The sequence below is a fragment of the Pholcus phalangioides genome, unplaced genomic scaffold, assembly GCF_987345545.1.
Source record: "Pholcus phalangioides strain wild (caught in Gottingen) unplaced genomic scaffold, Ppha-v1.0 ptg000032l_1, whole genome shotgun sequence".
Lineage (NCBI taxonomy): Eukaryota > Metazoa > Arthropoda > Arachnida > Araneae > Pholcidae > Pholcus > Pholcus phalangioides.
Genome location: NW_028301622.1, coordinates 8,432,630 through 8,720,987, shown reverse-complemented (window position 1 = coordinate 8,720,987; position 288,358 = coordinate 8,432,630). Strand labels below are relative to the sequence as shown.

Sequence of the window (288,358 nt, the reverse complement as noted above, 5' to 3'; positions counted from 1 at the left end):
AATACGGAAAAATTCTTGTTTCTATTGAGACTATTTCAATAATCGTTGATAAGTATAAAATTAGTAATAAAAACTGGCTAATAATGATAATTTTACTATATTTTGACATTATTAGAAGATTACTACTATCTTCAGTAACTTAGAAAGAAAATGTTTACTTTTTAGTTGTATGTTTGTTTTTGGTATGTGTGTGCATTGTAACATATTTGTGTATCTCCTATTGATCTAATCTGATGTTTCTGTACGTCACCAATTTTTATCGTCCTATTTTGCTGTTCGATTGTAAGGTAAGGGCTCCGGCCTATAATGATAATAACAAATTAAAGATAATGCTAGTATGAAATTAATTAATTATATTTATAATTATATTATTTATTGATGAGGTTTTTTTTTTTATTTTACCTGGTTAAATTTTAGAAATGTGAAAGCATTAATTGCAAGTTGTTGAAAAATATTTTCTTGCAAGTAATTGTGGAGAAGCATTTTGTAAATAGTAATTGAAGAGCATTTTCGTTGAAAACCATTTTATTGCAAGTAATTAAAAGAAAAAAAAACCAATTTTGTTGCAAGTTGTAATTGATGTTCGTAGCAATTCGCAAATAATTGTTACAAAGTATTTGGTCAAATAATTGTTACAAACCATTTGGTCAAATAATTGTTACAATTTAGTTAAATAATTGTTACAAAGTATTTAGTAAAATAATTGTTACAACGTATTTAGTCAAATAATTGTTACAAACCATTCGGTCAAATAATTGTTACAAATCATTTGGTCAAATAATTGTTACAAACCATTTGGTCAAATAATTGTTACAATTTAGTCAAATAATTGTTACAATTTAGTTAAATAATTGTTACAATTTAGTCAAATAATTGTTACAATTTAGTTAAATAATTGTTACAATTTAGTCAAATAATTGTTACAATTTAGTTAAATAATTTTTGCAAAGTATTTAGTCAAATAATTGTTACAAACCATTTGGTCAAATAATTGTTACAAACCATTTGGTCAAATAATTGTTACAATTTAGTTAAATAATTGTTACAAAGTATTTAGTCAAATAATTGTTACAAACCATTTGGTCAAATAATTGTTACAATTTAGTTAAATAATTGTTACAAAGTATTTAGTCAAATAATTGTTACAAAGTATTTAGTCAAATAATTGTTACAAAGTATTTAGTCAAATAATTGTTACAAAGTATTTAGTCAAATAATTGTTACAAAGTATTTAGTCAAATAATTGTTACAAACCATTCGGTCAAATAATTGTTACAAACCATTTGGTCAAATAATTGTTACAATTTAGTTAAATAATTTTTACAAAGTATTTAGTCAAATAATTGTTACAAACTATTTGGTCAAATAATTGTTACAATTTAGTTAAATAATTGTTACAAAGCAATTAGTCAAATAATTGTTACAATTTAGTTAAATAATTGTTACAATTTAGTTAAATAATTGTTACAATTTAGTTAAATAATTGTTACAAAGTATTTAATCAAATAATTGTTACAAACCATTTGGTCAAATAATTGTTACAAACCATTTGGTCAAATAATTGTTACAATTTAGTTAAATAATTGTTACAAAGCAATTAGTCAAATAATTGTTACAAAGCAATTAGTCAAATAATTGTTACAAAGCAATTAGTCAAATAATTGTTACAATTTAGTCAAATAATTGCTACAATTTAGTCAAATAATTGTTACAATTTAGTCAAATAATTGCTACAATTTAGTCAAATAATTGTTACAATTTAGTCAAATAATTGTTATAATTTAGTAAAATAATCGTTACAATTTAGTGAAATAATTGTTACAAAGCATTTTGTCAAATAATTGTCACAAGGCATTTTGTCAAATAATTGTCACAAGGCATTTAGTAGCAGGTGATTTTTACACAGCATTTTGGTGCAAGTAATTGATTGAAAGGGATTTTCCTGAGGGTTTTTGCACCCGCCCCAATTTTTCCTTAAAGGTTATGTATCTTAACGTTAACTGAATAGCCTTATTACAACACACGTCTATGACCTAGCCACATACGTTGTTTGACTAGGCTTCCGTCTATGGCTTAACCGCATACGTTGTTTGTCTAGGCTTCCGGCGTGACAGCAATTGAAAAGCTCTAGTTAAGATTAGCATAACTGCAACTTTTTTTTTGAAGATTTATCTTTAACAATAGAATGCAATAATTGTTATTTCTATTGATATTGTTGCAAAAAACAATTTCAGCAAGAATGGCATTGGTGATAGAACTTAGCTAACGTTTATGGTAATTTAACGGTATTTTGACGTAAACACAAAAATAATAATCGGATTAATTAATTGCATTTGTAATCACATCAAATTGATGGATTTTTTATTTGATTTCATCTGCTTAAATTTAAAAAAAAAAGGGGGTCAACGATCATTGTAATGACTTTGATTTTCCTGTCGGAAACAGACGTTTTATCGGATAGTCGCGAAGAAATCATATTGGATAGTCGTTACGTGAAAGCATTTCGGACTTATCGTATCAGTCGTCGTTGTATGAATGGCCTCTACCGTATGGCTGTTATTACGAGCGTTGACTGCATAACGTGAATTTGCTTCAATTAGATTTTGTAAACATTTCGCTAGTAATTTCGCATTTCGAAGCATTTTGTGAGTAATTACTATTTCTAGCGAATTACAATTACAGTCTGTCCCGCTTAATCGGGTAACAGATAAACGAATGCCTCGTTTAACACTTTCAACACTGCGGAGCGTAATTTATTTTTTTGAGTTTTTCTGCTGATTTTTTTTGTATAAATAGGTTCATTTTAGTGTATGAAACATAACATTAGTGATAAATTAGTATACTATTGAATATTTCAATCAAAAAATCGCATGACGCGAAGGCGGCATCTTTTGCTGGTGGAATCTTACAAACCATTTTCTAACCTTAGTGATAAAAACAAAGTAGCAGTGAACAAACAGGGTGAAACAAATATAAAAATGAACAAAGCCTAAGATTAATGGTGTATTTAGCGGGCTGGAGCCCAGGGCAGAAAGTTCAGAGTAGCGGCAAATTTGAAAAATGAGTGGGTAAAAAAAATCAGTAGAATGTGAGAATGGCGGCAAAATTTGTATAACCCTAAATAAATCCACCTCTGCCGACACAGTAAGGGACTAGGTCAGTGAGTGATCAAAAGAGTGACCTAGAAAGTTTGCAAGCACATGAGTAAGCAAAAGAGTGACTTCGAGCGTGAGCAAAATCATGTAAAACCAACTGAGAGTAAGTTTAAAAATTAATAAAAAAACAGTTAGTGCGCGTGCGTGCGTGCGTTAAGTTTGTTTCGCAAAACGGAGGGCTCGTAGAGTAGACAAAAAAAAACTTGAAATAGTTAACTGACAGTATGAAAAACTTTGAATGAATGTTCACAGCGGCTGCAATGCAAATTCAAGGCCCCCATGCCCACCAGCACCATTCTATGGTCCCCCAACAAAACGCACCATTGGCGTCAACCTCCGGCTGGAATAACATGGGGCTAATGAGAAAGAGAGTTTTTCTCATTAGCCCCGGGAATAACAGTGATTACGCCACCATGACGTCACCCTCAGTGAAAGTGTTAAACGAATGATCCTCGGGAACCAAAATTTCTCCCATAGGGGGGCAATGTTAACCTTCCCCCCTTAATATAATAATTCCAAAAAAAAAATTACTTTCTCGAATATTCCTTCTTTGAAATCCCTAATTCGAATACAGAAGGGCTCTTTAACCTTTCAGACATGGCGGGCCAAAATGAAACTACTCTGAAATACAAATACAACGCCACAACAGGCAAAATGCCCAATGAGGTGGCTGAGAAAAAGATACCCATAAAAATATGGAATTTTTATCTCGAAGCCCGCGGAGAAAATTCCTGTCTCTTGGAGTTCGTTTTATAACGGGATTCGACTGTAGTAAAGAAATCTAAAAAAAATCCACAAAAAAAACCCCCCATTACTTCAGGTCATGTCTTGAAATTTAGAAACATGATCGTTAAAAAAGAAAGGGTTTAAGTTTGTGCAACGAACTGAATGTTTTGGATACAATTAAAAAAAAATCAATCAATTGAAATTGACAAAGAGTATGGAATTTCTCAATTTCTGTGTATGTCAATCCATTAGAAAAATCTAGATCAAATTGAAGATTGGCGAAAGAGATGAAGCTCGATCGCTAAGACCCATTGTCTGGCATAACAGCCGGCCAGCCACTACGAAGGAAACAGCACGGGCTCAACCGAGCAATATGGCAATATAGGATCGCCTGGGAGCCCACCACCCAAAGACCCATTTGCTGGCCACAGGGTCGACCAGCAATCAGGGCCGTCTTAAGAGCATCACAGGCCCCCGGGCCAAATGATTTTTCTGAGGCCCTACCAGGCAAATTTTCGAAAATCTCAACCAGATCCCATTTTTGTGAGGCCCCCTTTTCTCTTGAGGCCCCCGGGCCGTGCCCGGATGGGCCCATGCCTTAAGACGGCACTGCCAGCAACAATGGCAAGGCAGCAAATGCCCAACCGAGCACTGGGGCTAACTTGGGAGCCCACCACATTTCAAAAGCGTTACTCGAGGGAGGGCAAAAGCTGCGCCGTATAGGCAACTGCCGTGATTCAGCGCACTCAAAACCGCGCCAATTAGGCAACTGCTCGAAGGTGGCTGAACTTCGAAGGCTACTTTACCAAACACAAACTCTGGCCACATCGCTATATTGCAATTTACGGCCATTAATGAGATGGGTTGGAAATGAAAGCACTGTCTGTTGGTGGTCACCTCTCGTTAGGGAAAATACCTTATCTATATCCTCCCGCGGGTGCGAAACGCGGGACCGTGACAGCAACCTTCACGATGGTAGACGAGCATCTTACCAACACGCCACTCGAGCGCTTAACTTTCAAGGCTGGGCCACGTCTGGCCAAATGTCGCGAGACAGGTGTGTACTATGTGTAATGTATACTTTGTGTACAATATCATTTTCACGGCCCCGCCCAGAAGTTCCGTGTACCAGGATATCCGGGGGACCCAGGGGATTCGGGGTAGGGCACACACTCACACTTCCGGAAAAACTCAGTCGGTAGTAAATTAACTATGGCGATAGACCTGAGTTGTGCTCAGTTTGAATGAATGAAACTTGATCAGAAAACGGAAAAAAACTTATTTCGACGAGATTTCAACCAATTTGTACATATTTTAATGGTTTCATGCGGAAAGAGCCAAAACTGCATTAATCAACGGCACCATGATTAGACAAAAAGTAGAGATAATCTCGCCAAAGATTTTGAAAACTGAAAATTTCCTACTTAAGATGGATGGGTACGCACATGGCAGCAAAAGAACACTATTTGGTATTTAAGACATTTTATATACAAACTATAGCAACGGTGTGAAACGGCAATTTAGTTGTTCCCCGTTTAATCAAATACCCCGCTTAATCGAATACATTTGTGTGCTGGAACCGTTGATATCTGTTTAATCGGGGCCGACTGTAAGTGTTTTTAACAGAAAAATGAAGGTAATTGTTAAAAGGCAATTATAGAACAATTTCTGTCATCAAAATTCCGAATTTCTATTAATTCTGAAATTAATTTTTCTAATTCTTTTTTATTAATTTTGAAATTTCTGTCAAGTTCTAGGATCTTTTTTTTGTCAATTTGAACTTTTTACCAAGTTTATTTCTTTCATTTGGTCCCAATTTGCATCATTTTTGTCATTTTCTCTCATTAACTCAAAACTTTTTTCAGTTATAAATTTCCATGAATTCAAAATTTTCATTAAATTTATATTCAATTTACTGCGCATTCAATTGTGCGTTTATATTATTTTTGCATGGTTGTTTTTCAGCATTGCTGTGTATTCTGTAATCACGCATGGATTTTTGAATCCACACAAGAGAAATAAAATTTGGGCTAAAGCAGTGTTTCCTCAACTACCGGGACGCGGGCCAGGACCGGGCCGAAAGTGATTCATCTCATTCATTTCCCATTATTCGAGTTTATGACCAGGCCTTCCACACACAAAAAAAAGTTATTCTACCGAACCACTGGCTTCCAAAGTTTGAGAAACACTGCTCTATGGATATGAGGCCTCGCTTCATGCCATGGGCCCAAACGTGCCAGGGTAATGTGTCGCTCCCCAGCGCGACCCAACCCGCAAGGGTAAAAGGCTTATATCCCGGGAGGGACAGAACCTGGGTCGTGTCTGGTCTGTCGGTAATGTGTCGGGAGCAGTGTTATCTGAAAATATAGTTTTGAAGAGTAATTTCACTCCTCTCCTAAATTTAAATTGGTATTTTGGTAAAAAGGGAATAATTTTTTTCTTTGTCGGTGTGTGAGAAATACCTCTACTAAAAAAATATATTTAAAATTCGAAGGGGTAGTCATACTCCTCGAAAAAATTTAGGGGAGTAAAACTGAATTTTGACACGTGAATCACGCATCCAGATACATATTGACGAACGCTGATCGGGAGGGCGATTTATTGTGTAGGTTCGTTGGAACGTCCTGTATTTTACGGGACAGACCAATTTTACTTGTTATTCGTGGCTGTTGGGAAGGTGTGTGGCCCCCCTCATCTCCCCCCGGATCCACGCTTGCATGGGACCCATGGATTTCGAGGGCAATGGTTCTATGGACTGCTCTGCTGGATTCTAAGAGCAGTCGCATTTTTTTACCTACCATATAAGTTTTCCCATATGGTTGTTTTGCGAATAGTATCGGACCAAGAGAAACAAAGATTCTATTCCACCCGCTATATTTCATTTGGAAACTTCATTTATTCACAGCTCTCTGTGGCCCTTCCCCTTTCACCACTTGCCGTGTTCTCAACCCCCCCCCCCCTCTAATCCGATTTTCACCAGTGGCACCCTTACAATATCCCAGCACCACCCCGATTGAGAACCACTCTACAAGACGGCTGAAGACGGAGGACTACAACTCCGACAATTTCGCTCAAACAAATTTCACGGAAAGTATTTATTGTACTCGGCAGTAGCAGAGACGAGATTATTCCGGTCACGATAAGACTAAATCTCTCAGAAACCATATTTCACGATATGCTCAAGAACTCGGAGAAAAGGGAGGGGGGGAGGCTATAATCTCACGAAGGAATCGGAATGAATTCAGAGACATGCAAATGACCATAAATCAGGAACACTTGGCTATGTATCATTTCTGTCTCCGCTTTTGTTTTTTGTTTTTTTTAAAGATCACCACTGCGGACATCTCAAGCAGTAGCCAATAGGCAAGGGAAGCATTTGTAACACCCGCCATGAAAATTTGTCAACGACATTCGAGAGGTTTAATCTCATTGTTTTTCTTTTCCGTCTTTCTCTCTCTCTACCGAATAGAATCGTAAGGAGAACAATGAAGTTTAGAATTAATGAAGCTTCTCTTAACCATAAAGTTTGTGATTTACGATGAATAGCCACTGCTGCGATATTTTTTTCTTTTCCTTTTTTCGATATACTCTCAAACAGAAACTACTCATAAAATACGATTTCGTTTCGAAACGATTTTTTCCCTTATTCTTACGAGAATTTACTTTCTTGTCATGTATGTATCTTTCTATTTATATATATATATATATTTTTTTTCCTATATATATATATATATATACATTTATTATCTTTTTTTTTCAAAAAAAATCGTACATTTAAAACGTGATAAGAAAATACTGAGAAAGAAAAGAGTAACTATACGGGACTCCAGAGGTATACCGTCTTACGTTTATTTGACGTTCGGATGATTAAAAATCGTAGGTAGGAAGGAAAAAAACCTTTTAAAGATAAGATCTTTTCTTTAAAGTTTAAGATTTTTTTATTTTTTTTTCTAGCGATAAATCGTAGTTGTTCGCGCTATTACCACTGGAAATCGTATATATATTTTTTTTAGAATTTAAAACTTAGATTTTTTTTCTGTCTCGCGATCGATTGTTCTGTGAATAAACTGACAGTCGCTTGTTGTTGGAGAAAACAACTTTCTGGGGTGGTTTATTTAGTGATGAGGCTCACCATTTAACTTTAGCTCAGTGCCGTGCTTTGGGGCCGGGGAAGTTTTAACAACTTCGGGGCCCTCTAGCCCAAATTGTATGCATTTTGAATTTTGTTGAGGTGAAGAATCGCCATACAAAAGTTCATACGTTATCCCAAGATATACAGGAATGCTGAGAAAAATCCTACAGAAAATTTTTTTATGAAAGAGATAATAATGACTGAAAGAATTAATTACATAATGAATGAAAGAATTAATTACATAATGAATGAAAGAATTAATTACATAATGAATGAAAGAATTAATTACATAATGAATGAAAGAATTAATTACATAATGAATGAAAGAATTAATTACATAATGAATGAAAAATTAATTTCATAATGAATGAAAGAATTGATTAAACAATGAATGAAAGAATTAATTTCATAATGGATTAAAGAATTAATTTCATAATGGATTAAAGAATTAATTTCATAATGGATTAAAGAATTAATTTCATAATGAATTAAAGAATTAATTCCATAATGAATTAATTAATTCCATAATGAATGAATTAATTTCATAATGAATGAATTAATTTCATAATGAATGAATTAATTCCATAATGAATGAAATAATTAATTTCCAGAATTGTGTGTAGAAATTTATAATTTATGAAAGAATTAATTCCATAATAAATGAAAGAATTAATTTCCAGAGAATTGTATGTAGAAATTTATAATTTATGGAAGATGTAATTCTGAAATGGATTGAAATTCAGAATCTACTGGAGAAAAAATTCCAGAATCGATGAAAACTGCTAATTAATGACAAGTCATTCCAGAAATGCTGAAATTCCGAATGAATGAAAGAAACTATTACAGAACTTATGAAAGTTCTGAATTAATATTTTTTAAAAATCCAGAATTGATGAGAATTCTGAATTAATGACAGAAATTATTCCAGAATCGATGAAAGTTCAGAACTGATGACAAAGAAATTATTTCAGAGTTTTTCTTTTCTTTCGCTATAGCTATAGTCTTAATCAGAAACTACTCCTATAATACGATTTCGTTGAAACGATTTTTTTCCCATTCTTACGAGAATTTACTTGTCTCATGTATGTATCTTTCTAATTATACGTATATATGCATTTACATTTTATGCATTTATTAACATTTGTGAAAAAATCTTACATTTGAAGAGTGATAAGAAAATATTGAGAAAAAAAGGAGTGACTACGGGATTTCATAGGTATACCGTCTTACGTTTATTTGACGTTCAGATGATAAAAATCGTAGGTAGGAAGGGAAAACCTTTTAAAGATAAGATCTTTTCTTTGAAAGTTCGAGATTTTTTTTAATAGCGATAAATCGTAGCTGTTCGCGCAATTTACTTCTACAACTGTGATTTTCAACACTGTAAGTATGTAAATATGTAAGCTTTTACCAGTTAAGTATGGGTGCCCCAGAACATCATTTGACCCGGGGACTCATGATATTTAGACGGCTATGCGTAAAACTCTCACAAAAAAGAAGCTCACTGAACTCTGATGTGATATGTCGGGGGTTCGATTTAATGTGTAGGTTCGTTGGATCGTGCCGTATTCCCCGTATTCTACGTAGACCTGTTGTCCCATATTTTTCGTATGTTCAGCTCTTAACAAAGTTTCTGGATCCGTGCCAGGTCCAAAGTTCCAAAACTCGATCTTATTTATAATTTTTGTTCATTATAAATTTGATTTTGGTAAAATTGAATTCGATAAATAGAAAGACTCTTATTCTTGGATGAGGTTGGGGGGGGGGGATGCTCCAAGATAGGATAGGGAGCAATGAAAAAAGGTGGAGAAGCACTCATCTAGTGTTATGTATTGTAATTTTTTGGGTTTTGTGGGGGTTCTTAGGATATGAGAATATTAGGTGACCTAATTTGTGGACGTGTTCAATAGATAGGATCAGCGAACCTGATCTACAAGTGAGAGTCATCTTTCAGTTTATGATGTGGATTCGCCTTTCCAAGATGCTCAGAGATTATCGGAGCGCTTCTCTTTTAATGATTGTTCGGCTTTCAAGACCAGTCTTTCCAAAGGATCACCGTTTTTTATGAAAAAATAAAGGATGACACACAGAAGTTGTGACTGCATTCTCCAGAAGTTTTAACATGATTAGGTTGCACTGATTATCAGTTTACAAAATGAGATAAACTTGAGATGTTCAGCTGTCGGGAAGACATAGTCTATTCCTGGAAATGTTCAACCACCAATAATATGTATGGATTTGGCAACCTTATTCGCTATATACCCACATACAGTAGAACCTCTCGGTAATGTACACCCATGAGACCAAAAATTTTTTCCGCTAATGGGGAGTTACGATATACAGTGGAACCTTGTATGTATGACTTCCCCATTTATTCTGTTGCAATTAGTTCCCTAAAAATACATATGCTGCTGTAAAAGTTGTACCCATTGCTAATAATCACCAATCGTCTCAATATATAAGAAAAAAGCTTGATTAAATTTCACTACATTTACCTGCGATTATGCATAATACCCAAATAAAGTTGGAAGGGCTGATAAATATGAAAAAATGCATAACCTTTTCTCCTCTTTATCAAACCAATTAATTATTTTTACCCGATACATGATACGTGCATTACGTATTTTTCTACAAAAATTTGAATTAAATTAATTGTAGAGAAGATAAAAATCATTATCAGTCTTGTAATGATGGCTTTCTTTACACGTATCAATTAAACCAACATTATCATTCGAATTCACCATCCTGGACTATAGTTATGCTCAGTTAATTAAGTAATTGATTGACGATTTATCATTACTACCAACACGAGCTTGGGATAATGATATAATCACTAAAATATAATTTCAGCTGAATATAATAATTCTTAGTTAATTTTTTTTTCAAATTAACAAATTAGAGTTTGTAAAAATATTAGAGTGCCTAATTTTACTGTCCGCTATCGAGAGCGTCCCTAACGAAGAGTAAAATACATTAAAGGGCTAATCCACTGGACCGGGGATCAGAAAAGGGCCCATGTCTGTTAACGGGGAGTGTCCATTAAGGGAAGTTCCAGTGTATTGCGCGTGAGTCTTTTCACATCTGCAGGTAGTCTGCCTCATACATGCGGAGCTGGTCCAGCCTGTCTTAGCACTATCATGTGTTTATACCCATTAATTTGGTTCAGTATGATAATTTGTAGGTTTATAATCGAAAATTTTAAAATTAGTTTATTGATTTTACTGTCCGCTATCGAGAGTGAAATGCATTAAGCCTTATTCTACGGGATTGTGAATCAGAAAAAATGTCCATTAACCGGGAGTGTTCGTTAGGGAAGGTTCCACTGTATAGTGTCCATATTCAATGTTGTCCACCTGCTATGCGGCAAGGAAATGCTTTGAATCGTGTTTCGAGTGTTGATACAATCATCGGTGCTGTGACTTTTCTTGGGTTTGCGTGAACATCTACGTAAAGTCTCTGCGTCAGCAGATGACACAAGTCGTGTTGTTCTTTGGGACAGGGGTTCTCAAATTTTTTCCCCCACGGTGTCCCACTCCCTAAACAAAGTTTGTCCGCGGCTCCCCAATGTCGAAGCCGGCGCTCCGCGGTGCCCCTAACAGAGGTTGAAAGCGCACAGTTTGAGAACCTCTGCTGTAAGACATTCAGATGTCAGAAAGAAGTGGTTTTTTTTTGCCATAAGGCAAAAAACAGGGTTTTTCCCAAAGAGAAGGGTGACCTTCTGTAATATGTTCTCATAGCTGTCAAAATGCTTGGTGTTTCTTAAGGAAATTTTTCTGAAAAAAAAGTAGTTTTTCTCATATGCGGGACACTGAAACGCAATATTATCTCGAGGGATATTCAGCTTTCAGAAAGAAGTTGTTTTTGGAAAACAGACGCGCTAAGCTGCCGAATAAAAGCTGCCTTTTAAACACAGATGCTCAGCTGTCAGGGAGAAGTGAGATTCTCCTATGTTCTCTCAGCTATCAGAAAAGAGTGATCTTTCTCAAAGAGATTTTCAGCTGCCAGAAAAATAATTGCATAAGTTTTCTAAAAGACGGGACACTAAAATGTAATCTTTTCTTAGGGGATATTCAGCTGTAAGAAAGAAGTTTTTTTCGATAATAGATGTTCAGCCACCAGAAAAAGTTGTTTCAAAAACAGATGTTTAGCTGTTGGAATTAAGTTTTCTCCCAAAAACAGACGTTCAGCTGGCTCAAAAACAAGCGGTCTTCCCAAAACCAAATGTTCAGCTGCCAGAAAGAAGTTGTCTTTCGAAAACAGATGCTCAGCCGCCAGATAGAAGTTATATATCTATCGAGATAGAAGTTAGAAGTTTCTTTCGAAAGCAGATGCTCAGCTGTTAGGGGAGAGGTGACCTTCTTATATATTCTCTCAGTTTTCAGAAGAAAGTAGCCTTTCTCAAAGAGATTTTAAGCTGTCAGAAAGAAGTTTTCTTTCATATCCAGATTTTCAGTTGCTGAAAAGTTATCTTTCAAAATCCGGTGTTCAGCTGTCAGAATTTTTTTATTCAAAAGCAAGTGCCCAGCTGTCAGAAAGAAGTTGCCTTTTAAAAAACAGATGCTCAGTTGTCAGAAACAAGCTGGCTTTGAAAAACAGGTGTTCAGCTATCAGAAGTCTTTGAAAAAAAATAGATGCGCTTGTATCAGAAAGAAGTAATATTTCTCGAAGAGATTCACTTTCCAAAGAGATTCACTTTCCAAAGAGATGTCACTAAAAGATCATCTTGCTTCTTAAGAGATTACTTGCTATATCAAGACTATATATTGATTTATAAAAGCAATATGTCAATAATAATCTATCTTAAAGGACGTTGACGTGTAGCTTCACTCATATCCACCTATCTGCACGTCGTGACTGGAACGTGAAAATTTGAAACTGTCATCTAGGTTTCTGATTCCGAAGACATTCTTTGATTTTACGATTAAATAAATGGTGTTTGTCTGCAAAGTTTTCAGAATAGGATTGCGCCATTTTTATGAGATCTTATATTCCTCTTGCGATGTGTCGTCTCGAAGGAGGCATATTCGTTTGCTGATCATATCAATACCCATACGCCATCTAGCTTCACTTTACGCTTTGTTAAGTCTTAAACATTATAATCATTATTCAGAAAATAGACGGTCCAGACAGAATTCATCAAATAAAAATTTAGTACGAACGTTCATCGACATGTACACCGCAGCTTCAGTGATACCGTATCTCGACAAATCATGCGAAGGATATTCAATGTGCCCTTCTTATTTAACAGCTATGTCTACTTATCGTAAAACCGTGTTTAGCACAGCCGCGAGCACGGAAAATCTGTATTATTCCCTAAAAGAGAGGTCTTCAACCTTTTTCTAGTTGCGAGCACTGTCTGTAATCATCATCAAAAGAAGAGCACCCTCACAGCAAAATTTGACATACAAATGCGTGAAATTATGATGATTTCAATCCTTAAATGCAATGCGTACAAGTTGTTTAACTGGAATTTTTAATCAAGTGCTCGCGAACACGACATAGGACATGAGCATCGAGCACTATGGGTGGTTCAAAGGAGCAACGGGTTGAAGATGCCTGCTCTAAAAAACACCGGGAAATGAAGAATTTTATACGCGATAGGAAGTTACTGGCAATTCTTTGCAAACCTGCGAACAGAAAACATTATAAGAAAACCAAAGAGCAACTGTTGAATGAGTTATCGATTGAAGAATTTTCACACTATTTTTTTTATAACTTAATAGACGGAGAGTGGATCATCTGAAAATTCCGGCGTCTGAATTTGGAGTCATTCGGAGCAGTAGAACGAACTGTTTAAACCTCCGCGTAAGAGAAATCAGTCTCAATAACCCTGCACATTGAGTAATAACTTGATCAAGAGATGTTTCCTACACCAAAGATCTCTCAGAAGCGTCGAGATTAAACTTGTTGTCCACAAAGATCCATCTCAATTCATCCATTCCAGTCAACGAGTAAAAGTTTGACCCTACAACACACATACACTGAAAAAAAAAAAAAGGAACTAATTTCAAGAGAGAAAAATCTCTTACAACCTTCAATTTCTTTCCTCTCCTCTCAACTCCCAGAACTCTCTGAATTTGGTTCACAGCCAGAACACGAACGAGAGATATAATCAAGTTGTCCATGAGAACCTCAAACAGCTTTAAATCGAACCTCCGATGCCGTAAATCGCGTGTCGCGGGAAGAAATATTTAAAATAAAAACATAATCGAAATGAGAGCATTTTTTTTAATTTAATTTTTTTTTCCCCCATCCTCTCTTTCTTTCTCAGATAATGATAATGATTAGTTTGAAGTGCACTTCATTAAGGCTCACCACACTCATTTAAATGAATCGGATAATGACGGCAGATATATCAGCGGGACGGCGATTCTAATGAATAAAAATAAGTTGATGTCATTCTGGCTACAACAAGTACCATCTCCCCCCCCCCCCCCACTCTTTGATTTTCTGTGAGCTCTAACTCATATAAGTTATTATTGTGAATAATAATAATATAAGGATTGTCTTCTCTTCCCTTAATGATTAGTGATCCAGTAATGTAGCTTGTAATATTCTTAATTGTTATTTTTCCTCCCCCCATCTCTTTCTCTACTCATTACTAATTAGTGCTCATAGTTGGGAAAGACAAAAGCCGACAATACGGTTCCCATTGTCTTTTTTTTTAATAGAGAGAAGATATTTCTAAGGAATCGTTGGAACGAGAAAAATATGTTTCAAGGGAATTTTGTTCGCTGTTTGTGTCGGGATTTTACGATTTTTGCCACTCGAGTGCCGGCTTTCTTGACGAGTGTGCTTCGAGCACCGTGACGTCAAGTCGAGAGACGTATTATGTGAGTTAGGTTATCCGTGGTATGTCGCATCAAAGGAAATCCCGTAATGATCGCGAATGTAAAGAAATTATCAAAGGGTTAGATGATTTTAAAATGCAGAGGTAAAAGATGGTTTATAAATGGTGGCTTTTTTTTTGGAAAATAAGAGACATTGTATCGTTTTCTTAAGCGGTTTCTGATAATCTGATTCTGTTTCGATACCATGAGATTTTTTTTTTTTTGTATTGACGTCTGTGTTCACGTTAATTAATGTTGAATGTGATGTCGCGTCTTTTGGACAGCTAAAGATCTTCGTTAAATGATGTCTCATGTTTTGGACAGCTGGAAATTTAAAATGCGATCACATCTCTTGGACAACTGAACAACTGGAAAGAAGGTTTCACCTCTCAGACTGTTGTTTTAATGCAGCGTTATTAAAGCTTTCTTTTTCACGGCAGCTCATCATCTTTTTTATAGGGGAGGGGGGGGGGTCATATCTCTGAGACAGCTGAACATCTTGAAATGAGTTCGTGTCTTTTGTACAGCTGAACATCTTAAAATGAGGTCATATCTCTGAGACAGCTGAACATCTTGAAATGAGTTCGTGTCTTTTGTATAGCTGGACATCTTAAAATGAGGTCATATCTCTTGGACAATGAATACCATACAATGACGCTACATCTTACGAGCAGCTTAACAGTGTTAAGAAATTATGTTAGAATGATGTCGCATCTTCTGGAAAGCTGAAAATTTTGAAACGAGATAACATTTCTAAAGAGGGCAAATATCTTATTAAAATAAGGTCCCCTCTCTTGTACAGATGGACAAATTGAAAGAAAGTTTCATTTCCTAGACCCTGGAATATCTTAAAATGACGCTACATCACACAAGTAGTTAAGCATATCTTTATCAGGTATCTCTTGGATAGCTGAACACATGAAGTCTTTAAAATCGCGTTTCTAAAGCAGATGACCATCTACTTAAAAAAAATTTCTCATCTATTGGACAGCTGAAAATATCAAGGCATTAATTAGGCATTTGAGAAGCTAAAGTTTTTTTTCGGTAGAATCACATCTCTCTCGGACAGATGATCATCTTAATACGAGGTTACATTTCTTGGGCAGCCGAACATCTTCTTTAAATGTACTCACATTTCTTCGCCAACTGAGAAACCTAATAATTTTCACTTTTCAAATATCTGTTACGATATTAAGAGTTAACATTATTCCGAAAAATAAGGTTATCTCCAAATAACAACTGAACATCTCTTGAAAATGAAATATCTGAGCGAAAAAAAATATTAAACTACTTTTTTTTGGCAATGTATGTGCAGAAATATCAGTGGAATATTTTATTTTATTATTGCAAAAACTTTCTTCAAAATATCTTCGAAATTAGTTGCAGGTATTGTCCTTGGAGCATCACTGGAATAAAAAAAAATGGATCTGATTCTCAGACGTTTCTATTCCCCTGTACAAAAATGGAAGCGAAATAAGTAATAGTAATGGGCGAGAGAGACGGGGAATATAGGACTTTATCGAATGATAAGAGACGAATAAGGAAAGAAAATATGAGAGGAAATGGCAAAAAACGCTCTTGAAATTGAATAAGTGGTACATATAGAAAGAAAGAGAGATAGATACATACACACACACAATGCCTTCTAGAACGAGATCAAAAAAGTGCTGTCACTGTCACCGCACGCACAACGCGCGCACCATATAACCGATGACACGCACCAGGAAGACGACAAGAACGGGGAAAAAAAGCACCATATATATATGAGGAAAGAAGAACGTTGCCACATCAGGCAGTTTTAGATGGTGATTCGTCTCACTTGATGCGCCAATCTTAACACTATTCTCGGAACGGGCGCAAGACAAAAAAATAAAAATTGATGGTATACTATAGAAACAATAAAGTAAGATAAGAAAAACGAGTCGAATAGAATAGTATTATACATCACGGGCTTAAGAAATGTGTCTCCATTTTGATGGGTGCCTTCTGTCCTTGTCGATTGTGATAAATTCGTGGAAGCTGGAAGCTTACTTTTTTTTTTCTAACTGATGTGATGGATCGACAGCTTGGAATGCTGCTATATAATGAAACACTTTGGAATGATATTCGTAAGAATAGTCGGGAGTTTTGGAATTTTTAAATACTGGAAGTACGTACGAATGATCATGATAATGGCTTACCATAAAATATAGAGCGCGCGCGGTAGCCCAGGTCGATAAGATACTCGCCTAATGTACCAAAGGATGTTTAGTGGTTTCGGAGTTCGATACAAGGTTCGTCCTTGTCAGAAAACTTTCCTGACACAGCGGCACAACAAAAACGGTGACATGACCACAGAAAAAATTGCTACCGCAGGGAGTCCCCCATTGAGGGGTTAGCGCACCAACCTCTCGATGAGTATAAAAAAACAAGCCTGCCGTTCGGAATCGCCAATAAATTGTAGGTGCGGGCTAATTAGCCCTCGTGTGCAATAACATTAACCCTCGTGTGATCAAATGATGATCATAAAATATAGGAGAGTTGTTATGAATATAAGGATTAGAGTTACTTTCTAGATTATGTGTCACTCTAACACAGACGTGAAGATTTGCATTTGAAACTGATCTGAAACCCGATCGAGTTGATCGACGTTCAAACCAATAAATCTGAGTTCAGCTATTCAGCTTTTATCGGCTTAACAGAAGAAAATTCCGATCGATGCAGCATAAAAATAGGTTCAAATCACTAAGAGAGTTTTGTTTTGTGCCCCCCTTAGAAATACGTTGGACAAATTTCTAGATTGCACCACAGGTGGAACTTCTCCGCTATTACTTAAAGTCGATACAAGTTGTGCTGCTGAACAAGAACGTGTCGGTTTAGGGCTGAGCTTTTCTTTGAGTTTGTTGCACAACTGGATTCTTTCAAAGCCGATGCAAATTGAGATGCTGAGCAAGAACGCGTAGGTCAGGACATCAAATCTTGTTTCTGTTCATTGCGCAACTTCCGATGCCGATGCGAATTGAGTTGCCGGAAAAGGACGTGTGGGTTTGGACTTCAACCTGTTTCGGTTCGTCTCACATCTATTCCATAAGATAGAGATCAGAACTGGGATCTAGCCATAATATATGTTTCATACCCAAGTCTTGGTACCGATGGGACACATCCTTACGGTGCATTATAATCTTGGTAAATCCAAGATGGTAAGAGTGAGTTATGTAATTCTGCCACAGTGTAGAAATGATGCGGTTGTCTAGAATGACAAGTTCCTATCCTCCATCATAGTAGTACGAGCAACAACTAATGGTTTAGTAAAGCCCGAAAACAAACTAAAAACCATTATTTTGTGTATTTCTTGGGTTTAACGTCGCAACTTACCAGGATAGAATTTAGGTTCCTTGAATTACTGTTGTCTTCTATTTATAAAACAAAATTCATTGGAAAATGCTCACCTCTGAACAAATTCTGAATAGTTCAAATGTAATTTCATCGGTTAATATTACATTTCATGTACTAATGTTTTCGCTAATTTTGATTGTGCTTTTTCTACAGAAATTAACGTAAGCATCGCAAACCTCCAAAATCAGTTTCTGAAAATGTAAGCGATGGATAGACTGAAAGATGCGGTATTCAAATTATTGGTAATCAAGTGTAATTGTCTTCAAATAATTCTTCCTGTATTTACCCGGGTCAAAGTCATGTAATTTATTGAATCCCAATAGCCCGTATCCATTCAAAAATGACACTGAACGCAGTGACTCTCAGAAGTTTTAAGATTTCGGTAAAATACGAGTTCTAAAAAGTTCCTCGCTTTACCTTCAATAACACAACGCCAAAGACCATGTATCTAACATCTTATCAAAAACTCGGTTCTATCCCGAACTCTGATACTACGCTTAATGGGTATATTAATGCTTCTAATCTCATACCTTTCAAATCCAGAAACCTTAACTGATTGAGTTATGCAAATCAAGTTATATCCGAGTGATACGAACAGCACACGCGTCATCGTTAAATTAAATGCATTCCGATTCTTGTTGAAAGCGTTAAAATTTTGGGTGCCCGGAAGTTCAAAATCAATGTGAAAACCGATATTTTTATACATCTATAGACATTGATGGGGGAAAAAAATCTAAAATGGATTAAAAGCTTTCAAATAATCCTTAAAATAAAACGGAAATTCATTGAACAGTAGGGGATAAATAAATACACGGGAAAACATTTCTGAAAGGAAAAATAAAACGGGAATCTCCTCTTGGGAGGATTTGAATTTCTGCCAAAATCAGGCGACAGGTCAATTTTCGTTTGCCTCTTCGTGCCATCAGAGGAACGTTTTTGGATGGCGCTGTTACTGCTGCCGCTTACGCTACTGTAGGGAGAGAATTAATTGAGAATCAGATCTTAATTAATCGAGATCAATTAACGGGAATTAAGCGATTGCGTCGAGCTTCTCCCGACTTCCATTTGTAACGAAAAAGACAGTTTTCGAATACTTTTCGGTATCTACCGAGGATGGGGGCGAAAGGACGTCCATCCATTTCCCAAAAGCCTTCTATCCAATCAAAGAAGCAAAACGCGTCAAACTGGCACTCGGGCTGCGTGTCCAATCAATTCCCAAAGAGATACACCATACTTCTCTTATTTCAAATCGGGGAAACGTCGAGGGAATTGTTAAATTGTTAATAAATATCCTGGGATAACAACAACAATAACGATTCCGGTAATTGGTGTCACTGAACATCGTTTGGAATGGATGAATAATCTATAGCTTCGATTACCATTCTCTTGGTAGTGGGTATCTTGGTTCATTGGTGCTTTAACTCTTTGATTTTTCTTTGATTTGGTGAGCCCTATTTTAAAAAAAAAGAAGGAAGGTGGGGGAGCTGTGTGTGCTGCGCTACTGACATTTGAACTGATATCTCACAATACTTCAGTTGTGACAGATCTAGGTTTGAACTCAAGCTTGAAAATAGACTTTAAAAGTCCAATGATGACGTTATACTGTAGGTGTATTCACCTATCTCACTGCATGTAATGAGTCTATAATAAAATGGACAAAGATGGATACTAATTTTGGTAACAGGGGAAAAAAATGATTCTGAAACATCTTAAAATGACATCATATCTTTTGTACAGCTGAACATCTTTTTAAAATGAGGTTGCATCTGTAGGGCAGCTGAACATCTCTACATGGCCTTATATTTACCGGACAACAGTTGAGCATCATAAATGAGGTCATACATGTTGAGCATTGAATATTGAAGAACCGGACACATCTCCGAGAAGTATCGATATCTGCTGAACAGCTAATCCTATTCTTAAAATAAGGTTACATCTCTTGAACAGCTGAACAGTGTTTAGGGAAACCGAACATATATCCACATGAGGTCTTATATCTATCGGAGAGTTGAGCAGCTTAAGTGAGGTTCCTGTGGTTCCCATCTTCGAGGCGCAAATGCGAGCCGATCCCTCCTTTGGAAAGTCTCGCCACAGAGAGCAACAGGCCTACACAACGATACAATTATTCAACCATTACACTTCACTCATAGTTAGAAAAAACCGGTGACAGATGACAGCGCTACACATAACAAGTATTACACAGAAACAAACTTCACGTCAGGTTTCACTACACGTACACGCACATTCCAACATGTACCAATTAGTTAGATTTTCCGCAGAGGAATATGGACGAGGTACATGTATTGTTTAGTAGTAGTAGTAGCTTAAGTGAGGTCATATCTCTCGAACAGCTAATGTATTCTTAAAATTAGATTTATCTCTTGAATAGCTGAACACATCTTCTTAAAATGGGGTCACATCTGTAGGTCAGCTGACCTCCTTCATAAATGATGTCATCTCTTGAACAGCTGCATCTCTTTTTAAAACGATGTCATATCTCTTGGACACCTGAACATCTTGTTAAAACAGATCATACCTCTTGGACAAAATACAGAATACAGAATGAACCGAGCATGTCCAGGCTCCATCGCTATTGCAATTTAAGCACAGTGGTCTTACGACCGCGGACGGGGAAAACCTACTGGTGTATCAGCCAAGCGAAGCCAACCCACCACCCCAGGGCACCCCTTGCCAACTCTCTCGCCACCCTTCCTCCATCCCATTCCCAACCCAACAATAGCCCAGCTTTGTCGCTCGGCACCACCAGGACGTTCGCTTCCCCAACTCCAACTAAACATCCTCAGCCAAGTCCCACAACAGCCGTCACCCTCTTGGACAACTGAACATCTTGTTAAAATTATCTTATACTGTATTTCTCTTGGACAGCTTAACCTCTTTTTAAAATGATGTCATATCTCTTGAACGGCTGAACATTTTCTTAAAATGGCACTACATTTTACGAGCTGAACATCTAAGAATGATGTTGCATCTTCTGGAAAACGGAACTTGTAAAATGAGATCGCATTTCTAAAGTGGGTGCACATTTTGAAATGGACAACTGAACGTTTTTGGAGAAAATCACAAGGAAATCTTATGTGATTCGAGAAGCTTAAAGTATGGTAATATCTAATTTGGACAGCTGAACATTTCCTTAAAATCATATCATACCGCTGAACCCCTAGTTAAAAAGATATCATATTTCTTAGACAGCTGCACATCTTCTTAAAATGAGATCATATCCTCTGGACAGCTGTAGACCTGTTTAGAGTGACGCTGCATCTTACGGACAGCGGAACATTTTTTTTTTAAATCAGGTCATATCTCTCGGACAGCCGAACGTCGCGGAATGAGGTCATATTTCTGTTGAACAGCTTAAAATAAGGTTGTAACTCTTGGATAGCTGGTATATAAATATACTAGCTGTTAGCGGCGGCTTCGCTCACGTGGATTTGGTAATCTGAAAGCTCTCGGCGATGATTCCTTCATATAAAATTTTAACCCCTTATGTCTCCCTTAGGGGTCGAATTTCGAAAGCCCCTTCCTACTGCCGGATTGTCCCGTATTCACCGGGACAATCCCGGTATTTTTGTTTTTCCATCCGTCCTGACTTTTTGGCAAAAGTGTCCCGGTTTTTCCCGTATTTTACACGAAGCCAACTTGAATTTTTATTCTTTACTGAAGTCAAAGATTGAAATTATTTTTCAACTCATAAATTGTATTATGATTGATAATTACAACTGTAAATAAGAATATTAATCTCCCACATTTGTCTTGGTGAACGGTTTTTTTTTTTCGTGAAATTCATTTTTATCTACTATAATTTACAGTAATGCTTCATTTATCCGCCATTGTGATTTTTCCGTAATTTCACCAATATTTGGCTCCTTTGTTTAGTTTTGACGTCATTTTTGACAATAATTGGCCCTATTTTCCCGTATTTGAAATCCCAATTTACCGTATTCGTCTCGAGGAAATATGACCAGCCTACTTCTTACTGAATTTAATTTTTAAATGCGACGTAAACATGTAAATACTTTACATGTAAAATGGAACTATTCACGAAATTTCATATTAATAGCTTCAGCAGTTTCGGCTCAGCGATAATTGCCTCGTATATACTTTTAACCCTCCCCCCCCCCTCCTTATGCCCCCCAAGGGATCACATTTTGGAAAACCCCTTCTTACTAAGTCAAATTTCTACTACGGGCAAAATTTATATAGTGTCAGCGGTTTCGGCTCGGCATGATTTCTCTTTATAACCTTTGAATCCCCTTATGACCCACCCCTCTAAGAGGTTAAGTTACGCAAAACCCCGTCTTTGTTGATCTTTACGTCATGAAAAAGAAACTTCTTAACAAATTTCATGAATAGCTGCAGTGGTTTTGGCTCGACGTGACTTCTCTATACTACCTTTGAACCCCCCCTACAACCGCCCCCCTTCCCCTTAAGGATCGAATTTTGAAAAAAAAAAACCCTTCTTAGTGAATCTTTATTATGAAAAAAAATTATTGATCAAATTTGAAATTTATAGCTGCAGCAGTTTCGGCTCGGCGATGATGAATCAGTCACACACAGTCAGGACATGTTATTTTATATATATAGATTATAAGTCTTGGTCATATATTTGTCGTACAGCTGAACATTTCTTCTTCAATTGAGATCGCATCTCTCGGACAGCTGAACATTTCTTCTTCAATTGAGATCACATCTCTCGGACAGCTGAACATTTCTTCTTCAATTGAGATCACATCTCTCGGACAGCTGAACATTTCTTCTTCAATCACATCTCTCGGACAGCTGAACATTTCTTCTTCAATCACATCTCTCGGACAGCTGAACATTTCTTCTTCAATCACATCTCTCGGACAGCTGAACATTTCTTCTTCAATCACATCTCTCGGACAGCTGAACATTTCTTCTTCAATTGAGATTACATCTCTCGGACAGCTGAACATTTCTTCTTCAATTGAGATCACATCTCTTGGACAGCTGAACATCTTAAAATGAGGTCGCATCTCAGCGATCACTAATTGCTATAACACGGAAACACCTAATAACCTCTTAATTTGAGGCCACAGACTGGTTGCCATCAATACAAATCTCTTATCGATTTGTACCCAACACATAAGCGGATACAGGCTCTTCGAACGAGGAGGACGGTTGTATAGTGAAAGGAGGGGGAGGGGCGGATTTTCCACCTCCATCCTCCCAACTATGCTAACAATACAAATTTTTCTCCCCCAAATTTTTTTTTCGGAGCTGCATATTATCTTTCATTTCATCTTCACAGGCCTGTTTCTCTGCACACAGAATTTCGGATATCACTGCGGAATGACAAAAAACACGCTACCTTATGCGATATAAGAAATTTTTTTCCTGCACAGCAAAAAAAACTATGTACATGGAAGCATTCTCAGACTCCAGACATCCATATTTTTTAAAGTTATTCATCATGCATTAGTTATTATATTAATTAGTTATTATGTAAATCATATGTTACTTATTTTATGAGTTATATATTAGCATCATGTATATTTTGTTATCAAACGAATATGTCATTTTGCCCATAATCAATAAACGGGTAAAAATAAAATTATACCTGCAAAAAATACGCCTTCTAGAAAATATTTAAAATAATAAAACACAGAGTACAGTATTATATTACATGTAAAAAACATCACTGAACTGAAATTTCTGCTGCCACCTATCAGATAAAAAACACAACTGTTGTAATTCTTTGATTGGAATTATTTGACCGGTTTTTGATTGATGTGCCATATGAAAAACGCAAATGTGGTATGATATTAATAAATATTTATTGAAAATTAAAATAAATTTAACTATTGAGAAACTTAGGGGTGGCCCTGGAAAATTAATGTGCAGAAAATGTCAGAGGTTTGGCCATTCGGCCCAGACCTGTTTTAATTCTGCAGTCTGTGGCATTTGCGCACAAAAACACAGGGTTCAAGATTGCCCCCAACACACGAACAAAGCGCATAAAAACAAGTGTTCTCGTTGTGGTCTGGAACACAGAAGCTCATTTCAAGGATGTCCGAAGTGGCCCTGGCCTAAACCTAAGACCCTCTCTTTCACTCCTTCGGGTGATAACGCACCTCAAGTAGAAAAAGAGGTTAATCTCATAGACTTCCAAGATAAAAACAAGGAAACAAACACTCAGCCCAGGGTAAGTTTTTCCGATGTGGCTCAGCCTAAAAAGGTGGTTAACAAAATCCACAAATTTGTGGGAGCGCTGAAGAAACGTCCTATCCCTCATACTTTGAGTGGGGAACATGCTTCAACAATGACCTCAACAACGGAGGCCCAGGACCCACTGGTCCCATCACTGATCGATGTAGAATCACAAGGGCCGTCGAAAAAGGTTGTTGAGAGGAACGAGCACACTATTGAGCATGACGCAAATGACATTGCTACTGCTCTAACAACCATCACAAATACCACCTTCCAAAAGCTTAAGGATACCACTGAAGAGAAAGATAAGCTCGCAGTTATCTGGCAGAGCTTTATAGAGGTTATCCTATTGGCCAAGAAAATCTAATTCACTTATCACTTTCTGCTTTTTGCGAATATCAAACACTAATACGATAACAATTAGTAACACCACTTTTACAACGGCTCCTAAGCCTTTTAGAATCATCAGCTGGAATGCTGACGGAATCCATAATAACCGCCATGAATTGCGTGAAACTATTGATGAATTTGACCCGGATGCGGTTCTCATACAAGAATCGTGGCTTTCACCGGCACGCAACTTCAAAGTCCATAAATATGAATGCCATAGGCTTGACCGCCCCAACCTACCTGGAGGGGGTGTCCTTATTCTTATCAAGAGGAATTTTCATATTGAGACAGTTGATCTTCCTACATCCACAACTTGTGAGGCCATCGCTATTAGGGTACATCACCCAAATCAACAACCGATGGTAATCTGTTCCTTCTACAAGCCACCACGATATCGACTCGATATCACCTTAGTAAAAGCGATATTTAGAAGTAACGGTAATAAGCCCATATTTGTAGCTGGTGATTTCAACTCTAAAAGCCAACTTTTCAATAGCAACACAACAAATCAGGATGGTAGGATGCTCGCAAATTTTTGTCATTCAAATATGATTGATGTTCATGCGCCGCAATCATCTACACATTACCCCTACAACCTTCAGCATAGGCCAGACGTACTTGACTTTGGTTTGACAAAAAACCTTCTACACGGAGTCACCATTGAGGTACTCAGTGCTCTCGGATCTGACCATAATCCGGTACTATTCGAGATTGACAGTGGTATCACTTATGAAATTCCATACATGCTTCGTACAGATTGGACCAACGTCCGTACAACACTGGAAAATGAACCGGTCATTGAGATCAATAGTTTGACAAAAGAGAGCATTGATATAGCAGCAGAAAAAATTACTGAGGTAATTCAAAATGCCGTAAATAATTCGACAAGGCGTATTAAGCCTTTTAAAAATTATGGCATCCCTGAGGAGTTGAAGTGTAAAATTAACTTCAAAAATCAACTCCGAAGACGAGTGCAGCGTACGAGAGATCCCAATCTCCGTAACATGCTGAACCGTATATCCAGAGAAATAAGAAACAGCCTCAAGGAATATCACTCTCAGAAGTGGAATGATTTTCTTGATGAGGCTGATGTATCGGATGGGTCTCTCTGGAAATTAATTAGAATTTGTAAGCCCAGAGCCATCAACATCAACAGAATACATGGTACAAATGGTCTTGTATACACTGATGAAGAGATAGCGGAGTCATTCGCTAATACATATGAAGACCAGTTTTCACCAAATAGTAACCAACCGCCTATTGTAGAAACACACTTTGAACAGGTGGTTAACAACTTTCTACAAAACAACCAGCCACATAACATCGTGACGGCTGCTCCCACTGATCGTGAGGAGATCCTCGAGGTAATTAAAGGACTTAAAGAAAAAAAAGGCCCCTGGGTTTGATAATATTACTAACACAGCTTTGAAGATACTTCCATATAATATTATCACCACATTAGTAAACATCTTTAATGGTATGTTAAAAATTTGTCATTTTCCGTATAGCTGGAAACATGCCATTATTAAAGTCATTCCAAAAACTAGGGAGATAAGTCTATTTGCGAATGATTTTCGCCCGATCAGCTTGCTTCCGGGATTGTCCAAGATTTTTGAACGAGTTTTTAAGGCGAGATTATCTTTGTATCTCGAGGATAACAGCTTTATCCGAGATGAACAACATGCCTTTCGTAGCGGACATTCTTGTGTAACACAACTGGTCCGTGTTGTGGAGTACATACAGGATGCTCTCATCCACAAGGATTATGTAGCATGTTTTGATTCAGACATACAGAAGGCCTTCGATAAGGTTAAGCACTCAACACTGATTGCCATTATGATACTTAGAAGGTTTCCTTCCCACTTTATACATATGGTTCACAGCTACCTCAGGGATAGGACATTTCAGGTCCGTATCAAAAACGCCCTCTCCACCAGACGTCCACTAAAGGCATCTATTTGTCAAGGGTCGGTAATTGGCCCAATACTCTTCAATATTTTTATTAACGATTTTCCTGCTCCACAAAGAGGAATCTTAGCTTCTTATGCTGACGACTCGAAAATCCTTATGGCATCTAGGGACCCTCAGCAAGCTCTGAGGAACTTGCAAGAAATGGTCCGAAGGGTCGAGATCTGGTGTCAGCTACATGCAGTGGTCTTAAACGAGGGTAAATGCAACTTTATATGGTTTGCAAGGAGACAACTCCCTCCGAACACCACTATCACAGTGGGGCAGACCATATTACAACCCAAGTCTCAGACAAAATATCTTGGTGTTATTTTGGATAAAAAGCTCAGTTTCAAAGCTCACATTCATGAGGCAAAAGTTCGAGCCGCTAAGGCTGCAGGACTTCTAAACAGAGTCTGTTACACACGCTCTGCACTTAGCCTCAAAAACAAAACCATTATGTACAAGTCAGTCATTAGACCAATTATGTGCTATGCAGCACCATGCTTTTCCACAGCGAAACCCTCGGTCATCAAACAATTACAAGTGCAGCAAAATAAAATACTTCGGCGATATACCGGGGCACAATGGTATATCAGAAATCTTGACATAATGAAGGATTTGAACATTGAAACCATACATGACTACTTAGTCAAACTATGTAGAGGATATTTCGATAGAGCTGAAACATCAGAATATCAGCACATAAGAGACATCTCGCCTTATCCTGCGGTAGAGGTGTTGAGGTTTCTTCGACCTAAGAACATACTGGCCTGATATGGCCCAATGAATTGGTTTAGTTTTGTAAAAAGTGTAAATAGTTCTAATTCTCTCTTCATTGATTGGAAGCATAGTGTTGCATATATACTGAACGCCTACCAATATTTATCGCATTTAATCTTGTATCCACATGTAATCATATATATTGTATTCACGCCATTTATTAGAATGAACATATATATATATATACTCTTTTGTAACCATTAGGTGCAGTATTCCACTTTTTTGTCAATTATTTGCTGAGATAATTGACTGATTTTGTAATTGTGTATAAAATGCGTTCTTGAATTTTGATACTTCACCTCCTTCGGACATAGCTCTACAAATTTCAAATTTCTGTGATAAGTAAGCCACAACTTACCGAATTCATTTTTTCTAATATGATCTGAATTAATTTGACGTATACTGACTCTCTGAGTACAGCATGGGCTGTAAATTTTATTATCTTTTATTGACACGCCTCTTATACACTTACACTCACACACTCAACTATCACATACAAACAGCTTCTTAACTTCTTCATCCAGCTCGTACGGAGCAGCATCAAACAGGGAAGCTTATGGGAGTCTTTAAGACTCGGTACGCCCTGAGAAAATGTATCTACCTCAGTCAGTCAGTCAGTCAGTCAGTTTTGAATAAACTCTATTAATTACATGTACAAAAAGCCAACGAGGGCTAATTCCTCTTTGCAAATTTTACTTGTGTTACTTTACAGCAGACAAACAACTGTTTAAATTTTGGGGCAAACTCAATAATTAAATTTATTTCATTGCTTAATATCATACTATATAGCCTTCTTCATGCGCCATACGAATCAGAAACCGGTCACCAATTTGAATTGAAGAATTGTAACAGTTGTGTTTTTTATTTGATAGGTGGGCGGTTCCAATTTAGTGGTGTATTTTACATGTAATGTAACACACTGTACTGTTTAGTTATTTTCAATATTCCTAGAAGATATGTCTTTTAGAGTTTTAATCTTACTCGTTTATTGGTTATGGACAAAAGAAAGGCATTTTTTTCATGATGAATAAAAGTTTGCAAAGTATAGATTTTAGAGTCTGAAAATCATTGAGAATGCTTCCGCGAGTTTTTTGCTATGCAGGAAAAAAAAAAATTCCTATGTTGTATAGGGGACGTTCAAATATTACGTCAGCAAATTATCTGATTTATTATTTATTTCAATATCGATTTAGGATTTTATATTCGAATCGAATTAAGATTTAATATAAATTGCCAGAGGTATCCAGTCCGTGAGGACAATGAGCCGATATTGCTATATGGCGATGTGGCCATGGTATCTTTCGGTTTGACGGATGAGTCAGGTCGTACAAATCCACTTGCAGTCAAGGATTCTTGAGCTATCGGTTAGGACCCAAACTTGATTAGCCGGGGGTCTTCTGAGATGGGTCGTACAAATCCACTTACAGCTTGGGATTCTTCAGGCATGGGTCACGATCCAAACTTGATTTACGATCAAGATCCCGAGATGGGTCGTTTTAATCCCCGAGCACCCAGGGGCTCCTGAGCGATGGTTCGAGAACAAAACTCGATTCGTAGGATTTTGGGGGGCTTTTAGTTTTGATTTTTTTGTACCTAAATTTTGAGCTGACTGCTATAAAAGTTACAAACCAAATAAAAGTATTTACAAAAAATTCAACAAATAACAAAAAATGAGTAATTAATCTTTTTAATTTAATTATAAAAAAAAATTTCTTAAACAGTTTCACTTTCACATTTCATCCATATTATCACAATATGTTTTTTTTTTTGATAATATTAATAGAGTTTTGGCATATACCATGTGTACCTAACTCAGATGGCCCCCAGTATCAAATTTTGCTATCAAAATTAAATTAAAATAAGCGTGAAAAGGATAAAATCTTTCATAACAACATTATCAGTCTCGTAATGTTGGCTTTCTTTACACGTAACAGCAAGCGAAACCAACATCACCGTTGGAATTTACCATCTTGGACCATAGTTATGTTCAGTTAACTAATTAAGTAATTGTTTGACGATTCATCATATTTACTAGCGCGAGCTTAGGAATAAGCAAAATCGTAGTTATTAATGATTAATTCTTGATTTATGACAAAAAATTAGTAAATCAAAGATTGGAAAAAAAATTGCCCGATTTTACTGTCCGCTAACGGGAAGTAAAATACATTAAAGTCCTATTCCACGGGACCGGGGATCAGAAAAGTGTCCGTTATGGAAGGTTCTACTGCATCAGTTATACAAACGAATGAATAAATGAATTCAATTCCAGATTCTTATTGGATTCACACATAGAAGTTCGTGGATACGTCAAGATAACGATTCTTCAGACTAATAACATTGTGACAAGGGTTATCTTCAAGAAGACGTATCATAGCCACGGGTATATGACTATAGCCATCTTTGTTCCGCACTAAAGTCATGAGGACCATCGTCATATTCTGAAAAAAAAGTGGGGTTGCCAAAGGCCAGAACCACATCAAGTGCCGGGAGCGTTCCACCCATAACTCTCTTGTTTTAACACATTATAGATACTAGTCTTAACGGGAAGTCGCAATTACTGTGTGTGTGACAGTTTTTTTTTCGATGATAATTTCCTCCATAGTGTTTTTTTCCCATAATTCTCGAGACTTTTATTTCTCCTACACACACACACGGATATGGCGAGCCATTTCTTTTATCCTGTCGTCAAAGAAGAGAAAACGAGCTGGAAGATGTCAAACCGTAAGCCACTTGTGGTCTTGGGACAAACATAAAAAAAAAAACCCTACTATAGTATCTCCCTTATATTCTCTTGATTAATAAAACACACTGCTGCTACTGCTATTGTACAGTGGTATTATGATAGAGATATGTCTTATATACCAGAAGCAATAGTCATCGTTGATGAGTATGATGGCGATGGCGACACGATCCTCCTCGCTGATTGGTCGATTCCCCGCTCTCCTCTCTTTCTTTGACTTTGCGAAGTGTAGGAAGACAAATTGAATGGGATGACGCTTCTTATATCACCGAGAAATAAAAAGATAAATAGAAGTCTTCTTAAAGGGAAGAAGAAAAATCCTGTTTCCTTAATAAAACTGATGGATTTCGATTTTGGTTTGGTGTCTGTGGCTGTTTGGCGCCGTTGGCACATTCCCCGCATCCGATGTGACTATCGTATTCTGCTGGTGTATGTTGGTCTTCTTACCTTTTTTTCTTAAGGTGGAGCGGCCCTTGAGGGTTTGACCTGTTTGCCCTCACTTAGGAGGGCCCCGCACAGTAGCATTAATAGAAACGGGAATTTATTGATTGAATGTTTTTCTTTTTGTCGCTATAACGAAAAGTGTCAAGGTGGATGCCCTCTTCAACGATGAAAAATTCTTATGAAAAAGCTAGATGATAGCTTAACTTTGTGAAATTTCCAAGGGTTCGGCAGACACTCGAGGGAAATGAAGTAAATCAGTGAATTTGTATTTTTAAGAATAGACCTACAGGGCTCCGCCATAGAAATTATACAATAGAAAGGCGAGTCGATACAGGTTGAGAACCGTTGCTGTTTTGGTTACTAATGGAAGTAGTATTGCTTGCCCAGATTCTTGATTACTCTTTTCGCCGCTTGCTGACCCAATCCTTCGCTCTTTAAGGCACTCCCATTCTCACATATTTTATAGATCACTCTTTGTTCAGTCACCTGTTTTCACACTTTCTTTGACATTCCTTGATTTTGCACTGATCTGTTGTTCTCTTGCTCTCTTGGTCACTCTTATGGCATCTCACCAACCAAGTTCTTTGCTCTTTAGGTCACTCCCATGCTTACACACTCTTTAGATCACTATTTTGGTTACTCCCCCTACTCACACACTCTTTAGGTCAATCTTTTGGCCAGTCACCGGACTGGCCCCTCGCTCTTTTGGTCAAGCTTTCGATCATCCATATGCTTGCACATTGTTTTAATCACTCTCATGCTTGTGCTTCTCCAAGGGACTACGCGGCAACTTCAGAACAATTTTCTTCTTTGTAATCTTCATCACAAATAACCAGTCTTTCAATGAATCTTGTATGTGCCTCTTTATTTTGATATACAGGGTGATTCGGAACGAATCATTCGATTTCAAAATGATTCTCTTCTTGAAATCGACCATTAATAATATTGTTCATGAAATGTAGACACATTTCTCCCTTTATATGACTTATCACACACATTCTGTCTTCTAATTTAAAAAAATGTATAATTCTGAAAACGGATGATTCCCACTAATATCTACTTGATATATTAAATTATTGAACAATTACAACTTGATAGCATTAAATTGTACCTTATGATATATGGTAAGTAGCTCAGCTAAGTAAAGATATTTTTTAGTTGTGACACATTTTTATTCACGTTGGAGGATCGAAATAAATTTCTTGCTTAGACATTTCTTATTTTGGAGAATCTTTCACGAACCCCTAGTTTAATAACGCGAATCTTCATGCGCCATGACCTCCCCCACCAAGAGGTCATGGCCCACACTTTGGGAACCACTGCTTTAGAGCATCAATTCTCAAACTTTTGTCATCCATGCCTCCCTTGCCTTAGTTAACGTCTGCCCGAGGCTCCCCAGAATAGTCTATCAAACTGTTTGCGAACAGAGAGCATACACACATCAATATCGGTAGCTCACTGCGGCGTCCCTAGCAGGGTTGGCTGGCGACACCCCTAGGAGCCGCGATGCACACTTTGAGAACCATTGCTTTAGAGAAAAATTCCATGCACCAACACCTGGAGTTTTCCCATTTCCAATCGTTCCAATTGCTTGTCGTAGACTTCACATATTGTATTTACCTGCCCGATACTTTGGGGTCATGCAAGTATTACGTCAGCATCGGTGGGGGGAGGGGGTTTCCGATTTGCTGCCTTTTGATGACAAGGGGGAGGGGGCGGGGGAGTTTGGATGATGCTTACGTTATCAACCAACCTTTATGAAGATATGAAATATTCTTATTGGCATCTTATTCGGTGCGCCGAAAACGGAAAAAAAACCTTTCGATAGTTATTGGGCACCTGAAATAACATTCTACGTATTGATAAGTCCCCCACAGAGCCACTTTAATGATCTCTAACTGTTTCCCGGATCCTTCAAGTGCTCTGGAAATGTTTCCGGGCCGCTTAAATGCTCTGTAACTGTGCCACGCATCACTCAAATGATTCTAAATGTGCCACGGATTGCTTAAATGCTCTGTAATTGTGCCACGGGTCATTTAAGCGATTTGTAAATGTGCCACTAAGTTCATTTTTACAAAATTAGGTTTGAGGGGGCAAGCCACATCAGATAACCGTCAGGACTACATTTGATCTGCGGGTTTACCATGTATGGCTTAAAGGGTGGGTCGCAATGAATTTTTTAAAGAGAAATTTTGAGTTCTTACCCTTCAAATAGCATTGAAATTAACAGAAACGATTATAATAACATATAAATGTATTTTCTTTAGAATTTCTTTAGAATATTTTTTTTGAATTTAAAAAAAAATTTTTCGTCCGAGGGTGGGGGGGAGGCGCACGAGCTCCCATGCCCCCTCCCCTCGTACGCTTCTGATTCCACCAATATGCGTTAGTAGGTAGGGGGGGCAGTGATGACGAAATTTTGCTGACAAGGGGAGGATGGGGATCAGAGTTTTGCTCACTTGCTAACAAGGGTGGGGGAGGGGAGTCAAAAATGACTAAAAATTTGCTAATGTAACTTGAACGGCCCTTTATAGTTGCTAACTACTTCGTCGACCAAAATTTCTTATTTAAAGAGGGATTTCATGGAATCAAAGACCTTTTTTGCAATAACTAAAAGCGATACAATGAGACGTTCACAATCGTCAACGGCCGATGGTTAGCTTCGTACCTTCTAAAGCAATACCAAAATTGAAATAGGATAGGAAGTACAGAGGCAGCCACGGGTAGATTGCTTAGCAAAGCTACCTGAAATGATTAAAAATGCGTAACGTATAAAAATATAGTCGTCATCTGAAAACTAGGCAACTTTTCCATTTTTTTTTCAATTACGAATATCATATTTTCATATATAGCGTTAAAATTTACGGTCTATTGTCGTTGAGACTATTGGCAGTCTCAATTGTGTCTCTTGTCGAATCGCAGGGATTAACGATGATAATTGATCGTATAGTTCATCCTCTTCATTTCATTAAACACTTGAAGTCTTGAACGCTCCTATGATATTTCTCATACGTCTTGCTCTCTTCCAATGAACACAAATTCAAGGAATCAAATCTCTCTCTATACATGAAGCCCTGTGCGCCGACAAGTACTTTAATAGCTCTTCTGTGCGAATAAATCTATAATTCTTCAGCTCATATGAACTCCAAAACCTTTTGCATTCTCTTGGACCAGTGGTTCGCAACCGGTGCTCCGGCGTGTACTGTTCCGAAGGGCTCCACGACTGCTGGGAAATGAAATAAATCCGTAAATTTAGTCATTTATAAAATAAGAAGAGGCTTTTTTTTACCCTAAAATGGTTGGAAACTATCCCAAACCAAAAAGAACTAAAAGTGACCGGCTTTAGCGACCAAATCGTAAAAACCGGAACGATGAATTTAGGAAAATGTGAAAAGAACTTTGCAAGTAATGAGACAGAGCATTCCATTTGTTTTGTTTTTTTTACCACAGTACAAGTTTAAAAAAAAAAAGAACATGTAAGCCAGTCATCAAATGGAATTCCCAAACCACGAAGTCTAGTCCCATTTGGAGTAACTGTACCATTTAGCTCGAGGATTGTTTGAACTAGAGTGAACAATCATGTTGAGTATCATGAAAAGTAGCGTTTCATTTATCTATTCATGCTGCGTAGAATAGCAATCCGCAAATTCAATTTGGTCGAGAGCAGAGGTGGATTTATGGCTTTACCACCTTCGAGATATTCAAATTTTGTCGCACTTCTCCCGTCCGTTCTATTTGATGTTCACGCTCACTAATTAATAAAATTTGCTACTCTAAACAATAGCTCATTTAGACCCCACCCTCCGTAAATACGCCGCTGGTCAAGAGAGGCTTTATTCAAAAATTTTACGTCATTGGGAAATCTCTGTCCATCCAGCCTACGACCTAGAACTTGATTGAATCTATCCGATATGCTCGAGAAAAGAATGAAACTGAAACTTCTTTGAAAGACTCCACTTCTGACTTTTCCATCTGAAAATTCCCTCTGCATCATAACCCTTAAGATCTATTCCGCAGCCATGAACCTATCGAGTTAACACACACAAGGTTCCCTCTTTTTTCAATTTCATGTATATACTGTAAGAGTCTTTATTATGATAGATACGGTCGAATGCTTTTTGAAAATCTAAGTAGACAACATCAGCAGGTCAAGCATGAAAGACGGACGTATAAATCCGGTATTCGGCGAAGTAGCTAGATCTAATAATCCGATCTTCCTTCCTTTGCAAACGAGCGCAACTCAAGTCTATCGCCATGGACAATTTACTACTTAGTGAGTTGTGTCGGAAGTGTACGTGTACCTAACAGTCTGAGTGCGTATCTAGTGTTGTGTCTGATTGTTCAGTGCCACCATCTATATTTCAGAGGTGGAGTGAGTGAAGTGTAATGATTGAATATTTATACCATTTGTAGGCCTGTTGCTCACTGTGGCGAGTTTTTCAACGGTGAGATCAGCTCGCAATCGCTACTACAAGTTGGAAACCACACAGAAAACCAACTTCGGCCGACCACCGGTGGGATCCGAGTCCACCACTATAACCATTCGGCCATCACAGCGGCTAAGTCCGATCTAAATTCCAAGGATCTTTGTCTGAATCGTAAAATATAACGTAATTTACTTTGAAGACGATCCCTTTGAAAAGTTCAATTGTGTCGGCGCGAAGTAAGATTTTTTTTTTCCTTAAAAGAGAATCTAGTTGAGCTCCTTTTGCTTTTGTCTTTGATTGAGTTAACCCTGTTTACTCTCTAAAAAGACTACCTTGGAAATCAGCAAGAGCGACGACGACGATTCGACCTCTTATTATTTCAACTTGTTCTTCTCGACCAATAAAAAAAGATCTTTCCGTTTCCTTTCTTTTTTTTTTTTTCTTATTTAATCCTCACACAAAATCCTCGATTTACCCTCAAAAAAATGTTTTCTTTTTCCTTACTTCCAGAACCAATTGGAGCATTGGAGAAGAACCTTCTCCGTGTCCATGTCTCCCTTCACTATGTTATTAGCCACTCTCTGGAGCTTTCTCTCTTTGCTCTTAACTGGAAATTGATTGTCTGCTGCGCCGCTTTCTCCTGGAGTTCTGACCCATGTCAGTCACGGATTAGAGCTGTTCTGATTAAACGTTTAGGGCTTTTTTTTTTCACTAATGCCACCACTGAATCATTTTATTTTAGTCTAAAACATGGGTTCTCAATCCTTTGAGTTCCATGGACTATTTATGCTACTAAAATGAATTCCGCGGACCTCCTTGTGCCAATAATATAAAGGCCGCAGACTCCGCTACAAAATTGTATTTGGTATATAGCGATGTAAAAACTGATTTGATAAGCGCATGGATCATGTGAAACCTCTCCAAGGACCCCTGGTCTAAAATGAAACTTCCTTCATTTACTTTTACATCGATTTCGGTTGGACACCATACACTATGGTCCCTACATCTTGAAGCTGGTCGCTTCTAAAGGAATTTATAGTATAAAAAACGAGAAATATCAATAAGACTCGTTCCATCCCTTCCCCTCCTGAGCTGGAGTCCTGTCAGCCCTCCTTATATGTAGAGGTAGTGGTGTATAGGTACAGATTTATATTTATATATATAAATAGATAGATGTTATGCATTGAAGTAAATTATATTATATACACGATCATTCATATCCGATCATAAATACCAAAACACAACTGAAATCAAGTTCTTCTGAGTCACTGTGCAGCTTTCTTCCTTATATGGACTCCGTCTTTTTGTTACTGTGCGTGCCTGATACCCATTTCAAGCATGCACCAGCCTTCTACGCATTTCAAGAGCGAGTATGAATTCTATGCACGACAAGGGAACAGCAAGACTCGTATGTTTTTGTAGAGTAAAACTTGTCTCTTATGTGTTTCTATTGATACACAAACCTCTATCGCATTTACTGGGACTCCACACGAGTCTTACACACATTTATGGGAACACATACGTTTACTACACATTGATACGGACACCTATATTATGTGGATACATTTATATGGACGGCACACACAGTTCCTGCCCTATGTAACCCTCCTACGCATTTCTAGCGACACACAAGCCTCCTACACATTTCTAATACAAGGCCACAACAGGCAAAATGCTCAACGAGGTGGATGAGAAAAAAAATTCCCATAACATAAGCCTCCTACATATTTCTAGGAACACATAAGCATAAGCCTCCTACACATTTCTACGGACACATATAAGCATAAGCCTCCTTCGCATTTCTAAATACACATAGCCCTCCTACGCAGTAAGAAATCCTAGTACACATTTAAAGGATGAGAACCCGCCTTCTACACATTTCAAGATTAACTACGACCTCCACGCATCACTAAGAACAAGGACGCCTTCTAAGCATGTCTAGAGAAAAGCATGTCCAGCATGCGCCAATTCGTTAGCAATTTCTCAAAGTTGTTTACACTTGTCGTTTACGATTAGCTTGTGTGGTTAATAGTAGCAGCAGCTCACACACACACTCATACTGTTCTTAATCCCTTAAATGCCTGGGGTCTCCATATCAATCAGAATTTAAAATGGAAAACACATGCTGATGGAATTTCAAAGAAACTCCGTTTCATAATATATATAAACTTTTTCTAGTTTTACAACCAAGTTCTTGAATGATTTATGTTATGCACTGCTTCATTCTGCTATAAACTATGGCATAATAATCTGGAGTGGGGATTATAAAACAAATTTGCGATCAATAGTGTCAATTCAAATTTGATTTTTCACAACAATCAATACTTTTAGTCCTCCTCATGCTCCAATACACAGAACCTTAAACTTATCACCTTTTAGATATGTTATATACCAAATTCTTCTCTGCCGGGATAAATCATTACCTAAAGTTGTAAATATACCATTGCGGTGACCAACTGAAATTTTTACTGTACCGTACTGTGGAAAAGAAATTTTTCGCGAAAACATTTTTACTACTTATCTTCTAAACTATGCACTACCTTCAGAAATACAAATTTTCCCCTACACGAAATTCAAAAACCCATTTTCAAATTTGTCTTATCAGTAGACGATATTTACATATATTTTCGTATCCAGTGGCGAGATTCTGATTACTTTTATGCCTGCGTGTGCCATAATTTTATCTAACTCAGCATCAGATATGAAATTTTTCTGAATGTATTATAAGAGAATTGTATTTGAATATAATTAATGTATATATTTAATTGTATATAATTACGAATATGTGTATATTTATAATTATGATTTATACTGTTTGATGTATGGATGTATTTTCTTTAATACATTTATATATATAGCATCTACTCTTTCCTTTTACTTAGTTTGATTATAAAAAATTGTCTACTGTCGACCGTACAGGCCCTGGCCTCTTGTCAACTAATAATATATTGCACATTGTAATTTATGACATATCTTGAACTGGAATAAAATTGAAATTCAGTGTCATAAATACCCGGTACTGCCTGAGTTTTTTTTCAAGAACACTTGGAGCATTTAACAACTGACAAATCATCGTAAAAAGATAAACTTTGTAAAAACGTATAAAACGTAATCAAAAAGTAAACATTCTAAAAACCACCGTTGAAAAGCCTAGGAACTATTAATATTATTAGACAATATTTCCACCACTTTAGACATTTGCATATAACTCCGACAAAAGTAGCCATTCATTTATTTGAGTTATTTTGTTATACACAGTATTACAAAACTTGGCGGGGATCGGTCCGAAACTGTAGATTTGCATTAAGAACATAAACAGGAAATTAATTTTTTTATATAGAATGAATTGATGTGGTTTGAAAACAAAGTACTGGCAATTCCAGCATTAAATTCATAAATAAATTTGTATATATTTTAGTTTAGTTTCATTTTATTTTTCTCTTATAGATAACTTTTTTAGAAAGTAAAATGTAAGAAATAAATGAAAGCTATGTTATTGATTCTGTGATACTCGTAGTGGTTAAAAACATTAAGCATTTTTGTTCATACAATAAGTAATAGTTTCAAATAGTGTCTAGACTGCATCGACACTTGTCATTGTCATATTATTTTGATAAAAGTGTGGCGACAGCGTTCACCACTGGATGGCGCTGTCCACATAAAGGGGAAAAGAACGCGCCTGCGCGATGTTGGAAGTGAACTTGGGTTTTGCCGCCCAAACGAGACAGTCACGCGGTACACTCGTTCTTGTAGGTTCTGTTTATTTGTGTTTAATTGATTAATAAATGTTTAATTATATCTTTGAATCGTAGAAGGGATTGTTTGTTTGATCTAAGATAGGAATGAAAAAATTTAGGAGGTATTTTTCGCTTTATAGTGCTAGTGCATATTCAAATTTTTTTAAGGGTTTAAATGAATTTTTTTGAAGTTTTTAGGGCATAAAAATCCTGGCCCTAGTAATCACCTATCATTGAAGAATCCCACCTGCCTCTTCCATAGAATGTCTTGGTGCAGACATCTTCAACCCATTGCTCGCGAGCACCACGGTGCTCCCCTGAAATACCCAAAGAGTTCGATGCTCGTTTGATTAACGTTCCAATTGAACACCTCGGAGGGACTGCATTCAAGGACTGAAATCATCGTCATTTAATGTATTCGTATGTTAAACTGCCTGTACTCATCATCAAAAGAAGCGCATTCTTACGGCAAAAAATTTCCAAAATTGAATGGGAGAAAACTAAATCATTTGTAAAGACTGAATAAGGACTTCGGAAAATTTTTCTGTGAGCTGCGAGAAACCTGGACCAGATTTGTCCATAGCCTTCATAATGCTTTCCATCAGACCCACAGGGACATGCGCAGGATCGACGTAGGAGGATTCACAAAATGTTTGGGGGGGGGGGGATTCCAACAGGAGGGATTGGGGGGGATTTTAAATTTTTGATCTTCTTGCGGGTCCAAGTCCCGTTGCTCCCCCCCCCCCCCCGCCATTCCTTGCTGACCTCTGACCAGCCGCAATTCAATGGGGAGTGGTGGCAGCAAAACATATAGCAAAACTCATTTGGAACTAACTACTCGTCACATCTTCTGTAATTATAAAGCAAAATATTCCTCAGGCACTGCAAATGCCTGCGAAATAGTTCACCGCGCGATGCATCACAATAGGCGAAGTACCATAATATGTACCACAATACACCGTAAGCACTGCATTACAATAAGCAATACAGAACAATATGCAATGCACCACAGTACGCAATGTATCGCATTGAACATAACACAATAATACGCAATACATCCTAATATGCAATAAGCACTCATTAAAATAAGCAATACAGCACGCGATCCACTACAATACGCAATGCATTACAATCAGTAATGCACCACCATTTGCAGTGCAACACAATACAGTATAATATGCAATCCACCACAATACGCAAACGCGATGTATCGCATCAAGCAAAGCAGAATAATGCGCAATGCACCTAAATACGCAATAAGAACTGCATTACAATAAGCAATGCAGCACGTTATGCACTACAGTACGTAATGCATAACAGTACAAATCAACAACCAGCAAAATCAGCAATGCACTGCAATCAGTGAAACATCGCAATAAGCAATTTACCACAATACGCAATGCATCGGATAAGCAATGCAGCATGCGATGCACTAAAATCAGCATTGTATTGGCAGTGCACCACAATAAGCAATACAGCGCAATACGCAATACAATGCACCACAATAAGCAAGCAATACAGCGCAATACGCAATACAGTGCACCACAATAAATGCAGACTGCATCGGATTGCATTATAATAAGCAATACAGCATGCAATGCACTAAAATCAATATTGTATTGGCAGTGCACCACAATAAGCAATATAGTGCACCACAATAAGCAATATAGTGCACCACAATAAGTAATACAGTGCACCACAATAAGCAATACAGCACAATAGCAATAACCACTGCATTAGATTAAGCAATCCGCTACAATACGCAATGCATTACAATAAGCAATACACCACAATACACAATGTACCACAATACGGAATAAGCACTGCATTATAATAAGCAATACAGCATGCAATGCACTAAAATACGTGATGCATAACAATACGCAATGCACCACAATCAGCATATTGCAGTGCACTACAATAAGACCTACAGCAATAAGCAGTAGACACGGCATTATAATAAGCAATACGGAACACGATGTACGTACAACACGCAATGTAGCACAAAACGCATTACACCACAATACGCAATACGTACTGCATTATAATGAGCAATACAGTACGCGATGCACTGCAACACGTAATGCATAACAATACGTAATGCACACTATAATAAGCAATACAGCTCAATATGCAATAAAGCACTATACATCGCAATAAGCACCACAATACGACATAACCACTGAAACATAATAACCAAGTGGTACACTATAATCAGCAATGCACTATAATCAGCGATGCACAACTATTTGCAGTACACCACAATAAGCAATACAGCCCAATACGCAACGCGCCACAATACGCAATAAGCAATACAGCTCAATACGCAATAAGCACTGCATTGCAATGAGAAATACAGTACGCGATATACTATAATGCATAACAATTAGCAACGCACCACAATCAGCAATGCACCACAAAAAGCAATATAGCACGCGATGCATTGCAATACGCCACTATTTACAGTGCCCCGCAATACAGCTTAAAACGTAATGCACCACAATACGCGATGTATCGCAATAAGTGAAGCAACATAATATACGCAAAAAGTACTGTATTACAGTAAGCAATATACATCACCATCGGCGATTCGGTGCAATAAGCAATGCACCATTTTAGGCAATGCAGCACAATAAGTAGTGCAACCTTATATTAATGGCACCACAAAAAAACAATGCACCACTATATCAGGGCACCACATTAAGCAATACAGCACAATACTTAATGCACCTCCATTGGCAATACAGCACGATACTTAATGCATCTCCATCGGCAATATAGGAGAGTGCTTATTGCACCACCATCGGCAATACAGCACAGTGCTTATTGCACCACCATCGGCAATACAGCACAGTGCTTATTGCACCACCATCGGCAATACAGCACAATAAGCAATGTGCCATCACAGGCAATACAGCACAATAATTAGTGCACCAACATATTCAAAGTACCGCAATAAGCAATGCACCACTATATTCAGTGCACCACATTAAGTACAATACGCAATACACCACAATAAGCAAAACAACACAATGCGTAATTTACCCACATCGGCAATACAGCACAATAACAAATACAACACCACGGTAGGCAATACAACACAATAAGAAATGCACCACAATACGCAGTGAACCACAATAAGAAATGCACCACAATACGCAGTGAACCACAATACACCATAAGCACTGCATTAGAATAAGCAATATGGCACGTGATTCACTAAAATACGTAATGCATAACAATGCGCAATTGGCCAATGTTTACAGTGCACTACAACACGTAAAGCATCACAATCAGTAATGTAGTAATGTGTGTAATCAGTAATATTGTACACCACAAATAAGCAATGCAGCATAGTATGCGATGCATCGCAACAAGCAAAGCACTATAAAAAGCATTATAGTACGCAATGCACCACAATACGCATTAAACGCTGCATTACAATGAGCAATACAGCATGCGATGCACTACAATATGCAATGCACCGCAATCAGTAATGCGCCATTATTTTCGTAGTGCCACAATAAGCAATGCAGCACAATGCGCAATGAGAAGCAAGTATTCATCCTCGACTCAAAATGGAACCTGTCAATTTCCCCATAAAGAGATCTGTCCAATGCCCCGCCCTGGGTACACGGACCCTGTGTGTTGGGAGCACTGGTGATGCATACTGGGTACATACACAAAACTTGATCCCTACAGATCAAGCGGTTCCCGTTGTCCTCAGGAGTTAAATGAAAAAATTTGACACAAAATCGTAACCGACTTCCGTAACAGATTTCCGTCACCCATTTCCGTAACATAAAATCGCCACTAATTTCGGTTGCTTAGAAACAGGCCCCTTTTCGAGTTCGTGATTTTATATTATAGAATAGATATGCATTAATGCCAAAAAAGACCAAAATATGCAAACGCATATGCATTTGATCCTACATATGCATTTGCATATAATCCTGGCTCTACTCGTCAATCAGTATGTAGTAAAATATAGTACGGTATTTTTTCATTGTAAATGTAATGTGAGTAGTGCAATATCAATATGTAAGTAATCGAATTTTTTGCCACGTTTTTGGCGTTTTTCCTTTCTTACCAGAAAAAAAAAACTCTATTAATCTCTCTATCTCGAAATTCTTTTCCGTCCCATCAGTTTCGATATAGAGAAGTTTCACTGTATTTTCAATTTCTAGTCTCTCGATTATCACTAGCACTACATTTTTGTAAATTACACGCCAAAAAAAACCCCCTTTTCTGTAAACGGGCCCCAAGATGCCACCGTCTAAATATTGCTTTAAAAATAAAATAAACCGTACTTGTGTTTGCTCAGTCATTTAATTCTCTACGAACCGGATAATGATAATGGCCTAGACGAGGTACGAAGAATATAAGAGTTGGCCAAATAGAAAAAGAGCCATTACTTAGGCAATTTAAGTACAGCGTTCAAGTAGGATAAAAGCCTCCATTTTGATTATGCGGGTCAAGTTTGACCCCCTAAAGTCCTCTCAACTCTGCGTTAATCCTCTTTTTCCCTTCTATTTTTGTTATGGTGTCGTCGGGACGGTCGGTTGTCTTTCATGAATCCCCCTTGGATTTTCGTCTGGAAGTACAAGGAACCTGTACAGAATACCTAAGAGAGTATCATAATCCTTCCTTCTCTCTCGCACGGATCCAATTTTTGTTTTTAATTATTGTTTTTTACCTTCCGGGCGTGAGAAATGTACCAATTCCTTAATTGGATTCGATTAATTAAGATCTTGTCATTCAATTACTTTATTTTCAGTATTTCAATGTTGTTTTTATATGAATTGTATAGGGTTGAGTGGTTGGAGTCTGTGGGAATCATCCTGAAATCGGAATGACACAATATATTTTGTTATAGTAGTGGTTGAGAACTGTTCATGTGCTTCAAGTACTCGACTAGAAAGGCGTAGAAAGCTTTCGCACTCGTCTAGAAATGCGTACAAGCTTGGCGCATTCTTCTAGAATTACTTGTTGAAGGCTTTTGTACTCCTATAGAAATACGTAGCAGACTAGTGTACTCCAGAAATGGATAGAACGCTCATGTATTCTTCGTGAATTACGTGTAAGGTTTGTGTACTCCTCTAGAAAGGCGTAGAATGCTTGTGACTCCTCCTAGAAACATATAGACGTAGAGGGATTGTACACTCCTGGAGAAAATATTCAAATACAAAGGGCTAGATTTGTGGGCACAACAAGTGCAGAGGCTAAACATAAGAAGTAGAAGGCTTGTGCACTCCTCTCGAAATATATTGGAACTTCAGTTAACGAGCGATTCGGTTAACGAGCAATTCGCATAATGAGCAAAATTGCGCTTCGTTTATTTATTTTCACGTTATCACAGCTGAGCTGAAGGTTTCAACTTTCGTCCACACACCTACTGTGGAATTGTTGGTAATATTCTCCCCTGCAGTCTCCGGCCAGCGTGCCTCACTCCAAAAATGAACACACGTGTGTCAACGTGACTGTTTACGATACGAAACTAGATGTAGCATTGTAACCACGCATATGTACGTTTGAAGCTGTTTTTTTTTAAACTCTGCTCGAGAAAAAACTGTGGGCCGATTGCATTTTTGAACGTGACTTTGAGGGGCTAGCTCATGAACAGGAGCCAACATTTGTCGAAGAGATTGTGTTTCTTTGGGGAAGACTATGGGACTGGAGACTCATGAGGGATGACATTCAAGAACTCTTTGTTGAATATAGCCAGGAACGTGTATCAACTGATAGATCTTTGCACGCAACAGCAAGAGTTTACGTAGGGCATCTCGTCTGAGGAAGAGGGGAGTGAGAAGTCCCTCACTCTTCAAATGAGATTAGAGAGATGTATAGAGTGAGGAAATCTGTGCAAAACTTTGTAGATAAGAACCAATCAAATAACGCCGTAGCAAATAACGCCGTCCATTGCCTTTTGGACAGTTGACCATTGGCAATACAATTTCTCATTTCATAGAAATCTTAAAAAGGAGGCAAAAGCAAATGTCATTGAATAGGTTCTTTTTTGAAAGTCACTGAAAAAAGAATAAGTTTGCAAGCAACAGAGAGTCCGTAAATCGTCCCAAACACGGTAGTCCTCCTTCTCTCTCACCCTAAGAGTACGTTAATTTGTAAACATTATCGTATTGTATGTTTTTATATGGTGTTGTTAGATAATATATATTCTATTGCAGTATTTATTATATTATTACTGTGCTTCGTATTACCAATTGAATGCCGTTTTTCTATTTGTTATTTTTACGTGAATGAATAATTGTGGAACGAATTATCCGAGTTTCCATTATTTCCTATACAAAAGTTCGATTCGATATACGAGCGATTCGGATAACGAGCACGTTGGAGAAACGAATCAAGCTCGTTAACCTAAGTTCCACTGTACCTAGAATGCGTTCCTCTGTCAGCGGGAAAACGCTTACGGAAAAACGGGAAATCTGTAGGAGAATTATTTAGAGTTGGAGACAACGAAAATGAGACGTACTAAGCGGGAAAACGTTATAAGTGAGAACGTTATAAGCAGGATCGACTGTATAATATGTATGAGTATTGAGACAACTGCAAAAAAGGGAATATATCGTCTTCAAACTTGGATTTACCACGGGAAGATATAAGAATAAACACAAAGGAAAAAATTCATTATTTGTTTTCCGGATGTTTTTCACTAAAGAATGGAAGTTATGTACACAAAATGTTAGCAAATAACGAAAAACACATAAAATCCCTAGTTTTTCTCTAGCCTAGAGGAGGTTTGTATTCGGGCAAAAACAACGAAATGCTGTTTTATTGCATTTCGTTTACCCATCGGCTTGTGGGCAAGAATCCGAACGAAATTCATGGAATCCGTTTCCTCCATCTTTATACTAGACTAAGCTCTTGGAAATGAGAACTTGCGATCGATTTTGATTGGTTTTCTTTTGCTTGAAATCCATACAATACAAATACAAGGCCACAACAGGCAAAATGCCCAACGAGGTGGCTGAGAAAAAGACGCCCATAACAAATATTGATGAACAAAAACAACGTTATACACTGCTGGCCACCGTAAATGCAACACCCTGAAGGAAGCATGCAAATAATATGAAATTTACAACATGCATTACCGGAGGTGAGATATGCAAATGATTAGAATTTCAGCGCAGACGCACATCACGCGCGCCTGTGGCGCCACTTCAAAGCGCTATTTAAGGCTTGGAGATTTCGACGATTTGAAGTACGGCAATTGTGTTTTTCTTGTGGTTTTTTCAAAAAAACGATCAATTATGCCTCGTAGAAAACAGCGATCATCTTTTGATCAAGTATCCGAGTTCGACAGAGGAAGGAAAGTGGCCTACCGAGATTGTGGAATATCTTTCAGGGAAATCGGTAGTCGTGTTGGACGAAACCGAACAACTGTAATGCGGATATGTGATCGTTGGATGCAGGAGGGTACGACGGACCGACGTGTTCGATCGCATCCACCTCAGTGCACCACTTCACGTGATGACAGGCGTATTGTGCGTATGGCAGTGACGGATCGCTCAGCCACATCACGAACCATAGCACAGCACATTCAGTCTGTACCGCATCATCCAGTGTCTGCGCGTACCATTCGACGCCGTTTACAGCAGAGTGGTCTGTCCGCAAGACGTCCATTGCTTCGTCTAACCTTGACGCAGAACCACAGACGTCTCCGTCGCCAATGGTGCGATGAAAGAAGGATGTGGACGGCACAATGGAATGAAATTGTCTTTACTGACGAGTCACGCTTCTGTCTGCAACACCACGATGGTCGGATTCGAGTCTGGAGACACCGTGGAGAGAGGATGCTGAACAGCTGCGTTATGCACCGCCACACTGGTCCTGCACCGGGTATTATGGTATGGGCCGGTATTGGATATCACTCTCGCACTCCTCTAGTACGCATTGCCGGTACTTTACAAAGCCAGCGCTACATCTCCGAGGTGTTGGAGCCAGTTGTCCTTCCTTACCTTCAGGGCTTGCCCACAGCCATATTTCAACAGGATAATGCGCGACCACACGTGGCACGCATTGTCCAAAGGTTCTTCGTCAATCGCCAGATTGAATTGCTTCCCTGGCCAGCTCGCTCTCCGGATCTTTCGCCGATAGAAAACATGTGGTCCATGGTTGCTCAACGATTGACCCAGATTACATCCCCAGCTGCCACACCAGATCAACTTTGGCAACGCGTGGAAGCTGCTTGGTCTGCTGTACCCCAAGAACACATCCAAAGTCTCTTTGGATCAATGCCGAGGCGTGTGGCAGTGGTGATCTCCAACAATGGCGGCTAATCTGGCTACTGATTTTGGCAGGAACCACACTTCACAGAAGTCTATAAATTTAATCATTTGATGCTTGGTCAACATGTTATCTACAAAATAAATATTGTTGCGATATCTCTTGTCTTTCTTGGTGTTGCAATTTGGGTGGCCAGCAGTGTATTTGTAAAATAACGGCAACCTAATTAAAAATGCAATTATAAGAACTATATATACATGTTAAAATATTATACAATGCCCATAAAGAATACTTATGGTTGTATTATTCTAAGTGTGGGTAACTTCTCGATTTACCCCAACATGTTTATCGTATTTCTTTTTTAAACGTGTCAATTGTGTGTGTGTGTTAGAATTCACTACCCCCCCCCCGGGGGGGGGGGTAAGCTATTCCATTTATTAACAACCCTATTAGAGAAGACTTCCCTGCTACACCATTATCTAGAATTGTCTCTTACCAATCGGTACTGGTGTTACCTTAGGAGTTGATTGACGGCGAATTAATAAATCATGAACAATGTTCAGGAAACCTAAGCCGCTCATCAATGAGAATTCCCAAATCGGGGACCCTGGTTGCATCCGGAATAATAACACCATCCAACTCGTAAGAAGAAATGTGGGTTGAAATGAGAGACCATGCACTTGTCGACGATAAACGTCATGCTCCTTTCATTTGCTCATGCTCCAATCCTGTTTAAGTTGGTCCGCAGCAACTCCCTATCACTTTGATTCCTGACTACCCACATTAGCTTCAGGTCATCTGCGAACTCGCTCACAATCCCATCGATACCTTGAGTTTATCGATAAGAACTGAAAAAAGTATGGGGGCCACGGATACTTCCTTGAGGAACTCCACTTTTGATGCCTGTCCCATTAGAGAAGTTCCCCCGTTCACCATAACACTTTATGAACTAACACTTGACCACGATTCTATCCAAATCAGCAAGTTACTCCCTCCCCCCTAATCGGAATCTCGTGTAAATATTTCAAATGTTTACCATGTTGGTGCCGATCGAATGCTTTCTGGAAATCAAGGAAAAAAGACGTCTACATTTTTGCCCTTACCGAAAGCCTTCGTCACGTGATCATAGAAGCAAAGGAGATAAGTTACACATCCTCTCCCTGAACCCATGCTGATTCACCGATGATACACTATTCTCGTCTACCCACTTCACCGATTGCCTTTTGATAATAATTGCCAAAATTTTCCATAAAGAGCTCCTCAAACTCACTGGACGATAATAATTGGACACAGCTTTTCTACTACCCCTTTTTTATGTATCGGAACTACATTAGCAAGTCTCCAATCCCTTGGGACAATACCCTCAGCAACGCTACTTCTGTAAATCTGTACGACACTGTGCCCCAACTATCCATTAACACATTCCCTGAGGACCCTAGGATTGACATCATCTGGTCCTAGTGCTTACGTCTGTGGTAGTATCACAATGCAAGACCCAGGGATGCCCAACCTCCGGCCCGCGGGCCAAATGCTTGCCAACAAAGGGGTTTCGGTAGAAACGTATCAATGCACACAACACAATAAATGCCTAGGTTGGGACCATAATTATATTCATAAGAAAACGGGAAATTGAGATCTATACAAAATATCACCATTTATTGCGAAAATAATTATCGAAGAAAAGTTGTTAACTACAGTCGAAATAATTGTCAAAATTAAACCAAGTAAAGTTGCCAAATAATTGTCTGAGGCAAGTAAAGTTGCCAATTGATGCCAAATAAGTAGTGAAAGGCAAGCTGCCCTCCGTATTTCGAACTGTGAGTGTTTATTTTGTCTTTAAAAATAATGAATTAATGCTAAATACAGACAAACCTAAATTCATGCTATTTGGTTCTGGTACTTCAACGTTTCTGAGCAACTGAAACAGAAAGTTGGCTGATTTGTTCATCGCTGAAGAAGAAACTGGGTATGAGATTTAGCCGGAGTGGTTAGCTATTGTAGTTGCTTTGACTACCGCTGAAACGAATATCCGATATTTTTTTTCCAGCTTGAATAACCTGAAAATGAACAGCTAATTAATTATTCAGCCCTTATGGAGTCAGAAACAAAGCTATCATTCAAATTCAGCTGAGGATTGAGATATGCAAATTTTTCATTCTCGGGATGGGGGAAGCGATGACAGGTTTGTCAGTTATTCATTTACTACTGAAAACAGTAACTTGATTATCCAGTCAAGGAACCGAAAAAATCAATCATGTCCACCAATTTTTGCCTTATTGACCTCACAAAAGAAACAGGGCAGCAACTTTCTAATCGGGTTTTTGAGGATAGGGTGTACGCATAAAAAGTTAGTCTTTTTCATTTTAATAATTACACAACCCCTTGCAACATGAATGACTTATCTGAGTTCTACACATTATTTGGATACTTTTCCTGAATAGAAGTGTGTCTCTAGGATCAACGGTTCGCCAGTAAAATGTGACCTAGGAACTTTCTTTACTACCCTGAATATACCAGGATTCGACTTGAACAATAGGCTACTTTGAAACTTCATCAGATTCGGGCAGATACCCGAAATGGGCAATAAAAACTGTGGGGCAACAATGATTCTTGGTCCTCAGTAATTGGAATATTTACTTTGGTCACCGTGGTTCCCAAACGTTGCGTTTCAGACATGTTGATTCCTTTACAACGATTAGTAATTTCTTCAATGCTCCCAGTATATACAGGGTAATTTGAAAAAGATGGGAAAAACTCTCTCTTTAAGGAGGGATAGTACACACCAAGACAAACAATTGTTATCAAAGAATGTTGTATGGTCTAACATGAAACGCAAACGCGTTAGCGCGTTTCGAAGCGGCCGCTCCGCAAACGTTAAAACGGCATTCCTGTTGAAATTTATCGGGAGGAAAAGAATACCATGCATGCAAATGTAACCCGAGGAAGAAGAAACCGCATGCAAATCCGCGTCACAGTGAATAAAATGCGCGGACGCCAGCCCTGGGAAGTTATTCCAGTTTGCAACCGTTCTAACAGTTGTAAAGTACGGGATAATGGCGCACTTTAGTAATACTGTAAAAGCAGACAAAAGGAGCTGTAAACGGAAGTTTTCATCATTCACCCATTATTTGCATGCACGGTGTGTTCTTTTCCTCCCGATAAATTTCAACAGGAATGCCGTTTTAACGTTCGCGGAGCGGCCGTTTCGAAACGCGCTAGCGCGTTTGCGTTTCATTTTAGACCATACATTCTTTGATCACAATTGTTTGTATCACCTCTTAAAGTGTTTTTCCCCCCATCTTTTCTGAATCACCCTGTATAAAAGTCTGAACCGACAGCTAGTTCTTTTTTGTATCCCAAGAGTTCTTTCTATTCCATCTCATGTCTCATTTCACGCCATTTTCATTAATTTCATTTATAAGAATCGTAGAAGAGTTTGTAAATTAGAAGGAACAAATCAAGATCAAAGCCTTAACATCCCCCCGAAAGAAAAACTAATAAATAATAATAATCACAAATCATATCTTTTTACTTTTTCTTAATCGCTTGACAACCTCCCCACGGATAAGCCATTCCCAAGTATTTATTTTTGACTTGACATCGCTTCAGAAAGAAAGGATATCGCCATTTTTTTTTTTGCTCCTGGTTTGCTGCGAAATTGGAGCTTGGCCAGATCCTCTGTTGTATGCGTTGTATGATGATGGTAGTGGTCTGGATTTTGCTTTCTTTTTGTGTGTGTGTGTGTGTCCCTCCATCCCTGATATGGAAGAAACAAGAAGAAGTCGGCAAAGCCATAGCAGCTCAGCAGCGTCCCCCCGCATTTAAAATTCGTGCAGTTTTTCCTCCCATTGAAGAGATGAGGCACTTTTATGGCCACTGATAAATTTCGGGACAAATGAAGAGAAAACATGGCACAAGGAGAAAAGAGAGAGAGAGAACAGTACTTCGACAAGCTTTTTCCTGATGGTGGATGTGGAAGAATGTGACCATCTTTCCTAGTGTGGGGTGTGTGTGTGTGTTGTACATATACACGGATATATGTATTGTTGTTGCGAATTCGCTAGATATCTTTTGGTTTTTAGATGAACGGACATTTGTTTCCTGGCCAGCCTCTTGGAAAATACTCCCGTTCCCTTTTCTTGGTGTTATTATCATTGCTGTTCCCCTTTTTTTCCCCTATTGCCAACTTTTTCAGGATTGCGTATCCGAGATTTTTCTTGGCTTTTTTTCACCAAGATATTTCATTTTTTAAGAAAAGCGCTTCTGATTGAGTGTTGTCCCTAATTGGAAGGCCCTGTATATATGTGATGCGCGTGTATAAATTTATTTTACCATCGGTATTTATCGTCGTGAACCCGATTAGCGCAGCTACCGATTTTAGGTTTTTCCCTGAAAGATTGATCAGGATTTTTCCAGATTTATTTTGAAAATTAGCGGTGTGATCGTCTTAATGGAGATTTTGAATGCGTTATTTTGAGTTTCTCAAATGAATTGTTGTTAGTATGTGTTACAAGTCATATTGCCGCAAATATGACTTGTGACACATGCTGAAAAGTGGTTTAGAGCAGTGGTTCTCAACCGGAGTCCTTAGGGCTCCTTGTGCAATCTCCAGGGGCTCCGCGGCCACTCGAGGAAAAAAAAACCCAGTAAAATTAAAAAACATAGTTATGAATATTTTTAAATATATAGTAAAAATAAATCAGTCTTTGATGAATAATTAAAAAATGGGCCTACGGGGCTCCGCCATAGAATTTTTTACTAGTGTTTCGCGAGTCAAAAAAGGTTGAGAACCGCTGGTTTAGAGGAAATGTCGAGTTATACCTAAAGCTAATCATAACTAACAACTTCGATTATCTAGTAAAGATGATTACAAGCACAGTGTCGTATTTTCAGGGGAGTATAAGCCCAGGGTGGCAAGTTCGGAGGGGCAGAAAATTCGAGGAAAGAGCAGCCAAAAAAATTAGTAGAATGGGAGAAGGGCGGCAAAATTTGTATAAACCTTAAATCCGCTTTTGCTCAGGCAGTAAGAGACTAATTAGGTGAGTGAGTGACTTAGAGAGTTTGCAAGCACGTGAGAGAACAAAAGAGCGACCTACAGAGTGAAGAACCAAGTCAGTAAGTGACCCTGAGCGTTGCAAGCGTGTGAATGACCGAAAGAGCAACCAAGAAAATGTGAAAGCAAGTGGATGACCAAAAGAGTAATCTGGAACGTGTGCCAAGCATGTGACTGACCAAAAGAATGACCTAGAGCATGTGTAAACGAGTACATAATCAAAAGAGTGACCTATAAAGCAACGAAGTAATAAATGTGCCTCTGTGCAAACATCCACGGTTATTTTGCATTGATTACCAACAGCATTCTTAATTGTCCAACTCTAACAGGAACTAATAGCTGTGTCACTAAACACTGATCATCACTAATACCAGTGGTTATGTAACACTGATCATTATTTACACACCAAAAATTCCTACTGGTCACTCCTAACACTCTCAATCATCCAACACCAACCATCCCCTCTTAACATCTTTCTTTTTCTTTCTTTCAAACCGAGTACAATCAGCGACGTCAGTAAGTAGTCCCTTTTCTCTCAGAATATTCAGGGGAAAAAAATTCCCTGCTCGTGCCAGTATCATCTTTGTGAGGAAAATAAATGATCGGGCTCAGAATTGGTGATTTCTATGCCCCACATTCAATCACTATGCGGCATTTGTGAGCCAATCAGGAATATTCTACGCCAAAATAAGACGAAACGAAATAGGATGCTGTGTTTCAAAATGCGGCAAACTTGCTAGGTAGTCTGAATGACGTTTATGGCAAACAGAGGCCTTCTATATCTAGGAGGTGCTGGTTATACCAGCATAGAAGGCCTCCACACGGGTTGCCATAAACGTCATTCAGACTACCTAGCAAGTTTGCCGCATTTTGAAACACACGACATCCCATTTCGTTTGTTCTTATTTTAGTGTAGAATTTTCCTGATTGGCTCACAAATATCGCGTAGTGATTGGATGTTTGGGGCATAAAATCGCCAATTCTGAGCCCGATCGTTACTTTTCCGCACAACGATGATACTGGCACGAGCAGGGAATTTTTTTTCCCTTGAATATTTTGAGGGAAAATGGTCTACTAACTGAAGTCACAAGCAATGTGCTGAGGGAGGCCTTTTCTATCTCTAGGAGGCGCTGGTTCTACTGGAACTGATTTCTTGGGATCCGACGTTGTTGAAAACAAGTTTGCGTTGAACGTGCTGTGGGTCACTCAAAGTGACCTGGGAATGTGCTTCGAACCACGTACGTGATCTGGAAATGTACCGGGGACCACTTAATTGAAGTTAGAATTTATCGCAGGCCGCTTGGAGCAGTGTTTCCTCAACCGTCGGGCCCTGACATCATTCATTACCGGGCCGCGAGTGATTAAGCCGTTTCATTTTTCCTCATTCATTTTCCGTTGGTCGTGTGTTTGACCGGGCCTTCGACTCACAAAAATGAATGAAACCGGGCCGCGGGCTTGAAAAGATCTCGGAACAGCACCTCATATCACTTAATTGATCAGTAAATGTACCCAGGTGTCACTAAGTGATATTTAAATGCATCGCGGGCTGCTTAAGTGATCTGTCTGGAAGTAGGCCGCGAATCACTTGATTAATCTGTAAGTAGGCAGCAGATCACTTGACTGATCTGGCAATTAGCAAATTAGTTCATTTTCACAAAATTATGTTTCAGGTCACGAGCCAAATCATATAACTCCGAGGGCCACATTTGAGAATATATGGTCTAGTTCATGGATGGGGGAGGGCTGAATAAGATAGCTTAGGCCAGGAGAAGAAAATATGGTACAAAAGAGACCATGGGAGAAAAAAATGATAGATATTGGTTTAATTTTCCACGTTCGGTCCAAGACATAACGACAGACCTGTGCTGATGATAAATCACTCTTTTCAAGGTTACTTAAGTGATGAAAACTGTACCCCGGATGAAAGGATGGATTTTCGCTAATATGAATGGTAGATAAGTCAAATCCCTGGTAATGCGTTAATTAATCCCACGTAGTCAGGGAATCGTTCCGGCTATAACATCGCAGTTAAGAAATGGGTAGATCACTGAAATTGCTACATTACGATACCTCAATTTCACTGATATATGAGAACATAAATTACCGCTAATATGAAATAGAGGGTAGGTCATCTAAAGCTGCTCACGCAAAGACCAGTATTTATCAATTGAGTACCGCAAGATCGATCGAGAAACTTCATCAAGCAGTCTTATTTGTCCTCAGATTCTTCTCCTTGGTCATCTGTAGCAGCCAATTTTCGATATTTTGCAGTTTTTACCTACGTCAGGTAAGAGAAAATCCCTGTTTTTGGGTGAATAGAGGTACTTTTAAGAGATAAAAGAGATAAAATTTTCTAATCAGGATAAATGTGTATGGGCTGATTACGATAAGCCTGAAAAATGTCTTATTGATTGGAATGTGCTAGAGAATTTTACAGTTAGCCGGGTGCATTGCAAAATGACCAGGCTACAATATACACTGCTGGCCACCGTAAATGCAACACCCTGAAGGAAGCATGCAAATAATATGAAATTTACAACATGCATTAGCGGAGGTGAGATATGCAAATGATTAGAATTTCAGCGCAGACACACATCACGCGCGCCTGTGGCGCCACTTCAAAGCGCTAATTAAGGCTTGGAGGTTTCGACGATTTGAAGTACGGCAATTGTGTTTTTCTTGTGGTTTTTTCAAAAAAGCGATCAATTATGCCTCGTAGAAAACAGCGATCATCTTTTGATCAAGTATCCGAGTTCGACAGAGGGAGGATGGTGGCCTACCGAGATTGTGGATTATCTTTCAGGGAAATCGGTAGTCGTGTTGGACGAAACCAAACAACTGTAATGCGGATATGTGATCGTTGGATGCAGGAGGGTACGACGGACCGACGTGTTCGATCGCATCCACCTCAGTGCACCACTTCACGTGATGACAGGCGTATTGTGCGTACGGCAGTGACGGATCGCTCAGCCACATCACGAACCATAGCACAGCACATTCAGTCTGTACCGCATCATCCAGTGTCTGCGCGTACCATTCGACGCCGTTTACAGCAGAGTGGTCTGTCCGCAAGACGTCCATTGCTTCGTCTACCCTTGACGCAGAACCACAGACGTCTCTGCCGCCAATGGTGCGATGAAAGAAGGATGTGGATGGCACAATGGAATGAAATTGTCTTTACTGACGAGTCACGCTTCTGTCTGCAACACCACGATGGTCGGATTCGAGTCTGGAGACACCGTGGAGAGAGGATGCTGAACAGCTGCGTTATGCACCGCCACACTGGTCCTGCACCGGGTATTATGGTATGGGGCGGTATTGGATATCACTCTCGCACTCCTCTAGTATGCATTGCCGGTACTTTAAAAAGCCAGCGCTACATCTCCGAGGTGTTGGAGCCAGTTGTCCTTCCTTACCTTCAGGGCTTGCCCACAGCCATATTTCAACAGGATAATGCGCGACCACACGTGGCACGCATTGTCCAAAGGTTCTTCGTCAATCGCCAGATTGAATTGCTTCCCTGGCCAGCTCGCTCTCCGGATCTTTCGCCGGTAGAAAACATGTGGTCCATGGTTGCTCAACGATTGACCCAGATTACATCCCCAGCTGCCACACCAGATCAACTTTGGCAACGCGTGGAAGCTGCTTGGTCTGCTGTACCCCAAGAACACATCCAAAGTCTCTTTGAATCAATGCCGAGGCGTGTGGCAGCGGTGATCTCCAACAATGGCGGCTACTCTGGCTACTGATTTTGGCAGGAACCACACTTCACAGAAGTCTATAAATTTAATCATTTGATGCTTGGTCAACATGTTATCTACAAAATAAATATTGTTGCGATATCTCTTGTCTTTCTTGGTGTTGCAATTTGGGTGGCCAGCAGTGTATATAACCAGGATTTCCCAATTCGCCTATGGCAGCGATTCTCAACCGCTGCTCCGTGTGCACTTCCCAGGGGCTCCGCGACGACTCAAGGAAAATAAAATAAATAAGTAAATTTAATAGATAAAGTGAAAAAAGAGGCCTACAGGGTTCCGCCATAAAAATTATATACAAAAAGGGCTCCTCGAGTCAAACAGGGCTCCGATATAAAAATTATATACTGAAAAGGGCTCCGTGAGTCAAAAAAAGGTTGAGAACCACTGGCCTATGGCATATGCAATGAAAGCTAATGTTTAAATAATGGTAGATCTCTAATGTCCATGTTCCCCGCATTTTACACATTTCCAAGTAGCCTCTTCGGTTGTTGTATGAAAATCTCCAGTCTTTTTCAACAAAGTCAACTTCGATTCACTACATTAGTTGAACTTATTTGTGATTTTCAGCCACAACTGGTGACCAATATAGCGATAATTTCCGATTTTTTCGTTATTTCCCGTTTAGATCATCCCAGTGCTTGCTTCGTTTTCGTCTTGACGAAATATCATCAAGAAAAATCCCTGTTTCATCCTTCCCCATAAATAAAATTGCTTTTTCCCCAGCATTCTGATTTAAAAAAAAAAGACCATAACTATTGGAACCACTAACGAAAAACTTTAAAAACAAAAACTTGAACCTGTCAGCAAAACAATTCTGTAAAAGTTTCAGTATAGATCAGCTCGAGAAGAAGTTATTCTTTCGAAAACTACAAATAAAATTGTTCTCATGATAATTCCATTTCACTTATCCTCAATTTCTCTTTTCATTTCAAAATAGAGTTATTTTCTTCATAGAGTATATGACTGAAATCATGGTCCAACTGAGATCAGTCTATTTGCTAGTAAAAAATAAGGAGAAAAACTCAAAAATGGTTTCTCTTTAGTTTCTTCTACGAGCATAACATCAGAGTCTGGACTGAGTCTTCTAAATGATGCTGGAATTCTAAAGGACGACCATTAGCAGTTTTCTTCTTGATATTTTTCAAACATTCTACTTATATAGTTGTTTTTTTTTCTTATTAAAGAAGACACATATTTCATTTTTAACATGGCTATTCTATTTATTTGTTTGCCTGGAATATGTTATCATTTATCATCGTAGAGAAATTATTTCATATTATGCGATTACAAGATATTAATATTTTTCCCTTTGGGATGTACAGAAATTCTATGTCCTACTTACTACCGAATAAAGCATATCAACTTATTTCAAAACGTCATTTTTTTTCCCCTTATGGGATATAAAAAAACCATAAGGAATATCCAAACTTCATGAATTTTAAAACAAACAATTGAAAGGAATTTTTCTTCAGAGCTTCAGGATGCTGAAGAATATCCAGAGATGAAACTGTTTATTTTTTTTTTTATGTTATGATTCATTTAGAAACATCAATGATTTCCCGAAATCATCATTATATGGGTGATGGATACTATTTTGAGTTAGAAGTGAAAAGATTCGCCTATTTATCTCTTACCAGTAGTTTTATCCACCCAAAAAACAACGATCCACTGAGACCCGACGTTGGTAAGAATAATTTTGTGCTGAAGCTTCAAGTTGTACCTGCTTCGTATTTCTAACCCAGGGGTCTTAAGCTATGGATCGCGACTCACAAACTTGGGTCGCTGGGGCTCCTAAGATTTTTTTTAAAATCTAAATCCACTAATAACCAGGGACTCGGAGCTATGAAAGTCCCAACTCAAATGTAATTCGCATGGGCTTCGAGATGTGTCGCACGAATCCACTAACAGAAGCTCTTGAGATTATGAATCGCGACCATAGGCGTGCGCAGAATTTTCTCGAGGGGAAGGGGGGTTCAGATTTTTTTTCCTGAAAAATAACACTATAATCTTGGCTCAAGGGAACCCCAACTCCCCCCCCCCCCCCTTGCGTACAATGCGAGTAGTACAGGACGAATGACTACTGATGTTCTTCTGCGGAGTAGGCCTACTGAAGATACTACTTAAAAATCATCTCCGTTGTCATAAAAATGAAATAAGAAACTGACATGGTATGAGTCAATTAACTAAAACCTGAAGATTAGTGTCAGAAGAACGTCAGTTGAATTTAGAAACGAGACCTTACACCTTCAAGATACGAAGTGAATGAACTGAAGTCCTAATGATATACATACTATAACTAGCTTCATAACCCACACGATTGTTTTTAAACAATAACGAATATCCTGTTGGTCAATCAGATCTGCAGATATTCACTGCGAAAATTCGAATTTAACCTTGCTAAAGTTTTAACCAGTTTCTTTGGATATTAGCCAAAAAACAGTGATTTCCTGATACCAGGCGTAAACACCATTTTGCGTTGGAGCTAAAGAGTTTCACCTGCTTCTTATCTCTTACTAGTACCTCTATCTGCTAGAACACAGTGATGTACTGCCGACGCTGGTAAACAACATTTTGCGTTGGAACTCAAGTATCACCTATTTCTTATCTCTTACTAGTAGCTTTACCTATCCAAAATCACTGATTTTTTTTTGGCACTCGACGTTGGTAAACACCATTCTACGTGAAGCTTAGGTTTTTCGTCTCTTTCTTATTTCTTACCAGTAGCCCCATATACCTAAAGTTCTACCCTTGAGTTCCAACGCAAAATGTTGTTTACCAGTGATTTCTAGCAGGAGAGAATTTTCGAATTAAACATTACTTTGCGTTAGCACTCCTAAAGAATCGGACAGACCACATGACAAGGCAGCCTTTCAGAATAAAAAATTTTCAATAGATATGTGAATTATTATGTACAGCAGAGAAAATCGCTCGACGTAACAGGCACAACAACACCTTTCGTCGTCTCGATCATGTAAAATAATACAAAATTCTTCGAAAGACTGGTTATATTTTTTGAGATGATGATTACAACAAAGAAAATTCAAGGTCTACCCCACACGAAGACAGATTGATTGAAAGATTTTTCTTTGTTGTAATCATCATATCCAAAAATATAACCAGTCTTTCGAGGAATCTTGTATAAACAAGTGGAAAAGACATTTCTACATACATGTCGCCATCTGGAGGCCTATGTCATTCCTGAGCAATTAGGTGATTGCTGTCGCCGTCTACGTACGGAGCCTTTCAACATATGCATACTCAAGGGGGAAAAATATTGTATCTGTTTCCATAGGTAAGTTAGTAGAGCACTCGTCCGGCAAACGAGATTGAGGCAACAATGGCTGCAGAACTGTTCAGACGCTTTTTTACGGAGCTCCTCTTCAACTTCCAAAAGGAGGCATTTTCCTGTTTGTTTTAGCAGCGCTCACTAGTTCCCGTTTTCGCCTACATCGTGAGGTCTCCGATGAGACTAGTCTCAAGATTCTAGCAGGAGCAGTTCCTAAAATATTGCCATCATCCCGCCGATGGAAGCTGGACTCCGACAGCGGCCATAGTGTGAATCGGCGAAACGACTTCGAGTGAACTTTGCGCGATCGCAAGTGATTTATATATTAATTTAAATATAATCATGTGTGTGTCGATTTCTGATTTCATATTCCGAATCATCTATACGCTAAATTGTGCTGATTCATGTCAAACTCTCAAGGGTTTTGCAATTTTTCTGACCGAATTAGGCTTAGTATAGAATCTGTCCCACTTTCTATGGCCGCTTCAACATTGCTACCAAGGCAATGCTTATTCTTTGTTTTCTAAAGGCCATCAGTGTGTTCCTTTGCGTCTCACTGTCGGACACGAGACATTGCTGCCTTTTATAAGACGTGTGACTTTTTCATTACTAACACTCTTGGCAATCGGAAAGAACGACGACGTACCTCTATAATGACTGGTATGCGGGATAAGACCATTTAAAATAGGTATCTGAGCACTGTTTTATACATAGGAATGAAGACTTTTAGAGCACTGAAGAGAAGTGTAGTAGCAGACGGTGCTAATCAGCTGCGCACCTTACAATCTTCAATGATGTCGTTAGTAGAGGACTATAGCGGTACTGCAGATCAAACGGAGCAAATGGATATAGGAGCTTTGACACTGTCCAAGACAGATTACGAAGGCGTCTTCTCTAATGAGTATGTGCGAAGAATATGGGAATGGCTAACTGCTCCCCGCAGAAACTCGGTAGGAAAGCACAAGCGATTTGTGCCTTTACACGCCCAGGAAGAATTGCGTATACAATTTCACCAATTGGAACAATCACTCAACTGCCAGGAACTGCATATGAACATCGTCTTACCGAGGGAAGAGCATACTGTGGTATCACCTGTGGCTTCTAAGAAGACCCCGGAAGGACTTGCAACGATGGATCTTGGAATAGTTGCTGAGGAGATAAACCAGGTTGATCACAAATTAAAAATGGAAGAGGCATCTGCAACATCGATTCAGGAAAATGGTGTGGCAATCACTGGTGCTGATTCTCTGAAGAATACACATGTGTTCCTTTCGTTGGAGAACCCAAAGCCGCCCTTGGGATCACAAAGTGGTACTTCTGGAATACAAATGTTAGAGGTGGTCGAAACAGCAGAGTTTTCTTCTGAGGATTCAGCGCTGGCTCAGAAAAACACCGATCAACCCTCCGCCACAACTGACGAAGTAAAGGCAGTGCATGACAGGAACAAGAAAAGATCATCGACGAAAATAACACCAAGAAATTGTCATTCGATTGAACATTATGGGCCTCCAGCTGATATCTTTTCTACAGGGAACTCTGGAAAGAATGCCCCACCATCCTGTGACGCATTTAACTGTGCCTCAAAAAGCGTCAAAAGTCAAGACAACAGTCCAAAATGTAATGATATCAGGAAAATTGCACGAAAAAAGCTAAGGTTCTCAGAAAAGATAAATCCGGTTGTCCTGATGGGAGCAAAGGTGTCTTTACAGCTTCCAGAAACTGGAGGGAAATTTGAGGAGGAGCTGAATGAGGAAATCCAGCCAGATCAGCAACGCCAAAGGAAGCTCGCATCTCCACGCCCATCCTTTCTAATAATTGACACTTGTACAAAGAAGAGCAACACGAACTCTATCAAAGACCAACATAGTGATCAGCTCTTGAATAGTCCATATGGTAAGTTCGACCATGTAACAGAAGTATCGAAGCACAGTACACCCATATCGGACTGGTATGAAAGATCTACCAAAGAGGAGGAGCTAGAGGTACGTACCTTGGACTCGTGGCCACCCCAGATAACACAACAGCAGATTAGAGCCCAGAAAAGTGGAAATAAAATTCCACGGCAATGTAATTCTGAATGGCCGGTTCATCTTCAGGACATTGGAAGGGACAACAACGGTGAGCTAATTGCAAACACCACATATAAGAGCTGCCTCCGAAATACGAAAAAAGTGCAGTGGAGAACGCCTTTGGAAGAACGCCAGTGGCAAGCTAATCCTGAACCGCTGAAGGGTATCGAAGAGATACCTAATGAAAACACTATCTCGAGATACACAGTCCTTGACACTTGGTCACCTTCGAATGATACGTGTGAGTCGAGGGGAAACTCGCACCAAAAGTTCATTGACTCTCCGAGGCCTCAACGATTGCGAAAGATAAAAAGTGAATCCCGATGCTCGAAATTTATGTCGGCCAACCCGCTTCACCCAACATTTCTATTGACAAATCACAAATCCGGTAGCACCGGCGGCTTATTTATGAAGCAGCAAGATTGTGGTAGATGGCGACATCACTTTGACTCAGATCGTCAGCGACGCACGGGAAATATGAAGCATCTTAATGGAAATAGCTATAGTAGTGGCAAAAACTATAGACGGCAGGCAAATTATGATAATGGCAGATCTTGCCAAGAAGCTGATCGTTTCCGATTCGGTGCTCAACTCTATCAATATAACTTCCCGTCGATCCTCGATTTCAGGAGAGAAGGAAAGGACCGATGTTTGGAGTGCTGTTTCCAAAACCTAGCACATGGCACTAATCTCGATGTCTATCACCGTGCCAATGATCGTATGTGCACCAGTTTTCTTCTTATCAAGGGTAGACGAAATATCATTAAATAGATTGTGTAATGGCCAATAATAGTTTACTGAGTAAAGAGCAGGGAATTAGATTACTTCAGATTAACTTAGATCACTCTAAAGCGGCTACTTATCAATTGGAAAAAACTGCCAACGAAATGAACGTGGACATAGTACTGGCCCAAGAGCCCTGGGTCTGGTCCACAGCACAAGGTCCGGAACTCAAGGGTCTCCCCTTGACTTGGTCACGCTGGACATCAAATAATGGGAAGGCTGCGATCATGATCCGCAACAGAGCACTTCATGGAGCTGTGCTGTCGGTTATGAATAACTCGGTGGCGGTGCAACTGCACGTAGACGGAAGGGAGCTGATCGTGGCTAGCTCATATTCCTCTCCATACAAGGACATAAAAGAAGCCATCCAGGAGATTGAGGAGATCGTGGTAAAGAATGGAAGGCACGGGATCATTATTGCCGTAGACTGGAATGGACACAACTCTCTATGGGGTTATTCCGATAATAATGAAAGAGGTGAAGACATCCTAGACTTCCTTATGTCCAAAGACCTCTTCCTTTTGAATGGCGACAACAGCACACCGACCTATGGACACACTGGATCCTTCGGCTGGCCGGATCTATCTATATGCAATCACGTGTCTCTAGCAAATGCCATACAATGGTCTGTGGGAGAGGAATATTCGGCAAGTAGTCACTCCTATATTCACATGGTGATATGTGACTCATCTCCATCAACTAGAACCCCTTGTTTCAAAACAACGCAGCGTAAGCTCTTCAATTTTATTCGTATCCTCAGAAGTACAACACCAGTCCTGATAAGGCAGATTCGTGAGTGCCGAACGTATGATCAACTTCAGCATATTACAAACACTGTGCATCAAGTAATAGAAGAGGCAGGTAATAGGTCGTTGCTTCCTGGGAGCAACGGATCGCAGATGCCAGTTAAATCCAAAAGCACATGGTGGACAACTGAACTGGAAGTGTCACGCAAGAAGCTCAGAGCTCTGAAAAGACGATATATACGAGCAAAAGATCAGGAGGACAAAATTCGCCTGCGCATGACATTTAATAAATATCAGGCTCAGTACCGTAAAGAGATTCGTAAAACAAAATTATCTGCCTGGCGTGCACTATGTGAAAAAACAGCCTCTGAATTTGGTACCGTATATCGTGCTTCTATGTCCCGCAAAACGAAGCCGCAGCTGACTATGAGCCAATTTGGTGACGAAACAATTTTGCAGGCGGGGGAAAGACACCTTAATGACATTTACCCCGATGTTGACTCCGATGACTATGGTCCTCCTTATATGAGCTCTAGTATGTACTCCGAGCCGGATTTGAATATGAGAGCAATATCTAAGCAAGAGATAAAAAGAATCGTTGACCAGCTTAATATGCGGAAAGCCCCGGGTCTAGACCGGGTGAACAACAGGATGGTCAAGGCGATAAATAAAGCATTTCCAGATCTTTTACATTCCCTATACAATAAGTGCCTGCAACTGGGATGTTTTCCAAATCATTTCAAAGAAGGTAAGCTACTCCTTTTATTGAAGAAAGGAAGACGTCCAGGAGACCCAAAAGCTTACCGCCCTATCTCTTTACTCTCTGGCTTCGGGAAGGTACTAGAGAAAATTTTGGTACAACGAGTCATGTTTTACACGGAGAGGCAAGGATTCTGGCATGCCAACCAGTACGGATTCCGACAAGGTCGTTCAGCAGAAATGGCGCTTGCAGACATGATGGAAGAGGTTAAGACGCAAAGAAATCGAGGTAATGACGTAGCCATCATATCCCTGGATATAGAAGGGGCGTTCGATAACCTCAGATACTCGTCTATACGCCGCCGTCTAGCAATAGCGCCCATACTACAACAGCTCAAGGTAATTTTATCGGATCTTTTGTACCACCGTCGAGCGGTGTTGGTCACGGATGCGGGAAAAGCTGTGAAAGAGCTTCAAAAGGGTGCACCTCAGGGCTCATGTTCCGGCCCCTTGTTATGGAATCTTGTTCTGGATGAGTTGTTGAAAATTAATTGGCCCTCAAACGTCAAAGTTCAGGCTTATGCTGATGACCTTTTGGTAATTGCATCTGCCCCTACTGTCAAGGGATCAGGTGATCTAGCAGAAGAAGCCCTTAGAACAGTGTCAAATTGGCTGCACATGCATAAGCTCACTCTCTCTATCGCTAAGACAAAATTCTTGTGGATATCAAAGAAAAGACCTCCCACCATCTGGTTCCAAGGGAAAACCATCAAGAAAACGGACGTGCTATGTTATTTAGGCGTTTTTATCGATAAGCAACTTAGCTGGGACGATCACATCAAAGAACAGAAGAGAAAGGCGTCACGTGTTCTTCAGAAGATGCGCCTGATGGCTGGACCACAGTGGGGACTGACACGGGCTCTGAGGAGATCCCTCTACTTGACAGTGGTTGAGCCTATGATAGCTTATGGAGCTTCAATATGGCATTCTCCCAAGGTCCAGATGTTCAGACGGCTCGATTCTATACAAAGACCCTTCCTTCTATATATCTCTGGTGCGTATAGAACTACACCTACGAATGCTCTTCAGGTGATCTTGGGGCTCCCGCCATTATCTCTCAAGATAGAATTCCTGGCACGAGTCACACGTCTTCTAAAGCTTCACAAGCCATGTCCATTGTTAGAGGAAACATTAGTCCCGGACGCCTTCGAGCAAAAAACTATAGGCTGGACCTCGCATCCTGCAGAATCTCTGCAGGCCAATCAAGTATTCCTAGAATCTTCGGAGGATGATACACCTGAGGAGAAATCCGTCGTATATTACACGGATGGCTCTAAACTGGAATCAGGTACAGGAGCTGCCTGTATAAAAACCGTGGGAACGGAGATCGTGCGTAAATGGGCTGCTAAACTAAAAGAAAATAATTCAGTATATCAAGCTGAGATGCTCGCTATATTTACAGCAGCTCTGGATGCAGCTACAAACAGGAGGCAGACTGTAATAAGATCGGATAGCCGTTCAAGTCTCCAGGCCATTCTAAACCCGCTCTCTGAAAACGCAATGGCGAGAAAGATAAGGAGTATACTTGTATCTCACCCATCAATACGCATCTCCTGGATAAAAGCCCACAACGGCCAGTGGGGAAACGAGCTTGCGGATGCGGCGGCCAAAGAAGCGACCAATACCGGAGTCTTTTACGACGAACTCTTATACCCAGCTTCTCACGCAAAATCACTCCTCTGGAGGGACATGATAGCAAATTGGCAATTGCATTGGGATATGCCGGAGGCGTCAGGAAGATCAACTCACGAAGTTATAAAGAAAGTAGATACTAGGAGCAGGGGCTGGTCACGAGAGCTCATCTTATTTGTCACCGGTCATGGGCCTTTCCCAGCAACCTTACATCGCTTTAAAGTGATTGCCAGTGATAAATGCTCTTGCCTTGAGCCTGGCACGCCCCTGCACTACGCCACATGCTGTCCAGAAACGATGCCCTTTCACTTCTGTTCGCCGGCTGCCCATTTACACAGACCATGGATGCCTGGCATACTACGTCGAGAAGAATCAAAGGAAAAGATAAGAAAAATGGTGAAATTCCTTGAGGAACATCCCGAGAAGATAAGGGATCCGTCTCCTCCAGCTCCTGCAACTCCGGTACCAGCGCCGGTAAGGAGATCGCCGCGTCTTCACCCTGACAGTGCGCTGGTGGCACTGTTTGCGAGCGAGGAGCAGGATGAATCCCAAACCTAATTAATGACGTCTCGGAGAAATTAGACTGACTGTATTGAACTGCCGGAGTTCAATGAGATGCTCTGCCCTTCTTGTCATTTGATGCAATCCTTGATCACTCAAATTTCTGATTGCGCCTTTTGCGATACGATTTTATACAACTTTCCATGACTATTTATTATCCGTGCCCGTTGCACTTTACTTTAACTTGATTAATTTGATTCTTCGATTTACATAATTTTTGATTTCCTGTCACTATATGTAATCTTTGACGAATCAATAAATTTTGGTTTTACCGGAGATGCCCTGTTCCCCCCCTCGGGGGGGGGGGCAAAGTGCTTGCGTTGCTTCTTGCGACAGAGCCTGGGTGTCTCGCGGTTTCTCCAGTTTCTCCAGTCCGGCAAACGAGAGACCGAGGTTCGTGTCCCCGTGGGGGCGGAAATACATTTTCTTCCTTGTAATCATCCTCATCTCCAAAAATTATGGTAATAGTGGCTCCAAAAATGCCAATTATGGATATTGATATACCTACTTTGAAAAAATTAATAAATTAATTAGATGATTTTAAAGCAATTGATTACGATGGCTTAACTCCAAAAATGCTAAAAATAATTTCATTTTATCACATTGAAGTACTGAAACACGTAATTGACTCGTCAATCAAAGAAAGTTACTTCTATGACGAAATTAAATATTCTCTTGTTCGCCCAATTTACAAAAAAAGGAGACCCTAACCCTAACAATCCGAACAATTACAGACCAATTTCAGTTCTCCCAATTTTTTCTAAAATAATAGAGGAACATATGAACAAAGGAGATGTAAATTTTCTAAATCATAATAATTTTTTTGCCCTAAACCAGTATGGGTTTCAACAGAGTAAAAATACAGAAATGGCAATAATGAAACTATGATAATCTACTTGGATTTAAAACAGGCGTTTGATAACGTCGATAACGTTACATAAAGCTGGCGTTCGAGGAGGTATTCTGGAACGGTTCAAAACTTATAATTGTAAAAGGCAACAGGCAGTCGTCATAAATAAGAAAATAAGTGAGTACCTACGGGTTAAAAAGGGTGTCCCTCAGGGAACAGTTTTGGGCCCTACATTATTCTTGGTTTATAGTAATGACTTCTGTTTGCTGAATCTAAATGGACAACTTATATCATTCACTGATGATACAGCTCCATACGTGGAAGATGACAACTTTGAGAACCTTATACAGAAAAAACAGAAGACGACCTTAATCCGTGGGTGACTGAAAACAAACTCGAATTAAACGTACAAAAAATCTAGTATCAATGCATTAAAACAAGAAACAAACTCTAATTCCGAGATCTTCATTAAAATACACTTGCTACCGACCTAAATACATGCTACCGACAAACACAACAGAACTGCAATTGTCATGAAATATAAAGAGTGCACGAATAGTGCATGAATATTTAGGAGTTATATAGAACGATTAAAAATGGAACTTGCAATGTGATAAATTAACTAATAAAATCCGATTTTTTTATATAGTTTTACTTTATAAATATAGATAATAAATATTATAATATACACTTATAAAATATTTAATAGATGGAGATTTTTTAAAAGGAAATTTTTTATGCATGGATTTATTCAATTATAACCTATGGATTATGTGCCTGGGGTGGGGCTTACCAAACCAATATTACGAAATTAAGTAACACACACAACAAAGCAAGAACACTGATAATACAAACATGTAATGCATCCGATGACAATATAAATTGCCATACATTGGACATTAGACAGCTATACATTTATAGACTTATAAATTTTGTGTTCGCAAGCAGTGATATTGGTTACAGCGGAAGTCCCAAAAACAAATAAACACCTTTTTTTTAAAAAAATATTTTCTCGTTTACTGCTCCAAAAATAGTGGATGCATTTCAGTCGGCAGCTCATAATCGTAACAATAAATACGACGCTTTCATGTATGCAAAAAACGTACAAAATTATGAAAATATACAGGGCGTCCGTCCTAATTAAAAGATCCTATTTTAAAGTATCCTATAGGCGAATCCAGTCATCAAGAAAAGTGTGAAGTTTTGTGGAGGACTTAACGAAGTGATGGAAATTTGTTTCGGGGGGGGGGGGATTAGTTGCACACACACACACACATATTTCGCCACCAGAAGACGTTTTACTTTGGACACCTGTAGTAAGCATGCAAATTTATGTGATCTAACGCAGCAGCTGTTATAAAACCTAGAAACATCCGCGGAGATCTTGTTTCTCAATGTCTTTGCCGCTCACAATTGACGATAAGTTTACGAGATCGCGCTTTCTTGGTCAAATTGTTTTACCAAAACAGCAATTCCGCAGTAAATGTTCTACGGAAATATCGGACTTGGAAGGGGATTTGAAAAGATCCAACGAATGTTAAAAAACTTTGGAGTATGATAACGAAATTTGAAACCACGGGATCGTTGGCTGTTTGTCCTGGAAGGGGAAGAAAACGCGTTTCTATAGACGCAGTACAGGAGGTTTGGCTTCAGGTGGAAGAGAACAAAGCATCTCGTGGTAGCACTAGTGTCAGACCCCGTAGTCGGGAATACGGGTTAGTTAATGATAATCATAACAGTACTGACGGGGAATTACCCACCACTGACTTGAATGGCTTCTCCATTGACAATAAATCACCGGGTAAATTAAAATGTGTGCTAATTAATGCCAGGACCTTGGGTAATAAGAAAGATTTTTTAGAAACTATGATGGCTGTGGAGCGTCTTCATCTTATAGCCATTACTGAATCTTGGGCAAAGTATGGGGATGAATCTTTCTTACACATCTCAGGATACGATACTTTTTTGAGAAATAGATCGGATAGGAAAGGGGGTGGAGTGTTGATATACGGGAAATCATGTTTGAAGGCTAGAGAGTTTAACGTGAAGAGATGTGATATTGAAACTGTATGGGTTGAGCTTGAGAACAAAAGACATTATAAACTTAATGTTGGGGTTTGTTACAATCCACCGAATGGGGATCAAAACTACATCGCCAAATTGCATGCTGAAATCTCCTACATGTGTAAGCGTAAGAGGGTTCTCATACTAGGGATTTCAATTACCCAGGTATTCAATGGGAGAACCTTTCATCTAGAGATCAGTATGAAAGAGAGTTTCTTAAGTTGGTGCTCGAAAATTATTTGTATCAGCATGTATAGTCCTCCTACCACGAGATGAGATTGGCTACGGCACGTCATGTCACGTCAAACGATCCTATTTTATCCTAGAAGGACATGCCAATCGTGAAAGCTCAGTCATTGATGAACTTTTTTCGATGTGCAATCGTTTTACCAAAAAAAAATTGAATAAAATCATCCGACGTGACGTGACATGGCGCAGCGGAAATTCATCTCGTGGTCGGAGGACTATATCCAGTTCAGCATGGATTTAGTTCTCACTAGTTCTGAGGATCTTGTAGAACATGTTTCGGTAGGAGAAGAGTTTTCTTCCAGTGATCATCGTATCGTCAGATTTCACTGTAACTTTTCCTCGGGTAAGGTTGATAACAAAAGACTGGTTCCTTGTTTTCGGAGAACTAACTTTGATGTTTTGAGAAGAAGGTTAGCGGAAGTTTTCAAAGACAGGGTTGGAATCAGTAGGGGTGGTAAGTCAATGGGAAGAATTTAGTACGAAGCTGTCCTCTGTTTTGCACGACGTCATACCCTTTGATCGAAAAAAGCGTGTTTGTACATCACACCCTCTATGGTTCACGGATAGCGTGCGGAACCTTTATCTTGAAAAGAAAAGAGCATTCAGAGAGTATAAAAGTGGACGAGGTGACCTATCATTGTTTACTGATAAAAGAAGAGTGTTGAAGAGAGTGATAAGGGATAGTAAAAAGGAAGTTGAATCTAGGTTGGCAGATAACATTATCTTTGACTTAAAATCATTTTTTCGATGCGTCAGTAATGGATGTAAGGGGACGGTGGGCCCCCTCTCGATAGGAGGCTTTAGGGTAGAGAGCAATGTAGGCATGTGTAGTGCTTTCAATGACTTTTTCGCGTCGGTTTTTAATGGAGATAATGATATTCGATATACGGGTGTTGCATGGGGTAATAAAACCCTCAACGATATTCAAGTAGAAGATGTGGAGGTCCTAAATCTTCTAAGAAATGTATGTGCAAGAAAAGCACCAGTATCAGATGATATCAATCCCAGGGTCCTCAGGGAATGTGCTAACGAATTGTTGGGGCCAGTCGCACAGATATATAGGAGTAGTGTTGCTGAGGGTATCGTCCCAAGGGATTGGAAACTTGCTAATGTTGTTCCGATATTTAAGAAGGGTAGTAGAGAAGTGGTGTCTAATTATCGTCCAGTGAGTTTGATGAGCTCCGTCTCAAAAATTTTGGAAATTATTATCAAAAGGCAGTTTGTGAAGTGGATAGACGAGAATAATGTATTGTCGGATAATCAGCGTGGGTTCAGGAAAGGGAAGTCATGTGTAACAAACCTCCTTTGCTTCTATGATCACTTGACGAAGGCTTTGGGTAAGGGCAAAAATGTAGATGTTGTTTACCTTGATTTCCAGAAGGCATTCGATCGGGTCCAACATGGTAAACTCTTGAACTGTTTACACGACATTGTAATTTGGGGAAACTTGCTGAATTGGATAGAATCGTGGTTAAGAGATAGGTCGCAACGAGTTATGGTGAACGGGGAATTCTCTGGTTGGACAGGCGTCACAAGTGGAGTTCCTCAAGAAAGTGTCCTTGGCCCCATACTTGTTTCACTTTTTATCGATAAACTCGATCAGGGTATCGATGGGATAACAAACAAATTCGCAGATGATGTGAAGCTAATGGGGGTAATCGGGAATCAAAGCGATAGGGAGTTGCTCCAGACTAACTTAAACAGGATTGCAGTATGGGCAAATGAATGGAGCATGACGTTTAGCGTTGATAAGTGCACGGTAGCTCATTTCGGTTTGAGCAACCCACGGTTCTCTTACGAGTTGAATGGTGTCACTGTCCCGGATACAACTAGGATCTCCGATTTTGGAATTCTCATTGACGAGCGGCTTAGGTTTTCTGAACATTGTTCAGCGGTGGTCATAAAAGCGAATGGAATGCTTGGTCTCATTTTCAAGAACGCCTCTTCGCGTTCTCCTAAAGTCATTCTTCCGCTTTTTCGAGGTTTAGTTCGTCCTGGACTGGAGTATGCTGTAAGGTTTTGGAGACCAAACCTACAGAGGGACATAGACTTGGTTGAATGGGTGCAGAGAAGAGCTACACGTGTTCTTATTGGAACACGGGGCTTGAGTTATGAAGAGAGACTTCATTTTTTGAATATGTTTACATTGGATGAACGCAGGTGTCGAGGAGATATGATCGAAGTGTTCAAAATTTTCAATGGGATGACCATGAACACCGCCAATCGACTGCTTTTACAAGGGGACACCAGTATCGATTGCTGAGGGACAATGCAAGGCTATGGTGTCGCAGGGAGTTTTTCTCTAATAGGGTTGTTAATAAATGGAATAGCTTACCCCCGGAGATAGTAAATTGTAACACAATTGACACGTTTAAAAAGAAGTATGATAAACATGTTGGGTAAATCGAGAAGCTATTCATACTTAGAATAAGACAATCATAAGTGTTCTTTATGGGCATTGTATAATATTTTCTCATGTGTTTATATTGTTTATAATGTTTCTAATTACATTTTTAATTGGGTTGTTTTATTTTTGAAATATTTATGACATCCATATTTGTTATGGGCATCTTTTTCTCAGCCACCTCGCTGGGCATTTTGCCTGTTGTGGTGTTGTATTTGTATATCTTGTCCTCTCTATGTGATTTATGCTGTCTTTTACATGTATTTTGCGTTTGTTTTTGCAAAAAAATTAAAATAACAAGTCTTTCGAGGAATCTTGCATTAACAAGTGGAAAGGACAGTTGGACATACGTGCAACCTAATGTTGCTCAAGTGAAATGATCCTTTACAATATATAGCATTTACATACCCCCAAAATGGAGGAAAGGAAACCCGTTTCCATTTTTTTTTTCTTCTATTTCACAGCGATTTATTTTGGCAATGACTTTGAGTAACAGCCTCATTTAGGAAATGGACGAGACGGATTCCTTTGCAGAATACAGGCTTCTCTTCCCTTGGTCCCCGCCATTTTGAACGATTTTTCTGACACCGTGTTTTTTTTTGGATTTTTTTTCATGCCCCCCCCCCCCCCCCACACTTCCGATTCTTATCACACAGATTTCATCACCTATTGCATTGAAGGAATAGTAGTATTCCCGTGACAGAATTTGCATCTGCAAAGGGAACGGGTGGAAGAAAAGAGTGACTGTTAAACTGTATCTGTCAATGTCTTGTCTCACGGATGAACAAGCTTGAGCCTTATCGTGATATATTAGTATCCATCGCTATCTGGATAAAAAATCATTTCTTGCTTTTTTTTTTGGCTATGGAGAAATGATCGAAATAGTCTCGATTGATTCTCCGAGCTCAGAGAGAGATTCGAGACATATGAATATGTATGGGTATGGTATATTTTTGCTTCCTTTATTCCTCTGAATATTGAATAAAATACATTTTCTCGGGTGAATAAAATACACTGTGCAATTGGCACTCTTTTTATCGTGTGTGCGTTATACGCAAAAATGGGAATATTCGTTTTTAAAGAATTTGTCTTTTTCGTGTAAATCTCTTGTAGTGTGTTTGAAAATGTTTCGAATACTCTCTAATACTCTTAAATTGTAATTTTAAAAAGGAATCCAAAGATTCAAGGAGCTCACCTCAGCATAATATCCGGAAAATAACTGTTTCCTTGATATCTCTGGCTGAGAAAAAAGCCATCTATATCTCTCTAATCCAAAGATTATTCAGTCACGGGGGGGGGGGCGCTTGCTACTGATGATAGCAAGTGTTAAAGATGATCGGTGTTGGATGATTGTACGCAGTTGTCAGGGATGAACCTTCGCAACTGCTAGGAATGATCGGTGTTGGATGATCGCACTCTGGTTTTTTTAAGGATGATTAGTGTAGAGATGGTTGAACGCAGGTGTTCAGTATGATCAGCATGATTGCATGCAGTTGTTGATGGTCGGTGTTGGATGATTGCACTCTGGTTTTTTTAAGGATGATTAGTGTAGAGATGGTTGAACGCAGGTGTTCAGTATGATCAGCATGATTGCATGCAGTTGTTGATGATCGGTGTTGGATGATTGCACTCTGGTTTTTTAAGGATGATTAGTGTAGAGATGGTTGTACCAGTTGTTAGGAATGAATCGCAACTGCTAGGAATGATCGGTGTTGGATGATTGCACACTGGTTTTTTTAAGGATGATTAGTGTAGAGATGGTTGAACGCAGGTGTTCAGTATGATCAGCATGATTGCATGCAGTTGTTGATGATCGGTGTTGGATGATTGCACTCTGGTTTTTTTAAGGATGATTAATGTAGAGATGGTTGAACGCAGGTGTTCAGTATGATCAGCATGATTGCATGCAATTGTTGATGATCGGTGTTTGATGATGCACGTAATTGTTAAGGATGATCACACGCAGGTGTTAATGATGATGATCGTTGTTGGATGATCGAACGCAGGTGTTAATGATGATCGTTGTTGGATGATCACACCAAAGAATTAATTATGATCGTTGTTGGATGATCACACCAAAGTGTTAATGATTATCCGTGTTGGGTGATCGCACGCTGGTAGTAATGATGATCGGTGTGGGATGATATGATCGTATGCAGCTGTCAAAGAAGATCGGTGTGGGATGATATGATCGTATGCAGCTGTCAAAGAAGATCGGTGTTGGGCGAATTGTAATGGAATGTTATTAATGATTGGTGGAAGATGGACACCGGTGTTAAGTGTGATCGGGGTCCGATGATTAGTGGAAAAAATTGTTATGAATAACGGTCGGTGTTCCATAACTGCGGAGGTTAGTGATGATTAGCGTTTGATGAACGCATGTAAAATTAACATGGATTTTAATGATGATAAACGTTTGATAACAATGAATATCAGTAATGACCTGTCCCAAATATTCACCGTTGTTGTTGTTGTTGTCGGTGATCAGCGTAATGTAACACTCAACGTTTCCTCTAAACCACTTTTTAGCATGTGTCACTAGTCATATTTGCGGCAATATGACTTGCATCACATACTAACAATAATTTATACTTGGCTGGCAGGAAGACATCAGCTATACGTCGAAGACTCAGACTCGTCAGACTAGGTCTGACTACAGACTTATCTTGCTTGAGACCAAGCTGGACCCAAGCAAGTCATGAATGTCCTCGGCGAACGTTCACTGTATATATACAGTTGGCTTCCCCCCCCCCCTCTTTCTTTTATTTTCTGTCATCATAATTTGTATATGTTGTAATTAATCTAGGATTTTCTTTTGTCTGCTCTTTTTTTTCTTTTGTATAAGCCTTTTTTTAAAACTTTCTTTATGTATGTATTCTATTTAAATGGAAAATAAAGTTCCTCGACACCACCCAGGCCCTTAACCGGGACAAGGGCTGGAATTGACGAATGTCGACAGAGTCCGGGTGGTGTACGGTTTCAAAGTAGAAAACAAAAAGTGGTTTTGATCGGTGTTGGGTGATCGCTGGTGTTAACGGTGATCGGCGCTGTATACTCGCAGATGTTATGAGTGACCGGTTTTGTGTGATCGCAAGTGTCAAGGATGATCGGTGTTGGATGATCGCAGACATTGTGGGTGATCGTTTTGTGTGATCGGAGGTGTTAAAGATGATCGGTGTTGTATTAACACAGGCGTTGAGTATGTGATTCTGTTGCTCCCTACTTCGAATCGTGAATGTGAGCCGATTTCCACTTTAAAAAGTCTCGCTATACAAAGAGCAACAGACCTACAACAAAATATTCAATCATCACACGTTTATTCATAGTTTTAGAAATAGATGGCAGCACTGAAGTTTCTCGTCGAACGCTAGATACCCACTCAAGACTATCATGTGAACATGCAAACTTATGGCACAAACTCATACGATATTTAATTGCTCGTTGCGATAGACCAGAGTTATACCAGCACCTCCTAGAGATAGAAGGCTTCTGCACTGTTTGCCATAAACGTCATTCAGACTACCTAGCAAGTTTGCCACATTTTGAACCACAGCCATCCTATTTCGTTTCTTCTTATTTCGGCGTAGAATCTTCCTGACTGGCTCACAAATACCGCATAGTGATTGGATGTGGGGCATAGAAATCGCCAATTTTGAGCCCGATCATTTTTTCCCCGCACAATGATGATACTGGCACGAGCAGGGAATTTTTTCCCCCTGAATATTCTGAGGGAAAATGGACTACTCACTGACGTCACAAGCAGACTGCGGCGGTCTTCTATATCAAGGAGGTCGTTGCATCATCTCTCCATACCGTATGTTTCTTCAAGAGCATAGCATGTTCAAATCCAACGTACCTGGTTCAATCTACAATCTACCAGTCGAAGGTAGAGATGTCATGAATGAAGCAATAGCAGATACAAGGCACATTCCAAACTGTGACGTCCCGAGAAAAGAAATTACCACTTTAAGAAATGAAAGCAACGTATAAATAATGTATGGAAATAGATTATCTCGTACATCTTCGGAAAATTATGAAAGAATCCCAGACATAGGAGACCCCCCGCTCTTTCGCCCCCCTTTCCTTGGTGATACATCAGTAATATTATCAATTGATCAAAACCGAGACGCCATTATACTAACACGTGTCTTAAAAGACGACCATTGCCAAAATCTAAAATAGAAATAAAACTACAGATATAGGAGTTTGAGGAGAAAGGGGGGAAAATATAAATGCCTTTATTTTTCAACTTTTCCCTTTTTTTCTTGTTCAGGGACGAGATTCCAGAGATAGATGGATAAAGGATTCCCGGGATAAGACGTGTGTGTGTGTGTTGGTGAAGGCGTCGGGGGTCGCACACCACAAAACTTCGAGACAAGAACTTCCCAGACTTTTTGTAGAGAGCCTTTTGTCTGTCTCTAGACGTTTCGGGGGCCCCCTCTAAGTTCACCAATACAGAATACTGTTAATGTCTGGACGTCTGCGAGTGATCAAAAATAACAACAACAACAACAACGAAAATATATTTATTTCGAATTGTCCGAGACTTGTTTTAAATGGCCGATGTCTAATGGTTGTTTGTCGGATATTGCACAGAGCTGGGGGGAAAAAAAATTAAATTATACACCACCCATTACTTATTAATGCTTTATTTTTGTGTGTTGGCAATGTTGAGTAAAAGTCTGCTGTTATGGTGTATGGTATGGGGGGGCTCCCATAGGCGAGACTATTTTTGCCTCCGTCACCAGACAACAACTTTGGTCTATGTCCGGAACTGTTGGATCCAGTCTGGATGGTCAATCACGATCATATTTTTCATTTAATCTCGCATTGTTGCTTGACTGGATTTTTTTTTTTTTGATGATGATGTTGTTGTTATTGTTGAGCGGATTGATAAGGAATATGGGTTTGACTGGAGGTCTATATACTGGGCTGAAAGACTCTTCGACTTGAATGAGACTTGTATATACGTGTTCAATTTTGTTTCGTCTTTGCTCGATGGTTAACTATATTCGTAATAGTTATCTCCATCTATATATGTCCGATGCTAGACTAGGGTAGGCGCCCGCATCCGTATTCCGTCTAAATGGCGGTCGTGTGCGTCAGAGCCACCCTTAAGACGCGGCTCGAAGGTAATAGCGTGGCGTCAGATGAGCCTCAACAATTCCGGGGCACCAGAAATGTCCAGGACCCACCTTTGCGTTGAAGAAAAAATTCCAAAATCGATTAAAATTGAGACTAAACGGAAGAAAAAATTCCGGAACTGATGACAATTCAGAAGAAACGGAAGAGAAAATTCCAGAATTAATGAAAATTCAAAATAAACGGAAGAAATTCCAGAATAGATGGAAATTCAGAATAAACGGAAGAAGAAATTCCAGAATAGATGGAAATTCAGAATAAACGGAAGAAGAAATTCCAGAATAGATGGAAATTCAGAATAAACGGAAGAAGAAATTCCAGAATAGATGGAAATTCAGAATAAACGGAAGAAGAAATTCCAGAATAGATGGAAATTCAGAATAAACGGAAGAAGAAATTCCAGAATAGATGGAAATTCAGAATAAACGGAAGAAGAAATTCCAGAATAGATGGAAATTCAGAATAAACGGAAGAAGAAATTCCAGAATAGATGGAAATTCAGAATAAACGGAAGAAGAAATTCCAGAACAGATGGAAATTCAGAATAAACGGAAGAAGAAATTCCAGAACAGATGGAAATTCAGAATAAACGGAAGAAGAAATTCCAGAACAGATGGAAATTCAGAATAAACGGAAGAAGAAATTCCAGAATAGATGGAAATTCAGAATAAACGGAAGAAGAAATTCCAGAATAGATGGAAATTCAGAATAAACGGAAGAAGAAATTCCAGAATAGATGGAAATTCAGAATAAACGGAAGAAGAAATTCCAGAATTGATGGAAATTCAGAATTTACGGAAGTACATTTTTCAGAATTGATGAAAATTTAGAATAATTGGAAGAAAAAATTTCAGAGTTAATGGAAATTCAGAACTAATGAAAGAAAAAATTAAAAATTGTTGAAAGCCTCCAATAGCTTATCGTGGGTACAGGGCCCCACAAAGCGCGGTGCCTGGAGCGACCGCACCTGTCGCATACTCTTAAGGGCGGCTGTGTGAGCGGCTGTCCTTAGGGTGTGTGTGAGTACATTAAAGCCAGAACTTTTTTCCAGTGTTTAATGAGGACTCTAACAAATAGGGGAACCCGGGGCAGAACGGGGTACCGGGACGGAATGAAGTTCGACGTTTTTCGATGGCAAGGAGGCGCTGCCAGTGAGCGGCAATAAGTAGAGCTAGACCAACCTGTTACTGCCCAACTACGGCAGCCATGTTAGTCTGGTTTTTTTTGGGAGTTGGTGCGTGACGTTTCCGTTGTGTGATTTTTTGTTCCTGTATTGTAACTTCTGGTGATTTTGTAACCAGGGCAAGGTATACGTACTTGCTTACATTATAACTATAGTTATTACATGCTAAAAATACGTTTAATTGTCTTTAGTTTCCTGTATTTAAACGTTTGTTTATTTATCTTTCTCGAGTGATCTTACCTCCCTCACCTGAATCGTGTACCTGGGGCGGAATGGGGTAAATAATGGCGGAAGTACCCATTCCGCCGAACTGTAACCTGTCTTATTTGACTTTTTTCAGACTTCAGCCAGTTGATGTTTCTTTTATGAAGCCTTTAAGTCTTCATTACAGCGATGAGCTTTAAAAATGATTACGAAGCAACACAGGGAAAGTCGTAACTCTCTTTCAATTTTGAACGCTCTTTGGATCAGCTTTTATCCAAAGCGCAACAATGAACAGCTGCAGGACTGAATGAACGCCAGGGTCTCTGCCACCGGACTTATCCCGTTGCCGAGATCTCTTCCAGCCCAGCTTCGTGGCAGAGTCTGGAACAAAGTGAGTGCACCTGACAGTCTGAGTGTGTGTCGTACTACCAACAATTGACCTACAATTGCCTTCAAAGTGTCTTCAGAAGTTTTCAAGAAGTGTTCGAAACTCCTATAAATAGATGAGAGGCTGTGCGTACTTTTAGAAATGTGTAGAACGTTTGCGCACTTTTAGAGATTCACAGGAAATTTACGTACTACCTACCCATTTAAAATTTTCGTAACAATTTTTTTTTTTGCAATTTTAATTACTTTAGTCGTTTTTCTTCAGCTAATTAATTTTCACGTATTAAACATTAGGAACCCTTGTATTAAGCTACCGTATCTCTCTTTTCTTTCTGTAATGAGCAAACGAACACGGTGTAGCTAGAATAACGAAAAGTGGTCTCAGGAAAACTCTGGGAAAAATCTGAAAAACCCGATTTATAGATCAGGTCTTTGGTTTTATTCGTCTCTCAGTAGGAATTGGCACTGATTCCCCCAAGAAACCAAGTGTGCCGGTGTCCAAGAAAAATCCGACCAAAACCAATCCAATCCAATTAAAGCAACTTAAACCACAGGAGACATTCCCCTTCTTCTTCTTTTCCAGAATCACACACCGGACCGGAAAAGTTTCCGAGGAAACCAGAATTTTCGAGTTTCCAAAGAGTGCTTTCACTCATTCCTAAGAAACATTTCTCCTTTTTTTTCCCGGAACAGTAAACTATTGGGTTTTACAGTGAATGATACATCAATATACGGGACAGTATTTTTGAATTGATACATTCGATTGATTAAAACGCTCTGATCAATGCTTTGGGTCTCATTGGTTGGCCTGTGTGTCTGTCTGTACGATGGTGTCTTGGGAAAATTTGAGATATTTCCCAACTATATGTTTGATATTTTTGTTGAATCTGAATCCGACAGAGTTGTTTGCTTTTAAATGCTTCTTTTTAATGTTTATCAGTTATTGATTAACTAATAACCAATGTTTACATGAATTAATCTTTTAGGGTTAATTGTAGAAACTAATTAATCCTGTCGCGGAAGTTGATGTTCTTTCACCGAATTTTTTAATTAATAACGTGATATTCACGCATTCCCAAGGGATCAGCATGATCCGTCCAGGGAATTTGTTAGCGTTAGCCCCGAACCGGGATTCGAACCCAGATCTGCACAGTGAATGCGAGCCGATCTCCCCGTTAAAAAGTCTCGCCACAGAGAGCAACAGGCCTACAACGTTACAAATATTCAATCATTACACTTCACTCACAATTTGAAGTATAGGTGGCAGCACTGAAATATCAGGCACAACACTAGCTACACACTCAGACTGTTAGGTGCACTCACTTTGTTCCAGACTCTGCCACGGAGCTGGGCTGGAAGAGATCTCGGCAACGGGATTAGTCCGGTGGCAGAGACCCTGGCGTTCATGCAGATCTGCACAGTGAGTGAGAGGCCAGCTCCTTTACCACTCTTACTGCCAGGCGGAATTTTACTGGAAGTGTCTAATGAACGTGCCAAAGATGTGGTGTAGAGGGAGAACGCCACAATACTTTTTCAAAACACCCTGTATACAGGGTTTTATATCGGTAGGTATACCTACTGCTACTTGCTGCCCGTGCACGCAACTCGTACACAATTCTCTGGGGATTTTCAAACGGATTGGTACATGCAGGAATGCGTGTTCCGAGTGTATGTTTATTATTACTATGCAGTGGAACCTCTCGTAACGGACACCCCGTTGACGGGCACTTTTTTTGATTCCCGGTCCCTTGGATTAGAGCCTTAATGTATTTAACTCTCCGTTAGCGGACACTCCCGATATCGGACAGTAAAATCAGGCAAACTTGTTTTTTTCGCACTCTAATTTAATCATTTTTGGTCATCAGAATTGGTCATCGCGAATTCACCACATTCATCAAAGATTTTTTTCCAAGCTCATGTTAGTAAATATGATAAATCATCGATTAATTACTTAATTAATTGAACATAACTATGGTCCAGGATGATAAGTTCAAATGATAATGTTAATGCTAAATTAAATGGTTTGTTTTTGGCTTCTGGTACGTGTGAAGAAAGCCAACATTACCAGACTGATAATGTTGTTATGAATGTTTTTATCCGTTTCGTTGTCATTTTAATTTAATTTTTATTGCAAAATACGTGTAGTGCATGTACGGGTAAAAACAATTATTATTTAGTTTAATAAAGGGAAGAAAGTTCATAAATTTCCCGTATTTATCAGACTCTTTCCAACTTTATTCGGGAATTATGCATACCAAACCAGACCAAAATTGAACGTTTCCGTCGATTCCTAGCCTTTGAAGGGTGTCTTCCGACCTACAAATTGCCTGGGATTGGCATATAAAGGAAAAGACAAGTGTGTGCTTGCGTGTCAGTAGTGTAGTGAGTATATGTAGAGACAAATAAATTTCAAAATCAATCAATCCAAGTGGGTAATTTACAGATCTTTGAATTCAGAGCACTCATCGCGAGAAATATTTACTATATTCTGAAAGAACATTTGGCATTAAGAGGGGAAAAGAGTAGCTGATGTTGTGTTAACCAAACCCCCCCCCCCCCGGATTATGTGACATAACTGAGAGATGCTAATCAGAGATTTATGTTTACGGAGTATGAATGTTTTTCATAATATCGTTCATCCATTAAATTGTACAATAATTATACACTTTTCATGGTTGCACTGTCTGTGAACACCCCTCACTATTCAACCCTATTATGGGTTCTTACTAAATTACAGACCATGCAATTACTTTACGTATACATTCATGACTATACAAGCAAGAATAATGCCGTTAACAAAATGAATATCAAAAACTAACACTGTAATTTCGAAAAATAACAAAATTACAATAACTGCAATTTACAACTTAGATCACAATCCACAAATGTCCACAAAACACTTATTTTTATTTTGTGGACATTTGTGGATTGTGATCTAAGTTGTAAATTGCAGTTATTATAATTTTGTTATTTTTAGAAATTATGGTGTTATCATTTTGTTAGTGGCATTAGGAACCAAGAACAACAAAGACCGACATCAGCTCAGGCCTATCAATACCTGACTTACTGCCTTTTTACCCAAAAAGATGGGTGAGCTGAAGCGGAGATTCATCACCAACCCTGCCCGAGCTCGCAGTCCGGTCACTCTCCAACCTCACTCCATCCCACAGCACCTCCAACTAGGCATTAGGAACCAATAATACGACCGAAAAGTAACGTCGTATGAATGTGAAAGTCGCGTAAACTAGGTATATCGTACCTCCCCATTTGCGGACACTCGCCTTTAGCAGACAAAATTTTTGGTCCTGTGGGTGTCCGCTATCGAGAGCTTCTACTGTAATATTAAAACTTTCTGAAGCGCGATTCCCCCACTAAACTTCAGTAAAAATTCAATCGATAGATGGCGTTGCAGCGATAGTGTTCATTATGTGCGTAATCAGCTTTACGTTTTTCGAATTTTTATGAAAACGTCTTATTCTGATCTCGATACACCAGTCGTCGCGCTTGTATGTGTGCGCATGCAACGGATACACTAATCCGTGTTTGACAACCAATGAAATTTGAATGATATTGTAGGGCTTCCTATCTCATCAAAATCTGAGAAACTACATGATTTCGTCAAAACTTAATAATTAAAATTTTACAGGGCTATCTGAAAGCATGAAAAAATAATGATTTTTCGCTTCATTTATTATTTTTAAGATTTCCAGTTTCAATGGGTTTCTATTTAAAGACATTCTGTAGTTTCTAATTTATTAATTGTGTGCTTTACTTTCGATTAGTGAGCGCACACATGGATAACAAGCAGCTTGGCTGAGAGTTGAGGCGTGTTTTAGGTTTGGCATCTATTTATTTACGTTGGTAAAGAATGAAATTAATTCATTTAAGATGTTTAGACTTTGGATAATTTCGTTCACCATAATCCTTTGTGACCTATCTCTTTACCACGATTCTATCCAATTCAGCACGTTACCTCCCAATCTCGTCCAAAAGCTTCAAGAGTTGTTCATGGTCCCGTCAAATGCCTTCTGGAAACCAAGGTAAAGCACAACTACATTTTTGCCTTTTCTCAAAGCCTTAGTCACATGATCATAGAATCAAATTAGGTTGGTTACACATGACTTCCTTTTCCTAAACCTCCGACAATACGTTATTCTCGTCCATTCACTTCACCGATTTTAAATACTACTGTACTAAACCTCACATACACCTCATAAGCATTTCTTAAGAGATTTTATCGAATCGGTGCATATAAGAACGTGCCATGTTCAGCACAATTGCACTGGATTATGTTGGATGAGTCAGCTCGGGGGAATTCGATGAGGCCCTACATCGAACAAACCTTAACATTACGACACACATCGACGTAACACGTGAGGATTTCGAACCACACCAGGTGGAACTTGGCGAAAAATGATCACGAAGTTTTCATGAGACTCTTTAAAGCAAGTTAATATTTGGAGCATGAACAGCCATTTTTTAGAGTTGTAATAGTTCATCCAAACTAAAACCTACTTAGAAGTAAACAACATGGACTTCTATTTACCGTCAGATGGAATTTATTTATTTATCCATTTTTATTTCTTGTTGTTTAATGGCAGTGTTTATTTTTCTTTCATACTTTTCCCCAAAAGTCTGGAGATTTCTTTATAAAATAATGTCAAGAAAACCCTTCGTTGTTGTTTAGATTCCCTTCCCCGATTATACGTCAATTCCCTTTTCTTTGATCTTCAAGTTTCTAAAATTTTTATGTGAGGTTTTCAAGGGAAAAGGAAAAGGGAAAAAATTTTCTGGAGCTCGAATCTTGAGGGAACAGAAAAATCTTTAATAGAAAAGTATTGGATGTATGTAGGAAACAAAAATGGAAGATTATTATCAAGATGATATAGGTTCCGTGGTTCCACCTGACATACGTAATCTGACAGTTATTCGGTCATGTTGGCTTGTCGTCATAAGATGGCGAACAGCCCCACCCCCGTTATGAATAAGATCTTACCTATTGTGTCGACCCATGGCCCCACAAGGGGTGGGCTGTCAAGGTTCCAGCCCTGGGGTCCGGGATGATTTCCATCGTTTTTTTTTTCACTCTATAAATTCATTATAAAAGAGCCCGTGAAAGTCTGATCTGGGGCGCATAAAAAATCTCATCCTAGGGGCCCTGGTTCAGGATGTGTGGGCCGTGCGTCGACCTAACGCGCCCTTGGAGGAATTTGTAGGAGTTTTAAGTCGATCTCTTAGATCAGGGGGTGTCCAACCTTTTTTAGAGCACGGGTCCTTCATTTGTTGAGAAACGTGTGGCAGGCCACTGGAAATGAGCCTCAGGCCACTTGAGTAATCTGGAAATGTGCTACGAGTCACTTCAAGTGATCTGAAAGTGTGCCGTGGGAAATGTGAGTGATTTGGAAATGCACTTCTGGTCACTTATATGATCTGTAAATGTGTCAATATCCACTTAAGTGTTAAGTGGCCGTTTGAGCGATCTGCAATGCGGTTCACTGTAATGATGCCGTGGGTGACATTTAGGTGATCTGGAACGGTACCGCAGTGTATTTAATTGAAATGAGAATAAGCCTAAGTGAGATCTGTAAATGTGTCGCTGTTCACTCTAGTAATGCACCGCTGAGTTCATTTTTACTGAATTAGGTTTGAGATCGCGGGCATCATCAGATGACACCGAGGACCACACGTCACCTCCGGGACATGATTTGGGCATGCGTGGTGTAGCCACAAATCGCTTCTACAATTGACGATAGATGGCAAAACTAGTGCTTTAGGACTTAAGACATGCAATACATGTCCTACTCGTCCTGGTTTGTCAAACCAGACGTCTCTTCTGCAGTGCAGGATAGAAATGATGATAAGTGGCAATGCCAGCACTTAGTATGTTCAATGACAGCGCCATCTAGCGGTTCACCGCTTGCGTTGCGACCATGCAATTGTGCAACGGAAACTGCTTGTTCAGATGTGTTCTACCACTCCTTAAAACGAAGCTCGTGAGCTCTGAATCTGTTGGACGTTGGTTCGCCGGTACCACTCTATGTTGTAGCTGTTCGCCGGACGCGGCCGGAGATTTAAACGAACTATAGTTTCGTAGCACGACATATTATATATTACTAGGAAATCATGAACAGGACATTGCGAAAATGATAATAATAACCTTTTCAATTAGCGAATTACAATTTAATTTTATTCATTCATTGAAAATACTTCGACACGGTGAATTACACTAAACTCGATACAATTTACATGAAACATGGGCACTCTCACTTCACCAAATTAAACACACAATAATTATATTTATAGCCTGAATCACTCACCGTCATCTCTGGGCAAGGTTTCTTGCGTCCCCTACATTGAGGGATCTCGACCCGGGGTTAGTAGGGGAGAGAGAGTAAAATTCACGACTCTTCAAGCGCGACATGTTGGTCGTCCAACCTTCAGCAATACCTCTGTCTCTCTCTGGCTAAAGCCTCGTGTATTCCCAACCCAAGTTGGTGAAGACCACTGCTATTGGTCAAAGGCAATCGCCTGATTTCTGTGATTGGGTTTCATTGGCCCAGAGGCACAATGTGTGTGTCTGCAGAGTTGTGATGGTGTTATGTAATACGTACTTATTCGGTGCTCAAGTGCGTCTTAGAAATACCTGGTGAGGGAAAGGAGAGCACACGTGTTGCATCCCATGTATGTATGTATGACTTGTGGTTTCTCGATGGGAAGGCGAGAGGGGGGGAGAGAGTGTGTGTAAGATGCAATCGTAACAAATCACCCTGTATAATAATGACTAAAAAGATGCTGATAGGTTTTTCAATTGCGCCTCGCGTATTTGTGTTGACGCTGAAAAAACGGAATTTGCAATTCCCGGTGACACAAAGCTTCATAGTTTGAAATTCTCCGGTCGCCGTCCGGGATTATAATAGTATTCATTCGCAGTGCCGTCTTAACGCATGGGCCATTATCCCGTACGTTACAACTGTTAGAACGGTTGCACGCTGGAAAACTTCCCAGGGCTGGCATTCACGCCTATTATTCCCAGTGACGCAGATTTGCATACGGTTTCTTCTTCTTCCCCAGGTAGCATTTACATGAATGGTGTTCTCCCGATAAATTTCGACAGGAACGCCGTTTTAACGTTTTCGGAGCGGCAGTTTCTGTTAGAATAATATCATTTTCCCCCTTTTACTGTATGTGTATTCATGTTCTTCCCATGAAAGAACATGAACGGACGACTTAAGCTATCAATAAATGTGCTGCGGGCCACTTAAGCTATCAATAAATGTGTCGCGGGCCACTTAAGCTATCAATAAATGTGTCGCGGGCCACTTGAGAAATCGATTGATGTGCCGTGGGTCACTTGAGTAATCTGAAACTTTACCGCGGCCACTTAATTGAAGTTAGAAAATGTGCCAAGGGTCTTAATAGATCTTGAAATGTGCTGCGAGCCACTTAATTGAAGGTCATTCAAAAGATCTGTAAATGTGTCACAGGTCACTTAAGAGACATGTAAATGGGTCACGGGTCGTTTAAGAGACCTGAAAATGTATTACGAGCCTTGAGAGATCTATAAATATGCCGTGGGTCACACTTAATTGAACTGAAACCGTACCGTGGCCACTTAATTGAAGTGAGAATGTGTAGCGGGTCACTTAAAAGACCTGTGAATCTGTCGCGTGCCACTTGAGAGACTTGTAAATGCGTCGCGGGACACTTAAGAGTTCTGTAAATATACCTCGAGTCACTTAAGAGATCTGGTATATTTATATATATATAATGCACCGCTTAGTTAATTTTCACAAAATTAAGTTTGAGATCACGGGCCATATTAGATGACTCCGAGGACCACATTTGTCCCACGGGTCATGGGTTGAGCACGCATGGTGCAGCCAGACATCTCTTCTAAAAAACGCTAATAGGTTTTTCGCATTGCATCTCATGTATTTGTGTTGACGCTGGAAAAACTGGATTTGCAATTCCCGGGGACACAAAAGCTTCATAGTTTGAAATCTCCAGGACCCGTCCGGGATTATAATAGCATTCATTCGAGCCCCCGGGACGAGAGATCCTTAACCTTTGTCATCACTCTTTCCAGTTTTCGCTAGTCCCTCCCCACCCTACACAACCACGCTATATATACATACAGACGCATATATATTTATAGTATATGTGTGTGCCAACACGTCCACCACTCCTGATCCCGGACTGGATAGGGGAAAAAAAATAAAGATATTGCATCAGAGCTAAAGAATATGACATGTGAGGGGAAAGAAAGAGGGGAAAAAAAGGAAAACAGACAAGAGATTCCAGAACAGGAGTAGGAGGAGATGGTGGAAAATGGCACGTTTTTGATAGTATCCGGGACTCTCTCTCTCTCTCTCGCATTCGGTGACGTCAGAGACCTCAGACGATTTTCCCGGGCAAATGGCGCCGTCACGTCGTCTTGACCATCGAGTGAAATGTCCCGGAGACAAGAGTAAAAAAAAAGAGGATAGGGTAAGTAAGAGTATGGGAATGTGATGGTGCGGCGGTTGAATAAGCCCCCATGTTTGGAAGGAGAAGCGGCAACAAAGTAAACGGCACAATCCTCACTCGGTCCGGGAATTTTTCCCATGACAAGTTCCCTTTTTTTTCCTTTTCCCGCCATGTCTGGATCTCGTACGATTTTTATCGGGAGAGAGAGTTCAGATTTTCTTCCCCTTCATCTTTTTTCCTCAAGGAATGAAGCGCCGAAGGTATTTAGGAATTGACGCCTTTCAATCGAAGATATTGTCCGTAGAAATGTATTGAGGATACGCAATCAAACTCGGTTATAACGACCTCGTTATTGCGGCACCTCGGCTATAACGTCAATAATTGGTGGTCCGGAATATAATTCCTACATAGAGCAGGGATGCTAGAATAGAAGGTCCTTGTCAGAAAACTTTCCTGACACAGGGGTACAGCAAAAAACGGCGACTTGACCGCAGCCAAAAATTGCTACCGCAGGGAGTCCCTCATCGAAGGGTTAGCGCACCAACCTCTCGATGAGTATAAAAAACAAGCCTGCCGTTCGGAATCGGCAATAAATTGTAGGTCCATGTCTAATTAGCCCTCGTGTGCAGAAAATGACCGCAATCAGTTATGATTTATACATACCGTACACTTTTCTTTGACTTGTGTATGTCAGTGCCACCTATCGGCTGATTTTTGAGTTATTTTCTTTCCTCGTCTTCCATGACCTAGCGATGCTAACCCTGCAAACCGTTTTTTATTTCGGTTATTTTTTCCGGTTTTTATGAATTTTTGAAGTTTCTACGGACTTTATGCCAACCCTGTATATCTATTCGAGGTTCTATTTTCATTTTTTACTAACCATTTTTCATTTATGGGGATGAATTCAAAAATTTGCACATGTAGTTCTGTCTTAGTAGGGTGACCATACATCCCGTATTTCCCGGGACAGTCCCAGTATTTTCTGTTTTTTTGGTTGTCCCGACTTATTGGCGAAAGTGTCCCGGTCTTTCCCGTATTTTACACGAGGCCTACTTGAATTTTTATTCTTTATTGAAATCAAACATTGACATTATTTTTCAACTCATAAATTTTATTATGATAATTACAACTATAAATGAGAATATTAAACACCCACATTTGTTTTTTTTTCGTGGAATTCACTTTAATCCACTGCAATTTTCAGTAATGATTCATTTCCCGCCATTTTGATTTTTCCGTAATTTCAACAATATTTGGCAACTTTGTTTGGTTTTGGCGTAATTTTTGGCGATAATTGGCGATGTCCCGTATTTTCCCGTATTTGGAATCCCAATTTCCCGTATTTCTCTCGAGGAAATATGGTCAGTCTATGTCGTAGTCTCAATATGTGGCACCGTATTTTTTATTTTGAGAATTAATTGTGTTTTGCTTTGTCGTCGATCATTAGCGGCAAGGTGACGTTAAAAAAATTGCAGCGTTGAAAATATTTCAAGCAGTTGCCTCATCCTGCTTAACACTAGGTTTACCATGAGTTGATATATACCTATTTCTACCCAAAGGGGTCAAATTGACCCTTTTTGGTATTTAATTAGAAGAAATATGAAATGAAGTTAAAGTAGAAAAAATGAACCTCAATAAAATTACATCAGATATAATACAGTCAAACCTCGTTAATGAGTCACTCTTGTAAGAGCAAAAATATGACTTAGTAGGCGGAGTGACTCATTAAACGGAGTAAGCCATAGCTGTGTCAATTCCTGCCTGAGGACAATTAGGACTTCCAAAAAGTGGTCCGCTAAGAGGAGTGACGTGTTAACCGGGTGACGCACTAACGAGGTTTGACTGTTATTAGTTGTTTTTATTTTTGATATTTTAAAATAAAGCATTTTTTACAAATTTAAAAAAATTAACGAAAAGTTTTCTCAGAGAGATCAAAGTCACTGTTGACGTTAAAATAATCGTCAGCAGGAAGAAGGCAACCCATCCTGCTTCAAAAAAATCTTTCAAGCAGAAAACATAAGGATAGTGAAGAGTGGCGTCATCCTCGGATAAGTCGCCATCTGGTGGCAGTGTCAGCAGTTGTGTGCTTTGGCCTGAGTTAGGTCCGACCGTCCATGTACGGTCCCGTTCATTGCACACGAGCTCCAAGGAAAGATTGAGATATTCGTTGCCTTTGTAGTCTAGTGGTCTACGGCGTGAGTTCGATTTCCCGCAGGGGCAGTTGAATTGTCTCGCTCTTTCCTAAATGCATCTTCGCATCAGCCAGCTGTTAAAAACCTTCGTATGGATAGCGGAGAGTGACATCATCCCCGGACAGAATAGATATGTTCTATGCTCAGATGGCAAAATGCCATACATAACTCACTTTTTGAAAATTTCGCAATTGCAATTTTGTAAATATTATTTTTCCAACATGCGATACTACAACTACTGCAGTCGGATCCCGTTTTAACCAATACCGTTATAGTGAAAATCTCGTTTTAACGAACACTTTTCTAATCCCCCCACCCCTTTTAAGTTTATATAGGAGCAATGCAAAACCCTGGAATTCCTTAATAACGAAATTTTTCGTTATAACGAAGTGATTTCTCCGGTCTGTTGGAGTTCGTTGCCACCTTTAATGAACGAGATTCCGGGAAGTGACATCACATTTTGCCATCTGGGCACAGAGTTCATTCTTCGAACTTTAAGAATACGAAATTTAGAGGCCATCACTGAATAAAATGATTTATCTCATTCTTATCCTGAAACCATCGTCTAACATCACGCTACTAACACTTACGCTCATACAACCTCGTAAACATTCCTTTTGAGGAATTTCGAACGAATCAGTGCATGCAGAAATGTGTAGTAGGTGTTGTTGTCATGATCGCACCCAACACTCCTTCTCTCTCTCTCCAACACGTGAGTTCTCTTTTCTCTCGCCAGGGTTGGGTGCGATCATAGCATTGTGTACCAAACGTGATGTTTATCCTCTGAGAAATGCGTGAAGGAACTGCTCTAATACTTCGACATCACGCACCAACACCGGTCATATCGCAGTACGCAATTTACTGCCGCTTACGTGTTGAGTTGGAAATGAAGATGCCATCTATCGGTGGTCGCCTTAAGCTCGTTATAAAAAATATCTATATTCTCCCCTGGGTTTGAACCTGGAACAGCGAAGGATGGTGGACGAGCATCTTACCCCACCACAGATCTCGGGTGGTATGAAGGAAGTGCTGTAACTAATTTTCCGGATTCGAAAGCAGCGGCAGGTTATTCTGCATGTACGTATTAGGCGTGAATTTTTAAACTTTGCTAGCCTGATCGCTGTCTGTAGGGAAAAAATTCTTCCGAATGGGAGACCGGCCATATAACATCACTAATACACCATTAGTGATCGCGAAATAATGGGCAATCCATCAATTGCATTGCTGCATCCGGATATCCAGAATCTGAAAATTAATCAGACAGCCTGAATCATAAAATTTAGATGTCGGCAAATGCAGTCAGGTTCATCAGGTTAGTTATATACTTCCAGATTTTCCAAACTCGCAATCATTACCGGGTTATCCAACGAAAACTGAAAGATATCAAATACTATACGAGTGTACCCATGCACTCAGTAATGAGCTATACAGGGTGTCCTATAAGTGCTACTGCTGCATTTATCTCATCAACCGCCCGTCGTACAGGTATATTTTCAATTATAAAATGGTCAAAAAAACGCTCAAAAATTACCCTGTACCAGTTTTGAGATTCAAAATACAATGTGTAACAATAGCCTAATAATGTTAGGGTCCAGGCTTATGCAGACGACATCATTGTAATAGCCTCGGGCACGGCGAGGGAAAGGACAGGAGCCCTTGCAACGTTTGTATTACATAAAATCAACGACTGGTTGGCTATTCATGGCCTAAACATAGCTTCTGAAAAAACTAACTTCATGTGGATTTCCCCGAAAAGATCCCCATCTATTAAGATTGGTGATAGATTCATCAAAAAGAAGTCTAGTATCAAAATACTTGGAGTACATTTCGACGATAAACTCAATTGGTATCAACACATCATGGATCTCTCCTTGAAAATAAATGCGCTACTGCCCAGATTCTGGTGCTCAACCGGGAAAAATTCGGGCATTTCTACAACCATGAGGAAGAACCCTTTATCAGACGGTCGCTCAGAGAATTTTGGTATATGGTGCTACTACATGGGGCCTTAGACTGAATAAGGAACAAGGAAGAAGGCTGGATTCCATTCAAAGGGGATGTCTTCTTTATATCTTGAAGGCCTATTCAACATTTCTAACTAATTCTCTTCAGGTGTTATCTGGCGTTCCACCTCTCCACCTATTTGTGGAATATGAAGCAAACAAAGGAGCTCTCTTCAGGAATAGAAGAGATATTTATCTTCAGGATGGGACTATAGTAGACCATCACGGGATGGTCAATAGAGTACAAGGAGAAGTTATAAATACAAATACAAATACAACGCCACAACAGGCAAATTGCCCAACGAGGTGGCTGACTTAAGAACATCATGGATCCCCGAGCCATTTTTTGGAGTCCCTACCTACTACTGCTACACCACACATACATGCCCCCCCCCCGCGGAACCCCCCAACGAATCGGTACATGCGGGAATGTGCGTGTACGTGTAATGCAACATGACGTAAAGTTTGTTTCTGTGTAATGCTGTCATCTGCCCCCAGTTTTTCAAACTATGAGTGAAGTGTTATGGTTGAATGATTTACCGTTGTAGGACTGTTGCTCTCTGTGGCGAGACTTTTTAACGGGGAGATCGGCTCGCATTTGCGCCTTGAAGTTGGGAACCACAGAAAACCAACTTCAGCCGACCACCACTGTGGGGTTCGAACCCGGATCCTCGCATCACGAGTCCGGCACTATAACCACTCGACCACCACAGCGGCAAAGTACAAGGGGAAGTTATAAAGTACAAGGGGACCGCATAAAATTTTAGATTTTTTTTATTTTGGTACACAGTGTATTTCCATCAAAACTTGTACCGGATAATTTTTGAACGCTTGTTGAGCATTTTTTAAATTGGAATTACATCTCTACGACGGACGGCTGATGAAATAAAGGTCATATTAGCACTTACAGGACACCCTGTATAGCTAGATATAGTTACGCCTCTGATAGCTATCAGAGACATTCTATCAAATACAGATTCTGGTTACCACTCGGAACCCTCAAGAGACTTTGGCCGTTTCCAAAAAGAAAAGATAAAACGTTTTACACACACATTCGTCGCAGAAATCAATTGGCGAATGCACAGCAATTGCAAAACAAGCATGCGAGACATAGTAGAAAAATTTTTTCTCTGGACTGTGTCAGAATATCTTCAGAGACTGAGACACACACACACACGCGAGAGAAATTGGGTCATATCCGATGGGCCAAACAGAAATAAAATAACAAGAGAAAAGAAGCCAAATGAAAAATGGCAAATGATCTTCCTTCCAGCGGATGGTTCTTCTCTCGGACGACCAAGTAGCTCGGCAGAGAAGGGTTCTTTCTGCTGCGAGGATAACAGCAGTTGTGTGCTCCAGAAAAATAACTGCTGTGGAGAAACAGGAGAAAGAAAGGAAAAAAAATGGAGAATCTTTCCGGCAAAGCGAGTAATAAAACCGTTTATCGAATCCTTTTAATGGACGCCGCACGAGAAAGAGTGCCAAAAAAAAATTGTTTTCTATTGGAAAAAATGTGGGAATAGAGGAATGAAGTATATTATCTTATATGGATGTAGTGTACGCGGCGTCCATTGAATAATTTCTATCGATTAATCAGTAAAAAAAAATATCGATGATTTTTTTTTTTTGTCCGAGATGAATACAGACATAAGAGCGAGCGATAGCCCTTGTGGTATCCCAGTCCATTCACTGCCTGCAGATGGCGTTAGCGATGCTTTTTTTATATTTGTTATGAAGAGATTATGGTCGTTCTCTTGCAGCCTGCAGTTTCCGTTCTAATATGGTTGCCTTTAATTGTTTATTATCGCGATCTAACTACTTTGCCATCGGATTTCTGTTGGGGTTACCGTTGGTAAGGGGGAGTCGGCAACCCTTCGTTAGCGGAATCTTTTTGTACTAAGCATTTTCCTTTAGTATAAAAATTTATGACAGCTGTCAATTGTGATTATATTTCAAATGACAAAGTTGGTTATGATTTCTTTTCGGGTTGTTCTTTCTTCCATACTGAGCACAACTCCGGTCTATCACCATGGGCAATTTACTACCGAGTGAGTTGTGCCGGAAGTTAGTGTGTACCCATAACAGTCTGAGTGCGTGCATAGTGTTGTGTCTGATTTTCAATGCTGCCATACATATTTCAGAAATGAAGTGTAATTTTTTTTTTTTTTTTGGTGGTGTTTCGGTGCTTAGTGTCCGGACGTCACATCGCTCTTCCTCCATGGCCCAAACCCTCTGGGTGAACAACTTATATCCCCTATGGTGACAGGGGGGGGGGGGGGTTATGGTCGATTTCGGGTCCGCGCGTGGGAGGGTGCCGTCTTCTACTACGCCATACCATGCAAGATCCAAGGACTTTGATTTTTCTCTACTACACCACAGAATTACACCGCCTGGAAGCTACAGTTACTGTCAACACTCCACAGAATGGGAGTGGGAAAAAATTAAGCGCCATATTATACAAATACAAATACAACGCCACAACAGGCAAATTGCCCAACGAGGTGGCTGAGTTAAGAACATCATGGATCCCGAGTCCCTACCTACTACTGCTGCCCACACATGCACCCCCCCCCCGCGGAACCCCCCAACGAATCGGTACATGCGGGAATGTGCGTGTACGTGTAGTGCTACCTGACGTAAAGTTTTTGTTTCTGTGTAATGCTTGTTATGTGTAGTGCTGTCATCTGCCCCCAGTTTTTACAAACTATGAGTGAAGTGTTATGGTTGAATGATTTACCGTTGTAGGACTGTTGCTTTCTGTGGCGAGACTTTTTAACGGGGAGATCGGCTCGCATTTGCGCCTTGAAGTTGGGAACCACAGAAAACCAACTTCAGCCGACCACCACTGTGGGGTTCGAACCCGGATCCTCGCATCACGAGTCCGGCACTATAACCACTCGACCACCACAGCGGCCATTAGATACGTCATAACAAACGAAGACAAAATCACAGTCACGAAACAGTGCCAAAGTATGAATGTTTCAGTTCCCTTATAAGCGATTAACAACCCCTTCATCGGACTCAGGCTACTATCCTCTGGCATAAGATGATAAATTTTAAAGTTACCTCACACACACACACAATGTCTTTGTATGCAGCTTCTGACAGACAATGAAGTTTCTTTATTCCCGTCGCTGTCTCAGTACAATGTCGTCTCTCTTGTATGTATTATATATAGTTATATACAGTTATATACATATGTGTTTATACGTGAGTCCTTGTGAAAAACTAATATGGAAAAGTATTTTCCGTTTTTCGATCGGACGAATATTAAGTTAGTTATGAGCTTTTAAAATTTTGTGAAGTGTCATTTTTGTAACGGTCAGTTATATGCCAAACACCGAACCAAAGTGCATTTCAAATAATAAATATCTTCACAACATCCAGTCTTCCATATATCTTGTATTAACAAGTGAAGAGCGACATTCATGTCATATATATAGCCATCTGGTGGCTCGTCGTCCATGAGCTATTGGCTGATCGGTTCACCGTCCATTGCACGGTTCCGTTCGGCACATATGTACGCTCTAGAGAAGGAAAATCTCTATCCCCTCTGTAGCTTAGTGGTCAGAGCACTCATCCGGCAATCGAAGGACCCGGGTTCGTCTCCCGGTAAAGGCAGAGATGAGTTTTTCCTTCCTTAAAAAAAATCAACGTCTCAAATAATAAATATCTTCACAACATATCCAGTCTTCCGTATATCTTGGGTTGTATCATTGTCAAAAGTTTGGTGTTCGTTCGGTGAATTTGGCAGGATTTTGAAGTGACGTCATCAATTTTTAAAGCGTTGTAACACATTAATTGTGGGTCAGATCAAACAACGGAAAAAAACCCTTTTCCGTATTAGTTTTTCACAAGGAATCACGTGTGTAATTATTGGGCGGTCGATAGTAACCTCCCTGTATAAATAAGTACCGGTATTACACTATGAGTTTTCTAAAATTTGAAAAATCCAACCAATAAGATTATGGGTTGCATTTGCTCAAAATGTAACCAATTGAGCTTTATTGGCTGGATTTTTCAAGTTTCATAAAAGAGATTTTATCAAACTTTTATAGTGTAATCCCGGCCTAAGAAAAATAATTTGCAGTAGAAAGAATTGGTGGACTGGCAAAAAAATACATACATAGGAGAAATTATTTGAGAACTGGCGAGATAACAAATAAATAGGAGAAATAATTTTAGAACCTGCAAAAATTAATGGGAGAAATAATTTGCGGACCGGCAAAAAATGAAGAAATAGTAGAAATAATTTGAATAATGGGTAAAAAATACATAAACAGGAGACATAATTTGCGGACCGCAATAAACGTAATTTGAGGACTGGTAGAAAAAATCTACTAGGAGAAAATTTCTCCTTGTAGAGTTTTTGTTAAATAAAAACTCCTTCAAAAAACATAAATAGGAGAAATAATTTTCGGATCTGCAAAAATGCAGAGAAAATTCACAGATCTTCTAATAAAAACCGTATAAAACAAAATAGAAACCAACATAAGAAGGATATTTTATTTCTTAAATTTTAAATTCCGTATCTCAGCTCCATGAATTGATCAAAATGTTTATAGGACCGACACCAGTCCACGAACCCAGTGTTTGAAGAACACTACTCTACATCCATCCTGATCCTATATAGAGTAAAACCCCTAAGATGAGGTCATCCCGTGTTTTTACGTCCAAATAAAAATATCCCGGCAAAAAGCCTATTTAAATAATGTATTTCCATCCCCTGCTTAACGGTCACCATTTTCATCATTCATTCTATTAGACTAAAACCCCTGTACGAACACCAATTTTGGTTCCAATAACGCTCACTAGATGGCAGCAAAAGTTTTAATATTGATCCACTTTTCAATGAAATTTTGGCATCAATTTCGTTAATAGAGAGATAGATGGCTTTTTCTCTGCCCAAGATATCAAAGAAACGCTTTATTTTCTGGATATTATGAGATGAACTCGGAAAGAAATCTTTTCTCCGGCGGGACTCGAACCCAGGCCTTCTTGCATACCGGGCAAGCATGCTACCATCTACACCACTGGAGACACGACCCTGCCTTCCTTATTTCACGCACTGTGGCGTGAGGCACTGAAGTAGAGACATTAGTAGCCTCTCAAGTTCAGGAATTGGCCCCCAGGGGGGACGGTTTAGAGAGATAGACGACTTTTCTTTCCGAGTTCACCTCAGCATAATCTCCAGAAAATAAAATGTTTCCTTGATATCTTGGGCTGAGAAAAAGCCATCTATCCCTCTAAACCGTCCCAGCTGGGGGCCAATTCCTGAAGTTGAGGCGTCTCTACTTCAGTGCCTCATGCCACAGTGCGTGAAATAAGGAAGGCAGGGTCGTGTCTCCAGTGGTGTAGATGGTAGCAAGAGGGCCTGGGTTCGAATCCCGGCGAAGACAAGATGACTTTTCTTTCCGAGTTCACCTCAGCATAATATCCACAGAATAAAATGTTTCCTTGAATTTCGTTAATGTTTGGCAACTCTAATGTCTCCGGTTGTGCTCGTATATCTTACACGATTCCACTCTGTTTAAAATGGCCAGCTCTAGTAATCGTCGAAGAGAAGAAAAAATGGTGTGATATCGCGAATACAGTGAAATTAGCAAAATCTTTTGATGCCAATGATTCGAAGAACGGAGTCAAAAAAATGCCAAAAACTTCGAGGGATATTCATCCAATGATATATATACCAGGAATGGCCTAACAGGTGGACCGCATGCGGCCAATTTTTCAAACATCAACCGAACATCGATTGATCAGTTTTTATAAAAAGATGTAAATTCAATTTATAAACTTCGCACAATATTTTCTTTGTGATTATAATTTCTTATCTGTGCAATAATTATGTACTTTGATGGCTTTAAACGCATCCTGTATTGTAAGAATTTCGTTCATTTGCAAACAAAACAACTATTTCAGTTGTTGTTCATATTTCACAGTTTCAACAGGAACTCTCCCCCACTCCCTCTGATGCGATCAAACCCTCTTTTTACGGACGAATTCTTTTGTTCCGCGAGCGTCCGAAAAAGAGGGGTCCCGCTGTACTCCCTCTTGAATTACGGAATATTCCGAAAAGTCTAACACATCAGACTTAAGGAGTCATTCAAGTATTACGTCAGCATCGGGGGGGGGGGGGGTTCGGATTTGATGGCAAGGGAGGGGAGGGAGGTTTGAAGGTTGCTTACGTCATCAACCACCCTTTTTGAAGATACGAAATATATTCTAAGCTGCTGACGAGGGGGGTCAGTGTTTTGCTGACTTTTGCTGACAGGGGGGGAGGAGAGGGGTCAAAAATGGCTAAAATACTGCTTACGTAATACTTGAATGGCCCCCTAACCCATATATATATCCATAATTTCCTTTCGCTTCAATTCTCAACTACCGAAATACAGTACGTACTGATATATATATATTTAAAGCTTCTCTCCCTATATTACTCTTACACTCCAAATGGTTGAAAACTTGGACCGTACAGTACATATAAATACAGTATATTTATATACATGTATATATACATATATATATATATTTTTAAAAGCTCCATCAAACACGCATTATTTCCGCTAAAATATCACCAAAGAGCAGCAGTAATATAATGATACTTTCTTCTCCAAAAATCATTCCCGAAAGAACAACATTGTATGATGGCTCGATCCAAATGACCGACTATACATTTATGTATAGCATATATATATATATATATATGTGTGTGTGTATGTATGTATGTGAGCGACCTGCTACTACGTCCAGTCGTCTATGACTGCGTACAACCCCTTTCAAAGAAAATTAGGCTCATTTTTCTAGTGAAAATATTTCGCTTTATATTTCTGTACTGAATAATATATATTTTTTTTATATATTTCTCTCATTCTTTATATATTTTTGTGTGTGTGTGTGTGGGGAGTGGGGGAGGGGGATACTATTATGAATCACTGCATCAATTCCATATTTTGTTCATTCTTTGGAATTCCGCCAAGAATTTCGCCAGACTGGTCTCCTTTTTTCCTTTCGGATAGAGCCAACATTTTCCGAAATTCCTCTTTTTCCTTGTGGAAAAAATAGATTATTATTATTTTTTTAATGTTTTTATATCTGGTTGTCGATAGGAAACGGCCTTGAAATTTGTTTTTATATAGGGGGGGGGGGTATATTAGTGTATTATTATCATGGTATTATGATGACGGGGGACTGGTCATTGTCCATTAGTCCGCATCGTACCGCGTTGTGAGTTGGAGATTCTTATAGGGGCGAGCTAGGTTATAGCGGCAACGAATATCCCGTGGGTTTTTACCGTTATAACCGAGGTTGACGTTTTTCAAGACCTTTTCTGACGTAAATGTAATCAGATGCGATCAAGTGTTGTGTTAGAAGTTATTTCAATATCGATAGGGTGGCCGTAATTGAACGAGAGGAAAACAGGAAATTTGTAGTGTGGGATGGAGATTCTTACACAGGCAAACTCTGTTATGATGGCATTGAATATTCCTTGAGTTTTTGTCTTTAGGGGTCGTTCAAGTATTACGTAAGCAAATTTTTAGCCATTTTTGCCCCCCCCCCCCTTGTCAGCAAAATTTCGTCATCAGCTCTGCACGTCTGAGTCCTAACGCATATTGGTGGGATCAGAGACGCGCACGGGGTGGGGTGGGGGGGCTCGTGCCCCCTTCCCACTATCAAAAATGTATTTTTTTAATGCAAAAATAATATATTTTTTTGTAAATTTGAAATTTCGGAAGAAAATACTTTTATATGTTATTATAATCAATTTCTGTTAATTTCAATGTTATTTGAAGACTATGAACTCAAAATTTATATCTTTAATAAATTCATTGCGACCCCACCCTCTAAGCCATATAATGATAAATCGCATAGAGGCCCTTGGCCCGCGGACCAAATATGGCCCTGGGGGTTGAACGACGAAAAAATATGTCGTTATATCCGAGTTCGCGGCATTTTCACCGACGTCATAAAGTTTGTTAGCATTATTCTCTGAAAGGGATCCAATCAGACCGTCAAATTATTGATGTTATAAACAAGATGCCGTTACATCCGTGGTCTTTATAACCGAGTTTGACTGTGTTTGAGACAATCATGGCCTATTCTTCTTTGTGAGAGCTGGGATTGTGTTCTTGTTGCTATTTAGGAAGATTCTAATGTCTGACCAGTGTTTATGAAAACACAGGCTCTAGGGACACTGGAAAGATCAGAGGTGCATATAAACAAGCCTTACATTGGTACGAGTAGGAGAGAAATTCGTTGCAATCAGTAGTGACGATGACGGAAGAAAAAACTACAGTACATCCCTTTCAGCGGAGTTCTTGGCGAAGTAAAAAGTACGGTTGTATCATGATGTACGATCCTCCTACCTTCGTTTCAAACTTCGCCAAGGGCACCGCCAATGATGACGTCTTGCTCCTTACATCAATCACTACGACCAATCACCGGAGTCCTAAATTTCCTAGTCACTCCTCGGAATGTGAATTTTGTTAGAATGCATGCACCCCACGGCGTGTGCAGGATTGTCTTTTGGACGGGCTCCTCCTTGCCGCCCAAAATTTTGAGAATAAACTCCCTCCCCACCGTGTACGTTTCTGATGTTCCCGACTTCTGAAGGTTCCCTAGACCACAGGTTTCCAACTAGTATTCCGGGGAACCCTGTGCATTCCATGACAGCTTTTTTGGTGTTCCTCATCATTAAACGCCAAAGAACCCTTAAAAATTCGGGAGCCCGGATAGCTTTCAAAAAAGAGAACTTTCTTATTACTGATACTCGCAAAACTGTCCTTTGTTTTGTTTTGAATTTTGATGAGGAAGTGTTTAAAAAAAATCTAGAACACTCTTTCTTTTGGTTGCCTAACCTACAGAGTCTGCAGGCATGTGAGTGACCAAAACAGTGTTCAAGTATCCGTGTTACCATAAGAATGACCTAGTGAGGGAGGGACGAAAACAGTGCCCTCTGGGGAAAGCATGCAATCGACCAAAAGAATGACTTTTAGACACAGAGGTATATTCACGGTATTGGGGGGGGGGGGGCGACAGTCCTAGGAGGCTAATTGGTAGGAATGATTAGTCAAGAAAACTAGACTAGAATGGGTGAAGGGCGGCAAAATTTGTACGGCCTACACGTGACTAAACTAAATCCACCTCTGGAGAGGGACCTGACAATGCCCTCATCGCAAGGTCCTAAAATTATTTGGCCTCCGTCAACTGCTCAAGATTCTGCGTGTAAAAACGAGGCATTCGCCCAAGGGGTACCCGATCCCATTATCGTGGAGTGCCCCCTATGCACTCGAGAAGGCCCTCTTGGCCGTGCTCGGCGGGTCTGTGCGTCCAGACACGGTCCTGGGGTAGTTTATTAAAAAATCAGGCAATATCTTCCTTCAGACAAACAAAATGGGTGAAACAACACTCAATACCCGATAATCAATAAATAACCCCCATTGAAAAGAAAAAAAAGCACCGTTATAAAAATGGGTATACATATTAAAAACGGTTTTATTTTGGTTGGGAAACAATTGTTGTTGATTGTTGGTGTTGTGATGCTATCTGTTGTAAACATATGGAATGAACATAGCCAAAGATACGTCGTCATGTCCAGGAATTTGTGGTAGTCCTACTTCAACGCTTTCTCTTCTATTTGGAGTACGTGAATGATAAATAGGTGATATCGTTACAATGGAACCCGAGCTGCCATCTACAGGGTGATTCAGAAAAACATTGCCAAACTCATTATCAATAATTTTACCGATTCGTTGGGGGGTGCCGCGGGGGGGGGGGGAGCAGTAGTAGGTAGGGGCTCGGGGATCCATGATGTTCTTAAGTCAGCCACCTCGTTGGGCAATTTGCCTGTTGTGGCGTTGTATTTGTATTTGTATTTGTATTTGAAATTTCATCAGCAAAAATATGCCTTCTAGAAAGCATTGAAAATAACTTCACAGTATTGTGTTATATTAAATGCAAGAAACGTCATTGAGATAGACTCTCTGCTGCCATCTATCAAATAAAAAACAATTACAATCAGTGACCGATTTTTGATTAATGTGCCGCATGAAAAAAAATATGGCATTACTAAATATTTTATAAGCAATAATATATTTATTAAATTATTATATTTAATTAAAAATACTGTAACGGTTGCTGTTTGGGTGTAAAATTTTTTCCGATCCCGCTAACACTCTATCAACCATACAGATATCACTCAAATTTTCTCTCTTCTCGTAACTCGTACAAAGCTGCATTCAACTGAGGTTATTAAGGAAGACATTTCGCCTCTCCCCCTAAGAAAATGCAGGGGCGCGGTAGGCCAGCTCGATAAGATACTCGCTAAAGTACCAAAGGATGTTTAGTGGTGTCGCGAGTTCGATATCTGGTTCGTCCTTGTCGGAAACTTTCCTGACGCGGGTGTACAACAGAAGCGGTGACGTGACCACGGATAAAGATTGCTACCGGAAGGAGTCCTACATTGAGGGGTTAGCGCGCCACCTCTCGGTGAGTATAAAAAACAGGCTGCCGTTCGGGATATTTAATAAATTGTAGGTCCCGGTCTAACTAGCCCTCGTGGGCAGGAAATGACAGTGGTGCGACAAAAATTATCAAAATTAAAAAAATACAATCTACTCAGTCAGTCAGTCTTTCTAATGCTAAACAGCTTAAGCTGCAAATTCTATTATCTCTTTTATTGACATACCCAACACAATCACAAACAATTTCTTATCTTCTTCATCCAGCTCGAACGGAGCAGCATCGAACAGGATCGGATATGGGAATCCATAGACTCGGTACACCCTGAGAAAATGCATCAGTCAATCAGTTACTACTGCTATTTTACGACACACAAACAGCAACTAATAAAATTTCGTTAGCCAACGTAATAACTCAACAAATATTATTGCTTATAAAATATTTAATAATGTCATGCATCATTATTGCGTATTTTTCATGCGGCATATCAATGAAAAACCGGTCACTCATTGCAATCGAAGAATAATAACAGTTGCGTTTTTATTTCATAGGTGGCAACAGAGATTAAGTATAGTTACTTTTAATATTTTCTTGAAGGCATATTTTTTGCTGATGAAATTTCCTTTTCACACCGATTATCGGTTTCGGACAAAAGTAATAAAGAAAGGCATAATTTTTTTTCATGGTGTATAAATTTATAAAATATAGACATCCAGAGTCTGAGTATGACTGAGAATGCTTCCATGTACAGAGAGACTTTAGCAGAAAAAAGTTCCCCATACTGTATGAAAAGGTACCATTGCATTTTGTCATTCAAATACAAATACGTCGCCACAACAGGCAAAATGCCCAACGAGGTGGCTGAGAAAAAGATGCCCATAAAAATATGGATGTCATATATTTCAAAAATTCAGCAACCCAATTAAAAATACAATTAATAAAAATTATAATCAATATATACACAAGATAAAATATTATACAATGCCCATAAAGAATACTTATGGTTGTCTTATTCTAAGAATGGATAGCTTCTCGATTTACCCCAACATGTTTATCGTATTTCTTTTTAAACGTGTCAATTGTGTTACAATTTACTACCTCCGGGGGTAAGCTATTCCATTTATTAACAACCCTATTGGAGAAAAATTCCCTGCGACACCATAACCTTGCATTGTCCCTCACCAATCGATACTTTTTTTTTTTCAAACCGAGCACAACTCAGGTCTATTGCATAGGCAATTTACTACCTAGTGAGTTGTGCCGGAAGTGTAAGTGCGTGTACCTGACATAATGAGTGCGTATCTAGTGTTGTGTATGATTTTTCAGTGCTGCCATCTATATGTCAGAAGTGAAGTGAGTGATGTATATTTGTACTGTTTGTAGGACTGTTGCTCTCTGTGGTGAGACTTTTTAACGGGGAGATCGGCTCGCATTTGCGCCTCGAAGTTGGGAACCACAGAAAACCAACTTCAGCCGACCACGACTGTGGTGACGGTGGGGCTCGAACCCGGGTCCCTGCGATGCGAGTCCGTCACTATGACCACTCGACCACCACAGCGGCGACCAATCGATACTGGTGTTCCCTTGTAAAAGCAGTCGATTCGCGGTGTACTAAAAGTTCATGATCCATCGTATCCATCCCATTGAAAATTTTGAACATTCGATCATATGTCCTCGACACCTGCGTTCATCCAATGTAAACATATTCAAAAAATGAAGTCTCTCTTCATAACTCAAGCCCTGTGTGCCAATAAGGTCACGCGTAGCTCTTCTCTGCACCCTTTCAACCAAGTCTATGTCCCTCTGTAGGTATGGTCTCCAAAACCTTACAGCATACTCCAGTCCAGGACGAACTAGGCCTCGAAAAAGCGGAAAAATGACTTTAGGAGAACGCGAAGACACCTTTTTGAAAATGCGACCAAACATTCTATTCGCTTTTTTGACCACCGCTAAACAATGTTCAGAAAACCTAAGCCGCTCGTCAATGAGAATTCCCAAATTGGTGACCCTAGTTGTATCAGGGATAGTGACACCATTCAACTCGTAAGAGAACCGTGGGTTGTTCGAACCAAAATGAGCGGCCATGCACTTATCAACGCTAAACGTCATGCTCCATTCATTTGCCCATGCTGCAATCCTGTTTAAGTTGGTGTGGAGCAACTCCCTATCGTTTTGATTCCCGATTCACATCATCTGCGAAGTTGCTAGTAATCCCATCGATACCCTGATCGAGAAAAAATAATCGTTGATATATAAGGAAGAGTATACCGCTTTTGTGAACGGAAGAACTCTTTGTGATTAGGTAATTAACATTGCTTACTGCGTTCCAACTTCAAGACGTTTCAGGATCGCGTAGCAGTATTCCAATTGAGCGAAAATTTTGCACATATCCTCTTTTTGTTGATTGGAACAAGATAGATGGAGGGAACTGAACCTTTGAAAAGTTGTTAAATAAGGACCACCCAAATGAATACCCATCCTATGCCACAAAAACTAGATCAGAATAGCTTCTAAACACGTGATATCCATAGGCGACGTTATGAAGAAACATTGAGGGAGGCATTGGTAGGAAGCCTACTTCTATACTCATCTAAAAATGCGCAGAAGGTTTGTAGTATCACTAGAAATGCGCAAAGGTTTGTAGTATCACTAGAAATGCGCAAAGGTTTTCAGTACCACTAGAAATATGAAGAAGGTTTCGAAACCCTAGAAATGAGAAGAGGACATTCATATCCTTAGAAATGCGTAGAAGACATCCACATCCTTAGAAATGCGTAAGGAACATAGCTAACAGCTAGACATGCTTGCTAAGCTTGCTCACACCTAGGTATGCGTAAGAAAATTGCAGTAGGTAGGATGCTTACTCCTATACTACTTAGAAATGCGCAGAAGTTTTGCAGTACCGCTACAAAGCCGTTGAGGATTTTCGAAGCCCTAGAAATGAGTAGATGTCCTTTTTCAGGTCTCCTCATGCTTATACGATACTCAGGCCCATATTCAGGAAGGGAAAGGGGTGAGTTGCATTTATATTCATTAGTAATTGGAGGGGGGCGGCTCTCACCGGGCTTCATATTCCCGATCGGCGCCAATGGTCACATCGTAACGAATTACTCAAAGGTTATCGAAAAATAGCTAATTATGCTATATTGTACCACCTACATAGCAAGCAAAATCTTTGGAATTAATCACAGACGGAATTCAGTCTCAATGTAGTTCCTGAAGTTCCAAGAACAAGATTCTTTTGTAAGCCTACACCATTGACGAGTACACACTAAAAAAAAAACAAAAAAAAAATTGGATGTTCTGCCATTATGCAGAATTTGCACGTACGGCTCGCTTGATCTTTGCATTCGTATCAATTTCTGTTGTATTAAGCCTCCCTACTCCCCAACAATCTCCTCCAATGTCCTTTGTTCTTGTCGTTAACTGTGACCGATCGAAGAGCATTAGCGCCATCCAGCCAGACAGACAGACCGAAGACAAGAACAAAAACAAGGGACACAGATTTCTCATCCAAACAGTATCGGCCTAAAGCATGATCAATTTCCCGTTTGTCTTTGGCCATTTAAATGTCCGTTTCGGCTCCCATTGCACCCGGAATCCTTCACGTGACACCTAAATACACCCTCCCTCCTTCCTCGACGCCCTTTACCCACCCACCCACCCCCTCCTTTTTTTTGTCACATTGAGGACATGAGCATTTTCATCCAAGATGCGATCGTTCATTTTTGCCCTTTTCCCCAAACGAGCAATAGGTTCTTCATTTAATTCCCTACAATGGTTTTCCCCTTATTTTCTTTGTTCTTTCGTCCTTTATCCCTTTTGCCCCCCTTAATCTTTCAAGCCGCCATTGTAGGGGAAAAATGTTTATATGTACTGTATTGTGTGTAGGGACTTTTATTTTTTTGGAAGAAAAGAAGTAAATCCTTTTTGAAGAAAAACGCTGATTGAGTTACGCTTCTGCCACGTGACCGATTTGGAACGTTTCCAGAGTTTATCTGTAGACCCGGAGGCGTCCTTCGCGTCCGTGGTTATACCCCCAAGTTACAGTATGGGGCTTATTTTTTTGTGTTACGCTCCCGACTATTATTTTGATTTCGATGAAAATGCATGATTTAATGAACCGCGATCTGCACCCGATGGGAGGAGGGACTTAGCTCTTCTGGATCATTGAATTTTTTGGGCTCGAGCAGTTTCGTGATGAATATTAGCGTGGATGTGTAGTCTAGACTGGTGGTTACCAACCTGTGGTATGGTTAAACCCCTCCTCCTGAAGTTATGTGTGACGGTGTCTTCCAGAGGCACGCGGAAAATAATCTGTAATTTCGGGAAAACGATGGAAGTAGTTAAAAGAAATTTCAATTCTGGTGCAATAAACGAGAATGGTACGCAAATTCTCCTAAACATTCATGAGGATATGCAAACCTCCCACGTGTTTGATGGGGGTACGAGAGCTTATTATAAGTACAAGTATTCAATGTCTAAGTATTAGAAGTCTCTTACTCACGTCTGAGTATTAGAAGTCTCTTACTCATGTCTGAGTATTAGAAGTCTCTTACTCATGTCTAAATATAAGAAGCCTCTTACTCATGTCTAAGTATCAGCAGTCTCTTACTCATGTCTAAGTATAAGAAGTCTCTTACTCATGGTACTCATGTCTAAGTATCAGCAGTCTCTTACTCATGTCTAAGTATAAGACGTCTCTTACTCATGGTACTCATGTCTAAGTATCAGCAGTCTCTTACTCATGTCTAAGTATAAGAAGTCTCTTACTCATGGTACTCATGTCTAAGTATCAGCAGTCTCTTACTCATGTCTAAGTATAAGAAGTCTCTTACTCATGGTACTCATGTCTAAGTATCAGCAGTCTCTTACTCATAGTACTCATGTCTAAGTGTTAAATGTCTCTCACGCATTCCTAGAGATACGCAATCCTCCCACACATTTCAAAGGGCACAGGCCCTTTTATTAAGGGTGCGGTAGGCAAGTCTCCTACGCATTTCTAGTAGTAGCACTGCAAATCTTTGAAATATTTTTATACTGCAAACCCTGTGCGCATTTCTAGTGGTACACAAGCAACTTTCGTATTTCTAAGTGACTAAAACAAAGCAAGTCATATATTTTAATCCTTTTATGCATATCTGGGCGTGAGCAAGCCTCGCACACACAGCAGTTGGCCATGTCCAAAGCATTTCTGGAAATAAGCAAGCTTCTTGCACATTTAAAGCGGTAGCAAGCATTCTACGTAGGTATGCTGCTATTTTACGCATTTCTAGGATACGTGAATATCTTTCGCATTTCTAGAATACGCGAATATCGTACGCATTTCAAGAGCTGCAACGTTTCCTACGCTTTTCAAGAGCTGCAACGTTTTCTACGCTTTTCAAGAGCTGCAACGTTTTCTACGCATTTCTAATGTAAAACATGTCCTCTACGCATTTCTAACGCTCACAAATCCCTTACGGATTTCAAGGCGGTGGGCATATGCGACTCCTATGCATTTATTAGAGTAAACAATCTTTCTACATATTTTTATTGATACGCAAACCACGTGAAAATTTCAAGAGGGCACCCACGACCTTCCAACGGGAGGGAGTTACAAGGTGGTCCGAAGCTGGATGTCTGTTCAGTGCCCTCGTGCCATGCAACCCAATGCAGCCCGGGCTCATGGGCAGCAGCGGTAGCAATCGACTTTTTTGAAAATGGTAATAAAAATTGCACTTGAGGAAGGATGGAAAGGGAAGAGGGTGGTACCAAAAAAAGATGTCTCGAACTTGGTAAGGTGACATCGGTTCTAAACCCGTCAAATAGGCCCTAGCAAACAAAGATGGCGTAGTGTGGCAGTCACAAACATAGTCATCACAAGAAAAAAACTGATGGCACGAAGGAAAAAACGCTAAAAGGGTTGGGGAAGGGGTACTGTGGCGACAGCATCCACCACTAGATGGCGCGGTCCACGTGATGCAATTGGTGTGTGTGAGTGTCCAAAAAGCCCGCAATGGAGGACTCATCTTATGTTTTGCCGCTGAAACCAGACGGTCATGCGGTCCGCTTGTATTGTACGTTCTTGTAGGTTCTGTAACTTTAATTGTATAATAAATGTTTGATTATATCTTTGAATTGTGAAGGGTGTTTGCCTTTAACCGCCTCACTATTTCGACAGGTCACTCTTTTAGACATTCACATGCTTACACATGCTCTAGGTCACTCTAGGCGGTTTGCCTTTAACTGCCTCACTTCTTCTACAGGTCACTCTTTTGGTCATTCACATGCTTGCACGCGCTTACAGCTCTAGGTCACTCACTGACCTGGTTCCTCACCCTACGGGTCACTCTTTTGGTCATTCATATGCTTGCACACGCTCACAGCTCTCTGTCACTCACTGAGTTGGTCCATCACTCTGTAGGTTACTCTTTTGATCATTCGCACGCTTGCGCATGCTGTAGGTCAGCCATCTTCAACCCGTTGTTCGTGAGCGCTTTTGACTTCCTGAAGCACCCAGAGTGCTTAATGCTCGTGTCCGATTTGGTGCTCGCGCGAGTACCTGATCAACGTTCCAATTAAACACTTTGTATAAATTGCATTCGAGGTTTGAAGTCATCCTGATTTCATGCATCCTTACGTCAAATTTTCCGTAAGGGTGCTCTTCTTTTGATGATGGGTAAAGGCAGTACTCGCGACTAGAAAAAGGTTGCAGACCTCTGCTCTAAGTCAATCTTTTGGTCATTCATATGCTAGCTAACGCTCTAAATCACTTTTTGCTCACTCACGCGCTTGCAAATTCTTTAGGTCACTCTTTTGCTCACTCACTGTCCTAGTCCTTAACTGTCTCGGCAGAAGCAGATTTATTGAGAGTTACGCAAATTTTGCCGCCGCTCTACTAGTTCTCTTGTCTCCTCATTCCTCAAATTTTCCACCTCTTCTGAAGTTGCCACTCACTATGCCCGCTGTAAACATTCCACTGGTGGACGGCCCACATTAGGATGGATGTGTGGGCCCTAAGCACAGAGTAAAGTGAAATTTCATTTCACTCTGTGCCCATTCATACAGTCAATCACCCACTTTTATATAAATTGAATTATAAAATTATAATTTAAAATTACAAAATTATTTAGATAACATTATGAATACAGACAAAATATATAAAAATGTACAACAATATTGAAAATTTGTATAAAAAAATTAAAATAAATTAATGCAATTAATAAAATTTCATTCATATAACTATGCGGCAATCAAAATAAAATCGGCATTTCTTGCGGAACTGTAAACGAAACCGATTGAAGAATCTTGTTTCGCGGCGCCATCTATGATTTCATGAATAAACCATACATTCTTTGAAAAGATCGATGTTGTTTTTATACGTACTTTTGCAGTTTACGCGATTTTTGCCCGCCGACATTTCGACACATGGATGTTCCGTCCCCGGAAATTTCACTCCTGAAATTTTACCCAGTCATTTCACCTGCCCTGACCAAGTGAGCGACCGAGTGACTTTATGAATGATCAAGTTAGTTTTGGACATTTACCCCCTTCTAACATTTCTCCTGCTTTCACCGCGTGAGTGACCAAGTAAGTGACTGTATGAGTGACCGAGTGAGAATTACCGTATGAGTGACCGAGTGAGAATTACCGTATGAGTGACCGAGTGAGAATTACCATATGAGTGACCGAGTGAGAATTACCATATGAGTGACCGAGTGAGAATTACCATATGAGTGACCGTGTGAGCAAGTAAGTGAGTTGGACATTCAGCCTCGGATATTTCACACCCGACATTTGCAAATATTATGCCGGTTATGTTACTCACTCGGTCATTCACTCAACCCTACGGTCACTCACACTTACATACTCATACGGCCACTCACTTGGTCATTCATACGGTAACTCGCTCACTTATACTGCCAATCAGTCATTGCTCAGTCACTCGCACAATCACTCCCTCACTCATACGGCCACTCACCTACTTATATAGTTACTACCCTAATCACTTGGTCACTCACACAGTCAGTAGAATATCGTGGTTCACACACAAGTTCACCCTTCCCCTCCTACCAGAAATGTGCACAATCGGTGCCAGCAATCCCCCCCCCACCCCGTCCTTTATACCGATCAAAAATGTAAAATGTTTTGTGCAAGAAAATACAGAGACCGCTCCATAGGCAAGAGGGAGGAGTCCGGACAATGCTATCTATCACTTGAAAAAGTCGCATTCTTATCATATTATCACGTGAAAATTTACTGTAGATGGCATGCTCGCCCTTCTCCCCCCCTAAATTGTAGGTCTGACAGCAGGGGCGTAGCCAGAAATTTCATTCGGGGGGGGGGGGTGGACCAAAGTGACAGAACAATGGATTTGGCCATCTTTTTCCCTTTTTTCGGTCATTTTCTCACATTTCGGGGGGGGGAGCTAGACCCCCAAGTCCCCCCCCCGCTACGCCCTTGTCTGACAGGCTCCAGTCCTGGGCCTGGGAGACAAATATCAGCATTTTTTTTTCCGGCCTATAAATTCACTGCAGGGCCCTTGATGCGTCGGGGGCCGCCCTAGTTAGGGCCCCGCTCCAAGATGTGAAGGCTATGATAGAGGGGTCCAGAGTAAAAAATAATACTTTCCAGCCTGACAATTATAGTTGACCGTACAGGGTTCCCCGGAGGGAACATATATTTTCTCCAAAAAATAAAAATAAAATTCACCCAGTTCGAACCTACGGGTCCATGGTTCATTCCCCTAGTAAGGTGGTCAGGGGTCCATGGTTCATTCCCCCACTTAGGCGGTCAGGTGTCCCGGTTAGTCAGGGGTCCATGGTTCATTTCCCCTAGTAAGGTGGTCAGGGGCCCATGGTTCATTCCCCCAGTAAGGTGATCAGGTGTCCCGGTTGGTCAGGGGTCCATGGTTCATTTTCTCTGTACTACAGAGAAAATATAATAGGTAATATACAGCCATAGGTGGATATAGACTTGAAAGTCTGGGGGGGGGGGGGGGCCATGATAATGACGATGTCAATTCATATACAGTCGAATCCCGTTATAGCGAAAATCTCCTTTTAACGAACGCTTTTCCAATCCCCCAAATAAGTTTACATAGGAACGATGCTAGGTAACCTGGAATTCCTTTATAACGAAATTTCGTTTTAACGAAGTCATTCCTCCGGTCTCTTGGCGGTAACGATATTCCACTGTACACGCATAATCAGTAAGCTTTGTGTGATGCTGGGGCAAAAAATCCATTTCACCTATAGTACCTGTTGTCATCTATCTAATATCAACGGAACTGTATGTTATTGAATAATTTATGTGGAAAAATTAATTACATTTAAAATATTATTTTCATTAAAATTACACCTTGCAATTAAAAAAAAAAACCCATTCGTGTTACTAGTTCTATCCATGACATAGAGATGGCAGCACTGCGTACTTCAGAATTTAATTTCCTATAGGTAGTTTTTATGTAGGCTGACCATACTTCCCCGAGGAAAATACAGGATATTGAATTCCTCAACACGGAAAATCACCAGTTGTTGTCGCCAAAAATGGCGCTAAAGGAAAGCGAAGTTGAATTACTGAAAAAATCGTCGCTCGTAGTAGCAAATGAAGCGCTACTGCAGAAAGCTCTGGATTAAAATGACTTCTACGAAGAGGACGTTCAACATGATAACAAAATGTGAGAATAATGGATGATAAGAAATAGTCTGGAAGTATGGTTATACCTTATCCATACTTAGTGATGTCTTTAACCATTCTCAGACCCACAATAAATTCACCCGGGGGAAAAAATTATTTCTATAACAGAAATGTATTTATATAAAGCCCTATGCAGAAAAACTGTGAAAATTAAATTTTTTAAAACGTTACAGTTTTGGGGGGGGGGGCGAGGCTTCTAGGTGCCTGAGGAGACTCTGATGGCTTTTTATAGCAATTAACATCAATTGTAAGGGGTCCATTGAATTGCTCAATCCGAGGTTCATGGTGTAAGTACGGCTCTGCTCATATTGGGGTGGAGGGCTGACATGCTTCTGGCGTAGAAGACCGTCACGAATCCATAGGCGGAGATAGACTTGGAAGTCTGGGGAAGGGGCACGATGATGATGATGATGTCAATTCATATATGCATATATACATTAGATCAGTCAAATTCACCTTTGACGGTGGAGGGCACGCCCCCCGTATCTCCGCCCATGCACGAATCTTACTGGTTTTTGTGTTTTCTCATTCTAACTTATAAGCTTATAACTGGAGGATGCCGTGGAAATTCTGAACTGGGGCCCGCCAAAGAGTCCAGTTTAGGGACTCTGAATTCGTGAGCCATGCGTTCATTAATTTGAAATTTCTGTTCGGTGTCATCACTTTCTAACATTCATCTGATTCGGCTATACAGGGTGGGCCAAAAGTCAGTGGCATATTTCATAATTTATATATTTATATAAAATCAACGATCTTATGAAAAGGCAGTGACAGAGTGGCAGTGTCGTCTTAACGCATGGGTCCACTCGTACAATAGAAGTGATGAAGAAAATTTTGTGCAATTTCTTTTATTAACCCAGAAGTAATGCTCGACCATGACATTGCAAACAGCACTGTAAGATGTCAGTCAGTGCCGTCTTAACGCATGGGCCCCACCAGGTCACGGCCCGAGGGCCTCAAGAGAAGAGCGGGCTTCACAATAATGAAATTTTCTAGAATTTACCAGGTAGGGCCTCAGAAAAACAACTTGCCCCGGGGGCCCCATGATTCTCTTAAGACGGCCCTGATGTCAGTGTGTTAATTTTATTATATTATTTTTTTTTAATAAGTCATGGACTTTTGGCACACCCTGCACATTACAATCAGTTTCTAATGGAGATGTAATTAAATTTTCAAGTATTCGAACGCGACAACAAAATGCTAGAAGGAAGAAGTATTGCTACCTTTATAAGACACAGTTTTCCATCTTAATGAACAACACATTAAATTCTTCCAAATGCTTAAATACGAGTGCAAATGAAAAAAGTCTCCTATACCAGTGGTTCTCAACCGGGGGCCATCATATGGCTCCAGGGGGGCCCTAGGATATTCCAGGGAGACCAGGGATGAAAATCTGGCAAAAGGGGAGCCACGGCTACTGATACGTGGGGCCACGAAGAAGTTTGTGGAATTAAATTTTTTTAGTCACTCTGACTAAAAAAGTTTAATTTCAAACAAAAAATGCATAGAATATATTTTTCGCAATTTTTCCCCATCCAAGTAACATTAACATGAGAAAGGAAATAAAAAAAGCGTTGCATGTAATTTCGGTGGGTTTACGACTTAGGGGTGACAGTAGGCCCTGACACAAATTATAGAAGAGGTTTAAAGCAAAATGGAGTAACTGTAAAGACAGAAAATTGTGTGTGTTTGAAGACTTTTCATTCAAAGGGGGCTGCCATAAGGAAAACAGACAAAGATTTCTTGGCCATTCATTGACATTCTTTTGAGTGCTGGTAGTAAATGCAATCCAAGAAGTAAATGGCTGAAAAGTGAAAGCTTTTAAAAAACCCCCCATCGTTTTCATGCAATTACAGACGGATAGCCATCTAGTTTATCACAAAGCTATCTTCAACCGGCACTGAGTGGTCTGATCATTGATCATTTTTGGCGCACGACGAGGACTAATTAGACCCCGGGACCTACAATTTATTGACGATTCCGAACGGCAGGCTTGTTTCTTATACTCATCGAGAGGATGGTGCGCTAACCCCTCCATGGGAGACTCAGCAATTTTGTGCTGCGCTCAAGTTGTCATTTTTTGTTATACCCCTATGTCAGGAAAGTTTTCTGACAAGGACGAACCGGGTATCGAACTCGCGACGCCTCTAAACCTGAGTGGTCTGATGGGGAATATATTTATAAAAATCGAATAAGGAATGATTGCTCTGGGGTATTTTTTATGAATTTTTGGGGAGGGGGGCTGTGCCAACCCATTGCCTCCACTGAAAAGAAATAAAGTCGAATTCAGTTATAACGAACTCCATCCAAGAGACCAAATCATACATGAGGAAAAATACCCACGAAATTACATTTTTTAACTACATTGCTGTATAACTTAAGAAACTGTAATTGCATAAATTTGCTTTTGTGTCTCAATCGCAAGTGTTCTTATGCCATTCCTTTCAATTTAACAGGAAAAACGTGATTTTAAACATATTTAAGACGGTCTTAACGTCATTTGGTTTATATGCAATCCAAGCAGATAATGTATTGGGACTTAGTAGGACTAAGATTCACACCACATCTTTAAAGTTTTTTTAATCTATACTGTAATGCTTCCTATTAACTGCCCTACTACGTAAGCCTGCTGCTGGCCTGCAACATCCCAAATAATTTCAATGCAATTTTCCTATCCTGCAAGAACAATGTTGTAGACATTAGAAAAAAAAATTCTAAAATGGCGTATGACCACATTTAAAGCAATTGAAATCCGTTTATTTGAGGGCATCGTTTAGTCAGGGCATCTGCTGATTTTTCAGAAACGTGATATAATTAACGTGATAAAATAAATTCTCACGTAAGTCTTCACTTTGAAATGTCCACAACCGACCGGCTCAATGCGTATCTTTGTATCACTCAACCTAAAATTTGTGGTTTTTAGTGTTCGTAATACGCATGCAAAACCAATTCAGCGACGCATTTTTCACAATCTGCAAAAACCTCGTGGATTTGATGGTTGGAAATGATGTCTAAATGCCAAAGATTTGGAGTTCGAGTCAAAATGAAAATGTCAAATAATTGAAACGGTGCTTCGTATAAATGAAATATTTTAATATTGAAAGCTATAGATATAGAGATTAATCGTGACCGTAGTCAAACGTCTCATAAATGTGAAATTTTGTGATAAAACTGAGAGTGAGGCCCGAATCCCCTTGCGCACAAGTGGAATTTCATGGCATTTACGCACAACCGAGCCCCTCTTGGCCATTTTTCTTTTTTTCTCCCCACCCTTTCTTCCTTTTGTTTCCTTCCGAAATTTATAAAAGTAAAAAGGACATAATCGCTATAAAAAGGACTGTTTTCAGATCAAATTGCAAAAGTTCAATTACTTTAGTGGAAAAATATCAGATTTTTTTTGGTGGGAATATAGTCAAACCCCATTATAATGAACTCCAAGAGACCGGAGTAATAAAGAAATTTCGTTACAAAAGAATTGCAGATTTTTATATTGTTCCTATGTAAACTTATCCGGGGCATTAGAAAAGTTTTCGTTAAAACGATATTTTTTTTCCGTTATAACGGTATTCGTTAAAACGAGAGTCGACTGTATTTCGTCTCAAACTATTTTTTTACGTGCGTATGCAGACTGCATGGGTAACAGGGCGTATGGCACTTTACTGGCGAGTCGTTAGTCTTAAAGACATACCCAACTAGAAAAAGTATCCAAATCACGTGTCCAACTCAGATATGCCATTCATGTTGTGAGGGGTTGTATAGTTATAAAATAAAATAAAAAACTTTTTATACCATCCCCGTGTGCCAAAGAACCCAATTAAGACGTTGTTGCTCTGTCTTTCCCGATGACAACTAAAATAATTTCGCGTTTCTAAGTGCAATATTCACCGAGATAACCGAATTCGAAAAATTGAGGAAATTCGGGAAAAAAAACAGCATTAAATGTGGGTAGAATGGTTTCCTCGCATTTAATGATGGTTTTTTTTTCATCTTTCTTCGAATATCTCAGTGAATATTGCACTTAGAAACGATCAATTTCTTTGATGGAGACCGGGAAACAACTTTCCAATTGGGTTTTGGGGCACAGGGTGTCCACATAAAAAGTTAATATTTTTATTTTAATAACTATGTAACCCCTGGCAACATGAATCAAATATCTGAGTACTACACGTTATTAGGGTACTTTTTCCAATTGGAAGTATGCCTCTAGGACCAATGGTTCGCCAGTAAAATGCCATATGCCCCGTTACCTATGCACCTTGTATATTAAATATAGTACAGACTATTATGTGAAATATTGTGTTGTGTTTAAGCCAACTCGCACGTTGCTTCGTTCGCCTGCGAGAGAGCGGCCATATTACGAACTAAAAAGCCACTTGAAGGTAACTTGTCATCCAACGAAATATCAGATTTTCACCGTATCGAAATTAAAGTCAACAAACTGATAAGAGGGGGTTTCGGATTTGCTGACTTTTGATGACAGGGGTGGGGGGGTTGAAGGTGGCTTACGTCATCAACCACCCCTTTTTGAAGATATGAAATATTCTAAGCTGCTGACGGAATTTTGCTGACGGGGGGGGGGGGGGGGGGGGGGGGGGAAGGGGGGTCAAAAATGGCTGAAAATCTGCTTACGTAATATTTGAATGGCCCCTTATTTATATTTTCCGATGGATTTGAAATCCTGATAATGAATCATTATTATGTTCACATGTTTTTTATTCCTAGTCGCATTTGCCGCGAATTCACAATGGCACTAACAATTTTAAAAGGGAATTAAAATTAATTTAATACTTAGAGTACTTTAAGAAATTCATTTAAAAATATTGTTGGTGCTGCTACCTACTTTCAAAATCAGAAATGCCTTATGTGGTGATGACGAGAAGCTCAGGCATAAAAAATTAAATTCTTCATTCAGCTACGCTCCTTATAAACAAAGCTTATAAACTGACCTGAAAGATCAAAATTCCAGTTCAATAATTTCTTCAAGACCCAAAGAGACATCCAAAATAAAGGTCCTCCACGTCGGACGACAGGCAAGATCGTAAAAAGTGAATTTTCCCACACTCCACTTTATAGTAATGTGCTGCCATCTAATGTCAAATTTAAAAGTGACTCATGTGGTGATGAAGTTCAAAGTGAAAAAACTATATTCTTTATTCCACTCAGTTCCTTATAAACAAAGCTCGTGAACTGAACTGGAAATTTAAACTATAAGTTCGGTTATTTTATTTGAGCATAAGGAGACGTCCAAAACAAAGAGCCTCTTAATGAGCAGACGACAGAGAGGAAGTCGGTTCCCTACGAGTTAAGCCCACAAACAGAACTAGAAGTTCGAACTGCCAGTTCGGTTATTTTTTCAGGACACAAGGAGACGCCCGAAACAAGTAACCTGGAGAGAAGCAGACGACATTACTGGTGGGACTTATTACTGGAGGGAGAATCCAGCCACCGCGACTGCAGCGACATCAAATGCAAGGAAATCGCGTGACTCGGTCAAAACAAACTTCTCGCCTGGCAATTTTTCCAAAGAAATGTACAGTTCGGTCTCTAAATATTGGGTTTTAAAGATTTAAAAAAAGGATAGAGAGAAGAACTCATCTAAAGAGAGAGGTTAAATTATTTTTATTTAATTCCGGAATCATTTCCTTCATTATTTCTTGAATTTCCCTTCATCAATTATGGAATTTTCCACCATTATTTTTTGAATATTCTTTCATTAATTCTGAATTTATTTCTTTTATTAATGCTGAATTTATTTCTTTTATTAATGCTGGAATTATTTCTGTCATTGATTCTGAAATTATCTCTCATTAATTCATTAATTCTGGAATTATCTCTTTCATTAATTTTGGAATTATCTCTTTTTCATTAATTTTGGAATTATCTCTTTCATTAATTCTGGAATTATCTCTCATTAATTTTGGAATTATCTCTTTTTCATTAATTTTGGAATTATCTCTTTTTCATTAATTTTGGAATTATCTCTTTCCTTCATTCTGGAATTATCTTTCATTAATTCTTTCACTAATTTTGGAATTATCTCTTTCCTTCATTCTGGAATTATCTTTCATTAATTCTTTCACTAATTTTGGAATTATCTCTTTCCTTCATTCTGGAATTATCTTTCATTAATTCTTTCACTAATTTTGGAATTATCTTTCATTAATTCTTTCACTAATTTTGGAATTATCTTTCATTAATTCTTTCACTAATTTTGGAATTATCTTTCATTAATTCTTTCACTAATTTTGGAATTATCTTTCATTAATTCTTTCACTAATTTTGGAATTATCTTTCATTAATTCTTTCACTAATTTTGGAATTATCTTTCATTAATTCTTTCACAAATTTTGGAATTATCTTTCATTAATTTTATTATTATCTCTTTCATTAATTCTTTCACTAATTTTGGAATTATCACTTTTATCAATGCTGTAATTATCTCTTACATTAATTCTAGAATATTTTCTTCCATTAATGCTGAAATTATCTTTCTTTAATGCCGAAATTATAACTTTCATTAATTTTGGAATTATCTCGTCCAAGCTGAAATTATTTTTTCATTTATTGTTTTAAACTCCTATTTATGCCATAAGAAAATACCCGGGGGGGGGGGGGGGAATCGTGTTTGTTTTCGCCGTGTCACGTGATGTTCCGACAAAAGATATTGGGGGACACAGTTCTTAGCACTGCCAAGGCGGAGACCGCTGACGTCCTACTCTCTCCGGAGGCTTGATTTATATACTGTTGGTGCTGTCATTTAATCTCGAAATTTCAGGCAACTCATGCGATGACGAAAGAAAGATAGAGAGTTCTTTGTCATTTTTTGGCATGAAATTTTTTATGAGACGAAAATTTCGGTAACAAAATTCGTACATATTTGCAAGAATCGATTTTATGTAGAAAAAATAACTATTTCTTTCCACAAAAACATTCGGACAATACGGATGATTGAACAAATAAGTGAAAACACGGATTATGTGGTCTTCAGATAAGGTTACCAGATTCAATTTACGAATTTTTCGAGAATTTTTCTGGTAGAGCCTCCAAAAAATCCCTTGGCTCGGGGGGGGGGGGGCTATGATGCTATTACGACGATCCTGCCTGTCAGCCCCACTTTTGTGGGGGTCATGGAATTCTAGTACCTGATTCCTTTACTTCTATTAATTTACATTAATTACACAAAAATAGCAATAAAAAATTCGAAAAATGATCAAAGTTATCGAATTGCAACGTATATTTGATAAAGAGATGATGAAGCGCTTTAAAAGCATGAAAAAAATTTATGTCTGTTCAATATGATTCGAGCCACGATGAAGTGTCAGCAGGTGGACCACGTGCTAATTATTATTAATAATTTATGAATTTTGTAAAATGAATTTAAATGTCATTCTCTCTCAATGGATCGTGTTTGATTACGATCCAGACTATCGACGCGTTAATGAAATAATGAAAAAAAATGAGTGTGATAGAATTCGTTCTTTTCGTGAAAACAAAATTTGAAGATTTATGTTCGTAACTCGGAAAGTTTGTAAGTCGGGAAGCAACTACATAAAAAAATTTTAGAGAGTGCCGCAATTTTTTTTGTTTTTTTGCATTGGGTCGTGAAATTCTCCTAAGCCTGGACTGGTCTCCGATTTTTGAATTTGAATATCTCAGGGAATAATGGAGTTAGAAACATGTAATTTGTTTGTTGGGCTCAGAAGAGAAAGAGCAACAACTGTCTAATTGGAAGTTAGAGGACGGGGGGAGGGGAAGAATCGTATAAAAATTTCATTTTTTATTTTGTGTACACTGTATTTTCATCCTCAAAACTCATACAGGGTAATTTCTGGTCACATTTTTAGAATTTTTAAAATTAGAGCCATACCACTACGACGAACGGTTGATGAGATAAAGACTGTAACAACACTCCAAGGAGAAACCTTTGAATCTTAGAATGGCCATAATATTACCAATAGGCAGGGCCGCAAGTAGTTGGGGGGAGCAGGCGAATCTGGTGCCCCCGGCGCATTAAAAGGGGGCGCAGATTTAACCATTTAACCTATCCTTCAGCATTACGGGGGGGGGGGGGGGTGCCTAAATGAGTGGTTGCCCCGGCTAACTAAGTATCCAGTTGTGGCCCTGCCAGTAGGTATCTTATTTCTGACGATTCACCGTTATATATTTTGGGTATTTTTTATTTTTAGATACATTCTCAAGTTCGTAATTTACACATGGTAGCATTTCTTTTACTTCTATAGATCAAACTACACAGTTGATCCACTAATGAACCACAAAAATCATGCCCTCATTCTGTAGAACTTGGTTTACCGCGTGGGCCCACCTGAGGAACTTCTGGCAACCAAGTGACAATTAGATCTGGTTCCGATTTTCAAGAGTAAATATGCAAATAGGTAGGTAGGAAGTTTTAGCTAGGTAGTAGTGCCTCTCTCAGAAAAATCGCTTTGTATGTGGGCGTGTGATAATGTTAAGAGACAGCCCTGGGCGTAGTTTATGAAAATTGTGAAAAGCTAATCAAAAAACTCAGCAAAATAATGTGGTCTAGTTTGCAATATTATTAGTTTCTCATCTTTTGTGCCATCCTTGTGATAATGATCTTCAACTATTACAATCAAGTGTTCTTAAAATTTCAAGCCACGTTTTCCTAGGAATAGGTTTGTTGCGCAGCGTGAACCGAATTAGACTATTTCGCGCCGACAGAAACGTGTTACATAATCACGCCACGCGTTTGTGTTTTCCTAGCGAGACGCATCAGATCAGGGCGGCTATATAAAGTATATGGCTTTGGCATCAGCTACTCTGTCGTCTGCACGCTCCGGTTTGAAGGGAAGGGAAAGAAAACGCAGAAGAGTGAAGAGAATATCGGCAAAACCGCGGCGCACGACGCATTTGACTCCTCCAGAAGCAGTCGGCCAATCACGCCGGACGTAAAGCGCTGTCGTCAGGCGTATTGCGCTCTGTAGGAAAATAGTCATGCTGCTTTTCTTACTGGTGAGTGGACGGCGTGTCGCACTGGGCGAATCACGTTGCGCGTGGCACAGGAAACCTGCTCCTAGGAAAACCCGGCTTTAGGATCTTCTATCGGATGATCGATGTCGAAAAAAAAATCGCGCATTAAAAAAAATACCATATATCTTTTTGGTGGTGCCCCTTTAGTACTGATGCCCTAAGCACGTGCTTATTTTGCTTAATGGTTAATCCGGCCCTGTGACTGCGTACATGATTTCTCTGGAATGAATGTTTCAAACAAATATTTAAATATTTTTCACACGTATTTTAGTTAATTTTTTTTAAGTTTATAGTAGGGCTGCAACATGAACCTATATCCCTGATACATGTATTATTGTTGAAAACGATGTGAAACGTTGAACTTTTCAATTGTGATTAATTTGGGTGGCTACTCCCTCATTACTACTTTTATCCGCATAAAGAGAATAAAATTAATAAAACTGCTTGATACCACTCTTGGCGATTTTTATCACTACAAGAGAATGCGTATTTTGGAAGCCACAGCTGACATTTTCTCAACGAAACCATAATCATTTACACAAAAATAAACTAATTTGAAATAATACAAATTTCATCCATGGTGAATTTTCCTACATGTGTAAGCGTAAGAGGGTTCTCATACTAGGGGATTTCAATTACCCAGGTATTCAATGGGAGAACCTTTCATCTAGAGATCAGTATGAAAGAGACTTTCTTAAGTTGGTGCTCGAAAATTTTTTGTATTAGCATGTATCAGAAGCCACTAGGGGTACTGCTATTTTGGATTTAGTTCTTACTAGTTCTGAGGATCTAGTTGAACATGTTTCGGTGGGGGAAGAGTTTTCTTCCAGTAATCATCGTATCGTCAGATTTCACTGTAACTTTTCCTCGGGTAAGGTCGATAACAAAAGACTGGTTCCTTGTTTTCGAAGAACTTACTTTGATGTTCTGAGAGGAAGGTTAGCGGAAGTTTTCAAAGACCGGTTGGAATCAGTAGGGGTGGTAAGTGAATGGGAAGAATTTAGTACGAAGCTGTCCTCTGTTGTGCACGACGTCATACCCTTTGTTCGAAAAAAGCGTATTTGTACATCGCACCCTCTATGGTTCACGGATAGCGAGCGTAACCTTTATCTTGAAAAGAAAAGAGCATTCAGAGAGTATAAAAGTGGACGAGGTGACCTATCATTGTTTACTAATAAAAGAAGACTGTTGAAGAGAGTGATAAGGGATAGTAAAAAGGAAGTTGAATCTAGGTTGGCAGATAACATCATCTTTGACTTAAAATCTTTTTTTCGATGCGTCAGTAATGGATGTAAGGGGACGGTGGGCCCCCTCTCGATAGCAGGCTCTAGGGTAGAGAGCAATGTAGGCATGTGTAGTGCTTTCAATGACTGTTTCGCGTCTGTTTTTAATGGAGATAATGATATTCGATATACGGGTGTTGCATGGGGTAATAAAACCCTCAACGATATTCAAGTAGAAGATGTGGAGGCCCTAAATCTTCTGAGAAATGTATGTGCAAGAAAAGCACCAGTATCAGATGATATCAATCCCAGGGTCCTCAGGGAATGTGCTAACGAATTGTTGGGACCAGTCGCACAGATATATAGGAGTAGTGTTGCTCAGGGTATCGTCCCAAGGGATTGGAAACTTGCTAATGTTGTTCCGATATTTAAGAAGGGTAGTAGAGAAGCGGTGTCCAATTATCGTCCAGTGAGTTTGACGAGCTCCATCTCGAAAATTTTGGAAATTATCATCAAAAGGCAGTTTGTGAAGTGGATAGGCGAGAATAATGTATTGGCGGATAATCAGCATGGGTTCAGGAAGGGGAAGTCATGTGTAACTAACCTCCTTTGCTTCTATGATCACGTGACTAAGGCTTTGGGTAAGAGCAAAAATGTAGATGTTGTTTACCTTGATTTGCAGAAGGAATTCTCATTGACGAGCGACTTAGGTTTTCTGAACATTGTTCGGCGGTGGTGAAAAAAGCGAATAGAATGCTCGGTTTCATTTTAGAAAAGGTCTCTTCGCGTTCTCCTAAAGTCATTCTTCCGCTTTTTCGAGGCTTAGTTCGTCATGGACTGGAGTATGCTGTAAGGTTTTGGGGACCATACCTACAGAGGGACATACACTTGGTTGAAGGGATACAGAGAAGAGCTACGCGTGTCCTTATTGGCACACAGGGCTTGAGTTATGAAGAGAGACTTCATTTTTTGAATATGTTTACATTGGATGAACGCAGGTGTCCAGGAGATATGATCTATGTATTCAAAATTTTCAATGGGATGGATAGGATGGACCATGAACTTTTAGTACACCGCCAATCGACTGCTTTTACAAGGGGACACTAGTATCGATTGGTGAGGGACAATGCAAGGTTGCGGTGTCGCAGGGAATTTTTCTCTAATAGGGTTGTTAATAAATGGAATAGCTTACCCCCGGAGGTAGTAAATTGTAACACAATTGACATGTTTAAAAAGAAATACGATAAACATGTTGGGGTAAATCGAGAAGCTATCCATTCCTAGATTAAGACAACCATAATATTCTTTATGGGCATTGTATAATATTCTATCATGCATATATATATTGTTTATAATTTTCGTTAATTGTATTTTTAATTGGGTTGCTGTATTTTTGAAATATATGACATCCATATTTTTATGGGCATCTTTTTCTCAGCCACCTCGTTGGACATTTTGCCTGTTGTGGCGTTGTATTTACAGTAACTTGATGACATTGTGTCGTCTTCAAGCGCAGAATTTACATTGATTGAAAATAATTTATTCTAATTTTTTTACTGTATTCTATTACCTTTATTTTGCTCTTTCGTTATTTTCATAAATTAAAAATTAATCAAATTAAATTCAAACATATTTATATATTTTAGACAATTTTTGAATAACTATCTTCTAATGGAAAAAGCGGGGGGGGGGGTAGAAAATTATTCATGTTCGCAAGAGGGGGGCCATAAGAATAAGAAATGGTTGAAAGGGGGCCATGGACAAAAAAAGGTTGACAACCACTGTTCTATACCACAGTATAAGAAATATAGGGTATAGAGACGCTGTAAAAAATTAGTGAAGAAAATTCCGCAGTAAAAGAAGTTTTTGAGAAAGAAATAAAAACGAACTTTATTGTATAAGCCAAGAAGCACCGATGACTGACATAAATAGTGGCAACGTTGCCACCATAGTGTTACCAACGAAGAAATATAAATCTGATTCAGTATAAAAGGGATTGTTGCCGATACCAGAAAGCCAGTAATACCTTATAGTACACCTTATGACATGAGAAACAAATTTGCTGTAGACATTCCAAGGTCATGACCATCGAGATGGTCACTGGGTCTGAAAGGATTTTTTTTTAAACAAAATTCAGGGCGCTAAAATGTTTTCGCACTCTGTAGCACTCTTCGGTGGGTCTGTGAGGCAGATAAATGCGTCAAAGAGGCAACTCGTGATGGAGAGATAATCAGTGGCGTAGGAGCTAGGGGTGCTCGAGCACCCACACACTTTTCTAGAACGGGGCAGAGCACGCATAGAATTGATTCAGAAAGAAAAATCTCCTATATAGATAAGTGCTGAAAGAAATAAATTTAGAGCACGGAACAGGCACAAATCAATGTTGCAAACTCAACAGTGAAAACGCCTAGGAACCGCAACGTGCACTTTTGGAACCACTGATGAAAGATGCACTTTGGAACCCATCAAAAGGCTATATTGGGCTGAGGCAGCACGCTAACAGGGTTTCGGTCCGGTACGATTATCTTTGTTTTGGTTTACACATTGCAAATTAACTATAGAAGGGCACATAAAAGTTTGGTCTGGGGACTCTGCTGCGGGAGGCCATAGGGAGGATACAGGGAACATCTTCCGAAAAGTCTTGCGATACTAACCTTAAAAATTAGCATTTTAAGATGAAATAATTTAATTAAAATATCATACGGATATTTTCTCTATATACCAATATGATATTTCAATTAAATTACCTTAAATATTTTGAATTTTTTTTCAATTATATATCTCTGGTCACCTGGAGCCCCTTCTTTGTCCCTTCCTGCGTACGCTTCTGTAGCCACGGTCCCATTATTTTTTTTTTAAGTTTAGAAATCAAACAGTGCCGAGCAAGATTCTTACCTAAAGGGGTGTTCCGTGAGATCGGCCAAGACAATGTGCCGCTGTATACAGTATCTCTAGGTAACATTGGTGACTGATATCACGTGGGCTCGAAAAATTCTTTATTTCGGTTCTTCCGAAGGATTTCTGAAGTTCAGTGAGCTTGGATGAGGAAACAATTCACTTTTTATTCTTTCATTATGTGCTGAATATTATTCTTTAAGGGGATACGCATCTGTGACTATCACAAGGACCCCCTTTCTCAAACAGATAGAAATCTCGTTGTTTTTACACTTTCCATTTTGTTGAAGCAGACCAGATCTATTCAGTTGCGAAAGGTGCGGTCGCACCTGGCTGCAAAATTTAGGGGGGTGGGGGAACAACTTTCGTAAAAGAAACCCTTTTTTTCTGAAATGGGAAATACTTGTCCAAAATTTGATTTTTTTTCCCCATGAAACTTATATTTCGTGGGAGGAGAAACAGCTTTCAGTTTCAAACCCTGACAACATCAAAGCGCTTTTGGCTACTACAATTAGTGGAGGAATTCCAAAGAGCATATGTGCAAAGACTGGAGTTTTCGGTTTGACCGACATCCCCTTGGGCCAAAAAGCGGAAGTAGCAGCGAACATATTTACGTGGAGTAAGGCAGTGGTTCTCAACCTTTGGAAGCCTGCGTTTCATTTACTTTTGAAAGTGGAAGTTCCGGTCAAACACGCGACTAACGGAAGATTAATGGGGAAATAGAAAAACGGCCAATATTACTCGCGGCCCGGTATGAATGATGTCAGGGCCCGGTACTGGACCGCGACCCGGTGGTTTGTATGGGATGTAACATCGGAGTAAGGGATATATAGGTATGGGAGAGGTAACTCCGCAGGAAGGAAAGAAGATTTTGAAACCACTGGTATATTCCTTTTCCGACGCTGAAAATTCTATTAAACGATCAGTGAAGTTTGATGACAACCAACTGCAGGAGCTTGTGAGAAGATTGTTTCGGTTGTCCGATTTTGCCAATGGCCAATTCTTCATTGTGATTGGATGTTATCAGCATGGTTGTGCCTACAGCTGCGGCGTATTGCATGTTCGCCTTTGCTTTTCTACTAATTGTTTTCTCAGTGGTATCTCGATAAATCATGCCAACGTGGAATACCGAGTACCACCTGCGCAGCAAATGCCCCGCATTTCAGTACAAACAAATAGTATTCCTTAGTTGAAGAAAAATTTCCAGGTTTCTTCTTTCTTTTACGTTTTAGATAGCGAGTAAAAGTACTACATGTATTTACTGCTGGCCATAATGATTGCCAATATAGCCTCCGTTCTCAGATGAACATGGCACGTTCAGCTCGGTTCTTACATGGTGAATCAATCCATGGGTGCGTGACATATTTTAGTATAATCCAGTGTCTCGCAAGCTTTTGTCACCTGTGGCTATTGCCCCTTTCGCAGCTCCCCACAATAGTCTAACAAAGAATCGCTTCAAAGCACCGAACCGGCACACATCAATATCAACGGCTCACCGCGGTGCCCCTAGTAACCGAGACGCATACTTTGAGAACTATTGGTGTAAACAGTGAGGATGAAGTACAAACATTAATTATGTAATATATTAATACACTTTGCAACGTATTTCTGTGCTGTAATGGAAAAAATAGTTTTTTTCAGCAGTATCTCGAGAAGTTTAAATAAAAATATGTATTTGAATTTTTTTTTTCCCCTACATATTACCCATATTCCTGTCGGCACTTCCAAATTCTTTCTCTTTCTACATGTGTGAAAATGAATAAATTTGATTTAAGACCATTTAAATTATTAATTTTAATTTGATAATTTATTTTTACCTTGTCGAAGGCCGGCTGAATGAATGAATGAACGCCAGGGTCTCTGCCACCGGACTTATCCCGTTGCCGAGACCTCTTCCAGCCCAGCTTCGTGGCAGATTCTGGAACAAAGTGAGTGCACCTAACAGTCTGAGTGTGTAGCTAGTGTTGTGTATGGTATTTCAGTGCTGCCATCTATACTTCAAATTGTGAGTGAAGTGTAACGATTGAATATTTGTAACGTTGTAGGCCTGTTGCTCTCTGTGGCGAGACTTTTTAACGGGGAGATCGGCTCACATTCGCACCTTGAAGTTGGGAACCACAGAAAACCAACTTCAGCCGACCACCACTGTAGGGTTCGAACCCGGTTCCTCGCATTGCGGGTCCGTCACTATAACCACTCGACCACCACAGCGGCGTCGGAGGCCGGCTGTTGGCCACACACATCCCCGCTACATCCATCTTAATTAAATTATTTCCCGATTCAAAAACAGATATATCGTGCGTTGAACTCTCAACAGGAAAAACTATACGAAGCATTTAGAGCCGATCACGAAGAAGAAAAAAATCGATTCATTTAATAAATTTCTTGAATCTAGACTCGTTCCCATCAGTCAGCTTCCGAGTAAGTCCGCCATGTTGGTTACCATGGATACAGTCTGTATGCTCTTCCCCCCCCCCTCCCTCCCAAACCTTTCCCTGAAGAAAGAAAATATAACGAGATCCCCAAAAAAGCCTCATTAATTGATAGACCAATAAAAGCCACACACAAATCATTTGCATTTTGTTTTAAATAGCATCCATAAAGTAATTAATCAATCAATTTTACACATGTGCGTGTGTGTATACATATATATTCATATATATATATATTATATTATATCATATATTATTCATGTATATATATATATTATATATATACACGCATAAACAGGATTTTTTCTTCCTTCAAAGTAAAACGAATAGTGAGAGAAAAAAAAAAACAACATTATCACATTCAATATTTTTAAACATTGAAAATAATATAAATTTTCTTTCATTATTTTTTCCGTCGTTTCGAAAAAGCATGTATTTTTTCTTCTCTTCCTAAAGACAAAACTATTATACAACAACAACAACAACAACAACAACGGCATCAACACAACATTTATCAATTGAAGACAAATCAAACATCCGCGAGATAAGCCGATTTGATAATAATAAGCGAACAGACATTTGAAAAATAATAAAATCATAAAATTTTTGTTTTTAAATTTAAGACCTATATATCGTGTTTTAATAACAATTTGTTTGGCAGTGCAATTATTTAGAAAAAAAAAAAAGAAAAAAGATTTCCATTGTTTCTCAAAATACTCTCTCGACGATGAAAAACGACTCAAATAACAATTAATTAATTAATTAATCAATATCAGTAATTAGTACTACTTTGAGGGGTTGTTTTTTTTTTTGCCCTTATTGAAACAATTGTTCAATGAACAATGAAAATTTTTTAAACATCCAATTGCAACACTATTATTGTGGAAAATTGTTTTTTTTTTTTTTCTAATTATAGCGTAGACTTGAGATAGGGTTTAACGGTAGGCCTTAGCAAGTTGATGCTCGCCATTACTGACCATTGACTAAGAACGATATTTTCCTGCAGAGGATTTCGGGAGAACTTTGTGTTTAAGTGGAAAGGCGATATAACACTCTTTACCAGTGTTTTTAAATTTGCGGCAATATGCCCTCACCAACCCCTTCCCCCCCCCCCCCGGGGTCCTGGGATAGTATGGGGGGGGGGGAACACGAGTGAAAATCAATCGGAAGGAAAGCCGTGACAGGTGGTTATGGGGGCCACAGAGTTATAAAAAAAGTTCAGATGCAAACAAATAAGGATTAAAAGCCTTATTTATTTGTTCAGTGAAACATAGCGCATTCGTTCTAGGACCCTATAACCGCGTATACATGAGTGCAGGGGTTCTTAACCTTTTTTTGACTTCATCCCAAAATCATCAATACGATCAGCGTTGCTACCCATGGAACTGTTTGCTCTTCAAAATTAGAGACACCAGTGACGCAATAACTGCGTTTATAAGTAATTTAAATGACTGAGGGTATTTTTTTTTTTACGACTCATCTAAGAAGCCGCTGCGAATCAAAAATTCGGGTTGTGACCCATAGTTCAAGAGCCCCTGTTTGTAACCCCTGCGAATCAGAGGATTGGGTCGTGACCCATAGCTCAAAAATCCCTGGCTGTCAGTGGGTTTGTAGGACCTATCTCTGACCTATCTCTGGATTTTCAGGACGATCTAATATTTCTTTGTGATGAAGTATTTAGCTACAAAAATGTCGAAAAACAACTCAGTTATTTCTTCAAGTTTCCTGTGGTACTTTGACCGCTTCCCTTACAGGGGGGACGAGATATCTCGTCCAAGACTAGCTGGAAATACTTGAGAGCTCACTTTTTTTCCTCTCCTCATCGGGACATGTCGTTGGTGATGTCATTGGCATGTCGTGACATGTCGTTGGTCCTATGAATGGAATTAGATTTCTTCTTCCTTTCCTCTGATTTTACGAGTAAAAACAAATACAAAGGGAAGGGTGGTGGATGTAGTTGATAAGGAAAAAAAACGTCTCTACTCATCTCTCCCCCTCCCCAATTTCCTAAATACTAATCAAGATACCAGTTTCTGAGACACATCACTGGTACTTAAAATATACGTCGTCCAAATTTTTAGCTAAAAATCCATAAGCGTTTGATAAAAAAAGAGTAAATTGATACAGATGAATGGAAACAGGTTGAAATTACGGTCTGAAATCAAATCGAAAATAGCTAACAAAATGAAAATTTCTGATCGAAATTTGCATCAACTTGCTCTGGCCTACCCTAATATTAACATTAATCATAATGTTCCTAATGGCAAAGCACCTTTTTTTAATCTTCAATGCATGTTCTTAGTTCGCTTTATTTCATCGACGTGTCCTTCTTGATGAAAATCGATAAACACATATCACTTTATGACCACTCTTAGAATAATAAACATATACTCTCATACTCACGCCTGACTTTATCACAGCAGGTTCGATAGGCAAATCAACTTCTAACTACATACAATAAAGAAATTGATCCTCTTTTTTTTGCTTCCATGTATTCACATGATTACTGGAGTAAAATCTAAAAACTTGAGAAATACCTATCCCGAAAAAAATATTTCTATCTTTCATGAGTATAACAATGTAAAATGAAATTTTTTTTAGCAACAATGTCACAACATATTACAGACTTTATGGGAGGATTAATGGAAATTTTTTTATTTCCATATATATGGATCCAATGCAGACAATGGGTGATGGAGTCAGGTATTCAATACAGGGCATGTGAAAAATTCTGGCCGGAGCGCCTTTCCAAGATTGTGGCATAGGATAGGGAGGGGAATGAAATATATTTTACATACTAGAAAAATAAAGTAAAAAATCACAATTTCACAACACCAAATGTGTCATTTATGACAATGCATTACTGTTATAAATAGATATAGCAATCACAGCAGAATATGAAAGTATTAGTTGTGCCTAATATTGAGAATTTTTTAGCCACCTGGTGAAAGAAAGCGACCTATCCTAGCACAGTGTGTGTGTGTGTCAGATGGGATGAGCCAGTCTGAACAAAAATGTCCTCAAGGGTTCCCAGCTAAATTTGCTTAATCATTTCTAACTTCCCATGGCCAAAACTCAAATATTTCCTTAACTTTCCCTGTCCAAAACTCAAATATTCCCCTAACTTCCCATGGCAGAAACCAAGGCCATCTCAAGACCATCATTGGCCCCTGGGCCAAGTGATTTTTGTAAGGCCCTACCTGGTAAATTCTCGAAAATTTCAACCAGATGTCATTTTGTGAGGCCCCCCTTCTTTGCTTGAGGCCCGGGTGGGTCCATGCATAAATGACGACACTGGGAGAAACTCAAATACTTCCCTAACACTAACTTTCCCTGACCAAAACCCACATAATTTCCTTTCCCTGGCCAAAACTCAAATATTTGCCTAACTTTTCCTGAACTGAAACGTCTGAAGAATGGAAATGCAATTCAAAAATCCTTAAAATTTCCAAATGTTTTTGGAGTTTGTTTTTTCCCTTCACCTATTTTTTGCCTAACTTTTGTCAAAAATATTTGCATATTTCATGTCAAATGTTAATTCAATGACTTGGAAACCCTGCCTAAACTACACTATTATTCACTCATACTTTACAATGCAAACCACATACAAAGAAAATCCACATACAAAATTTGACTTCAGCCTGAGATATATTATAGATTGCCAACATAGGTGTAAAGTTATTAAAAATATTGGAGGGTTAAAAATGATGGAGCGGAGTCCTTTCCACATGAACCCATTAAAAGTTTAACCTTATGATTGCAAATGTATCAGGTGTGAGCAAAATTACAGGATTCCCAGCAAAATTTGAGTATTTCCTTGACATTGCTTGAAGAGAACTCCTGAAAAAAGAAATATAATTTTAAAAAATCTTGATCTTCCAAATTTTTTTTTTTTTTTTGCATTTGTTTTTTTCCCTTCACAGAATTTTCCCCCTAACTTTCTTCAAATATTTGCATATTTCCCTGAATTTCACTAAGTATTTAACATTTCCCCCCCCCCCCCTGGCTATTTCTGACCCTTTTTCCTTTTCCTGACTCTCCACATCCCTGGAAACTCTAAATTAGAAGAACCTAATGGAAACGAAATATACCCTTATATAAAGAACTCAGGTTGAAAAACAATTAAAATTTAATTGACTCTGATTAGACAGACAGACGTGACATGACCGCTGACTGCCCAAAGAGACTATCTTGGGATGGTTTGCACTCTTCCCTAAAGGGTTCAAAGGTCTCGGACTCTGATTACACAGTGTTAAGCATTTTCGCTACAGCCAGCCATAGGCACAATGCAAAATATATCATCAAAGAAGTTGTGTAATTTGAAAAAAAAAAAGTAGATATGCAGGGTGTTTAAAAAATGAAGAAAAAATGCAATGACATTCGAGAGTTTCACTTCATAGTATGTCAGACATCAAATCAATGAATTTGTATATAACAATGATAAATCAAATTATTACAGTCTTTTCTATTCGAAGTGAGCTCAGAAATTTGAATTGGGAATGATTATGATTATAACAGTCTTACAGAAATTTTTTTTTTTTGCTTGGTGCCTGGAATTTTTTCACTGATTTTGACTACATTTGGTGCACTGGTTTCAAATATGAAAAACTGTTTTTCCTCTATCAGCTCTACTTTTTCCGTGAAAATCTTGGCAATATTGGTGAAGAACAAGGTGAACGATTCCACCAAGATAAAAAGGCAATAGAGGACCAGATTGCAACTACATGCTTGGTTAGCGAGGACAAGCATGCAGTTTTGTACCTCTTATTATGTTGAAGTGGGGTAAAGAGATGAAATTTGAGCCCCTTCTGGTCTTGGCGCCTGGAGAAACAGGACTGCCAGCTGTGTCGGAGGACCCATACCAAAGTAGATAGGATATTCATATGATGAATGATTACTGTTGGAATCTGCAAAGTGACTGCGTAAGCAAGTTCACTTAAGAATTTCAAACAAAAAGAAGCATTCAGAGTGGGATAGAATAACTTTTCCTTTTGTTTTTATTTGTTCCCCCTCGTTTCTAATTTTTATTTATGCTATTACAGATTTATAGGAGTGTTGCTGGTTTTTTTTTCAATTGATTAAATTGTCTTGCAAAATTCATTTTAATTTAATGCTTATATCTTAAGCCTAATTTAATGTGTAAATGCAAATAACGATACTGCCATATCTCGCAAACAAAAGCCAAAATGGGCAAAAATGAACATTTGTTTTTCAGCACATGAAATACACATAACATCAGTTTAAAAAAACCCAGGCACCAAAGTACATTTCGGGCTGTGTTATTATTTCTTTTATCATCTGAAATCAACAAAATATACAAAATTTTAAAAGGTTGGTCATTAAGTTCACATGTTCGGGATATCTTTCGAATGTTTTTGTGTTCAAAAACTGAATAATATACATGAACAAATGGAATGTCCGAATTCGTGATTTAATTATTTTAGATATTTAATATTCGATTTAGTTTCTTCCCACTAAAAATTAAAATACTAACAGATATGATAACTATCTCATGTTAGTATTATAATAACGAAATCAACATTTTATAACGAATGCAGAGAAAAAAAAAATCACTTTTGCTAAAACGAAAACAAGAAAGCACTTGAACTTTGAAAATTTGTTTTCCTATTAAAGAGATTCAACATCACAACATCTTTTCACGAAAAATTCCAAGTTGTCCATCAGTAAACATGGCTTAAAAATTGATTAATTGTTTTAATGATATAGTTGATTTTTTTCATTTCAAATCTTTCCTAATCAATCACAGCGATCAAAGGAGATAGATGAACACAGCCGTGAAGTAGTTAACGGTGCACTTTCTTTATTTTGTTTTTTATGAAGCAGATTGCTAGATAACAAAAACAGGAAAACATGCTAACTAATGGGTAGGTTGGACTTTGTCCTTCCGACATTCTCTGTACAGGCCAGCTGCCTCGGTTTCGGATAATGTGTCGATACACTGAGGAACAGAAGATGAAGAAAGCAAGGTTGGAATTTTGCTAGCATGGTGCGAGTCGGAACCTTCAACGTCTGCAAACATCATGTTGTCATCGTATAAAGAGCAACGGTCATTTTTCTGCTGCTGCCTTGGGTTTCTGTACAATTCTCGCTTGTTGTCATCACCGCAAGCAGCGTTATTGACGTTCTTCAGTACCTCCGGCTTGGCACAATTTTTATTAGAAATTATTTCACGGTCCCCAAAAACAGCAGGCACAAAATCTGTCACCTTGCGGCTGCTGAACTTCGTCACCGGAAGAGTGTTCGGTCTCTTGACTACTGGCACGTTATTAGCGCACACTGAGACAGATTCGGCATGGTTGAAACTCAAAGATGGGTGGGTCTGGCTCTGTACTACCATGTTGGAAACGGCGCTGTTGCTACTGCAACTGTTCTCACCAGGGATAACATTTTCCTGTTCATTTTCGCAGTTGACTGTCTGACTGTAGACTTGTCTATTGGCAACAGGACGCACTATAGTCTGTGTCATGCCGTAGTCGTCGTTCGTAGACGCGACATACACTTCAGTGTCTAGTGTCTCTTTAGGTTCAGTGTGGTAGTTGTCGAGGTAGCCGCTGCAATTCTGGAATTTCGGCACGTGGACTGTATGCGTAGCTGCCGAGGAAGAGTCTATGAGAGGTTCTGAAACTGGTTGGTTATCAGGTTCAGAAAAATCACCCTTGGAGTTGTGATTTCTCCTGAAGAAATTACGAAGCCCTGACATAAACTTTCGCTCGTTCTTCTTATTCTCCTGTTTCCTGTTGCCGGATGGTGGAGAAGCAGCAGCCTGGAGTACATGTCCATTGCCGGGTACGTTCGGCTGTTTGGGTACAGTACTCGTAACATGCACAGCGTTTTGAACATATGGAATGGGGTTGCAAGTCCTCACTGAATGACTCAACTCATCATTTGGAACCAGAGCATTGCTTTCTGAAACATCGGAAGGCTGCAGAGAGTTGAAGAGATCACCCAGTGGATTGAGGCTATTTGGTGTGGTGTCGCTGGCACTTCCAATTTCTTTCCTATCAACCAGAGAATTCCCGCTGACTGCCATTTCTTCTACCGGATCCATCACAAGATTGCGTTCCATCACCGGGTTTTTGCCTTGGTATGGCTGGAGTGGTACCGTGACTCGGATGCTGTTAGATGGTACAGTGTTATTGGCCGATAGGTTTTTCATGTTATTCTCCCGACCACTGTTACTGGAATAGCTGCCACAGGAGTTTGGAGTCAACTCGCTGGGAGAAATCGTTATACTCGTTTCTGCTGTGTATTCTGATCCATTGCAGTCTCCACAGTATCTCATACCACTGGTCTCATTGTTATTCGGGCTTTGGATGTCTCCACTGCTCCTGATGACGGGCAAGTCAAAAGAAGCTCCCTTTCCCCAGGGTCCAGTGGAAGCCTGTAATGCAGGAGTTGATGGCGGAACAACTCGCTGTTGTGTAGATGTTAGATTCACTGTAGGGCTGACTCCTTGAATTGTGCTACCAGCTGCAAAAGACAGCAATGAAAATTTTCTTTAGAATATATATAGAGTCTCGTGATTTTTACAACATTCACCATGCATGTGCTCAATACTTCTATGATATTTTATCATATCTTACACTTAATACCAGGGCTTAAAAATAAAAAAAGCCAAATTTTACTAAAGTCAAGCACATTTTTCCAAGAAAAATGGATTTAAATAATGCAGTGCTACCAGCAAAGTCGATCATTTGCTGACTCTTATTGACCAGCAAATAAGCAACATTAGCTTCAATCAAGCACTGATCCAAGGATTATTACCCTCTGAGGCTGCGCTCATAGTGGAACAAAGTGGTACGAGTTTCAATAATTTGCAACTAGGAAGAAAAAATGCATGGGGGTGGAGAAAGAGATGTCCACATATAGTCAAAGAGGAGAGGAGGGGGATAGAGAGAAATGACTGGAGGTGTTCTGAAATGTAAGGGTGTAATGATGATGATCCCCCTGTAGAAAAAGGGGGGGGGGAGAGAAACAGACCAATCAGAAAATTGCAAAAATCCGCAGATCTAGATAAAAATAAACAGGTTTGTTCAAGTCACCCACCTCGTTCAGTGGCCTCTTTCTCTCCTTTGCCTCGCTTCTCGAATATGTGCAGTGTAGAACAAAACAATACAATTGTTTTCGTTGCTAGTCTCTATTATACACTGCTGTATGTTTTAATTACTGCACTATGTGCAGAGGAAATTTGGGAAAAATCTGCTCTAGGTGTGGGTAAAACTGTTTATTTCGCATTTAATACTGTTCTTTCCCTAACTTTTCTCAGTTTTTTCAAATTCAAAAATATCACAGTGAATATTGCACTTAGAAATATAGAATTTTTTTGTTGGCATTGAGAGATACAGAGTAATAACTTCCTAATTTGGTTTTGTGGGACAAAGGGACTGTAAAAATTTTTTTTTTTTAATTTTAATAATTTACAACCCCTTGAAACATGTATGACATATCTGAGTACTACACATTATTTGAAAACTTTTTTTATTATTGAGTATAAAAGTTAGAATGATGGGCCAGCTGGTAACTCTAAAAAGCGGCTTACTTTGTCCCAAAAAAAGTGGGACAAATTAGCAGAAAATACTTGAGCCAAAAGCGGGAAAATGTCACACAAACACATTTTGCATGAAATAAGGAGATATTCAACAGCTTGTTCATAAGGAAACACAAATACTTGATGCTCACTTAAGGATTGAAGCAAGAAACATTTCTTGTCTATGGAACTTGCCAGTAAGATGAGGGGGGGGGGGGAAACAATCCACTTGCACAGTTGAACCCTGTTATAGTGCAAACCATGCTTAGTGCCACAAACTGCAAGGGCAGTTGGATTCTCTCTCTTCCCTAAATATATTTTCGCGTCAGCCAGCTGTTAAAAACCTTTGTATATATACAGTCAATGTGTCATCTCCCAACAATTTCTACATTTCTTCTTCCATGACTTTGTTCTCCTATCTCTGAAAGGAGTTGAGGAGTTTGTCCATTTTTTCCATTGCACTGTTATTATCAGTCAACATAACAACAGTTTAAAGCAAATGACTTAAAGAATGGTATGTTCAGTGTGTCTTAGAAAGCATATTGAATACCTGAATGTGTTTACTCCCACATGTTCCAACAACCAACATATTCAAAGACACAGATTTATTGATAAGGGAAAGTGTACAATTATCATACTGCTCCAGTTTGTTCAAGGTTGCCAATATAAGTTTTTTAACAACATATGCAAATGCAGGGAGAGGAAGAGGGGCGACCTCTCCCCTCTTCCCCCCCCCCCTGTTTTCAACAGTGCATGTCTTTTTTTATTACCAAACCAATAGGAACTTTGCTCAGATACAGTAGTTCAATAACAAACATGTGAATTTATGTATAGGAGCTCCTCTGAAATGCTATCTAACACAATGTCAAACTTGTTTTAGTGCCAAAATTCTTTTGGGCAGATGGTGGCATTACAACAGGGTTCAACCAGGGCCATCATTTGGGGGGTCAGGGGGGGCCATTGCCCCCCCCATGGCTTTTGAAAATACACTAAAAATGGTGTGTGTACAAATACATATATATATATACATACATTGAGTACATGTTTTTTGCCCCCCCCCCCCCGGAAAAAGTTGAAATGACGTTGGGTTTAACTGTATATAGATTTTATAGCTACTGTCGACGCTCATTTCTACTAACTTGAACAGAATTGAAAATTATTCCCTAAACTCAAACATTTGTAAATAGGAGAGGTAATTAAAGAAATTGAAATATTTTCTAGATTCTGAGCCCCTGTTCATAAAAACGAGTGGGTTAGTAAATTGGATGATGGTAAAATCGAGTACCAATTGTATTATGTTTCTTAAAGCCTATTTAAAAAAATTATCTTTCACACATACCTTTATACCTATCCCATAACACAGGAAGTTCAAGTAACCTCTCTTCGACACACAATGCTGTAAGTCTCGCTTCAGCATCTTGATCCCAACAATCTTCTATAGTTTCTTTCAGCAGTCGAATTGCCTGGAAATTGTAAGCAGTGCATAGTTATACATTCCAGAAGAATACCTTTGAATTTCATTCCCATGAACAAAAACATCCATATTGAACTGAAATGAAGTTTCAAGGGCATTGTAAGGACATTATTGTTCATTCTTTATTCGAACTGCTAGGAAACTTTGATAGTAATGTGATGCATTGCTTTATCAATGTATTTATAAGGCTTTTGCGACTCACAAGTTCCTAAATTTTGGATTAAGTTTATTGCCAAAAATGGCTACTTCATAACTATAATAATGATTGCCACCAGTGAAAATCAGGTGGTTCAGGAATGGAACTACCTAAAAATAATATTACTTTTGTCTTTATTGTCTTTCTTTCTCTGCTTTGGGTTCACTGCAATGTGTCATGACTACTACTACTTCACCACACACAAACTCTGGCCATATCACTATATTGGCCATATCACCACTGTAGCGACAGAGGGGAAGGGTTGAACCCGGGTCACTGTGATGCAAATCTGTCCCTATGACCACTCGACCACCACAGCGGCCGCCACGGCAACTTTTTCTTTTCTTTTCAAATGGAGCACAACTCAGGTCTGTCATTTTTTTATTTTTTTTAGTAGGTTTTTAGTTTTTATATGCAAAGTACCTGAATGTGTAACTCAATAAAAATTTGATGATTTACAATCAAATAAAGTATTACCGGATTTGTATCTTTCCATATGTCAGGAAACAGAGGCCTTGCTTTGTGCCTTGATACAAGAACCTGCATTTGCTCCATAGTTGGGTGTGTTCCAATTTCTGCTACAAAAGGTAACTTGAATTCTGGGACATCAACACCTAAAATTGATGATAGAAAATGAAGAAAGCGAACCACATAAGCATCAAACTCATCAGCATCAAAATATCAAATGCAGGGAAGGGGCAGGCTCAGATAAAGAATCATGTATCACAAATCAAGCAAATGTGTGGTAGGTCATAAGATGCATTTCTCATAATGATATGATCATTACAGTTTTCTGGAGTAAACAAACAAGACCACAACGGGCAAAATGCCCAACAAGGTGGCCGAAAAAGATGCACATAAAAAATATGGATGTTAATCATATCAGAATACAGCAACCCAAAATAATAGAATTATAACAAAAGAAACTAATTAACTAGGGGCCATTCAAGTATTACGTAAGCAGATTTTCAGCCATTTTTGACCCCCCCCCCCCCTTGTCAGCAAAAGTCAGCAAAACACTGACCCCACCCCCTCCCCTGTCAGCAAAATTTCGTCAGCAGCTTAGAATATTTCATATCTTCAAAAAGGGGTGATTGATGATGTAAGAAACCTTCCCCCCCCCCCTCCTTGTCATCAAAAGTCAGCAAATCCAAAACCCCCTCCCCTCCCGATGCTGATGTAATACTTGAATGACCCCCTATGATAAATTATAATACACTATGCTCATAAAAAATTGTGGTGGTCTTATCAAAGTATGGATAGCTTCTCGATTTATGCCAACATAAACATCACATTTCATGTGTCAATTGTGTTAGAATTCACTACCACCGGAGGTAAGCTATTCCATTTATTCATGACCCTGTTAGAAAAAACTTCTCCATAACTTAGATTTGCCCCCTTATCAATTGATACTGGCTTCTCCTTGTCGAAGCAGTTGACTGACGGCATATCCATTCTATCAAAAATTTTAAACACTTTTGTCAGGGTTGTAGTGATTTAAATCAGCTGATTTTTTTTAAATCACTTGATTTAAATCAATTCATTTCAGATATGAAAAAATATCTGTTTAAATAAAATAATTTATGCAGCTTTAAAAATGTGATTTCATTTTTTATTAAATTATTTTAATTATTATTATATATTTCTAAATATTATTTATAGTATTAATATATATATATTAAATGTCATAGATGCCAAAGCCGCACCAATTTAGCTGACAAATGGTTGCTCAAGATTTACAATGATGAAGTTACGGGATGTAAAGCTGACTTAGAAAATCAGACAGTTTACATGGCAATTGATGGATTGACAAATATCCATAATGAACCAAATGTGTGTAAGTGTTATCAAACAGTGTGGTAAAGTCATCCATGTTGATACTATTGACACATCTGGCTCATCACATACTGGAAATTGTATAGCAAATTTGGTTTTTAGTTCAGTGAAATCAACAGAAGAAAACTTCAAATGTAAAATATCAAGTTTTTTTACAGACAATAACTGCAAGTATGGTTTCTTTCAGAAAGATTGGATGAAGCGCTTGGCTTTTTGGGACTTACATATATGAGTGCAGTGCCCACATTTTTAACCTGCTAGCCAAAGATATGGTTAAAACTGATGTAACAAAGGATGTTACAAGTACAGTATATTTAAATATTTTCACAATCATCAGCTCTCAAAATCATAGTATCATACAGAAGGAGGAAGTGCATTGATACTTCCTGTAGAGGCACGATGGAATACTTATTGTGATTCTCTTGAATCTTATGTTAAAATTGGTCAGTTTTTACAAAAGTTTGTGAACACCACAGATCTCAAATGGATAGTAACATCTCCAGTTAAATCGTAAATATTGGTTTAAAAGAAATGTCGATGACTGAAGATAAAAGAAGCATCAAACAACAAAGTCTTGTCTTCAGTACATAAAAATTTATATGAACAATCATAATAACAGATGCACACTTTGCTGAATTTATTCTAAGCTAATCAATGTTAATTTCTAATATAGGAAATGATGTCACAAAAGAAGAGAGAAATAAGGGTCTTGAATTTATCAAACAAAACTGTGGCTCTAGGTTTCTGGCAATTACATTACAAATGTCTGGGAAAGTTGGAACCATTTCATGACGAAAATGTTTTTCTTTTACTCTAAGACTGTTGATACAATATCTGATTTCGAGTGGTCGAATAGTTTTAATGATGTTTTGGGTAAAGATGTAATTACGGAGAGTGATATGCAATTTTTTTAAACATGCTAACCACAGCCAAAGCATCGACTGCCTGTGCTGAAACGATTTTTTCAACATTTGGTGTAGTTCATTCAAAATAGCGAAACATAGGAGTATGCAAAGCTTCAAAACTAGTGTTTCTAATGAAGCAAATGAACACTTATCGAGGGTAAAATTATTCAATGCAATATATGTAAGATATCTATTCAAAAGAAATGTGGTTTTTCCTCTCTTTTTCTTAATAAAATGTTCTGATATATCTCCCAAATATAATAATGTGTGATCAGCATGTATTCTCAAGAGATCTTTACGATCTGTCCAGGGAATTTTTTAGTGTTAGCATACATCCATGCCCAAGACCTGCACAGTCAGAAGCTAGCTCCCTAACCACTGGACTGCCAGGCAGTATATGATTTTTTATCTTTAGTTTGCAAATATTTTTTAATTAGTCATTAATTTTATAAATTAAAATTTATTTAATTGTATATTCTTAGAAAATATAAATTAATGACTAGTGTGTTAGTAATACATATTTCAATATATATTTTATTTAAAAAATCATTAAAGTAAAAAAATTGTGATTTAAATCAAAAAATCTGATTTAAATCAAAAAATCTGATTTAAATCAAAAAAATCAACAACATTGCTTTTGTCATATCCTCCCCTCCACCTACGTTCTTCCAATGTAAAGATTTTAGAAAAAGTCTCTCTTTATAGCTTAAGCACTGTGTGCCAACAAGAGCATATGTGGCCCTTCTTAGCACCCCCTTTGACCAAGGCTATGTTCCTGTAGGTATAATCTCCAAAACCTTATGTCATACTCCAGTCCAAGACAATTTAAGCAGGACCACAACACAACTAGGGTGAGCAGGCGGATCTGGTACCCTGGACCAGAAAGAACGCCGAATTCTCCCCTTTAACTGCTTCTTATACATTATAAGGGGCGCCAAAATGCCAGCTTGCCACGAGTGACAAAGTATCTAGTAGGGGGCTTATATTTAAGCCCTGGAAAAGTGGAAGGATCACTTTAGGAAAATGTGAAGAGAGCTTTTTAAGAATGAAACCAAGCATTCTATTTGCTTTTCTGACCACTGCTGGAAGATGTTCAGAAAACCTGAGTCACTCATCAATGAGAATGGCCAAATTGATCATCTTAGTTGTGAATTGGGAATAACTATACCATTCAACTTGTAAGTGAAGCATGGGTTGTTCAAATCAAAATGAGTGACCATGTGCTTGTCAATGTTGATAGTGCCATGCTCTATTCATATAAATGTCTTCAGCTTGCTTAATATTTTTGTGGTAAAAACTAGATCATATAACATGGAGAATGAAATTTGATAGAAAAATGTCATTAAGCATAAAAAACTCATATTTATCGTAATAAAATGTTTCATAATGATAATCATGAAAATTATACTTCAGAAAGAGTAACTTAGGGCGGTATTCACAGACATGTGTGTGTGTGTGTGGTTTAAACTATAGTCACAATTTTTTGATAGGAGATTGACACGGATTGGTTAAATTCAGGTTTTTAGCCAATCTATGTTGATCTCTTATCGAAAATTGTGACTACAGTTTAAACCATGACATGTCTGTGATTACGGTCCTTATAAATACAACAGATGTCACTTATTAGAGTCACGGATAATGTTATCAGTATTACTGTTATAACTTATCAGAAAACAGACATAGTCAATTTCTAATTCCAAAATGAATTCATTTTCATTAAAGTTTGCTGATTTCTACCTTGAAAGAGATCATAACAACGAGTTGCCAATTCCCATAGGACCAACCCAAGAGCATAAACATCTATTTGTTTCAGTGATGATTCGCAATCTCGCAAATTCACTGCTCCTTCTAATACCTCTGGGGCCATATACCGTAAAGTGCCAACCTATAAGAGTGAAAAAAAAATAATCATTATAATGCATAATATATGAAGACAAACTAATCAGGCCTTGACACCATGCAGGTTGTCATGGGTAATTATGTCCAAATAATTAGAAGAGTCCCACAAGGTTCTATATTGGGTCCTTGGCTTTTTCTGATATTCATTAATGATCTACGTAATTTGGAATTTTATGGTTCCACTTATGCTGATGACTATGTACTAATGTATTCATGTGATGATCTTGACAGTCTTACAAATCATATTAACCACGATTTGATATTAATTCAAAAATTGTTCTATGCCAATGATTTAAAATTAAATTTATTAAAACAAAATACTTTAATATTAATCTCATTGCAAACTGATTTACATCTTAACTTTGAATTTCTTATCCTTGCTTGTGATTAGCAACATTGTTGTAATATTGCCATTCAATTCACACAGTAAATAGTAAAACACTTGGGTTTAAATATAGACAGCAATTTAAAATGAAAATCCCATGTTCATGAATTACTTTAAAAAAATTTATTTTGTTTTATATAATTTTTATTATGTTAGTAAGAAAGTTTCAGCTAATTTTTTAAAATACCTGTACAAAAAAAATCCATAGTTTTATTCACTTATAAATTACGGTACAATTATATGGGGGCAGTGATAATAAAACTAATTTCTTGCCTAATTTTCACAAAAAAAAAATAATTTTCTAACTAACTTTCTAAACTTATTTTCAATACAAAAAAAAGAGTTTTCAAAATTTCGAGTCGAGTCAGTCTCATTTTCCTATATTTTTTTAGAAATCTCAATCTACTTCCATTGTGCCATAATGATCTTTTCCATATTACTTTTTTTTCGAACAGAAATAAAGTCTAATGTTATTTAGAAGAGACCCCATATATGATTTACCGTATTCCTACTTTTAGTAAAGACATTTTTCGTAAAAAATTTTATTATTTAGCTCCGAGATTATGTGATTCAGTACCAATAGAAATACAGAATATACCCTTACAGGCGGCATTTAAAAAAGCATTTTTTTTAAGTTATTAATTTCAATAGACGGTGTAGACTCTTATTTTCACCTTTACGAGGAGTAATAATATTTATCCACTATAGCTTTGCCACCTCAATTATGTGTATTTTTTTAAATTAAAGTAGATTTTGTTCTTGTTTGCATTGTCTGTGTATGTGCAAAATTCACACACATTCCCCCATATATTTTTTTATTTAATGTTTTGTTTATTGTACATTTCTCATAATACATTAAGAATTTTGTCATTTTTATGTTGTTTTTTTATGTGTGTCCTTTTTATGTTGTTTTTTTTATCATTACGTTTTATTTGACATTCTTGTTTTGTTTATATTGTATATATGTTATTTCTTTCATGTTTTTGTTCATGTCTTATTTTATATTTCATCATGTAAGTTTTCAAGGGATCATAGCCTCTGGATGGCAAATATGTTTTAGAAAAATTAATTTCACTTCTTTCTGTATATGTGAAAATCAATAAATATGGCATGATTTGCACCAATCCACAGATTATATATGGGGGGGGGGGGGGGGTCATTCTCACTAAATTGGCCTAAATTGTGTCCTCCAGTGGTTTATGTTACCTATATTTGGCATAGAATTTTTTTTTTTGTCACAATGTTTTTGTGAATATATACTTTTTAACTCTGCTTGAACATATTTTCTTTTCTTACAGAAATGTCCTTCTCCTGGCTGTTCCCAACCCATTTTTCAAATTTTAAAATTAAAATTTTCTATCTTTTTAAAAACAAAAAGTACTCATAAAAATTTGAGCACAAAGATGTAATTGTTAGATTGTAATCAAACTAGGCATGAAGATACATGTCTGGCAGAAATGCAAATGATTAGATGCACAGCATTATTATGCAAAGTGTAATAACTTTATTCTCCTTGGCATATAAAAAACTTAAGCAGAGTAAATTTGCCTGCACTTAATCTGTTGCAGAAGGTTTGGCTTTTCATTGGGGATGCCGTTACACCAATATCGAAAACAACATGATCAGCTGTCAGAGTTCGAGAGGGGAAGAATCATCGGGATAGGGGAAGTTGGGGGATCAGCTCAGTGAGCAGCCAGCCACTTACGCCAATCTGACTTTATCGTGAGAAGGTTTTGGAACCAGTGGATGAGAGAGGTCGCCTGCACAGCGGATAGACTCAGGATGCCCTAGGCTGACCAATATCCAAGAAGACCGTTACATCATTCAACAAGCACGCACAGCGCCAACTGCATCATTGTATGCTATTCGGACACAGGCAGCAGCTTCACTACAGGGCCCAGTGTCTGTCCTTACTGCCGCGAGGTGCCTTGCTGAAGAACATTTAGTATCGCGGCACCCATTACGTGTGCTACTAATGGCACCCACTCACTGTTGCCTCCATTTGGAGTGGGGTCGAGCTCAATTGGATTGGACCGCTATTGAATGAAACCAGGTATAATATTCAGCGACGAAGTGAGATTCAATTTAGGCAGTGATCACAACCATGTACATGTGTGGAGGATCCATGGTGAATGCCTCAATCCTGCCTTCATTATACAGTGGCACACTGCTTGCACAGCTAGTGTGATAGTATGTGGTGTAGTCGCATATGACAACCGGTCACCTCTAATATTCATCCACAACACCCTGACAGCCCAGCGGTGCATTCATGACATCCTTCAGTCACATGTGTTGTCGCTCATGGCAGGGCTTCGAGGAGGCATTTGTCAACAGGACAATGTTTGACCACACACAGAAAGGGTGTCACAGGGATGCCTCCACCACATTAACACCCTTCTTTGGCCTGCCCAATTCCCAGATTCGTCACCAATCGAGCGCATCTGGGATCACTTGGGATGGCAAGTTGAGCAGCCTAGGAATTTGATTGAACTAGAGGTGCGCTTGCAGCAACTGTGGAATGAGATGATGCAGGACACTATACAGGACCTATATGTCTCAATTCCCACCCATATCACATTGTGTATTCAAGCTAGAGGTGGCCCAACAGGGTTTTAGAACCTCCATTTATTTGTAGTTTTTCCTGTAACAAATTATTCTTTTGCTTTAATTATGTAACCACTTACTTATATCGATGTTGTACTCACATACATAAAATTTTGTTTCATTTGGACAACTTTTCCTCTGTGCATAAATTTTTATGACAATGAGTGTATAATATTTTTTTTAATGATATATATTTTTAGGAACAGAGTGTATATGTATTTCCATATTTAATCTTTTATTATATTATCATTTTAAATATTTTTTATCAATAGTTTACAGCCAAATAAAAATTTTCCCCAGCTTTTTCTTCTATTTATGAAATCTTGAAAACATTGGTTGAAGACCTACAACACCAGTTGCCACCTATCAAATTTTGTGTCGAATAGGTTAAGAGAAGAATGTGACTGTCTTTTAAATCTCATTTTAAATCAATTAAAATTGGAAATTACTTCACAAATTTGATTTATTCAGCAAAATAGAAGTGAGTATTTTTATTGAATGTCTTTCTCAGGACAGATCATCAGAATCAGATATTTTTAATTTATGCAAAAAATTCCAATCAATAATTTTTTTAAATTAGTTTGTTGTGCTTAGATTTACACAGATATCCAGTTGAATACCTAAGCATTATTCAGCCGAACCGAATGTTCACCAAAAGGACCGAATACCATCTGATTATTCGTCCCATCTCTAGTTAGAAGGATTGAAAATAGGGGGGGGGGGGGAAGAATCCAGATTTCTTGGTTGAAACATCAAGCAGCAATAATGTTTCATCTCTCTGCAGACTTTCCTTTGAGAATGCAATTTATGCTCAAGCACAGTGTTTCTCAACCGCTGGACCTTGACATTGTTCATACCAGGCCACGAATGATCAGCCATTTCATTTTCCCTCATTCATTTTTTGTTGGTGTTGTGTTTGACTGAACCTTCCACTCACAAAAATGAATGAAATCAGGCCGCGGGGTTGCCAAGGTTGAGAACCACACCAGATAAAAAAAAAAGAACAATAAACACAAATAAAAAAAGAAATAAAAATGCAATTAACAAAAAACAAACAAAAATTGCTCAGAGTTTCAGTGTTTGTCTACATTGAAAATGAGCAACTGAAATTGGTGCAACATGTTGCGAGTGTCAAGCATAAATATCATGTGCTGAAACAATTTAAAGTAGCACGTCAGATTTACCTATCTCTTAACATGGTTGATACAAATGCAAGTCCACAACAGGCAAAATGCCCAACGAGATGGCTGAGAAAATAACAAATATGGATGTCATACAGTCCCGTCGCCAGAAATGTCGTTTGGGGGGGGGGGGTAGGGGTTCTATCACTACCAAAGTGATAGAACAATATACTCTGCCATCTTTTTCCCTTTTCCCCTTTTTTTTAGTAATTTTCTCACACTTCGGGGAGGGAGGAACCAGACCTCCCTAAATCCTCTCCCCCATCCACTATGACCTTGATTGTCATATATTTATAAAATACAACCCAATTATAAAAATTAAAAGTATATATACATGATATAATATTATATAACACACATAAAAAATATTAATGGTTGTCTTATCAAATCTCAGCCGGGTTTGAGGAAATCGAACGCACAACCTTTGCTATGTGTGTCCAACGCTCTAACCACACTGTACCAATTTCATAGACTTAAATTAATTTCTAAACTTAAATTAATTTTTTTCCTCCATTAACTGTGAACAAACTTCACAACTACTCCACTGCTAACTATATTTATTTCATCCGCAGATTTAGAAGCATCAATAAGAATTTTTTGATCGCCATTTATTTTCAATAAATTTTTTTCTTCATTTCTTTTATCTAATTTCATGAGAATGACCCACATACATCTCTAAAACACGTTCGATTGAAGACAATTTTTCTATTATTAACATGCAATGGAAAAAGAAAAAAAACAACTTACATCAGTCAGTGATGTTGCTTCAGCAATCTGCTCCTCACCACTTATGTAATATTTTGAACCACATATACATATGGCGAACCCGAAGTCACACAACATGCAAGTCCCATCAGCTTTCACGAGGATATTTCTTGATGTGAGGTCGCGATGAGCTACACACATTTTCACTTTTGCTAAAAAAAATTGGAATTATTAAACAGCAAAGTAAACACATATCTAACGAGAATTCATGAATTAATTTTCACTTCTTTTGTAAGAGCAATAACCGAGACAAAAAAAATCTACTGTTCGAGAAACAATAGAATACAAGCACCACATAATGCATAGATCCTTGAACTACATCTTTCATTAATTTCGAAATTATTTCTTTGTTATATTATCTCTTTTCGTTAATGTTTACAGAGTTCATTACTCCTTTATTAATTAACTCTCTCTTACTTAATATTTAATTCTAAAATTATTTCTTTCATAAATTCTGGAATTATTTCTTGTGCAGTAATTATGATTTTTTTATTAAATCTGAAATGATTTCATTTACAAATACAAATACAACACCACAACAGGCAAAATGTCCAACAAAGTGGCTGAGAAAAAGATGCCCATATTTCATCAGGATTTATTAATCCTGAAATTATTTCTTTTATTAATTCTGAAATTTTTATCTATTGCGTGTGAAATTGTGTCCTTCAGATTATTCTGAATTTTTACTAATTATTTTTCTCATTAATTCTGAATGTTTATTGATTTTAAAATAATTTCTTGCATTAGTTTTGAAAGTATTTCTTTTATTAATTCTGCAATTATTTCTTTCATAAAATCTCAAATTTTCATTAATTTCGAAATTGTTCCTTTCAAAAATTCTGAATATTTCTTGAATTATATTTCTTTCATGAATTTTGATATTACATTATTTATGAAATGATTCCTTTCATTAGTTTTGAATTCTCCTTCAATTTTTGCTCAGTTTGCTCATACTTTTGTGTTTGTATCTGTCAGCATTTCTGTGTATTCAGAAATTGTTTGTCTTTTTTGGATGGCAGCTCCCACGCCCAAATCTATTTTAATAAGCAATTTTCTATAGCAAGTTTCAATATTTTATTTATTCAATATTGTTTGGCCGAGACGTACATAAGAGAACGTATTGATGAAATTTGACAAAAGGGATGGTTGATGTTACAAATTGTTACAATTGATGGCTGTTCCAATTGGCCATTGTTCAAGAAAAAGAACTAAATTTTAAATGGCAAAAGCAGAATGCTTAGGATTGTTTTGCAATGAGTCCTAGGCTGACTGGACCTGTTTCAGGTAAAAATACCCGTAATGGTGTTTTCTACACTTTCTTGAAAATGAAAATTCTTCCAGATTGTTCTGCAACATATGACACAGATTTCGGCATATTCTGCTTCAGGGTTTGAAACGATCAGTGCATGGGTGGGGATACAGGGGGCATGGGGAGGCATTGCTACCCAGCGTCAAAGGTGAAGTTGACTGATCAAATGTATATATGCATATATAAATTATCATGCCCCCCCCCCCCCCAGACTTTCAAGTCTATCTCAGCCTATGGATCAGTGGATGCAAAGAAAGGTTTCAATTTTTGGGAACGGTTATGTCTATCAGTAAAGTGTGAAGATTTGATAAGAACAGAGGTCTTCCTTCTTTTTTCAGTAGCGACCACTGCCTGTATCCATCATCAACAGAAGAGCACCACTTACGACAAGTTTTACATCTGAATATATGAAATCAGAATGATTTCAATTTCCCTAGTAGCACACTATATCGTTAGTATATATCGTACTAGTACCAGTCCAATATACTGACACTGTAGTGTGCTACTGGGGCTCTTGAAGGCAATTTGTGCAAGGTGTTTAATTGGAACGTTGATCAAGTGCTAGCGAAAAAGAAATCAGACACAAACATCGAGCACTCTGGGTACTTCAGGCAGCACCGTGGTGCTCACAAGCAACAGGTTCAAGATGCCTGGATAAAAATATATTCTTATCCAGGCAACATTTGAGCTTGTCTGTATTCGAAAGTGTGTGGAGGAACCCATATCTCACAGACATAGGAGAGGACTACTATTTCACAAAACACCAACTCTGGCCATATCACTATTTTGCAATTTACTGCCACTAATGAGATGGGTTGGAAATGAAGATGCTGTCGTGGTCGCCTCAAGCTTGTTAGGGGAAAATATCTTATCTATATCCTCCCTTTGGTTTGAACCCAGGACGTTAACAGCAACCTTCATGGTGGTCGACAAGCATCTTACCACCACGCCACTCGGGTATCTCATAAGGGAGGACTGGAAGGATATAAGTTCAGAAGCAAAGATGTCAGATGTAATGAGCGGAATTTTTTAACGTTTTGATGAAGGAGAAAAAAAGTTTCTGGAGACATTTTTAAAAGGCATAATCGACAAGGAGATTCTAACAGAGGTCGGCAGAAATTATCATGCCCAAGTTTTTCTAATGAAAAACCTAGGTGTCTATAGAATTGTTGATTGATTAAGGGAGTTCAAAGGGAAATCTTTTGTATGTAATATCATACAGACAGTTTTTGGAGCGTTTAGGGGCAATTGCCAGGACGGACACCATTCTGATATAATGTTGGATGTATTTCTCGATAGAGGAAATCAATATTAACCTTTTAACGGCCAATGTTCCCAATTGGGAACATCGGTTTTATTAATTAGAAAAAAAATATTTTTCTATCATGATAGCACTTGATTTTTTTTTCTTGAATGCATAAGATTCCAAACTTAATTTACAAAACAAAAATTTCATCCATTTCAGCACTTATGCCATAAATTTAATTTTTTAAAATCACCTATTTATTTTTACGGAAGAATAAAATTTTAATTTTTTAGTTCTGATTTTAATGTTGTTTCTATAAACATGGGCAAGTCCAGAAAACATATAGGAAAAAATTTTTTCATGAATTTTATGGTTGATATTTCTAAACTAAAGGATCAGAAGAGGAAATAATATAGAAAAATTTAGAAAATCAATTCAAATCTTAATTCGGCCGGTAAAAGGTTAAAGAATAATCCAGAATAAAAGTAGGGTTGGGGGGGAGTATATTCTAATTGCCAAAAAGATCAGTTATTTGTGACTGAACAGTGAAATTTTACAAAATGAGGAAAACTTTCCTCTTCTCACTTCAAAAATTTTGATCTAACATTCTGGACCATCTCCAAAATTTTATGTCATCCACATCTATCTGTGGCTTTTCATAATCCACAATTTTTTAGATTCCAAAGAGCAGGAAGGACCAAAAGTAACTCTAGCATAGGGGCTGAAGCCCTTTGAGCCCCCCTCCCTACAATAAATTTTGTAAGGGGCTGAGCTCTCCCCCTTCCCCCCCCCCCAGTGATTTCTGGAAAAACAATGCAATGCACCTTCTCTCTCTCCTGTATACGTGGTTGAGTCCCTAATTCACGGGATGACCAGCAACTTTCAGCCTCTCCCCCCAATATTTCCTTCACGTCTGCGCCTCTGAACTCTACGCCAAGGTATAATGAGGAATCTTCAACAAACAAATGACATAAAAAAACCATGAAACATAGAATTGTTGCAATACACAAAAAGTTTTCAAACCAGCCATCACACAGGAAATTTTGAACAATTAGTTATGTTAAGAGAGCACAAGTCACAGTTGACTTAATTGGAGTTTAAGTTTTCACTCAAAATTGTCGTAATTTTTGATATAAATAAATAAATTTGTAATTTTTTATTTTGCAAAGATTCCAGAGGCTCACGTGAAAGAATAAGTTTTACAATTGGATGCTTTTAATGAACATGATACTGAAATCACCGAATCACAGATAAATAAGCAAATGATATCAAATGTAACGATACTATAGGGAAATCAAATCTCTGATCTGATACTTACCATCTTTCCTGACTTCGGTATGAAGATGAGCCAATCCCTGAGTAACAGTCTGTGCCATCTTGCAAAATGTGGACCAATCAAATGTGTTATTCATTAGAAAGTCCTGCAGGCATCCTTTAGGAGCGTAGGATAATACAAGTAGGTATTCTGGCCGATCATCTGCTCCGATTCTCTCTTCAGCTCCTGCTCAAAAAAAAACCATACCAATGATAAAAATTCTTCAAATTATTATAGTATCATGAACGATCGTTTCACACATTCTGATAGGCTCTTTTAGATGAGGATTTATAGTTTAGAATTGATTTTGAGTGGATAGACAAATAACTCAATGACCATCTGGTATCTTCAGGGGAAGGAAGATATATCTTATAGAAGATTTTGTTAATTTGGAAATTTTGTCAGAGCTACCTTGATACTTCTTGACAGATTGGTAGGTAGACAGAATGATGGAAACTATCATGTCTACTAAGGTCGAAATAAAGGTGAGCTGTGATATCATTTGCTGGGTCTTGAGTGAAAATAAACCTATGGCTAATACCCTAATACTATAGCACTACTACTACTGAACCACACATGCACCTCATCCATATTCCTCTATGGAATTTCTAACGAATGAGTACATATTGGAATGAGCATGTAAGTGTTGTGAACCTAATGTTACGTTTGTTTCTGTACAATGCTTGCTTGAGTGCCTCGTTTTGAGCACCAAAAACCCAAGTTCCGCCTCACCATCATGCAGGCACGTGCTTTCCCGTATTATTACGCAGACAGCACCCAACCAGTGGTGGACGCTATCGCCACAGTTGTCATGTATTTTTCAAACTGTGACTGAAGTGTAATGATTGAATATTTGTACCATTGCAGACCTATTGTTCTCAGTGACAAGACTTTACCTTACACCATCATGGCAATGATAAAAACGCTGCAAAAAGTTTGAGATCTTCCAACAAGCCAATGGTGTTATCGTTCTGGCTCTCATCTATTAATATCTTCAACAATTACATAACATGACCAGATTCATCGTACCTCACATCACAAGCGAGATATCGAAGCATTTTTCCCCAAGGCTGTGGCAAATCTGGATTTTTTATAAACTCAAACTGTAACAAAATTTCTCTAAAACGGACAACAAATGTGGTGTCGATCTTTAATATTTGTTTCTTTATATATTTCAGTGGTACACCACACAATTCTGAAGTCACAGCCATTGCAATACCACACAACATTGACATAAGAAAATAAAATATATCATAATCATTAATTGATGTTAGTTTGGCCCAATGTTTGAGCTGTACAACAAAATATGGGAACAGCTTCGGTATAGGGGACAGGTTGGCGATTTTCGGCGACTTTTTTTTTCGGCGCCAAATATGTCCGACGACTCCATCAGAAGTCGCCAAGGCCGTTAGACACATTACGAGCGCCGAAAAAAAACAATCGCCAGCATAGAAAACAATATGAAAATGTCATGAAACACAAGAGAAATGGAAACGTAAATAACAGCTGAATTGAGCGAGCATAAAAATGCTAAAACCAACAAGCATAATTATAATAAGAAAATAATTATAAATGAAAACCCGGACTCTCTTTTCGGGAATCCGGGTTCTTATAAATAAACAACGGTAAAATAAATAAAATAATAACGATGCAGGGGCATCCTACATGTAGAAAAGAATAAATACTGGAAAATATTAAAGGTACAACCTGAGGGAAAATATATCTAAAATAATTCCAATTAATCCGACACACACACTACATCGTATATACGGAAGGAAGAGAAAATATGAAGAACTATCCCAATATAATTTCATGTCAGTCTTTCCATGCGGAATAGAGAAATCACATCTACATACTGTTCATAAAGTATAAGCGTTTCCTTCCGTGGATGCTATCAGTGATTGATAATCTTGGGTATATGAATTTAAAAGCTTTATATTTAGCTGTATATAGCTATATAAGTTTTATATTTTCTTTCCGAAGATGTTTAATCAGAAGAAACGATTTAAAAAAATTCAAATTACAAAGCTGCGGACGAAAAAACGTGCTTACCGCACCGCTGTTAATGGAATACAATAAGGATTATACAGGAATTTCGGCAACCAAGGTCATGCCCCTGATAAATGATTGCCCATAAACACTACGAAAACGAAGTCTTTGCCAGTTGCTTAAATGCGGTCACAGAGACTTTTTTTTTACGGCTGCTCGATGGAAATGACTACGGCTGTCCTCTATGGGTGTTTTCCTTAACGACGACGGTAATCATTGACGCCACGAAAACGTGAAAGCTCGCGTGAAATATAATTTTCCGCCAAAATCCGGAGAAATTTTAACAAATCCGGCAGGGGCGTAGCCAGAAATTTCGTTCGGGGGGGGGGGGACCACTTTCATTTCGGGGGGGGGGGGGAGACCAAAGTGACAGAACAATGGATTTGGCCATCTTTTTCCCTTTTTTCGGTCATTTTCTCACATTTCGGGGGGGGGGGACCAGACCCCCCAAGTCCCCCCCCCCTGGCTACGCCCTTGAAATCCGGAGAGCGGGTGGGAGGATGAAAAATCGGGAGAGTTGGCAGGTCTGGAATTAAAACATGATAATGTGTCCCAACATGACAACCAATCAAGATAAAGATGTAGATGTACTTGCAGGAGGGAGGGAGGAGGTTAGGTGAGTTATAGCACAGGGTGGTGGATTCGAGGAAAGAGTCATTGAGGAAAAATAGACTAGAATGGGAGAAGAATCGCAAGATTTGTGTAGTCCACGGGTGGCAAAACCATGAATTCGCCTCTTGGTCATGCAGATTGTTATGTCTTTGGGGTCATTCAAGTATTATGTAAGCATTGATGGGGGTGGGGAGGGGGTTTCTGATTTGCTGACTTTTGATGACAAGGGAGGGGGGGGTGTTTGGATAATGCTTACGTCATCAACCATCCTTTATGAAAATATGAAATATTCTTAATGGCATCTTACTCGGTGCGCCAAAAATGAGAAAATCTTTCGATAGTTTGTGGGCACTTGAAGTAGCATTCCCCCATTGATAAGTGCCCTCAAGAGCCACTTTAGTGATCTCTAAATGTTTCGTGGATCCAAGTGATCTGAAATGTGTTCGGGAAGCTTAAGTGCTCCAGAACTGTGCCACACATCACTCAATTCATCCATAATTATATGCTGCGGATCACTTAAATAATGTGCAGCGGGTAACTTGAATGATGTAGAATCGCACTGGGGGGAGGGGGGCTTAAGTGCTCTAAAAGTGTCACACGTCACTCATGCGATCTCTAAGTGTGTGATGGATCGCTTAAGTGTTCTGGAACTGTGTCGCAGGTTACTTAAGTGATCTTTGAATGTGTCGTGGGTAACTTAAGTGATCTTTGAATATGCCACGGGCCTACTTCGATGTTCTGAAAATGTGCCACTTAAATGCTCCGGAATTGTGCCATGGGTCATTTAAGCGATTTGTAAATGTGAAAATTTGGTTTGAGGGGGGTTGACATCGCATAACCTTCAGGGATACATTTGGTCCGTGGGTCAAGGGTTTACCATATATGGCTTAAAGGACATTTTAGTCCTTCCACTGGTCATAATGTAATTGCTATTAACAAAAGTTTCGGCTCGACTATGTGCACGAGCAATTAGTCTCAATGTGTTATAGAGAGGAAAAGAAAATCTCATGAAACTGGAATGCATGCAAAATTGAAGAATAGTCGAGCGAATCATCAGCAGAAAAAAATAAAATAAATTTTCACAAAAAATAAGAGAAATACAGAAACTTACCAATAAGTTTTGGAAGGCACGAATGATCCATAAATGGAAGACAATAAATGTAGCGTTCGTTTAAATAATTCTGTCTATTCTGTGCAGGGAAAATTTTGACAGCAATAGTCTGGTTATACAGCGTCCCGCGATACACATGTCCATAGCGGCCCATGCCAATGCTTTCACAAACTTTCAAGCTATCTATGTTGAAAAGAGGGGAGGATGGTGCAGGTGGTTCCATAAGGTATGCGGCATCTGGACTAGGCTTGGTAGGTGATGAACACATGTGGTACGTGACGCACGCAGCAAGTAAAACAACGAGTGCAAGCGAACACATTGTCACAACAGCAATTATCACAGTCTGGATATCATACGAAGCATGTTCCACCAGGCGAGGAGCTGTCAAAAATCAAATAATTAAATTAACAATACAATAAAATAAATCTTAAAAAATATACATATTCAGTAAAACCTACCTAAGTTGGACACCATGTTGGTTAAATTAAAATCTGTCCAAGTTAGAGAGTAGTCCAAGATATAGAAATATCTTACCGCATCATTAAAAGGTCAGTAGAATAGGACAAGTCTATAAAATTGATTTTCTGTCTGTTTGTCTGCATGTGTGTGTGTTTTCTCTATACAAATCTACAATTTTAGATCGATAGTTGCCAAATCTTGCATATATACCAAACAGGGCCCAGATTGAATGATAGGCTACTTTAAAAAATTGTCAAGAGCAGGGCAAATGGGTGAAAAACGGTCGGGCAACAATGGTTTCTGGGCCTCAACAATCACTTTCGGAATGTTTAATTTGGCTACCTTGGTTTCGTGGCGATGCGTTTCAGACATATATATGCCTTTGTAATGGTTTGTCACTTCTTTATCCAGTCAATATATGTATGATAGTTTATATATGACTTTATCATGGTTTCTCACTTTTCCAATCCTCCCAGTAATTGAAGAAAATCCAGGCAAGGCCCGGGTATTAGTATTAGCTAGTAACTAACTATATACTTACAAGCATCAACCTTTTGAATAGGTGATAGAAAATAATTATGTACAATATACAGTCAAACCTCTCGAAAATGATGAGACGAAAAAAATTTAGAGATAGAAAGTTTTTTGAAATAGAGTTTTTTCAGTAAGAAAGGAAAAACACATCAGAAAATTGCAAAAAAATTTAATTTTATTAATCACAATTCAATTAGAAACTAAATTAATTTTATTAAAAGTAAAAGATACTGTACTACATGTTAGTACACGCTAATGAAATTCATTGGTTAAGTTACACAATCAATGTTTAATCACATTATATGCAACTACACTAAAATATGTTCAAATTTTTTATTTTTTTGTTCAATTCAATTTTTATTTACATACTTTATTTAAAATAATCTGCAAGCTTAGATTGACGCATATTTTTTGGTCTTTGGGCCTTCACAGCTTCATTTATACTAGCAAGAGCTGCAAATATTTCAAGTCCCATCCACTCAGAAAATATTGCATTTCTATAGCATGTATTTAGCATTTTCAACTGTTGCTTTTCTATAAATTCCCTGGAACATCTGCTGCATTTTCATCACCTGAGTCGGCCATACATTCAGCAATAATTTCGGTATCAGTCACGGTGCTGTAGTGAACTTGGTCCATTTCCACAAAATCGGAAAATGAAATTTCTAGCTTTTCAAGTTTTTTTTAGTAATGCCCTTAATGTTTTCAAATTCTATCTTCAACATTGATCTGAGAATCACTGACATTTGAATGAACCACCAGATCTGATCTTTCATCACTGAGATGACTTTGTTCCAAGCAAATCATTCTTGAAGCAATTTTTAATTGTCTGTTGGCTGACCATGCTGAACAAGCCATCCACGTTGCATCCACCCTCTGTCAATTACGGTACCTGCCTATGATACACAAGATCCATCAACACAATGAGCTATAATATACAAATAATCTTTTCTGATCAGTTTCTTTCATCCCCAGAGAAAAGCAAGAATTGTGCAAAAGAAAAAAAAACTGTTTCTTTTTTACCATTATTAAACTTGGCCTTCAAGATAGAGAGTTTTTCTAGAATTATTTTGAGACAGAGAGGTGAAAATACATTGATTTAATACAGTTAAATACAAGGTTTTTTTTTTTTTCCTTTTCACAATATAGAGTTCTCGAGAAAGAGAGGTTTGACTGTATCAATAACAATATCTCACAATTTAGAGATTCAAATGCAGTAATTAAATATGACAATTAAATTAATCCATAACTGTTTGTTTCTTTTCCATTGTCAACTCGACTAACTTTGGTTTAATCACATTGGGAAGTTAAATTTACTTTTACACTTGCAGGAAGCCTAAAATGATATTTCACAGGCAGAACACTATTGAGGACAGAATAAAAGATTCAAATGCAGAGAAATTTAAAAATAATAATAATAAATAAATGCACAAGTGCAAGAAAAAGTTTGCCACCTGGCAGTCAAGTGGTTAGGGAGCTAACCTCTCACTGTGCAGGTCTGGGTTCGAATCCCGGTTCGGGCATGGATATGTTTACTAACACTAACAAATTCCCTGGCCAGATCATGCTGATCCCTTGGGAATACGTAAGGATCACCTTGTTATAATTATAAAATTATTTATAAATTATAATTATGTAAAAACACCATAATCTGACTGCCACATAATTTTGTAGGTTAATAATGAAGTTGTTACAATAAATCTGTTTTCTTCCTGAGAGGTGGTTTCTAAAGAATCGGCAAATGCTCGAATGTGTGTTCTGAGTGTTTGGCCCTAGTGCAGCGCGCGCACACACACACACACACACACACACACACACATATATGTATATATATATATATATACATACTATAAACAACTGACCCTCATCATAGAAACTTTTTCACTGTGAACTAAAACCTTTGCGTACTGCTCATGTAATTTATCATTTTTGTGATCCCCAAATTAATTTTATACACACAAAAATGAATTGGATTGGGGACTAACTTATAGAAGAACTTGTCGAATTACAGGCGTAGAGCCATAATGACAAATTTCGATGCCATTACAAAATTTTATACAAAATTTTATTTTGTATTGGGATCAAAAAAATTTTGTATTTAAGTACTAACTACTATTACTACATTAAGCATGCACCTTGTAAACATTTATCTGGAGAATTTCTAATGAATTGGTGCATGTTGAAATGTGTTGTATGCATGTTGAAATATGTTGTATGCATGTGTATGGTCCTCACACAGAGATTCTTAACCCAAACTTGGGTTGCAGGAACTATCAGACTGAGCTACGAGACATGCATTGCAATTAGAGAGCGAAGGGTCCTAAAAAAGAGTGTAACCAAAAGAGTGTGCAAGCATGTCATTGACCAACAGAGAGAGATCTACAGAGTGTGCAAGCATGTGAGTGAGCAAAAGAGTATCCCAGAGGGTGAGACCAGATTGGCCTAAAAGTATGCAAAGAGATTAAAATTAGCCTAAAAGTGTGCAAAGAGATTAAAATTAGCCTAAAAGTGTGCAAAGAGATTAAAATTAGCCTAAAGAGTGTGCAAGCGTGTAAGCGACTCAGTGAGTGTGTAATTATGTGAGTGTTCAAAAGAGTGTCCCAGAAAGTGAGAGACCAAAGAGTAAGCAAGTATTGAATGACCAAAAGTGTGAGTGACGAAAGAGTGATCACAAAATGAGCAAATATGTGAGCAACCAAAAAGATCAACTTAGAGGACAAAGGACCCGGCAGGCCTTTAAAAGAGTGACCTAAAGAATATGCAAGCATGTGAGTGACTAGGCTGTGGTTATAGTGGAGCGAAGAGGTAAGCAGTACAATAATTGCAAAGGAAGAAAAAATGCATGGGGGAGGAGAAAGAGTGGTCGCTACATAATTAAAGGAAGAGGAGGATACAGAAAATGGCTGGAAGGGTTCTGAAATGTAAGAGTGTGATGATGATCTCTAGGCAGAGGAAGGGGGGAAAATAAAGAAAAAGGAGAAACGAACCAATCAGAGGATAAACGAGCAGATCGAGGTTAAAACAAAGCGGATTGTTCAAGTCTCACACTTTGTTGAGGTCTCTTTTTTTTTTTCTTGTTGCTCGAGTATGTGAGGTGTAGAACAAAACAATACAATTGTTTTCATCGCTAGTCTTTATTATGCACTCCTGTACCTCGTGGTCACCTGACTATGTGTTTGTCCTAAAATAGTGACCAGGGAAATGGGCAAGCATATGTGCACCCAAAAGAGTGATTCAGAGACTCATACATATTGGAAAGAAGGGTAGTAAATTGGCTACAACAAAGAGCAGCAAATTTGGAAGGGCGAAAAATTTGAGGAATAAGTTGTAAAGAAAATAAGACTAGAATGAGAGAAGGAGGACAAAGTTTGTGTTGCCCACAGTCAGCAAAACCATAAATCTACCTCTGTCCTCGTATTTATGATGTCAGAGTTTGTGATCAAGAAGTGCTGCCACCTGTCCTATGCCTGAGTGGCATGGTGGTGGTAAGATATGCTCATCTACCACCGTGGAGGTTGCTGTCACGGCCCCGGTTTTGAACCCAAGGGAGGATATAGGTAAAATATTTTCCCTAATGAACTTGATGCAACCACAATAGACAGCGCCATAGGTAGAGATAGACTTGGGTGGCTGGGGGGCACAGTCATTATTGCTGGGGGCACGATGATGATGATGTCAATTCATATATACATTAGATCAGTTGACTCCACTTTTGACGCTACCCCGTATCTCCACCCATGGACAGTGCCTTCATTTCCAACCCATCTCATTAATGGCAGTAATTGCAATATAGCGATATGGCCAGAGTTGGTGTTTGGTGAAAGCGCCACTTGTCTTCCATATTGGTAGTGAGAGTTACAGATGTTTTAATTTTTGTGTTTACATAAGCATTACATTGATAAGTGTGGCAACTGAATAGGAGTCTGAGAACGACATAAAAAATTGAATGAGATAGAGGGTGTAAAACTCATACCAGGCTCCATATCTTCATCAGTGGAGATGAAACCATCAGAAACATTGACGTTGCACATGTTTCCGATGCAGCAGCAAAACTTTGTGTTGTTTCTGGCCTTTGGAGGTTTCTTGTTGGAAATGCAGTCTTCGCTGCTGCAGTCGAATTCTCCTGCGCTCTCCCAGCATCCTGTAAAAAGTAAACAATAAGTATATCTACGAGGGGGAAAAACACAAAACATGGTGAAATATATATATTTTTAAAATCCAATTAATATAGTAAACAAGCATATCAATTTCATACTGAGTTTGAGAAGCTCTGACATACAGAACACACCAGGGCTATAGTGTGCCTTTTCGGGGCCTCAGGGCAGACCTCTTCTTGAAGCCCTTCTTGAAAAGGTTATTATTATGTAAAGTAAGTGTAAATTTTTTTCGGGGCCGGAACTACTCAAATGCTTGCTTGTAATGTTGAAGAAGTTGAAGGGTGAAATCTGCGCCCCCTCTGGGCCAGCACCCAGGGCACAAGACCCACCTACTTCTCACGAGTTGCAGCCCTGCTGATCTGACTTATTCCCCCCCCCTCCCATTGTAATTTGACAGCCAAAAATATCACAAGAAACGTTGACACTATATTAGTGGCAAGTTTGTTTCTGACAAGGAACACCTTAAATTTTTGCGTTTCTTATAACATGTCTTTTTTATGCGATTGGACCAGTGTTTCCTCAAAGTATGCGCCGCGGATCCTAGGAGCGTCGCGAACATTTGTTAAGGACGTCGTGACGAGCTGTTGACATTGATGATTGCCTACTTGGTGTTCAAGGCAGCCTTGAACATTACGAGGGGGCGTCAAAATGCGCACTTGCCCCGGGTGACCAAGCATCTAGTTGCGGCCCTGATCGCAATCCTCTGGGGGGGGGGGGGGAATCACACTCGTGATTTAGGGAGCTAGTTTTACTTTTGTTGACCTTTTGTTGTTTCAGAATGAAATTTGCGCCCCCTCGGGTTCAGCGTCCGGGGCACGAGACCCGACTGCTCCCCCCTAGTTGCGGCCCTGGTCACGATCCACACTTTGGAAAACACTGTATTAGATGGACGTGTGACAGACGTGAAGAAAGAAAACTCTTTTCAGACAAACGTATTCAAAGGGCGACAAAAAATTATTCACCTCAGGCGGCAAAACTGCTAGGACCGGCCTTGCAAAAGAGGGTTTCCAAAAACTTGGCCCAGACATTTCACCCCTGGCACGTTCCATCTCCAGTACATTTCGCCCGCGGCCAAGTGAGTGGGTGAGTAACAGCATGACAAACCAATTGTATGAATGACTGTATTGACTACTGACATTGTGTGCAGTGAGTATTGAGTGATCAAGTGAGTGGGGGTTACCAACTGGGTGATTGCACGTATGAAAGACTCACTCACTGACTCATCAGTTCACTCACTTATATGGTCACTCACTGACTCATCAGTTCACTCACTTATATGGTCACTCACCCCCTAATTTGGCTCTGTGCAGGAGCGAAACGTAGCCTAGAGCCGAAAGAGTAGCCTAGAGTAGTGTTCTCGAACCCTTATTTACTCTCGGACCAGTGAAATTAAGCGAACACTTTCACGGACTGGCACAAATGAGAGAAGTAATTTGTTGACGGGCGAAGAAGAAAAAAATGAAAGAAAATTTTATAATCTTCAGACCAGTAATATATAGCACATTCATCGTCCAGCATTATACTATGTATGCAAGAGCCTGCTTTGACATGGTGCCCCTGCTGCCACCTACCAAATAAAAGCATAACTATCTGCCATGAATTCCTCAAATAAAATTGGCTATTCGTTTATCTGGTGTGCAACATGAACGAAATGCGGTATGACTAGGGTGACCACACATCCCGTATTTCTCGGGACATGCTGGGCTTTTTCCGTTTTTCTGGCTGTCCCGACTGTTATGTAAAAATGTCCCAGTTCTTCACGTATTTTCAACGAAGCCAACTTAATTTTAATCGTTGATTTGAAGAATAAAAGTCATCTTCCCACCTCAGAGATTGTATTACAATAATTACGACTACAAATAAGAATATTCATTTCACACATATTTCTCATGTTTTCTTTTATTTCACTCATATTTCAGCATTTCCCTCGGTTGGCGACTTTTCTGTGATTTTAGCATGAGTTGGCAACTGTTGGCATCATTTTTGGCGATAATTAACGATGTCCTTTATTTTCCCGTATTTTGAGGTCCAATTTCACGTATTTTGCTTGAGCAAATATGGTCAGCTTAGATATGCAACTATATGTTCTTTATTTCTATACCACTGCTTTACCATATATGCGCTTCGTCGACATTCCTCTGCAGAACTTTAAACGAACTGGTACGTATAGGAATGTGCGTGCGTGTGTGTTGTGATCCTTTGTGAAATTTGTTTCCGTGTAACGCTTGTTATGTGTGGCACTGCCATCTGCCATCAATTTCTATAACCATGAGTGAAGTACATAATAATTGTATCCTTGTAGGTCTGTTGCTCTCTGTGGAGAGACTTTTAAACAGGGAGATTGGCTCACGGGCGAGCCCGAATTTATTTTTAAGCTGCACACCAATGTATCTTACATGTCATAATATCAGCTGCTGTTTTTATTGTTTTATGTTTGCTGCAGGGATTGATTTCGCGGCAAACTGAAAAATATAGTGACCAATTTTTTTGTGGTGCACAAAAAAATGACGGTATGCAGCATAAAAATAAAGAATATATTGTGTCATACTATATATTGTTCATTTTTACGTCGTACACCGGTTCAAAACCAACAGCCTATTTTATTTAAAAAATAAAAACCGATAGTTCCGGTTTTATTCAATAGGTGGCAGCAGGGGTGCCTGTGCACATTCTGTTTTAAGCAATATTTAAGCGCATTTCTCTCGTATACAAAAATATCGGAACAGAAAACAGAATAGAATTCGAATAAACTTCATCCCAATGTTCAAGGCATTTACATCACGGGTTTCCAATTGGTGTTCCGCATGATCAAACACCACGGAACCCTTAAAAATCCCAGAGAACTTTCAAAGAAGGAAACTTTCTTGTTACGGACATTCGCAAAGCTGTTTCGAATTTTAACGATATAGTGTCATTCAAAAAAAAAAAAAATCCAGATTCCCATGGAGGACTACGTAGAGAATGTGCAAGCAAGTGAGTGACCAAAAACAGAACGACCTGGTGAGCAAGAGACGAAAACAGTGACCTGCAGGGTGTGAATGAAAGCATGTGAACGACCGAAAAATAGCGACACACAGACATATTTACGGTGTGGGAGGGAGGGGGGTCTAAGCAGTCTATATTCCGGAGCGACTAATTTGGAGGAATGAGTAGTTCGAAAAACTAGACTAGAATAGGTGAATGGCGGCAAAATTTGTATAGCCCACAGGTCAAAAAACTATAAATCCACCTCCGGAGGTTGGGTTCGGGTGAATCCGTAATCGGAGGGCACTAAAATTATGTGGTCCTCGTCAACTGCTCGAATTTCCACGGGGAAAACAAACAGAACCTGTTATTTATCACAGCACTTGATCCCATCATCGTGGAGTGCCCCCTATGGACCAGAAAAGGACCACCGAGCCGTGCTTGGCGGGCCTATGCATTAAAACATCCCTAAAGTAGTTCACTAAACAATCAGGCAAAGTCTTCCTCCTTCAATTCAGAAGCTAAGAAAATGAGAGAAATAGCACTCGATGCTTGATAAATTAATAAATACCGTACACTCTGTCCGAAAGGAACGCAGGTGTAGTTCTGTTTTGGTTATAAAGTAATTGTTGTTCATCTCTTGTAAACATTTGTGTAAGGAACATAGCCAAAGATGCACGCACATGCGTCCTCATGTCCAAGTTTTGGGATTTCTGGTAACCCTACTTGAACGCTATCTCTCGCATATTGAGTACGTACATAATATCGTTACGCATTGGAACCCCTACCGGCTTAACAAATCCTGCTGCGCTGAATATTTTTTTTTTTTCGGTACCAAGGATCCTTTTTATTTTCCAGATAGTGGGCACATTGTCCTTAATTTCACCTGCACAGACCGGTTGTTTTTCTCTGCGCACAGAATTTCGATATCTGTTTTGCGCAATGAAAAAACATCCATGCTACCTCATACAACGTAGGGAATTTTTTTTCTGCGCAAAACGGAAGTACACACACACTTATTCTTAGTCATTCTCAGACTACAAACATTCATATTTTGTAAACTTATTAACCATGAACTCATAACCATAAGCCCTTGTTAACCTTTAAGACCCATGAGAAAATGGTGCCTCTCTTAGTCACTTTTGTCCATGACTACAGAAAGAGTAAAATATAAACTGAAGAGCCAAAAAAAACTGGTACAGGCATGCGTATGCAAATAAAGAGATATGGAACCAATCAGAGTACGGCGCTGCGGTCGGCAACGCCTATATAACACAACAAGTGTCTGGCATAGTTGTTAGATCGGTTGCTGCTGCTACAATGGCAGGTTATCGAGATTTAAGTGAGTTTGAACGTGGTGTTATAGTCGGCGCACGAGAGATGGGACATAGCATCTCCGAGGTAGCGATGAAATTTGGATTTTCACGTACGACCATTTCACGAGTGTACCGTGAATATCGGGAATCCGGTAAAAAAATTAAATCTACGATATCGCTGCGGCCGGAAAAGATCATGCAAGAACGGGACCAACGACGATTGACGAGAATCATTAAACGTGACAGACGTGCAACCCTTCCACAAATTGCTGCAGATTTCAATGCTGGGCCATCAACAAGTGTCAGCGTGCGAACCATTCAACGAAACATCATCGATATGGGCTTTCGGAGCCGAAGGCCCACTCGTGTACCCATGATGACTGCACGACACAAAGCTTTACGCCTCGCCTGGGCCCGACAACACCGACATTGGACTGTTGAGGACTGGAAACACGTTCCAATTGCTTCGAGCTGATGGACGTGTACGGGTATGGAGACAACCTTATGAATCCATGGACCCTTCATGTCAACAGGGGACTGTTCAAGCTGGTGGAGGTTCTGTGATGGTATGGGGCGTGTGCAGTTGGCGTGATATGAAACCCCTGATACGTCTAGATACGACTCTGACAGGTGACAGGTACGTAAGCATCCTGTCTGATCACCTGCACCCATTCATGTCCATTGTGCATTCCGACGGACTTGGACAATTTCAGCAGGACAATGCGACACCCCACACGTCCAGAATTGCTACAAAGTGGCTCCAGGAACACTCTTCTGACTTTAGACACTTCCGCTGGCCACCTAAATCCCCAGAAGTAAACTTTCCCCCCGACTTCTTATCGGTCGTAGGTCCTCGGCTGTACCTCCACTACGATTCCAGGACGAAATAACTGGATTCTAGACTCCCAAAAAGAAGAAAACAACACTTTATTTAATTTATTATCCAACACCTCCACGAAACCGTCCTGTCTCTTCGGTACAAACTTTCGCACTTCTCCCTCTCTTTTTCGAATGTCCCCAAAGGTTCTCGTTTCGTTCGCACTTTCCCAATCGCTCACTCTGTCAATCACTCAATCGCTCACTCTGTCAATCACTCAATCGCTCACTCTGTCAATCACTCAATCGCTCACTCTGTCAATCACTCAATCGCTCACTCTGTCAATCGCTCACTGGGTCAATCATACGGTCATTCACTTTATCAACCTTTCGGTCACTCATGCAGTCATTCACTTTATCAACCTTTCGGTCACTCATGCAGTCATTCACTTTATCAATCTTTCGGTCACTCATGCAGTCATTCACTTTATCAATCTTTCGGTCACTCATGCAGTCATTCACTTTATCAATCTTTCGGTCACTCATGCAGTCATTCACTTTATCAATCTTTCGGTCACTCATGCAGGCACTCACTAGGTCACACATTCACTTATGCGTTCCATCACTCAGTAACTCCCTTGGTCACTCACACGGTCAGTCCCTTGATCACTCACTTGAACACTCGTACCGTCACTCACCTGGTCACATATACAGTCACTCACTTGGTCACTCATGCAGTTAACCACTCGGTCACTCATGCGGTCAGTCACTTATTCACTCAAACGTTCCATCGCTCAATTCCTCCCTTTGTCACTGACACGGTCAATCCCACTATCACTCACTTGATCACTCATACAGTTAATCGCTTGGTCGTTCATGCGGTCATTCACTTCGTCACTCATACGTCCATTCGGTCACTCATACGGTTAATTACTCAGTCTCTCCTTTGGTCACTCATATGCTCAATCACTCAGTCTCTCCTTTGGTCACTCATATGCTCAATCACTCAGTCACTCACTTGGAAACTTACACAAGATTTAATCGGTCACTCACTCTTGGGCACTCATTCACTGAAACGTTTCATCACTCAGTAACTCCCTTTATCACTGACACGGTCAATCCCTCGATCACTCACTTGATCACTCATATAGTTAATCACTTAGTCACTCATGCAGTCATTCACTTGGTCGCTCATGCAGTCATTCACTTGGTCACTCATACGTCCATTCGGTCAGTCACTCGGTCAGTCCTACGGTAATTACTCAGTCTCTCCTTTGGTCACTCATATGCTCAATGACTCAGTCACTCACTTGGAAAATTACATAAGATTTAATCGGTCACTCACTCTTGGTCACTCACACGGTCAATCCCTCGATCACTCACTTGGTCGCTCATGAGGTCATTCATTTGGTCACTCATACGGCCATTCGGTCAGTCACGTGGTCACTCATACGGTCATTCACGTGGTGAGTCATTCTGCAACTCGATTAGCCATTTGTACGGTCACTAACGCACTCCTACAGTCCATTTCACATTCACTTGGTCACTCATACGTTCAGGGCAAGTGAAATGTCAGGTGTGAATTTTTCGGGGCCAAACGCGCCAGAGTTGAAATTTCCGGGGGTCAAATGTAACGGGGACGAAACGTTCCAGGGGCAAGATGTCGGGAACAAACTGTCGGGGGCGAAAGTTCCGGATCCCGTCCATGCCACGTCGCGTTGCGGCACTTCTGCTGGCTCGCGGGGGCCTCTGCTGGCTCGTGTGAAAAACAAAAATGATGAGAATAATCTCAGGCCCCGGGCTGAGTACAAACTGCAACACCTCGCCGCTCACAAAGAAAAAAGAAACTGATCAACTACAAAGAAGACTGACTGATGGGGCACAAGAACAGTATAATGCAGTGGAAATCGAACGATTTAAATTGAGGATGAAATCGATTATGAATTTTATCTGATTTTTATTATTGATTTCAATATGTGATTTAGGACTTTATATTCGAATTAGGATTTAATATGGAATATATAGGATTATATGCTTGATTTCCGATTGTATACGTAGATTCGTGATCTCGCAATTGATTTTATACTTAGATTATGATTTTACAGTTGTTATGATTGTAATGTATATTTTGTAATGTATGCTTTTTTTATGAATAAATTGCCAGAGGTATCCAGTCCGTGTGGACAATGAGCCGATATTGCCATATGGCGATGTGGCCTGGGTATCTTTCGGTTTGACGGTCATTAGATCTGGCACAATGATTTATAAAAATAAATATGTATATTAAGAGCATGTGGGGGAGGGGAATCGGAGGACCATGTGTGCCCTCCCACTCAAACCGACCAAAAATGAAAAAATCGATAAAAAAAAATTAAAATATCGAAAGAAAATACCTTTTATGTGGTATTTGAACCATTTTCTGTTAATTTTAATGCTTTTTGAAGGGTGGTAACTCAAAATTTTTTGGAAAGACAATTTCTGTATCCCTCTCCCCCCAAGTCTTCTTTACCTCCTTCAAAAGTGGACCCTGCGTACGCCCCTGATTAATAGGTGATGCCTATACCTCTGGTGTGTCGCCCTCTTCCATTTTGTCCTGGGGCTCTCGGGGCCGTCATTTCAACTTTTTCCAGTGGGGGGCAAACATTTTCCAGGCAAAGCACATGTACTCAATGTATGTATACATATATTTGTATATACATATATACCATTTTTAGTGTATTTTCAAAAGCCAGGGGAGTGGGGCCTAAATGACGGGCCTGCTGGGGCTATGATGCTGTCGAGACGGCAGTAGGGATACACTTTTTTTTGGATAAATATTCAAAAGTTTGTTGGAGTTCCGTATAGAACAGCTATTCACACACTATCACTAAGGCTTCCACTGATAGCCGTCAAGGGTTCCACGAGAAACTCAACGTTGGAAACCCTCTGATTTACATCATATTGACACACTACTACACCGCACACCAACTCCGGTGATATATCGCCATACGGTAATTTCCAACCACTGGAGTTGGGTGGGAAATGAAGGCTCCATCCATCGGTGGTCGCCCTAGGTTCGCTAGGTAAAGAACTTGCTTCGAATGTTCTATGCGCGGATTCGAACCCATCGACCTTCATAGTGGAAGACGAGCATCTTTACCACTGCGCCACTCGGGCACTATATTGACACACTGGAACCTTTCTGCGTAATCTTTAACAAAGGCCTTTCATTCGCATATCACTGCTCTAATTGCAACCTATTGTGTCTAATTAACATTGTATAGCATCATTCTAATTATTTCCATCGTATTGCATCATTAGCAGAGGCTCTGATACGAATAAAAAATTTCGAGCAGGGCCACCCTTAACAGACGTTAGGTGAGTGTCATCACAATGATAGGAAAATAGCTGATAGAGATAATTCCCCCCGACAAACCAGTCACGGCCCAGGCTCTGTCCCTCCAGGGACATAAGCCTTTTACCCTTGCGGGTTGGGTCGCGCTGGGGAGAATTCCCCCCAGCACCCATGAAAATTCAGAATAAATGGAAGGAAAAAAACTTCCAGAATTGATGAAAATTCAGAATTGGTGGAAATTCAGAATTTATGAAAAAGAAATAATTTCAGAATTATTTCTTTCTAGATGGAAATGGCAGAAAATTCCTGAACTACTTTTTTCCTAGATGAAAATGCAGATTTCCAGAATTATTTTTTTAGATGAAAATCAGAAATTACAGAATCATTTCTTTTTAGATAAAAAATGAAGGTTTCCAAAGTAGATGAAAATTCATATTTTGTGAAAGAAATAATTCCAGAAATTATTTTATTTCTACATGAAAATGCAGATATTTATAGAAATTCAGAATTGATGAAAGAAATTATTATTACCGGAGTGGGGAGCCCGATGCGAACGTACCTGTCACACACCCCATAAGGGCGGCTCTGATTGAGGGTAATGCAAGCTACCAGTCATCCCGTATACGGGACTCAAGCTAACACAGGAAGGAGCGTTGAATTCCATATTTGCTACTGCCAAAGCCCGAAATCAGCTAATTCGCGACAGGGCCGGCCACTTTGCGAATTGACCAATTTCATTAAATATTGACAAGGCCAATGTCCGAATTTCGGACATCGGCGCCCAGTTCGAGAAGTGGCAGGTGATCCCCGGCAAAAGTCCGGAAACAAAATACATGATTCGGGTTTCATTGTCAAGTTGGCGTATTTTTGCGTGAGAATTATGTCCACGTGTCATAAAATAAAAAATGAAATTTTCACACACATACACAGACCCCCTGTCCTCTAACTTCCAATTAGAAAATCGTTGCCCTGTCTCTCCGGAGGACAATCAAATTCCCCGTTTTCAAGTGCAACATTCGCTGAGAATTCAGAAATCGCAGAAAAGTTAAGAAAGAACAGACAACGCTTCTTTCTTCATTTATGCTGTTCTTTCCCAATTTTTTCTCCCATATTTGAATTAAAATACCTCAGTGAATATCACACTTGGAAATGTGGATTTACTTTGGCCTCAGGAGGCCTACGGCAACTTTCTAATTGGAAGTTATAGGATGGGGGAGAGGCGTATAAACATTTAGATACTTCATTTCATGACGCACTGCATTTTCACTCTCGAAACTGCTGCAGGGTGATTCCTGAACACATTTTGAGCATTATTTTTAAAATTAAAACCATACCTCTACGACGAACGGTTGATGAGGTAAAGGGCGCGTTAGGACTTACAGGACACCCTGTATAAGCAAGTTTCATTCACATTATTTTCAATGATAATCGGCCTGGACCGGCAATTATGGACGTTATATATAACCAAGTTTGACTGTACTCCGGGTCAAAATTCCGGGAATAAGAACATATAAGGTGCGGAAGGATATACCTTGAGCAAGAATCACAGTCAAATTTTTGTTAACAAAGTCTTCCTGCCAAAGAGCGTAACAAAATTTTGATTTGGCTGGGCACAGTTCAGTCTGATTGCCGTCCAGCAGTTTCCCGGTGACGAACGAATCACTTTCTCCGTCTTCGTCGGTTTCGCTGTTGACGGAGGATGACTTCACCAGAGAATGTTTCGAGTAAACGCAGTATGTTGGCGAGGAATGCGTCCATCCTGAAATCGAAAGGGAAAAATTATATATTCAGTTTTCGAAAGAAGGGGGAAAAACAACAACAGAAAAAAACATTTTCCCTATTATAATTACGTAGTGATAGTATACCAGGCAGGGGCGATTTTAGAAATCTCTAGCAAATTAGTCTAAGCATAAGATGGCCATATACCCGCTCCTAAGGTGACAGACAATATACCCGCACTTTGTCCAGTATTTACCATGACATTCCGGTTTCTACGGGGTTTTTTTATGAAACCTCCTCCCGGGGCTATTTTTCAACCACATTCAATCACGGTTTAACCCGTTTTTTAGTTTGTTTTCTTGAATTTGGGGCCGTTCAAGTATTACGTAAGCAAATTTTTAGCCATTTTTGACCCCCCCCCTTGTCAGCAAAACGCTGACCCCCTCCCCCCTGGGTCAGCAAAATTTCGTCATCAGCTCTGCCCCTCTGAATCCTAACTCCTATTTTCATAAAGGGTGGTTGATGACGTAAGCATTATCCAAACACCCCCTCCCCCCCCTTGTCATCACAAGTCAGCAAATCGGAACCCCCCCCCCCCCCCCATCAATGATGACGCAATACTTGAACGGCCCCTTTGTTGTTCAATTTGTTATTACAATATTACCGTATAGAAGTACCGAAAATTTCATGAATTATCGCATTTGCTTGGTGGGGGAGGGGGGAGATTTGATCACCCCTCCCTGACACCAGGGCTATATAATAAGGGCTGTTTCACCCCTTTGAAGTCACACTTTCCGCCTTGGTTCAGTGGGCGTGGTCTCGGAGCTACTGCGTGACGTCACTGCTTAGCCACTTTTTTAGCAGCCGTCAGCAGCACACGAAACGTGCTCTTTTTTTTACATTTCAGTTGCTTATTTACAGTTTAAAGTGAAGGATCTTTTGTTCACGGCGTTGTCACAGTGACGTATTTACAGGAGAATGGGCAGGAGAATTGGCGGGCTATAGCAGCAACTCCTAAAGATAGAAGTCCTCCGCACGCTGCTTGTGACGTAAGTATTCCATTTTCCCTCAGAATATTCAGGGGGGAAAAAATTCCCTGCTCTTGCCAGTATCATCACTGCGGGAAAAAAATGATTGGGCTCAGAATTGGTGATTTCTATGCCCCACATTCAATCACTATGCGGCATTTGTGAGCCAATCAGGAAGATCCTACGCCAAAATAAAAAGAAACGAAATAGGATGCTGTGTTTCAAAATGTGGCAAACTTGCTAGGTAGGCTGAATGACGTTTATGGCAACCCGTGCGGAGGCCTTCTATCTCTAGGAGATGCTGGCTGTGACCCCACGGAGGCAAGTTCGGAATCAGTGGAAATTCTGTGACGTGTTGGAATTCCCGCGTCACGTAATTTTCACGGATCAGAATTCTCAACGTCTCTGACGTGACGTGGGACCACGTAACGTCTTTTCTACTACTACTAAACCGCACATGCACCTCGTCTAGTTTTCTCTTCAGTTGCGGTCTCGCCCAGCAATAAAGTCGCTTCGTTTCACTTGTTGGAAGAAGTGGGAACCCGCAACACAAAGTCCCCTTGGCCGGCTCCTGGGCCGGTCGGAACTCCGAAATATGGCGGCCAAGTCCCTATGACGGTAGCCTGGGCGATGTACTGTATGAAATCAGGGGTCTGTCCAGACTTTTTTGTAGGGTCCTGTTTTTGTGAAAATGTTCCTTATTTTTCTGAATAGGGTCATTAATTCTGTGGAAAATAAATGTTTTTCAGAAAGCGAAATAATCTACTTATCACAAACGAAATGAAATGCTAAATTTATAATTTCGTTAATTTCTATTTTGTGAAGGGGGTTCGTTTTTCAGATTAAGAATTTTGTGAAGAGGGTCCGTTTTCAGATCCAGATTTTTGTGAAGGGTCCGTTTCTCTGATCCAGAATTTGTGAAGGGTCCGTTTCTCAGATCCAGAATATGTGAAGAGTGTTTCTCAGATCCAGAATTTTGTGAAGGGTTCGTTTTCAGATCCAGAAGTTTGTGAAGGGTTCGTTTTCAGATCCAGAATTTTGTGAAGGGTCCGTTTTCCATATAAAGAATTTTGTGAAGGGGGGTTCGTTTTTCAGATTAAGAATTTTGTGAAGGGTCAGTTTTCCATATCCAGAATTTTGCGAAGAGGGTCCGTTTTCAGATCCAGAATTTGTGAAGGGTCCGTTTTCAGATACAGAATTTGTGAAGGATCCGTTTCTCAGATCCAGAATTTGTGAAGGATCCGTTTCTCAGATCCAGAATTTTGTGAATGGTTCGTTTTCAGATCCAGAATTTTGTGAAGGGTTCGTTTTCAGATCCAGAATTTTATGAAGGGTCCGTTTTCCATATAAAGAATTTTATGAAGGGTCCGTTTTCCATATAAAGAATTTTATGAAGGGTCCGTTTTCCATATAAAGAATTTTATGAAGGGTCCGTTTTCCATATAAAGAATTTTGTGAAGGGCCAATTTCTCTCTCAGAATAAGAATTTCGTAAAGGGTCCGTTCTTCAGATCCAGAATTTTGTGAAGGGTCCGTTTTTCAGATCCAGAATTTTGTGAAGGGTCCGTTCTTCAGATCCAGAATTTTGTGAAGGGACCTTTTCAAGATCCAGAATTTGTGAAGGGTCCGTTTCTCAGATCCAGAATTTGTGAAGGGTCCGTTTCTCAGATCCAGAATTTGTGAAGAGTCTGTTTCTCAGATCCAGAATTTTGTGAAGGGTCCGTTTTCCAGATCCAGAATTTGTGAAGAGTCTGTTTCTCAGATCCAGAATTTTGTGAAGGGTCCGTTTTCCAGATAAAGAATTTTGTGAAGGGTCAATTTCTCTCAGAATAAGTATTTTGTGAAGGGTCAATTTCTCTCAGAATAAGTATTTCGTGAAAGGCCCGTTCTTCAGATCCAGAATTTTGTGAAGGATCCGTTTCTCAGATCTGAAATTTTGTGAAGGATCCGTTTCTCAGATCTGAAATTTTGTGAAGGATCCGTTTCTCAGATCTCGAATTTTGTGAAGGGTCCAGAAAACGGACCCAAATTTTTGTGGGACAGACCAATGGCTGGAAATCCAAATTCGTTAACGCGGTACATGGTTGGAATCGAACCTTAACCCGTTCAGCATGACGATAACCCCACGGTTTTCACACCAAACCCAAACACGTCACGCCTACCGGTTAACTAATTCTTCACACGCTATCCGAGTTTAAACGCGCCAAACGTACACGACATTGATGGATTTCCGATCGATATTCTCAGGAGACGATCGACATCCGTACACGGCTAGAACCATAAAGAGAGCTTTCTCTCTCACGCATATATTCTATTTCTTCGAGTCCTGTCAGACGCGTATAGACGTGCTATTCCGAATCGGGTCTGCTTTGCATGCAGCGGACGTTCACGACACAATGTAATTTCACGGTAAGTGCGGGCGAAGACATCGTCGGGCGGAAAAATGTCACCACAGCGTGTAGGTTGGCTGCATACAAACTCTCTCTGTCACTGTCATTAAAAACACACTTGCACACACAATACACGACGGCAATTACTGGAAGGAGAGAAAAAATGGCAACCCCTCTTCTCCTCACTGTTCCCACTAGTAAAGGCAGCCATTGTGATGACGCCGGTTGCTGCGTGGCAACCACAATGAAACACGTTTATTCTTTTGTTTGTTCCGTAGAGACTTCGATATGTGTGTGTTGAAAGCATATTTTTAAACAATACATTCGGTATGGATGCATTTCGTATAGATCCTGAATGGGAAGCGGAAACGCATCTATTGATTATCCCGGAGGTGGTCCATGCTGATTGCGGATGTATAACATGGTTATTTTTTTTCGTGATTTTTTTGGCAACAGTGCTTTGTTCAACAGTATTTTAATTGCATTGTTTTGACATCCCTACTATTCACAATAAGTGATCAGCAGACTTTATCACAGTCATTCCCGCGTTGTTTTTTGTCACAACGATGCTCTAGTCAAAAGTCTTATTCATAACAATGATCCGATGAACAGTCTCTTTTACAACAATCTCTGATCTACAGTCCTTTCCACAATAATCTCTGATCTACAGTCCTTTCCACAACAATCTCTGATCTACAGTCCTTTCCACAACAATGCTTCCGTGAACAGTCTTTTTCGCAACAATGCTCCGGTAAACTATCTTTTATTTTCAGAACAATGCTTCGGTGAACAGTCCTTTTCACAACAATGCTAAGGTGAAATCTTTTTCCACAACAATGCTAAGGTGAAATCTTTTTCCACAACAATGCTAAGGTGAAGTCTTTTCCCACAACAATAACCTGGAAGAAGTTTTATTCACAAAAAATTGCTTTGGTCAAGTCTTTTTCACAACAATGTTCTGGTGGACCCTTTTTTCAACAGTGCTCTGGTGGACCCTTTTTTCAACAATGCTCTGGTGGACCCTTTTTTCAACAATGCTCTGGTGGACCCTTTTTTTCAACAATGCTCTGGCCAAACGTTTTTTGCACATTAATGCTTCAGCCAAACAGCCTCTTCGTAACAATATTTTAGCCAAAAAAGCCACTTCGTAACAATTTTCCAGCCAAAAAAGCCACTTCGTAACAATTTTTCAGCCAAAAAAGTCACTTCGTAACAATTTTTCAGCCAAAATGATTCTTCATAGCATTTCTTCGGTCAACAGCCTTTGCCACAACAATGCGAAGATGAATAAGACTGTTGAATCATTGAGTATTTCTACGAGGGAAAAAGCACCAAAACAAAAGTGTCACATCTACTTTCCAGACAGTTATTCAAGTAGAGAAGGAAGGTCCACCACCACCACACACGCTGGTGGTTATTATTGAGGACCTATCGCTCTTTTCCCATTGCAGTGTAATTTCCCTGACCACTCACTCCTCAAATTTGCCAACCTGGGCTATAGCCAAAGCCTCCTAGATACTACTAGGAGTCTCTCTAGGAGGCTTTGCTATAGCCCACTTGCCCCCCTCCCCGAAAATACACCTCTGCCTCAAAGTCAGTCATTTGGACACTCTGACCTAGTCCCACACTCTCTAGGTCACTGACTGCGCTGGTCCCCGCCCCCACTCCCTCTTTTAGTCATTCACTGACAAGTTTCCTCACTCTTCCCCAACTTTCCCCTCTAGACTACAAAGGCAACGAATATCTCAATCTTTCTTTGTTTGGAGTTCGTGTGCACTGAACGGGACCGTACATGGACGGTCGGACCTAACTCAGTCCAAAGCTCACAATTGCTGACACTGCCACCAGATGGCGACTTATCCGAGGATGATATCACTCTCCACACGAAGGTTTTTAACTGCTGGCTGATGCGAAGATATATTTAGGGTTCGATTCCCCGCAAGGGCACACTTGAATTTTCTCTCTTTCCTAAATATATCTTCGCATCAGCCAGCTGTTGAAAACCTTCGTATGGATAGCGGAGAGTCACGTCATCCTTTGCAAACGTGTCGTGTCACTTTTCAGACAGTTTTTGAAGTGGTGTGGTGGAAGGGGTCCACCACCACACACATACGCGCTGGTGGTTATCATCTCGGGCCTGTCTGGATTCATAATCAACTCCGACCGCCGACACCACCACACAACGCAAAATCCTTATTTCAGACAACCATAGGGTCCCTTGTTCTCTAGTTCCCTCACTGACCTAGTCCCTTCAGCTTTATGTCACTTTTTGCGAGCATTCACATGCGCGCACACACAAACTCTCTGACCCATATTCTCTAGAAAATTGAACACATTTTGTCAAGGAATTCATTTCTCTTCTATATATGCATCTTCATCTCCATTCCCATCCGCGTCTTAGGCCGGCATTACACTATAAAAGTTCTTTTATAAAACTTGAAAAATCCAACCAATAAGATAATCTGTTGCATTTGCTCGAATGTAACCAATATGCTTATTGGTTGGGTTTCTGAAGTTTTATAAAAGAGCTATTATCAAACTTTTATAATGTAATCCCGGTCTTAGGAGCGCACACAACACACACACACAGGCGCGCACGTAACTAGTCTCTATTAAAGTAAGCTTTTATAACCGGGAACAAAAAACGTCTGAAGTGACCACAGATCTTAAGTAACCCGTCATACCAGTAAAGCAGGAACGGGGTCTATCCCGACTTTTTTTTGTAAGGTCTGGTTTTTCAAAATTTCCCTTATTTTGGCGAAAAGGGTCATTAATTTTGTGAAAAACAAGAACTTTTTGTATGAAACGAAATATAATCTAGTATTTATCTATCTACTCTAACAATTAACTAATTTATATCACAAAAGAAATTAATCAAAAATTTTCTAAAAGGGTCCGTTTTCCAGATCCCGAATTTTTTTGAAAACTCCGTTTTCAGATCTGGAACTTCGTTAAGGTTCCTTTTCAGATCTAGATTTTTGTGAATCGTCCTATTTTTCAGATCAAGAATATTGTGACGGGCCTGTTTTCCAGATCCGGAATTTTGTTAAGGGTCTATTTCCCAGATCCAGAATTTCGTGAAGGGTCCGTTTTCCAGATTAGGAATTTTGTGAAGGATCCTATATTTTTCACAGCTCCAGATTTTTGTGAGAGGTCAACCGACCCAATCAAAGGGACCCAAATATTGGCTGGACAGACCCCGTGCAGTAAAAAGAAACCTTTAATTCCACTTCCATATATAAATTTTTTTTTTATTCAGGAAAAAATGAAAAAAAATAACAAATTTATATAATTTCATTAATTTTTATTTTGTGAAGGGTCCGTTTTCCAGATCCAGAACTTCTTGGAGGGCCCGTTTTCCAGATCCAGAATTTTTTTTCAAGGCTTCGTTTTCAGATATCGAACTTTGTTAAGGTTCCTTTTCAGATCTAGATTTTTGTGAAGGATCATATTTTTCAGATCCAGAATATTGTGACGGGTCTGTTTTCCAGATCCGGAATTTTGTTAAGGGTCTATTTCCCAGATGCACAATTTTGTGAAGGGTCCGTTTTCCAGATCCGGAATTTTGTGACGGGTCTGTTTTCCAGATCCGGAATTTTGTTAAGGGTCTATTTCTCTCTCCCAGATCCAAAATTTCGTGAAGGGTCCGTTTCCCAGATCCGGAATTTCGTGAAGGTTCGTTTTCAGATCCAAATTTTTGTGCAGGGTCCTATTTTTCAGCTCCAGATTTTTGTGAAAGTTCAACCGACCCAATCAAACGGACCCAAATATTGGCTGGACAGGCCCCGTGCAGTAAAGAAACCTTTCCACTTCCATTTCCTTATATAAAAAAAAAATTTTAACGCTTAAATTGGGGCCGAAGGCGTGTGTAAATATACTTTTAAACGACTCGTCGTCGACCAGACGCACACTTTCCACGTGGGGGCAAAAAAAAAAAAACACGAAAACAAAAGTGTCATGTCACTTTCCAGACAGTTTTTGAAGTGGTGGAGGGAAGTCCACCACCGCCACACACCCCGGTGGTTATCATCGCGTCTGTCTGGATTCATAATCAACTCCGACCGCCGACATCACCACACATTGCAAAATCCTTATTTCAGACAAACAGCGTCACTCTGGCACGTCTCTACACACGCACACACATCCTTTCCTAATACGGCAAATGTCTCCCCATAATAATAATAATATTTTCCTGTGTATATTTTATTTTTTCCGCTCCTCAGCGTCAAGCTGAGGGAGAGAGAAGAGCCATTGCGCAAATACCACTGTCGTCCCTGGAAGCCGTTTCTTGTGAAATTGTTTTCCTCTCTATGCGAGATGTGTCTCTCTTTCTCCTATATCCTCCTCCGCAAACTCGCTTATAACGGTGTCAGAATTGTTATTTAGAGAGAGAGAGAGAGACCTCTTTTCCGTCTAATATCATTTATTCCAGTCTGGATGCCATGCAATGCCGCTCTGTACACCAAATATAGCGATTCATTTCATAAAAGAGTTTCCTCTTTTTTCCAGACAGCTCAGTAATTGCTGTGTCAGAAAGTTATATTATAAGTCTGGCATTACTGTGGCTTCTCGTTTTTAATCTGGTGCCGTTGCCATTCGAGATGGGGGGAAAAATAAATATATTGCAAAAGCCCTACATGTGCTTTTGATTCTTTTACCAAACTTTTGGATAAAATATATGACTTAAGATAATATGATAAGAGAGAGTGTCTATAGCCGCGTCACACCTTTTAATCAAAAAGTCTCAAAAACTACGCTGTAGTAGAGAAATATCATTAAAATACTAATTTGACCCATTGGTTTAATTCACATTTCATACACATATAGCTGATTGTAATTGCTGTTCTATGCCAATAAAATGTTTTACATATTTCTATTTTATAGCTGCAACTTTGGAGAATGAGAATTCGGGAGGTTTTCGCGCGGATCACAATTCCCTACAAAAATAAATGTAAAAGGGATCTTTAAAAACATTTTAGGGATTTTTCATTAGTAAAAGGAAAATTTTAGGGATATTTTCCCGTTGCAAAAACCGTGACACCGTGCGAGCAAAAGCTGTATTAAGAGTAACTTTCAAACGGCTCTGGTGCAAGCCATCGCCAATCAAGGCCAACCAGTAGGTTAAAGTCCTTGGGTTAAATTACCTCTCAAAAATCAAATCTCGCAAAACAAAAAATCTCTGTCAGGTCCGAAACGGGACATATCGACAGGGCCGTCTTAGGAGTAGCATGGGCCCCCGGGCCAAGTGGTTTTTCGGAGGCCCTACTTGGTAAATCCTGGAAAATTTCAACCGGATCTCATTTTTGTGAGGCCCCCTCTTCTCTTGAGCCCCCGGGCCGTGCCCGGGTGGGCCCATGCGTTAAGACGGCACTGCATATGGTTAAAGCAGATAATACACGCGATCGTGCCAATTTTGGATTTCGAAAGGCCTGATTGACGCTTGCTGATTGGCTAATTTTGCGTTTTCTCCCCAAAAATGAAATATTTCTTTTTGTGATTTGACGAAATGGCGACAATTTACACAACGCTTATGAAGCAGCAGTTTTTTTATTTCGGGTAAATTCTTGGGGAATAATTCCCCCCCCCCCTAAATGTAGGGACTTTTTACAATCACAGGCGAAATTGGGGAGAAAAAGGAATTTTTCGGGAGTCCGGGAGATAGAGTAGAAATTCGGGTTATTGTCAAAGGGTAAGTTGCCAATACAGTTGTTTTCAAAGGGAAGGCTGCCGATAAAATTCCTGTGAAAAAGTGGGATAGTGTCTCAAAAAAATTCCTGTCCAAGCTGGAGGTTGCCGACAAAGTTCTCAACAAAGAAAAGAAGGGGGATGGGAATCATCGATAAAATTCTTGTGAAAGAAGAGGGAAATTACCGATAAAATTTTTGTCTGGAAAGGGTCACCAACAAAATTGTTGTTAAAAGGAGGTGAGGTCAATGATAAAATTCTGGATAAAGGGGGGAGAAATCACTGACAAAGTTTCTGTCAAAGAAAGAGGGGCAACTGATGAAATTTTGGTAAAAGAAAGGGTGGTCATCGATTAAATTCTTCACTGAAAAAAATTCTTGTTTAAAAGAGGAAGGGTAAATAATAAAATAAATTTTTCGTAAATAAAGAGGGGAATCTCCGATAAAGATCTTGTAAAAGAAAGTGGGACACGGATAAAATTCTTATTAAAAACAGGGTGGGTCAATGAAGTTCTTATGACAGAAGGTGGATCGCTAAGACAATTCTTATTGAAAAAGGACGTCATCGATAAATTTCTTGTCAAAAAATGGGTCATCGATAAATTTCTTGTCAAAAAATGGGTCATTGAAAAATTTCTTGTTAAAAAAATGGGTCACCGATAAAATTCTCGTTAAAAAGGAGGGAATCACGGACACAGTACGTGTTAAAAAGAGATAATCATTAATAAAATTCTTGTCAAAGAAAGGGTGGTCATACCGATAAAATTATTATCACAGAATGGGGCTATCGATAAAATTTTTGCAAAGTAAAGGAGTGACCGGATAAAACGCTTATCAAGGGGGAGTCACCGGTAAAGTTCTTGTAAAAAACGAGGATCACCTATAAAATTCTAGTCAAAAATTAGGATCATCGGTACAATTATTGTCTAAAATAAGGACCATCGTGTAATTCTTGTCAAATATTAGAATCACCGATAAAATTCTTGTCAAAGGGAGGGTTGTTTCGAAAAAGGTTTGAGAAACACTGATATCAATATGTGCGTCAAATATCCGAAAAGGATGCTTAAAACGTTCAATGTTTTTTTTCTTCGAGCCGAGCACAACTCAGGTCTATCGCCATAGGCAATTTACTACCTAGTGAGTTGTGCCGGAATTGTAAGTGTGTGTACCTAACAGTCTGAGTGCGTATCTAGTGTTGTGTATGATTTTTCAGTGCTGCCATCTATATCTCAGAAGTGAAGTGAGTGAAGTGTAGTGACTGAATATTTGTACAGTTTGTAGTCCTGTTGCTCTCTGTGGCGAGACTTTTTAACGGGGAGATCGGCTCGCATTTGTGCCTCGAAGTTGGGAACCACAGAAAACCAACTTCAGCCGACCATCACTGTGGCGACGGTGGGGCTCGAACAACGTTCAATGTGGGTTTTTTTTCCCAAACCGAGCACAACTCAGGTCTATTGCCATAGGCAATTTACTACCTAGTGAGTTGTGCCGGAATTATGTGTGTACCTAACAGTCTGAGTGCGTATGTAGTGTTGTGTATGATTTTTCAGTGCTGCCATCTATATCTCAGAAGTAAAGTGAGTGATGTGTAGTGACTGAATATTTGTACTGTTTGTAGGCCTGTTGCTCTCTGTGGCGAGAAACGTTCAATGTTATTAAACCCTCTTTTACTCGTCGCAAATCTCGATTAACTCGTCACAATGGAAACGCTTAAGAGAGAGGAACAGATTATTTCTATGGCTCTCTGTAAAAAAACAGTTTGATAACAGCGTTGTCAGACGACCCTCAACGAATCGGTACATGCGGGAATGTGCGTGTACGTGTTAGTGAAACCTGACGTGAAGTTTTTTGTTTCTCTGTAATGCTTGTCATCTGTAGTGCTGCCATCTGCCACCAGTTTTTCTAACTATGAGTGAAGTGTTATGATTGAATGATTTATTGTTGTAGGACTGTTGCTGTCTATGGTAAGACTATTTAACGGGGAGATCGGCTCGCATTTGCGCCTTGAAGTTGGGAACCACAGAAAACCAACTTCAGCCGACCACCACTGTGGGGTTCGAACCCGGATCCTCGCATCACGAGTCCGTCACTATAACCACTCGACCACCACAGCGGCAATTATTTGGCGGTGGGTGGGTTTGAACCCATGTAACCTGAACTGTTCCCATCTCTAACACCGTATCTCACCAACCCACCACTATAGCACTGAAACGCTATTTTCTCAGATTGCAGTTTTTGAGCTCATCTAATCCGTAAGATTTAAAAAAAAAAACACAACCAAAAATTCTGAAATTTTGCAGAAAAGTTTATTCGGCAAGTGTTAGTTAAATGAACCTCGGATTTAGCAATTGACTAATGGGAAGTCTATTTTTTTTTTAATGTGAATATTTAGATTTTTGAAATTTGTATATTTTTTCAAACTTTCAAAAATCCATAAAATTCTAACGAATGGTCAGATATCAAAGTATATTAACACATGCCGAGGAAACATTTCTGCAAAATTTCAGACATTTTGGGGCAGTAGTTACTTTTTTTTTTCCATGGATGAGCTCAAAAAAGTGCAATTTGAGGATATCGCGTTGAAAGTGTACCATTTCCTTATATACGTTTACATGGTGATTCATTATTTCTTTCTTTCATTATGAAAAAACAAATTAACAACTGATTGGCACGAAACTTTTAGTACTTTATTTGCAATTGAATGAGACATTTTTTGAAATGTCTTCAAAAGACTTTGAGGGTCGTGAGACATCCCCCCCCCCCCCAAGTCATCACTCCGCTTAAGCCGTCATGATTTCCTCGATAACGTGAGTGACGACTTAATGAGGTCTAACTGCATTTTTATTATTAGTACCGTCCGCCGATCATTTTCCATAATTTACTTCAATTTCAGAATCAACTACAGTCAAATCTCGGTAAGTCGAATGTGCAGCGGACGGCAGAAAACTTCGATTTACCGTTAGTTCGACTTATCGGAAATTCCGATTTTTGAGTGGGGGAAAAAGAAGAGATTCATTAAAATGACGGCGCTATTTATACGAATGTCGTACCAGTGAAACATGTCAACCTACTGAAGATGAAGAAATTCGAAAAAGGTAAGTTACTTTAATTTTAATCGTATATTTAATTATTGAATGAGAAATATTTAAAAATATATATATTTGTAGTATATATATATGTATATATTTGTAGACGTATATATTGTAGTCGAATCCCGTTATAGCGAACTCCAAGAGACCGGAGGAATCACTTCGTTAAAATGAAATTTCGTTATAAAGGAATTCCATGTTTTTGGTGCATTGTTCTTGTGCAAACTTATCTGAAGGATTAGAAAAGTGTTCGTTAAAACGAGAATTTCGCTATAACGGTATTCGATTGTATTCTGGAAACGGGCGCGTACATGATACTCGTATAAATAAAACGAACCACAAATAAACTGTATTTGCACGATTAATTCTGTCAAAGTGTGCAGTGATTTTTGACTGCCTATTTTTGTTCTTGTTTCGTGCGAAAGTGTGCTATGAATGCTAAAGGCTGAGAATGCTAAGTGCTATTGCTAAAGGCTGAGAATGCTAAGTGCTATTGCTAAAGGCTGAGAATGCTAAGTGCTATTGCTAAAGGCTGAGAATGCTGAGTGGTATTGCTAAAGGCTGAGAATGCTAAGTGCTATTGCTAAATGCCCCCAAAGCAGAATGTGCCAAAATCTAATTGTTCTGCGACTAGATCTAGCGCTACTGGAGAACAATTTGGAAGAATTTTAAGAAAAAGTGCAAAAAAAAAAAAAAAACTATTACATGTATGGGGATTTTTACCGCAGAACATTTCCAGTCAGCTGAGAGCTCATCACAGAACAGTGCTAAGCATCCTGCTTTGGGGCTAAATGCTGAGAATGCTAAGTGCTATTGCTAAATGCAAAGTGCTATTGCTAAATGCAAAATGCTATTGCTAAATGCAAAGTGCTATTGCTGGATGCTATTGCTGGATGCTATTGCTAAGTGCTATTGCTGGATGCTATTGCTAAATGCTAAGTGCTATTGCTGAATGCTATTACTAAGTGCTATTGCTGAATGCTATTACTAAGTGCTATTGCTGAATGCTATTACTAAGTGCTATTGCTGAATGCTATTACTAAGTGCTATTGCTGAATGCTATTACTAAGTGCTATTGCTGAATGCTATTACTAAGTGCTATTGCTGAATGCTATTACTAAGTGCTATTGCTGAATGCTATTACTAAGTGCTATTGCTGAATGCTATTACTAAGTGCTATTGCTGAATGCTATTACTAAGTGCTATTGCTGAATGCTATTACTAAGTGCTATTGCTGAATGCTATTACTAAATGCTAAGTGCTATTGCTGAATGCTATTGCTGAATGCTATTACTAAGTGCTATTGCTGAATGCTATTACTAAATGCTAAGTGCTATTGCTGAATGCTATTACTAAATGCTAAGTGCTATTGCTGAATGCTATTACTAAATGCTAAGTGCTATTGCTGAATGCTATTACTAAATGCTAAGTGCTAATGCTAAATGCTATTACTAAATGCTAAGTGCTATTGCTGAATGCTAAGTACTATTCTGAATGCAAAATGCTATTGCTAAAGTACTATTGCTGAATGCTAAGTACTATTGCTGAATGCTAAGTACTATTGCTGAATGCTAAGTACTATTGCTGAATGCTAAGTACTATTGCTGAATGCTAAGTACTATTGCTGAATGCTAAGTACTATTGCTGAATGCTAAGTACTATTGCTAAGCTCCATTATTAAATGTCAAGTTCTATTGCTAAATACTGAAATATATTGCTAAATACTGAAATATATTGCTAAATACTGAAATATATTGCTAAATACTAAAATATATTGCTAAATACTGAAATATATTGCTAAATATATTGCTAAATACTGAAATATATTGCTAAATATATTGCTAAATACTGAAATATATTGCTAAATACTGAAATATATTGCTAAATATATTGCTAAATACTGAAATATATTGCTAGATATATTGCTAAATACTGAAATATATTGCTATAGATACTAAATTATGTTGCTAAACTAAGTTCTATGCTAAATGCCAAATCCTATGCTAAACGCGAAATTCTATTGCTAAATGCTATTTTTAAAATTTCTATCATTCCCGAAAACTTCGACTTGAAAGAAACTTGGAGTTAAGGGGAAAAATTTAAAACTAAAATACGAAGAAAGTTCTGGAGTGGCATTGGGGGGGGGGGGGGGGGGAAGGGAGCTGGATGAAATCTTGGACTTGAACAAATATTCGAGTTATCGGAGTTCGACTTATCGCGAATTGACATTATTTTTATTCTTTTCTTCGTGGAAAGCGGTTTCTCCGCAAGAGAGCCTGGTTTTTCATTGGCTTCTCATTCTTTTTTTCAATGTAACACAAGCGAAAAAATTATACTGCGAAGCCGTACATGTGTGCTGTCAATACCCAGCGCGTTTCCTCAGACATAAAATAATACAGTATATAAGTGCTATTGTATATAAGACGAACTAACGAACGTGCTATATATATATAAGATGAAACATTATTATTTTTTTTATAACGTTTGACGCAATTGCGTTCCGCGTTCCTCTTTTCTTTTCATATTATTATTCCCCGTCCTGCGAGTTATTGATTCCAATTTTTGTTTTCGACACACGAGTCTGGAGGACGTTTGGGAGACAAGAGAAGATGGCGTAACTAAGAGAAACGTCTCTTCTTGCCTTCCTATTGTCTTAAGAGAATGGCCAGCTCCTCCTCGGTCAGGCTCGCCCTTCTTCAAAAAAAAAAAAGGTTAGGTAGGCCTTCTCCCGTCTAGACATGTCTAGAGAAGCCCTTTATTTTTTTCTCAAATATTATTATTCTATTTTTATCATGTTGGTCTGTTGTAGAAGGCGTCACTAATCGATGGCTATCGCCTCCGTCTAGTCATCGTGTGAACCCCGTAGTCCCTCTTTCTTTATCTCTTTCTGGTCGATTTCAAGTTCATTATTAAGATTGAAATGCAGATAGTTGCCATCTCTGCCATCTGCCAGACATCTTTAAAAACACTCCCTACCAGTTATAGTGTTCTGGTGAAGTCTTGAAACTTGATGTTAACATGCGTTCACTCGAGAAAAAACACGTGTCCGAATCATTAGGGTCAGGACTTTAATGGCGGTGGTATTAATTTATTATCATTATTATTTGAGTATCTTATAATAGATCCTGTGTAGTAGTATTATTATTACTCCTCTACTTAAAATTCACAAATCATTAACGTCCCTTCCCTAATCATGGTATGAGTTTGAGGAAAATGGGGCGGAAAAGCCTGTCGATTACTGAAAATAATAGAGATTGGTTGTTGGGACTTTTCACCCGCGAGGGACCCCTTCGGGACCCTTGGATAATTCGAATAGTGAACTTCCGTGTTTGCATCGATATCAATGTTATTTGATTTATTGAGTTTTAATTTTGGCATTCAAAAATTTCATAGCAAATGAGCAAACTCCGACGCTGTGGTACGCGCCAGAATCTAAGAGCTTAAGTCACCTGAAACACAAAAAAAAAATTCACGAGTTTGTAGAGCCCCTCTCCTCAATTCATTAATATACAATTCACACAATCCCCTCCATCAAATTGAAGCCCCTTTAATTGGCTAGGCATTGATCATTTATCCCGTATATACGGGACGTCTAGTCATTCCAGGTACTCCCGCCCTCCACCCCAATGTTTCTTTCAATCTGCTCCTTTGATTAAAATCACATGCCTGTACGTCAGAAAAATTCAAGAAATTTCACGTGCTCAAGAGTCTTGACCAATGCTTCATCTAAGCTGAGGGTCTTAGGAGAGATTCCAGGGGTTCCTTGGGCTTGAATGAAAAAAACCGATTTATAGTTTCGACATTATTATATACTGAATATGGGAGAGATTAAGGGGTCCGTGGCTTTCATCTTTTTGGCAGAAAGGGTCCATGGAACACAAATGGTCAAGAACCCCTGCTTCAAGCATATGCGGTAGTACTCACAGTGGAAATGCTCCAGCACACACAAAATCCTCATATCATCTAACCAAGAGGGGTTTTAAACCTTTTTGCTGCAATGGAAGCTTTCTGTTTTCACTGATCAAAACTCAAAAACTTTCCTCATCAGCACTCAAAAACTTTCCTCATCAGAACTCAAAATCTTCCCCGATTTCAGAGGCAGCATTTGGTTGGCTTGGGGGCGTGTGTCTCTCCAAACCAACGATATATTTTACTAAAAAAATATACTGACGAGGGAATAGGCACCAATGCTTCCGATTTACCCGCAAGCCTTCCAATTTTTCAGCCTTATTAAAGTCTCGGAAATCAGATTCTCCCGATTTTCGGTATCTTCAAAGAAAAATCCCTGAAAGTCCACAAATTGTGCTTCGTTTGAATAGAAAATCCCCGGAAGAAAATATTCCTTAAGTCCTTGCAATTCCAGGCTGCGCACGTTTTCTCAGGAAAAATATAGCAAATCAGTATTTCAAGTATGAAAATTCGGTAATTGTCACCAAATATGATGCCACGAGCAAGCAAAAGTTGCCGATTATTGCTAAGAAATCGGGGGCGGCGAAAAATGAGCCCCGCGAAAATGGGATTCATATATGGTCACCCGTTGCAACCAAAAAACAAACAAAAAAATCCCGGGCTTTCCGTTTCATTTGTGTGACATGTTAGATGCGAAATATGTCATCACGTGATAAACTACAGATTTTTCAAGCCTGTGACTTGGCACCTATGTGAATCCCTTCGATCGACATAATCAACCAATGTTATTGTTCGATATATATACGGTGGCGTATTCATTTTTTTTTTTTTTTGCCTCGGTCCAGGGAACACCAAGAAAAAAAGAGAAGACACCAACTCACTTGGGAGGTTGGTGACACCAAAGAAGACATATTATTGAAAAAAAAATGGGGGCGACGTCGCGTCGTCGACGACCAATTCCTTAAGTTGATGGAAGGCCACCACTGACAGAAGGAAAGAAGTATTTAAAGAGAGAGCGGGCAGTGGTGTGGTCAAATCAGCGGCGCGTGAACTACGACAATAAGAAAAAAAACGTCCGAAAGGGTCCGAATGACGGCCACTTTCGGCGTAACTTAAGCATACAACTCTTTCTCTAATCGCTTGTTGTTGTTGGACGCGTATTGTGAACGACGCTGTTATTCAAGATAAGTCCCCCCAGGGCCCACCCGGCCATGGCCTGGAAGCCCTGAATACATAGTGGGGCCTCGTAATAATGAGATTTGGTAGAATCGTTTTCGGGAGCAAATATGTGAATTGGGGTTGACGGAAATTTCGCTCCCCCCCCCCCCGACACGTTTCGTCCCCGGCATTTTCCGCCCCGGGAAATTTCGCCTTCCCTGAAAATGTGAGTGACCGTATGAGTGACCAAGCATACGACGATATGAATGGCGTGAGTGGATGAGTGATCGTAGGTGTGACTAAGGGAGTAACCATATGAATGACCAAGTGAATGCGGCGATGGCCATACGAGTGAACGAGTGGGTGAGTAACGATGAGTTACCAAGTGAGTGACCGTATTAGCGATCGATAACAGAGCAAGTGAGTGACCTTGTGCGTGACCATATGGAGACTCGTTCACTCATATGGCCATTCACTTGACCAGTCATGCAGTCACTCCCTTGACCATTCATACGGAAATTATTACTGTCTTATGGCAACTTATTTCCATAAGTCGTCAAAATCACAAACGATTGCTAAAATTACCGAAAACTGCCAATGAGTGGGAAATGAAGGGCTTTCTGAAATCACACCGAATAGAAATATAGTTAACGAACGGCAAAGTAGTTGAATATTGACAAATATATGAAAAAAATGATGAAACTAATGAATTATAGCCACAATTATCACAATCTAATTTATAGGTTATGAAAACTATCATCATGAAAGGTTTTGTCAATGTTTATAAATTCAAATAAAGCTTCATTGGGAAAACGAGTCGTTCGTTTAAAGCAGCGGTTCTCAACCGGTGCTCCGTGTGCACCTCCCAGGGGCTCCGCGGCGACCCAAGGAAAATAAAATGAATCAGTAAATCTGATAGCGAGATAAGTAAATAAGAAAAGCCTACACAAGGTTCTGCCATAAAAATTATGTACAGAAAAGGGCTTCTCGAGTCAAACAAGGCTCCGCAATGGAAATTATATACTGAAAATGAGTCAAAAAGCGTTGAGAACAGCTGGTTTAAAGAAAGTCGGAACAACCAAAATTACGTGAAAATACACGAACATCCCGTAAAACACGGGACACCTGGCCAACACCACCACCACTATCGTACGCAAAGTGGGGGTATCCCCCAAGCCGAGATTATAGTTTTATTTTGCAGGGGGGGGGGAAACGTAACCCCCCCCCCCCCCCAGAATAAAAAAATATTCACCACACCATCGAGAAAATTCTGCGCACGCCCATGCGCTACAACATATCCTGTACAGTAGCGGTCCGATGAATTGTTTCAGACATTATTTTTTACCGGTCCTTGGGTACAGAAAGGTTGAGAAACGATGGATTAAATCGTTAAAAAAATATTCGCTGATACAGCAAATTAGTAGCCCCCCATTAAAAAACAAATTAAACGCTTACAAGCGCCACAAGCAACAGAAAAGTTTCCCCTGTGTCCAACTTCATTCTTCCATCAGCTCATTATTTGCTTAGCGTATTCTGATTACATGCAAAAAAAAAAAAAAAAAAAATAACGTAAAAAAATCTGCTTCGCCAAGCGATTATTTATCAGTGTTTGCCGAAGCATCTGTGAACCGATAAAAAGAAGAAGGAAAAACACACAGAAAAAATATTACCAAGAGATAGGATTTTTCTTTCTGTGACTTCCTCTCTGGTACGCATTACAAATTCGCCTGATGATTCCCAAAAGAATGAATAACAAAAATGCAGGGACTCTGTGGCCGGCACATACTCACTCACATTAGTTACCATACTCTTATTATTTTATTATTTGTTTCTTCACATTTTTAATGGCGACAACGTTACGCCTCTGGGAGGAAAGAGATGCGAGTCCTTGAACCCTCTCTCTCTCTCCTTTGAATACGAGCTTTTTCTTCTTTTTTTTCATGATAGTCAACATTCATCAACAACATGCACGACGCGTGCATGTAAGTAATGCATCGCCATCGAGAGAGAGAGTGTGGCACTCTTCCACAATTTCTTTAAAAAAAAATTTCTCAGCGCCAATGAGACAATTAGCCATCACATATTGAATGTTTTTTCCATACGGTCAAAAAACGCCGGCTTTGACTTCCAGAAGGTTGTCCGCAGGCCAACAGGAGGTTTTCGGAAGGTTGTCAGCGAACCCACGGGAGGTTTCCGGAAGGTCGTCAAAGCGGACACACACAGGAGGTTTCCGGAAGGTTGCCAGAGCGGAGACACAGGAGGTTTTCGGAAGTTTGTCAGCGAGCCCACGGGAGGTTTCCGGAAGGTCGTCAAAGCTGACACACACAGGAGGTTTCCGGAGCGGAGACACAGGAGGTTTTCGGAAGGTTGCTGGAGCGGAGACACAGGAGGTTTTCGGAAGGTTGTCAGCGAACCCCCGGGAGGTTTCCGGAAGGTCGTCAAAGCTGACACACACAGGAGGTTTCCGGAGCGGAGACACAGGAGGTTTCCAGAAGGTTGCCAAAGCGGAGACACAGGAGGTTTTCGGAAGGTTGTCAACGAACCCACAGGAGGGGTTATAGCGAAAATCTCGTTTTAACGAACACTTTTCTAATCCACCAGATAAGTTCACGTAGAAACAATACAAAAACCTGGAATTCCTTTATAACGAAATTTCGTTATAACGAAGTGATTTCTCCAGTCTCTTGGAGTTCGTTACAACGGGATTCGACTGTACTCTTATTATTTCATTATTTCTTTTTTCACATTTTTAATGGAGACAACGTTACGCCTTTGGGAGGAAAGAGATGAGAGTCCCCTTGAACTTCTTCTCCTTTGAATGCAAGCGTATTTTTTTTTTCACGATAGTCAACATTCATTAGTTGCATGCACGATGCGTATATGCAACTTATGCATCATCATCGAGTGGCTCGCTTCTACGATTTTTTTTTTCTTGAATTCTTTCTTAGCGCCAATGACAATTAGCCATAAAATATGGAGACTTTTTTTATTTTATGTAACTAACCATTGGTTTTCCGGAAGGTTGTCCGAAGACCATTGGAGGGGGGGGGGGTTCGTGGAATGTTTCAGTTTCAAAAACATATGGTTTTGACAAATAATTTGCGGACCTTCAAAAAAAGCATGAATAAGAGAAAATAATTTGAGGAACAGCAAAAGAGAGAGATGCATAAAAAGGAGAAATAATTCGGGGAACAGCAAAAGAGAGAGATGCATAAAAAGGAGAAATAATTCGGGGACCAGCGAAAAAAATACATGAATGCAAGAAATAATTTGAGGATAAATATGTAGGAGAAATAACATGCGGACCGGTAAATAATGCATAAATAAGAGAAATAATTTGAGGACCCACAAAAAAATTCTATAAATAGAAAAATAATTTGCAGACCAGCGAAAAATATAAGAAATAAAAGAAATACATAAATAAGAAGTAATCTGTGTGTGGAAGAGCATAAAACAAAAAAATACCAGAAATAATTTGCGGAGTCGTTAAAAACTAAATAAGTGGGAGAAAAATAATTTGCGGACCAACAAAAGATACATAAATTGGAGGAATAATTAAAGGACCGGCAAAAAAAACAACATAAATATGAGATAAAATTTGCAGACTGCAAAAAAATATAAAAATAGGTGAATTAATCTGCGGACCGGAGAAAAATATATATAACTAGGAGAAATAATTTTTTAGGACCAGCAAAAAAATTAATAGAAATAATTTGCGGACCGACAAAAAATACAAAAAAAGGAGAAATAATTTGAGGGGCCCAGAGAGCAAAAACTAAATAAGTGAAATAATTCTTCCTCTGGTACGCATTATAAATTCGTCTGATGATTCCCAAAAATGAATAACAAAAAAAACAGGGACTGTAGCCAGCACATACTCACATTAGTTACCATACCCATGGGCGGAGATACGGGGGGGGGGCGTGGGAGCCCCAGCGTCAAAGGGGGAGTCGACTGATCTAATGTATAAATGTATATATGAATTGACATCATCATCATCGCCCCCTCCCCCAGACTTTCAAGTCTATCTCCGCCTATGACCATACCCCCTATTATTTATTTATAATTTCTTTTTTGCATTTTTTAATGCCAATGTTTAATGTTAAGCCTCTGGGAGGAAAGACACGAGAGTCCTTGAACTCCCCCTCCTTTGAATGCAAGCTCATTTTTTTTCATCATGATAGTCAACATGCATCAGCAACATGCATGATGCAAGTAATGCATCCATCATCAAGTGGCTCTTTTCTACATTTTTCTTTTTTTTAAATTTTTCTTAGCGCCAATGACAATTGGCCATCAGATGTTGAGTGTTTTTTCCATCCGGCGGAAAACATAGCGGTCGTCCGGAACGCTGTCCGCGGACCCACAGGAGGTTTACAGAACGGAGCAGAAATTAGAATAATATATAGAAATGGACCAGCGGAAATGTGAGAGATAATTTGAGGACCGGCGAGAAAACTGAATATATCGGAGAAATAATTTGAGGACCAGCAAAAAAGTGCATAAATACAAACAATAATTTGAGGACCACCAAAAAAAATGCATTAATACGAAAAATAGTTTGAGGACGCGCCAAGAAAGTACATATACACCGTACAAAGTATTCACAGACCATAGGTTTGGAAACACTGTCCTAGCCTCTCTGACCAGCTTTGGAAATGACGGCAAGTGTCAGTATTTTGTGCGTGTGGTAGTTTACGACCATGTAAATGTACGACGAAAATTGCTTGTTCAGATGTGTTCTATCACACCTTAAAGTTTTGCACATGATTTCTGAATCACCCTGTACAACACTTCCCTTTATTGCACCAAATACGTTTGGAATTTCCTCGGAGAAATTTTAGTCAAATGGCTGATGTTAAAAATAAAGGAAAGTAAAACAGAATGCGTGATCCATTACAGAATGGAAGAGTGTAAACGCATTTCAGGAATTGTTTCGTGCCTATTGCATAATGATTGTTTTACGCAAAAAACAGCCAGGTTCGCCGTTACTTTTAACTGAACCGTCGCTTAGGAATTCTCCCGTTCACAAGCCACAGCCTTTCACGTGCAGCTGGGAAATTAATGAAATGTCCGACAGTTTTGCTCAAACACATCACAATGTTGAACAATTGTTCAATTGTGTTTTTTTTTGGAAACAATGGGAGTCCAGAGGAAAAAAAATCCATTGTTATACTTGGTTGAATTCATTGAGAAGTCATGGATTGTATGTATAAGGTTTGTCCCTCCATTAAGACTAAGGTTCCTAGAATACCGGGCGGACTTATCATCCTCCATCAAAGAACGGTGAAACCACCAGTTCACTGTTCAGTGACGTCTGATCATTAAAAAAAAGAAAAGCGGCATAGGGAACAGATATTGGCTGTAACGATAATGACGTCTTCGGGCAACTGAGACTATATTGGTGACGAAAAATATTGGTTTTTCTTTCACCTTAAAGGCCAAATTGAGTTCGTCTATCTTTTTTTATATTGATATATATAATTCACGAAATTAAACAGGAAAAAAAAGACTTCAATTTTTATGTATATTTCTGAAACATATTACGCACCAACAGACCAACCGTGACCCCCGCTCTGTCCCATTACGGCAGTGGAAGGCAAACCGCGGCTCGCGAGCCATAAGTGCCTCTTTGGCCCCCCTTGAGTGTGGCTCTTCCACAAATGACAACGTGCGGGCACAAAAAATTTCAGATTTTTGCAAAATCATGTTTAGACACACGTTTTCGCCATTTTTTTCTTCCATCTTCCTCTCCCGATTGAGTCATCTTTTTCACGTGTGTTTGCCGAAAAAAAAAAGAGTGAAAGCCTGACGCTGCTGTCACGTGACACTTCCGCGACAAATCAAAACTGGATGTTGGGTCGAAACTGGGAAGTTCGGGGAAAAGTTGTCGAAAACAAGGTTTTCTCCTAAGGTACTCGGGGTAGATAGACAAAAAAGACGAGTCTCCTCTCAGAACATTGGGGGGGACATGCTAGATTTTCCATAATGAGGAATCAACCTCTACCCTGCCAGATCATAGAAGACGATGCTCCTGGGCCACCACCTCTCATGACGACTCTCCCGAGGCCTCCTCTCTCCATCCAACATCGGTCAACACTGCTAGAAGCGATCCACCAGGGGCCACATCTGAAGACGACGCTCCTGGACCACCACCTTACCACCTCTCATGACGACTCTTCCATGGCCACCTCTCTCCATCCAACATCGGTCAACACTGTTTCGACCATCAGAAGAAGATGCTCCTGGGGCCTCTGACCCACAAAAAGGCTCACCTTGGGCTTTCATCGACAACGTCCTCCTGCTAACATCTCGTCGGGCGAGCTTACATTGAACCCGTCTTCCACACATTTCCTAGAGAAGGGAGTCAGATATCCGTAAGACAAGTAAAATAATAACTTAATAAACTTTAAGTAAAGTTTATTAAGTTAATTTTAGGGAGCGTTGTGGAGTTAAAAAAAGATGTAGCGTCGATGATTGAAAAAGGTATGTTGAGATGTGGTTTGGATATATAGATGAGGAGGATGTATAGAGGGGATGAACGAAGAAGATAGACGAAACAAGTACACAAGACGAGTGTGGATGGGAGAGTTGGAAGGGGTCGACCTCAGCAAACGTACCTCAATCAGATCGAGGACGCTTTCAGCAAAGGCCAGCTGAGGAATACCTAAATTGAGTTAATAAAAATGTACCTACCTATATAGTTTAAGTTTGAAAAATTTGGCTCTCAAAACAAATTTCAATCGTTGTACTGTTGATATTTGGCTCTGTTGACTAATGAGTTTGCCGACCACTTTACTAGGGGATACAAGCTGGTCCGTCTCGGGAGACGTGGGCCACGGTGGAAAAATCCAATGACATCCAAGACCAGCAAACCACCCACAAGCCAACCAGCAGCAGTATCCCTCATACAACTTCACCCCCCTCCCCACACACACTTCCCCACTTGTTGTACATGAAATGATATATCAATAGAAAAAAACATATTCCACAGTTAGGGGGGGAGGGGGTTACGACGTAACATTGAGGTTGCATCACGTAGTCGGCCTCCCTTAATCGGATAAAATCCCTTGAATGCTTTCGCATTCGCACCCCTCGAAGTTGCGAACCACAGAAAACCAACTTCAGCCGACCACCACTGTAGCACCGGTGATGTTCAAACCTTGTCCTCGCGATGCAAGATCATCACTACGGCCACTCGACCACCACAGCGGCTATTAGTTTTAGCTGCAGATCCCTCCGAACGGGGAAACTTATTTCATGGCTACCCTGTATAAAACCAGATCAAAAGGGGTCCCAAACATTTTTTGTGCCCCGAAATTGTTGAGACGGGGCCCCCCTCCTCTCGCGTGTGGTAAGGGCATCCCTGCTGAGTAATGTACGCTGTAAACAGAATAAGAATAAAGGGAATGTTGTTGCTGTTTTTTTTTTTCGTGCGGAAATTTCTAGAATAAAGCGGCGTCGTGTATATGCTAAGACGTAGAGGAGGAGAAAGCACAGCGGCGTCTCTCACAACCGAGTGACTTCCAATGCTAGATTAATGACCAAAATGTAAGGAGAGAGAAAGCGTACGTACGTACATTGGAGACTAGACGAGACAAACTTTCAAACGAAGCGAGTAAAAAGGAACTGCTTTTTTGGAAAAGATCCAATATTTCCTTCCCATTTGAGTCACCACTTGGCTTTTTTGCATATCATCATCGTGCGTCTCTCCCCCTGTGGCATTTGGCATTATTCCCCTTCCCCCTCCCTCCCTGCACTTTTTAAACAAAGAACAAACAGCCCAAGTCAAAAGCAATTTACACAGAGTAACTATTTTAACAACCGTCGTCCAAAAATAAATCATCCTCATGTCACTGAGAACAACAAGACCGTCTTTTTTTTTTCTTATCATCATGTAATGTACATAATCTTCTTATATACCCGGCCAAGTCAAGCCAGACAGGCAGACAGACACAACATTATGGTTGTTTTTTTTTCCACCGTTTTCCTATTTTCTTGACACAGATGGTGAACCATGCCGACAGACTAAAGTTATAATAGCCTTATCCCCCCCACTGTAACACAAGTAGCTACAAGTTGCATGGCATATGAATGAATGACTGACTGAGGCAGACGCAAACATGTTCAGGGATGCGGAGGAGGAGGAAGAGGTCAATTGCCGATATGTGGGGGGATATGATGACTATAGCAGAAAAACCAACCATAAACATCCGGGGCTGCGGATCCACACGCTTACAACGAAATCAATGTGCATGGTACAACAGTATTTATCGCCAATCCGGAAATAGAAGGGGTTTTGCTTCAAGTTTTGCCTCTCGAGGATACGGAATTTCCAGTCAAAAACGTTTGAAGAAGGAACGTCCGAGCACGTCGTTGCAAAAAAAATCATACTATTTTGTTGCATACTACAGTCGAAGCCCGTTTTAGCGAATACCGTTATAGTGAAAATCTCGTTTTAACGAACACTTTCTAATCCCTCAGATGAGTTGTTTGCGTAGGAACAATGCAAAAATCTGGAATTCATTTATAACGAAATTTTTCGTTAATAACGAAGTGATTTCTCCGGTTTCTTAGAGTTCGTTCTAATGGGATTCGACTGTATTTTGTTACATGCTATTACTACGCATACTATTTTGTTGCATATTATTACCATACTATTTCTGTTGCATACTATTACCATACTATTTCTGTTGCATACTATTACCGGACTATTTCTGTGGCATACTATTACCATACTATTTCTGTGTGTGTGTTGCATACTATTACCGGACTATTTCTGTGGCATACTATTACCATACTATTTCTGTGGCATACTATTACCATACTATTTCTGTGTGTGTGTTGCATACTATTACCATACTATTTCTGTGTGTGTGTGTTGCATACTATTACCATACTATTTCTGTGTGTGTGTGTGTGTTGCATACTATTACCATACTATTTCTGTGTGTGTTGCATGCTATTACCATACTAAAATTTTGTTGCATACTATTACCATACTAAAATTTTGTTGCATACTATTACCATACTAAAATTTTGTTGCATACTATTACCATACTAAAATTTTGTTGCATACTATTACCATACTAAAATTTTGTTGCATACTATTACCATACTAAAATTTTGTTGCATACTATTACCATACTAAAATTTTGTTGCATACTATTACCATACTAAAATTTTGTTGCATACTATTACTACGCATACTGTTTTGCATAATATTTTGTTACCTACAATAACGACGCATACTATTTTGCGTAATATTTTGTTACCTACAATAACTACGCATACTATTTTGCATAATATTGTGTTACCTACAATAACTACGCATAGGGGCCATTAAAGTATTACGTAAGCAGATTTTCAGCCATTTTTGACCCCCCCCCCCTGCCAGCAAAAGTCAGCAAAACACTGACCCCCCCACCCCCTCCATTGTCAGCAAAATTTCGTCAGCAGCTTAGAATATTTCATATCTCCAAAAACGGGTGGTTGACGACGTAAGCAACCTTCAAACCCCTTTGTTGTCATCAAAAGTCAGCAAATCCGAAACCCCTCCCCCCCCCCTCGATGCTGACGTAATACTTGAATGACCCCATAGTATTTACGTTGCAAAAGCATACTATTTTGACCGTATGCCGGGTAGACAAGGGCGCAACCTTTAGGAGAGTGTGAGCCACCTCATTGATTTGTTAACGTGTAGAGCGCCACTTAAGTGATCTGTAAACTTGACAACAAGACGCGTTTACGCAGAGCTCCAGTCGGACGCAGAAGGATAGGACCTGAAACTTATGCCCAGCCACTAACGACATCAGTTAGGTCTCCTCTTTTTGGTACCACGATAGGGCCTCCGATTTTTCTTTTCGTAATTTTCCATTGTGAATTATATTTTTCGAATCTCGAATGAATGTACATTGTCACAAGGGTCTCTAGGTATAGGTACCCTACTACGAAAGTCCCCCCCCCCCCAATCTCCCTTGCAAAGCCTGCCTTTTCTCGTATTTTTCTAACCTAGCACATGCTTTTTTAAAATTGTATGTGAATGAACTTGACCCGGAGTTCTTTGGGTCCCATGCGCCAGAGCCTTCAGATTTTTTTCCTTGCTCAGTTTCGTACTTCTGTGTATGCATAGGTCATGTGTCTATATTTATACGCTATATGTTGCACACATTTCTACGTTTTTGTATTATATTTGTGTATATAACTGTCAATTCGAATCAGAGCATTTGAGCGGCCCGCGCCACATTTCCAGATCACTTCTGTGATCCGTGGCTCATCTACGTATAATTTAAGTGGACGGGATACAGTTCTGCATCACTCAAGTGGCCCGCGTGATATTGATTGATTACTTAAGTTACACGCGATATATATACATTTGTAAATCCCTTAAGTGGCTCGCGGCGCAGTTCTCACATTGCTCAAGTGGCACACGGCATATTTCCTGATCCACTGAAGTGGCTCCCCGGCACGTTTCCACATAACTCAAGTCAGGGATGAACAAATTCAAGGCGCCAGATCGCCATGGAGACTAAGTTGGTATTAGCGCCTAAAATTTTTTTTGTGCAGTTACTAAATTACAGGTTGAGAGCAGCACAAAATGTTTGGAATTTATGGTAGCTCATATACCAACAGGAGAAAGGGTTACTATGCCCTCAAAAAGTCAAAAGAAGCATTATTTTGGAACTTCTTTGGGTAAAAAAATTTTTGGCATCTAAAATGTTTTTTCTGGCGCCTAGATTTTTTCGCGACTTGTCCAGCCATGACTTGGTGATCCTCAATACATTCCCATATCACTTCGGTGAGCCGCGGCACATTTACAGATCTCCTTAAAAAGCCCGCACTGTCGTAAAAGTTCAGCACCCTTGTTCTGGAGGGGGCAATGCAGCACCTCTTAGAGAGAGAAGTCCTCCGCACGGGTCGTCAAGTTCATCTGTAACGTCATTAAGACCACCTAGCAAGTTTGCCACATTTTGAACCACAGCCATTCTATTTCGTTTCTTCTTATTTTGGCGTAGAATCTTCCTGGTTGGCTCACAAATACCGCATAGTGATTGGATGTGGGAGCATAGAAATAGCCAATTCTGAGCCCGACCTTTTCTTTTCCGCACAACGACGATACTGGCATGAGCAGCGAAATCTTTTCCCCTGAATACTCAGAGGGGAAATGGACTACTTGGTGACGTCACGAGCAGCGTGCGGAGGCCTTCTATCTCTAGGAAGGAATTGATGGGCAATGCCACCTACAGCTTTCGACAAATTTCAGTATCCTTCTGTTGCATGGCAAACCCTGCTTGAAATCATAAAACGAGTCATGATTCCGTAAGTGGGCCATACCGAGAGATCCACCATTTTGTTTTGGATCTAATTGGCTTGACTACTTGCTTGAATGCCCAAGATGCAATTTCTTCCTCCCTCAATTACGCGTCTTGAAGACACGAAAGTTTTCAAGCCTTCACGAAACACACCCTTGCATGGATATCGACCTTGATAGACAGCAGTTCTTTATGCGTTATGTTTAGTGCCATCTAGTGGAGGGTTGCTTAAAAGTTGAGTGGCCTTCGTACAAAAAAAAAACAATTATTTCAATTATAGTTCGTTTCAGGTTAACTTTGCAGTGAAAGGGAAGCTACGAGGGAACCGCATCACACGTTGCTATGACAACGAAAGCCTTTCAACCAATGTATCGATGCGCAGTCGCGGTAAGGTATAGCTGATTCTCGCCAATCTCACTGAGAAAAATCTTTTTTTTACGCATAATAGTGATCATTTTTTTTTCTATTTTAAAATTCTTAAACGAATAAAGATCGATTCAGAACACTATTTTTTCAGTATTCATTTTCAATCATTCAAAAAATTGAAATATTCTGCATAAATGATCATCGTAAGCCTCCGATATATGGGAACTATATTTTGCGGCGAAGGAATACACTCTCTACCTTTCTCTGCACTGCAAAGTTAACCTGAAACGGACTATAAATACATAATTTTTTCGAGTTTCCCGAGATTTAATGACCACTTTCTATAACAGTAACTACTGGTCATAATGGTAATTACTGACGTAATTTCTAAAAGAAAAAAATTGGTGTTCTCAGACAGTAATCACACATGAAACATTTTAAACGCCAATGCCAATATTTTAGTCCTCATAGCAATGTAAAGAGAGAGAGAGAGAGGGAGATCCTTTAACCTTTTTTTACGGTTTACGGAAAATCGACCGTAAACCATTCACCGACATGCAATTCACTGCTAGGAAAATTCACCGACCAACAATGCATCGATGGAAAATTTCCCGTTAACAGTTCGACACGAGTCAGTGAGAGCTGTGTAGTGTTGGTGAGTGAGCAAACTAGTGCGTGAGCGAGTGACAGTATGAGTGACCTAAGGATAGAGTAAGTGGAACGTCATGGTGAGTTGGGGAGATAGAATGAGCGACCTAGTAAGGAAGTAACAGAGTGAGCGACCAGGGGATTGAATGTGTAACACAGTGAGACACCAGGTGATTGAGTGTGTAACGGAGTGAGCGACCAGGTGATTGAGCGTGTAACAGAGTGAGAAACCAGGTGATTCAGTGTGTAACAGAGCGAGCAAATTATTGAGTTGATGGTAGAATGAGTGACCTAGTTAGTGAATGACGAAGTGAGCGACCAAGAGACCAAGGGAATAAACGAGAGAGGGAGAAACCTAGAGGCTCAATCGCTCAAATCGCTCATTCGTTCACTCCCTTGTGTTCATTGGCTCTCTCTCGATAATTCATTCACTCACGTCTAACTGCTGTTGGTGAATTGTTGGTCGGCGAAATTTCCTAACGGTGAATGGCATGGCGGTGAATTTTCCAGTCAAGCCTTTTTACACCTAAAGGCCGATGAAAATAGCTGAGAATTTCACGTGCCAGCGGAAGTAGGAGAAATAATTCTCGGACAGGCAAAAAAAGAATAAATACTTGAAATAATTCGCGGGTGGGAAGCAAAATAAACAGAAAAAATAATTTGCGGTTCAGCAAAACACACACGTAAACAAGGTAAATAATTTGTGTACCGGCAAAAAAGTACATGAACAAGAAAAATAATTCAAGGACCGGCAAAAAATGCACAAATAAGAGAAATAACTTGCGGGCCGGTAAAAAATGAATTAATAAATAGGAGAAAAAAATTGCGGTAAAACCGGGAAGAAATAGGAGAAATAATTTGTGGATTGGCAAAAAAAATACACAGACAGGCGGAATAATTTGCGGACTGGCACAAAAAATACACAAACAGGAGGAATAATTTGCGGACTGGCAAAGCAAATACACAAACAGGAGGAATAATTTGTGGACTGGCAAAAAAATACACAGATAGGAGGAATAATTTGCGGACTGGCAAAAAAATACACAGACAGGAGGAATAATTTGCGGACTGGCACAAAAAATACACAAACAGGAGGAGTAATTTGCGGACTGGCAAAACAAATACACAAACAGGAGGAATAATTTGCGGACTGGCAAAAAATACACAAATGGGGGGATAGTTTGCGGCTTGACAAAAAAAATGCACATACAGGAGGAATAATTGGCGGACTGGCAAAAAAAATACACAAAAAGGGGGAATAATTTGCGGACTAGCAAAAAACATAAATACTTGGAATTCGCGGCTGGTAAAAAAAAATATAAATAGTTGAAATAATTCGCTGGCTGGAAGCAAAATAAACAGAAAAAATAATTTTGGAAAAAATTATTATTATTTTTATTATTTTTGGCTGGTGAGAAAAAAAATACATGAACGGGAGAAAGAAAAAAAATTTGCAGAACGGAAAAAAGACAAACAGGAAAAATAAGTGAGGGCCGGCAAAAAATGCATGAACAGGAAAAATAATTTTGAGAATTGCCAATAATACGCGAATAAGAGGAATGTCTTGAGCGGCAAAAAACGCATAAATGCGAGAAATAATTTGCGAAACGGCACAAAATAAAGAAATAAGTGGGAAGAAAAATTTCTGCCCTGCAAAAAAAAAGGGGCATAAACAGGAGAAAAACATTTGCAGACCGGAAAAAAGATTAATAAAAGAATTATTTTCAACAGGCAGAAAAATACATAAACAATGAAAATAATTTGAGAAATATTAAAAATACATAAATAGGAGGACAGCAGAAAAATTCATCAATAAGAGAAATAATTTGCGGACCGGTATAAAGTATATAAATAAATAGAAGGAAATTTTTTCCGAACCAGCAAAAAAATACATAAATATAATACAGAGCTCTGCAAGACTAATTACAGTCTCAGCGTGAATATAATTGCGCAATGCCATAACAAGAGCAATAGTTTGCGGACCGGTGTAAAGTAAATAAATAAACAGAAGGAAAATTTATTTTGGACTGCCAAAAAATACATGAATAGGAAAAAATAATTTGGGGACCGCAAACAATTAGTAGCAGAAAAATAATTTGCGGACTGGAAAAGGAAATACGTAAACAGTTATCTCTGAACGGTATTTTATTTATCAAGTCTAGAATAATGTAAGTGGCTACACCACTACTAAACCGCACATGCACCTCGCCCATATTCCTCTGCGAATTGGTACATGTTGGAATGCGCGCGTGTACGTGTCGTGAACCTAACGTGAAGTTTGTTTTCGTGTAATGTTTGTTATATCGTGTTGCCATCTATTTTTCGAACTATGACTAAAGTGTAATGATTGAGCATTTGTATCGTTGTAGGCAGGGCCGCAACTAGATGCTCGGTCAGCCGGAGAAGGTGAGGTTAAAGGGTTAAATGTGCGCCCTCCTCTCAATGGTCCGGCACCCGATCCGCCTACTCCCACCACCCAAGTTGCAGCCAGAGCCCGGAATTTTCAAGCCGTGCGTGGCTTTCTAGGAACAGTAAACCTTTTTGCGCAGTCGAATACAGTTATAACGAAAAAAGATATCGTTTTAACGAACACTTTCCTAATCTCCCAGATAATTTTATAAAGGAACAATGCAAAAAAAATGGTATTCCTTTATAACGAAATTATTTCCCCGGTCTCTTAGAGTTCGTTATAACGGGATTCGACTGTATTATTTATACTGAGCGTCTATTTCTTTCCATATTTTTCTTGTTCCTTCTTCTATAATATAACCTTGAACAAGAGCTGAACCACCGCCCACTGGCAGTTGATTGGGTGGACGGGGGAAAATGGAAAATAGCGTTTTCAGAAGACGAAATATGTCGGGGTGACAGAAATAAAGCAGATCGAGTTCGACGAGATATCTCGGACTTGCCGTTCGAAGGGTTAAACAGATACAAATTATTCAACAAATTTCTTCTAAATTTCCAGCGCAAAAAAAAATAATAAGTTGGTCTCAGCAAGGCCTCAACTAGGCCGTATGGACCCTTCAACTCATAGTTCCCCACAAACGTTTCGTTCCATCTCGCTTCCTTTTCAAACCTTTTTTCTTCTCATTGCCCCCAACTGAAGTCAACCTATAGCAGTGTTTCCCAAAGTGGGCGATGTAATGGTCCAGGAAGGCGATAGAAGCTATGGATTTAAAACAGGATCCTATCGGTTCACTTGAATTGGGGGGCGATGAGAGAGGAAAAATTTCTGATGAAGGGAGCGATGAAACAAAAAGTTTGGGAAACTATGACCTATAGGATCCCATACTAAACCCTGAGCTTCTACTGCCCCCCCCGGACCTTCTTATCGCCCCCGATATTGCCCACTTTGGGGGGAAAAAAACACTGCTTTAAAACTGCTCCTTCTACATCAGGGCTTGACAAATCGGCAAAATTTAGGTGCCAGTAAAATTTCATGGGTGCCAAGCATTTTTTTTTAAGTGACAAAATTGATCCAAAACAGCGTATTCTTTGATTTCTACGGGAACCCCCCTTTCCGTGCTAGCAGACAGGCTGACACAATTTCAGAAAAAATTTCGTGGTCCTAAGAACTTCGAGCCATTCAAGTATTACGTAAGCAGATTTTTTAGCCATTTTTGACCCCCTCCCCCCCCCCACCGTGTCAGCAAAAGCCAGCAAAACATTAACCCCCCCCCCCTTCTCAGCAAAATTTCGTCAGCAGCTTAGAATATTGCATATCTTCAAAAAGGGGTGGTTGATGACGTAAGCAACCTTCAAACCCCCTCCCCCCTTGTCATCAAAAGTCAGCAAATCCGAAACCCACCCCCCCCCCCGATGCCGACGTAATACTTGAATGACCCCGTACCAAACATGGGAACAAAATTAGGCGCAAATCTCAATTTCAGTAGGGCACCAGGGATTTATTCGTCTCGCCTCGTTCTACTTTACACGGGTTCGTCAAAAACGCTCTCTTACCCTGGCAGGCGGACTTGGATCTCACGGTACTCCAGGCTAGAGCCCTGCCAACGGAGCATGATTTTTAACCCCAAAAATTCAAATCTCATGCCCACGCGCTTCCAAAACTCGTACAAGCGCGAACGCGTATTCAATTTTATAAAAGGGTAATTTTCTTTCTTCAAAACCAATTCATTCAAAAATTTGTCAAAATTATCTATTTCCTCATAAAATGTGGACTTTGGTCAACGGATAATGAAACGACCAACAAAAAAAGCCTCAAATCACGCAACTCTCGAGTGTTTTCAATTCTCAAATTACTTCGTCGTTCGTAATCTGAAATTTCCCCCACCGCGATTAATCGTAGTATATGCAAAATTTTCTTATCACTGGAACTTACTAAACAAACACCAAGTAATAAAAGAGGTGTGGGGGGTGGGCGGATTCATGGGTGGCGATTTATCCACGTGTCTGAAAAAAATGATAACGAAAAGTGTTTCTCTCAGCAATACGACTTCGGTGTGTTCTTTGACTCTCTTTCAATCAATGGCACAGATCAGCGTTTCTTGACCAGTGGTCTGCGGATCGCAGAGCGTATCCGAAAAGTTCACCGAGGCAACAATCAGTGCCATCTACAGCAGAAGGCATCATGGCCCCCCCACATCCTAGAGTAGGGCCCCCTAGGCTGAGATCTTTCGCGGGCCTCCCGGTCAGACTTCTCACGGGCCCTTCTATAGTTCACGTATAGCGTGAAAAATTATGAGAATTTTCCCGGACCCCGGGGTAGAGCCCTGTCAGCCTCGGCCATGGAAGGCATCCTCCTCAGCGCGAAGCTCGTGGCGTCACCTCAAGATAGGTCATCTCACCTATGGCTACGAAAAAACGGGGGGTAAAGACTGGCGAGTGCGTCGGCCTGCTGTATCCAATGGCTATAGGTGAGATGGCCTTCTTCGGTGACGTCACGAGCTTCGCGCGGAGTCTCTCTGCTATAGATGGTGTTGCAGCAATTCAACGGCATCAGTTCGACATGGATGAATGAATGATCGAGTGAGAAAGTGAACGAGTGTTGTGTAGTGAATAAATGATCGCGTGAGCAAGTGAGTACGCGAGTGAATGAGCGATCGAGTGAAACCGACCTGTCACTATAGAGCCAGCTCGCTCTCGCTCACTCACTCACAAGGTCACTCAATCAATCACTAGGTAGCTCATTCTATCACTCACGGGTTTGCTCCCTCTGTCGCTATATATCACTCACTCGGTTGCTCATTCTATACTAACTTACCAGGTCGCTCATTCTGTCACTCGCTTACGACTTTTTACTCACTAAGTCACTCACTAAATTGGTCGCCGACTCTCACTCGCTTGCTTACTAATTAGGTCACTCACTCTGCTACTCCCTGATTAGGTCGCTCACTGTTACTCCCTGACCGTCACCCGCCCTCAACCACAAAGTCAAGCAATTACGCACTAGGTCACTCATTCTGCCACTCGCTCACTCACTAGATCCCTCAGTCTACCACTGCGTCGCTCATCGTGACACTCATTCACTAGGTCACTTACTCCATCTCCACGTCGCTCATCGTGACACTCATTCACTAGGTCACTTACTCCATCTCCACGTCGCTCATCGTGACACTCATTCACTAGGTCACTTACTCCATCTCCACGTCGCTCATTCACTAGTTTGCTCACTCGCCAACACTATATATAACCACTCAGTCACTCACTTACTAACTACTGTATCATTTACTGATTCATTCACTCAGTCATTTCTCGCTCACTGACTCGTGTCGAACTGTTGTCGGCGAATTGTTGGTGGGCGAATTTTCAAAGCGGTGAATTTTCCTAGCAGTGATTTGTTAGAAAGGTTTTTAGCAAACAGGCTGTTGCGAAGATGAATTTCTGGAAAGAGAGAAAATTCAACTGCCTTTGCGGGAATCGAACCCACGTCCTTTCACTGTCCGGGTGAACGCCCTAGAGACCACCCACTAGACTACAAAGGCAACGAATATCTCAATCTTTCCTTAGGGCTCGGCCATGTACACTGAAAGGGACCGTACATGGACGGCCGGACCTGACTCTCTTTCCAGAAATTCATCTTCGCAACAGCCAGTTGTTAAAAGCCTTCGAAGGGGGTAGCGGAGAGTAACGTCATATCACTTCAACAGTGAATTTTTGTCGGTGAATTGTTGGTGTGTGAATTTTCCTAGCAGTGAATTGTTGGCGGCGAATTTTCAGCAAACCACACCAGAGTTGGTCCGCACAAGCAGACTCGAGAATTCTAACGAATTCTTGGATTCTCTCTAACTGAATGAAAAATTATTCAATTTTCGCAGTAATATCTATATGGGTTTACATAAATATTATTCCTTCACGCTTAGGTTCACCCATACCTCATAAAGGAAAATGAGAGAAATTGCTATCCTAAATGGTGGGATATCACTAATTGTATCCGAAAAGTATCCAAGAGTAGTGATAAATAAAAGACTGCTACATATTGCAATAAACAAATATGTATTTGATGAAATAAACATTCCAATGACTTGATGACCATACTGTATTTAATTGCCAAAAAAAAAGTGAACTGGGAATCTTAAATACTTGAATACGGGACGTCGCCATCAAAAAACGCTTCCATACGTCGACAAAATCCCCAATTTTAGTAGGAAAATTGAGGAGGAAACGTTGAAGCTGAAAAATACAGCAGAAGTCCATTATAACGACAGCTCACAATCACTGGAAAAGTTGTCATTGTAACGGAGTTCTCGTTATAAGCGAATATTTTTTGTAGCTCCTTCGACAATCACCTGCTAATCACTCGTTATACCTGGATTGTCGTTATAAGCCATACTCGTTTCAACGGACTTTTACTTTATCAAAGCTGAATATGTGTTTGTATTTATAACTACACAAATACATCAATGTATCGAAGATGAACGTGAATGCTGAGTAAAATTGTTGAATTTTTGTATTCGTAGCTATGGTTACCGTAATAAGTTATGAAAACGCCGTTTATATATTCACAAGAAAAATACGTTAAAAAAAACGGGACAAATGTATGAAACAATTCGAGCAACTAAAAGTACAGGAATGTCCCGTAATAGAGGACACAAGAGTCAAGACATTTTACTTGTCCTTGGGTTCAGAAAAGTTGAGAAACGCTAGCATAGAGAAGATATTGCAGATGAGAAAAATCCATCATTTGATCATTTTTGTCGCACCACGGTCATTTTCTGCACACGAGGGCTAATTTTAGACCGGGGCCTACAATTTATTGCCGATTCTGAACGGCAGGCTTGTTTTTTTGTACTCATCGAGAGGTTGGTGCGCTAACCACTCGATGGGAGACCTTTGTACCCGTGTCAGGAAAGTTTTTTTTTTTCGACAAGGATCGATCGAACCGGGTATGGAACTCCCGACACTTCTAAACACCCTTTGGTACTTAAAGGTGGGTTTTCCTAGGAGTAGAATTTCTGCGCCGGGTGCAGCGTGAAAACGCTGATTGATTAAAAACTTGAAATTCAGATTTTTTTGACCAATCAGAGTTTTCACGCTGTACGCACTGTAGAAACCTGCTTCTAGGAAAACCTCGCTTTAGGCGAGCATCTTATCGGCCTGGGCTACCGCGCTCGAGAAAAATCCATTATTTCAGCGATCGAAAATTAAAATGATGACATTATGACCCTTATGTCAACGCTTTAAGCGGGTTTTTTTTAAACTTCACTGATCCACATTGCAACTGCCACAGTGGAAATCACTGAACCCTCTGTAAATTCAGGGGTCTGTCCAGCCAAAATTTGGGCCCGTTTTACATACCCTTCACAAAATTTCGAACCTGAGAGAAGAGGACTCTTCACAAAACTCTGAACCTAAGAAACGGACGCTTCATAAAATTCTGGATTTGAAAACGGAGCAAAACACTCACAAAGTTCCGGATCTGAAAAACGGACTCTCCACAAAACTCAGGATCTGCGAAAATCTGTATTTGAGAAATGGACCAGTCACAAAATTCCGGATCTGAAAAATGGACCCTTCACAAAATTCTGGACCTGAAAAACTGACCCTTCACAAAATTCCGCATCTGAGAAACGGACCCTTCACAAAATTCCGTACCTGAAAAACGGACCCTTCAAAAAATTCCGGATCTGAAAAACGGACCCTTCACAAAATTCCAGACCTGAAAAACGGACCCTTCACAAAATTCCGGATCTGAGAAACAGACCATTCACAAAATTCCATATCTGAAAAACGGACCCTTCCCAAAATTCCGGATCTGAGAAACGGACCCTTCACAAAATTCCGTACCTGAAAAACGGACCTTTCACAAAATTCCGGACCTAAAAAAACTGACCCTTCACAAAATTTCGGATCTAAGAAACGGACCCTTCACAAATTTCCGGACCTGAAAAACTGACCCTTCACAAAATTCCGGATCTGAGAAACGGACCATTCACAAAATTCCGGATCTGAGAAACGGACCCTTCACAAAATTCCGTATCTGAGAAACGGACCCTTCACAAAATTCCGTATCTGAGAAACGGACCCTTCACAAAATTCCGGACCTAAAAAACGGACTCTTCACAAAATTCCGGCCCTGAAAAACGGACCCTTCACAAAATTCCAGCCCTGAAAAATGGACCCTTCACAAAATTCCGGACCTAAAAAACGGACTCTTCACAAAATTCCGGCCCTGAAAAACGGACCCTTCACAAAATTCCAGCCCTGAAAAATGGACCCTTCACAAAATTCCAACCCTGAAAAACGGACCCTTCACAAAATTCCAGCCCTGAAAAACGGACCCTTCACAAAATTACGGACCTGAAAACAACGGACTCTTCACAAAATAAAAATTAATTGAATTATATAAATTTGGCATTTTATTTCTTTTGTGATAAATTAACTAGATTATTTCGCTTCCTTCATAAATACTTAATTTTACACAAAACCAGGACCCTATAAAAAAAAGTCTGGACAGACTCCAACATTTTTCAAGAGCATTTTTTTCTCCGATTTTATGCAGATATTAGTGCTCCCCCCCCCCCCAACACAGAGAATAATGAAAAAACAACCGAGGAAGAGAAACACTCTAGCTTCTTCAACTATATATACCGTACGCATACTCCTATACTACTCCTAAGGAAAAGGGGGGAAAAACCAGTCTCCTCTCTCTTCTGTTTTAAAACTTTAAGCCAAAGCTGAATTCACGCACTGGCAGTTGATCTGACGGGTTGGAGGTGGCGGAAAACGTGTTAATGGCCTTCGAAAATGAACTGAACGGCATTCACTCAAGTGACCCGCAATGCAGTTCCATGTTACTCGCGGCACATTCCCAGGTAACTTAAGTGACGCGCAGCACGTTTACAGATCACATAGGTGATTTGCGACACCGTTCTAGATCACTTGAGTGGCCCGCGGTACGTAGAGGTATTCAGTCGGTGAGGACGATGAGCCGATATTACCATATGGCGATGTGGCCTGGGTATCTTTCGATTTGACGGCCTGCGGTACATTTTCACTTCAATGATCAAGTGGTCTGCGGCACACTTCCAGATCACTCAAGTTGCCCTCGGAACATTCACAGATCACCCGACTGACCCTGGGGCACATCCACAGAATACTTAAGTGACCCGCGATGCAGTTCCACGTCGCTTAAATGGTCCGCGGCACATTCCGAGCTCCCTTCAGTGACGACCGGCACATTTACAGATCAGTCAAGTAACCTGGGGCATATTTACAAATCACTTAATGACCAGGGGGCGCTGTTCAAGATCCCTTAAATGGCCCGCGGTGCATTCTCGCTTCAATTATGTGACCCCATGGCAAATTTACAGATCAATTAAACGCCTGCGACACGCTTTCAAACCAATGAAATGGCCCGCACTCTCCAAAAGATTGAGCACCCGTAATAAAATAAGTCCCCCCCCCCCTAGTTATTGTTGCCCGGAAAATTCCCCGACAACAATTCACCGCTAGAAAAATTCACCGACAACAATTCACTGCCAGGAAAATTCCCCGACAGCCATTCACCGACAGCCATTCACCGCCAGGAAAATTCCCCGACAGCAATTCACCGCCAGGAAAATTCACCGACAACAATTCACCGCCAGGAAAATTCCCCGACAACAATTCACCGCCAGGAAAATTCGCCGACCAACAATTCCACGAATGGAAAATTCATCGCTGAGAAAATTTACCGACAGTTCGACATGAGTGAATGAATGAGGTCACTCACTCAAAATGTTGCTCACTGTGTCACTCGATCATTCTCTCAGTAGGTTGGATACTCACTTGATTTCTAGATCACTCATTTACTCTCACTTGGTCACTCACTCCCTTTGTCATTGAAATTCACTTGCTAGATCACTCATTCTATCATCAACTCACTAGGTTGCTCGCTCTGTTACACACTCAATCACCTGGTCACTCAATCTGTTACTCGCTCATTCACCAAGTCACTTACTCTGTTACTCCCTGACTGGGTCACTCATTCTAACACTAACACTCACCAGGTCCCTCACTCTATCACACACACTCAATCACCAGGTCAAGCACTTACACACTAGGTCACTCATTCTGTCACTTGCTCACTTACGAGACAACTGAGTCTACCACTGGGTCACCACTCACTATGACACTCACTTATTAGGCCACTCACTTTATCTTTAGCTCGCTCATTCTGTCACTCACTCACTCACTAGTTTGCTCACTCACCAACACTAGCCACTCTGCTACTCGCTCACACTAACTAGGTTACTGACTCGTGTCGAACTGTCGTCGGTGAATTTCCCGTCGATGAATTTGTTGGTCGGTGAATTTTCCTAGTGGCGAACTGCATGGCAGTGAATTGTGGGTGAATTCGAATTTCGTACACAAATACAGTAAAACCCCTCTTAACAGTCACTCCTCAGATGTGGTCACCCCTGTTTTACGGCAAATTAAAAACATTCCAGCAAGAAGCTTATTTAAATAATGTATTTTTAACCTCTGTTTAACGGTCACCCTCAGATACGGTTCACGGACACCATTTTCGCCATTTGTTCCATTGGACTAAAAAACCCTGTACACGGACACCGATAGTTTTAATTTTGGTTCAAATTATGCTCACTAGATGGCAATACAAGTACTAATATTGTATTCACTTTTATTGTATTATCCTTTTTTCAATGAAATACATTTTTTCTTGAAATTTCTGTTAAAACGTTTGGCAATTCTGATGTCAGTTTGCTGGTTGCGCTCATGGAGGGAAGAATAACAGGAGGTGGCATCAGGAACGAAAATTGAAGCCACTGTGGCAACCCTATGGGCTGACAAGTAAGCCCAAACAACCCGCTCTTTTCCCTATACGTAGCATGTGTTTTGATGGATCGAATTCTTTTAAAATATTAATAACTAAATAAATTTAAGCACCATGACCATTTAATGCGTCTTCAGGTAATCTACATCTGGTTCTCGACCTTTTCAAGCCCGCGGCCCGGTTTCATTCATTTTTGTGAGTCGGAGGCCCGGTCAAACACACGACCAACGGAAAATGAATGAGGAAAAATGAAACGGCTAATCACTCGCGGCCCGGTATAAATGATATCAGGACCCGGTACCGGGCCGCGGCCCGGCGGTTGAGAAACACTGATCTACATGATCCAATAAAGGGGAAAAATAAAATCTTATCCTTATATAAGGAGTTGTTATGTTTTTAATTTATTTTTGAAAGGGGAAGATCATTTTTCACTCTCGACTCGTCATAAGTTTTTAGTTCAGTGCCTTCAATTTATTTTAAAAATTTGATGCGTCACATTAATGTCTATGGGAATATGATTAATTAAAATAATATGAAGCTCCAATAAAATGCAATTTTCAAAATTTTTTCTTTTAACTGTTTATTTTGTCTTTTTGTTTCGTTCATCATTATCATAGATCCGGGACATTTCGAAAGTGTTTGAGGCCCGTGGGCGCTCGTCTTAAGCTTTACATGAGGAATTTTGATTTCTGAATCAGTTCTGAGCTACTCTAGCACCTTCTGACAGGGCCGTAGCTAGGATTTTTGCCACCCGGGCAAACATGATTCAGCCGTCCGGGGCAAACAGCATTTTGCGGCCCTCGTGCCTCAAAGTACTGGAAGTGCTCGAGCGTCCTCCGCCACTGTGTATTTATGGTTTTGCTGCCTGTAGGCTGTACAAATTTCGCCACCCTTCTTCCGTTCCACTCTCATATTCTTGAATACGTATTACTGGAAATATATGCCGCCCATCCGAACTTTCCGCTATGTAGATGTATTGAGAAAAAAATATTAAAAAATAAAGAACTATTTTTACGAGCCGCGATAAGTCATCTCTCTCTGGCCTATAGTATTTAGAAAAATAATCTGGGCTGTTTTTTTTCCTCTTCATTTTGTACCTATTACTTTGCTTTTAAAGTGGTATGTGTACGAAAATTTGACAAAAAAAGTTTCGAATTGAATTTGAAATCTAAAATTGCGTCTGTGTTCGAGTTTTTGCCTGGAGTGCAGAAATATTTCTACAATATTTTAATATAAACAGCGGAAAGGCATTATACACTGAAGAGCCAAAAAAACTGGTTCACCTGCCTAATATCGTGTAGGGCCCCCGCGAGCACGCAGAAGTGCCGCAACACGACGTGGCATGGACTCGACTAGTGCTGGAGGTAATTGACACAATGAATCCTGCAGGGCTGTCCATAAATCCGTAGGAGTAAGAGGGGGTGGAGATCTCTTCTGAACAGCACGTTGCACGGCATCCCAGATATGTTCAATAATGAACATATCTGGTCCATGGATTCATGTCTGGGAATTTTGGTGGCCAGCGGAAGTGTCCAAAGTCAGAAGAGTGTACCTGGAGCCACTTTGTAGCAATTCTGGACGTGTGGGGTGTCGCATTGTCCTGCTGAAGTTGTCCAAGTCCGTCGGAATGCACAATGGACATGAATGGGTGCAGGTGATCAGACAGGATGCTCACGTACCTGTCACCTGTCAGAGTCGTATCTAGACGTATCAGGGGTTTCATATCACGCCAACTGCACACACCCCATACCATCACAGAGCCTCCACCAGCTTGAACAGTCCCCTGTTGACATGAAGGGTCCATGGATTCATGAGGTTGTCTCCATACCCGTACACGTCCATCAGCTCGAAGCAATTGGAACGTGTTTCCAGTCCTCAACAGTCCAATGTCGGTGTTGTCGGGCCCAGGCGAGGCGTAAAGCTTTGTGTCGTGCAGCCATCTAGGGTACACGAGTGGGCCTTCGGCTCCGAAAGCCCATATCGATGATGTTTCGTTGAATGGTTCGCACGCTGACACTTGTTGATGGCCCAGTATTGAAATCTGCAGCAATTTGCGGAAGGGTTGCACGTCTGTCACGTTTAATGATTCTCCTCAGTCCTGTTCTTGCATGATCTTTTTCCGGCCGCAGCGATGTCGTAGATTTAATTTTTCACCGGATTCCCGATATTCACGGTACACTCGTGAAATGGTCGTACGTGAAAATTCAAATTTCATCGCTACCTCGGAGATGCTATGTCCCATCTCTCGTGCGCCGACTATAACACCACGTTCAAACTCACTTAAATCTCGATAACCTGCCATTGTGGCAGCAGTAACCGATCTAATAACTATGCCAGACACTTGTTGTGTTATATAGGCGTTGCCGACCGCAGCGCCGTACTCTGATTGGTTCCATATCTCTTTATTCGCATACGCATGCCTGTACCAGTTTTTTTGGCTCTTCAGTTTATATGCTAATGTTTTGCATATATAATGTTTTTCGCAAAACATTAGCATATAAACTGAAGAGTCAAAAAAACTGGTACAAACATTGTCTTTCTCTCAGCACTGAGATGTTACATACTTTGGCATAATTTTTTTTTAATTAAAATGCCGAGAAACAATTTTAGGGCATAAGATATGGGTAAATTTTGGTTATTTTTGCAAAAGGTTCCATGTTGTAGAAGTTGATATTCGAAAACAAATAACAACTAAAATTGTAAAAGCTCTCGTTCAATTGTATAAATATATCCAAAGAATTTGAGGGAAAAAAATCGAGTTCCTAAAGTGAATAGTAAATTTTTAAATGATTTTTAAAAACGGGGATATTTCTCATAGGAAAGCATGGGAAGCCACGGTTTGTTTGGGCTTACTTGGTCCCTTTAATAGAGCGATCACTGGCTTCATCTGGCAACCTAGATTCCCCCATGCTTTCTCAACGGAGGCGCTGGTCGCGTCACCTCCTGTTATTCTTTCCCTCCATGGGTTGCGCTCGTATATTTTACATGATCTCACGCTTTTTAATATGGCCAGCATAGGCACCGGAATGAAGGGGACTGAGGCTATTTGAGCCCCCTCCCCCCAATAAATTCTGTAAGGGGGCTCAGCCCTTCCAATAATTTCTGAAAAAAACAATGCAATGCTATTACTAAGAGAAGAGATTCCGAAGATAAAAAATTGATGCCATCCAATACAGGGGGAAAACGTAAAAGAAGAATTTGTGCTCTCTTGCAAATGAATGCAATGTCGGGAGGAAATAAGATATTATCCGTTTTGAAACAACACGAACATAATCAAGAAGAATGGCTGGAAAAACGGAAATCAAATTAGGAAAACAATAAATAAATTTCCGAAGACAGAAGAGGAGAACTTGCCATAGACGAAGTGGTATACCAGGCATCTTCAACCCATTGCTCGCGTGCACCATGGTGCTCCCCTGAAACACCTAGAGTGCTCGATGTTCAATTTCATGCTCGCGAGCATTTGATCAGCGGTCCAATTAATTATTCAAGGACTAAACTCATCCTGATTGCTCGCATTTGTATGACAAACTTGCCGTAAGGGTGCTCTTTTTTATGATGGGTACAAGCAGTGCTCGTGACTAGAAAAGGTTGAAGACCTCTCTTGTATACAATTAGTTCATTAAATTTTTCAAATTTAAATTTTTTTGAGAAATCCTTTTTTTATATACCCTACGGATAGTCATGAAGTATAGAGTATAATAAATTCTTTACACTCCAAAAAATCGTCAGGATTTGACAAAATTAATTCCATAGCATTGAAGTGCATTGCACCATATGTAAGTGATGTCTTATAAATACAAATACAAATACAACGCCACAACAGGCAAATTGCCCAACGAGGTGGCTGACTTAAGAACATCATGGATCCCCGAGCCCCTACCTACTACTGCTACACCAGACATGCACCCCCCCCCCCCGCGGAACCCCCCAACGAATCGGTACATGCGGGAATGTGCGTGTACGGGTAGTGCAACCTGACGTAAAGTTTGTTTCTGTGTAATGCTTTATCGTTTATTTTTAATTTAAGTTTTATCACTGGTGAATTTACAGAATGCCTGAAACTTGCAATCGTTTCTCCAATACACAAGAAAGGGGACAAAAAGAATGTTAATAATTACAGACCGATTTCTTTACTATCTGTCTTCTCAAAGGTCATAGAAAAAATAATTAAATCCAGAATAATTAAATTTCTTGACAGCATTAATTTTTTTAGTGAGAACCAATTTGGATTCAGAAGGGCAAAAAAGTACAAAGGACGCTCTTGTTAATTTTCTTTCAAATGTGTATATAGCAGATAACAATAATTGTAAAGTTGCGTCATTATTTTTAGATATCAGCAAAGCTTTTGATACCGTGAATCATAGTATTCTTCTAACGAAACTAGAATATGCAGGAATTCGGGGTTTGCCACTTAAATTTTTCAAAACATATCTTACTAACAGAGTTCAAAGTGTGAAAGTAAATTCCGTTTTGAGTTCTAAAAGACAAATTACATCTGCTGTACCTCAAGGATCAGTACTTGGACCTATTTTATTCCTAATATATATAAATGACCTGTGTAACTTTAATTTGAGAGGAAAAATCACTGCTTTTGCTGATGATTTAGCTCTTTGTTACTCTGGAAGCTCTTCAATGAACTTGAGGAATAACATGCAAAATGATCTTAACTCAATAAATATCTGGTTTAGAAATAATAATTTAAAATTAAATATAGATAAAACTAAATATTATTATGTTATTTGGTTCTGGTACTTTCGATGATTTTGGTGTCCTAAAATATCATAGTATGACAGATGGCTGTATCTCGGATTGTATGTGCACAGTTGTAAATAGAGCCACTCAGGATAGTTTTGAATCTAAAAAAATCCCTAGATACTTAAAGGTGTCTACCTTTAAGTATCTAGGGATTTTTTTAGATTCAAAACTATACTGGAAAACACATATTAATTATTTGAGTGTAGAATTAAATCGGAACATTAGGAAATTTTATTTTATCGGGAATAAATGTTCCCAATCCATTTTAAAACTTCTTTATTTTGCGTTAGTAGAATCTAGATTGAGTTACGGCATTACATGTTGGGGTGGGACATACGTCAGCAATCTTTCTTCACTTTTTGTCACACAGAAGTCCTTCATCCGTATCATTCTGAGTAAAAATAGACTCACGCATACATTTCCACTTTTCAATCAATTAAAGCTACTCCCTCTGCAACATTTGTACGTTTATAAAAGTTTAAAAATGTTTTATAAAAGAAGTGGCCATCTCAATCTGAAATTACATACGTCTGGAATGCAATTTAGACGTCATACTATACAGGTACCAAGGCCAAATAAAACTCGTTTCCAAAAATTTTTCCTTTATTTAGCTCCAAAAATATTTAATTTACTTCCTCAGTTAATAAAAGAACAATCTTCATGTACATCTTTTTTTATCAATTTAAAATCTTGGTTGTTAACTCAAGAAGATTTAAATTATCTGTTTGGTATTGTAATGTAATCTTCTTTTATCTTGCATACGCTGCTAAATGCCGAATTTTTTTGTTCATCAATTCCATTCCTGTTGCCACTTATTTCTTGGTGTTATATATATATGTGTGTTTTTTTCTTTCTTTTTTTTCCTCTCGTTATTATTTATGCCGACAGATATGTATCGGATATTGTTTTGTGGGCTCACAAGCTTGCTTAGCCCCTAAATGTTTTGTAACTGTGTTTAAAAATCTTAAATAAAGGAATTTGAATTTGAAAAAAACTTGCCGTAAGGGTGCTCTTTTTTTATGATGGGTACAAGCAGTGCTCGCGACTAGAAAAAGGTTGAAGGCCTCTGTTGTATACAATTAGTTAGCTTAAGCAAGAAACAAGAATTCACCTGTTTCCGACCCGTTTCGTGCAAGAAAAAGCTCGAGAAGCTGCAGAAGAACTCGGACTCATCAACTTGAAAGCTGCAAAATGGTTGGTTCGTAAATTGCATTTAAGAAATTGTGCGGTGAATATGCTGTGAATGTCAATGATGAAGTGCGCGAAGAATGAAGTAAAAAATTGCCAAAAATTTATCGAGGGAAATTCAGCCGATGATACATACCAGGGGTGGCCAACAGCCGGTCCGCGGGCCGCATGTGGCCAATGTTAGATAGAAGGAGTCGCTTGCCCGGTATGCAAGGGGACCCGGGTTCGAGTCTCGAAGGAGACAAAATTACTTTTCTTCCCAAATATCAGTTTCGGTATAACATCCATAAAATTCAATTTCTCTGTATATAGACTTTCTGCAATATTTCTTTAGTACAAGATATACAGAAAAACTGGCTAATCTTGTAGATACTGATTTCTGAACAAACTTCATCTCTGCCCCTACCCGGGCTCGAACCCGGGTCCCTAGAATGCCGGTTGAGTGGAGCATTCGAGGGAACCGGGTTCGAGCAGCACCTCCTAGAGATAGAAGGCCTCTGCAGGATTTGCCATAAACGTCATTCAGACTACCTAGCAAGTTTGTCACATTTTGAAAAACACAGCATCCTATTTCGTTTCTTCTTATTTTGGCGTAGATTCTTCCTGATTGGCTCACAAATATCGCATAGTGATTGGATGTGAGGCATAGAAATCGCAAATTCTGAGCCCGAGATCATTTCTTTTCCTCACAACGATGATACTGGCACGAGTAGTGAATTTTTTCCCCCGAATATTCCGAGGGGAAAATGGTCAACTTACTGACGTCACAAGCAGATTGCAGAGGCCTTCTATCTCTAGGAGGTGCTCGTTCGAATCCCGTTAGAGATGAAATTTTTTCCAAAAAAATCAGTATCTCTACACAAAATTAGCCAGTTTTTCCGTATATCTTGTATTAACAAGTGGAGAATACCCATCTTTCTCGAAATATATATCTCTTGCATTTTTTACAATATATTCGCAATAATTATGTACTTTCATGTTTAAATGCATTTTATATTATCATAATTTCGTTCATTTGCAAACGAAGAACCATTTCAGTTATTGCCAATAGTGTATTTTACGGTTTAAAAACAGGGAACCCCCACCCCCCCAATCCGATGCGGTCCCTCTTCTTTTACGGCCGAATTTTTTTTTTGTCCCTCGAGTGCCCGCAAAGGAGGGAGTTTTACTGTATATCAGTCCTTTTTTGTAAAAATATTTCAATCTCGGATCGTATGGGGGGTTAACACGCCCCTCCCCTCCTATATCCTCCCTGCTCCCAGGGGTACTAGGATGGCACATGATGGTGGGTTCATATCATTTCACGAACACGGCCGTATCAAATAGATCCAGCCCTCATCTTCAAACAATACCCAGATTTTTTTTATATACATAACAAGAATTTGTGCCACAAAAATGGTCTGACTATATCCGAGGAGAGTATATTTAGGTTGGAATGTTAAAATACAAAAAAAAATAGTGCATAAAACTGGAACTAGAGAGAATAGAAAGAGGTAGGCGACAACTACAGTGGCGTCGCTATACAACTATATATAAAAAAATAGAGAGAGGGGGAAGTCTCTCTCTCTCTCTCTGTTTCCACAACCTTGGAATCATTATTATTTCATTCAGCAGACACAAGAAATCCAAGAAGCCACTTCTATCTCTCTATCCATTCATTCATTTGCAGTTGTGGTGGCGCCTGGTGGGATACGCACGAGTTGCGTCACAAGAAATTTTGCAAATGCTTGTAAAAATAAATTAAAGAGCACACACACACACACACGTAGCGACAAACAGATGTTTATTTTGGAATTCCTCTCTATTTTTGTGAGAATTCCCTCCATACACAGAATTCTTTGAATAAGTGGAAAAATTTGTTCTCTTAAAAAATTTTCGAAATCACGAAAATACGAGATATGTATAATCACATGATCATCCCCCAATAAGGCAGGGCTTAACGAATGTTTAAAACAAAATTAGGCTCCAAGCCGAATTTCTTAGGATAACATCCAGGTCATTCTCCTCAAGGGAAAAAAATCCTAAATTTCCACCTTTCCTGAACTTGCTGACCCCCTTCCCATGTTGGAAGATACACTGCGATTCAAGCGTGGATCCAGAGGAGGGGGAGGGGGCGACCGCCCTCCCAAGAGCCAAAGCACAGGGAAAATTTGTGCGTTCCGTAAAATACAGGATGATTCGATACACCTACATAATAAGGCACTTCTTCGACGCATCGTCCTGGATCTGCCTGCCTCCGCTCCATTCGAAGCTTAAGATCTCTACCTCGACTCCATTCATAGCTGAATATATTTGTCTCGGCTCATTCGCAGCTGAAGTTGTCTGGTTCTGCTCCATACACACAGCTGAAAATGTCTACCTTCGCTCCATTCACAGCTGAGTATGTCTACCATGGCTCCTATACGAATCTGAAGAAGCCTGCCTTTACTCCATTTGCACCTTCACTCCATTGAAATCTGACCCTCAGTTCTATTAGCAGCTGAAGATATCTGCCTTCGCTCAGGCGCAGATCCAGAGGGAGGCGGTAGGAAAATACGGGGCGATGAAACGAACACACAATTCACCCCTCCTGTCGCATCGTAATGTATCCGCACCTGCTCATGAAGTCAGAAAAATTTGTGGCATCCTTGGACTCAGGAATCACACACAGAAAATTTTAGGCGCCAATACCGATTTTCTATTCACCATGGGAACCTGGCGCCTGAGATTTGTCAGCCCCTGCCATAAAGGAGAATTGAGAGAGCTTGAGCATGGAGGTCCGAATAGTATCGAAGTATTTTACACTATAAATTCAGTGTAAAATCAGTATGGGGGCGTGGGACGGCGAGATGCCTAAACTTGGAGGTACGTCAGAAATCCTGACCTAGCGATCCCCTCTAGGACATGGGGCATTGAGTACAGTATGTATGGAGCAGTGGTTCTTAAAAGGGGGAACACGAACCCCTTGAGGTTCCTTGGAGGTGTTTCAAGGGGTCCGCGAGAGATTCAATGAGAAAACAATTGACTGATTGCTTTCACTTTATTGTGCGCTGAATATCATTCGATAAAGTGACTTTCATCTTATTGGCAAAGGGAAACCCCGGTCTTCATCTTATTGACAAGGGGGGAACGCTGGCCTACAGCTTAGATTATGAGACTGAGCGGTACCTACAAAAGTTTTCCTACGAGGCGACACTGGCCTACAGCTTCTGTTCCGGACTCTGCCACGAAGCTGGACTGGAAGAGATCTGGGCAACGGGATAAGTCCAGTGGCAAAGTTCTGGCGTTCACAATGGCCTACAGGTTATTGGCAAAGGGGAACTTTGACCTTTGTTTCATAGGTAAAAAAAGAGGTCCGTTTAACACAAAAACTTAAGATCCTCCTGATTTAGAGAGATCATCACACCCTGCACCTTCTATATACTTTGTACAGTGAATATCAGTGATTCTTAGCCCGTTTTCTGTTCATCACAAGAAAGGAAAATTTTAGGCACCGATAACAATTTTCTAGTCGCCACAGCCTGGCGCCTAAGATTTGCCCTCTCTGCAATATTCCATCACCTAATTCCGCTTCGTCCATTCAACCTCACTTCCTATGAGGGGTACCTTAAGAAGAAAAGAAATTCATTGCATCACTTGATCGAATAAAATTTTAAAACATGTGTTTCACAAATTTGACTGAAGTCTAAATAAATATAATAAAACCCCTCCTTTTCGGACACCAGCGGGACAAACAAATTCATCCGTAAAACGGGGTGACCGTAAAAAATAGAGTTCACTAATTTATATAACTAATTTAAATAACTTTCTGTTATTTCGGCCGTAATGTAGGGCTCACCATTCAAATAGCGTTGCCGATGGGGGCTGCTTGGTGACCGTTAAGAAGGATTCCGGTGTACAATGCCCTAGTTATCACAGCGTCGAAGATAAATGCGTTACCGAATTCTACTTCATATACCCGTCACAAAATCCCACTTCACGTGGGGGATTTCTTAAAAAATTAACTGCACCGCAAGTTGGATAAAATTTTCGAACATGTCAAAGCAGTGCTAATCAAAATTGACTCGGCCTAAATAAATTCTTGGGCCTTGAAGCTTGAACCCATCACGGGCAAGGCATCAAAATCAATTATGTATCATGGAATTATAACCTTGACAAATTCAACCTCACTTGCTATGGTGTATTTTAAAACAGGGCACGACAAATCAGTACGAAATTAAGGCGCCAGGCAGGATTTTTGCTCGAGAAAAATATTCTTAAATAATGTTACTTCGACTTCCATAGGGCTTCATGACCCCTTTTCATGTGTTGGAAGACACATCGTCATGAAGTCGGAAAATTTTGTGTCCTCCTTAGACACCAATTTATCAATCAAGTATAGAAAATTTTAGGCACCAATTCAGATTTTCTAGTCACCATAGCGACATGACACCTGGGATTTGTCAAGCCCTGACCTAAAGCATTAATTGCATTGGGGGATGGATAAAATATGCAGATGGATCAAAGCTGTGTTTCTATCAAATGATTCGTCATGAATACATACTTGGGCTCTGGTTATTACAGCCTCATAATCGATAATGCATTACGTAATTCTACTTCGTCACATTCACTTCCTATGGTGTATCTTGAAATACTAATTGTATTGCGGGCCGGATGAAATTTTTAAAAGGGGAAAACTTAACTCGGCCTGAATAAATACTTAGGCCCTGGTTACTACAGCCTCAAAATCAATAATGCACTACCTAATTCTACTTCGTATAGCTATCAGGGTTGACAAATCGTGGGCGCCAGGTCGCCACGGCGACTGAAAAATTTTTACCCACGCCTAAAATGTGTGATTACTAGTTCATGTGAAAAGAAATCCTAAAATATCTGATTGGCGCTAAGTTTTTTGCTCGATTTGCCAAGACCAGATACCTACATAGCACATTCAACCTAATCTAATTCTATACTTACCGAATTCGACCTCACTCCCTATGACGTATCTTGGAACACTAACTGTATTTCGGGTTGGATAAAGTATTCACAGATGGTTCCAGTGTTTGCTGATATGCATCTAGATGCGTGATTAACGAATCAAAATTCAATTTTACTCCTCCAAATTTCGTTAAGGAGTGAAAATACTCCCTCAAGGTTTAGGTAATTTTTTTTAATCGAGTTATTTCTCACTGATACAACCCCCCCCCCCCTCCCTTTCAACAAAACTACCCTTTAAAATTTCGGAGAGGAGTGAATTTACTCTAAGAATTGTTTTTTCGGGTAACACTGAGAATGGGTAAAAACAGGTTGCTCTGATATTACTCGGCCTGAATAAATGCTTTGGTCATGATTATCACTGCATCAAAATCCAGACAACACACATCCTCTCTTATTCTACTTTATCACATTTATCCGTACTTGGTATGGCGTATCATAAAATACTAAATGCATTACCGGTCGGATAAAATTTTGGAACGGGCCAAAAAGCAGTGTCTCTCTAATCAGACTCAGCCTTATATATATAGGCTATTTGGCCACTACATCAAAATCTACGGTGCATGTTTGACTTCGTATACCTAAGGTACGCAATATCGCTTTAGGTTACCCATATACAGGGTGATTCAGAAAAGATGGGAAAAACTTTAAGAGGTGATAGTAAATACCAATACAAACAATTTTCATCAAAGAATGCATGGTCTAACATGAAATGCAAACGCGGTAGAGCGTTCCGAAACGCAGGGCCGTCTTAAGAACATCATGGGCCCCCGGACCAAGTGATTTTTCTTAGGTCCTACCTGGAAAATTCCCGAAAAATTCAACTGCTTCTCTTTTTTTCCCTGATGCCCTCTTCTCTTGAAGCCCATGGGCCGTGCCCGTGTGGGCCCGCGCGTTAAGACGGCGCTGCCGAAACGGCCGCTCCGCAGACGTTAAAACGACATTCCTGTTGAAATTTATCGTGAGAACACCATGCATGCAAATGTAACCTGGGGAAGAAGAAACCGCATGCAAATCTGCGTCGCAGTGCATCAGACCGGGAAACAAGAAAGGATCCCGTTTCGCACAGCTGCTGATACAAGCGCGCAAATGTTTTCGGATTGGGCAACCACCTGTTGGGAAAACGCTCAACGTACATTCGTGCTGCCTCTGTGGTACTTCCGTTTGCAGCTCCGTAAATGAAATACATGTCTGCTTTTTTAGTATTACTAAAGTTCGCCATTGTCCCGTACGTTACAACTGTTAGAAATGAATTATGACAGTTATACAGTTCACAACTATATGAATTTATACAGTTGAACATTAAAAGACAATATGAACACATTAATTTTCATGCTTGAGAAGATATGAATAAAAAGTTGAAATCAATGTTATTGCATGAATATCCAACTCAAAAGTAGGCCCACCTAATTACTTCATATCTAATTTTCTGGGCTTCGTATATCTATCTCTAAGCGACCTCAATATTTCAAAAATCGAGGATAAAATACAACTTTTAAAATTATTGATGTGGCGGTAAACCCCACCAAATTTCCGCATTTCTACAGTAAAATCGCAATTTTAACACTGATTTCTATGGGGATCATCCTTTGCCTTACCCTCAAAATGATACTGATGATGAGTCTGGCGTCTATTCAAAAAGCCTCATTACTGGGAAGATTGAAAAAAATGACGAACCATTATAGAGGCATAAACTCTCCCCGTTAAAGTCTCGCCACAAGCCAAAAAAATCAATACAACGATATAATTAATCAATCATTACACTTTACTCATAGTTGGAAAAATTAATGGCATCACTACACATGACAAGCATTATACAGAAACAAACTTCATGTTAGGTTCACAACACGTATACGCACAGCCCAACGTGTACCAATGCTTTTGAAAATTCAACAAAGGACGAGGAGCATGTGTGGTTTAGTAGTAGCAGCATCAAAATCCCTAATTTCTACTTCGTCCCATTCAACCTCTTTCCATATACGGCCTATCTTAAAATATTTAATTATAATAATATACAGTGAACTGCAATATTAACTCCGAGAGAAATTTTCAAATGGGTTAAAAGTGTTTATGCTAATGTGACTGGGCCTAAACAATTAGTCGGCGGCTGCTGGTTATCACAGCCACAAAATCCATAATACATTACCTAATCCCTACTTCGTCACATTCAATCTTACTTACTGTGGCGTATCGTACACTGGTGAAATAAATTAAGAGAATGTGCATATTTTATCGAATTTCATGAAAAGAACTGAACTGAATGTAAAGCCACTGCTTCTGCAGGGGTGGGAAGTGACTAAGTCCATTTCGGAGCAGCTTTGGAGCAGCAAAATTCAGGATTCGGAGCAGTTTTGGAGCAGCAAATTCTGGATTTGGAGCAGCAAAATGTGGGATTCGGAGCAGATATTTATAAATTGGAGAAGTGAAATTAACAAGAATATTTTCGTTAACCCTCAACCCTTTTCAAAATAAAACTGCACTGTCTTTTGCTATGAAACATCTCTTCATCAGCTTGATTTTTGTTTTCGGTGTTTTAGGCTTTTGACACCTTGTTTGAAAGAGCGGCTGTCATAAAATTTTTTGCACCCGTCTATTCAAGATGATTTTATGCTTACTGAGGACACTATTTGCTGCCTTGAACAGCAGCACTTCAAATGAGCTAAAAAAATTTTTTTATAAGTTTTTAATTTTTTTATACTTGGAAAGAAATTGTTGCAAAATGGGAGAAAATTTCGGAAGTATCAACTCGATGTTTGGCGATTCAGCACTCATTATCTGCCGAGATTGGCGATCTGACACTCGTTATTTGGTGAGATTGGCGATTTAACGCTCGTTATTCGGCACCATTGGCGATTTAACCCTCGTTATTCGGCAACATTGTCGATTTAGCGCTCGTTATTCGGCAACATTGGCGATTTAACACTCGTTATTCGGCAAAGTTTCTAAACTAACATTCGTAATTCGACGGACATGCGCTTTTTACTCCCGGAATGACAATTTTTTTCACGAAACATCGGGATTTAACACAATGACAATCGACTACAGTAATTTCTGCTGCTTCCAGTGATGACTTTTTTTTTAAACGGAAACACTCGAATTTGCAATTTAAAGCTGAAAGGCATTGCAAACCATCTTCAGTTCCACGATCACGGACAATATCGGGGTTTCGCAATGGAGGGGCCGATAGTTTAAGTATAGTGGAATAAAACAAGCTCTTTTCGTAAAGAAACGTTTCGTGGCTAGCAGGAACAAAAAAACTTTTGGCGTCCTTTCCGAAATTCCGGGCATACTGAAGCGAAATTCGCTATTTGGCGCAGAAAAATGCGAAAATACGCTATTGGAGCAGGATGGCGCAAGATATTAGTTTTGGTGCAGTGCGGCGCAATTGGCGCAGAGTTCCCACCCCTGCTTCTAGACAAAAATGCAAATCTTGTACGTCAAATACGTAAGCGTACACGTGTGTGTAGGCGGAGCCAGTAGAGAAACAGGCTTTATAAGCGCGCGTAAGTTAAGACGCATTTCGTTCGCTAGCACACCTCGGCGAATTTCTTGGTGTTATTTTGCAGCAATCGGTTAATTTCAAATTGTAACAATAAAAACGAGTAACTACCAACGTTTACATGATGGAATGAGGTGGTGAATTGTGGGGGAGGCTAGAAGCAGGCCAATCTCAAGTCCAGATTTGTAGAGAGTTCAATTTAACGCCCAGCGTCGTGTGTAACTTATGGAAACAATTCCAGGATACCGGATCCATCGAGAGAAAGCCTGGGCAAGGTCGTCCAAGAGCCACGACGTCCAGAGAAGATCGCCATTTGTCGATTATAGCGAGGCGTAACAGGAGTGCTACAGCTTCTCAGCTCTCTCGTGACTTGCATGCAGCCACAGGAACCCGTGTATCATGAGTGACTGTTTCCAAAAGACTTCATGAGAGAGGGTTGTTTGCAAGAAGACCTGCTGTTTGCGTCTCGCTCACTTCTACGGACAGGAGAATCCGTTTATCATGGTGCAGAGAGCATAGAGATTGGAGTATGGATCAATGGGCGACCGTTCTCTTCACTGATGAGCCCCGGTTCAGCCTAAGCACCGATTCTCGCCGTACGTTCATATGGAGAGAATCAGGGGCCCGCTACCTACCCTCCAATGTTCGCGAAATCGACCATTATGGCGGAGAAGGTTTAATGGTCTGGGCAGGTATCATGTTGGATGGCTGCACACCTCTCCATGTCTTTGAAAGAGGCACTGTGACTGATGTGAGGTATAGGGATGAGGTCTTGGAGCCCTATGTTCACCTTTCCAGGGGTGCAGTTGGCCCTGAGTTCATTTTAATGGACGATAACGCGAGGCCACATAGAGGTCTTCTGCTCGACGATTTTCTAGAGAGTGAGGATATTCGCCGGATGGATTGGCCAGACAGATCTCCAGACCTTAACCCTATAGAGCATGTCTGGGACGCTCTGGGGAGGGCAATTGCAACTCGCAACCCCCCTCCGGGAACCATCCAGGGAATGAAAACAGCGTTGCTGAACGAGTTTGACCAATTGCCACAGGAAATGATAAACTGCCTTATTTCAAGTATGAAATAAGGCAGTCGCCTGGCAGTCGAGTGGTTAGGGAACTAGCTTCTCACTGTACAGGTCTGGGTTCGAATCCCGGTTCGGGCATGGATGTTTACTAACACTAACAAATTTCCCTGGACAGATCATGCTGATCCCTTGGGAATACGTGAGGATCACGTTATTATTAAAAAAAAAAATCACGCTGCGAGACCTGTATATCTGTAAGAGGGGACCATACCCTCTATTAACCCATTTTTTTTGGTTATTCTGCAACCGCTGTTTCATACCTTCCGACTCCAACGAGTGTTACGCACGATCATGCGTGTGTATTACAATTATTGAATGGTTATTTGTATTGTATTGTATCAATGTATGTTCATATCAAATTTCATTAAAATCGGTACAGTAGTTCTAGAGACAATCGACAAAGTCTGCAAATTCTCTTAATTTCTTACACCAGTGTATAACATTGACTGCATTATGGAACGGATAAAATTTTCAAATGAGACGAGACATTGTTTCTAAAACTGGAATCGGCCCTAAATAAGTAATTAAACCGTAGTTACTATATATACAGTCGAATCCCGTTGTAACGAACTCCAAGAGACCGGAGAAATCACTTCGTTATAACGAAATTTCGTTATAAAGGAATTCAAGCTATTTTGCATTGTTCCTACGTAAACGTATTTGGGGGATTAGAAACGTGTTCGTTAAAACGAGATTTTCGTTATATCGGTGTTCGTTAAAACGAGATTTTCGTTATATCGGTATTCGTTAAAACGAGATTTTCGTTATATCGGTGTTCGTTAAAACGAGATTTTCGTTATATCGGTGTTCGTTAAAACGAGATTTTCGTTATATCGGTATTCGTTAAAACGAGATTTTCGTTATATCGGTATTCGTTAAAACGGGATTCGACTGTATATACTATAATGCATCAAAGCACCACCCCCCTATATACTGGTAGAAAATAGGAGGTAGTGATCAAGGCCGATAATTTATGACGAGATAAGTCGATTCTGACGCAGGGATACAACAGAAATGGCGGCATGACCACAGAAAAACATTGCTACCGCAGGAAGTCCCACATCGAGCAACAACCTCTTGGTGAGTATGAAAAAAAAAGTCTGCCGTTCGGAATCGGCAATAAATTGTAGGTACCGGACTGATTAGCCCTAGTGACCGAAAATGATCAAATTGATGTTACATTCGCTCGAATGTAACCAAAAGGTTTACTGGTTTTTTTTTTAAATTTTTAAAAGATCTTTTATCAAACTTTTATAGTGTAGTTCTGGCCTAATTCTACTTCATATACATGTCATATTCAATCTCACTTCTTATTGGGGTCAGAGGCACCGACATGAAAAAATCATTGGGGGGGGGGGGGCTGAAAGTTGCCAGTCGGGACTCCAGCCCGTATGTAGGAGGGAGATGGGTGCGTTGCATTACATATTCATTAATTATTATGGTGGGGATGGGGTACTCAGCCCCCCCCCCCATAAAATTCACTGAGAGGACTGAAATAGCCTCAGCCCCCCAGGTTACGGCGCTTATGATGGGGATAGCTTAAGCCCTTAACTACACTGCGGGCAGGATAAAATACTCAGATGACTCAAAGTAGTTTTTCTCCAATACCTCGGTCTGAATCAATACTTAGATCCTGGTTATTACAGCATCGAACCATGCATTATTCGTTCTACTTTGTCATACTCAAGCTCACTTGCTATGACGTACCTTAAAATAATAATTATATTTCGGGCCGAATAAAATTTTTAAACGGGTCAAATCAGTGTTTCGCCAATGTGACTCGCCCTAAAATAAATACTTGGATTCCTGTCATCACTGCATCATAGCCGATAATGCACACACATATAACCCAATTCTACTTTATATTTCCATGTTGAATATGAAAGTTGTAAAAGGGCTGAACACATCACTTTAACGTCGTATTTTGAAACATTTATTGCATTGCGGACCGGAGATTTATTTCAAATGAGTCAAAACTGTTTCTCACTCGGCCTAACTGTATACTCCGTCCAGTGCCGTCTTAACGCATGGGCCCACCCGGGCACGGCCCGGGGGCCTCACAAAAATGTGAACTAATTGAAATTTTCGAGAATTTTTCAGGTAGAGCTTCAGAAAAACCTATTGGCCCGGGGGCTCATGATGCTGTTAAGACGGCCCTGACTCAGTCCATCGTTAATCACTGCGTAAAAATCAGTAATGCATTATAATATTTCTTGTCACATTCAACCTCACTTCCTATGGCGTATCTTAAAATATAGTTGCATTAAGAACCATATAAAAATTTCCAAATGGGCCAGAGCTGTGTCTCTTAAACTTGACTCGACCCAAATAAATATTTTGACCATGCTGTTATCACAGCATCAAAATCCATATCACATTGGTTAAGTCATATCACATTTAACTTCACTTCCTAAGTAGGTATCTTAAAATTGTATTGCGGGCCAGAAAAAATTTTAAATCGGGCCAAAGCACAGTGTTTCTCTAATTTGACTCAGCCTAAACAAATGCTTGAGCCATGGTTATCATAGCATCAAAATCAATAATGCATTACATTACTTTGTCACATCCAACCGCACTGGCGTATCTTAAAATATTAAGATATAACTATATGGATGAAACTGCCATATTAGCTCTACGGAATTTTTCAAATGGATTAAACGTGTCTAGGAAACAGTTATTTTTCCGGATATTATGCTGAGGTGAGCTCGGAAAGAAAAGTCATCACGTCTCCGCCGGGACTCGAACCCAGGCCCTCTTGCATACCGGGCAAGCATGCTACCATCTACACCACTGGAGACACATGAATATGCCTTCCAAATTTCACGCACTGTGTCGTGAGGCGCTGAAGTAGAGGCATTAGTAGCCTCTCTTAACTTCAGGAAATGGCCCCCGGGTGGGACGGTTTTTAGAGAGATATAGATGGCTTTTTTCTCAACCAGAGATATCAAGGAAACAGTTATTTTTCCGGATATTATGCTGAGGTGAGCTCGGAAAGAAAAGTCATCACGTCTCCGCCGGGACTCGAACCCAGGCCCTCTTGCATACCGGGCAAGCATGCTACCATCTACACCACTGGAGACACATGAATATGCCTTCCAAATTTCACGCACTGTGTCGTGAGGCGCTGAAGTAGAGGCATTAGTAGCCTCTCTTAACTTCAGGAAATGGCCCCCGGGTGGGACGGTTTTTAGAGAGATATAGATGGCTTATGGTGGCCATTTCCTGAAGTTAAGAGAGGCTACTAATGCCTCTACTTCAGCGCCTCACGACACAGTGCGTGAAATTTGGAAGGCATATTCATGTGTCTCCAGTGGTGTAGATGGTAGCATGCTTGCCCGGTATGCAAGAGGGCCTGGGTTCGAGTCCCGGCGGAGACGTGATGACTTTTCTTTCCGAGCTCACCTCAGCATAATATCCGGAAAAATAACTGTTTCCTTGATATCTCTGGTTGAGAAAAAAGCCATCTATATCTCTCTAAAAAACCGTCCCACCCGGGGGCCATTTCCTGAAGTTAAGAGAGGCTACTAATGCCTCTACTTCAGCGCCTCACGACACAGTGCGTGAAATTTGGAAGGCATATTCATGTGTCTTCAGTGGTGTAGATGGTAGCATGCTTGCCCGGTATGCAAGAGGGCCTGGGTTCGAGTCCCGGCGGAGACGTGATGACTTTTCTTTCCGAGCTCACCTCAGCATAATATCCGGAAAAATAACTGTTTCCTTGATATCTCTGGTTGAGAAAAAAGCCATCTATATCTCTCTAAAAACCGTCCCACCCGGGGGCCATTTCCTGAAGTTAAGAGAGGCTACTAATGCCTCTACTTCAGCGCCTCACGACACAGTGCGTGAAATTTGGAAGGCATATTCATGTGTCTCCAGTGGTGTAGATGGTAGCATGCTTGCCCGGTATGCAAGAGGGCCTGGGTTCGAGTCCCGGCGGAGACGTGATGACTTTTCTTTCCGAGCTCACCTCAGCATAATATCCGGAAAAATAACTGTTTCCTTGATATCTCTGGTTGAGAAAAAAGCCATCTATATCTCTCTAAAAACCGTCCCACCCGGGGGCCATTTCCTGAAGTTAAGAGAGGCTACTAATGCCTCTACTTCAGCGCCTCACGACACAGTGCGTGAAATTTGGAAGGCATATTCATGTGTCTCCAGTGGTGTAGATGGTAGCATGCTTGCCCGGTATGCAAGAGGGCCTGGGTTCGAGTCCCGGCGGAGACGTGATGACTTTTCTTTCCGAGCTCACCTCAGCATAATATCCGGAAAAATAACTGTTTCCTTGATATCTCTGGTTGAGAAAAAAGCCATCTATATCTCTCTAAAAACCGTCCCACCCGGGGGCCATTTCCTGAAGTTAAGAGAGGCTACTAATGCCTCTACTTCAGCGCCTCACGACACAGTGCGTGAAATTTGGAAGGCATATTCATGTGTCTCCAGTGGTGTAGATGGTAGCATGCTTGCCCGGTATGCAAGAGGGCCTGGGTTCGAGTCCCGGCGGAGACGTGATGACTTTTCTTTCCGAGCTCACCTCAGCATAATATCCGGAAAAATAACTGTTTCCTTGATATCTCTGGTTGAGAAAAAAGCCATCTATATCTCTCTAAAAACCGTCCCACCCGGGGGCCATTTCCTGAAGTTAAGAGAGGCTACTAATGCCTCTACTTCAGCGCCTCACGACACAGTGCGTGAAATTTGGAAGGCATATTCATGTGTCTCCAGTGGTGTAGATGGTAGCATGCTTGCCCGGTATGCAAGAGGGCCTGGGTTCGAGTCCCGGCGGAGACGTGATGACTTTTCTTTCCGAGCTCACCTCAGCATAATATCCGGAAAAATAACCGTTTCCTTGATATCTCTGGTTGAGAAAAAAGCCATCTATATCTCTCTAAAAACCGTCCCACCCGGGGGCCATTTCCTGAAGTTAAGAGAGGCTACTAATGCCTCTACTTCAGCGCCTCACGACACAGTGCGTGAAATTTGGAAGGCATATTCATGTGTCTCCAGTGGTGTAGATGGTAGCATGCTTGCCCGGTATGCAAGAGGGCCTGGGTTCGAGTCCCGGCGGAGACGTGATGACTTTTCTTTCCGAGCTCACCTCAGCATAATATCCGGAAAAATAACTGTTTCCTTGATATCTCTGGTTGAGAAAAAAGCCATCTATATCTCTCTATAAACGTGTCTAATTTGTCTGGGCCTAAATCAATAATCGGCCGCTAGTTATCATCGCCTCAAAATCAATAATGCATTCACTAATTCTCTTTTGTCACATTCAACCTCATTATCTTAAAGTAATTAATTGCATTGCGGGCCGGATAAAATTCTGTTATTTGCCAACTAAACGCTTGTATGTTCCAGGAACTTTTTCAGCCACTTCTTTTCGAATAAACACGTCACGGAGAGCATTTGTTCACATTAAATAATCATTGTATAATATTGGGCAGTCATAACACGTCAATATATTATCGATTCCAATAAATTCGATTTCCAACAAAATGGAACCCCCCCCCCCAACACAGGGTTCAAAAAATGGTAAAATAAGAACTAAAATCATGTAAAATAAAACTAATTATTAATTCAACTTTTCCTATAAACGAAATAAGTAAAAATAAACAATCAAAATTGGTCACGTTATCTTTGTTTGAAGTTTCTGCTCATTACGTACTTCGTCATATAGCATTCATCATCTCTTTACATTTTGGGGGTATCTAAAAATATAATTGCATTACGGGCCGTACAAAATTTTGAATAGACCAAAGCTTTGTTTTTTTTCTATTTGATTCGACTCAATAAATGCTCTGAGAATGGTTATCCACAGCATCAAAAACAATAAGCAATATCTACATTCTTCGTATACTTTTTGCACTTAATGCCCCTTCCTATAGCGTTATCTTCAAATAATAATTGCATTGCAGGCCGGGAAAAAATTTCAAATGGGACAAATAATGTGTTTTTCTAATTGTAACTCTGCCTGAATAAATAATTGGTGCATAAAATTGAAAATATATTCCCAATTCTACCAACTACCTTCGTATGCATATCATATTCAATCTGACTTCCTATGGGGGTATCTAAAAATGTAATTGCATTACGGGCTGTATAAAATTTTCAAATGGTTGAACCATAGTTATCTCAATGCACCAAAAAATCAATAACACGTTACCTAATTCTACTTCGTTGCATTCAACCTCTCTTCTTATGACATACGTATCTTAAAACATCAACAGCATGGAAGAAATTGCATTATTAACTCCGAGTGAAATTTTCAGATGCGTTATACGTGTGTTTGTTAAATATGACTATGCCTAAATTTATATCCGGCCATTATTATCACAGCATCAAAATTGATTATGCATCGCCTAATTCTACTTCGTCACATTCATCCTTACTGGCAATGAGGGTATCTTAAAATATTAATATCTATCATAGCGGGCCCGAATAAAATTTCCAATTGCTCTAAAGCAGTGTTTCTTTAATTTGACTCGGACTAAATAAATACTTTGGCCATTGTTATCACAGCATCAAAATCAAAGTTGCATCACCTAATTCTAATTTGTCGCATTCAATCTCACTTGCTGTGGCGTATCTTAAAACAAAAGCATTATCTGCATTGCGGGCCGGATAAAATATCCAAGTGGATCAAAGCATTTTCTCAAACTTCTATTCGACTGAATTAAATACTTTCTCACTTGGTCCCTGGTTACCACAGCATCAAAATCAATAATGTATTACCCAATTCTACTTTGTCACATTCAACATCACTTTTTACTGTGTATTTTCAAATATTAATTGCATTGCGGCCAGGCGCGAAATTTTCATATGGGCCGAACAGTTTGTCTAATTTGACTGAGCCAAAATCGGGTCTATTCGAGCCATGGTAATAAAATAAAATTTTATACATGGGGATTACCTAATTCTACCTGATGTACATATTGCATTCAATATCCCTTCTAAAATGTACATAAAAATACGGGCCTGATAAATATTCCAAATGTGCCAAAAAGCTGAGTTTTTTCAAACTTGGACTCAGCCTAAATAAATACACTTGCGCTTCGGTTAGTTATCACAGCATCGAAGTAGAGAATTATGTGATACATTATTCATTAATTCTACTTCGCCACATTCGGCCTCACTTCCTATATGGGTATCTTAAATCAAAATATCAATTGTATTGCGGGCCGTATAAAATGCTGTCATTTTCCAACACACAACGTTTCACAAACTATTTTATACTTTTATAAACTATAACCGGAGACGTCCTTTGAATATAAACATACATCACGGACCACTTCTTAATAGTCACATCAAATAATCATTACATAACATTAGATCAGTTTCTACCAAATTCAATTCGCTTTCCAACAAATTGGACCAACCCCCAACACAGCTGTAGTCATCACACACACACACACAAAATAGGTCGCATATTCGAAAAACACCTATCACGGTAAAATACCAACTAAAATCGCGTACCATACAATCAATTATAAATTCAACAGCCTAAAAAAATATATAAATAATAACAATAATAATAATAATAAGCAAAAATCAAAATAGGTCGCGTCATCTTTGTTTGCAAGAGAGAAGATAAAAAAAAACAACAAAGATTTCGCACGTACTTGCAGTGATGTAGACGACGAGCAGCACCAACCGCGCACACATAGACAGTCCCCGCGTCTGCATGGCGGACTAGACGTCTGGCATGAGTCTGGCCGTGCACACGGACACTTCAATCAGTCGTTCCGACGATCGGGGACCAATCACAAATCTAGCCATCGGATAACAGACGATTCCGCAGCCAATCCATCCGGACCCGAAACAAATCGTTCCAGAATCCTTCCGACACGAATCAGTTCGAACAAATCCGGCGAATATAAATTCATCATCGATCGGAATTTTATTAAATCGGCAATATAAAATAATTAAATTATTACACCTCAATCGATCGATCGATTCAATTTTTTTTTTGAGAATTTTTATTCTAATTTTCAAGGGGGTCTCGGTCGGAAGTGGAATGAATTTTAATTAATTATTTTTAAGGGGATCTGGGTTATTATAATCTGTGTAGATAATCTTTCACAAGGGGGATTTTTTCAACAGCCCATAGAAGACACGGAAGTGCGACCAGTAACGATCGGCATGGAGAGCATATATAACATACATGCGTCAAATAACATTGCGCTCTCGCCCATCAGCAGCAGCAGCAGCTAGACCGCTCGAGACTGTCTACCCTGCGGGAGAGACCATTCCAAAAGAGGAGGGGTGGCCAACATCTCTCTACCCGAAAACAGCGTTAGTCAATGGGAAAAGGCGCTCCCAGTGACGTCATAGGCTTTCTTTTTTCCCCCCGCGCCTCCTCCCTTTCTCTCTCTCTCTCTCGCTTTTTATTATTATTATTTTATTCTATAATGGCGCTCTTTCCATATTTCTGATTTTATTTTTTCCATTTTTCCTTTCGTGTTTGTAAATTTTATTGTGTATATGTAATTTTTGTTATTATTCGTTTTTTTTTTTTGGGGGGGGGGGGGAACAGGGCCGTCTTAAGAGCATCATGGGTCCCCGGGCCAAGTGATATTTCTGAGGCCCCTACCAGGCAAATTCTTGAAAATTTAAACCTAATCTTATTTTTGTGAGGCCCCTTTTCTATTGAAGCCCCCGGGTGGGCCCATGCCTTAATTAAGACGGCACTGGGGGGGGGGGGGATGTATTAGTTTGATTTGTGTCCGGGAGGAGGGGGTGTGATTTTGGCTTCCGTCGTCGGGGGGGGGGGATTTTGAGTTGAAAATAGCAAAATATATCGATGTGTAAATTTATGCTCGTTATGATGTTATAAAGCAGCGGTTCTCAACATTTTCTGACTCGCGGAGCCCTTTTCAGTGTATAATTTCTATGGCGGGGCCCTGTTTAACTCGAGGAGCCCTTTTCAGTATATTATTTATATGGCAATACACCCTTTAGGCCTCTTTTTTTTGTTTGTTTTTCAAATTTATTGATTTATTTTATTATCCTCGAGTGGCTGCGGAGCCCCTGGGAAGTGCACACGGAGTCCCAAGGGCTCCGCGGAGCACCTGTTGAGAACCACTGTTATAAAGGAGTTTTTTGGATCGATAATCACAGTCTTTTGTGTGTGTGGAGGGAAATATAAGGGGGCTTTGGTTTGATGGCCCCCAGGATCGAAATTTTTTTTCGGTTTTTTTTTTTTAAAGCTGTAAATGCAGTGGAGAAATTAATAAGGGTCTGGCTGGGTTCTGGGCATGGGTGGGCGGAGATACGGGGAGGAGGGGGGCTGCCAAGACCCATGCCCCCCCCCCTTCTCCGAGTCGAAGATGCAGCCGACTGATGTAATGTATATGCATATATATCAGTTTTTCCCAACTTTTTTTTTAGGTCATGCCCCGCCAAAGCATCTCTGAAATCCCGATGTCTCCCTCCGTGCTTTTGCCAGGGGTTACCACCATGAAACTTCATAGTTCCCCATAATAACTTTTTTGTTCTTCTTCTTCTCCAAATGTAAGAGCTATTATTTTTTGTTTTGCCCCCTTAAATGTTAAAAACAGGGGTCTTTGCCCCCCCCCCCTCCCCACCATCTGTCTACTTTTACTTGTCAACAACAGTTCCTAGTCAGGGGTCCTCAGAGAGACTTCGGGGGAGGGTCAATGAGCTTGGAAGAGAAAACATTTAACTGATAGTTTTTACATTGCCAATAGCAATATTTGCTACGCACACAATATTATTTTTCAAAGGAGTTTGTGGCTTTCATTGTTCTTCATTGTATTGGCACAGGGGATTCGTGGACTTCGTCTTACTGGCGCAAATTTTCCGTGGAACACAAAGCATTAAGAACCCTTTAAGTCAAGCCCCTTCCACTGACAATAAAACGAAGAAGTCACACACATCAAGGAATTGTTTGAAAAGCAAAAATTTGAACTGATACAAAAAATTGAATGGAGTTCGGAAGGTTCCAAGCCTTCATAGGAAATCTCGTATTGCTCCTCTCCCCCCCCCCCCACGTTGGGAATCACCGGTATATATGATTTTACATCATCATCATCATCATTATGCCCCCCAGACTTCTAAGTCTATCTCCGCCTATGCCAGGAGCTCTCAAACTGCGCGCCGCCAACCTTTGTGAAGGGCTTCCCGAAGCGGCAGCCCGACAAAGTTTTTTCGAAGAAATCCTTTGTGAAACTGCTCCGGGTAGCCGTGGATAAACGTTTATTAGGGCTATGTGCACCGCGAGTGGAAAAAGTTTCAGAACCCCTGGCCTATATTATTCCGGGTTCGGCCGATGCACTAGGTCCCCCAAAGGCTGAACAAATCCCCCACCCCTCCCCCCCCCCCCAGCATCAACTATCCGGTAGATCCTAAAATTTAGTAAAAGCATGGAGCACTTGATTAATCTTAGGTGAAGATCTTTACCGAAAGATTGAATAGGGTTGCAACTAATTGAGGGCGGGGACGTCTGGTGCCCACGCTTTGGATCAAAGAGGGTGCCAAGTTTACTATTTTTTTCGTTAAAAATTGTGGGGAGGGGGCGCCAAAATGGATATAGATTTTCCATGTGACAGGGTAAATTTCAGTTTCGAGTTGCGGCCCCGAGGGCGACACAAAAGCAGAGAAACTAAGTTAATTGCAAACAAGAACTTGTGTCAAAATTTGGATTTAAACTTTGCTCGTTTCCATAAAGTACCGTAAGCTCAGAGCTGCCTCAACAGCATCATAGGCATCCTGGTAAAAATCCTGGTAAATATTTCTGAGCCCACCCCCACCCCCACTTAGCCTGCCTACCAATTTGCAACTTACTCTGCCCAAAACTTTAACCAGTTCAAATTATCATGAGGCCTCCCGGCAATCGATGCTCCCGAACCGTAGGATCATAGGCCTTGAGTGAAACAATTTTTCTGAATGCTCCCCCCCCCCCATTTAAAAGTAATTGCTTGCTATTTTCCACACTTATTCTTGAAAATTGTAATCTAATTGTCAATTAATGTCCCAGATCTAATTGTCATGAGTTAAGTTTAAAAGTAAGATGGGGAAAGGCACCAAAATCACTTGTGTGCTTAAGGCCTTCATATGGTTAATCCGGCCCAGGGAAAAAGGGGCGCATCAGTTGGCCCATTTATTTCGAGATTATTTATGTAAACTGGTAGGTGATTTTCCAAATAGGGTCAGAGGTTATTAACCTTTTGTGACCTACGGGCCCTTCGTGTCAATAAGATGAGGCGCACGGACCCCCTGTGCCAGAAACTCAATGAAAATTACCCAAATTAGAACCCTAGAAATACTATATGCAGTATATTTAGAAGTCTTTATATATACAGTCAAACCTCGTTAATGAGTCACTCTTGGGAGAGCAAAAGTATGACTTGATAAGCGGAGTGACTCGTTAAACGGAGTAAGCTATAGCTGTTCCAATTCCTGCATGAGGATAATTGGGACTTCCAAAAAGTGATCCAGTAGGCGGAGTGACGTGTTAACCGGGTGACGCACTAACGAGGCTTGACTGTATAATCCAAACCGCGTAGTTAGAGCCCTCATAAAAAAAAACTTGTATATGGAAAAGGCGCTCCCAGTGGCTTTCCATAGGTTCCATACCAGCTCCATAGGCTTTCTTTTCCTAGGACCCCAAGGATCCTAGAAACCCCCTCCCAAATTGGCTGCCTTTTTTAGTATAGGCACTGACCCCCCCTCATACCTCCTTCCTGAAAGAATCCAAAGCGTATACAGGGGAAGACGGTGAGGGCGATTGTCTCTCGTCCTTCTCCTCGTGTTCGAAAAGCTTGTCCGCTAATGCCAAGAACACTGTGTGAGAAAGGGGGCCCCAAAAAATCATGGCTTATAAGAAACCAACCCTGGTCGCGTCGGGCTCTGGGCTGAGACATGCAGTGGGGACTGCCTCCACCTATACGTTTAACAAAATCCGGGCCTTTTTAACGGTGGGGGCTCCACCTATCCTGGATGACCCCAAGTATTTCTTGGGAGACCTCAGATACACCCCCCCCCCTCGCATTATGATGAGATTCCCCCTCCTTCGCCGGTAAAAAGAAGTCCCTGAACAGAGCCGCAACTAGTGGGGGATGGGGGGTGGGAGCAAGCGGGTCAGATGCCCCGGGCGCCAAAGCAAAGGGGACGCAAATATTTCACCCTTTAACTTCTTTTTCATTTTTCAACATAACTTTTACTTCACCTGCACAGACCTGAGCTGTTTCTCTCCGCAAAGAATTTCGATGTCTGTGCGGAATGACAAAATAACATGCTACCTTATACAATATTGGGGAAACTTTTTTCTGGGCAGCAAAAAAAAAAAACTCTGGGTACACAGTGCTAATACAGCATTCCGTTCAGACTCAGGGCGGACTTAAAAGCATCGGGGGTCCCCAGGGCCAAGTGATTGTTTTGAGCCTCTAAAAGGCAAGTTCTCGAAAATTTCAACCGGTTCTCCTTATTTTAAACCCTCCTTCCCTTTTTGAGGCATTAGTGTTAATACGGGGGGGGGGGGGGATATCGCCGGGATTGTATCTCCGCCTATGTCTTGAGGCCCCCTGGACCGTGTCGGGGGGCATGCATTAAGACGACACTGCTCAGACTCTAAACGTCCGTATTTGGTAAACCATGAAAAAAAGGTGATTTTCTTAAGTTGTCTTTGCCCCAACCAATAAACGAGTAAAAATAAAATTTTATCAGTAAAAATATGCCTTCTAGAAAATATTGAAAAATAACTATACTCTTATCCTGGATCTATATAGCCCCCTTGCGGTCTTGGGATACTCTAAGGGAGCCATGGGCGAAAATCAGATGAAAGGGATCAGCTAAGATAAATGGTGAAGGGAATAGAAATAACGTACTCGAGTGAAATATGTTGGAAAAAAATGTGACCTGTTTCAGAATCCAGCAGAGCTGTCTTTGGAACCAACTGGGCCATCTCAATCCATGTCCCCCATGAGGCCATGGCCTGCGTTTTCATGTCCATTTGGGGTGGGGGGTCTATATGATAAGATTTGACACTATAATTTTTTGAGTGTAAGTATGCAAATATGTTTATTGGGTATATACAAACTTCCAGCCAAGTGTGGGGCCCCAGAACATCACTTTGCCCAAGGCCTCCCCCCCCCCCGGTCATGCGTGGAACTCCCACAAGAAGGTAAGCTCACAGACCTCTATTCCAATAACGGCGGGGTGGGGGGGGGGGGGCATTGGATAAAAAAAAGATTTAGAACCACTGCGCTACATAATACAGTAGAATAAATCGTAGAATAAATCAGTACCAATTCTACATAATACAGTAGAATAAATCAGTACCAATTCTACATAATACAGTAGAATAAATCAGTACCAATTCTACATAATACAGTAGAATAAATCAGTACCAATTCTACATAATACAGTAGAATAAATCAGTACCAATTCTACATAATACAGTAGAATAAATCAGTACCAATTCCACATAATACAGTAGAATAAATCAGTACCAATTCTACATAATACAGTAGAATAAATCAGTACCAATTCTACATAATACAGTAGAATAAATCAGTACCAATTCTACATAATACAGTAGAATCTCGAATATAGGCCTTTGTACTATCTGGCCTAGTTTCTTGGCGCGACGACATCGCCGCACGTTGGAGCTGTTGCCAAACTTCGCTAAGTTTTTTGCAAATTTGGCGATATTTACAGAGGAATGCAATAATTTTCATTTTTACATAAGATAATGGCAATTTACAGGTGAAAAATTGCATAATAGATGATAACTATTTACATAACTTTCGCAACAATATTTATATTCTTAGACTTCCTTTTTCTGTAATAAATTTTTGAAAAGTACAGTACACAGTACATAACAAACATTTACGTTATATATATGTATTACCACCAAAGCCCGAAGTTGGCCGCTTCGCGAACTTACCATGCCAGTTGATCAAGCCAATGCCCAAATGTCGTGCTTTCGTTGGGCTGAAGCCATTCCCTATAGGTCGATCCCTATATATATATCTATAAATATGGATTACTAAGATATCGATATTCAGATTCTTTTGATCGTTAGGGTTCTTTATAGCTAACCACAATAATTATGATGATAATTATGATGGCCTACTTACCATTTATAATTATCACCAAAAAAAAAAAAAAAAAATGCGTACTTAGCGATGACTCCGAATCATTGGATAGATTTTGAGGGGATATATCAATACCCCCTATAGAGGAAGGCCTCCGCACGAAGCTTGTGACGTCAATGAAGAAGGACATTTCTCCTATACTGCAAAAAAAAGGTAAAGATATCACATGCGTCGGGTCTGCTATATTCAATGGCAAAAGGTGAAATGGCCTTCTTCAGTGACGTGACGAGCTTCGTACGGAAGCCTTGTTCTATAGGAGGTGTTAGATATATAGGGGCCGGCAAAAGCCTGACTTTCGAACATTGGCCGACAACAGGACCGGCCAGTTCCGCCACATTAGGTCGGACAGTCCGGATTCTACTGTATATTAACATTATTCAATTAACATTATTGCTTATAAAATATTAACTAATATGATATCACATTGGTTTTTTTTATTCTGCACATCAAGGCCGTACCGGGTGGGGTCTGCCCCCTCCGAAAAGTGGGGAAATGATCGGAAAAATGGGAAAAAGATGGACAAATCTATTGTTCTATCACTTTGCCTCCCCCCCCCCCCCCCGTGAAATGAAAGTGGTCCTCCTCGACCGAAATTTCTGGCTACGGGTCTGCTGCCCATCATTTGAAAACCGGTCACTAATTTCAGTCGAAGAATTATAACTGTTTTATTTGATAGGTCGCAGAATGGGTTCCAGTTCCTTGATGTTTCTCACATCGTAATACTGTACTGTGTACATTTATTTTCAATATTTTCGGCATAATTTTGGTGATAAAAGTTTACTTTTGCCCGTTTTATTGGTTACGGACAGAAGAAATGCACAATTCTTTCCATGGTGAATAAGTTTATGCTCCCATATGAGTAGTTTGAGTCTGCGTATGCTTCCCGCGTATACACAAAGTTTTTTTTGACTGCGCAGGAATAAAATTCCCCATATTTAAATAAGCATGTTATTTTGTCATTCCACATATATATCGAAGTTCTGTGCACACAGAAACAACAGGTCTGTGGCGGTGAAATAAAAGACAATGTGGTCCTATCCAGCGCTGCAAGTAGCGGGGGGGGGGGGGCAGGTGGATCTGGTGCCCGGGGCGCTGGACAAGGAGCGCAAATTTTATTCTGTAACCTCTTTTCAACAAGGCACCAAAATACGTGCATGCTCTGGCTGGCCAAGCATCTATTTGCGACCCTGCCCCTATCTGGAAGGAAAGAAAAGGATCCTCGGTACCACCGAAATGAAAATTTTCATTCAGCTCAGCGGGTTTTTTTGAGCAAGCGGATGTTTAGAGTATTTTTTATATTTCATAGATGAGACAGTGGAGGGCGGCAGAGCCGTCTCAAGACCATCATGGGCCCCCGGGCCAAGTGATTTTTGCGAGGCCCTATCTAGTAAATTCTCGAAAATTTCAACCAAATCTTATTTTGTGAGGCCCCTTCTTCGCTTGAGGCCCCACCCCCCGGGCCGTGCCCGGTGGGCCCATGCGTTAAGACGGCACTGGAGGGCGGGGGGTGGGGTGTTCCAATGTAACGATATTATTGATTGTGAGAGAGAGAACGTTTAAGTAGAGTTGCCATAAATTCTTAAACTTTGACATGAGAAGGCATGCGTAGGCATCTTTTTGCATATGTTTATAACATGATGACGCCATACGTTTACAATGAACAATAATTGTTTTCTAGCAAAAACGGAATCGCTTTCAATATGCATACATTTGAAAACGGTGCTTTTCAACGGAAAGGGGAGGGGTATTTATTCGTTAGCAGGCATTGTTGAGTCATCAGAGTTGTTTCGCCCATTCTTTTGTTTCTCAACTGAAGTAATATATTGCCTGATTTTTTAATGAACCACCGGAGCCATCTGAACGTACAGGCTCACCATGAACGACTCTCAGGCCTTTCTCGGGTGCATAGGGGTAGAGCCGCAACTAGGGGGTGGGGGAGCAGGTGAGTCTCGTGCCCCGGGTGCTAGGCCAGAGGGGCGCAAATTTCATTCTCAAACCTCTAATGCAACATTACAAGGGGGCGCCAAAATGCGCACTTGCCCCTGGTTACCAAGCATCTAGTTGCGGTCCTTCATAGGGCACTCCACGGCAATGGGATCAAGTGCTGTTTATCGCAGTCATATTACAGGAAGTCGGCTCGGACTCCGACTTTCGATGAGGACGAGGCGAAGAAGGAAGGCAGGAAGTCAAGAATCGGACTCAGATAAAATAACGGCAGAAGCTGTTCCGAATAGGCAACAGTCGCGAGGCAGCTCCCTTAAAACGATGCCAGTTGGACATGTCAGTTGCTCGAGAGGCGGTTCGACTTTGAGGGCTGGGCGGAAACTGGTTAAATGTCTGGCAGTTGAGTGTATTTTGTGTGGTCCTTCGCTTTCGTGGTCCGGGGGATTTGAGGGGACGCACACTCATACTTTTCGCACAACTCAATTGGTAAACTGTAAATTGAGAAACCGAAATTCACAATTCGGTGAATTGCCTACGGCGAATACCCTTATGTAAAGGGGTTGATTCACTGCAATTCGAAGTGTGCTTCATTTCCTACGATTGGCGACTGTTCTGTGATTTGAGCCAACACCCCCTAAAGAAGAGGTGTCTTCTTTAGGGGATGTTGTTAAAGCACGAGTACTATCATGGAGGAAAGAACAAATAGAAGAAAGAAGTTATTGTTTCCTCCATGGAGTACTATGCTCACTTTGGCATCGTTTTTGGCGATAATCGGGAATGTCCCGTACTTTTCTTGAGCCAGATTCATTCGTCCCGTCAGAATGAATAAAATTTCAGGAGAAAACAGGTCCTATGGTCATATAACTATAATAATTCGCATCTGGCAACAGGCATTTGTTGTCATCAAGCAGGAGGCGTGTCCTTCGTTTTCAAGTGGCAATTACCCACGTGGTTTCCTCAAGTGTTTGCTCAGGAGGCGTCCAAGAGAGCTTTTTTTCCTCAAGTGCCACTAATTGGCGTTATATTTATTTTGACGACGCGGAAGATGTCTAAAGATAATTTGTCAGCGGTCTTGAAGTCCGCTGGGGATTTGCGTTTGGTGAGTTTTCAGCAAATAGACACGCATCCACAAATATTCACTTTCAAACAATCAACAGTGTTATGTAACCAGAGGTTAAACCTCATGTGAACAGGCGTAGTACTAATGATACCGGCAATTTACTAGTGTAAACAAATTACTAATGAAGGTGATATGGTTAATTGCAGGAGCTTGTTTAAGGCTGCTGGGGGGGGGGAATGCGTTGTAGAGTGAATATCGGTAGATTAGGGGAAGGGTAGCTAAAACCATAAATCCGTCTCGGGCTAGAGAGAGAGAGTGCCAGGTCAGTGAGTGATCATGAGTGACCTAGAGAACAAGGCCGTCTTAAGAGCATCGTGGGCCCCCTGGGCCAGGTGATTTTTCTGAGCCCTGCCTTGCAAATTCTCGAGAAGTTCAACTAATTTTTCTGAGGCCCCTCCCTTCTCTTGGGGTGCCTGGGTAGGCCCCGTGCGTTAAGGTGGCTCTGGTGCTGTGGACTAGAGAGGGAGCGCCAAATTCACCTTTTAACTGTAGAATAAATGGTTTATATCAAAAGCTGATTAAAAACTGCATGTTAATTGCCTATAATTCTGCAATGTAGAGTTAGTATTCTAGGGTTGATCTCCTTCATTTCTTTGGGGCACAAAAATGTGTGCTTGCCCCGACTGATAAAGTACCCGGTGGCGGTCCTGCTAGAAAGTCTGTGTGAGGATGTGAATGATCAAGACTGATCTCAAGAGCAAGGCGGCAAGCAGGAGGGTGTGTAAATTCCACTCTCAAACCTTCCCTTTAACATTACAAGGACGCGGCAAAATGCATGCTTGACCTGAGTCAACGAGCATCTCGTTGCAGCTATGCTTGAGAGTGGGCTAGTTTGTGAACAACCTCTAAAGAATGACTGAGAGTGTATGTGCGCACAGGGATATGATTGGTGCTTATCAATTGGAACTAGCTATCTCAGAGATGGTTCGTTGTTTGACTAAGATTAGTTAGCTCCTCTATAATCATGTGGGATGCCGGGGCGCCGTCGGCTCTCCTGTTGAAGCAGTGTTGGTTCCCAGGTTTACTGTTTTTTTTGGCATTCTGCTTGGCTTGGGTAAAATAGTGATATATGCAGATTTAAATCTGGTTATGACAGGTTACGTTGCCACATGGTGGAGGATTACAAATCCACCAACAAATTAGCACAGGGTTCTTAGGAGCTGGTGCAAGAAATAATCTAGTGTGCAGGCATGTGAACGATCAAAAACTGACCTACAAGCATTAAAGCGACCACAGAAGCACCTAGAGTGTGTGTAAGCATGTGAGCAGCCACAAGAGTGACCTAGATTGTGAAGTGCCTGGTCAGCGAGTGATTGAAAGAGTGGTCTTTATAGTGTGAGCATGTGGGAGTGGCCTAGAGAGCAAGAATACATGTCAGTGACCAACCGAAAGAGCCAAGCTTTTTTGTGAAATTAATTGTGGCTTTGGACTATGAATATCTGATCTCTGTGTGTATTGAATAAGATCCTGTGGGAAATATTAAATTATAGCTATGGTCTCCATTTGGTAAGTAATTTTGATCCTCTCATTGAAGAAGTTGGACAAATGGTAACAAAAGGTGTATTAGGTCCACCATCCTAGCCTAGGGCAACACAAACCCACCCCAGTTAAGACCATGCTGAGCCACCTATTCAGCACCTACCATTAAAATGTTAATGTGCATGCTAGTTGCAGCTCTACATCAACCATGTTACATGTTTTTAAGCGCTCTACATCGTAGCATGCATGAAGTAGAGTGCCCTTAAAGGTATGGATTATGTCGAAAATGATAGATTTTGGGGTCAATTAGACACCAAGGTCTGATTGTATAACAGTATTTTTATTCTACTGATGTGTAATTATTAATTTCTCTTCCATTTCAGGAAAATACGCCAATCCCAGAGATCGGATCCAATGGTAAAAACAGTTTTGTATGAATTCATGTCCTGTGACGTGCAAGCGGTTTCCAGGCTATTAGGCCATGTAAAGGTTTTTAAACAGCTGGCTGATGCGAAGATATATTTAGGAAAGAGAGAAAAAATTCAATTGCCTTTACAGGGAATCGAATCCACGTCCTTTTGCTTTCCGGGTGAGCACCCTTGACCACTAGACTACAAAGACTAGTATCTTAGAATGATGTCGTAGATGTCGGATGCCTTGACTTGTCCTCGGATATGTTGCCATCTGGTGGCAGTTTCAGCAATTGTAAGCTTTGGCCTGAGTTAGGTTCGACCATCCATGTACGGTCCCATTTAGTGCACATGAGCCCCAAGGAAAGATTGAGATATTCATTGCCTTTGTAGTCTAATGGTCTAGGACGTTCACCCAGAAAATGAAATGACATGAGTTCAATCCCCGCAAAAGCAGTTGAATTTTCTTTCCTAATTATTGGCTTCACATGAGCCAGCTGTTCAAAAACCTTAGCATGGGTAGCAGAGAGTGACATCATCCTCGGATATTAGGCCATGGTGTAAGGCATTTTCTTCTTGACATTTCCCCCACATCTCTGGCAGCCATCTTCTGAGGTTGAGAGTGCGTAGGTTTCTGAGACAAGAGAAAGGCTCCATGCATGCAGTGCTGTTGAGTTCTTTCTCGAAACTTCCAAGTCTTAATCCACTGCAGAAGTACCACATTTGCATTTGCTGGCTTGAGTGGATGTGTTGTGCTCCAATTTTCTGCATATGGGGGGGGGGGGGGTGTAGTGGCGATTGGCTGTTGAAATCATTTCCTCTCTGGCTCTCTTCAGGGGTCTCTGCACAGCTATGGAGCAAAGCAATTGGACCTCTTGGGAAGCAGTGTGGAGAGCTGAGATGTGCCCTTAACAAGAGCCTGAGAGAAAATGGCACAAGATCCCCACACGCAACCAATAAGAGCATGACACATCCACTCAGGCCAGCCAATGCTGCTCTTCTGCAGGCAATCAAGCCTCAGAAGAACAACTCGACATCACTAGATGTACTAAGCTTTTCTTGCTTGTTGCAGATACCTATGTAATCTTAGCACCAGAAGATGGCTGCCACAGATGTGGTCAAAACGTCGAAGGAAAATGCCTTAGACCAGCGGTTCTCAACTGGGGTTCCGCGGAGCCCCAAGGCCTCCGTGGGCACCTCCCAGGGGCTCCTCGGTGACTCGCAGAAAATAAAATGAATTAGTAAATTTGATAGGTAAGTAAATAAGAGAGGCCTACATGGTTCTACCATAAAAATTATGTACAAGAAAGGGCTCCTCGAGTCAAACAGGGCTCCACCATAGAAATTATTTTCTGAAAACGGCTCGAGTCAAAAAAGTTGAGAACCGCTGCCTTAGACCATGGCCTAATAGCCCATAAACCGCTTGTAAGTCATTAAACTGCTGCCATGAAAACTTCAGGCAATACTTCAATTCATGTCCTGTTATATTGATTAGGTTGATTTTACACATGCAGTTATTTATTTCAATATTTTATAGTGATTAATAAATGGTGATGTTAGCGTGTAATAGCCAGGGCCGCAACTAGTGGGGTAGCAAGTGGGTCTCGTGCGCTGGACCCGACGGGATGCAAATTTCATTCTGAAACCTCTCCTTCAACATTACAAGGGGGGCACATGGGTGGAGATACGGCATCAAAGGTGAAGTCGACAGATCTAATGCATATATGTATAGAGGAATCTACATCATCATCTTGCCCCCCCAGACTTCCAAGTGTATCTCTGCCTATGGGGGGGGGGGCGGGGGGCATCAAAATGCACACTTGCCCTGGGTGACCAAGCATCTAGTTGCGGCACTGGTAATAGCCCTCACAGGCAGGGCTGTCTTAAGAGTATCATGGGCCCCCAGGCCAATTGATTTTTCTGAGGCCCTACCTAACGAATTCTTGAAAATTTCAACCAGATCTCATTTTTGTGAGGCCCCTCTTCGCTTGAGGCCCCCGAGCCGTGCCTGGGTGGGCCCATGCCTTAAAACGCCACTGCTCACAGGGTAGCTTAAAAGAAACACTGGTCAGTAGTAGTGATGAATAAATTAATTGTATGATAAATGAAATCATTCTAGAAAAAATGAAAGAAATAATTTTTAAGAATGAAAAAGAAAGAATTGTAAAATAAATGAAATTATTCTAGAATAAAAGAAATAATTTCCTATAATGAAAAAGAATTGTGGAATAAATGAAATTATATATTGTAGAGAAAATGAAAAATAATTTTCTAGAATGAAAAAGAAATGAAAAATTGTGAAATAAATGGCAAATTATTCTAGAAAAAAATGAAAGAAATAATTTTTCCAAAATGAAAAAAAAAAGAATTACAAAATAAATGAAATTTTTCTAGAAAAAAATGAAAAATAATTTTCTGGAATGGAAAGAAATAATTTTCTAAAATGAAAAAGAAGGAATTATAGAACAAATGACATTATTCTAGAAAAAATGAAAAATAATTTTCTAGAATGAAAGAATTGTAGAATATATAATGAAATTATTCTAGAAAAACAAATGAAAGAAATAATTTCGTAAGTTCTGATAAATATTTCACAGTTAATAAATGAGTAATTTGAGTAATTGCATAATTATTGAAAGAGAAATGATTTCAGAATTACCAAAATAAATAATTGCAAAATCATTTCAAGTGATTTCAGATTAAAATTTATCTCAGAACTAATTAATTTAATCAGCAACTGAAACTTTTCAGAATTGTGTCTGAAACTTTACAAAAATTTGTTTCAGAACTAATCAAAATTAATAATTACTAATAAAAGAAATAATTTCAGAATAAATAAAAGTTATCAGTTATTTGTGTGTCCGTTCAACTTGGGGGCCCCCCATCAGCCAATTCTATTATCATGCTCGCTGTGTTAAGAATAAGGAATGTGGAAAATATCTACCATCGCCGCTCATTGTTGGCAAGAGGGCCATAAATTTAAATTTCAGGAAGCTGGAGTTTTTCACAAAGTAAAGTCCACAGCTGATTTAGATTTCTATGAAGGCACGTATATTCGGGCCTTCAAAAAAATACCTCACGATCACCACAGTGGTGGTCGGCTGAAGTTGGTTTTCTCAGCTTCAAAGCATGAATGAAAGCCGATCTCCCTTATAAAAAGTCTCGCCACAGACAGTAACTGACCTACAAATGTAATTCAATCATTACACTCCACTCACTGCACTTCTGAAATATAGATGGCAGCACTGAAAAATCAAACACAACACTAGATACACACTCAGACTGTTAGGTACATACACATCCGGCACATCTAACTGGGTAATGAATTGCCCATAGATGGCAATAAACCTGAGTAGTGCTCAGCTTGAAAAAAGGGCCTTCCGATTGCGACACCAAGACTTGTTATTACGAGTGGGAATTCTATAAAAATTTGATTAGACCAATTGGGTAGCCCCATTTTGCAAGCGTCCAATCAGGGAGCCTCATTAGTCTTATGCACAGCTTTCTTTCTTACCACAACATTTAAAGTTTACAGACATACTTTTTTCCGCTGAGCAACTGAGAGTGAAGATTTGGTATCTAACACAAATGGGGTCATTGCGATTAGTAAAATATTTTTTTCCTCTAAAGACGACACCCACTGTGTGTCAAAATGCACCAGGAGTTACAGTATTTTTCGTACATTTGCCTTATTCATCTGTGACTACTTAATATTCTTGGGCAAAGTCCATGAAGATTTACACATGAATTTTTTTTCTGTTGCAGATGTCCTTATATCGATACATTCAGTTGGTATATGCGGTTCAGATGTCCATTACTGGACTAAAGGAGCCATTGGGAATTTCATTGTCAAGAGTCCGATGATTTTGGGTCATGAATCCAGCGGGATTGTTGAGAAAATTGGATCCAATGTGAAAAACTTGAAGATTGGTGAGTATGCAAAGTAGATATCCATACTCAGGGTGACAAGATTTTGATTCATTCATTGAAACTGGTATATACAGTCGGCCCCACGTATTAGCGGGTAGATACATATTTAGCATGTATTCACTAACAAGGTACCTCCTGACTTCCGAAATGAAAAACCGTTTAAAATAATACAGGAAAAGTGTTTTCATAGTCCAAGCCTTTTTATTGTTCGTCCAAAATACTGGGAGCTTTGGCTTATCCTTCCCTTCAATACTTGCGAGTTCGCAGATTTGAAAATGATGGTGGGCTTTATCATGTAGTCATACGCATTTGCGCAAAACAACATAGTAAGTCTATCTCTACTTGCCTTAAAACCAGGAGCTCGCTTTCTTCCTGTTGCTTAACTTCTTTGCAGCATTTTCTTCCAAAATAGTGTAGTTTTGTCAGCGTTAAACACCTGGTGAGGTGCATAACCCTTCTCTTTAATAGTTTTCTACAAATTTTTCGAAATTTTCTAGCTGCCCCCTGGTCGGCAGAGGCTTGATCGCCAGTGCTTTTTACATTGCGCAATCTGAATCGTTTCTTAAACCTATGAAACAACCTTTACTTGCATAAGATTCTGATGAAATAGACGTTTCACCAGCCCTTTCCTTATGGAATAGTAAAATTTTTCGCATTTTCTGTTATAATATTACAATCAATTGAAATACTTTTTTGTGTCAGTTTTGTACCCACAAAACACAGCATTTTCTGTACGTGAAACACATGGATCCCATAAGTGCTGCAAAGTTTTGACTGCCACAGGTGCAGCTACAGCTATGGTTGAACAAATTTCAGATTCCATTTTCTTGATATAACTCACCGAACATTCGTTGATTCCGTAATGGCGGACCACAGAAGGTATTGACTTCGCCAAGCAGTCAATAAATCAAATTTTTCTTGTCAAGTTTTCATTTTGATTTACCTTTTCAAATCATTATCACTAGCACTAGAAAAATGAGCCATCCTAAACAAGCACAACTCAAATTTTGTAAATAAAACACGTGAAGGACGATTGCTGAGTATTTTAGAGAAAAATTCCAATAAAGGAAATAACCGCGAATACGGAAACCTTGAATACGGGGAGCCGACTGTATACCAATTTCATTGAAACTGGTATATATACCAATATCAATGAAATGGGTGTAATTTCAAAGGGTATAAGTGAGGTATATATACAACTGCTCCAACCTCGCTTACGCCCTCTGGATAACCAGCTTATATATTCAATTTGGGGACAGAGCGGAGGGTCATCGTAGGTTTTTGGTATATATAACCAGTTATTCTAAGATATGGGCAAAGATACAGGAAGTTACAGTAACAGCACTTTCGTTGAACACACGAAAACCTAGTTTTTTCCTCTTGATATTTCTGCTGTTCATCGTGAAAGGGATGGCTGGTTTCATGGATCAGGGGAAAAGGCGGACATGCATTTCATGTAAGTATGGTGAACAGGAATGCTCAAAGAACATACCTTTGAAACTTAAGAAATCATACCAAAAGTGTTTCCCTATAAGATTTGTGAAAAGTTTGATCAATTGCACTGCTGTTTGTGTGAAATGAGCTTCTTGTGGTGTCTTCACAATCCTGGCATGTCTTGTATTCTGCATGCAGCTGATTAGGGAGCCTGTTTCGCTCAGGCATCTGCATAATCCCTTAAAGGTTCTGATCTGCATGGCCCCCACAAGGGAGGGGTTGACAGGGCTCCAGCCCTGGAGCCTGGGACAATTTTCATTATTTTTTTGTTTTTTCATGCTATAAATTAATTCATCATAAAGGGGCTCGTGAAAGTCTGGATTTGGGGACCCGCAAAACACTCCAGCCTAGGGACCCTGCTCCAGGATGTGGGGGGCCATGCTGATCTGGCGCATGTGCTGCCACAGAAAACACTCCTTGTAGAGTCTTTGGGCTTCCAGAGGATTCCTGTTCACAGTACCATACATGGAATGCATGTCTGCTTTCTCATTACTTCTGAAATCCAGGATAGAAATGACAAGTGGCAAAACCAGTGCTTTGTGTGTTAAATAACAGTGATTTATGCATTCAATAACAGTGCTGTCTGGAAGTATGGACCTACAATGTTTCGAAAGTTTTACGATTTTGCACTTGGTGCATGGGCAGAGATACGGGAGGGGGGGGGGCCCAGCGTCAAAGGTGGAGTCGACTGATCTAATGTATATATGTATATGTGTATAATGAAAATCGCTCTTTACAGAGCGCAATCAGGCCTACAATCTTTAAAAATTCATGATAAGTGGCAAAACCAGGGCTTTTTGTGTTGAATGACAGCTTTGTGTATTCAATAATAGTACTGTCTAGCAGTATGACAAAAATCTGTCTCTCCACAATAATCAGACCAACCTTAAAAAAAAATTCACCCATAACAGAACAAGCAAAATAACCGGCCGAATTGTTTGCTTCTGAATAGAGATGTGAGGTGAGAATATTCTCCTGGATGTAAAAATTGAAGAATAATCGAGAATATTCATTTTTCTTTTAAATAATTTAAATTTTTTTTTCTAATTTTGTTTATATTGTGAAATATAAATCAGTTTTCATTGCCTGAAACATTTACAACAAAACAATTTTTGATATAATCACTCCCCAATGACAACTTTTAGTTCAAGAATATTCTTCATGTCATGATGAGAGGTTGTAAAAGTTTGGTGATAAAGATTTTACAAACCATTAAATTAAAACCTTAAAAAATTATTTTAAAATTAGATAATTTTCATGAATAAGTTCAAAACACAAAAGAAATTAAATCAAAGTGTTGATAAAGGAAGCTCTTCTTATATAATCACCTTCATTCTATGAAGGTACAGAACTGTTGTTTTTTTCAATGCACATACACTTAAATCTATATCACATTTCTTTAAAAGTTGTGTAATTCAGCCCTGTTGAGAGATATAGATGGCTTTTTTCTCAGCCAGAGATATCAAGGAAACAGTTATTTTCCGGATATTATGCTGAGGTGTAGATGGTAGCATGCTTGCCCGGTATGCAAGAGGACCTGGGTTCGAGTCCCGGCAGAGACGTGATGACTTTTCTTTCCGAGCTCACCTCAGCATAATATCCGGAAAATAACTGTTTCCTTGTCAGCCCTGTTGGTTTAATTTTCTTGCTTTCAAACTTTAATATTGTGGTCTACAAACTTCAATATTCCCATCTTTTTGACGGGAAGAGAAGACAAAGAATATTCTTTCAAATGATTATAAATTACTAGAGAATATTCTTATCAAAAATAATAATTATTATTCTCAAGTTATTTATCGAGATTATTTATTATAATACATATTATTGCATGTATTCTTGATAATACTCTCTGTAAAGATTTTGGTAACTGAAGAATATTCTCATCGAGGAGAATATTCTCTGGAAGGACTATTATTAATAACTTCAGAATAATTCTTACTTTTTATAAGAATATTCCCCAGTAATTTATGAAAGTAGTCCTTCCAGAGAATATTCTCAAGGCTATTATATGTAACTATATTATAAATAAGAGGAGAATATTCTCATCTAAGAACTTCTCAGAATATTCTGAAGTTAATTATAATAGTAGTCCTAGCAGAGAATATTCTTGAATATTCTCCTCGCTGAGAATATTCTCGAGAATTTTACATCTCTACTTCTGAATTCAAAAGACAGATGCCACTTCTTTTGATATTCTAATTATTTATTTTTTGATATTTTCAGTTTTTCATCATTTTGGGGGGAGGGAGAAGGGCACACAAGTCCTCTATGCTCCCCCATTCCATAAACATCTGACTAATATGATTTTGTTCTTATGTAAGGTGACAGAGTGGCAATCGAGCCAGGAGTGCCTTGTCGATACTGTGATTTTTGCAAGACTGGATTTTACAATCTTTGTGCGGATATAAAGTTCTGTGCAACACCACCTTATGATGGAACATTATGTCGTTATTATGCCCATCCAGCCGATTTCTGTTACAAGTATGTTTTTTAAAGCATTATGTGCCATGTATTTCATTGCTTTTGATGCCAAGTCATTTCTGCCATTTTGCTTCGGCTCGAGTAAATCTTATAGGATACTTAAATAGTGCCATGAATTTTTATAATTTTTTAAAAATGAATTTTTTTTAGGGATTTGTTTTTATCATTCTATGATTATGTTGTGTAGGGAGAGTACACCCCCTCCCCTACTTTTTCTAATTTTTTGAGTGGGAACCCCATAGGCGGAGATAGACTTGGAAGTCTGGGGGGGGGGGGAAGGCACGATGATGATGTCAATTCATATATGCATATATACATTAGATCAGTCAACTTCACTTTTAACATTGGGGAGCCCCATGCCCCCTTATCTCTGCCCATGGGGAACCCTGACTGTAGGAAAGTCATTGCAAGAGCAGCGCTATATATACAAGCAGACCTGCGAACTCTCTCGATTTAGGCGGGAGACTCCGGATTTCTCATCCTTCCTCCCGCTCTCCGGATTTGTTAATTTCTCCGGATTTTGGCAGAAAATTAGATTTTACGCGAGCTTTCACGTTGTTGTGACGTCTATGATTATCATCGTCGTTAGGGAAAACAGCCATAGTCATTTCCATCGAGCGGCAATCATTTATCAGGGGCATGACCTTGGTTGCCGAAATTCCTGTATAATCGTTATTGTATTTCATTAACAGCCGTGCAGTAAGCACGTTTTTTCATCGGCAGCTTTGTAATTTGAATTTTTTTTAATTTTTTCTTCCGATTAAACATCTTCAGAAAGAAAATATAAAACTTTAAGCTATAATAAAGCTTTTAAGAGTTCATATACCCAAGATAGAATCACTGATAGCATCCACGAAAGGAAACACTTATATATTATGAACAGTATGTAGATGCGATTTCTCTATTCTGCATGGAAAGACTGACATGGAATTATATTCTACTTAAGGGCAATGCTGAACCTGCCTTGGGGGGGGGGGAAGGAATGTAACTTTTATCTTAATTGATTAAAAATTTTTTTTTTTTTAATTTGTTTTGATAAGAGTCTACGAGTGTTGGGGGGGGGGGGGTCCCCCCTCGGGAGATTTTAAAAGTTGGCACGTCTGTGTGAGGAATCCTTCTGATCTCCTACATAGCCTCACAGATTGATAACTATAACCTTTAGAGAACAAATATGTCTGATTCAATCTTAGCTTTAAAATTTGTGGGAAAAAAACTTTTGACAAAATTGATAACATTAAGCAAACTACTGATAACTATAAACAACTTATTCCCATGTTATGATGTTGGCCTGTTCTGTACTTAGCAAAAATCATAGCAATATCTAAATGATATAATAACATGATATAATAACATTATCAATGATTCTAATAAGCAGCATCCACTGTGTTTGTGAAACTTTTTTTTTTCCTGAAAATGATGTTTTTGCAATTTTTAAGATCAAGTTTATTTGATAACATGATTTTAATACTATTGTATGAAAATAATTATGAAGGGTTACCCTTCCAGGTTACCAGATCACGTGAGTCTTGAAGAAGGAGCTTTGCTCGAGCCACTGTCAGTTGCTGTCCATGCTTGTCGCCGTGCAGAAGTCAAAGTGGGCAATTACGTTCTAGTATGCGGAGCAGGTAAGTGTCATGCATTTATACATAATTAAAACATACAGTCGGTGCTCGTTTTACGAACCCGTATCGACTTGATAATTAGTTCGTGAAGTTGAAAGTTTGTAAATGGGAAAGAGATGATGAAAAAAATGTGGGAAATAAAAATGAGCTAGTCATCCACCTTTATCGACGATTTCTAAAAAAAAAACACTTGTTTTTGCTTGTTTGGTAACAAAATTTTAGTGAGTAAACGTTTCCATGGAATTGATGTAGGAGAATATTTCACATGAATCTGGCTTCTCTGAAATATTTTTAGGATGGTGAAACGTTGCTGGAACCACTTGCTGCAGAAACTATTTTTTGATGCTCTTTGATTAGGGAACTCCATATAATTTTTATAATGTTGTACTTTTCTGGCGATTTCGGTCTTTGTAAGAGTCCACGCACATTAATTTCATTAAAAAAAATTGTTTTTATCTCTTTATCAAACACATTATTTTCCACTTCATTGGCATTATGGAGAGAAAAGTGGACGAACATTGGTTTGGAAAAATAAAGTTACATCGACTCTCCACTCAGAATTGGTCTTATCAATAAGTTAATGAATCATATATACTATTTCCTCACACCACCCGTTTATCCAATCATGATGCACAAAATGTGTTTATATATATATATATATTGTAAACGTTTTATATTTTAAATTGAAATACTGCAAACAAATAAAGTGAACTGGAAAGATATAGCAAAAATATGAAAATTCAAAAAGAAATAAATTCAAATAGGAATTCAAAAATGCCAATGTCTAGGGCTCTCATCGGGGGGAAAACCCCAAAATTGACTTAACCCATTAACAATGAGTTTAATTTTTTTTTAAAACAAAAAATAATGAGTGGAGCCACTTCCACCATTTATTGGCAAAGAAAAACTTGAAATTTAGAATGGCAAATTTTCTTATCAACCGGCATTGATGGATTAACACAGAACGTTTCCGAGAGAATTTGACCTCCATAGCCTAAATATATGCTCAATCGCCCCCCCCCCCGACATTCTGCTGAAGTACCACTGAATTCAAAAATCAAAATAGAAGCAAAACAAATGTTTTTTGTCAATTTGAAAGAAAGCAAAGTAGCAGTCAATATAAAAATATATAAAATAGATGCAGAAGGTGCAAGTACACACATACCATGTGTTCTACCTACTTCTGAAACATTACCAGTAAAAAAACCTGATGAGAGCCCTAGACATTGGCTATAACCTTTTTCTTTTTTGAATTCCTATTTGAATTTTTCATTTCTTTTTGAATTTTAATATTTTTGCTATATCTTTCCAGTTCACTTTATTTGTTTACAGTATCTCATTTAAAATATAAAACTTTTACAATGTTTTTCCTGTACACTAAATATTACAGCTGCCTATGGCGCTGATATTGGTGATTTCCGACAATTTTTTTTTTCTAATGTACATTTTTCTATATATATGTACGCTGTCAATGCATCTTCATTTCATGGTCACCCCCTCCAACAATCAGACCCCCTTTCTGACTCAAGTTTGCAAAACACATGCATGTTGGTGACGGCAAACTCTCTACTTCCCTTCTCTTCCTCTGTTTCGTCTTAAGACACATAGAATATATGAATTGATATTCACTTTTGATTGTGACAAAGTCTGAAGTGACTGGAAGAATGACATAACTGGGGGAAAAAATTGTCGAAGGAAAACAAAGTTTGTGAAATCAATAGAAATGGGAGTTTTTAAAATAGAACAGATTTTGACATTAGATCTATGGTATGTTGTTTGGAACAGAGAACCAGTTCGTAAAAAACGAAGTGTGTTCATAAATTAAAGGTTCGTGAAATTGAGGTTCTACTGTATTTTTGCCTTTCTAAATCCATATACTACAGTTAATTATGAAGTGTGGGTAGTGAGTACAATCTATGTAATTTGTACATTCATAGTTTATATGATGAATCTGTTTAGTACATTGTCATTTGGACCCATACAATGAAAACATGTAATGTGGCTACACACTGTAATTATTCTGGCTTTTCAGGAGGTTACCTGGCTTTTGCTTTCCTTGTCTCTTTTTCACCCCACCTACGAATGTGACAGTGAAATGAGACACACACACAGGCTCTATCACTCAAGGTGATTTCAGTACATTGTCCAATGGGAACTCGGGTAAAAAATTTGCCGGCCCTGGACACATGCCCTATTCACCCACTTGAGTAAAATTCACTGGTTGTATCACAGTAGAGCAATTTACTACAGATAGAATTTGGTCAGAAATCTTCCTGTCTAGAGAAAATCGTGTTGTACTTTCATTCTCTTCAGCACGGAGGGACTTTTTCACAAATGCAGAAGGTAGCATTTATATTGGTGGCTGCCTCAAACCTGCAGACTCAGGCTCAGACCTGATACTGGTCTTCATGGTGGTAGATGGGAATGTTAAAATCTCGCCACTTGCTCCTCTCCCTCTTTGATGTACTGACTGCATTTTGATTCTCAGAAGTTGTTGTTCCATTGCTTGTCTCTTGACTCAATGTAACATGCCTTCCTGTTCACGTTATGTGGGAGCTCGGAAAACCAGTCTGGGACAATGCATGATGCACACATACATTGTATTCTTACACTGAAAATGTTTTAATTGTGTGTGTGTGTGGGGGGATTTAACAGGATCTGCTGTATTACTCTGATGATGAATATCAGCCATGTTTCTTATTTCATGAAATTTTTGTACTTCTGCTCACCTGTTGATAAGGTTAGAGGAGTTGTCTCTGGTGTATTGAATAGCTTGCTTGCCTGGACTGCAAGAGGATCCAGGTTTGATTATTTGGTGGAAACAAATAACTTTTCTCTCTGAAGTTCATCTTAGCACTGATATCCAGAAAGTCATTTGCTTTGAGTCATCATTTAAAATTAAAATATATATTTACAACTGAAAAGGAAGTTTAGAAATTAAAAGCTCAGTCTTGCTGCAAGCTACGAGTCCGATACAAAACTCTTTCGGTCCATGGACTGAGTGCTCGTCAGTTTGCAATTTCCCCCTGATCCATTTAGATGAAAATTTATATCTTGTGTAACAAAATTTTTTTTTGTTCTAGGTCCTATTGGTTTGGTCAATATAATGACAGCAAGGACCATGGGTGCATCTAAAATATGTGTTACTGGTAAGTTAAAAATATGCTTGTATTGAATTTTTTGAAAAGGGGCACTGTATGCACACTGTACTTGTGATGACATTGGGGGAAGAATGTTGAGAGCACACACTACAACCAAAAATTGCACCCACTATGCTCAATATAGATTTACCTGTACTTTTTCAATGTATTCTCTCTAATATTTTCTATACTCACATCTTTTAAATAGAATAGTCTAATATTAAAGGTTGTTGTAGTTCCAATTCTATTTCTTCTATTCAAAATAAAACCTTTATTGAAACCTCAAAACACAATAATTTTTAAAATTGTACCAGAGAATAAATAGTCCACAGCAGGGCCGTAACTAGGGTTTTTGCCACCCCCACAACTTTAAAATTTCATAACAGTGCTCTTTTTCCCCCACCTAACACTGCTGCCCCCTAAATTTTGCTGCCAAGGCAGTTGCCCATTTCTAGTTACAGGCCGGGTCCACAGGTCTGCAATGAAAAAGCTTTCTTAAAAACTAAACCTAATCACTGTTTTTTACATTTTTTTGAACGATAATTACTGGAAAATAATTAAATTCCATCACCTAGTTTTTGAAATAAGGCAAAAATTAAACATTCAATAGTAATGCATAGGCAGCATACAAACGACATTGAAACTGTGCGTTATAAACAAAATATAATAAATTATTTCTAAAGATAATTCAGTGAATTTATGGTGATATTGCAGCACTAATTTTGAATCTGGCATTAGTTTTTTTTTATGTTGGCTCTAGTGTTTGAGATGATAAAGTAAATTAAATTTCAATAACGATACATAAGCGTCATAAAAATCACATTGAAACTGTGCTATAATAAATAAATACAGTAAATCATTGGCAAAGATATTTCAGTGATTTTAGGATGATTTTAAGGGGTGCTGATTCCAAATCTGGCATTAGTTTTGTGATATTGGCTCTATTTTTTGAGAAAAAGTGAAAATATTAAATTTCAATAGTACACTAATAGCATGAGAAGCACATGAATCGCATCAAAACTGCGCTGTGAATGTATATAGTAAATCATTGCCAAAAATATTTAATTGATTTCAGGGCTTATCATTACAATAACACAGGATATAAATACAGCACATTTATTTCATAAAATTTATTTTTTTTTATATTCACTTCCTTCAAATATTTACAACAACTAAAATTTAAAAACTCAAAAGCCTTAAGAAATTATGAGGAACTATCACATTGGTTTGTTTTTTCGATATTTGTTGATGATATAGAATTGTTTTTTTTTTTTTTCCAAATCTGATAAGCCCTAAATATTTTACAAAAGAATGAATGAAATTCATTGAACAAATGAAGGAAATTTTTCGTTACTGAAACGTAGCATAAAAACAATGTCACCAGGTTCTGCAAAAAAATGTGTAGAACCCGTTCCCCCCCCCCCCTATAATACTGTGTATATTTTCTCCAAGTTTGACAAGTTTTATGCATAGCGTACGCCATCTATAGATATCTTTAGTCTATGATTGCTTTCCCTGTCACTCTCTCTAGGTTGTTCATATCATTTATTCACTACGTCACTTACTTGCTCTCTCCCCAAGTCTCAACGCCACTCACTCTCTCAGTAGGCTGGTCACTCACTTGATGTCTAGGTTGCTCACTTGCTTCCTAGGTTGTTGATTTGGTTGCTTGCCTTGTCATTCACCCACTGGGTCACTCATTCTATCAACTCACTAGATTTACTCACTCTGTTATATACTCAATCACCTAGTTGCTCACTCTGTAATACACACTCAATCACCGCACACTTACTCATTCTGTCACTCAGTCTACCATTGGCTCACTCACTAGGTCACCCATTCACTCACTATATCACTCACATTATCTCTAGGCTGTTCACTTATCAATACAGACTATTTCACTCACTAACTACTGTATAATTTACTGGCTCACTCATTCCTCGCTCACTGACTCATGTCAAATTGTTGTCTGTGAATTTTCCTGGTGGTGAATTTTCCATAAATCTTCCTTTACTAAATCCAAAAGGAAGGAGAAAGGTTAGATTTTTTCAAAGCTGTTTTGCCTTCTGTCATCAAAACGTGAACGAAAGCTTGCTCTGCCCACCATAAGCAGACCAGACTCCTCAAACGGAGAGAGGAGGGAGAGGATCACCGAGTGTGTGTGTGTGTGTGTATTTAATAGGGGATGCCCTCCTCCACCCTCCTGTCTATGGCAATAATATAATTTTTTCAGAGAAAGGAGAGGGGTCTGTGTCCGTCTATGCTGTTAATCTGATAGATTAGGGATGATCATTGCAAAAATATTGGGAAGGGCCAATTATCCCTGAGCATCAATGATGGAGCCAACTGATCTAATGTACATGAATTAACTTTATCATTGTGTCCCCAAGCCTTTCGAGTCTATCTCCCCCATCCAAGAAAGATAAGGCTTTTAAAAAGTCAAACTATCTCGGCATCTCAGAAATATAAAGTACTTAGTTAGATGAAACATCTTGTAACTGCAACAAAAAGGTTAGAGTTAGAACTTGAATAAGGTAGAGTTATATAGTTGACTAATGAGTGATTTGGTTAATGAACAGAAATTTTGAATGAATTTTAATTTGATTAACAAGCGATGATTCACATTACGATCAAAAATTTTGCTCTTTGTTTATTTAGTTTCACTTTATTGTAATTGAGCCAATAGCTTTTCGTTTTTGCCCACACATATACCGTAGAATTGTTGGTAATATCTTCCCCCTACAATCTCTCTCTCCAGTTCACGTGCTTCACAAGCATACATGTGCAAGTGCTACTGTTTACAGTGTGAACGTATACATAGCATTGTAACCACGTGCATGTACATGGCAATTTTATTTTATTTTGCGTCCAAATGTACTGATTCTGTTGCCTTAGTACCTGTGCTGCAACAATGATCTCCATGATGAAGAAAGTGCAGAAAAGCCGTACAAAGATTGTTACTCTTTAACTCACGAAGAAAATCATAAAAAAGAATGAGCATGCTACAGGAGTCGCTGAATATTTGAAAATTTAAAGAAGAAAGATGAACTGAAAGGGCTAAATACAGAAAAGAGAGTTACGAGAGTACAAATACACGTCCACAACAGGCAATATGCCCAATGAGGTGGCTGGCAGCGACATCATGCACTGCCTCAAAATCAATATAGCCTGAGATGGTTTCACCAAGAGAAGGCTTAATTCTGCTTCCAGAAAACTGATCTGGTTGCATTATAGAACATGACTTTAAGGGGAGGGGCTAGCCCGTGCACAGGAGCCACCAGTTGTCGAAGAGATTGTGTTCTTGGGAAACATGATACTGGAGGTGAATGAGAAGGACATTCAAGAAATAATGAAGGAACAATGCTAAGATTTGACCACAAATAAACTAATGATCTCCATTGCATGGAACAGAAAGAGCTTATGGGCAGGATCTTGTTTGAGGAGGAGTCCCTCACTTCAAAATTAGACAGAAAGATGTGTAAAATGTGGGAAGCTGTGCAGAATTTTGTAGGAAAGGACCACCAAAGCAAAGGTGTAGCAGTGGGCAAGCAATACAAATACAAATACAAATACAACGCCACAACAGGCAAATTGCCCAACGAGGTGGCTGACTTAAGACATCATGGATCCCCGAGCCCCTACCTACTACTGCTACACCACACATGCACCCCCCCCCCCCCCGCGGAACCCCCCAACGAATCGGTACATGCGGGAATGTGCGTGTACGTGTAGTGCAATCTGACGTAAAGTTTGTTCCTGTGTAATGCTTGTTATGTGTAGTGCTGTCATCTGCCCCCAGTTTTACTAACTATGAGTGAAGTGTTATGGTTGAATGATCTACCGTTGTAGGACTGTTGCTCTCTGTGGCGAGACTTTTTAACGGGGAGATCGGCTCGCATTTGTGCCTTGAAGTTGGGAACCACAGAAAACCAACTTCAGCCGACCACCACTGTGGGGTTCGAACCCGGATCCTCGCATCACGAGTCCGGCACTATAACCACTCGACCACCACAGCGGCAATGAATCTGGGAAACAACAATGCAATTTTTCCATTCCCTTAAAAGGAGGCATTAAGTATCATTGGCTATATTCTTTTATAAAGTCACACAAAATGAATAAGTTTACAGATAGCAGTGAGTCCATAAATTATCCTAAATGATTGTCCTCCTCCATCTCGTTGTTTATAGTAAGTTAATTTATAAACGTTATTGTATTTTACATTTACTTATGCCGTTATTGTATTATTTTATGAGATTATCATATTGCATTATTAAATTATTGAGTTGTATTATCGATTGAATACCATTATTAGTCATTTTCATGTGGCACAAATAATCTGAGATTCCATTATTTCCTATGAGGAAAGTTTGATTTGATATACGAGTGATTCCTATAACGAGTGCATTCATGGAAAGAATTATATTCATTAGCTGAAGTTCCATTGTATATTGATTTTTCTTAGTCTCCTGACATGCATGGTACAATGCTGGGTTACTGTATTGGAAATTCTTTGGGTATTCGGGGGGCATTATTGATATTTTTTCCCTTGAGTTTCACCCTCTCAAGTGCCAAGCAACTTTGTTCACTTCTGAAATTTTGCATCACATTTGAATGCGGAACAGAAACGGCGGAGCACGACCTGGTTCTGTCGCTTATGTGATAAAAGTTCATACATATTGCATAAGCTCCACATTTGAATGCAGGTAACCTCAAAGAAAAAAACCATAATGTTGCCCACACTATTCAAATTACCTTTTTTGACGCTAGTAATCTGTCTTGTGTTTTTTTCAAATCTGTTTTTGGAAATTTTCCAATCAAATTTTGTTTTGAGATGTAATTTCTATGGATGGGAATGAATATATTATTACTATTAGGTATTTAGCTCTTTTGCTGAATATTCCTTTCTGCCGAATGTTGGGTATCATTCAGTATTCTGTTGAAAATCTGTAAATCCAAGTATGTTATTCTACTTAAAAAAATTGTATTAATCAGAGTTTTTAACTGTAAATTAAAAAATTTACTGATTATATTCTATCATGTGGTGTATATGTTATGATAAATGTGAGCGTTGTTATGCATAAATATCAATCGTCTTGGTAAGTTTGATAAATTCATCACTTTTACCAGAGATTACCTTATATACTCATGTATAAGCCAAGTTTTTTGTGGAAAAATTTGTTCCTCAAGTGGGTGCGTCTGCTTATACTTGGGTCAGTTTTTAATAAAAAAATATCGGCCTCTCACAATCAGTAGTCATTTTTGTAGCAGTGTTCGATAAACCAGCATTATAGATATGGGATATGTTCAAACCCCACAGAACCGATAATGTCAGAGGCGAGGCAAAGAAATCGGAAACACCATTTGCTTTGATACCTTGGTGAGCAAACATAGATTGTACAGCCTTAGATGTGAGCATTGATAAGCCTTTCAAAGACTATTTGAGAAATTTGTGGATCGAATGGAAGAGATCCTATGATAAAGAAACTACAAAAAGTGGTGCCTTGAAGAACCTGACAATGACTTAGTGTGCCAATGGTACATGAGGCGTGGAATTCTGCTTCCACCGAAATTATCATCCGATCCTTCAAAAAATGTTGCACCAGCAATGCAATGGACGGAACCGAAGATGATATCATCTCTGAAAGTGGCAATGGCAATCCAGATGAAGATAAAAATAAAGATGCTGCACTCTATGATCATCTGATGGGTTACGATGAGCTTGGACACTCAGAAGAAACGGATTAAAAAGTTTTTAAAAATCATTTTCTATTGTAAATTTCCGTAAGCTGTTCATTTTGCATGAAAATATAAGATTTTTTTTTTCTCTGAAATGCGCAGATTTTTTGGGGTTAACTTATACATGAGTTTCCAATTTATTGCAGTTTTAGTGGTCCTGAAGTGGGGGGAGGGGGGGGGGTCGGCTTATATACGACTCTGCGTATATACGGTATGTGTATTACTCAATGTATAATTGCTGGTGAAAAAGTGATTTAATTAAGGAAATTTATCAAGTTTACCAATCATGCTGAAGTAGCATGCATAATCGCCAGTAAAAGTGTTAAATTTAGGTTAATTTATTGAATTTACCGATCACAGTTGGGTACTATGTTTAATCACCGGTAAAAGAGAAATTTAGAAAATTTATCCAGTTTATCAAAAATGCTTGCAGATTATGCATAATACCTGTTTATTATGTAGAATAACTGGATTCATCACATTTGCAGCATAACATATATCCCCTCTCTATAAATGAAGTTGTCATATCAATCATTTAAAATTGATTTTATTTTCAATATCAAAAACACATTTTGATAATTATACTAATAAAAGATGATATTCGGTCAAAGCATCAACCAAATACTTGATGTTTGGTTATTTGACCAAATCACCACTCGTTTTCATGTCTAGTAGTTTCACAGATGTTAATAATTTATCTTCTCCATATGCCATGCTAGTATAATTGTTTTTACTTCTTTCTCAATTCAAAGATATAAGTGATGACAGACTGAAGATAGCAAAAAAAATTGGTGCTGATTTTACTGTTAATGTGAAAGGAAAGGATGTTGCTTCCCTCACATCCGAAGTGGCAAATGTCATGGGTAGATGTCCCGATATCACAATCGAATGCAGTGGGGCAGAGTCAAGTGCACAATTGGCTGTATCTGTAAGTTGTTTTGTATTAGGAATGTTCAGTAATGGAAGAATAGATAAACTTTGCCTCAGAAAATCACCACTGAATAATGCAAAAACTCCTAATGCATTTCCACACGCTATGAGTGTCATCTTCAGAGGATAAAAAATGTCACACTGATCGAGTATCCCACTTGGATTGATTACCAAATCTTAAATATTGGTTGCTCAGCAGAAAGAAGTAGTTAAGATTTGTAATTAATTCAAGTGAGATTCTCAGTCAATTAGTCAGCAGGATATTTATCCTCTGAAGATGACACCCATAGTGTGTCGAAATGCATAAGGAGTTTTGTATTTTCCTTGTGTTTGCCTTATTTGTTTGCGATTTCTGAGGAACATATAGTAATATTCAGGAACTTCTTTTATTAAAAAAGAACAAGTACACACAGATAACTTCTGTTTGTGTGGTGTTTCCAACAAGAAACTACCCTGTGCAGGGCCGTAACACACTAGGATTTTTGTGGGGTAACACCACTGTAAAATTTGATGACTTTATAACAGTATTTTTGTTTTCTTGTAAAATTTTCAGCTCTCCTTAAGTAGCGCCTGAGTGATGCAGACGTAATATGCTCGTCTTCCACCATGAAAGTTACCATCAAGGTCCACGGATTCGAATCTGGGGAACAACGTAAACAAGTTCTTTACCCACTGAGCCTGGGGCAACCACCGATTGATGGCACCTTCATTTCCCACCCAACTTCACTGGTTAGAAATTGTCATATGGCAATATATGACCGGAGTTGGTGTGCGGTAAAGTAGCCCCTCCTTAACTTTGCCCCCCCCCCCAGTTCTGGCCCTTCCCTGTGCAGCTATAAATTTCAGTGATGGAAGTACTACTAGTACTTAGCTCTACATGCACCCTTTAAACATACCTCTAGGATTTCTAATGGACTAGTGCATGCTGAAATATGTGTTCTGAGTGTATGTTTGGCCTTAATGTATTTATGTTGTCAGAATTATGCGTTCAGAGTCTGCCTTCCATATTTTGAAGTGAAAATTACCTGAATTTGCCTGAGTTTTTGTGTTATGTAAGTATCATGTTAGAGTGTGGTTGAAATTAGGATTTTTATGAGGGGGAGGTCAAATGTGATTTTTTTCACTCTTCTGCACTTTAAAAGTTTGTAATTATGTTTACTATGTTTTTTCGGTTTCCCTTAAAATTTGCTGGAAGTTTTTCCATCCGGGGCAGTTGCCTCCTTTGCCCTTCTCTGGTTCCAGCTGTGTGTTGGAAGTATGCCTGCTCTCTGCAAAGAGACATTTTTGAATGGGAGATAGGCTTGTGTGTGTACGTGTGTGTGTGCATGCGTGCATTCGTACATTGAATTTGGGAGAAACCGGAGATTCAACTTAAACCAGCCACCACTGTGCCGCCAGCATGGTTTGAACCTGTATTGTCACAATGCAAGTCCAGCATCACGCTTGCATGGCTGCTCTGTACTCATCTTCTGAAATGGAAGTAGCTGATATATAAATAACTACCTGCTTTACTCACTAGATTTTGTAATCTAAAAATTCCCTCTTACTCTGTCCCTTTCGAAGTTGAATTATAAAAACCCCTTTTTAGCAAGACTACATTATAATGCAAAACTAGACCAAATTACATATTTATATCTTCAGCAGTTCCAACTCAGCGATGAAACAATCAGGATACAGATTAGTAAGGAAAGTCCCTAGCCCACATATTTTACTGGGAAACCATTGAGCCTAGAGGCATACTTCCAATCAAGAAAAGTATCCAGATAATGTGTAGACCTCGTATATGTCATTCATATTGCAAGGGATGCATAGTAATTAAAATACAAAACTAACATTTTATACGGACATCCTATCTTCAAGAACCCAATTAGAAAGCTTTTGCTCTGTCTCTTCTGAGGCCAACATCAACAAAAAAAATTCCACATTTCGAAGTACAATATTTGCTGAGGTATTTGAATTTGAGAAACATAGAAAAGTTGTGAAAGAAGCGCTGTCTGTTAGTTTATGCCAGTGTTTCTCAGAGTGTGTCGCCAGCTATTATCAGGGATGTCACTACAAGCTGGAGATATTGATTTGCGTGCCTATTTATGTTTTGAAGTGGTTCTTTTATAAGTAAAAGTATCTACTAAACTATTCTAGGAAGCCACGGGTGACAAAAGTTTGAGAACCACTGTACCATTTAAGTACATTCCTGGTTTGATTTTATTTTGATTACCCAACAATTGATTCATCAGCGGATGAGTGTCAATCTACATTGTCGATGTCACAATCAGAGAAATACATCTCAAGGGTGTCTTCAGATATGCTAATTGTTATCCACTGGCCTTGGAGTTGGTATCTAAAACAAAATGGTTCGTCTCACTGGTTCAGTCCATCGAGACATCTTTTACACCACCATCACATCCTATAGGTTTGCATGATTAGTCCGAGGACGTTAATCCAGCATATATGCAGCACTGGCGAGTCCAGGGGGGTGTCGCTGTTATGTCTGATGTTGCCAGCAAGCTCACTTCATCGACGAGAACGCGTCGCCTTGAACTCTCACGTGATGAAAACTTTGGACAAGCAGCGAGATGGTGAACAGGAGGATAGGCCAAATAGCTGGAATGGTGCCACAGCACTGGATCAGTGGTACATAGTGACAGAATAGATGCGCCTCAGCTTGCTGCTTTCAAGACAGAACAACTAACTACGTTAAAATGATTTCATTGAGGCGAATGAATGTGATCGTTCTCCCAGCACACTGCTGATATTTGAAAATAATTCTTATTATCCGTTGTGGCAAATCATAATCGGCGGAACTGTAACATTAGAATAATTTTTTCACAGACAACTTCTCATTTTTTTTTTTTCAAACCGAGCATAACTCAGGTCTATTGCCATAGGCAATTTACTACCTAGTGAGTTGTGCCGGAAGTGTAAGTGCGTGTACCTAACAGTCTGAGTGCGTATCTAGTGTTGTGTATGATTTTTCAGTGCTGCCATCTAAATCTCGGAAGTGAAGTGAATAATGTGTAGTGACTGGATATTTGTACTGTTTGTAGGACTGTTGCTCTCTGTGGCGAGACTTTTTAACGGGGAGATCGGCTAACTTCTCATTTGCATATTTAAACTGAATAAAATACTATTGCACAACTATGACATGTGGAATCTGGCAACGCTAAGAAAATGAACATAAAAGACCTGGCCGGGCGGGGTCTACAACATTAGGCCTATTATAAATTGAAGAATCTCATGATTATATTGACCGTAAAAGTGGTCCATTGGTGTGGAGGTAAATATTGCACATTCTAAGTATGATTGTATTTGCAAACATTTCTAAATTGAAATTGTTGATTTTCGGACCCCCTTATGCTACACCAGTGGTTGAGCTGAAATTGCTGTTACTTCGCAGAAAAATCTCCAAAGCTCTTTCTCTTTAGAGGAAAAAAAAAAGCTTTGAGCCATTCCCCCCCCCCCCCAAAGAAAATCCTGCACATTAACAAAAGGTTTGCAATGAACATTTATAATATTTGTATGAATGCTGGCAAAAATTAATAGTTGCGCTCACACTGGGTAGCTACTTCGATGAAAACATGGCATGAACAAGTATTACAATAGAACCCACACACACCACTGTATTTTTGAAATGAGCCAGACTCTTTTAATTAATTGAACAAATTTCAATAGAATATTTTTATATTTACTGAGACAGCTTATTCATGTATTTCAGGCAACAAAATCTGGTGGCACTGTAGCCTTAGTGGGCATGGGTCCTCCATCTGTGTCTGTACCACTTGTCGATGTCACAATCAGAGAAATACATCTCAAGGGTGTCTTCAGATATGCTAATTGTTATCCGCTGGCCTTGGAGTTGGTATCTAACGGGGCAATCAACCTGAAATCACTGATAACGCACAGATTCAAGTTGGAGGAGGCATTGAAAGCATTCGAAACATCCAAGACTGGTGAAGGGGGAGCCATCAAAGTCATCATTAATTGCAAGAAAAGCGCATAGAATTAATGTATCGAGCTTTCCCCTTTGAGTAGGATTTTATTACCCCCTTTTATTAATCATATCAATAATACAAAAATAGTAGTTCATAAGTGCCATATTTAGTAATGCTTGTATGTAGTATTGAGGAATAAGGTTTTTTTTGTGTGTGTTTTTGATGAAATTGTGATTAGTTTGTTCGGTAATTGTCAGTATTACGATAATGAACTATTTTTCCCGCTAACTATATAGCGAGTAGTAGTAATATGAGCTTAATTTTTACTCGTTTTCAAGGTTCATAATTTTAAGGAACTTGTTATTGAAGCCGGACTCAAAGTTATCAAATTTTGTATTTGCTGGTGAGAAAAGAGAGAAAATTCAAGTACTTTAGACTCTTGCTAATTTGGCAGGATTAGACCAGGGTGTACCAGATTATAGAAATTTTTGGATTACTGGAGGTTAGTTGGAAAATCCTATTAAAGTAGTGTAAACTTCTGCGTGCGGACATACAGGGACATGGCTTTCTCTTTTATGTTCGAAGGAAACCTGCCTAAAACTGCTGGATTATTGAACACGTTAGACTAGTGCATGGCCAAATTATCAAGAGTCCATTGTATATACATCGTAATTTCCTGGGTATACAGTAAAAGCTCTAATATAACGAGTACAAGTTACAGTAAGAATGTTGCTACAACGACAGATTTGCAACTGGAAAAAAAAATTTACTCTGCCCCCAGTGGCAAGTTTATATTTTACCACCCCTCCCAGTTATTTTGAACAGAGGGTAAACTTGTGCCTTTCTTGGTCCTGTACTTGGTCCTGCATCTCTACACAGATTGGTTAAAAAAACATGAAATTCAAGTTTCTAACTAATCTGTGTCGAGTTGCAGGTTGTGTAATTTATAGCTGTCCAGTGTGGAATGTGCCTTAAGTCCTATTTACACTAGAGAAAATATCGCGATTTTACTGGCAACTGAGATTCTTGCTACAACTCGTTTACATGGCATTTAGTTTATGAGATAAAGCAGGAATTTTCAACAATTTGTTACCTAACAGCAAAAAATTAAAATTCGCTTGTTACAAGAAATCAGTTATTATGTCAATTTTTCCGGTGATTGTACGCTCTCGTTTTTAGACTTTTACTGTATTACTTATATGTGAATTTCCAGATATGCCCATCATTTGGGAATGCTTCAATATTACTCAGAGAAGTGAAGCTGGATCTGTCAACACCACCTGTAGAAGGCCTCTGCACGAAGCCTGTGGTGCCACTGAAGAATGACATTTCACCTATTCTCATTGGATGCAGCAGGCAGACAAGTGCGGTATCTTCACCTTTTTTTACAGTATATCCAATGGCAATAGAAGAAATTACCTTTTTTCCAGTAACGTCACAAGTTTCGTGTGGAGGCCTCCTTCTGTAGGTGGTGTTGGGTCTGTTCGGTCCTCTGATGTTCAATATTGCCTATATATATTGGCGTGGTAATTTTTACATTAGTTTTTACAGTAATTTTTTTCATAGCAAAATATTTTTGTGGACTGTGATTTAGTGTGTTACAATGATAGGCTGTATCATAATTTTACCCTTGTTATAATTTTCGTCCCATTTTGACGTAGGCCTGAAGATTGCATATCATATTTTTGTTGTTAATGAAATTTTAAATGAGAGGAATTGTGATTTTTTTTTCTATTATAGTTAAAATTTGCTGTTTATTAATGTTTTTATATACACCCACCTTGAATATGTACAAATATTTAATGTTATAATCACTTGTTATGGAATGCACAAAATCTATATTTTTTTGCTCTATAGGATATGTAGGTTTTATGGGTTGTGAAACATCAATTCTTGATAGGTCAAATATCTGATAGTTATGCGACATGGGAACCTCCAGTATTATAGGTAGTTTGCTTAACCAATTGATACTAATTGCTAGAGACTAGAGGTTTATAGACACTAAAAATTGCGGAAGTGGGCAGCCAAAAGGCAATAAAAAGCCCAAAATAGACAAAGAAAAAAAGCATTCATAAATAATTGGGGGGGGGGGGAAAGGATAAATCACACACACAGGAAAAGTTGTATTTTTTGCTTGATGAAACTGCAAATTTTATAGAATTGATGTTTTTTTATAGTCTGATTTTTAGTACTGAGTGATTGTGTGATTAAATAGTTGCATTAAAGTTGTCATTATTCTTTTCAAATCTAATTTCATGAGAATTGAAAATGCATAAGTATATCGTCAGCTTTCTATGATACATTGGTATGCAGTCAAATTACCCTTTGCATTTATCAATACACAGTCAAATTTCAGTTTGATCCGCTTGCATTCCTCAATATGCAGTCAAACTCTAATTTCACCAATTTTTGCATTCATCAGTACACAATCAAACTCAAGTTTAACTCACTTGCATTTTAACAGTGTATAGGGCCAGTATTGAAGACCCAAAAACAGGCAAAGTAATTGACTGCACTTTCTTCATCTTCGGGTCAAATAATCATCTATAATTACATTATTATTGACCTTGCTAAGTTGATATCACTGAAAGTGTTAGTGGTCCCCTGACAGTTAGGTTGGAAGTAATTTAATTGAATACTAAATATATGCAATTATGCAACATTCAAAATAATGCTAGCTAAAATTAAATAATTGTATCAAGACTAACACTTTTTATCGATTTATTTCAAAAACATATTTTCATAATAACGGAATATTTCTCAATTTTCGTATGTTAAACTCTATATTTGGCACGTTTCTATTTTTTTTTTATAGAAGATCTCCCCCAATTTGACTGAGATAATTTTTGCATAATTAAAAGCAATAACTAATTGAAGCCTTGAGAAATGTTTCCATATCGAAAAGGATTGAAATTATTTTTCGACTTTTATGCCTTTTTATACTGTTTCTTATATGAATATATTTCTAAGTGAAAGATTTTTTTAAAGGAAATCTTTTTATTAATCTCAAACTATATTTATATGCCAGTAAATCTTCTAATTGAATGACATTGCATGATTTTTTATTTAGCTTCTCAGGTGATGGTTGTATTTTTTGCTTGGTGAAACTTTGAATTTTATAGACATGGTATTTGTTTTTTTTTATAGTGTGATTTTTAGTACTGAGTGATTTTGTGATTAAATAGTTGCATTATAAGATTTTGTCCTCATTCTTTTAATATGGAATTGAAAATGCATATGAGTATATCGTCAACTTTCTAAGAAACACTGGAATATAGTCAAATTGTAGTTTAATCCCTTTGCATTTGTCAGTCTCCATCCTAATCAAACTCCATTTTGTCCATTTGCATTCATTTCTAGTTACACTAGGTAACTCATTTGCATTCATTGGTATACAGTCGAACTACAGTTAGGCCATCTGTTTATTCATTAGTACTCAAACTCCAGATTAAGCCACTTGCATTTTTCAGTACATAAAGTTCAGTTAAGCCTATTTACATTCACCACTAACTCCAGTTAAGCCCATTTGTATTCATCAATATAGAGTTTCTGATTTCACCAATTTTCATTTATCAGCATGCTGTCAAATTCCGCTTTAACTTAGAAGCACTGTTATAGGGTCATTTTAACCCTTTTTCCAATTTCCCTGCATTATCTCAACACACACAATGGAATGTGGAAGCTGATATTTTCTGACTTTTCTCAATGCTTCAAGAAATAGAGATATAAAAATCTGTCGTACTATGTTAATTGTTAAAATAATCGTGGAAATACCTAGAAAGCTAACTGGGATCATTTTGACCTCTCATAAGAAAAATGATCAATTTTTAAAGCTAATATCTGTATATTTGTGAAACAAGTATTTACCACCTGTGTTCAAAGAAACAATCTCACACAGTTGGTACTGTGAAATCATGCAGTATCTTAGACTTGATGTCTGAAGCATCAGAGCTGAGTGCTGGGCTATTAACAGATTTTCTCTCGCTTCAGACATTTGGTACAAGCTGATGGGAAACTTGTTATTAGTGTATAGTCCTGGACCAAAAATGGCAGTTGATGAGTAATTATTGTCGTATCAATGATGCCAATTTATCCGGACAAGTTTGTCATCAAGTTCTGCTTAGCAGCTGTTGTGATATCCACAAATGTGTCTTGAATGGTTATCCGTATTTGGATAAAGATAAAGAACGACCAGTCAATGCACAACTTTGGAAGAGCTGCTGTAACTGCATCCACATGTAAAGTCTGGACACACCATCACAACTGACAACTATTTTACTTCTGAGAAACTTGAACCTTCTGTGAAGAAAAAAACAATTGCATGTGATACTTCAACGCTACAATATTGCCCTGTTGCACTGAAAAATTTAAACACATGATATATAGGTGCAAGAGAAAAAGAATGTAATTCTTGGCAACTTGCATACAAATGCGTTTGCAGATGATAGTGCAAAAGAAAGCTGAACACTGCCACTTATTACAATAGCACTAAATGTGGCATAGATGTAGCAACCGAGATACTGAGAAAATACACTACAAGATGTGGAACTTGCAGGTGGTCTGTCCTTGACATTCACACTCAGTGCTTGCATACTTTCAAGAAATTCTCAGGCTCCATAATTTCACGGCAAGGATTTATTCTTGTGCTGGTGCTTTGTGCAACAAATGTCCTTTAATTTTCCTACACACCAAAGAACGAAAAAAATGTGCCTTTAAACTATGCAAGAGGCAGAATATATAAGGCTTCTGACAGAGCTGCGAAGGATGCTAGAAACAATTTTTGGGAAAATGGATTGGTGTCACTGTCAAGTGTGCATGTTTTTCAACTTGTGCTGATGTCTAACAAACTTCAGAACATATTATAATTTCATTCATAGTTCATGAATATAATTTTACTTTGAGAGATTTGCTAGCTTATGTGTTGAGAGAGTCATGTCACCCTTTTTTGCTCTATTATAATTTGTACTCGTGCACAAGCACATCACGAGACAGGTTAAATCTTTTAGTCAGACCTCTGTATAACCACCTCTAGACAGCAAATAAAAATGACTTCATAAGTGGAGCGATTTAATAGTGAATACAACTTTTTGCCAACTATGCTAGCAGAACTTTCGAAATACTGATGTTATAGGTGGGGTGATATTATAATGAGTTACTGTATATTGTAATTTCAACATCAATCAAAAAAGTTTAAATGGGGCTTGAATTTCTTATAAGGATTAGGTTTTTCCTCCTCCCAAACAGCAGTTTTAGGTTAGTTTAAAATCCAACTGTTCTAGTGTTAATCCACTCCACCTGTCTTTATATAGTCAAACTCCCATTTTTGCATTCAGATAATTTTTTGCACTTATACACAGTCAAATTTCAGTTTAATCCGCTTGCATTCATGACTCAATTTGCTGCTAACTTTATAAATCTGATGCGCTCAACACACTTCTGACTGTATTAAAATTTCAAAGATAACAAAATTGATATTTTTTATGTATCGGTACAATATTCACATTAGAGGGATTCTATTTTATTTATTTTTTGTTGAGAATTTCTCTTTAACTCCTTTTTAACTCGCATTTAATGCCAAGCAAATATTTACATTAGCAGGTTATTTTCTGATTTTTTGGTGATAAAGAACAATGCTTGGTGATGAAGAGAATAAGAATTTGCAGAATGGTCTACACGTGGATGCAATTCTTTAACGGATTTTTCTGAAATCCATTGGGGGGGGGGGGGGTATATTTTTGGTCATCTGATCCTGATTTTAATTTTTTTTTTCTATTCAGTAAATAAAAATGTTTTGGCCCTTTTCAAATTTATCAAAATATTTAGTGTTTAAATATTTGTAGTTTAACTGCACTTGTACTGAGAGAGTAAAAAAAATCAGTTAAGACATTTAGCAACTAAGATCCATCAGAATGGCCAAGTGTGACATTTCTGTAGAATTTTAATTTTTTCATTGATTTCTCTCTGATATGATGCAACATTTTTTATCGTCCATACTAGTAACATAGCAAAGAAAGGGAATATATAACCCCTTAACAGAAAGATAAACTTGTTCTTTAGCTTGTAATTTTTTAGTATGAACATACTCCGTAGAGAAAGAGAATATATGAGATTTTTTTAAATATTATATATAATTTTCAGACGCATGAATTTTTTCTGCATACAGAGTCGAACCAAAACAATAAAACCACCTACATAATATTATGTTAGGTTAGTCCTAAGTTGACAGCCCTGTATTCCTGAATTCAACAGGGTAAAACAAACTGATATCCCTCACAATATCCGGGCTTTATGAACATAATAGAAAATCCTGCACCAATGCATAGCATTTAATGAAGGAAGAAGTTTAAATCGGGCTTGTATAACTTATTTTTGAACTTCTTGTTGAAGTGAACCTCCATGAAGTGCGCCATTGTTGATACACAGTGACTGCTGTATAGTGTGAACAATCAACTGGTGATGTTTCAGAGATGCCATATGTTGGAATAATATCATTTTCCCCCTTTTACTGTGTGTATGTATTCATGTTCTTTCCCCATATAGCAACGTTTCCCTCTTTTGGGGACTTTCTTTTTTTTCCCTCCACTTGACCGCTGCTGTAGTATAGTTATTCTCTTTGCTTGTATTAAATGTCGTTATCTGTTATCTGACTAGACGTGTGTTTCGTTTCTCTCTCTCTCGTCGTCGTCTCTTTCCCTTCCACACTCTGCCCGCCCACACCATAATGATCTGCAATTTCTTAGTGTGATTGAAGAGCAAAACCTATCTCAAAGGCTAACTCCTGATTGACACAAATTTTTTCTGGTCCAGAATTTTCCTCTTAACCTCTTTACACCTAAGTCAAAACTCAATTCGTGTTTATTGCACATCAAAATGCAATTTAAAAGGAAAAAAAAATTAATTTGGGTTGATATCTTCTCAACGAAGCAGTAACTAATAGAGCTTTCACCCAGGTTTTTTTATTTGAAACCATCCCGATCTTGAAGTGAACGATATATTTGCTTATTGTACAGGTGGTTTTTTATTCTGTCCTAACTGTGTATAGATTTTAAAGCAACTCCAATTCAAAAGGGCATAAAAAAATATCAAGCTTGAATGCAACTTTTTCATTGAAAATATGAACCAAAGCTTTATTCAATTTTTTTTTTTGAAAGACACCGGAAAGTGAAATTCATAGTCATCTCACATTATCATTGGATGACATGACTGTTAATGAATATAACAACACTGCAAATGATAAATCCAATTTTTTTCAATATGAACAAATATCAAATGAAGTAATTGAAATTTTTTTTTTCTTCTGTAAAAGAACCAGGAAAAACACTATTACATTACACAACCGATGCAATAACTTTTTTAATTAATACAATTTTTTCCCCAGAAGTCAATGTTTTTCAAATAGTCGAAAAAGATTTCATACTGTGAAACATGAACATCAACATTTTTTTTTTCAACAATAGAATCAAGAAGGTTTATATTCAGCAGGGAATCAAAGCGTTACAACATCAGTTGGGAGGTTACTCATATCCAAAAAGGAATAAATTAACGAGCTTATATTAATTTTTTTTTTTAGTTTTTATCATGGACATGACATCAACATGATTGATTGTCCTGTTAGGCAAATATGAGGGATTTAGGTTACATGGTATGCTGATGTATAAATTATTTTTGCAATAAACTATTTCTTGAAGAAGTGCCTTAACTGAAATAGATTTTAGTCCTTTTTCCTTCTGTGTGAAATTGTGAACTTACAAAAAATTTTCATTTTTCCCTTTAACATATGAGTGTAATGAATATCTTAAGAATGAGTTTGATTCTATGGTTATTATTATCCATTTGATGTCCTGCTTTTAACATCTTACTGGGAATGTTTTGTATTTGTGTGGCGAATTTCTGAAATCTTACAGCAAGTCTCTTTCCGAGATGATTCTGTATTTGTGGGACAAAGGTCCAAGATCTTAAAATAAGTCTTACTAGAATTATTCTGTATTTTGTATGGCAAAGGTTCTTTATCATCAGTTTGTCTGCAATGATTCTATATTTTTTGTAAAACATCTTAGAATCAATCTTACTGAAATGGTTCTGCATTTATGTGGCAAAGTGTGAACATCTTAAAATGAGTTTATTGGTAATGTTTCTGTGTTTGTATGGCAAAGGTTCTAACCACACAATAATTCTTAGCAGAATGATTCTGTATTTACGTGGCAAAGTTTGAACATCCTAAAATGAGCCATCTTATTAAATGGTTTTGTGTTTATGTGGTGAAGGTTCTAACATTTTACAGTGACTTATTGGGATAGTTTCACGAAATATCATAGTTTTATTGGAAATCATTTGCATTTGTATGGCAACTGTTCTGACATCTCAGAGTGAGCCATGCTGTAAATGGCTCTGTGTTCATTTTGTAGAGATCTAGCATCTTAAAATAAGTCTTGTCGGAATGATTCTGCATTTTTTGGGCAAAGGCTCCTGAATCTCACCATGAGTTTTAGTAGAATGATTCTGTATTTGTGTGGCAAAAATTATAAAATCTCAGAAAGAGCTGTATTGGAAATTACTTGTATTCTGTGTTTGCTTTTGCAAAGTTCTGGCATCTTTTAGAGTCATTGGACCGATTCTGTATTTTGACTGTTATTGGACTGATTCTGTATTTTTGTGACAAAGGTTCTTGTAACGTCTTACTGAAATGATTCTGTATTTGCGCGGCAAAGTTCGTCTTAACACAAATCTTACTGGAAATTTATCTGTATTTGTGGGGTCAAGTTTTGGCCTAGTATACGATGTCTTACTGGAAATAGCCCTGTATTTGTGTGGCAAAGCTCTAACATCTCACTGAGTCTTGGTAGAATGATTCTGCATTTATATGGCAAAATTTCTAACATTTCACCACGAGTCCTATAGAGAATTGTCCTATGATTTGCATTTGTGTGGCAAATGTTCTAACTTCTAAAAATGAGTCTTGTTGGAATGATTCTGTATTTGTGAGACTAGTTTTTAGCATCTTACAATGAGTCTTAGTGGAGATGGTTCTATGTTTGTCTGGAAAATTTCTAGCATCTTAGAATGAGTCTTATTGAAATGAATCTGTAGGTTTTTGCAAGGGTTCTAACATGTTTTTTATCATGATAATTTATATTTGTGTGGCAAAGTTCTAGTATTTTATTATGAGTCTTATTGAGATGATTTGTGTGGCAAATGTGTTCTAACTTCTCAAGATTAGTGGCTGATTTTGTGTTTGTGGGACCAAGTTCTGACATCTTTACTATGAGTCTTACTGGAAATGGTTCTGTATTTGTGTGGTGAAGCTCTATTATCTTAGAATGGGCCTTATTGGAATGATTCTGTATTTAGTGTAGCAAATTTTTACAATCTTGCAATGAGTTGCTATAATGATTCTGTATTTATGTGGCAAAAGTTCTAACATCTCACAATAAGTCTTATTGGAAATGGTTCTGCATCTTACAATGGGTCTGTGGAATGATTCTTATTTCTGTGGCAAAAAGTCCTAATATTTTACAATCGGTCTTACTATGATGATTTGTTTTTTTATGGCAACATTCTAAACTGCTTACAATGAGTCTTCTTGTAAATCACTCCATATGGCAAAGGTCCAGCATCTTATAATGAGATTAGCAAATCCAATATGGCCATTTTTTTCTTCCTTTCTGGAAAATCCTGAGCAGAGGACCATACTTTTATATATGATTTACTAAATGCATAATCTGATATCATGTGGTGGTTACCATGTTAATGTAACTTCAAGCTAATTAGAATGAAATTAACTAGAGAATGTATATATTTCATTCAAGTTGAAAATTAACCAGTCTATATTTAGAATGAGTCTTGGAAGAGGATGTTGGAAAATCACTGAACTGATTTAGGGTGTGAACATAGTGCATACATATTTCAAATTCAGGAAACCTGCGTCGTCTTCGATTGGTTAAAAAAATCCAAATTTGAAGCTAAAAAAAAGTTGAAATTCGGATTTTTAACCAATCGGGACGACGCGGGTTTCCAGAATCGGAAATACGGACGCACTATGTTCACACCCTTATCACACGAGTGATTTATCGCACGTTTGGAATCAGAAAATGTGTTATTTCTCATTTATTTATGCAAAATTTCAGGTATATCTAAGGCATCCCCAGCTAAATAATATTTAAAAATATTAAAGGAATCAATCATACATTGGCACACAATTACTCTTTGATGCTCCATTTGAACTTTGTGCTTATATAAATGATAATTATTTATGTATTATTATTATTTTTTTTGGCAGGGAAATAGATATTTATATATCAACGTCAGCTCGAGAATAAAAACATAAAATTTCACATTGAACTTTTCATAATTTTTTTGTTTTTGTTTCATGAGCATTGCAACAAGTATAATACTCTATAGAATATTTCAATAATTATGATGTATAGATTTTTTTTTTCATAATTCTCTTTGATAAATATTTACAAGTACATGACACATGAGGGGGGAAATAACATACTATTTATATACATAAAATTGAAAAACACTGACGGCAGTTAATGCATACATTGGTCCGGCTATCAAGATTTGGATCAGTCTGATCTTGTGGTGACTAATTCGGAAGAAATAGTTGCTTTTATGGCATGATTTGAAATGAATATTCCCATTATCGTGATGCAAAATTGTTATCGAAACTAATGCCACGTTATTTAGTTCTCTGGTTGGAAGTTTCGGAAATTGTTTGATAATTTGATCATGAAATATTTTTTTTAACTATAACAAAATGAATAGGATGAACTGACTAGTATCATGATAGCCAGACCTTTGTAATTTCACAAACAAGAAGTGACTGGTGGTAGTGGTGCTATAGGGGGTGTTACTACCGTGCAAATCTTCCACACAAACACTCACATTTAAGTCGTGCATATGTATTGATTCAACAATTTTCATACACACATACATAATATGTTTTATCTTCTTTTTTTTTGTAATACATCAAGTATAAGCTCCAAATAACTGTACGCTTTTTTTTTATATTTTGGTTTGGGTATTTTACACGTTTGCTTTCATTAGTTTTAATGTCTATTTTCGAAAAATATAGAAAACAAACTTTTTTTTGGGGAGATCTTCAATAATTGGACTGCAATGGCTTATATGTGCTCGTTATGTTTTCTATTTAATCAACAATTATTAAAATGAATTTCGAAATGGATTTTTTAACACTGGAAATGGTGAGATTTTGCACGTTTTTCTGTTTAATTTCAAGATTTATATTTTTGAAACCTTATTTTCAAGATACAAACACAAAGACAGCCACTTATTCCTTTATATAAAGTTGGTTATATTTCAATTCAGTAATTTAAAATTCAACCATTACCGATGCGGTAATTATTTGTTAATCCAATTGACTTGATACATATTGAAAAAGTAATTCTATCATAAATAAATGGTTTAAAGATATGTAATGATGTTGCTGGTAGGGTTAATGCAGTTAAACTATCTCTTGGCTTGGGTAACTGTAGTTCTACCAAAATTTATCCAAACTTAGAAAAGCGTCTGAAATACAAGATTATAGAATTTTTCCTCAGTCTAATCAAAACCGTCCACGTGAACCGGCAATGTCAGATATTAACTTGAAAGGAATAAACTGGTCATCTTAATTTTAGTTTAGTCTGAATTCATTTTTTGTAGAAATCGTTGTTCAAATAAAATATGGAAATTGGAACAAAGATGTCCGAACCCAGTTTTTAATATATTTAATAATCCTTGAAATTAAAATAAATATGTGTTAGGCTGATACAAGTATTCTCTCGTATTCTCGCTTGTATTTCTTCAAGATAAATACAAGAAATTGGGATCATTAAAACGGGGCATCGCCAATTGTCACCAAAAAAAAGAAAAGTTTCCAATTTTCATTGAAAATGGTGAAAAATCGCCTATGACGGCGGTACTGCAAATGACAGTGGATAAAAATGTATTTCACGAGAACTTGTTTTACATGACAAGGCTGACCAGTTACCACTAAAAATGATGCTAAAATCACCAGTGGCGGAGATGAAGTTCGTAACTGCGAATCGCAATGGATTAAAATGTACAGGTTGATTATGATTAAAGTTTCCGAACACAGCCAAATTTTCAGGATATCTTAATGACACCATGGGAGAGATTTACGTAATAAGAAAAAGTTCAATTTATGATCACCGGGTGAATAAGTGGTGCTTTTATTGAATTTTACTTTTTACCATGAACTATATATCGTGTATGCAAGTTTCAATGGAATACGCCTACCAGAACAGAACGGGCGCCACATAGGTCTGAGTAGTTTCAGTATAATGACACTGCTCAGACCTATGACGCGCCCGTTCTGATGTATTCTATCAAAACCTTGCATATACGCTATATGAACCACGGAAAAAACAAAATTGAAAAAATTCAATAAAAAGTGCCAGTTATTCACCTGGTGGTCAAACATCGAACTATTTTTTTATTGCATAAATCTTTCTCCCATGGTCTCATTAAGATATCCTGAATATTTGGCGGTTTTCGGATGAGGGAACTTTAATTGTAATCACCCTGTATTTCACGAAAAAATAGTTGCAACAAAGCAAATATATGAGACGAATATATTAATAATTCATTAATGATAAATATATAATTATAATTGTATTTAAACAATGGGAAAATTAATTTTAATCACTTCGATATTTCAGTAAATAATTTTACAAGTAAGCTCCGTTGAAATACGGGAAAAAAAACTGGCCACTTTTTTATGAAAAAGCCTGTAGGGCCAAAATTGCGGGGAAAAATGTGAGAATGCCCTGGAAAATGTGAGTTATATATAGTCACCCTAATTGTGACAACTGTGTCAGATGAATACTTACAGTCTTACTACTGATTTGAAAATAATCTTGATCCTTGATTTTATTTGAAATAAAAATTCAATAAAATTTCGTTTCAAAAGCGGTACATTTTCATGGCGAAAAAACGGGACGTCTATAATTATGGGGAAATAGGGATCATACGGTTACCCACTGTGTGTACAATTTGTAGAAATAAAGAAAATTTCAAATGCAAATTGTTTATAAATAGGTTGATCATACGTCCCGTATTTTCCGGGGCAGTCCCGGTTTTTTACGTATTTTCAACGACTCCAACTTTTTTTTAAATATTTTTCATATGATTAAAATAAATTATGATTAAAATAATCTCTTTCCAACTCAGAAATTACATTACGGTAATTACGGCTACAAATTAGATTATTCATCTCATATATTTGTCTTTTTTTTAAATTCACTGCAATTTGAAGTTGCGATTCATTTCCCCGCATTTTGCGACTTTTCCGTGATTTTAGCACGATTTAGCTTACTTTTAGCGTCATTTTTGGCGATCAGTGGCAATGTCCCGTATTTGAAAGCCCGAATTTCCCGTATTTTTCCCGAGCAATCACGCAGAAACTAACAATTTCCTGCAAGACCGTGACTTCATCGGCTAACATATTAAATCTAACTTGAGATGAAATTCGTAACCCTGATTTGAACATTGATATGTATAATTTTTAATATTTAATTGCAGTTAAAGAAAACCAAATATTTTTGATTCGACTAATCAAAATGAATCATGGGAAATATTCGAAACAAATCAATCGAGCACAGGAACCATTGCAGGCCAGACATGACACAAATCGAAACACAATGTCTAATACAATAAATAAATGCCTAATTAATAACATAAAAAGTACATACAATATAAATGTATATATCACAAATTAAAAGGAACAGGGATGAAAAAACGAAAGAAACAGAATTCTAACTCTTCATATTTTTGATATGACATACACAGTTATCACATTCATTGTTCATCACACTGTCTTAAATATATATAATGTGTGTATATATATATGTATGTATATATATATATATATAGCATTTATATAAATTTTGTCACAGAAATTGAGGTAAAGGAGGAAACATCTTGGAATAGGGCGAAGGGAAAAAATACACCATTTTCTTTAGGAAATATTATATAATATTTATTCTTTTCTCTAAATTTGTACTTGAAATTTATTCTTTTTTTTGGTTTCTTTTCCTACTTTGTGTACATTTCACCATTTTTTGGTACACGAAAGACACAAATAAACAATACAAAACATAATAAAGTCCGTATTTTTGAAACGAAGCCAAATTTAAAAATAATTATAAATCGTTAGGTTTTTTTTTTTTTAATTTTTTTTTAAGTCTTCCATTTTGGTATTCCATTTTTTTTTTTTAATATTGTGATGTTCCCAATATGATTTTGGTGATGGTGTTTTTTTTAATATATATATATATTTCCTAATTGTATATATATATATATATATGGAATGGAATGTCATTATTATTTTCCTTTTTTTGAAATATACTGGATTTATGAACCTGGCCCCGGAGCTGGTGAAAAGCTACTGAATCCGGTTCCTGGAACTGGCATCTTTGTGCTCAGTCTTGAGAGTCTGGGTTCTAAGCAGAGAGACAGTTGGTAAAGCTCATCGTCCGGCAATAGACGTGTTGGATCAAGCAGGTAGTTCGTCACCTGCAGAAAAAAAATTAAATTATAGTCATTAGTAGGGCTAGGATTTTTATGACTTAAAAACTTCTAGAATATGCATTTATGCCGTCAAAAAAACTGTAAATGTACCCTATGAAAAAATTTTGCATTCCTATCTCAGGTAATATTAGTTTCAACAAAAAAGTGGCGTTGATGAAGTCTAAACTATTTTTAGCCATTAGTTACTGTACGAACGAAATTCATTTTAATAGCCAACACGTGCATCAACGAATCAATAATGTAGCTTTCTATAAATTTTTACAGTTTTTACAAACATTTACTTTCTAAAAACATCATCTATAAAAAAAAAAGTGAAACTAAACTTTGCACTAGAGAGGAGACTCTCGATTACCACTCGGTTTGACGCGGTAATTCGAGCGGTAACGATATTTATTTAGGTTTGGTTTGGGTAATATCACCTTCATGAGTGTATTCAACAATACGTGCGTATAAAACAACTGCCAATCTTTAATACGTTTTTACATTTATTGTTATATAAACGTCTTCGCGTCAGTTCGAACTTGACAGTCGTGGCAATAGGAATATTATTTTCAAAGTTACGGAGCCCAATAAGCATGGAATACGGTGAAGGAATCAGTTCAAGTGAAGACGAGTTCGATTTTTCGTTGATGAAGAACGAAATATACGTCTATGCATAGACTACTTGGCGATAGAAAGGAGGAAAGCAGTGATGAAGTAAGAGGTGTAGGAAGGCGGAAAATCAGGATAACAGATAGTGAATGTGAAAGCGAGTGATTCCGCAGAAGAGACAGAAAATTCAGAATGGATAACGTGCACAGAATCCGAAGCAATACCGTTTATATTAAGCGAAAGACCCACTAAACCACACACATGTACCTCGTCCATATTCCTCTCCGGAACCTCTAACGAATTGGTACAAGCGGGAATGTGCTTGTACGTGTAGTGAAACCTGACGTGAAACTTTGTTTCTGTGTAATGCTTGTTATGTGTAGTGTGCTGCCATCTTCCGAAAGTTTTTCTAACTATGAGTGAAGTGTAATGATTTATTGTTGTAGGCCTGTTGCTCTCTGTGGCAACACATTTTAATGGGGAGATCGGCTCGCATTTGCGCTTCGAAGTTGGGAACCACAAGAAACCAACTTCAGCCGACCACCACTATGGCGACGGTGGGGGTTCGAACCCGGATCCTCGCGATGCGAGTCCGTCATTATGATCACTCGACCACCACAGCGATCAGCGAAAGAGCCGCAGGACCGCAAGTATTTTCAGACATAAAAGAATCATTAGATTTCTTAGATTAGTTATTTTTTATTTATTTACTAGCTGTAATACCCGGCGCTGCCCTGGTTTTCTTCGATGAGGCTTTTTGGATCACGTGATATTTCCCTCTTTCTTTTAGGGACATGCAAACCGTGTCTAAGGTTACCAATATGAGGACTTCCTGCGCGACTCGTGAAAGAAACAAAAACTCTAGATCTAAAGAAACGTAGAAATGAATGAATTAAAAGACAATATGGAGACATTGATATTCATGATTGAGAAGATATAAATAAGAAGTTCAAGTCAATGTTATTACATGAATATCCAACTCCAAAGTAGGTCCGGCTAATTACTGGACATTTAATTTTCTGGGCTTCGTATCCTAAGCGAACTCAAAATTTCAAAAATTGAGAATTCAATACAATTTTTAAATTATAGATGTGTCAGAAAACTCCACTAAATTTCCGCATTTCTACAGTAAAGGGAGTCCCCCATCGAGGGGTTAGCGCACCAACCTCTCGATGAGTATAAAAAAACAAGGCTGCCGTTCGGAATCGGCAATAAATTGTAGGTCCCGGTCTAATTATCCCTCGTGTGCAGAAAATGACCATGGTTCGACAAAAATGATCAAATGACCGTGTTACAGAGAGAACTGAGAAATATAATTTTTCTCATTATTTACGGAATCATGCGAAACCCCAAAAAAGCTGTCACGGAACACAAATTGGAAACCCATGCCATAGAAGCCTAACAATAACGACAACGTGATAAGGACAAATAACCATTTAGAAAACATCATGGGTGCCCTTATAAAGGTGGAAAAACAAAGATGTGTTCATAAATGCCAAAACATATGCCGATATTTTTTAAATGAATATTTATACAAAAATTGCCACGTTTTTAAGACAAATAAATTACACTGGTCGAATGGTCGACGCGTTTCGGCTCTTCAATGGAGAGCCGTCATCAGGACCTCGTGGTCAGAACTCACACGAATGAAGAGTGATGTTTACGTCTGGTCGTCCGAAGAGTTCGCCTTTGTATTTGCTGCGTCCGAGTGGTCTTTGGATGCGAATTGGGGAGCCATCTGTTGTAAAGTGTTGAAAGTTTTTTCACGACTGAGGTTAATAAAGCCTGTCCAAGCTGACGAAATAGGTGGTGTGTTTCTTCCATCATTAACGAGGAAATTCTGGCATGTTCTGATGAAGTATCCCTCGAGAAAATTCAATTCCGAATTGTGTGTTGCTTTTTTAAAAACAAATGCTTTGTCAAAATCAAAATGATGTGAATGTTGCCAGCAGTGTTGGGCAATAGCCGAATTATCCGTCCGTCCCTTCTCAACATGCTTTCGGAAGCATGTTGAGAATACTTCATCAGAACATGCCAGAATTTCCTCGTTAATGATGGAAGAAACACACCACCTATTTCGTCAGCTTGGACAGGCTTTATTAACCTCAGTCGTGAAAAAACTTTCAACACTTTACAACAGATGGCTCCCCAATTCGCATCCAAAGACCACTCGGACGCAGCAAATACAAAGGCGAACTCTTCGGACGACCAGACGTAAACATCACTCTTCATTCGTGTGAGTTCTGACCACGAGGTCCTGATGACGGCTCTCCATTGAAGAGCCGAAACGCGTCGACCATTCGACCAGTGTAATTTATTTGTCTTAAAAACGTGGCAATTTTTGTATAAATTAAAACCAGGCAAAGTTATAGTTTTTTTTTTTTTTTTTTTTTTTTTTTTTTTTTTTTTTTTTTTTTTTTTTTTTTTTTTTTTTTTTTTTTTTTTTTTGTGATAATAAAATGAATATTTGTTCTAATGACGTTGCCATTATTTTTGGTCTTCTATAGAAAAGATTTGGCGATCTCTTGTCTACAGAAAACGACGAATTTCATGTACAAAAAACATCAACGTTGAAACAAATGTTATTTTTTGACTTACTTTGCAAATTAGTTCAATTTTATAAGGTGTCTGTTGGAAGTGTCTTATTTCCCGTATCACGTGAGCAATCTAAAAAATGAGAAGAGGAAAAATGCAAGTTTTCTCTGTGCTGAATGATCTAATATCTTCCAATAAGATACATAGACTGATATAATTAACGCTAATGTTGAACATGCCTTACCATTCGCATTTTGGAAAAATTGAGCAGACCTTCATCAGTGAAATTTGGAGTTCCTTCTTCTATGAATGACAGGTCCGTTAGATACATTCCTAAGTATGGTATGCACGGGGGATCGCATCTGCAAAAAAATTAAATGATCCGATTATGAATTGATAAGACGATTCTAAGAGACCGCGAAAGTTTAATTATCATTCTTGCATTTCTGGTTGGAAAATTCTTGTGTGGGGTGATTCAGAACTCGTGGGCGGAGTACCGGAACACATGCGAAAAAAACAATTTTCGTCGTACGATGCATGGTCGTGACACAGACAGTGCTTTCGATGAATGCATCGTGGATTGTAGACAGAATGGAAAGGTTGACATGCATTTTATGTATGGTTCTGAGGACGAGAATGCTGAATTTCAGTTTGTTTTACATTAGGCACTTTGAGCGTAAAGCAATTATGTGCAAAAATTGGCAATAGAAGTCTTCGGGGTCCCAGGAACGAATTAATCCATTTTACATTGATTCCTATGGGAAAAATTATTTCGGGTTGTGAACAATTTGGGTTTACGAACGGACTTCAGGAACGAATTAAGTTCGTAAACCAAGGGTTGATGTACATGGAATGGGTCTCCACCTCTTCTTGATTCGTGACACCCGCCATTTCTTCCACAACAGCGGTTCTCAACCTTTTCTGGATCGCGGAGCCCTTTCCAGTGTATAAATTCGATTTCGGAGCCCTGTTTGACTCGAGGAGATCTTTTTAGTTTTTAATTTGTACGTCGGAGCCCTTTAGGCCTTTTTTATTTTTCAAATTTTCTGATTAATTTTATTTTCTTAGAGTGGCTGCGGAGCCCCAAGAGCTCCACGGAGCACCGGTTGAGAACCGTTGTTCTACAGTATACGACGGAAATGACGATAAGTGACTAAAACAGCTCTTTTTACATTGAATGATAGTGCCAGGTTACAGGGTTTATTCCTGCAGGGTGCTGCAGTCTGGAAATATAAAACGTTAGGCTTTCAAAATGTCCAATGTTTGCATCAACACGGTGTAGTCTCAGAACAAAATTCGCAGGAAACATGCATACGTCTCATCCGAGATTTCGGAAACACTATATTTTAGTTTCATGAATATACTACTTCACCGCACACCAACTCCAGCCATATCGCTATACACTGCAATTTACTGCTGTTAACAAGTTAGATTTAAATGAATGCGCCATCTATTGGTGTGTGTAGCCTCACGTTAGGGAAAAATATCTTGTTATCTATATTCTTTCCCGGTTCGAATCTAAGACCTGACGGAAACCTTCATGGTGGTAGACGAGCATTTTATCACCACGGCACTCACTGGTTTTTCAGTTTGCAACGCCGCCTGTGCTAACAAACGTTTTAACTAATTTCGAAATTCTTCAATCAAATTTCGGCTCGGCTGAGACGTTTGTGTGGGTTTCTGCAAACTCGGATTATACCATTCCATTGTTGTAAGCAGTAGGTATTTTGAAAATTTCGCATTTTAGTTTTCCCGGACTGCAGCGTCATCTGTCGCAAAAACTTGTAACAGATATTAAAATTCGGTCTGGCAGAAAATTTACTGTTTCCTAAGTTTAGTGTGGCCACGGAAAAATCCACCTCTGACACTGCATGACTTTCATCACGAAAAGAGAGGGATTATTCTTCAGTAGGGAGAAATGGGGAAAAAGAACTCCAACAGCAATCCTGGAGGATGTTAATTTTTTTCCCCATTTCTCCCTACTGGAGAATGAACCCCCCCCCCTCTTTCCTTCATGAAGGTGATACAAGATCAGAGACTATCTTTCCGTGGTCACACTATAAATACAATGCAGAAAGTGTATGTGCTTTGGAAAACAGCAGTGTGCAATTCTATCGCTTCCCGTTTTTTAATATTCATTTTCCAAATGGCCTCTCTAATTTTGGGACACCTAGTCACTCCACACCCATCAAAGTGCAGTACTTTTGTGGAATAAAGAGTAACTATCAACAAATATTAATCTTACAGATTAAGCGAGAAGTTTGACAAGGATTCATTAAATGGTGTGCAACGCCACTTAACGATGGTCCGAGATTGGTCAGAGATAACTTGAGATACTTTGTGTTATTATATCAAAATTCGTGATTAAGACAGGCCACGGTAAAGGGCTCACTAGAACCACCAAGCCGAGAGGTTAGAGGTGGGCCCAGCACCTGGGCTGGCAAAAGCGAGACGAAAGACTCACCCGAGCCACCAAGCCGAGAGGTTAGAGGTGAGCCCAGCACCTGGGCTGGCAAAAGCGAGACGAAAGACTCACCCGAGCCACCAAGCCGAGAAGAGTAGACGTGGCCCAGAAGCTGGCCTGGACACGTAAACAACAACTAGACACTAGTTACATAGCCGTAGGCTAGCCGAGAGAGGCCCTAACTGGCCACAGTGACACGAAGAGGTCACCCGATATACCAAGCCTTTCTTGAAAAGCGTA

At 39.1% G+C, this 288,358-nt stretch overlaps 3 protein-coding genes and 8 non-coding genes across 15 annotated transcripts in view; 7 read left to right on the top strand and 4 right to left on the bottom strand.

Moving 5' to 3' along the window:
* Positions 1-131,149: 131,149 nt before the first annotated feature.
* On the bottom strand, positions 131,150-233,895 carry LOC149066921 (uncharacterized). The gene is made up of 10 exons (XM_089253266.1): positions 233,260-233,895; positions 169,155-169,382; positions 159,010-159,177; positions 154,044-154,424; positions 150,275-150,457; positions 146,384-146,553; positions 141,305-141,452; positions 137,304-137,440; positions 136,496-136,619; positions 131,150-134,099 (listed from the first exon to the last, which is right to left on the bottom strand). The coding sequence occupies exons 1-10, from the start codon at positions 233,321-233,323 to the stop codon at positions 132,487-132,489; spliced, it is 3,216 nt and encodes a 1,071-aa protein (XP_089109392.1). The 5' UTR covers positions 233,324-233,895; the 3' UTR covers positions 131,150-132,486.
* TRNAT-GGU (transfer RNA threonine (anticodon GGU)) lies at positions 228,368-228,441 on the bottom strand. The gene has a single exon. It is a non-coding gene; the product is annotated as a tRNA-Thr (tRNA).
* Positions 228,650-228,723, bottom strand: TRNAT-GGU (transfer RNA threonine (anticodon GGU)). The gene has a single exon. It is a non-coding gene; the product is annotated as a tRNA-Thr (tRNA).
* TRNAT-GGU (transfer RNA threonine (anticodon GGU)) lies at positions 228,947-229,020 on the top strand. Its single transcript has one exon. It is a non-coding gene; the product is annotated as a tRNA-Thr (tRNA).
* On the top strand, positions 229,512-229,585 carry TRNAT-GGU (transfer RNA threonine (anticodon GGU)). Its single transcript has one exon. It is a non-coding gene; the product is annotated as a tRNA-Thr (tRNA).
* Positions 229,794-229,867, top strand: TRNAT-GGU (transfer RNA threonine (anticodon GGU)). Its single transcript has one exon. It is a non-coding gene; the product is annotated as a tRNA-Thr (tRNA).
* TRNAT-GGU (transfer RNA threonine (anticodon GGU)) lies at positions 230,076-230,149 on the top strand. Its single transcript has one exon. It is a non-coding gene; the product is annotated as a tRNA-Thr (tRNA).
* Positions 230,358-230,431, top strand: TRNAT-GGU (transfer RNA threonine (anticodon GGU)). The gene has a single exon. It is a non-coding gene; the product is annotated as a tRNA-Thr (tRNA).
* Positions 230,640-230,713, top strand: TRNAT-GGU (transfer RNA threonine (anticodon GGU)). Its single transcript has one exon. It is a non-coding gene; the product is annotated as a tRNA-Thr (tRNA).
* An 8,731-nt stretch (positions 233,896-242,626) lies between the features above and the next one.
* On the top strand, positions 242,627-269,027 carry LOC149066920 (sorbitol dehydrogenase-like). Its single transcript, XM_089253233.1, has 8 exons — positions 242,627-242,800; positions 244,684-244,717; positions 248,476-248,640; positions 252,456-252,615; positions 254,122-254,240; positions 257,321-257,386; positions 263,866-264,041; positions 267,756-269,027. Exons 1-8 carry the CDS (start codon positions 242,747-242,749, stop codon positions 268,038-268,040), a joined length of 1,059 nt encoding a protein of 352 aa, XP_089109359.1. The 5' UTR covers positions 242,627-242,746; the 3' UTR covers positions 268,041-269,027.
* Positions 269,028-282,173: 13,146 nt separating this feature from the next.
* Positions 282,174-288,358, bottom strand: part of LOC149066865 (ras-specific guanine nucleotide-releasing factor 2-like) — a 416,992-nt gene continuing 410,807 nt past the window's right edge. For 3 of the 5 annotated variants that reach the window (XM_089253071.1, XM_089253073.1, XM_089253072.1), the window contains exons 28-30: positions 285,899-286,016; positions 285,718-285,786; positions 282,174-282,513 (exon numbers count right to left, since the gene is read on the bottom strand). In XM_089253071.1, the coding sequence (XP_089109197.1) occupies positions 282,352-282,513; positions 285,718-285,786; positions 285,899-286,016 (349 nt within the window). In that variant the 3' untranslated portion in view covers positions 282,174-282,351. The remainder of the gene's footprint in view (positions 282,514-285,717; positions 285,787-285,898; positions 286,017-288,358) is intronic. The other 2 variants (XM_089253074.1, XM_089253075.1) reach the window with 1 other exon arrangement.

Coding starts and splice junctions, on each gene's coding strand:
- LOC149066921 (XM_089253266.1), bottom strand. CDS start 233,323: ATGCAGACGCGGGGACTGTCTATGTGTGCGCGGTTGGTGCTGCTCGTC. Junction 141,453..146,383: donor AAGCAACATCACTGACTGAT/GTAAGTTGTTTT, acceptor TCACTCTTATAG/GTTGGCACTTTACGGTATAT. Junction 136,620..137,303: donor TATGGAAAGATACAAATCCG/GTAATACTTTAT, acceptor TACAATTTCCAG/GCAATTCGACTGCTGAAAGA.
- LOC149066920 (XM_089253233.1), top strand. CDS start 242,747: ATGTCTAAAGATAATTTGTCAGCGGTCTTGAAGTCCGCTGGGGATTTG. Junction 248,641..252,455: donor TGTGAAAAACTTGAAGATTG/GTGAGTATGCAA, acceptor TTCTTATGTAAG/GTGACAGAGTGGCAATCGAG. Junction 264,042..267,755: donor GTGCACAATTGGCTGTATCT/GTAAGTTGTTTT, acceptor CATGTATTTCAG/GCAACAAAATCTGGTGGCAC.